This window comes from Ammospiza nelsoni, chromosome 1 (assembly GCF_027579445.1).
Source record: "Ammospiza nelsoni isolate bAmmNel1 chromosome 1, bAmmNel1.pri, whole genome shotgun sequence".
In the NCBI taxonomy this organism is placed as follows: Eukaryota; Metazoa; Chordata; class Aves; order Passeriformes; family Passerellidae; genus Ammospiza; species Ammospiza nelsoni.
The window spans coordinates 1,591,198-1,878,764 of NC_080633.1; the positions used below are offsets into that span (position 1 = coordinate 1,591,198).

General features: G+C 45.0%; 5 protein-coding genes across 11 annotated transcripts in view; 3 read left to right on the top strand and 2 right to left on the bottom strand.

The window, feature by feature from the left end:
- The window catches only part of MYL3 (myosin light chain 3), a 15,506-nt gene extending 13,374 nt beyond the window's left edge, over positions 1–2,132 (top strand). Inside the window, 1 exon segment of the mRNA XM_059486964.1 lies at positions 1,717–2,132. The gene's annotated coding sequence lies outside the window, so the exon portion shown is untranslated.
- Positions 2,133–48,861: 46,729 nt separating this feature from the next.
- TMIE (transmembrane inner ear) lies at positions 48,862–66,896 on the bottom strand. The gene is made up of 4 exons (XM_059483095.1): positions 66,565–66,896; positions 62,621–62,738; positions 52,336–52,485; positions 48,862–49,238 (listed from the first exon to the last, which is right to left on the bottom strand). The coding sequence occupies exons 1-4, from the start codon at positions 66,649–66,651 to the stop codon at positions 48,862–48,864; spliced, it is 732 nt and encodes a 243-aa protein (XP_059339078.1). The 5' UTR covers positions 66,652–66,896.
- A 6,702-nt stretch (positions 66,897–73,598) lies between these two features.
- On the top strand, positions 73,599–131,054 carry ALS2CL (ALS2 C-terminal like). Of its 3 annotated transcripts, none has more exons than XM_059489041.1 (26): positions 73,599–73,728; positions 84,909–85,026; positions 85,934–86,126; positions 86,994–87,059; positions 88,178–88,343; positions 89,221–89,349; positions 91,962–92,081; positions 93,424–93,500; positions 94,050–94,116; positions 94,586–94,782; positions 99,015–99,080; positions 100,648–100,746; positions 101,741–101,899; positions 103,283–103,394; positions 105,109–105,186; positions 108,225–108,337; positions 111,752–111,925; positions 115,032–115,125; positions 117,066–117,223; positions 119,554–119,616; positions 122,068–122,241; positions 123,872–123,914; positions 124,130–124,191; positions 126,064–126,213; positions 129,369–129,465; positions 129,693–131,054. In XM_059489041.1, the coding sequence occupies exons 2-26, from the start codon at positions 84,912–84,914 to the stop codon at positions 129,753–129,755; spliced, it is 2,835 nt and encodes a 944-aa protein (XP_059345024.1). In that variant the 5' UTR covers positions 73,599–73,728; positions 84,909–84,911; the 3' UTR covers positions 129,756–131,054. The 3 variants fall into 3 exon arrangements, with proteins under 3 accessions (XP_059345024.1, XP_059345027.1, XP_059345021.1); XM_059489044.1 differs by lacking the exon at positions 73,599–73,728 and adding an exon at positions 78,457–78,595; XM_059489038.1 differs by lacking the exon at positions 73,599–73,728 and adding an exon at positions 82,216–82,352.
- A 677-nt stretch (positions 131,055–131,731) lies between these two features.
- JMJD4 (jumonji domain containing 4) lies at positions 131,732–148,180 on the bottom strand. The gene is made up of 7 exons (XM_059479773.1): positions 148,122–148,180; positions 145,701–146,183; positions 142,449–142,614; positions 141,122–141,247; positions 138,407–138,674; positions 135,022–135,168; positions 131,732–133,867 (listed from the first exon to the last, which is right to left on the bottom strand). Exons 2-7 carry the CDS (start codon positions 145,957–145,959, stop codon positions 133,556–133,558), a joined length of 1,278 nt encoding a protein of 425 aa, XP_059335756.1. The 5' UTR covers positions 145,960–146,183; positions 148,122–148,180; the 3' UTR covers positions 131,732–133,555.
- Positions 148,181–148,340: 160 nt separating this feature from the next.
- SNAP47 (synaptosome associated protein 47) lies at positions 148,341–172,110 on the top strand. Of its 5 annotated transcripts, XR_009419247.1 has the most exons (7): positions 148,341–148,362; positions 159,216–159,768; positions 161,625–162,109; positions 167,192–167,292; positions 169,509–170,036; positions 170,450–170,467; positions 170,540–172,110. XR_009419247.1 is itself a non-coding variant. In XM_059480405.1 (5 exons), the coding sequence occupies exons 2-5, from the start codon at positions 159,275–159,277 to the stop codon at positions 169,653–169,655; spliced, it is 1,227 nt and encodes a 408-aa protein (XP_059336388.1). In that variant the 5' UTR covers positions 148,341–148,362; positions 159,216–159,274; the 3' UTR covers positions 169,656–172,110. The 5 variants fall into 5 exon arrangements, 1 of the variants encoding a protein (XP_059336388.1); XR_009419246.1 differs by having other exon boundaries at positions 169,509–170,144; positions 170,309–172,110; XR_009419250.1 differs by lacking the exon at positions 170,450–170,467 and having other exon boundaries at positions 169,509–170,090; positions 170,658–172,110.
- The last annotated feature ends 115,457 nt before the right edge of the window (positions 172,111–287,567 follow it).

The window sequence follows — 287,567 nt, forward strand, 5'->3', positions numbered from 1 at the left end:
ATCCCAGTTTTACTGGAAAAGGTGCCCGCTGCCTTTGCCTGGCATTCCCTGGGTTTTCTCCCTGCTCAGCTCTTGGGGAAGGGGTTGACCGATCCATCTAATCTGATATCCCAGGAAAAGCTGCGCTCAGATTTGGTCTGGATGTTTTGGGTTTGCTGTGTTTGTTTTCAGTCTGTTTCAACAACCCTGGTTTATTTTTAGGCCTGGTTTTGGTTTGGTTTTGGAGCTGACCTGGCTGTCCTGTGGTGACTTTTGTGTCTGGGTTAAGTAGAGTCACATCCAGGTTATTTGGGAATTTTGTTCCAAGATATAACTTAACAAAATATAAACAAGCTAAAAAAATAACCAGATTTGGTTTAGGTTTTTTTTCCCTTTATTTCTATTTTTTCCCTATTAGAATCCACTTTTTTTTCCCCCTTCCTTTGAACTTGGATTTTTCCAACTGGTTCCCAGTTTATGATATAAAAAATCAGGAGTTTTGGTGAAATCCCAATCCATGGTCCCTGCCTGTTGTTCGGGGATGTTTTCAATCCTTAATCCAAACCTACAGGAAATTCCTGTTCCAATGGGAACCAATGTCAGTCACCAGAGAAGACAAGTGAGCATGAGCAGCTTGGTTTGTCACAGGAAAAAAGTTCCAGTTCCATAGAGAAGTTGGAAAACTGGAACAGGATTGGGAAACAATTCCGAGGGTCTTTGATGGGTTTGGAAAGGGGGCTGGGAGCTTGTGATTCTCAGGAAAGCAACATTCCTGGGATTTGCCGATGAGCCTTGGTGGTGTCATCCAGCGGTGGCCCTTCCACCCCTGCTGTGGGACTCTTGGAAAGTTTGGGGAAAGCCAAATGGAACTGATGCCTTGAGAGGCTGCCCTGGGGCAGAGGCTGGACAGAGCTAAAGAATAAAGCAGGGATTTATTAACAGGATCTCCTCCATGGATGCACCTTGGGCAGCACCAGAGCCCAGCCAGGGCTGCACCCAAGATGAACCAAAATGGCCCCAAAATGCACGAGCGCTCCCGGGGTCTCTCCCTGGGATCAGTTCTGCTCCATTTGCACCTTGCAGTTCATTGTCCCATTCCAGCTTTAGCCCAGGCAGTCCCACCCTGCTTGTTTTTCTCTCTCCAGCCCACGGGGTTTGTGCTCTGGGGCTGAGATTTGGCTCATTTGTCCTTGGTGCCCAGCTGGAGCAGGAATTGTTTTGTCTCCCTGCTCTGTGCACAGAGCTCACCATGCCCTGATGTGGAGCTCAGACCCACACACTAAAGCAGCACAGAATCTGAAAATATAAAAGCTGAACCTGAGGCATCAGAATGTCCACCTGGAAGGAGCCAAGGTCCTTTGCCACAGGATCTGAACTTGATGGGAATCTGGAGCTGAGCCCAAAAATTCAGAAATGGCTCCGTCTCTTGGCCATTCCTGTGGGATGGAGGAAAGATAAATCTGTGTCTCTATATCAGGATGAAACTGTGCCTTTCCTTTTCTCCTGATTTCCTGAAGGAATTGGGACTATTTTATATGGAATTTTCTTACCTGGATCAGCTCCAGGTGTTAGGGACTTCTTCCCCTGTTTTCTCCATCACTGAGGATGGGACTGTGGGATTGGGATGATTCCTCGTGTTTTGGCAGCTCTTGTTGTTGATAAGCTGAGAATGATTCCCGGTGGAATTCTTCATTCCTTCTTTTTCCTCTAATTCTAAAAAAAATCTTTATCTTTCAGGACAACATAAGCACTGAGAATTCCGGACACTGGCCTTGGATTTTCATCCGCTGGAATTTCTCCTTGTTTTTCAGCCCAGACTCCCATTCCAGAGCTCCAACATCCCTAAATCCCTAAAGATATTTGGATATTTTTGTTTAGTTTGCCTTGTTCCTCCGTGGGAAGAGGGTGGATCCTGTGGAGATCCAATGGAAGAAACTGGAATGTGAACTATGAATCCCTGGGAATTTCTTTAGGATGAAGGATATAAACAGAAATACAAAATTGAGGAAAAAGGAGGAATTCTTTTCATTAATAAATTGATCAAAAAATGATTGATCCCTTTTCCCATCCCAAACTCCACCTTTTCCCTGTGTTTATGGGACACCAGTATAAATCCCAGGGATATCATTCATCCTTCAGGAAAAACTGTGAAATTCCCAGAAATTACCAACAACCAGAACCTTGCTGATGTTTTTTCCTCTGCTTTGGATGATGGAAAATTAAGGATATAAAAGCAAAAAAATCCCAGATTTAAGCAAAATTTTCTAAAATCCATCTTTTCTCCATGAGGATTCCTTCCCATTCCAATAATTTCCCTAGGAAACAAGGAAAAGTCTTCCCCAAAGGAAGTTGTTCTAATAAACACAACTTGGTCCTGGAGTTTTTGCAGTAAAAAATGGGATTTTTCGTGTCTTTGTTTCCTCATTGTTTCTGTGTCTGGGTGAGGGAAGGGGAAAGGGAAAGAAATCCTGAGAAAAGCCTCAGCAGAGGCCAAGGAAAGCTGAGAAGCATGGAAAATCACATGGATTAGGAGAGCTCCTTTTCTGGGGAATAATAATTGAAAAAGTAAGGGGGAAAAAATCCTCTGGGGCTGGAAAAAGGAGAGGCCAGGAGCTGGTAGAGATTTTAGGAATGTCAAAGAACCTGAATGTGCAAAAGGCCTGGAGCAGAAGGGGTTGTTAAAACAGGGAAATTCCAAGTTTAATGGAGGAAAGATCAATGGGGCATCAGAATTCTGGGATACGAATGGATGGGAATGAATGAGCAGGTCAGGTCATTCCCACAGAGAATGGAAAAGAGAGCAGAGACTGTCCCAGGATGAGCCAGGGAATAACCAGAAAGGGAAATCAGCAAGGAGAGCAAATTGAAATAAATGAGGAATATCCCTTCCCTTCCCTTCCCTTCCCTTCCCTTCCCTTCCCTTCCCTTCCCTTCCCTTCCCTTCCCTTCCCTTCCCTTCCCTTCCCTTCCCTTCCCTTCCCTTCCCTTCCCTTCCCTTCCCTTCCCTTCCCTTCCCTTCCCTTCCCTTCCCTTCCCTTCCCTTCCCTTCCCTTCCCTTCCCTTCCCTTCCCTTCCCTTCCCTTCCCTTCCCTTCCCTTCCCTTCCCTTCCCTTCCCTTCCCTTCCCTTCCCTTCCCTTCCCTTCCCTTCCCTTCCCTTCCCTTCCCTTCCCTTCCCTTCCCTTCCCTTCCCTTCCCTTCCCTTCCCTTCCCTTCCCTTCCCCTTTTTTTGCCCTTTTTCCCCTTTTTTCCCTTTCCCCCCCTTTCCTTCCTGCACATTCCAGCAGGAATTTCCCTTGCCACACCACCCCTGCACGGAGATGGAGCCAGGAATATTGGCTGGAATTTCATTGCCCTCTCCTTATTCCCATCCCAGCCTGGATTCCAGCAGGGAGTGAAGTTTGGGAATTGTTTTATCCAGAGGAAAGTGAATATTTTAATATTTTCCCAGTGCTGTTCAAAAGGAAATAAAGAAATCAACAAAAATCCATAATTTAATTAATTCTTAATGAAAAATCCTTTGCCCCCTCAGTCAACTTCTGTATTTATTCATCCCTTAGGAAGCTGATTTAAATTGATTAATTAATCAACCTGCATCTCCCTGAAATGAAATATTTTAACTTTTCCAACCGTTTACTCTGACAGAAATTTTTTTTGTAATTTTTAAAAAATTTTGTTGCCAAAATTACCCCTTATTTTAACCCCAAATTTCTTCCTAAAGAACCTGCTGGTTTTTTTTTCCCAGAACTGATCCCAGGATTAATTTTTCTCAACTGACCTATTCCATTTTCCTTGGTATTTTTACTCAAGGATTAATCACCCCTTAGAATCCCTCTTTTTCCCTGCACTGTGGATAAAATCTCCAAACAACTTCTTCAGGAATTGTCAATTTGAGCTCAATTCCCAGCTTTATTTAAGACAGAAATTCCTGGAATTCTCTGAAGTTCCTTACACAGCTCTGTCCACCTCTTCTTTAAAGCAAAGTGGCAAAAAGAACTTGCCTGTATGCCATAAAATCCCACAAAATCCCATAAAATTCCATCTATCCCAGGAACTGCTGTGGGATAACCGGGTGCTGGAATTTTCCAAGGAGCTGCTTTGTGGAGCAGGGATCTCCAGGCTGGATTTTCCTCCTTCCCTCCCCTTCTGCTGACTCCAGCCAGCCCCAATTCCCTGGAGGAGCTTCAATTCCGACACAGATAATCCATAAATGACCCCAAAACCTCGTGAAGACGGGAAGCACAGCCAAGGAAAACAAATCCCAAAGATCCAAAAAATGCTTCTCCAGCCTGTCCCCAGCGCCACCAGCAGGGCCAGGTCGGCTCCGGTTGGGTTGGGAATTGTTGCCAGAGGGGAACGTGCTCAGCCCATCCCAACCTTCCCAGGATAAACACAGGACAGATCCCATTCCCTGGGACTTCCCACAAATCCCTCCAGGAGCGGAAGGAACAGCAAACAACGGGGACAAAACAGGAAAAGCCCTTGGGGATGTGGCCAGACGGACGAGCACGGCGTGTCCCCAAGGCTGGATAAACAGTCCAGACTTGCAGGGAACTTTTGCAATACTGTTTTACCTCTGGGCTTCTTTTTAACCAAGAAATCCTAGAAAAACCCTCTGGAAGTGGGATAAACACAATCAGGAATTTCTGGTTTCATTCGTAGCTCCTGCAGACAATTCCTTATTCCAGGTTACCAAACAAAAACAAAAATAGTCCAGGTGTGACAGTCCCAGCTGCAATATCCCAAAAAGCCCTGCCAGGTTCAGCTCCTGCCTTCCCCACCTTTAGAACCTCATGGTCCTGTCTCTCCAAATCCACAGATTCCAAGGACCAGGTGCAGCTCCTGGGCTGGAGGAGCTCCGAGGCCTCCAAGGATCCATTTCCACTTTGGTCGCTCCATCTCCCAACCGCCCTTGATGAGCCGGAGGTTCCCAGAATTGTTTGGGTTGGAGGGGAGCCTGAAGATCCTGGAATTCAGTCACCAGTGGTGTCCCTCAGGGGTCTGTGCTGGGGCCAGTTCTGTTCAATGTCATTATTGATGACGTGGGTGATGGAATTGAGGCTTCCATCAGTAAATCTGCAGATGACACCGAGCTGGGAGCTGTGTCCATCTGTGGGAAGGCAGGAGGGCTCTGCAGGGAGACCTGGAATGGCTGGAGGGATCGACAGAGTCTAACAAGGTGAAGTTTAATAAGTCCAAGGGCCCAGTCCTGCATTTTGGCCACAATAATTCCCTGAAACTCTCTGGGCTGGGGATGGTGTGGCTGGACAGTGCCCAGGTAGAAAGGGACCTGATGGACAGCAGGGTGGACAGGAGCCAGCAGTGGTGGCCAAGCAGGCCGATGGCTCCTGGCCTGGCTCAGCAATGGTGTGGCCAGCAGGAGCAGGGAGCTCATTGTGCCCCTGCCTGGGCACTGCTGGGGTCACACCTCGAGTGCTGTGCCCAGCTCTGGCCCCTCAGCTTGGGAAGGACCTGGGGACACTGAGCACATCCAGAGGGGACAGCGAGGCTGGAGAGGGGCTGGGAACACAAACCCTGTGAGGAGCCCCTGAGGGAGCTGGGGGTGCTCAGCCTGGAGAAAAGGAGACTCAGGGCTGCCCCCATCACTCTGTGCAGCTCCTGAAAGGTGCCTGTGCTCAGCTGGGGCTGGGCTCTGTCTGCAGCAGCACTGACACAGCCAGAGCACACAGCCTCGAGCTGCACCAAGGGAAATACAGGTTGGTGTGCAAACCCAGGGCACTGGGAATATTTCTGTGTCTGCTCTGGGCTGCCCTGACCCCCAGGGCAGCACTGACTCTGACCCTCATCCATGGAGAAAGTTTCCCAGACTCCAAGATAGACCAGAATCCACCAAAGTGTGCAACAGATTCTAGAGAGCAGTGTGGGTGTGTCACTGGGTGAGAAATTGAGGGTTTGGGGTTTTTAGTGTGTTGTGGATGGCAGCAAGATGGAGGGCACAGGGTGTCATCCTGGGTTTCTTCTCCATGCTGCTTCTTCCTCCTTCTCCATGGGTTTGGGTGGCATTTTGTAATTGGGCAGAAAAGTCCCCATTGCAGCTCTGTGGGATCAGTTATTGGGTTAAAAGGGAAAATAATCCAGGTGTCAGTTCTGAATTGGATAGTTTAGTCTGAAAAGCCCTTGGAACAAGAGATTGTTGGCCATTTTGTGCCTTCTGATGAAAAGCTGCTGAACTCCCAGCAGTGAGACTGTTTTACTGATAAGAAATAATAAACACCTGAGTGTGAACATGAAATAACATCTCAAGTGCCTTCAGTCCAGACCCAGAGAAACCCACACCTGGAACCAGCACAGCTTGGATATCAGGAAAAAGTTTTTCACAGAAAGAGTGATAAAGTTGTGGAATGGCTGCCCAGGGAGGTGGTGCAGTCCCCATCCCTGGGTGTGTTTAACACAGCCTGGATGTGGCACTGGGTGCCAGGGTTGAGTTCAGGTGCTGGGGCTGGGTTGGACTCGATGATCTTTGAGGTCTCTTCCAACCCAGTGATTCTGTGATTCTGGGAATTCTGTGAATTTGGGGGAATTTTGGGAATTCTCAGGGATGAGGGAGGTGGTGCAGTCCCCATCCCTGGGTGTGTTTAACAAAGCCTGGATGTGGCACTGGGTGCCAGGGTTCGGTTGAGCTGTTGGGGCTGGGTTGGACTCGATGATCTTGAAGGTTCTCTTCAAACCTTGTGTGATTCTGGGAATTCTGGGAATTCCAGCATGTGAGGGACACCTGCCACAATTCCAGGTTGCTCCAACCCTTGTCCAGGGATAAGGGCTGAGCTCCAGTCTGGGAATGACCCCAGTACAAAGACGTTTGTGTACATTCCCGTAAAACCCAAGCTGGAATCTGTGAGTGGAGTCTTGCAGAATTCAGCCAATCCTTCCTGGATTAACAATTCCCAGAAATCGTGCAGCATCCCACAGGAGATATTTTCCCACCCTACCTCCCTGAATCTGGGAAAATCCCCGTCACTGATTTCCATGGCACTGACAGAGCCCCCAGTGCAGGGGCTCAGGTGATATTGTGACATTTTTACGGGATCCTGCATTTCCTTCCCACGGATCAGCTGCAGAATGGAACTGGATTCCAAACCTGGATGTTTGCAACCCCATGGATGTGCTGAGGATTCTTTCCCTGTATCATCTGGATCCCCCCCAGAGTAAATCCAGAGCCTGCGCTGCATCCCTGAATCCCAGCTCCCACTTTTAGGGATTCAATGGAACCACCCTGATTCCCCCTTCACAGCTGAAGGAGTTTTATGTCCTCTCCCAGCGTATTTTCCACATTTCCCTCCTCCTATTTTTTTTTTCCTCCTAGTGGAAAATCGCTCTCAAAGTGCCCTGAGAGTAAAAACCATCAATTAAAACCCCCTCGTTACCAAGGGTGGAACTCCACAGCCTCGAGTTTGCAGCTGGAGACGAGAGAAAAAAAAAAAAAAAAAAGGGATATTTGAATTCCTTGTTTTTGAAATTCCAGCGTGATCCAACTCCCAGGTTGCTCCATCCTTAACGGGCCATTAAAGCAATGTTCAAAACACAAAGGACATCATCCCCTCAGGAAAGTTAATGGAGCAGAACGTTCAGCTCCGAGTTTTCCTCCTGTCTGCCCCGGGAATGTTTGTTCAGAGAGGCTTTTAATGGAGAACAGGTGCTGGAGGCAGAAATTTGGGAATAAATGGAGTGGAAAAAAGGGCCAAAATAGAGCAAGCAGAGAGCAGGTTGCAAATTCCAGGGAATATTAATGCTGTTGCTTGGGTTTGAGGGAGAAATGGTGTTTTTGTGATTTCCTGAGGTTTTGAAGCTCCTGGGGTTGGGCATGAGCATCACTCCCTGGAATCAATGTGGGTTTTTTCCTTACAAACAGTTCAAAAAATGAAAATGTTCTTTCCAAAGGGAGTATTTCAGTGTTTTGTGTTCATATCCTTATTTTTCTTTTTGGTCTCGAGAACAAATGGAATTTTCTTTCCCAGTTTTTTCTCCTTTCCCCACGTTTTTCTCCTCCAGTGCCAGCAAAAGAAATTGGTGGCAAGAAAGCTGGAAAAAGGCAAAAGGAGGAATATTTTTGAAAATCTGTTATTAGATTAATCAGAACTGATAGGGCAACATCAGGAATTGTTAAGGAATTATGAAAAATCTTTATTCTGGGAAAATCCTCCATAGGATGAAATTCTGGGTAGAGCTGGAGGAATACCAAGGACAGCAAAGCAAAAAAGCTGCAGATTTTGGCCCAAAAATCCCCTCTCGTTACAAAAGCATCACCAAGGGATGGATCCTGCCTGGATCCAGAGGATCCAGACCGGTTTATTCCAGGAATTTGAGGAGCAAAGATCAGAGCACTCCTTGGAATATATTTTTTTCCCAACTCATTAACAGTTTGCAGACAAATTTGGGATGGTGAGAGGGCAGGGAAGGGAGACTTTGGCAAAGCAAAGCCTTGTGGATTATCTGGGATCTCTCTGGAACTTGGCTCTTTCCTGGAAAATTATTAAGGATCAAATTATTTGGAATTTAAACCAAAAAATGAAGACAAGAATTAGAAATAATTTTCATTTTCCAGAATATTTTGCCCTTTCTCCTCCCGGGGAAGAATTGGGATGCGCATTCTGCCTTCTCCCAGAGAACATTTATTTCTTTGGGAATAAAAAACCCCTCGGCCGCGGCGTTAGTTCCCAACTCCAACCCTAGACCTTGGGAACAACACCAACTTTCCAAGTGTCTGCAAGGAGGAGTTTGGAGCAGAGGTTCTGGCGCGGCCTCGCCAATCCCAGCCTGGGAAAGAAGCACAGCTCATTCCCCGAGCTCATCCCGGCCCTCCCGAATTCCAAGCGTCCGTGGGCGACGTCAGCTCCGCGTGCTCGGGTCCAGTTTGGCTCCCGGAGCTGCCCTGGCCCAGCAGCACCTTGGCTCCTTTGGGAATTTTCACACTTCCATGCACTTGACCTTTGCGTTGCAACACTTGGCCCCAAATCTTTTATTTTTCCCTTTTTTTTTTTTTTTTTCTTTTTTTTTAAAAAGGATTTTGCTCGTTGAAGGAAAAAAAAAAAAAAAATCCCAGTGTCAGAAAGCTGCCAGGGAAAGGATTGGGAAAAAATATAAAATTTTATTTAAAAAAATACTTGTGATGAGCTGTTGACATTCCTGGGAACTCCAGGGGTTCCTCAGCAGATGTTTCCCAACAGAAAACACAAGGATGTCCAAATCCCAGGAAAACAAAATTTAGGAACAAGGGGAGAGGAGTAGGAAAAGCAATTCCTGATGGGAAGGTTTCCAGCGTGGCTCTGGAATTGTGCTGAGGGTGGTGATGGTTCTCCTTGGATTCCCCATCCCTGGAAGTGTCCAAGGCCAGGTTGGGTGGGGTTTGGAGCAACCTGGGATAGTGGGAGGTGTCCCTGCCTGTGGGGTTGGAATGGATGGATCCTGATTATTTGGGGGATTGAGAAAAACAGGAGCTGTTAATTGGAATAAAGATGGGATACTCATCATGAGGATTTACACAAGAGCAGTGTAATTAGGGAAGGGCAAATTCCAAATAATCCCAGGTTGGGGTAGTGGAAGGTGTCCCTGCCATGGCAGGGGTGGAATGGATGATCCTTAAGATCCTTCAGTCCAGCCCATTCCAGAATTCCCTGCCCAGGCTCAGGGCAGGTCATTTTCTCCAGGGATCGCAAGGAGCCGTCCAATTTTCCAGCCATATCCCTCTCTCGAGTGCTGAAACCGCAATTCCAGGCGCAATTCCCTGTTCTCCCCACAATTCCAGGCGCAATTCCCTGTTCTCCCCACAAATCCAGATGCAATTCCCTGCTCTCCCAGCTGACACCACAATTCCAGGTGGAATTCCCTGTTCTCCCTGCAAATCCAGGTGCAATTCCAGATGCAATTCCCTGCTCTTCCTGCAATTTCAGGTGGAATTCCCTGTTCTCCCCTGAAATCCAGGTGCAATTCCCTGCTCTCCCTGCTCTCCCCGCAATTCCAGGTGCAATTCCAGGTGCAATTCCCTCCTCTCCCCGCAATTCCAGGTGCAATTCCAGATGCAATTCCCTCCTCTCCCCACAATTCCAGGTGCAATTCCAGGTGCAATTCCCTCCTCTCCCCACAATTCCAGGTGCAATTCCAGGTGCAATTCCCTCCTCTCCCCACAATTCCAGGTGCAATTCCCCCTGTTCTCCCAGCTGGCTGTTCCTTCCCTCAGACATCTGACTCAGCTGAAAATTCCTACAGGGATCAGCCAAAGGAAAATGGCCTCAAACCACACTGGGATGCCAAAGGAGCAGTTTGGTTTTTTCCTTTTTTTTTTTCCTATTTTTCCACCCCCCACATTGACAGCAATGGATTTTCCAATCATACCCACTCCTTTCCATTTCCTGGATGATCCTAACAAGTTTTTCCTGCTTCCAAAATAACCAGAGTGGGGATAATTGTCCCTCTTCCTTCATTCCCAAAAAACACACACACAAAATTGGGGGTTTGCTTCAGGCTTGCTGTTTTTTTTCCCAATAAAAAAGTTTGGAATGCAATTTTCCATTATTCCTGGTGGCATCGGCGTCAGGGAATGAGAGCAGAGATGAAGACTCCATAGGGAGAAGCTTGGAATATGGAGAGGAAAACATTCCCAGCACATTGTGGAGCTCCAACAGCTGCATCACAGGTGGAGGTGGTGACATCAAAACCCTTCGTAAGTGGGGCCTGGGATTTGAGCTTCCTGCAGGTAAAATTCCATCTAATCCTGGAATGGTTTTGGTGGGAAAGAACCTTGGAAGAACTCCAAGGGGGCAGGGACACCTCACACTGTCCTAGGTGGATCCAAGCCCCAACGTCCAGCCTGGCCTTGGGCACTGCCAGGGACCCAGGGGCAGCCACAGCTGCTCTGGGAATTCCATCCCAGCCCCTCCCCACCCTCCCAGGAAAGAATTTCTTCCAATATCCCATGGAAATTCCCCCTCTTTCAGTTTAAATCCATTCCCCTTGTCCTCTCCTTCTTTTCCAATATAGAAAACCACCCTCTCTCCTTAAACCTTGGAATTTGGGATGTTCTCCACCTCCCAAACCCTCCCTTTCTGCAGTGACTGCGTGGGACCCGCGGCAAACGCAGGAATTCCAAAATGCCTCTAAATTGGGATTCTGGGACCAGCAGCTTCTGTTACGAATGGAGACCCTCGGTGGCTCCTTAAAAAATCCCTTTGGAAAGGCTGAGGAGGAACAGGGATCAGCCTGAGCTCCGGAACCGCCCAGGACTGGCTGCCCTGGATGCCTTTAATCTGTCCTTTTTCATGTTCTTGGCTGCAGCACAGGCCCAAAATAATCCCAAAATTGACTTCCTGAGCGCCACAAAAACGCCATTCCCGAAAGCACGATGGAAAAGGACCAAAGTTATTTACTCCTCACAAATATTCCTGCAATTCTTCCATTTCTGGGCTGAGGGAGAAGTTTCACGCAGGGGAAAAATGATGGGGAACTCAAAATTTAATGCCTGAAAGTTTAAACCCCAGGTGGGATATTCCGAATATTCCCTGGGGTGCTAAAAACACTTTGGGATGTGGGATTTGTTCAAAAAAAGGATCAGGGAATGTTCCAGCCCTGGGACTCTCCCACTTAAAGCCACTTTTCCTAACTCCAGGAGAAGTCTGATCCAAAATGTGCTGCCAAAAAGAAATTTCTTGATTGATCCTAAATGGTCTCTGGAGTAAAATTTGAGATCCTACAGAAAAAAAAGTGATTTAAATTAATTTATTTAAATCAGATAGGAATGGGATCCCAAAATTTCCGGGGAACAAAGCTCACCTGCACAGGAGGAAAAATCTCATTTCTTTCCTGGGAATATTTTAAGGAATATAATTAAAGAAGTGAAATGGAATTAAATAAATAGTAAATATTTGAATGGGTAGAAATAATTAGTTAAATAGTAAATATGTGAATGGATAGAAATAATAAATTAAATCTAAATAAAGAAACATTAGAAATTTTAATGAATACAAATCATAAATTAAATCCAATGAAAGAAATATTAACTATTTTAATGAACATCATCTAATCAGAGAAATTTCCAGCTTGGAGAAGTTCTAAGCAGCCTTGGCTCAGAGGCAGGGAAGAATTCCTTACCCTGGTGAGAAATGAAAGAAGAAGAGAGGAAACTTCCAGGGGCTGAGATACTTTGGATAACCTCCAAACACGGGACCTGTGTTTGGGAGCTCCCAGGGAATTCCTGTTTCCCTCTAAAAGTCGGGAAAGTTGGGTTTTCCAGGAAAGCCAGGCTGGTGCCACAGCTCCTGACTGGTGGCTGGGATTCATCCAAAGTTTTGGAATGGGGAAGTCTCCACAGGAGGGGAGTTCTGGGAGCATCTTCTGGGGTAATTTGTTGGGCCTCTCTCTGTGGAGGATTTCAGATTTCTGTGCTGGCAGGCACTGACCCCCAAGAGAACACTGCACTGACCTGAGGCCCTGGAGAAGCTTCCAGAATGGAATGACAGAACTGGGATTGTGGGTGTGGAGTTTGGATAGAAGTGTGTGATACCACAGGGTGGGAAACTCAGAGTTTAAGGGTTTAGAATACAGTAATGGGTATAAAGCATGGTGGAGGTTTTAGGGTGGAGGCTGGGCCTTCTCCTTCTCCTTCTCCTTCTCCTTCTCCTTCTCCTTCTCCTTCTCCTTCTCCTTCTCCTTCTCCTTCTCCTTCTCCTTCTCCTTCTCCTTCTCCTTCTCCTTCTCCTTCTCCTTCTCCTTCTCCTTCTCCTTCTCTTTCTCCTCCTCCATGGGTTTGGGTGGTTTTGTGTAATTGGATAAAAAGTCCCCATTGCAGCCATGGGTGGTTGGTTATTGGGTTAAAAGTAAAAATAATTTCGGTGTCATTTCTTAATTGGACAGTTTATCCTTCAAAGGCCTTGCAGAGAGAGAGATGGGGCTCCATTTTTAGTTTGTGAGAGTGAAGTGCTGCAGAACTCAGGGTTTGTGAGAGTGTGACAGAGATAAGAACTGATAAACATCTGAGTCCCGACATGAAATTCCATCTCACACATTTAATCCTGACCCTGGCAGAAAAGAAGCAAAGACTCCACAGTAATTTAGTCAGGAAGAGGGAGCAGGGCTGTGTTCCCACATCCTGATTTTCATCTGGAACCACATCCAATGGCCTGGTGGGCTGAGGATCCATGGATTGGCACAAGCTCAACTTCAGGATGTCCAGGGAGCCCTGAATGCCAGGATGGATTGGGTTGGAAGGGATCTTTAGGATCATCCCATTCCCATCCCTGCCATTCCCACCATCCCAGGCTGCTCCAAGCCCCATCCAACATTTGGACACTTCCAGGGATGCAAGGCCATTGGCACATTTTGAGGGAATAACCTGTGAAGTGGGATAGGTTGCAAACTTCCCATTATTTCTGCTGGTCCTGCGGGTGAGGGAGGAGAGTAAAATTGGAATTTCCATCCCAAACACGCCTGGGCACCTCCTGCTCCGACAGACACTCAGCTGAGGGGACGTGGCACCAAATTCCCAAAGATTTGTGTGGATCCTGGTGTCCAGAAATGATCTCCCATGGGATTGTGCCACGGCAGAGAGCCTGGGGCTCCAGGACATCATTCCAGGTGTTGCTTCCAGCAGCCTCATGGAAACAAAACTGCTCTTGAGAGAAACAGGTTTTCCTTGGCTCTGCCTGGCCCAAGGCATCCCAGGAGCCAGGCCTGGCTTAGCCATCCCTATGGGAATGCTGGGGCTGTTCCAGAACCTTCCAAGTCAAAGGGAATCTCTCCACTGACTCCAGCAAACCTTGGATCTGACCCACTCATGCAGGAGCACTCTTGTCCAAGTGGGAAAACTGTTTTCCTTGAATTCCCCGGTGTAGAACAATTCCAAAATTCCTGCTTTTTAATTTCTCCCTCCCTTCCACTTTCTAAATTTTTCTCCTTGTTTTTTCTCTCTGTTTTGGCAGCAGCTGCTCTGGAAAAGTCACAGGAGAAACACGATCAGGATGTTTTCCTCGCTCGTGGCTGCCCTTGGCGTTATCCCGAGGAACTGGGCTGCTCCCTATTATCCATCAATCCCTATTTCATGTGGAATTATTATCAGGAGCTCCAGGACCATCGGGAAAAGGCTTTTGATTGGATTGCTGGGATTTATTTCCCTTTTTAAAGCCAGCTGGGATTGAAATCCAGGCCCAAATCACAGCAGTATTCCACAGAATTCCATAGCTGGAGGCATCCAGGAGCTGTCATGGATAAACACGGGGTGGATTCCATCAGCATCCAGCAGGTGCTCAACGAACCCTCCTTGGTTCCACATTCCTCACCATTCCCACAAGGAATGTGAAGCCCAGGAGGTGTTTCCTTCCTAAACCCCCCTGGGAATTAAGAGGGATTGGGAAGGGAGATCTGATCCCCTTTAGGTGCTGGGCTCAGTCCCATCAGTTGTGAAAAGGTGTTAAAGCAATTCCGGTGGGGAGTGGCCTCCTCTCCACAGGCTTTTGGGAATTCCGTGGTATTCCAGGCAGGATTTAGGATCTGGGATAAATAAATAAATAAATAAATAAATAAATAAATAAATAAATAAATAAATAAAGCTTCCAAGCTGCCATGCACCTATTCAATCCAAAAATCCACTTATCCAGCAGATTTCTTGGAAATCATTGGGCTGCCTTGGCTTACAGCTCCTGCTAATTAATGGAGCAAGGGAATTGATTTATGGCAACTGAACAACACCCACAGCCTCCCGTCCCTGGAATGACTTTTCAGTAGTTTATCAAAAATCAGAGATGGTTCCTTATCAAATTCTTATCCCAATGGATAAATATCCCTGGATGAGTCCAGGCTCTGGAAATGAAGAACAAATGTATTTTTCTTATTTATCTCAGGGAGGATCCCAAAATCTCAGCTTTGCAAAGAGAAATCCTGACAACTTTTAGGATTCACTTCTTTGTTGCTATAATTTTTTCCCTGAAGAAAATAACAACAACAACAATAGTAATAATGATAATAATAACAATAATTATAAAAATAACTGTGGTTTATAGAATTCCAGGAGGGTTTTGGTGGGAAGTGGTTTTAAAGGTGATCCCGTTTTACCCCTGGATGAACAGGGACACCTTCCACTACCCCAGGTTGCTCCAAGCCCCATCCAACCTTGCCTTGGACACTTCCAGGGATCCAGGGGCACCCAAAACTTCACAGGGAAGAATTCCTTCCCAATTTCCCATCTAAACCCACCCTCCTTCAGCTGAAAGCCATTCCCACTTTTAGTCCGTCTTTACATTACAAATATTTATGGGGAAAAGAATCCAGCCCAATTCCCATCTTTACCAATCATTTTCTGGGATATTTGGTGCCATCAGACAGCTCCTTTTTGTTGGAAAAGGCAACAAAATGGTCCTTCTATTGTTCAGAGGGAATGGTGTGAATCCCCAGGGAAAAATCCGTTCCAGCCCATGGATCATTTTGCATTATTGTCATTTAGTGACTTGTGCAGCAGAGATTTGGAAATTTCCATCCTCTCTTTGCTCGGAGCCACGGTCATCCCAAAACATCAGGTCTTTGCCATGTTTTTTTTGCGGGATAGAAACCATGAGGAATTCCAGTGAAAAATCTCCCACTGTTTTGTCTCCATAATTCATTGGAGGAGGGACATTTTAACCTCCCTGAAATTAAAATGTTCTACTTTGACTTGTTGAAATAAGGCTTTGTTTGGGGTTTTTTCCTCATCAAACTCTGGTTCTCTGATGTGGTGTGGGAGAACCGGAGACTCCAAGGGGTTTGGAATCTTGTTTCTTTTGTAGGATGAAAGTTTTATGGCCGAATTACACCTCTTGTCATGCCCCAAATCAATCCCTGTGAAAGAATCCATGCCTTAGAATGAGCACATGGGGAGAAAAGGCTTCCAGGCCGCTCATCCCACAAGATTTCCACTAAAATTCCCAAAAAGGTGTGAATTCATAGGACAATGCTATGGAACTGACTGGGAATGAAATCCCTCACACCAGAGGAGCAAAGTGAAATCTTTAGGATGTGATTTTTCAATCAGACATTGATAATTTCGCTCATTCCTCGGGATAATTCAATTTTACAGGAATTTTCAGTGCAGAAATAATTCAGGTAGAAAAATCCCGAGAATTTCAATCCATGGATCCTTTGGAGCATTGAGCTCCCAGGAAAACTGTCAGTGCAGGAATTACATCCAGAAGTTTACAGAATCTATGGCTCTCTATATTGTACATATTGGACATTGGATTGTCGTGGAATCCGGGAATGGTTTAGGATGGACGGGACCTTAAAGCCCATCCAGTGCCACCCCTGCCATGGGCAGGGACACCTCCCACTGTCCCAGGTTGCTCCAAGCCCCATCCAAGCTGGCCTTGGACACTGCCGGGCATCCCCAGTTTCTCTGGACAATGAAATCTGTATGTTTGAGCTGCATCTGGCATGAGGAGATCACAATCCTGAGTGGAAGCCACAAAAACCCCAGTGAAAAAATAATGGAATACTTGGAGAACTCAACTCTTCCCCTTTATGGCCAAGAGGTTCCTCCTTATCCAATGAACTTCCCTTTGCACCAGGACTGGGGGTGCTTAGGCAGGAAAGATCTCCCTGGGCATGGTGGGATTTGAAGGTTGGACTTTGGAGGTCTTTCCCAAGCTTAAAGATTCCAGGATGGAATCCCAGATCTCTGGGATCACTGGGACACTGAGTGTCACATCCAGGAATTCCTGGGACACCTCCAGGGATGGGAACTCCAAAGCTCCCTGGGCAGTTCCAAGGCCTGAGCACCCTTTCCATGGGGAAATTCCTCCTGGTGTCCAACCCTGGCCCAGCCTGAGGCCGTTCCCTCTCCTCCTGTCCCTGTTCCCTGGAGCAGAGCCCAATCCCTGCCTTGCTACAAACCTCCCTTCAGGGACTTGTGGAGAGTGAAATTTCCATGAAACGGGATGGAAACTCTGTCCCATATTTTGGGTCTTGGATCCTTCAGTCAGCTTTGAACGATTTGGAAGCAGTTTTCTTTTAAAGAGAAAAGATTCCTGGTCTGAGGGACGGCTACTGGAATTCAGCCTTCACTCTGGGCCGTGTGTGTGGGAGAGCAGCCCAGCTGGGAATTTTCTCCAGACTTTGTGTCCCAGCCTAACTCGAGCCCCCGCCAGCCTGCCAGGAGCTCGGGAAGCAGGAAATCAGCAGCTCCAGGGAAGTTCCTCTCAGGTCACTCCATGCGGAAAGAACGGGAGGCCGGGAAGGAGGACGGGGGATCCTGGTTCCAGCAGAGCCTGGAGGGTTTCTCCTCGAGCTGTGCCAGGAGCAGGAAAAGGAGCTGGGTCTTGTTCCTGTCACAGAAGTGAGAGCACAAGACTTGGAATCCCCATGGAATTTCTTGAGGGAAAAACCCCTGTGCACACAGAGTTGTCCGGGCCTTTTTTTAGGCGCTGGAAGTGAGACTTTCATCTGGATCAGATTTCCTCTTGGCTGGAGCTCCCGTCCAAACCTGCTGGCCAACGGCAACAAAACTCCAGCCTGACTCCACTCCTAATTGGGCTTCCTTGTTTTCCTGCTGCTGGTCGGGATCGGATTTGCAAGCGACACCCGAAATACTCCAGGACAGCAAATCCGCACAAACAGGGCCACGCTTCCCTGTGTTTGTCCAAGTCCAGGAATAATAATGATTATTACAATAATAATAAATCCTGGCGGATTTATAAATAGGAGCTGGAGAACCCTCTGGAATTGACTCTACATCTGCTTCCAGAGGATGGATGCAGTTTATTCTTGCTGGAAGCTAAAAATTCAGGAATATTCCTGGAGCTGCAGCAAAGGAGAGGAAAATGGGAGGAAAGGGGGGTCCTGGATGGGGGGAAATATTTGGGGGCTCTTCCAACTGCTGCTGCCATAGCTGGGAACACCTGGAAAGAGGGAATGGGGATTTGCCAGGGAAAGAGAAGGAAGGAGAGGAGCAGTGGGAGAATGAGAACCCTGAGGAGGCTTCAAGGTGGTGGAATTTGAAAGAAGGGGAGATAAAATTCCATAATTCCCAAATGTCTTGGTACAAGTCTGTGCATTCATCCCATACTCACCAATACCAGGATTCCTCCTCTTTTTAGGGGAGGGGATCTGACATGCAAATAGGGAGAAAGGAGGAATTTTTCATCCAGAGCAAAGGGAAATGCACTTGGTGAAGAAATTTTTGGGATGTGTTGGGAGCAGGGTGATGCCTCCCAGCACGGAAGAGGCAATGGGAAAGAGGAGAAGGAGGATCCTGAAGGCTCAGGGAGGGAATGGGGTAACAACCTGCAGGGCCAGAGGGTCCTGAATTCCTCTGCACTCCCAGAGGTGACCCTGGTGGAAAAGGGGAGCGGTGGGATGGCTGTGGAGCCAGGAGAGTCTTGGATCCAGCAGCTTCTCCCAGGCAGGGTGGACAGAGGGCTGGAAGAGAGGCCACAGGAAAGGTCAGACCTGGAGATCTGCAACCACACCAACATCAAATGCCAGGCCATGGGATTTAACTCCCACAAAGGATCCCCTTTCCTTCCCTTTCCCAAGAAATTAGACAGCAAATCAAACACTCCAGGACATGAAATTAGTTCCTACACAAGATCCTATCTCTTTCTGTCTCCCACCTAATTATGGAGCAAATCAAACACTCCAGGACATGGATTTAATTCCTACATGAGATTTCCCAATTAATCATGGGGCAGATAAAACACTCCTTGCCATGGATTTCGTTCCCACACAAGATCCCTTCTCTTTCCTTTCCCAATTAATTATGGAGCAAATCAAACACTGCAGGCCATGGATTTATTTCCCACACAAGATTTCCCAATTAATTATGGAGCAAATAAAAAACTCTAGGCCATGGATTTAGTTCCCATCCATGATCCCTTCTGTTTCCCTTTCCCAATTAATTATGGAGTAAATCAAACGCTCCAGGCCATGGACTTATTTCTTACACAAGATTTCCAAATTAATTATGGAGCAGATAAAACACTCTAGACCATTTATTTTGTTCCCATCCTCAATCCCCTCTCCTTCCCTTTCCTACTGAATTCCGGAGTAAATCAAACGCTCCAGGCCATGGAGTTAATTCCCATCCATGATTCTTTCTCTTCCCTTATCCAATTAATCATGGAACAAATCAAACACTCCAGGCCATGGATTTAATTCCTACACAAGATTTCCCAACTAATCATGGAGTAAATCAAACACTCCAGGCCATGGATTTCGTTCCCATGCCATGATCCCTTCTCTTCCCTTCCCCAATTAATCATGGAGCAAATCAAACACTCCAGGCCATGGATTTCGTTCCCACGCCATGATCCCTTCTCTTCCCTTCCCCAATTAATCATGGAGCAAATCAAACACTCCGGGTGCTGTTTCTGGCCCCGGGGCCCAGTCCCATGTCGTGACTCACATCCACACACAGAAACTCTTCCCCTCTCCACCCTCCCAAGAAGAAAAGGTCCAAATCCCAACTTCCCTTTGGGAATTGTCTCTGGCTCCTGCTGCCTCACGATCCAGGGGTCTTCCCAAGCTCCCAGGATCCTGCTTTATTTGTAATGGATTAGTGAGCATTTCTGGGTTGGAAGGAGCTGGCTGAATCCTGAGACAACCTCCCAGTTACTCCAGCTCGGAGGGGTTCCAGTGTTTCAAAAACAAGGAGTGAACGAATGGAATTGTCTTTATTCCGTGGCTGGAATCCACTGAGGGAAGAGGCATTAAGAGACTCGAGCCAAATAAATGGATACCGATGGAGCAATCCTTGGACTCTTGGATAAATCTTTATTTCGGAAGTGTGTAAGAACTTCTGTCAGCTCCGTGATTCCCTTCCAGCTTCAATAAATATCCAGGCTGAAATCCCAGAGCTCCTCTTTTTATTTTTTCCCCTAAAAAAAATGCTTCTCTGCCTATACCCCTCATATGAGGGAAGGTAAATATTCCCACATTTATATCTGGTGGAGAAAATTCCAGGCAGCAAATTCAGGATTAGCAATTTCTGACACTGCCCTAAAGCTTTCCTGTGTGCAGTCCAAACACAGAGCGTTTAAATATGAAATAAATCTTAAATTATGATGGATGAATGAATTATAAATTCATATTTAATATCATGGTTTTCTAAGGAAGACCAGCCCATTCCCTAGGGTTCAGAAAACACTGGAGAACCTGATAAGCATCTGGGACAAAATGTTTGATGATGGAAAAAACATTTCCAAAGGCAGCAAGGAGTAAAGAAATCCCAGTGACCCAAAGGATCTGCAGGAAGCCAATTCTTGTGATGTCTATAACAGGGCAGAACCACAAAGCTGAATTTTTTTTTTGGGAATTATGAGAGATGACAGATGAAAGCAGCTCAAGAGAAGCACTGAAAGATGGATTTCTTTTGAGAGAACATCCATTGATTTTTATCTCCTTGCAGTTTGAATTTCCCTGGATTATCCGTGGGCTGGCTGACAGCTTTGTCTGAAGTTGTGTCAGACCAACCCCAGAGCTGTTCCTGGGCACGGAACCACAGGAAATATCCCGGGCAGAGCGTGGCCTCCCTGACACCCCCTCCTGTTGTCATTTATCTGATGATTAAAATCTTCATGTCCTTTACACCCCTCTCTCCCAAAAGCTCCATGGCTCGGAGCCCTCTCCTCACCAGTATTCTTGAATTTTCTGTCTCCTCCTCCACATTTTAGGAGGCTCCAAACCTTGAGGGTGGGGAGGTCCTGGAGAAGTTTTCCCACAGAAGCTGTGGCTTCTCCTGGATCCTTGCAAGTGTCCAAGGCCAGGTTGGATGGATGTTGGAGCAGCCTGGGATAGTAGAATTTCCCCTTGCCCATGGAGTGGGATGATCCTGAAGGTCCTCTCCAATCCATTAATTGAGTTGGAATTTCATAGCACAAAACTTTTCCTCATTTTCCTGATTTTTTCCCCCCACTGGAAATGGTTCAATGCTCCCAAGTGCTCCCAAAATTAGGGATTGATGCCCTGGACTCTCATCCTGACCAGAACTGGACACAAACACAGATCACATCCCACATGTTTCTCATGGAAAGTTTTCCCTTTGCTTGAGACCAATAGGAGATTAAGTTTTACAGAATCCAGGGAAAATCCAGGGGAAATTTCCTGTCTTTTTCCCTTCGCTGGAAAGGCAGAGGGATTTGGGACAAGGCCTGGAGTGCCAGGACAAGAGGGAATGTCTTTAAACTGAAACAGAGTTGGGATAGGTGGGATTTTTGGGAAGGAATTCCTAACTGGGAAGGTGGGGAAGGACTGGGATGGAATTCCCAGAGCAGCTGTGGCTGCCCCTGGATCCCTGGAGGAGTCCAAGACAAGGTTGGACAGGTCTTGGAGCACCCTGGGACAATGGAAGGTGTCCCTGCCATGGCAGGGGTGGCACTGGATGGGCTTTGAGGTCCTTTCCAACCCAAACCGTTCCAGGATTCTCTGGGGATAAGGAAGGGCTCTAAATGGGATCATCTGGCTCCAGAACTCACATTTCAGCCATTGTCTGCACTTTCATCACATCCAGCATTCCCAGATTGCCAGAAGGTCCCACCCCTGATGCAGCTATTCCCCCAAATTCTTCAGAGGAGACGGGTGAAGCAAATTATGGAAATAGTGATGGCAGAGGAAAATTATTTCCCAAAATCCACAATGTCGGACAGAAAAAATATAAAAATCAGAGAATCTCCTGAGTTCCAGGGAAGCGCAAGGATCATCCAGTTCTTATGTATCACTCCCTCCATGGCCCAAATTCCTTTGGGGAACGGCCTTGGGATCTTCCAACCCTTCATTCAGACCTGTGGGCACCAGCTCAGCACCAAAGCAAAGCTGCTCCTCTGTTTTCTCCTTTACCCACACAATTCCAGTGCTCAGGAGAAGCTGAGCAGAGCAGGAAGGGAAGAGCAGCAGGAATATCCCGGAAAATCAAGCACGTGGATCTTTTTTACAGCTCTGGAGAGCAGATAATTCAAAATCCTGATATTGTCCAAGAATAAAATAATTTAAAAGGCCGCTAAACCCCGAGTTCTCAGCGTCCTTGCTCCAAGTCTGGGTGTATGTCATTCCCACCTCCCTGTTTGTCTGGAAACAACAAACTCTGGAATTGGAAAGGGATGACACGATGAGGTAGAAAACCTCAATCCATGGGGAAAAGTCAGGGATAACTTTGAGCTGCTGGGGTGACGTGAGAGAATTTTATTAAGGAATGAATACAAAAAACTTGGAGCAACCAGGAAATGCACAAGGCACCACCAACAGTCCTGCAGCTCCCAAACAAGGCCTGGAAAGCTCCCTGATGTTCCCAGCATGGATTAGTCACCCTGCTGGGAAGGCCTTGGCAGCTCCCCTTGATGGGCAGTCCAACAGGTGGGGCTGAGATTCCAGGGACTTGAATTCATCCCCTGCTCTGCCAACACTGGGAATATCCTTCCTGGGAAATGGGGTGCAAGTCACACAAATATCAAAAAAAACCCCCAAAATTCCGTGTCCAGGGCGTGAAAAAACACCTCTGACCCTCCCTGCAGCCTGGCAAATACTCCTTCATTTCTGTGCTCATCGGGGATTTTGGCTCCCCAACTTTTTTATTATTTTGTCAAATAATGGATGATAATTCTCATTCTTTTGGTTGAATTCCAAATTTTTCTTTCTCCTCCTATTGCCATTTGCCAGAATCCATTTTTTTTTTCCCCTTAAAATTGCTTTTAAAGATTCCATAGGACATTCCAGCAGGGAGCAACAAGAAGACAAATTCTAAAAATAGAAGGTGAACACATGGAGCCAAACTTCATTTTTTGGGAGTGGGTGTCCAAGAGGTGACTTCATTCCCATGTTCATGCAAAGGAGACACCAAACTCCTCCAAACCAGGAAATCCTAGGGGAAAAAAATGTCCTAGATAAAAAAAAGTCCCCAAAAACTGTTGGGATGGGAAATCCTTCAGGAAAACATCACTTCCAATCTGCCTGCTCCCCGTTAATGATGTCACAACCCCTCAGTTTGTATTTTCCAGGTGTTTTGTGGCAAAGAGAGATTCCAGGAGCCAAATTTCCCTAAAATAGGAAGAAGCAGTGGTGTCACATTCCCATTCCATGTTTTGGAGGAGCTTCAGGTCCCTCCTGTTCCAAAGAGGGAAATTCCAGACTCCACAGACACAGAGTTGGAGAAGACCTCAGAGCCCGACCTTTGGCTTCTCAAAGCAATCCATGGAGATTCCGGAAGGAGTCAAAGCTGGAAAATCTTCTCCTCTTGTGATGGGACAGTGGGAGCACCTCGAATATCCCTGTCCTAATCCAGCCAGGAATTTTGGTTTAGGACAGATGATATTGACATTTTTTCCTTCCCTCTTTGTAGCCGTGTCCATGCAGAATTCTCTGTAAATCCTTCATTTATCCAGCCAAAATCTGGGATGAACATCCCCTGTCCCATAGGTTTTAGATTTTCCTGGATTCCTAAAAAATTCCCCTTTCCTGACCCCCCTAATTTTATCCATTTGTTTGTTCACATCCTTCATTTTCCCTCTCCATCTTCCCCTCTCGACTTTTTAAAGCACAGTAATTAATGATAATTGGATTTGAGGTGCTGCCTCAGATTCCCAGGAAATTTTCCAGCCAAAGCTCCCCAAACAAGGGAGAGAAAAGTTATTTATAACTCCCCAAAAATAAGGAAAAATAACTTTTTACCTTCTGGAACCATCCAGGCCCTGCAAACCAGAATTCCTTTGTTTTCCTGTTGCTCCAAGCCCAGCCTTTCCAAACTCCAACAGGGCCCCGTTGTTAATCCCAATCCTGGAAGCCATCAACACGCTGGGATAATTTTTCACCACATTCCAGCACCTCCTCGTCCATAATTTTCCTCTTCAAGAGCTTTTAAGTGCAGCAATTTCAGATCCAACCTCCTCCTCCTTCCCTGCTGAGGCTCTTTGGGGGAACTTTTCCCACTTTGTCCTTCCCAGAGCCACTGGGAAACCTGAACTCCTGGAAAGAGCTTTGGCACTTGGTGAAAATTTCACTCCGTCCCATGGAATTACATCCAAGAAAACCAGAACAATCCTATGGACATTTTTCCTGCCGCTACAGCCAATTAAATCAAAATATTTTGAGTTTTTTCAGCTTTCCTGCTTCTGTACGGTGCCTGGGTGTTGTTTTTTCTCCTTTTTCTCAGTATTTTCTTTGTAATTCCAGAGCTTTTAAAATCGATTCATGGACTTGAGGAGTTATTTTTGTTCTGGGGCTTCTTCAGGGCCAAACCCTGAGAAAACAATGCTGGGCTTTGAGAGGGAATAAAAAATTGCCAGGCAAATATTCAGGTTCATTTATTATTAGTTTAAAAATTGTAATTATCTATATATATCATAGTAATAAATATTATTAACAACAATAATTTATGACATGAACGAGAATCTTTTATTGAAATTAGGGACTTTTTTGGTAATAAAAAACGCAGGTTTTAGTTATTTTACTATTTCTGACCAAAATTAGGGATGTATTTTCTGTTCTTTGCAAACAGCTGAAGAGGAGGAAAATGTCATCCAAATCCTTTAAAAAAGGCTCCTTTTTTCCCTCCTTTTCTCTCTCGCTTCCCTTTTCCCCTTCAGCATTGATTTTATTCCTCCCAAATAATTGCTGATGTCATTAATTAATTAGTCATCATGCTTAAAGCAAATTAATTATAATTGTATGTAGGGGGTGTAGGGGTCTAAGGAATGACATTCCCTCCTTTTCCCCTATTTTGTTCATAAATTAATTACTGTTGAAATTATAATAATTATTATTATATTTATTATAATTTACATTTCTAATTTAGTATATTATTATTATAATTCTTTTATTTATGTTTTTTAAAGGGTTATTTTTGGCTTGAGATCTCCAGCCTGGGAAACAGCAAAAAACTTTGGAACAATTAAAGGTTAATTCAATTTTAAACAAAATTAATTTCAAAGGACATCCAGAACGGGAATGAGCATCCAAATATTTTAATTCCTCCTGGTTTTCCTTTTTTTGTGATTTTTGTGGATACAGATATACCCAGAGAGGGATGGATGGGATTCAAGCAGGACTAAAAAAGCCCCAGAATTTTCACAGAAAGCCTGAAATCCCAACAGTGACTTTCCATGCTGAGAGATCAAAGGCTCCTGGATCAAAGTCTGGATCCTTGGATTTTTCCATCTGAGTCAACATTTCTGTCCGATCCTTCGGAGATTCTGGAGCAAGAGGAGCGAAATGTCACCCAAATCCTTTTAAAAAGGCTCCTTTTTTCCCTTTTTTTCTCTCTCTCACTTCCCTTTCCCCCTCAGCATTGATTTTACTCCTCCCAAATAATTGCTGATGGCATCAATTAATTAATTAATTAATTAACTCATCTGAGTCAACGCCTCCGTCCGATCCTTCAGAGATTCTCCCATGCTTTTTAACAGTCTGAAATCCTTTAAAAAAGGGTCTTTGTTCCTCTCCTTCTCTCTCTCACTTCCTTTCTCCCCTACAGCATTGATTTTACTCTTCCCAAAGAATTGATGATGACATTAATTAATTAATTAACTCATCCAAGTAAACGCCTCCATCCAATCCTTCAGAGATTCTCCCATGCTTTTTAACAAAGTCTGCTGCGAACGGAGCTTCCTCTTCTGGATCAATCCAAGGAATCCCATGGATCCTGCACCTGGATCTTTCCAGCCTGGGGAACTCATCCCAGCTGGAATTGGCCCAAGGAGCTCCTTGGTTGGCAGAGATCCCGGGAATGGCTCGGCCTGGCAGCGTTCCTTGGATGGCGCGAGCAGCGGGATGATCGGAGCACGGGAAGGAGGAGGGAGCTCCTGTTGGATTGTTATTCCCTTGGAGGAAAATCAATCCCAATCCCTAGATGTCATCTCCATGGATCTGTGTGTCCTGTACAAATAAATCAATAGGGAAATAAAATCTGTCTCAGTTTGGAAAGACAGGAGTCTGCTAAGGAGGGCAGGAGCCTCCCCTGAAATGGAGAATGTAAACCCTCCACACCCCCCCCAAATTGCTTTAAATTTTAAATGAAGGGGCTCTCAGGCAAAAAATATGGGAGCAGGAATAACTGTTCTTTAATAGGGAAGAAAATAAAAGGATAAAATAAGGATGAAATAAAAGGATAAAATGAACAGTGCAGTAAACCAAACCAACACTGCCAGAGTCAGAACCCAACCTGACACCCTGTGGGTCAGGCTGTTGGCAGCAGTCCCATTGGAATTGTGGCTCAGCCCTCCTGCAGTGTCAGGGGTGGTTCTGCTGGAGCAGGGATCCTGTAGAGAAGGATGGATTCTTCCTCTGAAGATCCAGTGGAAGGAGAGGCAGCTGCTGTTCCTCTGGGGAATCCAGTGGAGAAGCTGTGCTGGTGTTCCAGAATCTCCAGATTATATCTGGGTAGGAATGCTTGGCTCCTCCCTCTGGGCTCACATCTCCCAATGGGATGCTGTAGTTCTTATCAGCCATGCAGGGACATTCAGTAGCTGTTATCAGCAGGTGTCCCCACAGAGGGAAGATTGGGTGTGTAAGAGATAAGGAGAACTGCCCACTGAACAGAAGACAGCTGCCATACAGATGACAAATAAAATATATCTTGCCTTGCAATCTGGGGCAATATGATACATAATAAATAAATAAATAAATATCTGCCTTCTTCAGCAAGACTCCATTAGCAGAAAAATAATATTTTTTTTTTATCCCTTCTTTCTGTCCAGGAAAAACAGCAGGATGAGGGTTGATTCCAACACAGCTCTCAAAGGACAACATTAGATTAAAAAAAATTTGGGGACTAAACAACCCTAATTGAGATTATTTGTTAAAATTGGGATCCCAGCGCCCTTAACTACTTATTAAGATGAAATTAAATTAATTAAATTGAATTGAAATTAATTCAATTTTTGCAACATTGAACCTGCCTGCATTTGATATTTTTGCATCCAATTAAAATTGATCTCTCAGCTCTACTCTTCTTTACACAGGATTAGGGGAGTATTTGGATAATTGGGATCATGTCATGGATTAAATGACACTTGGGGTTAATCACATCCAAATAATCTTCTTGGAACATTCCCAAAAAAACTACAAACCAACAGGAAAAGCCAGCCATGGATTGACCATCCCTGACAAATTCCAGCTCTCCAGATGTTCTTCAATTGTTCACAAATCAACGGCAGCAGCAGACCAGGGAGAGAAGTCTGGGAATGAGAATAATCCCACTGAGAATGTGAATTTTGTGGATATTTTCCTGCTTCTCTTTCCTTTTTCTTCTAGAGCCAGGAAGGTGACATGTGGGCATCTTCAGGGAGAGGAGGTGATGGGGCCCTGGAGCTGTGAAATCCCTCAGGTAAAGGAGGGCACCTGGAAAAGGTCAGGATAAGGTGCCATGCCCAGCTATCCCAAAATCTATCACTTAATTCCTAAATTTCTCCATGGAAAGGGTGCTCAGGCCTTGGAACTGCCCAGGGAGCTTTGGAGTTCCCATCCATGGAGGTGTCCCAGGAATTCCTGGATGTGGCACTCAGTGTCCCAGTGATCCCAGAGATCTGGGATTCCATCCTGGAATCTTTAAGCTTGGCTGGGCTTTGGAAACACCTCCAAAGTCCAACCTTCAAATCCCACCATGCCCAGGGAACCTTTCCTGCCTAAGCACGCCCAGTCCTGGTGCAAAGGGAAGTTCATTGGATAAGGAGGAATTTCTTGGCCATAAAGGGGAAGGAGTTGGATTTTCCAAGTATTCCATTATTTTTTCACTGGGGTTTTTGTGGCTTCCACTCAGGACTGTGATCTCCTCATGCCAGATGCAACACAAACGTACAGATTTCATTGTCCAGAGAAATTAGGGATGGCTGGAATTGTCCAAGGCCAGCTTGGATGGGGCTTGGAGCAACCTGGGACAGCGGGAGGTGTCCCTGCCCATGGCAGGGGTGGCACTGGATGGGCTTTAAGGTCCCGTCCATCCTAAACCGTTCCCGGATTCCACGACAATTCAATGTCCAATATGTACAATATAGAGAGCCATAGATTCTGTAAATCTGTGGACATAATTCCTGCACTGACAGTTTTCCTGGGAGCTCAATGCTCCAAAGGATCCATGGATTGAAATTCTCGGGATTTTTCTACCTGAATTATTTGATAACCTTGGAAGTATTTCCAACCTCAATAATTCCTTCATTGGCTAGAACCACATCCCAAACCTATTCCTTCATTCCTAAACCTGCAGGGAAGGGCACTGTGGGCATCCATTATGGATATTTTGGGATAATCCCATTGAACTCTGGCAACAATGAAATCCCTGGATAGAGGCACCAAAATTTGGGAAAATCTGAGCACTGGTGGCCAACTGGCAGCTCCTGAGCTTCACCAGTAGCACGAGGAGCTCCAATTCAGCATTGGCTGGGGCCCAGCTGGCACAGGGAGCACAAATCCGTGGAAAAATTGGGAATAAACCAGGAAAGGTTTCACCATGAAGTCACCTCTTGTCCCACCACAGCAGATCCTGGTGGACAATCCATGTCCTACCTGGGAGCATTTCCCATCCCTTCCCTTCCCATGGATATATGGCACAGGTTGAGTCATTCTTGACAAATCCAAAGAATTTTTGGCCAATCCGAATAATTTTTGGCAAATCCAAAGAATTTTTGGCAAATCTGGCTTTTAGGCTCAGCCTGTAGGCTTGGCTTTGTCCCCAGACCAGCCAGGAGCAAGGGAAGGTCACGAGGGACAACCTCCAGCCCTTCCACCCTGATCCATCCGGAGCACTTCTGGAAAGCCCTGGAGAAAATCCAACGCGTCCATTTTCGACTGGAAGCTGCCAAGGCAAACAAAGCTCTCGTAGCCACATCAATGAAATCCACATGTTTTTATGGAGTGCTCCCCTCGGATGGATCCACACACGGTGGAGAGCAGAGGAATTGTGCTGATTTTGAAGGAAAACCATTCGTGAAGGAGCTGTCACATCTCCTTATTGCAGAATGCTTTTTGCAAAAAATAATTTCCTTTTTCCCCCTTTTCCTCTTTTTATTTCTCCCTAAATGAGAAGAGGGAAAAAAAAAATCCCTATAAATAACTCTACTGTACTGCTCTGTCTGAAAACTCAGGGAATTTTTTACAAGCTGGACTCAGAGCCAGAATTTGGGACCTGCAAATGGGAGCCCTTTCTGTGGTGGTTTAAAAATGTGGGGAAATAATAAAATGAGGAATGTCTCAGCTTAAAAAAAAAAAAAAAAAAAAAATTTGAAAAAGGGAATCCAAACCCTCCGGTCTGTGTTCCTGTTTTTTAATGGATTAAGTACAGGGGAAGCATTCTTTAATTTGGGGGTGCTTGGAAGGGCCAGGACAGGATCTAAAGGGAAGGATTTGAGCGTTAATTAAAAGCAGCTGAAAGTAATCAAATTTAAAATGAGGGATGGGGGGAATTGCAATGTCCAAAAAAGGTTTTTACATTTTACTCCATTCTTTTCTGCTTAGGGTGACCTGGGATGAAGGATGGCCTTGAGTATCTTGTGGACATGGAGCAGTTCTTCAGAGACGGGAAAAATCACGTAATTTCAGAGTGGTTTGGGTTTGAATGGACTTTAAATCCCATCCCATTCCATGGGAATGGACACCTCCCACTGTCCCAGGGTGCTTCAACCTGGCCTTGGGCACTGCCAGGGATCCAGGGGCAGCCACAGCTGCTCTGGGAATCCCATCCCAGCCAGGAATTCCCAATTCCCAATCTCCCATCCATCCCTGCCCTCTGGCACTGGGAGCCATTCCCTGTGTCCTGTCCCTCCATCCCTTGTCCAAACTCTCTCTCCATCCTTCCTGCAGCTCCTTCAGGTCCTGGAAGGTCACACTGAGCTCACTCCAAAGCTTCTCCTCTCCAGGGGAACATTCCCAGCTCTCCCAGCAGAGCTGCTCCATCCCCGGGACCATCCTGGAGCCTCCTCTGGGCTCTCTGCAGCAGCTCCAGCTCCTTCCCGTGCTGGATCCAGGGCTGGGGCAGCTCTGCAGGTGGGGCCTCACCTGAGGGGCAGAGGGGCAGGACAGATTGACACCATCATGGAGCTTCGTTGTGTGCTTCCACAGAATTCCAAAAATCCACCTCTACTGTTAGTCCACACTGCCCAATTCCACCAGTCTGGAATGACTTCATTAAACCTGAGTGGAGCAAAGCAAATCCTGGAAGGGTTTGGGCGGGAAGGGACTTTAAAGCTCATGTGGGACACCTCCCACTACCCCAGGTTGCTCCAAGCCGTGTCCAACCAAATCCCACCACCAGAGCAGTTTGAGGCAGATTTGTCCTTTCCTTGCATTGTCAAAAAAAATTAATGAAATCAACAAAATCAACAAAATCAATAAAATCCTGAAGTGACGCTGGTGATTTGTGATGGATCTGCTGATCTTTGCAGTGCTTTTCATTTTTTTTTTTTTTGAGGTAGATTTGTCCTTTCCTTGCATTATCAACAAAATTAATGAAATCAACAAAATCAACAAAATCAACAAAATCAACAAAATCAACAAAATCCTGAAGTGACACTGGCGGTTTCTGATGTATTCTGTGATCCTTGCAGTGCTTTGCATTCCAATGCCCAGGAATTGCAGCCCTCGGAGCGATTATCATGGACTGGCACGCCTGGAATCACTTTCCCACAGAGGAATATTCAGGAGAACAAGAAATTTTCATTTGTGTGAATGATCTGAGCCCCCAAAGCTCTGAGGGGAAGGAGCTGCTGCAGAGCAGCTCTGGCAGCTCCGAGGCCGCTAATGAGGGAATCTTTATGGAGCTTCCCGCTGGGAGAAAGGGAAAATCTGGGATTTATTTCTTCGTGCAGCTCGCGCTTGGCAGCCGGAGGTGAAATTAAGACAGCAAAGCAAACAAAAATCAGGCACCGTCAGCAAATTGGAGGCTGTGGAGCAGAGAGGGATGGGAATTTAATGGGAAAAAGAGGGAAAATGAGGGGGGAAAAGGGGTTCTGGGAGAAGGGATCCACAATTCTTTCCAGCTATTATCAGCAAATCCAGGTTTCCATCCAGGCTGGAGATTTGAGCCTGAGGGCCCAAAAGCAGGAAGAGGTTAAAATATCCAAAATATCCTTGGAAAAGTTGAGGAGATTGGGAGGTTGGAGTAACGTACTCCTAAAGGTCCCTTCCAACGCAACCCATTCCAGGATTGTATGGATAGAAGGAATTTAAACCCAGCTGGAGCATTTCCATGGGCTGAGGGAAAGCAAAGGAATTGGGAGGTTTCCATGTTGGCATTTTTAAAGGGAATTCTCTATTTTTCAAGGGAATTCTCCATTTGTAAAGGGAATTTTCCATTTTTAAAGGATTTTTTTTATTTTTAAGGGACTTCTCCATTTTTACAAGGGGATCATCCATTTTTTTGGAGGGAATTCTCCATTTGTAAAGGGAATTTTCCATTTTTAAAGGATTGTTTTTATTTTTAAGGGACTTCTCCATTTTTACAAGGGGATCATCCATTTTTTGGAGAGAATTCTCCATTTAGAAAGAGAATCTTCAATTTTGAAAGAGAATCTTCAATTTTGAAAGGGAATTTTTCATTTTGAAAGGGAATTCTCCATTTTTTAGAAGGGGATTATCCATTTTTTGAGGAAGTTCTACATTTAGAAAGAGAATTTTCAATTTTGAAAGGGAATTCTCCATTTTTAGAGGACTTCTCAATATTAAAAGGGAATTATCCATTTTTAAAAAGGAATTGTCCATTTATAAAGGGAATTCTCCATTTTTGAAGAGAAATCCTCATTTTTAAAGGGACTTCTCCATTTCCAAAAGGAGTTTTCCTGCTTTCATCTGGGATTTAGGTTGTTGAAGGCAGCAACCAGATTTCCCTTTTGAATTCCCTATTCACAACAGGAAACTTCTTGTTGCCGTGGGATTTTTTGGGAATTCAGGTCGGATGGTGGCAGAGGAACCACCCTTTGGATTCCCTCACAAAGGATTGGGAAGTCCAAGCCATCCCATGGAAATCCCGTGTAATTCCTAAAATCTCTTCCTTAATTTTGGAGACTGAAGGATGGATGAGATCCAGCTGTGACTTTTGTCCAGATTAAACTCGGTTATGGGTCTTCTGAGGGAAAACCAGCCACTAAAGAGGCTCAAAAATCCCAGGATTTTCCAAAGTCTGATTCTCGGGGATGGTGATGTGGAACCACCTCATGGTGAGGAAATGGGAAAGGGACAGAGAAATTCTTTGCTTTGGGATTTTTAAGAAAACCTTCATTTTAAATCGGGCAAATCCAGCATTAATCCCTCTAATTAATGGGAAAAGCTGAGGGGTTTCCACCACACCCAGGATTTGGGATGGGATACATCAGGATGATCCCCTGCTGGACACAGGAATGGTTTTCAACACCTGGAGTTCCCTGAACAACATTGCAGTGGACTTTTAGCTGAATTTCAGGCACCTTCAGGGAAGGAAACAGGGCTCCCTCAGCATCGTCACAGAGATTTTATCAACTCCCAGATATCTGGGCCAAAAAGGACATTTTAGACCATTCCCTCAGCCTGGATTTGCAACCCACCAAGATCCAGAGCTCTCCACTCCCACCAGTCCTGGTGCTCTCATGGGAGCAAAATCGGGAAGTCAGAAATGAAGATTTTTGCTGTTTTTTTTTGGAGCTCAGCATTTTGTGGTTGTAAAATGAAGCATTTTCTCCCCAACCACTTTTGAGGAGAAAAAGGTGTGTTTGGAGAGCCAGACTTCTCCAGTGGTTTGCTGGTTTCAGTTTGGGTGGTTTTGTTCAAAGCCAGGGGTGATTTTGGATTTCAGTTCCCAAAATCCATTGGCTATGAAGTGAAAATAGAAACCCTGCGCCACTCAGAGCCAGAGATTTTTTTTAAACCTATTTTATTTTTCCCCCACATTTTAAATCCTTTTTTTTTTTTAATGAAAGACAGAAACTCATTTCAGGGGGGACAGCAGGGAGAACTTCCGGATCCATTCCAGTTGTTCTATCCTTGATTATTTAATAAAGACGAGATTATTTTTGTCTCCTCCAAAGCTTCTAATGCTCCTAAAAATGGTGTTTAATTAGTGCAGAAGGTTTTAATGAGGGTGGAGCACTCATTCATCTGGAGATGGAGATAGGAGGAGGGCTGGGGATGTTTTCACACTGACAGAGAGGAAAAAGGAACTTCCATCATTTTTCATTCTTTATTTTAAGCATCCCCATCTGTCTTGTAAATCCCCCCCTTGGCTGCTGAGGAATGGAGCCTCCTTCCCTAAAATCCTGCTTTTTTTTTTTTTTTTGAGGAGAAATCCAGCTAAAAATGTCATTTGATTCCAAATCCAGATGTTTATTGAGTCTAAATCCACTCCCAGCCCTCCAAAGGAATTGTCTGGTGGTTTCGGACCTTTCACTCTGATGAAATTTGGGAATCATCCCTGCTGAGAGCCTGGATTAATTTAGGATGAGGATAACAGGGATGGCCTGGATGCAGGGTGACATCAGCGGTGCCTCTGCTCTCGCTGGTGCAAAGAAAGACACTGGGAACACGTTCCCTGTGAATGGCTTCCAGCAGGAACCTGATTCATCCCAAAATCCACAGATGTCTTTTGCACTGGCCTAGGATCACAAAACAAAGATTTTTATTCCCAACTTCCTGGCTCCGACTCCAGCTCCGCGCTTGAAGCCTCTCCCCTTGAAGTCCGGCTGGCAAAGGAGGCGATGAAATGAAGGATGAGGGACAACTCCCAGCAGATCATCCCATCCCTGCTGGCCTTGGGATGCAGCAGGGGCACCTTCCACCATCCCAGGCTGCTCCAAGCCCCATCCAGCCCGGCCTTGGACACTTCCAGGGATCCAGGGGCAGCCACAGCTCCTCTGGGAAATCCAACCCAGCCCCTCAGTGCTCCCTGCCTCGGTTTGAACAGGTGTCTGCTAAGGAAGGCAGGAGCTTCTCTTGAAATGGAAAATGTAAAACCCCTCCCTACAAATTATTGTAATTTTGTAATTAAAGGGCTCTGAGGCAAAGATATGGGAGTAGGAATGACAGTTTTTTTATTAGGAAGAATAAATTTAAAATATAAAATATAAAATAAAAATATAAAAATGAAATAGAAATAAAAATAAAAATTAAAAGTAAAAAAATTAAAATACAAGTAAAAAACAAAAACAAAAACAAAAACAAAAATGTGGGATCTCAGCACCTCAGGACTGAGGTGCAGAGTGACCGAGACCACCCTTGGGGGGCTCGGGAGTCCTGGAATGTTGCCAGAAGTGTCTGGTGGCTGGACTTTGATCCTACACGGGAGACGACACCTGTATGAGGATGGGAGGATTTCACTGGGTGAATGGTGAAGGGATAAGTTAATTAGAGTGTAAGACACAGGGTTTAGGATTTCTGTACAGGGGGGTCTAAAGAAGTAAGATGGAGGAATTGGGGCGTGTCCTGTCCTTCTTCTTCTTCTTCTTCTTGGCCTCCATCTTCTGTGGTGATGGTGGCACTTTGGGATTGGTTATTACTGAAAGTGCACTGGTTAATAAGGGTAGAAGGTATTGGGGAAAAATGATAAATATTGTATACGGAATTTTGAGTATAAAGATAGGTGACCACCCCGGGGGCTCGCAGTGTGCTCATGGCTGGCTGCTGTGCAGACCTCTGTGGGGCTGAAGAGAAAATCTTTTAGATAAACAACTAATAAACACCGAGACCGAGAAAAAACCTGAAGCCTCTTCTCGTCCTTTGAAGCGCGGGCTGTCCAAGGCCACCCCGGGCCTTTCCAGGTCACCTAAACAGCCGAGAAACCGTCACAAAAACAAAAATAAAAATAAAAATAAAAATAATAATAACAACAACAATAATAATAATAATAATAATAATAATGCAGTATTATTTTAACAGAACACCACTGCCAGAGTCAGAGCAGTCCCGGTCCCCTGTGTGTCAGGGGGTGTCCCAGCCCCATCCCAGGGGGGCTCAGCCCTCCTGCAGTGCCAGCTGTGGCTCTGCTGCAGCAGGGATCCTGCACAAGGGGGGAGTTTTCCTCGGCAGCTCCAGGGCTGCTGCAGATGGGCCTGGGCTCCCTCTGGCCATGCAGGGCAGCAGAAAGCTGCTCCTCTGGCAGTGCAGGGGGCAAAGGCTGCTGTGCTGTGCCAGGCTCAGATTGTGCCCAGGTAGGAATGCTTGGCTCCTCCCCTGGGCGGAGCATCTCCCCATGGGATGCTGGGATTGGATCAGCCCTGCAGGGACACTCAGTGGCTGTGAATGGAAGATAATTAGTAATTAATTATCCGTGAACAGAAGAGATCTCCTGGAAGGAGGATGGGTTGTGGGAGAGATAAAGAAAACTGCCCCATGGACAGCAGAGAAGTGCCCCACCTCTGACAGATGGTAAATAAAATACACACCCCCAGCCACATCTTGCATTTCCAACCCAAGACACTCCCCCAGGGAATTATTCCTCCCCAATATCCCAGCTCACCCTGCTCTCCTTCAGGTTGAAGCCGTTCCCCCTCGTCCTGTCTCTCCAAGCTTTTACCAAGAGTTCCTCTCTGGAATTCTTTGCAGATTACTCCAGGGATTTTGCAGTATTCACTGAGCGTAGGAAATAATTTAGCTCAACTTGATAAAATCAGAGGGTGCCCAATTCAATTCAGCCCCTGACACCGTGTGGAGGCAGCTGGAAAGGGAAAAGTGTGGATAAGCAGCAGGAAATGGTTTTCCCTCAAAAGCAAAGAAATCCGGATATTTTAACAATTAATTTTTACAATTAACAATTAAAAACTATTCCTAAGGTCTCTTTCCCTCACAAACCATGGTTTCTTTTATCTCTTTGCTCACTTCTCTTTTCCATTCTCTCCATGCAAAAAAAATCCACTTGGATTCCATTTAATCCTCTTTTGAAAAGCAGGATTTAATCCCTCGGGAAGAGTTGAAAAAGGGGGTTATGGATTAGTTTGTCTGAGGCAGGTGCAGAGAAACTGCTCAAGGATGGGATGGAATTCCTGGATTTCCAAACAGGAATTCCTGGATTTCCCTGGCCTGGCTCCCAAGGTTCCTTGAACTGGGTTTATTTTTCAGATCTGGGAAGAATCTCCCAAAATCTCCTGGAGCTGTGCAGAGTCAACTTCTTCTCCTATGGAAAAAGAAAGAGGGAATTTATGCCAGGAGAGGTTTAAATTGGATGTAAGGAAAATTCCCTCCACTAAAATGCTTGTCCAGGGCTGGAGACAATTCCTGAGGGATTTAAAGCCCTGTGGATGTGGCACTTGGGGACATGCTCAGTGTTGGCCTCGGCAGTGCTGGATTAATGCTTGGACTTGATCCTGAAGGTCTTTCCAACCTCAGCAATTCCACGATTTTGTGTTAATTTCAGCCTCAATCTGCTGTTCTTTGCAGCCAGGAGCGGGGCTGAGCTGCTGTTTTCAGTTAATTTTGATGAACTTTGCATGAGCTTGAACAGATTAAACTCAGATGCACATGGAGCTCATCCCTTTTTATGATGGAATAAGTGGATTAAAGCGATTCCAGCAGATAGAAGATCTCTGATCTGCACCACAAACTTCTTCTTGCCACAGAAATTAAAATCAGCCTCACTCCGAGCAGCTGCCCAGGCCAAAAATGCTGGAAATAAAGAGCTGAGGGTTAATGAATCATCCCTAATATTCCATGGCATGGCAGGGAAGCAGATCAGTGGGATATCCCCATGGATCAGCGGGAGATAACATCCAGATCTGGCAGAGAACTGAGCGCAGGCATGAATGAAATTCATGGATTTTGCTCAAGTGGGAAGTGCCAAAAAATCCCAGTGGACAGAGGATTTGTGGAACGGGGCCAGAAGAGGCAAAGGAGCAGGGATGGGCAGGAGCAAGCCAAAGGGAAAATTGGGAATTGCCAAAGGAGATGGAAGGGACATCAAAGGAAACAAAGCTACAAAATGTGAAAAAAACGAGAGAGGCCCTGAAGTGGAATTCCCAGAGAAGTTGTGGCTGCTCCTGGATCCCTGGAAGTGTCCAAGGACGGGTTGGAGCACCCTGGGATAATGGGAGGTGTCCCTGCCATGGCAAGGGTGGGAATGGGATCATCCTTCAGATCCCTCCCAACCCACATTCTGGAATTCCAGGATTGGGCCGCGCTTATTTTACGCAGGTAACACCAAATAAATTCCAATGGAGTCACAGACTGCCGGGACATGGAGTGTTCCCAAGAAACTCTGAGGAAAACCACTTGGATTTTCCTCAAAATGGATCTTCAGCTCCTGCTGGATTAATCCCATGGTCAGACTTATTTAAATCCCTTTTCCAGAGGTGCAGCCATGGAATGTCAGGGCAAGGAAAAGCAGAGGGATGCCAAGGAAACAGCTCTGGCTCCCAGTGAGGAGAGTGGGAAGAGGGAAAGGATCATCCCTGACTGTTGGTTTTCCCAGCTTTTACAGAGATTGGGCAATCGAGATGCATTTTATAAGATTTTATTCCATTATCAGTCTCGATGAAGGGTGAGACATAAGAGAAGTAAAACTCAACACCAATCTATCAGAAGCCAACCTATTTCCTGGTTACAGCACCTTATAAATTTTTTTTTTCCTATTAGCTTTTACCACACAATGCTACCAATACTCCTAACACAAATCACCTATTATTCCACCCCACCTGTTATTTTATGCTCCTGCTACAATGCATCTTTCAGTTCTAATACTCCATAATATCTGGTCTTTTTGCAAGGCCATCTTCTGAAACTTGCTGGAAATTATTTCCAGCTCAATCTCTCTCTCAACAATGTCATCTCCATTCCATGGCCTTCCTAAGCCAGCACACCTCATCTCAGAGTTTGCATAAAAAATGTACAAGATCATATGGACTTTCTATCAAGTTTTGAGGATTCTTTACAAATCCATTTCTCACATCCGACTATAAAGTTTAACTTCCCAACTTTGGAGCTGGGAAATGCAAGGAAAGTTTCATTCTCCTGCTCTTGGAAGCTTTAAAGCTCCTGGAGAACACTTTGCTCTTCCCAATTCCCAGAGAAGCCGTGGCTGCCCCTGAATCCCTGGAAGTGTCCAAGATTGGACACTTGGGATGGAGTTTAAGGTCCATTCCAAACCCTTCCATGATGTTCAAGCAGAATGACCCCAAATCCCCGCCCTTGGTGCCAACTCCCCACGGTCAGAAATCGGGAATCTGCGGCTCCACAGAACACAGCTCTGTTTCAGGGACTGGAATAACGTCCTCAAGGAAATAGAAGTGTTACAGCTGACTTTTATGGCATCAGGAAAGTGATCTATCATCCCTAAATCCCGCTGAATGCACAAAAATCCCCTTTTCCTGGCTGGCAGGATCCTTTCCCTCAGGATAAGCGGCCATTTTGTCCCGCGTGTGTCCAGCTCAGCTCCCTGCTGGCCCGTGGCTTCTCCCATCTCAGCGCTCCCTCTTCCTCCTGCAGACTGGCAGCAGAGCAGATAAATCACCTCTTATCAACGGCACAATCACCTCTTATCAACCTCACAATCACCTCTTATCAGTTCACAATCACGTTTTTATCAACCTTGCAATCACCTCTGATCGATTCACCATTACCTCTTCTCAACTGTACAATCACCTCTTATCAACTTCACAATCACCTCTTATCAATTAACCTCTTATCAACAGCACAATCACCTCTTTCTGACCACACAATCGCCTCTTATCGACCACACTACCAGCTCTTATCAATCACACTATCAGCTCTTATCAATTCACCTCTTATCAATTCACCATCACCTCTTATCAGCCTCACAACCACCTCTCATCAACCTCACACACAATCACCATTTATGAATTCAGTCACGTTTTATCAACTTCACAATCACCTCTTATCAACCTCACAATCACCTCTTATCAATTAACCTGTTATCAATTCCCAATCACCACTTATTGACCTCACAAGCACCTCTTATCAATTAACCTGTTATCAATTCCCAATCACCACTTACAGACCTCACAATCACCTCTTATCAGTTCACAATCACGTTTTTATCAACCTTGCAATCACCTCTGATCGATTCACCATTACCTCTTCGCAACTGTACAATCACCTCTTATCAACTTCACAATCACCTCTTATCAACTAACCTCTTATCAACAGCACAGTCACCTCTTTCTGACCACACAATCACCTCTTATCGACCACACTATCAGCTCTTATCAACCACACTATCAGCTCTTATCAATTCACCTCTTATCAATTCACCATCACCTCTTATCAGCCTCACAACCACCTCTCATCAACCTCACACACAATCACCATTTATGAATTCAGTCACGTTTTATCAACTTCACAATCACCTCTTATCGACCTCACAATCACCTCTTATCAATTAACCTGTTATCAATTCCCAATCACCACTTATAGACCTCACAATCACCTCTTATCGCCCTCACCATCACCTCTTACCAATTAACCTCATCAATTCCCAATCACCTCTTATCAACAGCACAATCACCTCTTATCAATTCACATTTAATAAACTCCTATCAATTCACAGTCACTTCTTATCAACCTCTCAATCAAAACCTCCTGGAAATTTGATTCTGGAAAAAAACCCAAAAGCATTCACCCAAAATCTTATTAAAGCTTTTTTTTTTGGCAGAATTTTTCCAATCATTTTGGATGATTTTTTTTTTTTTTTTGGTTTGTAGGAAAATTGTCCTTTCCTGTGTTATTTTTGAGCCCATGGATTTTAGCATAGATCCAACAGTTACTAGGAGGAAATAAAGAAGAGATAATTAACAATAATTATAATAATAATTAATTATTCTCGAATAAAGAAGAGATTCATTAATGACGGGATTATTGCTGGGGTAAAGGAAGCAGAACAAGTTTTTTGAACAGCTGAATCTCAGTTTTATCCCAAATTTCCTTCCTGGAGCAAAGCCGGGTGAAAATGCTGAGCTGAGCTTAACACAGCCTCTCCATCTCCTTGGGAGTTGACCTCAAATCCCACGGCTCCTGCTCCAAATTTTCTCATTTTGGAAAATTACAGGCTGCAGCCTGGCCCTTTTCTCCCCCACCTGGACGTTCCTCCCTTCCCAAACCCCAGCTCCGAAGGCCCCTGATCCCCTCCCAGGAACAAACCCACAGGATATCCCACAAAACTCTATTTTCAATCCTAATTGACGGCTCCTGTTTGCTTTTCTGGTTAACCATCTTTACTACTCCACCTCCTCCCTCATTTTTCCAGGAAGAATGTTCCATGTGCACCCCACAATTAAATTCCAGACAGCGCTGGGGGAGATTTGGGCTATTCTGAAGGACAAACCAAAAAAAAAAAAAATAAATAAAACAACCCAAGGTGCTCAAACTATATTTGACCACCCAAAAATGAGAGGAGGATCCTTCCAGGCAGAGGGGGAAAAAAAATTACAAAAATAAAAAACTCAACTCAGCCACTGTGGGAGCCTCTTTTTTTGGAAAGGCAAAACCAAAGCCAGAGTTCAGCCCAAGTGGTGAATGCAAGAAAAAAGCAAAATTTTGTGGTTTGCTGCCTTTAATCAGCTCCCACCTGATCCCCGGGGATTTGTTTCTATTTGAGCTCCGTGTGGGATTTGGGATCGTTATCCCAGAGCGGCAATTTGCAAATTAGGACCTGCACTTGGAGGGAATTAGAACTGGATTTAGCTGGGGCATAATCACACCACTGTCCTCTCTCAAGGTCTTCTTTATTCCCTGCTGGAGGCGCCTCCAAAAGCTGCGGCAAAGCCCAAGTGGAGCTTTGGAAATGCCAGAGGGGGTGGGACAGCAAAGCTGAAATGATCTTCCAGATAAATATCCCCCAAACCAGAGCTGCTGAGCCCAGAATTACCCAAAATCCCAAATATCCTCCTGGTCAGAGCTGCTCATCCCAGAATTACCCCAAATCCCAAATATCCCCCAAGCCAGAGCTGCTGAGCCCAGAATTCCCCCAAACCCAAATTTCCTCCTGGTCAGAGCTGCTCATCCCAGAATTACCCCAAATCCCAAATATCCCCCAAACCAGAGCTGCTGAGCCCAGAATTCCCCCAAACCCAAATTTCCTCCTGGTCAGAGCTGCTGATCTCAGAATTACCCAAAATCCCAAATATCCTCCTGGTCATAACAGCTGATCCCAAAAGTCCCCAAAATCCCAAATATTCCCCACATGGTTGCGTCCATCGTGCCACTTCAGCGTCCCCCTGGAAGCCAAGGAATTCTCTCACAAGGGACACCACAACATTCCCACATGGAACAGCACCTGCCAAAGCCCAGCCTAAACATTTACACGGGCTTAGATGGAGCTTGGAAGGTGCCCATGGCAGGGGAGTGGAATTGGATCTTTCCCAAAGTTCTTTCCAACCCAAACCATTCCCAGATTTGATGGCAAACATCCAAAATGTTCCTCGGAGCACAGAGACACAAAAGGCACCCCCAGGCCTTGGTTTCCAGCACGAGGATTTAATCCCATAATGTTTTCCTGCTCTGGGCTCAGTGGGAAGAACCCATTCCATTCCCTAATCCCAAAAGTATTTTCTGGAGGTGCTGCCTCGTGCCTTTGGGACCTTGCACCTGATCCTGAATTAATTACAGGGATTAATCCAGCTGCAGTTCCTGCCTGGCCCATCCCCGTGGGCACGGTGACACCACAGCCTGGAATTCCAGCGGCTCAGCCACCGGGAAAGCAGAGAGGAAAACCATTCCCAAGGGATCGTTCATCCCATGTTCTGTGGGGCTGGAAAGTGATTCCAGGAGCTGATCCCACAGCAAGGAGAGCCGGGAACGGGCAATGCCAGGGAAATTCCTGCCCGGCCGTGCCCGGCTCCGCAGCGATTTCCCTCCCTCCCGGAATCCCACTCCACCCACACCCACTGAGAGCTTCAATTCCGGCCTCAGCCCAGAAAATCCGATCCTGCACGTTCCCCAGCTGGACACAATGGAATTACAAAATCCTGGAATGCTTTGGCTTGGAAGGACCCTCAAGATCTTCTCATCCCATGGGCAGGGACACCTCCCACTGTCCCAGGCTGCTCCAAGTGTCCAGCCTGGCCTTGGGCACTGCCAGGGATCCGGGGCAGCCACAGCTGCTCTGGGAATTCCATCCCAGCCCCTCCCCACCCTCCCAGCCATTTGGGAGTTCCTTCCCAAATTGAGTTTAAATAGATCTTGAGCTTGGAAATAAACTGGGAATTAGGCTGAGGAAATATCGGGGATTTGAGGAATTCTGATCTCTTTTTGGAGCTGGAGGCCAAGGCTTTGGAACCCCTCAGGGAATGCTGGAGTATTTTCCCTCTGTGCTGACGCTGAGCTTGTCTGCTTTGCCTCAAAACCCCAATTGGAACAATTCTAAATCACAGAATCACGGAATTTTGGGGTTGGATGGGATCTTCAAGAACATTCAGTTCCAACTCCATGCCAGGGGCATCTCCCACTATCCCAGAGTGCTCCAAGTGTCCAACTCGGCCTTGGGCACTTCTAGAGATCCAGAGGCAGCCACAGCTTCTCTGGGAATTCCATCCCAGCTCCTCTCCAACCTCCCAGCCAGGAATTCCTTCCCAAATTTAGTTTAAATGGATCTTGGAATTAAAGCTGGGAATCAGGTTGAGGCAATATCAGGGATTTTAGGAATTCAGGGCTCTTTTGGGAGCTGGGCGCTAAGGCTTTGGAATCCCTCAGGGAATGTTGGAATATTTCCCCTCTGTGCTGATGCTGAGCTTGTCTGATTTGCCTCAAAATCCAAACTGGAACAATTAAAAATCGTGGAAATTTTGGGGTTGGATGGGATCTTCAAGAGCATCCAGTTCCAATGCCGTGCCAGGGACACCTCCCACTGTCCCAGGCTGCTCCAAGTGTCCAGCCTGGCCTTGGGCACTTCCAGGGATCCAGGGGCAGCCACAGCTGCTCTGGGAATTCCATCCCAGCCCTTCCCCACCCACAGGATGAATTTTTCTTGGTCTCCAAGCTCAACTTGCTCTGTCCCCGGTGATATCCCGAGTTCCTGGCGACAAATCCTGAAGGAAAAGGGAAAAGCTCCGAGAGCAGCGGTGTTGGGGGAGCCTCTTATGGGGATTTTGGAAAGAATTTTTGATGAGTTGGAGACAGGACCTCTGAGTTTTTTTTGATGATGGGATTTATTTTCTTATCTTTTACACAGGCAGGAGGGGTGAGCTCAGCTCACACCTTCACTGCACGGCTCAGAAGGTCACAGAACCCTCAGTTACAAGAACTTTTAAGGATTTATTGACCAGTAACACATTGCCAACAAAGATATTTATGTTTTTGACCCAGTCCTTGAATATTTCATCTTACGGACCCATGCTACAGTCTGAGATTTCTCAGCCAGTCATGGTATGGCACACAAACCCACAGTGCTGCATTCTAAACTCCTTGCTTATCTCTGTAACTGCTTTTATTTTTCTATTATTAATTATAGTAATTAAATATAAATTATTATTTATTTATCTTGAACTCTAAACCACTAAACTTTCCTCTTCTCAGCTTAACATGCCTCTGCTTTAAATGACAAATCCACATTCTGGTTTCTAGCACCTCAGTTTGGGAGCCTTTTCCAAGGTGTCAGATCGAATCCTGGGTTTCATTCTAAGCTTTGGCTCCCAGGCCCGAAGTTCTGAGATCTCCCAGCATTTCAGATTCCAAAATCTCTTTTCCTTGGCTTTCCAGGGGTGCCAGACTGGGACAGGGTAGGGCAGGAAGATGGGAGGGAAAAAGCCAGGAATGAAAAGAGGAATGGTGGGAGCAGGGATGAACGGTGGCCGTGGAAACCACTCCTCCTTCCAGTTCTTCCCTGATTTTGGATTGTTCCAAGCTGGATAAGGATCCCTGATCCTTGGTTCTGCTGGAAGCTGTCCCTGGCCATGGCAGGGGGTTGGAATGAGGTGATCCAACCCAAACCATTCCAGGATTTTGGGATTTCAATCCAAACACCTCATTCCTGATGCTGACACTGAACTGAGTGCAAGGAAAGAGCTTCTGGAGGAGTTTGGCTTCCTTATTCCTAAAGAAAAATGGGAGCACGATCCAGAAGTTTCCATAAATAAGAAGAGTGTTTTACTTTGCCCAATTGAAAAAACCGAAATAAATTGGGATTTGGATAAATCCTCCAATAAAATTCACACGCAACTGGCAGAAAGAAAAGCTTTGAAAAATTCCCCTCAGTTTCAGAAATTTGGGATTCTCGTGTCATTCCTGGTTTTTCCTGAGCACTCCCTTATCCTCCCCAGACCCTTCTGGGATCCATGGGATCCATCCAGATGGAAATGTTCTGGAGACCCTTTGGAAAACCCAGTGCAGTCCATGGATAATCAGGAAATGCAGGAATACCTGAACTTTACATCTTCCATTCCTGGAAGCCAGGTGGCTTCAGAGCCCTTCTCCTGTTTTTTTTTACAGAATCATGGATTGGTTTCAATCCTCTAAAATTGTCAAGTCCACGCTTTAAACCCCAAGTGCCACATTGCTGATAAATCCCTCCAGGGATGGGGACTCCAAACCTCCCTGGGCAGCTCCAATCATTTTCCATGAGGAAATTCCTGCTGATGTCCAACCTGAACATCTCCTGGCCATTCCCTGTTCCCAGGGAGCAGATCCCAAATTTTCCCCTGGCTGTCCCCTCCTGTCACAGCCAGAAGGTCCCCCCTGAGCCTCCTTTTCTCCAGGGCCTTTGATGGGATTAAAGGAAGAAATCCTGAATTCCTGAACTGAGGGAGAGATTCCTCTCTTCTAACAGCAAATACCGAAACTGGGCTGATGTGAAATATTCCCAAAATGCTCATTTCTCCAACTAATTATATGGGTAATGTGGATTTCTCTGGAAAGATCCACGATCCCAACACCAAAATCCAGCTGAGGTGACAATTCCACAAGATCTCATGGAGTTTGTTTTCCTGCCCACCCATATTTGCCCTTTATTCCTTTTCCTTGGGATGACCTCGGAAAAGGCACAAACCTGACTTTGCCCTTGACAGCAGGACCTTCCTGGGGTGTGTTTTCCATGGATTTGCTTCCCTGGGTTCAGCCCAAGAGGGAAATATCTTTGATGGGATCAAGGGAAGAATTCCTGAACTGAGGGAGAGATTCCTCTCTTCCCACAGCAAACACCAAAACCAGGACCATGCAAAATATTCCCAAAACGTTCATTCCTCCACATAGATTGTATGGAGATGATGGATAACATGGAGTTCTCTGGAAACATCCATGATCCCAACACCAAAATCCAGCTGAGGTGACAATTCCACAAGACCTCGTGGAGTTTGTTTTCCTGCTCACCCACACTCACCCCTCATTCCTTTTCCTTGGGATTACCTTGGAAAAGGCACAAACCTGGCTTTGCCCTTAGGAAGTTCCCAGAGGTGACAGCAGGACCTTCCTGGGGTGTGTTTTCCATGGATTTGCTTCCCTGGGTTCAGCCCAAGAGGGAAAGATCCTTGATGGGATCAAGGGAAGAATTCCTGAACTGAGGGTGAGATTCCTCTCTTCCCACAGCAAACACCAAAACTGGGCTGATGCAAAATATTCCCAAAACGTTCATTCCTCCACATAGATTGTATGGAGATGATGGATAACATGGAGTTCTCTGGAAACATCCATGATCCCAACACCAAAATCCAGCTGAGGTGACAATTCCACAAGACCTCGTGGAGTTTGTTTTCCTGCTCACCCACACTCACCTCACCCCTCATTCCTTTTCCTTGGGATTACCTTGGAAAAGGCACAAACCTGACTCTGCCCTTGGGAAGCTCCCCGAGGTGACAGCAGGACCTTGCTAGGTGTGTTTTCCATGGATTTGCTTCCCTGCATTCAGTCCAAGAGGGAAGGATCCTTGTTGGGATTAAGGGAAGAATTCCTGAAGTGAGGGAGAGATTCTGGGCTGATGGGAAATACTCCCAAAATGTTCATTCCTCCACCTGGATTGTATGGAGAGGGATATCATGGAGTTCTCTGGAGATATCCACGATCCCAACACCAAAATCCAGCTGAGGTGACAATTCCACAACACCCTCTGGAGTTGCTTTTTCTACTCACCCCTCATTCCTTTTCCTTGGGATCACCTTGGAAAAGGCACAAACCTGACTCTGCCCTTGGGAAGCTCCCCGAGGTGACAGCAGGACCTTGCTGGGTGTGTTTTCCATGGATTTGCTTCCCTGGCTTCAGTCCAAGAGGGGTCGGGAGGTTCCTGGTATTCCCCAGGGGGATTTTCCAGGAGCTGCTTAACAGAGGACGTGAATGTCCCACAAATGTCCCAGAAATGTCCCAGAAATGTCCCACAGGAGCCCAGGACTCAGGTCAGTGCTCCCGCTGCCGCAGGGCTGAGCCAGCACCATTCCCCCTTTCCATGGGCTCCGCATTCCTGGGCACTGGGGCAGGACAGAGGGAACAGCACAACCCCTTTCCAGGTGGGAATGTGTCTAACAAATGCTGGAGCACTCAATTTTCCCTTCTTATTTTTCGTGGAAAACCAATCCAGGGAGAAAATCGGGAGAAATCAACGCCAGGAGCAACTTTAGCTGGAAGATTTCCCAAATCCAGGCTTAATTTCCCATCCCAAATAAGCCCAAATTCTTTAAAACTGGGTCTAATATTCCAGACAAGATCCCCTCTAGTGGGAATTTTTGGAAAACGTGGAGGTCCTGGATCCAGTGACCAGCATCACCTGAATCCAAGGAAATGAGCAATCCTGTCATTATTCCCTGGATTTCCGGGAATTAAATGCAACTTTTGGCCTCTGGAATTTCATTTCCACCCAAATACGGGATAATAAATCTAATTTTCCACTAAAAATTCCTTCCCTGTGGCTGTGGCGTTTCCAAGGCAATTTCTCCATCTGCTGGTGGAAAAGCAACTCCCAAAAAGCTGAAATTGCTCCGGGCTGGAATTTTCCACCTTTTTTTCACTTCCTGACTTCCAGATCCCATTGGAAAGGGGAAAACATTGGATCAGGACTGGGAATTTCTTCCCTCTGTTTCCACTTCAGGGATTGGGATGAGTTTTATGGGCAGGATGATCCCTGGAAGCTCTAGGAACGGATTCCCTGATCCCAGAAATGGATTCCCAAATCCCAGGAATGGATTCCCTGATTCCAGGAATAAATTCTCTGCATTCCCTGAATTCCCTGCATTCACCCCCATCCTGACAATTCCAAACCAAATCATTCCCAAAGGACAAATTCATTTTTTTAAAACAGAAAATCCCTTGTTAAAAATCAATAAGTCATTCCCACAACTCTTTCAGATCTGATCCACAGGATTTGGAATATTTGCTTGGAAAAAAGGGATTGAGGTGGATTTTAAAGGATTCCCCAATTCCAGTGAATATTTTATTTTGGATTTTGATTATTTTTACAATATAGAGATGGAAGTTGGATGAGGAAAAAGGAATTCCATGGAAAAGGAAAGGAGCGGATTTTCCTCCTGGAAACCTTTGGATTGGGAATAAATCCCTCTGCAAACGAAGCCACATCCCAAATTTCCAGCACAATTCCAACTGCAGGATGGGGAATCCGAGTTTTCCTGCCCAATCCCAGCTGGATCCCATCCTGGAGTTTTTAAGGCATAAATATCCCTTCCCAAAATTCCCATGGATCCAGCAGATCCCAGGCAGCAAAGCCTGAATCCAATGGAAAAATACTTTTTATTGTCATGATTCCTGATTAAAGAGGACCTTGAAAAATTTGGATTGGGATGGAAATTCCAAAGAAATCCAATCTTTGTATCCATATTCCCACTTTTCCTTTGGTGCCATTTCAAGATTTAGACTCCTCTGTGTCCAGGGGCAGAATTCCCAATGCTGGAATTCCAGATTTGCCTGGATCATTCTCTCCCCAAACATTCCCGTGGTTCTGGACATCATTCCCAATGACTCTCCTTAAGTTTTCCACCTTTCCAGGTGCTCTGGAATTTTGGGACAGTTTGGAGCTGAGTGACCTCACTCAGACAGAAAATTCCCTTCATTTTCCCAGGTTCGTTTCCCACCAGAATGAGTTGGGTGGGAGAGAAAGAAAAGGAAAATCGGGAAAAGGAAAAATGGGAAATATCTTGGCACTGATAAATCCACGTTGAAAAAAACAGCAGGAAAGTTGATATTTTCTATTAATTAAATATCAAATAAATCCCATTCCTGGGGATAAAGGATTGGAGGGAATTCTCCCTGTGGAGCAGACAGTTCCAGGATATCCTGAGTTTTAATTATCCCAAGATTTTCCAGGCTATCCCCCCAAAAAAATGTGGTGTTAAATCCCCCTAGTTAAGGCAGAAATTGCTGGAATATTCCCAAAACAGCTGGGAAATGCTGTTCCTGATAAATCCTCTCCTCAGGAATTCCAAGGAAGGGAGGGAATAGCAGCCACAGGGAAGTGGAGCAGAATTCCTGGTCTCAGAACTGGCTTTCCTCAGCAAAAAATCGGGAAAATGTGGATAATCTCCTGGAAAAGATGGAATTCCTGCAGTTTCCTGCAGCAATCCAGGAAAACAGGCACCAGAGAAGGAAGGAAAATTCCCATGTGTCCAAAAACCTCTTGGAATCCAAGGACCCACACCTTGGAGAATCCCATCCTTTGGGATTTTCCCAGAATTTACAAAATCCCTAAAATTCCCCACAAGGAGGTGCTGAGTGCCAGGAAATTTTTCTCCAACTTCTCCAGGTCCTCCAGGAGAAGAAATCTGGGGTGAATCCCATTTTCCTTTAGTTCGGATCCTCCTCCCTGAGCATTCCCGTGTTTGTCCAAAGTCCTCATTCCCATTCCAGCTTCCAGTTCACATCTATCCACATGGAATTCTGGGAGAGGGACTGGATATTTTTCTTGATTATCCAACCAAATTCCCAGTTTTCCTTGACAGAGACGAATCCTGGTGGCTCCATCTCCAAATGGGAAGAAGAAATCCACGCATCCAGCAGCATCCCACAGGAATATCTGGAAAAGCACATCCTGCTCCAAGTGCTCCTCCCCCAGCAATTTGCTGGAGAATTCCCCCCAAAAATTCCAGCACTGTCCTTCCAGGATGTCACTTCTTCTTTGCTTTGGAATTCCCACCGGCTTTTCCATCGGTTTTGGCACCAGCTTCGCCTTCTTTTTCCCCCTTTTTCCCTTGTTTCTTGTCATTTGTGTCCTTTCCCTTTTCCCCCTTTTCCTTTTCCCCCTTTTCCCCCTTTTCTCCTTTCCCTCCTTTTTCCTCTTTTCCTCCTTTTTCCCCCTTTTCTCCCTTTTCTCCATCTTTTTTTTTGGCTCCGTCCTTCCCTTCCTTTTTGGATTCTTCCTTCTGCTCCTTCTCCCCGTCCTTTTTCTTGGAGTCTTTGGATCCATCCTTCTTTCCCTGAGCCTTGTCCACTTTTCCGGACACAGTGGGAACTTCTTCCTCTTTTTTTTCTTCCGCAGCCTGAGCTGTTTCCAAGGATAGAGAAAAAAAAATGGAAAAGGAATTGATGTGGATTCAACAACCCAGGAATTGTCAAAATTCCAGCTCCCTGCTAGAAATCTGGGATAAAGGGAAAACATTCCTACTGGGGATTTTCCCATCCAGCTGATTGATTTTTTGGAATTGTGAAGCAGAAAATCCAAGGATTGATGGATCCCCTCAGAAAATAGAAGCCACAGGCAGCTGGGAATTGAAATTCCCTAAATTCCTTGGAGAACCATCTCATCCCATAAGGATTAACTGGAAGAACAAGGATTTATTTGTGGAATTGGGTTCAGCTCCACAGAGAGGGCTGGGAATTCCCAGTTTCAGGCACCCCTGAAATCCCGGGATTTGTGCAAATTCCCATGGTTCAAATTCCCATTGTTCAACTCGTAACTCTGCATTTTGCTGGTGTAGGATTGAATTTCTCCAAGGAATTCCTGAATTCCTACAATGGTGGGATCTGCCTCTTTTCCCATGGATTGAAGCAGCACATCCCAAATTATGGAAGCACCATTTTTATGGAATTTTATGGAATTACAGCTCCCAGAGAGACACAGGAAAGAAGGGGAAAAGGCATCAAAAGGTGTTGAGGAAACAGGAAAAATCCAGGAGTGGAGAAGCAGCAAATCCAAGGATTGATGGAGCCCCTTGGAAGAGAGAAGCCACAGGCGGCCGGGAATCAAAATTTCCCAAATTCCTTGGAGAACCATCTCATCAGATAAGGATTAGCTGGAGGGACAAGAATTCAATGGAAGAACAAGGATTTATTCATGGAATTGGGTTCAGCTCCACAGAGAGCTGGGGATTCCCAGGTTCAGGCACCCCTGAAATCCTGGGATTTGTGCAAATTCCCATGGTTCAAATTCCCATTGTTCAACTCATAACTCTGCATTTTGCTGGTGTAGGATTGAATTTCTCCAGGGAATTCCTGAATTCCTACAATGGTGGGATCTGCCTCTTTTCCCGTGGATTGAAGCAGCACATCCCAGATTATGGAAACACCATTTTTATGGAATTTTATGGAATTACAGCTCCCAGAGAGACACAGGAAAGAAGGGAAAAAGGCATCGAAAGGTGTTGAGGAAAAAGGAAAAGTCCGTGAATTGAGAAGAAGCAAATCCAAGGATTGATGGATCCCCTTGGAAGAGAGAAGCCACAGGCGGCCAGGAATCGAAATTCCCTAAATTCCTTGGAGAACCATCTCATCCTCTTCCTTCAGCACAGGCAGGGAGTGGAGAGGTCTGGACTGGCCATGGCCAGAGAGAGTGAGGAGATTTTCGGGAGAGCCTATGGAAGCAGGAAAGGAGAGTGAGAGCAGCGGAGGAGAAATATTCCAGCAGGAAAAACTGGGAATGTGGAATTCCAACCACTCCAGTTTTGCTCCTGGTATTCCCCAACCCAAGGGCAGGCCCTGAAATTAAATTAATTCCCACTGGGATTTTCAGCATGGGATTCTCCTTCTAACTAAGGAGGGTGAGGGATGGAAGTTGATGGGAAAATGGGATACGGCCTCCAGTTGTCTCAGGAAAAGTTTGGATTGAATATTAAGGAAAAATTTCCTGATTGGAAGAGAGATTAAGGATTGGGAAGTGTTGGAATCACCATCCCTGGAAAGGTTCCAAAAACCAGGAGATGTGGAATTTCACAGGGCTTTTTAGTGGGATTTGGTTCAAAATAGGATTTGATGGATTTGAGGAGCTTTTCCAAACTTAATTTGGGAATTAAGGGATGATTCCAACTCAAACTGATGGAAAAATTCCCTCTTATCCAAAGGATTTTATCCCAATATCCTGAGTCCACACTGGGAGGGTTGAACTTGGTGGTGGCGCCACGGGAGGGACTTTGTGTTCCCAGAATCCCCCCCAAAAATGGGAATTACCTTTGGGGAGGTCAGTGAGTTCATTGAAGGAATTTGCACTGCCACAATCCCCAAAAAAATGTGGGAATTACCTCTAGGAATGTCGGTCAGCTCATTGATGGTCTTTGCATTCCCAGAATCCCAAAAAAAGTGGGAATTACATCTGGGAATGTCTCCGAGCTCATTGAGGGAATTTGCACTGCCCCAGTCGCCCCCCAGAAAGTGGGAATTAGCTCCGGGAATGTTGCTGAGCTCATTGTGGGACTTTGTGCTCCCAGAATCCCAAAAATCCCCTGGGAATTACCTCCAGGAATATTGGAGCTCATTGAGGAATTTTGCATTCCCAGAATCCCAGAAATAGTGGGAATTACATCTGGGAATGTCTCTGAGCTCATTAGGAGAATTTGCACTGCCCCAATCCCACAAAAAAGGTGGGAATTAGCTTTGCAAATGCTGTTGAGCTCATTGAGGGAATTTGCACTGCCTCAACCCCCCCAAAAATTGGGAATTTTCTCTGGGAATGTTGCTGAACTCATTGAGGGTATTTGCACTGCTACAATCCAAAAAACCCCCTGGGAATTACCTCCAGGAATATTGGTGAGCTCATTGAGGAACTCTGCATTCCCAGAATTCCAAAAAAAAGTGGGAATTGCATCTGGGAATGTCTCTGAGCTCATTGAGGGAATTTGCACTGCCTCAACCCCCCAAAAATTGGGAATTAGCTTTGTGAATGTTGCTGATCTCATTGAGGAACTTTGCACTCCCAGAATCCCAAAAAAAAAGTGGGAATTACCTCCAGGAATGTGAAGAACTCTGCATTCCCAGAATCCAGAAAAAGTGGGAATTAAATCTGGGAATGTCTCGGAGCTCATTGAGGGAATTTGCACTGCCTCAACCCCCCAAAAAACTGGGAATTAGCTCTGGGAATGTTGCTGAACCCATTGAGGAACTTTGCGCTCCCAGAATCCCAAAAAACCCCTGGGAATTACCTCCAGGAATATTGATGAGCTCATTTAGGAATTTTGCATTCCCAGAATCCCAGAAAAAGTGGGAATTACATCTGGGAATGTCTCTGAGCTCATTGGGAGAATTTGCACTGCCCCAATCACTCACCCCCCTCCCCCCCGAAAAAAAAAAAGTGAGACTTTACTGCGGGAATGTTGCCGAGGTCATTGAGGGAATTTGGCTCCCAGAATTCCCAAAAAAAAGGTGGGAATTACCTCCAGGGATCTCGGTGAGCTCTCCCAGGGGCGGCACGGTCTCCAGTTTGTCCGCGTAGTTTTTGGCCGCCTGGCGCTGGGCGTAGCGCGCCTCGATCTCCTTCCGCGTGCGCGGGATCCGGCACTTGAAGATGCAGCACAGGGTGATAACTGGGAATGGGAAACGTGGAATTCTGGGTGAGGGATGGGAATGGGAATGGGAATCATGGAATTCTGGGTGAGGGATGGGAATGGGAATGGGAAACGTGGAATTCTGGGTGAGGGATGGGAATGGGAATGGAAACGTGGAATTCTGGGTGAGGGATGGGAAATGAGGAATTCTGGGTGAGGGATGGGAATGGGAAATGTGGAATTCTGGGTGAGGAATGGGAATGGGAATCATGGAATTCTGGGTGAGTTATTGGGAATGGGAAATGTGGAATTCTGAGTGAGGGATTGGGAGTCAGAAATGAGGAATTCTGGGTGAGGGATGGGAATGGGAATCCTGGAATTCTGGGTGAATTATTGGGAATGGGAAATGTGGAATTCTGGGTGAGGGATGGGAATCGTGGAATTCTGGGTGAGGGATGGGAATGGGAAATGAGGAATTCTGGGTGAGGGATGGGAATGGGAAATGAGGAATTCTGGGTGAGGGATGGGAATGGGAATGGGAATCGTGGAATTCTGGGTGAGTTATTGGGAATGGGAAATGTGGAATTCTGGGTGAGGGATGGGAAATGAGGAATTCTGGGTGAGGGATGGGAATGGGAAATGTGGAATTCTGGGTGAGGAATGGGAATGGGAATGGGAAACGTGGAATTCTGGGTGAGTTATTGGGAATGGGAAATGTGGAATTCTGAGTGAGGGATTGGGAGTCGGAAATGAGGAATTCTGGGTGAGGGATGGGAATGGGAATCATGGAATTCTGGGTGAGGGAGTGGGAATGGGAAATGTGGAATTCTGGGTTAGGGATGGGAATGGGAAATGTGGAATTCTGGGTGAGGAATGGGAATGGGAAATGTGGAATTCTGGGTGAGGAATGGGAATGGGGCACATGGAATTCTGGGTGAGGAATGGGAATGGGAAACATGGAATTGTGGGTGAAGAATGGGAAATGTGGAATTCTGGGTGAGGAGTGGGAATGGGAAACATGGAATTGTGGGTGAGTTATTTGGAATGGCAAATGTGGAACTCTGGGGGAATTATTGGGAATGGGAGATGATGAATTCTGGGTGAGGGACTGGGAATGGGAAATTTGGAATTCTGGCAGAGTTCCTGGGAATGGATAGGGAGAAATGAGGAATTAACTGGGAATTGGAGAGGGAAATGAGGAAATCTGTGTGAAAGACTAAATGGGAAACATGGAATTTTGGGTGAGGGACTGGGAATGGGAAACATGGAATTCTGGGTGAGTTAATGGGAATGGGAAATGTGGAATTCTGAGTGAGGGATTGGGAGGGGGAAATGAGGAATTCTGGCTGAGGGACTGGGAATGGGAAATGTGGAATTTTGGGTGAGTTATTGGGAATGGGGAACGAGGAATTTTGGGTGAGGGACTAGGAATAGGAAACATGGAATTCTGGAGGAGTGATTGGGAATGGGAAATGTGGAACTCGGTGTGAGGGACTGGGAAATGTGGAATTTGGGGTGAGTTATTGGGAATGGGAGATGATGAATTCTGGGTGAGGGACTGGGAATGGGAAATTTGGAATTCTGGCAGAGTTCCTGGGAATGGATAGGGAGAAATGAGGAATTAACTGGGAATTGGAGTGGGAAATGAGGAAATCTGTGTGAGAGACTAAATGGGAAACATGGAATTCTGGGTGAGTTAATGGGAATGGGAAATGTGGAATTCTGGGTGAGAGATGGGAATGGGAAATGTGGAATTCTGAGTGAGGGATTGGGAGGGGGAAATGAGGAATTCTGGCTGAGGGACTGGGAATAGGAAATGAGGAATTCTGGGGGAGTTATTTGGAATGGGAAAAAGGGAATTCTGGGGGAGTTATTTGAAATGGGAAATGTGGAATTCTGGGTGAGTTATTTGGAATGGGGAACGAGGAATTTTGGGTGAGGGACTAGGAATAGGAAACAGGGAATTCTGGAGGAGTGATTGGGAATGGGAAATGTGGAACTTGGTGTGAGGGACTGGGAAATGTGGAATTTGGGGTGAGTTATTGGGAATGGGAGATGGGGAATTCTGGGTGAGGGACTGGGAATGGGAAATTTGGAATTCTGGCAGAGTTCCTGGGAATGGATAGGGAGAAATGAGGAATTAACTGGGAATTGGAGTGGGAAATGAGGAAATCTGTGTGAGAGACTAAATGGGAAACATGGAATTCTGGGTGAGTTAATGGGAATGGGAAATGTGGAATTCTGAGTGAGGGATTGGGAGGGGGAAATGAGGAATTCTGGCTGAGGGACTGGGAATGGGAAATGAGGAATTCTGGGTGAGGTATTTGGAATGGGAAAAAGGGAATTCTGGGGGAGTTATTTGAAATGGGAAATGTGGAATTCTGTGTGAGGGGCTGGGAATGGGAAATGTGGAATTCAGGGTGAGTCACTGGGAATGGGAAATGTGGAATTCAGGGTGAGTTTTTGGGAATGGGAAATGTGGAATTCGGGGTGAGTCACTGGGAATGGGAAATGTGGAATTCAGTGTGAGTTTTTGGGAATGGGAAATGTGGAATTCAGTGTGAGTTTTTGGGAATGGGAAATGTGGAATTCAGGGTGAGTTTTTGGGAATGGGAAATGTGGAATTCAGGGTGAGTTTTTGGGAATGGGAAATGTGTTATTCAGGGTGCGGGACTGAGCCATGCAGAGCCCAGGTGTGACCAATCAGGGCGGGAGCAGAGGGCACACAGGTGCAAGGTGTGACCGTGAGGGGACAAAGGGCTGGGCTGGAGAGGGGCAGGGGCTCCAGGGGCTTCCTGAGGTGGGGTCACCATGTGTGGGGTGGAACCTTCTGGAATCGTACAGGGACACTCTGGGTGTGCCGGCTGTCCCAGCTGTGACGTGTGCTGTGACAAGTTCCTGGGAATGGGAAATGGGGAATTCTGGGTGAGTTGTTGGGAATGGGGAATGAGGAATTTTGGGTGAGGGACTAGGAATAGGAAACATGGAATTCTGGAGGAGCGTTCGGGAATTGGGAAATGTGGAACTCGGTGTGAGGGACTGGGAAATGTGGAATTTGGGGTGAGTTATTGGGAATGGGAGATGATGAATTCTGGGTGAGGGACTGGGAATTGGAAATTTGGAATTCTGGCAGAGTTCCTGGGAATGGATAGGGAGAAATGAGGAATTAACTGGGAATTGGAGTGGGAAATGAGGAAATCTGTGTGAGAGACTAAATGGGAAACATGGAATTCTGGGTGAGTTAATGGGAATGGGAAACATGGAATTCTGGGTGAGTTAATGGGAATGGGAAATGTGGAATTCTGGGTGAGAGATGGGAATGGGAATGGGAAACGTGGAATTCTGGGTGAGTTATTGGGAATGGGAAATGTGGAATTCTGAGTGAGGGATTGGGAGTCAGAAATGAGGAATTCTGGGTGAGGGATGGGAATGGGAAACATGGAATTCTGGGTGAGTAAATGGGAATGGGAAATGTGGAATTCTGAGTAAGGGATTGGGAGGGGGAAATGAGGAATTCTGGCTGAGGGACTGGGAATGGGAAACGTGGAATTCTGGGTGAGTTATTGGGAATGGGAAATGTGGAATTCTGAGTGAGGGATTGGGAGTCGGAAAAGAGGAATTCTGGGTGAGGGATGGGAATGGGAATCGTGGAATTCTGGGTGAGGGAGTGGGAATGGGAAACGTGGAATTTTGGGTGAGGGAGTGGGAATAGAAAATGTGGAATTCTGGGTGAGGAATGGGAATGGGAAATGTGGAATTCTGGGTGAGGAATGGGAATGGGGCACATGGAATTCTGGGTGAGGAATGGGAATGGGAAACATGGAATTGTGGGTGAAGAATGGGAAATGTGGAATTCTGGGTGAGGAATGGGAATGGGAAACATGGAATTGTGGGTGAGTTATTTGTAATGGCAAATGTGGAACTCTGGGGGAATTATTGGGAATGGGAGATGATGAATTCTGGGTGAGGGACTGGGAATGGGAAATTTGGAATTCTGGCAGAGTTCCTGGGAATGGATAGGGAGAAATGAGGAATTAACTGGGAATTGGAGTGGGAAATGAGGAAATCTGTGTGAGAGACTAAATGGGAAACATGGAATTTTGGGTGAGGGACTGGGAATGGGAAACATGGAATTCTGGAGGAGTGATTGGGAATTGGGAAATGTGGAACTCGGTGTGAGGGACTGGGAAATGTGGAATTTGGGGTGAGTTATTGGGAATGGGAGATGGGGAATTCTGGGTGAGGGGCTGGGAACAGACTGGGAGAAACAAGGATTTAACTGGGAATGGGAGTGGGAAATATGGAAGTCTGTGTGAGGTACTGGAAATGGGAAATGTGGAATTCTGGAGGACTTGTTGGCTGAGAGAAATGGGAATTCCGGGTGAGCCCCTGGAAATGGGAGAGGGAAATGAGAGACTGGGTGAATTACTGGTAATGGACAGGGAGAAATCAGGATTTAACTGGGAATGGGAGCGGGAAATGTGGAAGACAGGGAATTCTGGGGGAGCTCCTGGGAATGAAGGAGGAGAAACCAGGATTTAAGTGGTAATGGGAGAGGGAAATACAGAATTCTGGGTGAGTTCCTGGGAATGGCAATAGGAACCAAGAATCTGGGGGAATTCCTGGGGAATGGGAGATGGGAAAAGTGGAGTTCTGGGTGAGTTCCTGGGAATGGGAGATGGGAAATGTGGAATTCTGGGTGAGTTCCTGGGAATGGCAGTGGGAAATGTGGAATTCTGGGTGAGTTCCTGGGAATGGCAGTGGGAAATGTGGAATTCTGGGTGAGTTCCTGGGAACGGGAAATGAGGATTTGGGTTGGATACTGGGAATGGGAGCAGAAACACGGGAATCTGGGGGTGTTCCCTGGCAATGGGAAACCTGGAATTTGGAATTTCCCCCGTTTTTTATGGGATGGTGCCACCTTGTGGGATGTGCTGGGAGGTGGAATCCACACTCGGATCAGATTTCTGGCATTTTTTTGTTTATTTAATTTTATTAATGTTATTATTAACGTTAATATAAACGTACATATTGGATATTCAATAAGTTAATATTAGAACAATTAATAAATATATGTCTTATTAATTATAATATTATAGAAATTATTATTAATAACATAAAACATGTGTTAAATATTAATATATTATTCCATAAATTCAATTTAAATTAGTCAATTTTATTTCCCTATTTATTGTAATAACGGTGAAGACCAAGCTATTAATGACAACTCTAATTACAATCAACTTATTATTATTTATAACATAGAAATGGGTTATTCCATTATTATAATTTTATTCACTATAATACTTTATATTGAAAATTGTTATTCAAAATTAATAGGCCATTAATAAAGTAATACAATAATATTAATTAAAATTATAATAACAATCCAATTACCTTTAAAGGATAACTCCTGTATTTCTATTTTATTTAGATTTAGTTCTTGTTTTAGTTTTGGTTTTACAATTATTTCCATTTTTTACTTTATATTTTATATTTAATTCTATTTTGAATTTTATAGTTCTTTGTGAATTCTGCTTTAAAATTACATTTTTACATTTTTCTATTTATTTCTATTGTTTAATTTCCTATTTTTAGTATAATTTCATTTTTTTTACTTTTCTATTTATTTCTATTGTTTAATTTCCTATTTTCATATTTCATTCACTGTAATGCAATATAATATATTGATTTAATAATTTATTAATAAGTAAATTAATTTATTATTTTATATATAATTATGTTTTAAAATTTTCTGATTTTCTATTTATTTTCTTTTTTAATTTTATACTTTGATATTTACTGGTATTTTTAATTCCCTATTTTTATTTTTATTTTTAATTCTCTTCTTTTCCATTTCATTCCATTTCCCAATTTTCTGTTTTCCATGGATTTTCTCCATCCCAAATCCCATTCCCAGCAGGGATGGGGGTGGAGCTTGGGCCATTCCTGCTCTGGAATTCCCACTCCCAGCTGGAATTCCAGCATTCCCAAATTCCAGACACCCGGAGGGAATCCAGGAAATTCTGGGATCACTCCCAGGGAAGGAATTCCAGGTGGGAATCTCCAGTTTGGAGCTGGGAAATCCCTCTGGAATTCTCAATTCCAGCCCAGGGGAATTCCTGAATTCCAGGAGCCCAGGAATCGAGGAAGCTCCAGGATCACTCCCAGGGAAGGAATTCCCTTGGAAAGAGATTCCAGGTGGGAATCTCCGGTTTGGATTCCCTCTGGAATTCCCAATTCCATCCCACAGAAATTCTCCTTGAATTCCCAGACACCTGAAAGAAATCCTTAGGAATTCCCACACGCAGCTGGGAATTCCAACCCAGAGGAATTCCCAAATTCCTGGACACCTGAAGGGAATTTTGGGATCACTTCTAGGGATGGAATTTTCTTGGGGAGAGATTCCAGGTGGGAATCTCCAGTTTGGAGCTGGGAAATCCCTCAGGAATTCTCAATTCCAGGCCAGAGGAATTCCTGAATTCCCAGACACCTGACAGGAATCCAGGAAGCTCCAGGATCACTCCCAGGGAAGGAATTCCCTTGGAAAGAGATTTCAGGTGGGAATCTCCAGTTTGGAGCTGGGAAATCCCTCAGGAATTCTCAATTCTATCCCACAGGAATCCTTAGGAATTCCTGAATTCCTGGAAACCTGAAAGGAATCCAGGAAACTTTGGGATCACTTCTAGGGATGGAATTTTCTTGGGGAGAGATTCCAGAAGGGAATCTCCAGTTTGGAGCTGGGAAATCCCTCAGGAATTCTCAAATCCATTCCACAGGAATCCTCCTTGAATTTCCAAATTCTAGAACACCTGAAAGGAATCCAGGAAGCTCTGGGATCACTTCCAGGGATGGAATTACCTTGCAAAGAGATTCCAGCTGGGAATCTCCAGTTTGGAGCTGGGAAATCCCTCAGGAATTCTCAATTCCAGCCCAGAGGAATTCCCAAAATCCAGGATACCTGAAGGGAATCCAGGAAACTCCGGGATCACTCCCAGGGATGGAATTTTCTTGGGAAGAGATTCCAGAGGGGAATCTCCAGTTTAGAGCTGGGACCTCCCTCTGGAATTCTCACACCCAGCTGGGAATTCCAGCCCAGAGGAAATCCCGAATTCCCGGACACCTGAAGAGACTCCATGATTCCCAACCCATAGAATTCCAGGAATCCCAACCTGAATCATTCCAAGGTTCCCAACCTAAAGAATCCCAGGATTCCCAACTCAAATCATTCCATGACTCCCAACGCATTCCATTATTCCCATCCCAAAGAATTCCATGATTCCCAAACTGAAGCATTCCACAAATCCCAACCTAACACATTCCACGATTCCTAACCCAAAGCATTCCAGGATTTCCAACTCAAATCATTCCATGATTCCCAAACTGAAGCATTCCATGATTCCCAACCCAAATCATTCCATGATTCCCAATATGAGGCATTCCACGATTCCCAACCTAAAGAATTCCATAATTCCCAAACTGAAGCATTCTTGAATCTCAACCAACACATTCCATGATTCCTAATCCAAAGCATTCCAAGATTCCCAACCCAAGGAATTCCAGGATTTCCCAACCCAGGAATTCCAACCCAAATCCTTCCATAATTCCCAAACTGAAGCATTCCATGATTCCCAACCTGAATCATTCCATGAATCCCAACCCAAAGAATCCCAGGATTTCCAAATCAAATCATTCCACGACTCCCAACCCAAAGAATCCCAGGATTTCCAAATTGAATCATTCCATGGTTCCCAACCCAAAGAATTCCAGGATTCCCAACCCGAATCCATGAATCCTAACCTGAAGCATTCCAGGATTCCCAACCCAAGGAATTCCAGGATTTCCAACTTGAATCATTCCATGGCTCCCAACCCAAAGAATTCCAGGATTCCTAACCCAAAGCATTCCAGGATTCCCAACCCAAGGAATTCCAGGATTTCCAACTTGAATCATTCCATGGCTCCCTACCCAAATCATTCCATAATTCCTAACCCAAAGCATTTCAGGATTCCCAACCCACAGAATTCCATGAATCCCAACCTGAATCATTCCACGAGTGCCAACCCAACACTTTCCAGGATTCCCAACCCGAATCAGCCCATGATTCCCAAACTATAGCATTCCATGATTGCCAACCCCCAGCATTCCATGATTGCCAACCCCCAGCATTCCATGATTCCCAAACTATAGCATTCCATGATTGCCAACCCCCAGCATTCCATGATTCCCAAACTATAGCATTCCATGATTGCCAACCCCCAGCATTCCATGATTCCCAACCCCCAGCATTCCATGATTGCCAACCCCCAGCATTCCATGATTGCCAACCCCCAGCATTCCATGATTCCCAAACTATAGCATTCCATGATTGCCAATCCCCAGCATTCCATGATTCCCAACCCCCAGCATTCCATGATTGCCAACCCCCAGCATTCCATGATTCCCAAACTATAGCATTCCATGATTGCCAACCCCCAGCATTCCATGATTGCCAACCCTCAGCATTCCATGATTGCCAACCCCCAGCATTCCATGATTCCCAAACTATAGCATTCCATGATTGCCAACCCCCAGCATTCCATGATTCCCAACCCCCAGCATTCCATGATTGCCAACCCCCAGCATTCCATGATTGCCAATCCCCAGCATTCCATGATTCCCAACCCCCAGCATTCCATGATTGCCAACCCCCAGCATTCCATGATTCCCAAACTATAGCATTCCATGATTGCCAACCCCCAGCATTCCATGATTCCCAACCCCCAGCATTCCATGATTGCCAACCCCCAGCATTCCATGATTGCCAACCCCCAGCATTCCATGATTCCCAAACTATAGCATTCCATGATTGCCAATCCCCAGCATTCCATGATTCCCAACCCCCAGCATTCCATGATTGCCAACCCCCAGCATTCCATGATTCCCAAACTATAGCATTCCATGATTGCCAACCCCCAGCATTCCATGATTGCCAACCCCCAGCATTCCATGATTCCCAAACTATAGCATTCCATGATTGCCAACCCCCAGCATTCCATGATTGCCAACCCCCAGCATTCCATGATTGCCAATCCCCAGCATTCCATGATTCCCAACCCCCAGCATTCCATGATTCCCAACCCCCAGCATTCCATGATTGCCAACCCCCAGCATTCCATGATTGCCAACCCTCAGCATTCCATGATTGCCAACCCCCAGCATTCCATGATTGCCAACCCCCAGCATTCCATGATTGCCAACCCCCAGCATTCCATGATTGCCAACCCCCAGCATTCCATGATTCCCAAACTATAGCATTCCATGATTGCCAATCCCCAGCATTCCATGATTCCCAACCCCCAGCATTCCATGATTCCCAACCCCCAGCATTCCATGATTGCCAACCCCCAGCATTCCATGATTGCCAACCCTCAGCATTCCATGATTGCCAACCCCCAGCATTCCATGATTCCCAACCCCCAGCATTCCATGATTGCCAACCCCCAGCATTCCATGATTCCCAACCCCCAGCATTCCATGATTGCCAACCCCCAGCATTCCATGATTCCCAAACTATAGCATTCCATGATTGCCAACCCCCAGCATTCCATGATTGCCAACCCCCAGCATTCCATGATTGCCAACCCCCAGCATTCTATGATTGCCAATCCCCAGCATTCCATGATTGCCAACCCCCACCATTCCATGATTCCCAACCCCCAGCATTCCATGATTCCCAAACTATAGCATTCCAGGATTCCCAACCCCCAGCATTCCATGATTGCCAATCCCCAGCATTCCATGATTCCCAACCCCCAGCATTCCATGATTGCCAACCCCCAGCATTCCATGATTGCCAACCCCCAGCATTCCATGATTGCCAACCCCCAGCATTCCATGATTCCCAACCCCCAGCATTCCATGATTCCCAACCCCCAGCATTCCATGATTGCCAACCCCCAGCATTCCATGATTCCCAACCCCCAGCATTCCACAGCCCATGGCTCCATCCCAGGTTAGGCAGGAATGTGCTGCTGGAGCCGATCCCCGTCCCTGGAAGATCTCCAGGTGCTCCCGGGACGAACCCCTGGCGATTCCCACCGCAGAATCCCTCCTCGTGCATTTCCCGGATTCCAGAGCTCGCCCTGGGGAGTTTTCCAGAGGGAAAATTCCTGGGAATTCTGGGGGGACTCACTGATGGAGAGGACGAAGAGGGCGAAGATCCCGACCACCTGCCACAGGCGCAGCCCCCAGATCACCACGGTCTCCGACGTCACCGGGTCCGGCTTCTTCTTGGGAGGCGCCGTGGTGGCCTGGCAAAAACACAGGGAAAAACCAGCAGGAAAAGGTGGATCAGGACGGAAAAATTCCCAAAAATACTCCAGGAAGTGATGAGAGCACGGGAAAACGGTGGAGAGGTTGGTGAGACCTCAAGGATTTGGGATTTTTAAGGAATCTCCTTTTTCCAGCCGTTTCCTGGCTCGCTCTGGAATTCCTTTCTCCGCTTTTCCAATGGATTTTTGGGATTGGGATCTCCGTCAGTGAGGGCCTGAATGAGAAAATTCCCGGAAAAATTCACTTTTCCAATGAATTTTAATGGAACCACAGGATGTTGGAAAGCTGCGGATCCAGGAGGAAGCAGAATGGAATCGCCAGGAAATTCTGGGAGATAAAATTGTGGAATTTTTTAACAGAAAGATAAACTCCGCCTAAACCTAAAGGATGGAAATCCTACAAAATATTCCAGGGGAATTTTAGGGACGATCTTGGAGCAGCAGCTGGAAAACAGCTGGAATGAACACAGTGCCCAAAAAAATTCCTGATTTTTTGGGAAGTGGAATCCCTGAGCAATCCCTCCAGGAATTTTATCCCAAACTGGGAATAAAGGATTGATCCCAATTTTAATCCCAGGATTGGCTCAGATCTGGGATCCAATTCCCAGAGAATCCCTCGATATCCCATTGTTTGCTGATCTCTGGGATCACGAGCAGGGAAAGAATTTTCGGGATCATGGGCTCATCCTGGGATTTAGGGATTTTTTGGGATTTAAGGGCTAATCCTGGGATTTAGGGACTTTTTTGGGCTCATCCTGGGATTTTGGGATTTTGAGCCCATCTCAGGACTTTCTAATTCTCTTCCCAAATTTTGGGAAAACTTACAACTCTGGGAATTTCTCCAAAGGCCTGGGACTGAGCCAAGCTTTTCCTCAAGCAAATCTAATATTTTAAGGGATTTTTGCCTCATTATAAAATATCTCCCTGCTCTTTTTCCCTTTATTTTTCCTTATTTTTGGGGGTTTGGGAGAGTTTTTTCAGCTGCCAGAATTATTTTCCTCTCCAGCTTTTTCTTCCTCCTCTGTTTGCTCCAGCCTGGCTGAGCTGGAATCGAATTATTCAGGATAATTCCATTATCCAATTATTTCCAGGAATAAACTCCTCACACAGCTTTTGCTTTTCCAGGAAAAAAAAAAACCTGGAATAAACAAAGCAGATCCAGGAATTCTCGCTGTTTATCCCGATTTTTTTTGGAGTTTGGATGTTTTATTTTTGTTTTCTGGAATAAAATGGGAAATTTTCTGGCTGGCTGGGTCGTCCTTGGGATTCAAGGAAGGATAATTTGGGAATTCTGCACTGTCAGGGGAAGTTCTGCCTCATTTCTCCCCTTGGGAATGGTTGGACAGCTCAGAAAACCTGGAATTCTTCCTGGAGCAGCAGCCTGGCCTTGGAGAGGATTCCCGGATTTATGGAATGCTCAGGTAGGAGGGGATGGGGGAAAAGCAGGAAATTGGTTGGGAATGAGAGGCAAGAAATCCTGGGAAAAATATGGAGAGGATGAGAGGTTTGAAATCCTGGAAAGAAGTGGGAAAGGGAAGGAGAAGAGGCCCAAAATCCTGGGGAAAAAAAGTATGGAAAGGGAGAGATGAGAGGATGGAAATCCTGGGAAAAAATTGGGAGAAGAGGCCAAAAATCCTGGGGAAAAAATGGAAAGGGACATCCTGAAAAAAAAAAAAAAAAAAAAAAAAAACCAAAAAAAAACAGGATAAGAGAAAGGATGAGAGGCCAGAAATCCTGGAAAAAACATGGAAAAGAAATCCTGGAATAAAATCAGGATAAGGGCAGGGAGGGGAGGTCAGAAATCCTGGAAAAAAAATATGGGAAAGGGAGGGAGGAGAGGCTGAAAATCCTGGAGAAAAAAATATGGAAAGGGAAATCCTGGAAAAAAAATGGGGAAAGAGGGAGAAGAGGCTGGAAATCCTGGAAAAATATGGAAAAGGATGGGGATGAGAAGTTTGAAATTCTGGAAAAAATGGGAAGGAAAATCCTGGAAAAAAACAGGATAAGAGAAGGGGTGAGAGACTGGAAATGCTGGGAAATATCTGGGAAAGGGATAAGAGGTTTGAAATCCTGGGAAAAATGTGGAAAGGGAGAGATGAGAGGCTGGAAATTCTGGGAAAAATCAGGAAAGGGAAATCCTAGAAAAAATGGGAAAGGAGGGAGCAAAGGCTGGAAATCCTGGGGGAAAAAAATATGGAAAGGGAAATCCGGGAAAAAAATATGGAAAGGGAAATCCTGGAAAAAAATCAGGTTAAGGGCAGAGGTGAGAGGTTTGAAATCCTGTGGAAAATGGAAAAGGAGGGATGAGAGAATGGAAATCCTGGAAAAAATATGGGAAGGAAATCCTGGAATAAAATCAGGATAAGGGCAAGGAGGAGAGGCCAGAAATCCTGGGAAAAAAAGGGAAAGGAGGGAGAAGAGCCTGGAAATCCTGGGGGAAAAATATGGAAAAGGATAGGGATGAGAAGTTTGAAATTCTGGAAAAATATGGAAAGGAAATCCTGGGAAAAATCAGGATAAGGGCAGGGAGGAGAGGTTTGAAGTCCTGGGAAAAAAAATATGGAAAGGGGGGGAGAAGAGGCTGGAAATCCTGGGAGGAAAAATATGGAAAACGATGGGGATGAGAAGTTTGAAATTCTGGAAAAAATATGGAAAGGGAATTCCTGGGAAAAAATCAGGATAAGGGAAGGGGTGAGAGGCTGGAAATCCTGGGGAAAATCTGGTAAAGAGATGAGATGCTTGAAATCCTGGGAAAAAATGGGAAGGGAGTGATGAGAGGCCCGAAATCCTCTAAAAAATCAGGAAAATTGATGAGAGGCTGGAAATCTTTGGGGGAAAAAAAAATCTGGATAAGGGCAGGGATGAGAGGCCAGAAATCCTGGGAAAAATTATGGGAAAGGGAGAGATGAGAGGCTGGAAGTCCTGGGAAAAATCAGGAAAGGGAAATCCTGGAAAAAAAGGGAAAGCAGGGAGAAGAGCCTGGAAATCCTGGGGGAAAAATATGGAAAAGGATAGGGATGAGAAGTTTGAAATTCTGGAAAAATATGGAAAGGAAATCCTGGCAAAAATAAGGATAAGGGCAGGGAGGAGAGGCCAGAAATCCTGGGGAAGAAAAAATGTGGAAAGGATGAGAAGTTTGAAATCCTGGGAAATTCCTGGAATTTCCTCATCCCAGAAATTGCAGCCAAATCCTGCTCCAGGAATTCCCCGGTGGAGCAGGGAAAGGATCCAGGGGAAAAGTGAAAGATTTGGGAGCTGGGATTTGCGGTCCAGGCTGGAATTTCCCTCTGGAATTGCAGCCAGGGCCTGGGAGCCGCTTTTCCCTCCCGGATGGTTCCCAGATTTTCCATAAATTTGGGAATGCAGAGTCATCCTCAGGGAAAAGCTCCTGTGGAGGGGCAGGAATTCCACGGAATCCCACAATTCCATGGAATCCCACAATTCCACGAAATCCAGGTTTTCCAGGATTACCGGGAATGAGGGAAGGCGGGAGAAGGAAAACCCATCCCAAATATTTCCAAAATTTTCCAAATTTTTAATGGGATCATCCGTCAGGAACGGGATTTTTGGGATCATTTTTGCCTCGCTCCTCAACTGATTGAAAACCAGAAAAAAAACCCCGCGATCCCAACCCGAAATTCCCAACCCAGCCTTCGAGGAAACACCAAAAATTCCCAAAAAAACCTCCTTGGATCCACCTTAAATTCCCAGCTGGATGTTTTCCAGGGAAATCCCCCATTCCCGGCCCTCATTCCCACTTTTTTTTTTTTTTTTTTTTTTTTTCCAGCGGGATTTTATTCCTCACCTCGATCAGCTGCGCCAGGGAAAGTCGGGATCGGAGCAGGACGAGGCAGGAAAATCCCAAAAATTCCCAGTTTGGCTCCCACGCCATCTTCTCCTCTCCTCTCCCCTGGGATTTTCCCCCTCGTGCCGAGCCTGGAATTTTTTGGGATCTCGGGCGAAGTCCCGGCCTGGCTTTTCCAGCGGCGCCCTGCGAGCGGAGCAGCGCCGGGGCCGTTCATTAATTAATTAAATTAATGAGGCGGTGTCGGTGACGGAGCCCCGGGAGGGGGGGTCGGGAGCACCGGGAGCGCTGCGGCGGCTGCGGGGAGGAATCCCGGCCCTTGGAATTCCTGTCCCTGGAATTCCTGCCCTTGGAATCCCTGTCCCTGGAATTCCTGTCCCTGGAATTCCTGCCCTTGGAATCCCTGTCCCTGGAATCCCGGCCCTTGGAATTCCTGTCCCTGGAATCCCTGTCCCTGGAATTCCTGCCCTTGCAATTCCTGTCCCTGCAATTCCTGTCCTTGGAATTCCTGTCCTTGGAATCCCTGTCCCTGGAATCCCTGTCCCTGGAATTCCTGTCCTTGGAATCCCTGTCCCTGGAATTCCTGCCCTTGGAATCCCTGTCCCTGGAATTCCTGTCCTTGGAATCCCTGCCCTTGCAATTCCTGTGCCTGCAATTCCTGTCCCTGCAATTCCTGCCCTTGGAATTCCTGTCCCTGGAATCCCTGTCCCTGCAATTCCTGCCCTTGGAATTCCTGTCCCTGGAATCCCTGTCCTTGGAATTCCTGTCCTTGGAATTCCTGTCCCTGCAATTCCTGTCCCTGGAATTCCTGTCCCTGGAATTCCTGCCCTTGGAATCCCTGTCCCTGGAATTCCTGTCCCTGGAATCCCTGTCCCTGGAATTCCTGCCCTTGGAATCCCTGTCCCTGGAATCCCTGTCCCTGGAATTCCTGCCCTTGGAATTCCTGTCCCTGGAATCCCTGTCCCTGCAATTCCTGTCCCTGGAATTCCTGTCCCTGCAATTCCTGCCCTTGGAATTCCTGTCCCTGGAATTCCTGCCCTTGGAATTCCTGCCCTTGGAATTCCTGTCCTTGGAATTCCTGTCCCTGGAATCCCTGTCCCTGGAATCCCTGTCCTTGGAATTCCTGTCCTTGGAATCCCTGCCCTTGGAATCCCTGCCCTTGGAATTCCTGTCCTTGGAATTCCTGTCCCTGCAATTCCTGCCCTTTGAATTCCTGTCCCTGCAATTCCTGTCCTTGGAATCCCTGTCCCTGGAATTCCTGTCCCTGGAATCCCTGTCCTTGGAATCCCTGCCCTTGCAATTCCTGTCCCTGCAATCCCTGTCCCTGCAATTCCTGCCCTTGGAATTCCTGTCCTTGGAATTCCTGCCCTTGGAATTCCTGTCCCTGGAATTCCTGTCCCTGGAATTCCTGTCCCTGGAATTCCTGTCCCTGCAATTCCTGCCCTTGGAATTCCGGTGGCTCCACGGCATTTGTGGGGCTTTTTCTGGGTTTTTTCCAATTTTTTCGCTCAGTTTTTTTTTTCCCCAGTGGTTTTTTTTTTTTTTTTTCTCAGTATTTTTCCCCAGGTGTCTTTTAGATTTTTTTTTTCCAGATTTTTTCAGGTTTTTTTCTCCCAGTTTTTTTTCCCCCAGGTTTTTTTCTTGCCAGTGTTTTTTTTTCCAGTTTTCTTTTTCCCCAGGTTTTTTTTCCCTTTTTTTTTTTTTTTTTTTTTTTTTGGTGTCCCAGTATTTTTTTCCAGTTTTTTTTTTTTTTTTTCCCCAGGTGTTTTTTAGATTTTTTTTCAGGGTTTTATTCAATTTTTTCCCCAGTTTTTTTTTTTTTTTTTTTTTTGTTTATTTGGTGTTTTTTTTTTTTTTTTTTTTTTTTTTTTTTTTTTTCCAGATTTTTCCCAGGGTTATTTTCGAGGTTTTTTCCCCCAGGTTTTTCCAGGCTTTTTTTTTTTTTTTTTTTTTTCAGTTGTTTTCCAGGCGTTCTTTTGGTTTTTTTGGGGTGTTTTTTTTGTTGTTTGCTTTTTCCCCCCCAGTGGGTTTTTTTTTAAATTGTTGCTGTTTTTTGGTTTCTGTTTTTTTTTTTCCCAGTGTTTGTTTTCCCAGGCTTTTTTTTCCCCCCAGATTTTCTTACCGAGTTTTTTCTCCCAGCTTTTTTCCAGGTTTCCCCCCCGTTTTCCCCTGCTCCGTTGTACTCCACCCCGGTTTTTTCCCCCTCATTTTTTCCCCCTCATTTTTTTCAATTTTTTTTCTCCCCGGCTTTTTTTCCAGGTTTTCCCCCCCATTTTCTTTTCCCCCCATTTTTTCCCCCTCCCCGTTTTTTTTCCCCATTGATTTCTGCCAGTTTGGGGGGATTTTTCCGGTTTTATTTCCCTTCCCCCTCTCCCAGGTTTATTTCCAGTTTTTTATTCCCCAGATTTTTTTCAAGTTTTTTCCCGTTTTTTTCCCCCGCCACTTTTTCCCCCAGGTTTGGTTTTTTGTTTTTTTTTTTTAGTTTTTTTTCCATTTTTCCCCCCAAACTCTGTTGCTTTAGGGAGTGAAATTCTTGATTTTTTTTTTTTTTCCTTAAAAAAACCCCCAAACCTCTGGGATTCAAGCCAAGCTGGAGGTTTGGAATTCTGGGATTTCAGGGATGTGTTCCTGCACTTGGATTTTGTGGAATTCCTGAATTTTCTGGGATTTAAAACTCATCCCATTTCTTGGGCAGTAACAGCTCCTGTGGGATCCCATAGAATATTCCAGGGATATTCCAGCTTTTCTGGGAATTCCATCCCAAAACCCCATAAAACCTTCCTTGATTTCATGATTTCCAGGATTTTGGGATTTCAGGCAGCACAAAACGGGATCCGGGAGTATCCCAACATTTTTAGGGAATCTGAAAGAATTCCAGGATCAAACCATTCCCATGGGGAAGGGAAATTCCAGCAGCTCCAAGATTTAATTCTGGATCTAAGTCTGGGAATATTCCAGGAATTCAGAATATTTGGATTTGTGGGAATTTTCACGGGGAAATTCTTGGGAATTCGGGAAGAGCCACGCGGTGGCAGCAGTGAGACAGGGAATTCCCGCTTCCCGAATTTCCTCTGGAATTCCAAGTTGGAGCTCCAAGATTTTATGGAATTCTTCCTTAAAATTTTTTATTTTGGGAATGAGGCTCCTGTATCCAAGATTTTCCTTGTTCCTCTCCCGCTCTCTCCTCCTTTATTTTCCCAGATTTCCCAAATTTCCTGGTTTCCAAAAAAATCAGGAAAAAAACCTGGGAGAACTCAAGGAATTCCTGGGATTTTGGGATTTGGTTACAAAAATTCCCTGTGGAAGCAAAAGGGCTCAAATGTGGGGAAATCCTGAATTCCAGAGGTTTGGGAATGCTGGGCCTGGCCAATCTGTGGGGAGCTGCAATTCCCAAATCCACAACAAAGCGGAATTCCGGAATTTTTCCTTTTGGAAAACACCAGGGGAATTTGGGATGTGGATAAGAGAATTTTCTGGGAATTCATTCCAAGTGCTGGAATATCAAATCTGGGAATTCTGGGATGGGAATTCCAGGTCATTCCTGGTGTCTCATCCATGACCTGGGAATTCCAGCTCCTTCCTTTTATTCCCAGAGACTTGGGAATTCTGGAAAATGCTGTGGAAATCTGGAATCTGGATAAGAGAATTTTCTGGGAATCCACTCCAGGTGCTGGGATTTGAAACTCTGGGAATTCTGGGATGGGAATTGCAGCTCCATCTTTTTATTCCCACAATAAAGGGGAATGGGAATGGAATTTTATGGAAATCTGGGATCTGGATGAGAGAATTTTTTGGGGATGCATCCCATGAGCTCGGAGTATAAACTCCAGGAATTCTGGGATGGGAATTCCAGGTCATTCCTGGTGTCTCAGCCATCAGTTGGGAATTCCAGCTCCATCCATTTTATTCCCAGAATTTTGGGAATGGAAATTCCAGGATCTGAGTAAGAGGATTTTCTGGGAATCTATTCCAGGTGCTGGAATATCCTATCTGGGAATTTTGGGATGAAAATTTCAGCTCCTTCCTTTTGTTCCTTGGGGTTTGGGAATGGAAATCATGGGATGTGATTCAGAGAATTTTCTGGGAAATTCATGGGAAATGCATTCCAGGTGCTTGGAATATCAACTGGGAATTCTGGGACGGCACTTCCAAGTCATTCCTCGTGCTTTGTCCTTGAGTTGGGAATTCCAGTTCTGTTCTTCTATTCCCAGAATAAAGGGGAATGGGAATGGAGTTTTTGGGAATGCATCCCATGGGCTTGGAGTTTAAACTCTGGGAATTCTGGGACGAGAATTCCAGGTCATTCCTGGTGTCTCATCCATGAGTTGGGAATTCCAGCTCCATCCTTTTTATTCCCAGAGCTTTGGGAATGGAAACTCCAGGATCTGGTTCAGAGGATTTTCTGGGAATGCATGCCATGAGCTCAAAGTTTAAATTCCAGGAATTCTGAGATGGGAATTCCAGGTCATCCCTGGTGTCTCATCCATGAGCTGGGAATTCCAGCTCCATCCTTTTATTCCCAGAACTTTGGGAATGGAAACTCCAGGATGTGGTTCAGAGGATTTTTTGGGAATGTATCCCATGTGCTGGGAGTATAAAGTCTGGGAATTTTAGGATGGGAACTCCAGCTCCTTCCTTTTATTCCCAGAGATTTGGGAATGGAAACTCTGTGAAGTGGTTCAGAGAATTTTTTGGGAATGCATCCCATGAGCTCAGAGTATAAACTCCAGGAATTCTGGGACGGGAATTCCAGGTCATCCCTGGTGTCTCAGCCATCAGTTGGGAATTCCAGCTCCATCCTTTTTATTCCCAGAGCTTTGGGAATGGAAACTCCAGGATCTGGCTCAGAGGATTTTTTGGGAATGTATCCCATGTGCTGGGAGTATAAGGTCTGGGAATTTTGGGATGGGAACTCCAGCTCCTTCCTTTTATTCCCAGAGACTTGGGAATTTTGGAATTCTGGGAAATGCTGTGGAAATCTGGGATCTGGATAAGAGAATTTTATGGGAACCCACTCCAGGTGCTGGGATTTGAAACTCTGGGAATTCTGGGATGGGAATTCCAGCTCCATCTTTTCATTCCCACAATAAAGGGGTAAGGGAAGTGGAGTTTTGTGGAAATCTGGGATCTGCATGAGAGAATTTTCTGGGAATGCATCCCATAAACTCAGAATATAAATTCCAGGAATTCTGGGTTTTGAATTCCAGGGAATTCCTGGCGTCTCAGCCATCAGTTGGGAATTCCAGCTCCTTCCTTTTATTCCCAGAGCTTTGGGGATGGAAATCCCGAGAGGTGGATATGAGGATTTTCTGGGAATCCATTCCAGGTGCTGCAATATCAAATCTAGGGATTTGGAGATGAAAATTCCGGTTCCTTCCTTTTATTCCCAGAGCTTTGGGAATGGCAATTCCAGGATCTGGTTCAGAGGATTTTTTGGGAATGCATTCCACGTGCTGGGAATATAAACTCGGGGAATTCTGGGATGGGAATTCCGGGTCATTCCCAGTATCTCAGCCACGAGCTGGGAATTCCAACTTCCATCCTTTTATTCCCAGGGGTGTGGGAATTATGGCAAACGCTGCGGAACTCTGGGATCTGGATAAGAGAATTCCTGGGAATCCGTTCCAGGGGCTGGGATTTGAAACTCTGGGAATTCTGGGATGGGAATTCCGGGTCATTCCCATCCATTCCTTGGGAATTCCAACTTCCATCCTTTTATTCCCAGGGCTTTGGGAATTATGGCAAACGCTGTGGAACTCTGGGATCTGGATAAGAGAATTCCTGGGAATCCGTTCCAGGTGCTGGGATTTGAAACTCTGGGAATTCTGGGATGGGAATTCCAGGTCATTCCCATCCATTCCTTGGGAATTCCAACTTCCACGCTTTTATTCCCTTGGCTTTGGGAATGAAGTTCTGGGAAATGCTGTGGGAATCTGGGATCCGGTTCAGGGAATTTTCTGGGAATTCGTTCCAGGTGCTGGCAAATCAACTCCGGGAATTCTGGGATGGGAATTCCAGGGAATTCCTGGTGTCTCAGCCATCAGTTGGGAATTCCAGCTCCTTCCTTTTATTCCAGAGCCTCGGGAATGGAAATCCCGGCATGTGGATAAGAGAATTTTCTGGAATCCATTCCAGGTGCTGCAATATCAGCTCTGGGAATTCTGGGTTATGAATTCCAATTTGTTCCTTTTCTTCCAAGAGGTTTTATTTTCGATTTTCTCATATTTTAATTTCATTTAATTATATTAGTTTTACTTGCTTAAAACTATTTTTCTTAGATTTTTAATTTTTTAAAATTATGTTCTACTTTTTCTTTTGAATTACTCAATGTTTATTTCACTTTTCTTCTATTTTTATTTTAATTGAGCTTAAACTTCATTTTTTTATTTGTAATTTGAAAAATTTCATATGTATTTAATATTTTTATTTAATTTTTCTTTTTTAATTCAATTTTTATTTTGTTTTATCTATTCTTATTTAGTTTTTATTACATTTTCCGCTGTTTTTATTTTAATTTATTTTATATTAAACTTTATTTTAAGATTTTTAGTCCTTTATTTTTTTAATTTCATTTCTTGTTTATTTAATTCTTGTTTTATTTTTTATTAAACTTAATTTTATTTCATTTCTATTCCATTGCATTGTTGTTTTTCTTTCTATGTAATTATTTTTTCATTTATTTATTCTTACTTGGATTTTAAATTTTTGCTTTACTTTTAATTCTATTTTAATTGATTGGATTCTATCTTTCATTTCAACAATGAGGCAAAACAGAAATTAATTTCATTATTTCAATTCGATTTTAATTTTTATTTTCATTTTATTTATTTCATTAAATTTCACTGTATTTTAATTTTAAATTTTAATTTTATTTATTTTATTATTTAATTTTATCAAATCCGGGAAAATGCAGGAATCTCGGGGAAATATTCGGGAATTCGCTGCCGTTTCCCTTTAAATCCCCTCCAGCCCTTCCCGGCTCGGGTTGCAGCCGATGGAATTTTCCAGGGCGAGGTTTCCATGGAGACCGGGAATGTTGTGCTGCACCTCGGGAGAGAAGAATTCCAGGAATTTCGCGTCCTTCCCGTTGGAATTGGGGCTGGAAAGGAGCCGGATCCACGAATTTTCCCCTTCCCATGAATCCGGATCCCGGCTGATCCCGAGGTAAAAGGGAATTTACCTCTGGAATTGTTCCCGTGGGATTTTGTGGGGATCAAGGGGTTCCAGCTCGGGGATTTTGGGATTTGGGAATGTCTGTGCCGATGTTCTGGGGCGTTAGGAGAGGATCCGAAGGCGCAAGGGAGGATGGGGAGCTGGGAATTTGGGAAAATGATGATCCAATAGTGGGAATTGTGCCTCGTTTCCTACAAATATTCCCAAATCTTGGACACAGATGGAACACTGGGAATGGGATAAATATTCCCAAATTCTTAACAGGGATGGAACATCAGGAATGGGGTAAATATTCCCAAATCCCTGAGATGGATGGAACATCAGGAATGGGATAAATATTCCCAAATTCTTAACAGGGATGGAATGTTGGGAATGGGATAAATATTCCCAAATTCTTAACAGGGATGGAACATCAGGAACGGGATAAATATTCACAAATCCCTGACAGGGATGGAATGTTGGGAATGGGATAAATATTCCCAAATCCCTGAGATGGATGGAACATTGGGAATGGGATAAATATTCCCAAATCCCTGACAGTGATGGAACATTGGGAATGGGATAAATACTCCCAAATCCCTGAGATGGATGGAACATTGGGAATGGGATAAATATTCCCAAAGCTTGGAGAGGGATGGAACATTGGGAATGGGATAAATATTCCCAAATTCTTAACAGGGATGGAACATTGGGAATGGGATAAATATTCCCAAATCCCTGACAGGGATGGAATGTTGGGAATGGGATAAATATTCCCAAATTCTTAACAGGGATGGAACATCAGGAATGGGATAAATATTCCCAAATCCCTGAGATGGATGGAACATTGGGAATGGGATAAATATTCCCAAATTCTGGACATGGATGGAACATTGGGAATAGGATAAATATTCCCAAATCCCTGACAGTGATGGAACATTGGGAATGGGATAAATATTCCCAAATTCTGGACATGGATGGAACATTGGAAATGGGATAAATATTCCCAAATTCTGGACACGGATGGAGCACTGGTAACAGGATAAATATTCCCAAATCCCTCAGATGGATGGAACTTCAGGAATGGGATAAATATTCCCAAATCCCTGCTGGTCCTGAGGGATGTTGGGAATGGGACGGAACAGAGGGATAAATGTTCCCAAATCCTTGAGTTGGATGGAACATCAGGAATGGGATAAATATTCCCAAATCCCTCAGATGGATGAAACTTCGGGAATGGGATAAATATTCCCAAATGATGGACAAGGATGGAACATTGAGAATGGGATAAATGTTCCCAAATCCCTGCTGGCTCCTGTGGAATGTTGGGAATGTGATAGAATGGTGGGATAAATATTCCCAAAATTCCTGAGTTAGATGGAACATTGGGAATGGACTAAATATTCCCAAATCCCTGCAGGTTCCGATGGAGTGTTGGGAATGGGATGTTACAGTGGGATAAATATTTCCAAAATCCCTAAATTGGAAGGAATGTTGGGAATGGGATATAATGGGGGATAAATATTCCCAAATCCTTGCAGGTTCCGATGGAGTGTTGGGAATGGGATAGAACAGTGGGATAATTATTTCCCAAACCCCTCAATTGGATGGAACATCAGGAATGGAATATAACAGTGGGATAAATATTCCCAAATCCCTAAACTGGAAGAAATGTGGGAAATGGTATAAATATTCCCAGATCCCTGCAGTTTTAATGGAATGTTGGGAATGGGATAGAACAGTGAGATAAATATTCCCCAAATCCCTAAATTGGAAGAAATGTGGGGAATGGGATAAACATTCCCAAATCCCTGCAGTTTTAATGGAATGTTGGGAATGGGATAGAACAGCAGGTAAATATTCCCCAAATCCCTAAATTGGATGGAACATCAGGAATGGGATATGATGGGGGGATAGATAGTCCCAAATTCCTGCTGGTTCCTATGGAATGTTGGGAATGGGATAGAACAGTGAGATAAATATTCCCAGAATCCTGAATTTGGATGGGACATCAGGAATGCAAAATAACAGTGGGATAAATATTCCCAAAATCCCTAAATTGGAAGAAATGTGGGAAATGGGATAAACATTCCCAGATCCCTGCAGTTTTAATGGAATGTTGGGAATGGGATAGAGCAGCAGGTAAATATTCCCCAAATCCCTAAATTGGATGGAACATCAGGAATGGGATATGATGGGGGGATAAATATTCCTAAATTCCTGCCAATCCTGATGGAATGTTGGGAATGGGATAGAACGGTGGGATAAATATTCCCCAAATCCCTGCAATTCCTGATGGAATATCAGCAATTAACACAATGGTGGGATAAATATTCCCAAATTCCATGAGCTGGATGGAATATGAGAGTGGGATATAAAGGTGGGATAAATATTCCCAAATTCCCTGAGTTGGATGGAATATCAGAGTGGGATATAAAGGTGGGATAAATATTCCCAAAATCCCTAAATTGGAAGAAATGTGGGGAATGGGATAAATATTCCCAAATCCCTGCAGTTTTAATGGAATGTTGGGAATGGGATAGAGCAGCAGGTAAATATTCCCCAAATCCCTAAACTGGATGGAACATCAGGAATGGGATATGATGGGGGGATAGATATTCCCAAATTCCCTAAATTGGATGGAACATCAGGAATGGGATGGGGGGATAAATATTCCTAAATTCCTGCCAATCCTGATGGAATGTTGGGAATGGGATATAATGGTGGGATAAATATTCCCCAAATCCCTAAGTTGGAAGGAATGTTGGAAATGGGATAGAACAGTGGGATAAATATTCCCAAAACCCTTGAATTGGATGGGAAGTCGGGAATGGGATAGAACAGTGGGATAAATATTCCCCAAATCCCTGCAATTCCTGATGGAATATCAGCAATGAGACACAGTGGTGGGATAAATATTCCCAAATTCCCTGAGTTGGATGGAATATCAGAGTGGGATATAAAGGTGGGATAAATATTCCCAAATCCCTGCTGGTCCCGATGGAATGTCGGGAACAGGACACAATGGGGAGATTCCCGGGGTTGAGGGGACCTGGTGTCTCCGGGTCCTGACAGAGCCCAAGGAATGTTTGGGTGATGATCCCAGAAAAGTTTTGGGGCGTCCTGGGCAGGAGCAGGAGCGGGATGATGCCAGATCCCTTTTTTGTGGCTCATTATGGATGTCTCTCTCCTTTGGAGGTGGGGACAGGTCCGGGTTGTCCCCATGGAGCTGGGAAATGCTGATGGAATGGTTTCCCACCCCTGGATACAGGGATGGGAAAGGGTGGATAGGGATGGGATGGTCACCCCAAGGCCACCAACTCGTGTGGCCACAGAAAAAAACTCCTGGAATGTTTGGCATGGAAGGCACCTCTGCAGGTTCTCCAGAACAACCAATTCCGAGACCTCGTCTCTCCTGTCTCTCCTCCATATCAAAGGTTGGAGGTGGATGGGAAAGGTTGGAGATTGATGGAAATGTTGGGAAAGGCTGGATAGGGATGGGAAGGTCGCTCCAAGGCAACCAACTTGTGTGGAAAAAAGGAAAAAACTCCTGGAATGTTTGGCATGGAAGGCACCTCTGCAGGTTCTCCAGAGCAACCAATTCCGAGACTTCGTCTCTCCTGTCTCTCCTCCATATCCAAAGGTTGGAGGTGGATGGGAAAGGTTGGAGATTGATGGAAATGTTGGGAAAGGCTGGATAGGGATGGGAAGGTCGCTCCAAGGCAACCAACTTGTGTGGAAAAAAGGAAAAAACTCCTGGAATGTTTGGCATGGAAGGCACCTCTGCAGGTTCTCCAGAGCAACCAATTCCGAGACTTCGTCTCTCCTGTCTCTCCTCCATATCCAAAGGTTGGAGGTGGATGGGAAAGGTTGGAGATTGATGGAAATGTTGGGAAAGGTTGGATAGGGATGGGAAGGTCGCTCCAAGGCAACCAACTTGTGTGGAAAAAAGGAAAAAACTCCTGGAATGTTTGGCATGGAAGGCACCTCTGCAGGTTCTCCAGAGCAACCAATTCCGAGACTTCGTCTCTCCTGTCTCTCCTCCATATCCAAAGGTTGGAGGTGGATGGGAAAGGTTGGAGATTGATGGAAATGTTGGGAAAGGCTGGATAGGGATGGGAAGGTCGCTCCAAGGCAACCAACTTGTGTGGAAAAAAGGAAAAAACTCCTGGAATGTTTGGCATGGAAGGCACCTCTGCAGGTTCTCCAGAGCAACCAATTCCGAGACTTCGTCTCTCCTGTCTCTCCTCCATATCCAAAGGTTGGAGGTGGATGGGAAAGGTTGGAGATTGATGGAAATGTTGGGAAAGGTTGGATAGGGATGGGAAGGTCGCTCCAAGGCAACCAACTTGTGTGGAAAAAAGGAAAAAACTCCTGGAATGTTTGGCATGGAAGGCACCTCTGCAGGTTCTCCAGAGCAACCAATTCCGAGACTTCGTCTCTCCTGTCTCTCCTCCATATCCAAAGGTTGGAGGTGGATGGGAAAGGTTGGAGATTGATGGAAATGTTGGGAAAGGCTGGATAGGGATGGGAAGGTCGCTCCAAGGCAACCAACTTGTGTGGAAAAAAGGAAAAAACTCCTGGAATGTTTGGCATGGAAGGCACCTCTGCAGGTTCTCCAGAGCAACCAATTCCGAGACTTCGTCTCTCCTGTCTCTCCTCCATATCCAAAGGTTGGAGGTGGATGGGAAAGGTTGGAGATTGATGGAAATGTTGGGAAAGGTTGGATAGGGATGGGAAGGTCGCTCCAAGGCAACCAACTTGTGTGGAAAAAAGGAAAAAAGTCCTGGAATGTTTGGGATGGGAGGGACCTCCAAAGGTTCTCCAGAGCAACCAATTCCGAGACTTCGTCTCTCCTGTCTCTACTCCATATCTAAAGGTTGGAGCTGGGTGGGACAGGTTGGATAGGGATGGAAAGGTTGGAGATGGATGGAAAGAGTTGGGAAAGGTTCTGAATGGCTGGAGATGGATGGAAAGGTTGGATGTGGATGGGAAAGGTTGGGAAAGGTTGGAGGAACATGGGAAAAGTGGGAGATGGACGGGAAGGTTTGGAAGGGTTGGATATGGGTGGAAAGGTTGGATAGGGATGGAAAGGCCCCTCCAAGGCCACCAACTCGTGTGGCCACAGGAAAAAAGTCCTGGAATGTTTGGGATGGAAGGGACGTCCAAATGTTCTCCAGAGCAACCAATTCCGAGACTTCATCTCTCCTGTCTCCTCCATATCCAAAGGTTGGAGCTGAGTGGGACAGGTTGGAGATGGATGGGAAGGTTGGGAAAGGTTCTGAATGATTGGAGGTGAATGGGAAGAGTTGGATAGGGATGGGAAGAATTGGGAAAGGTTCTGAAGGGCTGGAGATGGATGGGAAGGTTGGATAGGGTTGGAGATGATGGATGGGAAGGGTTGGAGATGATGGATGGGAAGGTTGGATGTGGATGGAAAGGTTGGATGTGGATGGAAAGGTCATTCCAAGGCCACCAGCTCCTGAGGCCACAGGAAAAACCATCCTGGTGGTGATGGAACTCAAGGAATGTTTGGACAACGCCCTTGGAAAAGCTGGAACGGGACAAATCCAACCTGGAACCCTCCAAAGGAAGGGACAAACCCTTGATCCCGATCCAAGGGCTGAGAATTCCTTGGAATAAAATATTCCTGGGACCTGGCGGTCGAGCCAGACAGGTTCTGGAACTCCTGGAGAACCTCCTGGAGAAATTCCAGCGGCAGCCGGGTGGGGGAACTGCCCCGGGGATTGCCATGGAATTCCGGCCTCTCCTGGCCCATCCCATCCCACCCCATCCCATCCCATCCCATCCCATCCCATCCCATCCCATCCCATCCCATCCCATCCCATCCCATCTTCCCCTAAATCCTCCTGTTCATCCCAACGGGATTTTCCTAAAAGGGAATTTTCTGGAATTAACCCTGGAATTCCATCCTGGTTTCCAACAGCTCTTCAAAGCAAATTCCCACTGCTGATCCTGGGTTTTTTCCCGTTGTTTTCCAATTCCTAAAAAACCTCAAACTGAACCTCAAAGTTCCTAAAACCTTTTAAGGAGACCCCGGACACCTCAGCCACCTTTAACTCCTTTCCTTCCTCCTAAAAAAATCCTAAATCCAACTCCAAAATTCCCAAATCCATTCCTCAGGAGATCCCAGGCGCCTCAGCCTCATCCTTTAGGGAAAGGTTTGCGTTGTTGTGGTGAAAAAAGTGGGATTGGGTTTTGGGATCGCAGCTCCACATCCCCCGTTTTCCAGGAACATGAAAATCCCGGAATGCTGGACTTGCAAAGCAAAAATTTGGGAATTTTGGGGTTGGATTTGGGATTTTTTAGGAGGAAGGGAAATGATTCCTGGGATTGAGGTATCTGGGGTGTCCTCAAAAGGTTTTGGGAATTTTGGGGTTGGATTTGGGATTTTTAGGAGGAAGGGAAAGAGTTAAAAGTGGCTGAGGTGCAGCAGAGAACTCTGGGAGCTCCCGAGAGAAGGATTTGTGGGTTTGGGGTTGGATTTGGGGTTTTTAGGGGAGGAGGGGAAAGAGTTAAAGATGGCTGAGGTGTCTGAGATATCCTGGGAGAAGAATTTGGGAATTTTGGAGTCGGATTTAGGATTTTTAGGAGGAAGGGAAAGAGTTAAGGGTGGCTGAGCTGGAGCACAGAACTCTGGGAGCTCCTCAGAGAAGGATTTGTGGGTTTGGGGTTGGATTTAGGGTTTTTAGGAGGAGCGGAAAAAGTTCCTGGGGCTGAGGTGCCTGGGGAATCCTGAGGAATGGATTTGGGTATTTTGCGGTTGGATTTGGGATTTTTTAGGAGGAAGGGAAAGAGTTAAAGGTGGCTGAGGTGTCTGGGATCTCCTTAAAAGGTTTTAGGAACATTAGGGTTGGGTTTAGGGTTTTTAGGAGGAGGAGAAAGAGTTAAAGGTGGCTGAGGTGTCTGGGGTCTCCTTAAAAAGTTTTAGGAATTTTGGAGCCGGATTTAGGATTTTTAGGAGGATGAGAAATGGTTAAAGGTGTCTGAGCTGCACAGAGAACTCTGGGATCTCCTGAGAGAAGGATTCGGGAGTTTGGGGTTGTTTTTAGGAACGAGTTCCTGGGGCTGAGGTGTTTGGGATCTCCTTAAAAGCTTTTAGGAATTTTAAGGTTGCGTTTAGGATTTTTTAGGAGGAAGGGAAATGGTTAAAGGTGGCTGAGGTGCACAGAGAACTTTGGGATCCCCTGAGGGATGGATTTGGGGATTTTGGAGTTGGATTTGGGATTTTTAGGGAAACGGAAAGAGTTAAAGGTGGCTGATGTATCTGCGGTCTCCTTAAAAAGTTTTAGGAATTTTGGAGTCGGATTTAGGATTTTTAGGAGGAGGGGAAATGGTTAAAGGTGCCTGAGGTGTCTGGGATGTCCGGACCGATGGATTAGGGAATTTTTGGGTTGGATTTAGGATTTTTAGGAGGAGGGGAAATGTTCCCTGCGGCTGAAGTGTCTGGGATCTCCTGAAAACGTTTTAGGAATTTTGGGGCGGCGTTTAGGGCTTTAAGGAGGAGGGGAAATGGTTAAAAGTGCGTGAGGTGTCTGGGATCTCCGGGCCGATGGATTTGGGAATTTTAGCGTTGGATTTAGGATTTTTAGGAGGACGGAAAAGAATTTCTGGTGCGGGAAAAAAACTCCGGGACCCGCTGAGAAAAGGATTTGGGAATTTTGGGGTCGGGTTTAGGGTTTTTAGGCGGAGGGGAAAGAGTTAAAAGTGTCTGAGGTGTCTGGGATGGATTTGGGATTTTTAGGGCTGGATTTAGAAATTTTTAGGAGGAAGAGAAGGAGTTAAAAGTGGCTGAAGTGTCTGGGATCTCCTGACCGATGGATTTGGGAATTTTAGGATTGGATTTAGGAGGAGGGGAAAGAGTTAAAGGTGGCTGAGCTGCACAGAGAACCCCTGACCGATGGATTCGGGAATTTTAGGGTCGGATTTAGGATTTTTTTTAGGAGGAAGGGAAAGAGTTAAAGGTTGAGGTGCAGCAGAGAACCCTGGGAGCTCCTGCCCGAGGGATTCGGGAAGTTTGGGGTTGGTTTTGGGGTTTTCATGCGGAAGGGAAGCGGCTCGCGGCGCATGTGAATGGCAGGAAAATTCTCCCTTTCCAAGGAATTCCTGGATTTCCCAGCAAATGGGAGCGAGCCTGGAAAGAGGAGGAAAAAAAAAAACCAATTTTTTTTTTTTTTTTTTTTTGGGAGAAGCATTGCGGGAACAGAGAGAGGCAGAGAAACGAAACTTGCCCCCAAAACCCCTCCTGACCTTTTTTCCTTTCACTTCTCGAATTTTCAACTTCCCGAAAGTTCAACTTCCCCCAAATCCGCGTCGACAAAATCCGGGATGACAAAATCCGGCCTGACAAAATCCGGGATTATTTAAATAAATAAATAAATAAAATAATAAAAGCTGGGGGGAAGAGGAGGAGCAGGAACTTTGGGGAGCCAAGATTTGGGATTTTGTAATCCACGGCTGCCGTGGGTGTTTGGGATTTGAGGCTCTGCCTCCAAATGTGGGAGGGAAAGATGGGAGGGAAAATTTCCAGCCTCGGGAACAGCGAGAATTCCCGGATTTCTGCGCCTCCCGGAGATTTTCCCAGCCGGGAATTTTCCTGCGCTGCCTCACTCCAGGTGGGTCCCTCCAAAATCCAGCGAACTTTGGGATTTCCTGCTTGCTTTTGGGATCAGTTTCATTTAATCCGGATGAAATTTGCGAGTGTTTTCCCCGTGTAGAAGCGGGATCAAATTCCAAATCCCGGCGCGAATTTTCCCACAAAACCCCCGCTTTTCCCTAAGGAATTTCAGCTCTTCTTAAGGAATTTCACTCCTGGCGAAAATAAAACCCCGATTTAAACGCGGTCCTTGCTCCCACCGCGGCTTTTCCAGGCGGGATTTCCAATCCTGCTCCTGCAGGGAGGGATTTTCCAGCCTCGCCTGCAATTCCAGGGCGGACGGAACAAAGCTGGGGAAGCCGCGGCCGTGCCAAGAGATGGAGAATTAAAGCCGGGCTGATAAGCTCGGTTTAACAGGTTTCTGTCCGGGAGGAGGCGATCCCATAAAAACCCTTCAGGAGTTTCGGAATTCCGTGGAAAGTCGGGATTCAAGGCTCGGTTTTGGGTGGGAAGCGGCGCTTTGGAGGCTTTTTAAAAATAATAAAGAATGAAAAGCAGAGGAGGGGCTGGGTTTAAACTTGGGTTTGTTTTGGGGCTGGGTTTAGTCTGTGGTTTAAACTTTGGTTTCGTTTGGGGCTGGGTTTAAGCTGTGGTTTCATTTGGGGCTGGGTTTAAACTTTCGTTTAAATTGGGGCTGGGTTTAAACTTTGCTTTAAACTTGGGGTTCCTTTGAGGCTGGGTCTAAACTTTGATTTCAGTTTGGGCTGGGTTTAAACTGAGGTTTCATTTGGGGCTGGGCTTAATCTGTGGTTTAAACTTCGGTTTCATTTGGGGCTGGGTTTAAACGTGGGTTTATTTTGGGGCTGGGTTTAAACTTGGGGTTTATTTTGGGGCTGGGTTTAAACGTGGGTTTAAACTTGGGGTTTATTTTGGGGCCGGGTTTAAACTTTGGTTTAAACTTGGGGTTTATTTTGGGGCTGGGTTTAAACTGTGGTTTATTTCGGGGCTGGGTTTAAACCGTGGTTTATTTTGGGGCTGGGTTTAAACCGTGGTTTATTTTGGGGCTGGGTTTAAACTGGTTTCATTAGGGACTGGGTTTAAATTGGGTTTAAACTTTGGCTTAGTTTGGGGCGTGTTTTAAGCTTGGGTTTAATTTGGAGCTGGGTTTAAATTGGGTTTATGTGGGCCTGGCCTAAAGCTGAGGCTGTTTAGGTAAAACCCCTTTGGAACCTGCAGCTGCTCCCTGGAATGGCTTCAATCCCAAAGAGCAGGAAAATGGGAATTTTTGGGAATGTGGGTGGGATTATCCCAAAAAAAACCCCAACCCAGAGTGCTTTTGGAGGCCAAAAAATCCGGGAATTACGGAAAAATTTGGGAACAACAGGGAGGAACAGGGACTAAAGTTGGGAATTTGGAGATTCCTGATTCCAGAGCTGGGGTTTTTTTGGGAATAGGAGCAAAATAAACGTCGGGAAGCCTCCTGGGTTTAGGTTTGGTTGCTAAAATCAGCTCTGGTTAATCCCAGCCTAGCTGAGGCACAGGCCTGACCTGTTTGGGAATGTTGACATTCCAAAGGGGTTGGAAAAGCCTCATGCAAAGCACCCGGAATTCCTTTGGGAAAGGCTTTGGGCAGGAAAGCTCCCGGGGGGAATTTCTCTGGGAATTGGGGGAAATTCCTCCAGGAATTGTGGGAAATCTTCCTGGGAATTGGGGGAAATTTCTGCAGAAATTGGGAAAATTTTTCTGTGGGAATTGTGGGAATTTCCTCTGGGAATTGGGGGAATTTTCTTTGGGAAAAGGAAAATAATCCTGCTGGATTCCATTAATTCCTGAAGGAATTCATTCCCGGTTTTTCTGAATATTTTGTGGCCCTGAGATCATTGGGAATTTGGGAAAAGAGGGATGGGAATGGGAATGAGATGGTTGGGAAGAGATTTCTCCTTCATCCTGTGGATTTCTGGGATTTTCCCCTCTGGAATTCATCAGGATTACCACAAGGAATTAATTCCAGGCTTTCCAGCCTTGAGATCATGGGGAATTTGGGAATGAGTGAGGTTGGAAGAGATTTCTCCTTCATCCCTTGATTTCCAGAATTTTCTCCTGGGAAAACCCCTCTGGAATTCATTAGGATTAACACAAGGAATTCCAGGCTTTTCCTGATTATTGGGAATTTCAAAAAACAAGGCTGGGAATGAGTGGGACAGGAGTGAGAGTGGTAGGAAACGATTTCACTTTCATCCTTGGGATTTCCAGGATTTCTGTTGGAAAAGCCCCTCTGGAATGGGAAAATTCCCATCAGGATTAACACAAGGAATTAATTCCAAGCTTTTCCAGCACTGAGGTCATTGGGAATTTGGGAAAATTTGGGAAAATCCAGGAAAGCTGGGCTGGGTTGTCTCTGATTGAGCTGTTTGGTTTCTGTTTCTCTTCCAACTTTTCTCGAGGATTTTTGGGATTGACCCCACCCAAGAATGGGGCCAAGGGCAGGGAAGCTTTGCTGGAAATCCAAGGAAAAACCTTGGAGATGGAATCCGACGGATTTCCAGGGGTTTGATTCGTTCCCGCTGTTTTCCAGGCCATGTCCACAGCTGGAATTTCGGGAATTTTGGAATTGTTGCTCCAGCTGGAGGAAAACTTCTCCTCCTGCCTGGCCCGGATCGACGCCCTCATCATCAAACCTCTGCTCCAGGCAGGTAAATTCCGGAATTTTCTGGGAATTTTTCTATGGAATTCCCACCTGGAATCGATCTGGGAAGGGATTTCCAGCTGGAATTCCTGCTGGGAAGAGGAAATGTTTTGTGGGAATGTTTTCCTTAAAATCGGGAATGGGGAACAAGACCAGGGTGGTTTTTGGGATCAATCCGTGTTTTCATCGGGATCAGCGTTCCTGATCCAGGGAAATTCCAAATCCAGGGAAATTCCTGGCCCTGATTTTCCTGCGTGGGGCTTTTCCAGGAATTCTTTTTGGGATGACTCCAAGGAAAGTGGGAATTTTTCCCACCCTTGGGAAAAGCGTCCAGAGAGTTTGGGATAGAGTTTGTCCCATTCCAGCAAAAACATCTCCATGGCCTCCAAAAATTCCTGGAATTTGCCCCTTTTTCCCCCTATTCTTCCCATTTTTTCCCCTCTCTATATTCCCAAATTATTTATATCCTTCCAGTCAAAGCAGCTTCAAAAATTCCCGGAATTTCCCTTTTTCCCCCCATTCTTCCCAATTTTTTCCCCCTCTATATTCCCAAATTATTTATTTCCTCCAGGAAAAATGGCTGCATGGACTCTGAAAATTCCTGGAATTTCCCCAATTTTTTCCATTTTTCCCATTTTTTTCCTTTTTCCCAAATTTTTCAATTTATTCCAGCAAAATGGCTCCCTGGCCTCTGAAAATTCCTGGAATTTCCCCCTTTTTTTCTTTTCATTCTTCCCATAGTTTCTTTTCTCTGCATTCCCAAGTTATTCAATTCATTCCTTCCAACCAAAACAGCTCTGGTAAAAAAATCTTGAAATTTCCCATTTCTCAGAACTTCTCAACCACAAAATTCCACAAAAATCCCTTTGGAATTCCACTTTTCCCACAGGATTTTCCCAATTTTTCCCTCCCAGAGCCGCAGGATCCGAAGGAAAAGGAGAATTTCCAGCTTTTCGTGCTCCTCAACGATCGCTTCCAAACCCTCTGGAATTTCACGGAGGAGAATTCCCGGATCCTGAGGGGGAAATCTCAGTTGGAAAATTCCGGTTGTATCCAGGATTTTTACATCCTGTGGAAAGGAGAAGTTTTCCTCAGCCTCTACATCCAGTGAGTGTCAGAATATTTGGGAAAACAGGATTGGGTTGATCCCATTGGGAATATCGGGAAAAATTGGGATGGGAGCTCACAGAGGGAAAATATCCTTGGAAAATGGGTTGGGTGGGATTTTTCCAGGATTTTGTGAAATGTTATGGAGAGCTGAAATTCCATAAAAGTCTTCAATTCCGCATTTTTGCTTCTCCATGGAAGCGGCCAAAGCATTCCCAGTTTGGGCTTTCCCAGTTTGGGCTTTCCCAGTTTGGGCTTTCCCAGGTGGATGAGGTTTTGGATGATCCAAAAGAATTTTCATGAGATTTTTTTCCTGTTTGTTTTTTTGGAATTAAACCCAGGTTTAATGTGGGATTTGCTGGGAAAATGTGAAATTTGCTGGGAGAAAATGTGGGATTTACTGAGAATTTTAGGTACAGAAAATGCAGATCTAGGAAGAAAATTTTGGGAAATATGAGATGGAAAAAGAAAACTTTGAGTTTTACTTGGAAAAATAAAACTCGGAGCCAGAGTGTGACAACTCCATTATTTCCATCCCAGAATTCCCAAATTTTTCCAATTCTGTTGGGAATTCTGTGGTGAATGAACAGCTCGGATCAGAAAATTCCTTTATGGAATTTTATTCTGTAAAATCTGATGGAAACAGATCCCAGGATTATCAGCACTTTTGCCTCATCCAAGTCTCCCAAAAAATCCTGGAATTAAGATTGGGAAAGAATTCCAAGATCTGATCCAACCTTTGATCCCAGTCCATCCAACATCTGGGCCTGCATTTGTCCAGAAGTGCTTTTATGGGATAAAAAAAGCTGGAATCCATAAATTCATCCCGAATTTCCTTCTCAAACTCCTCCTTGGAATTTTTTCCAGGTATTTCGTCACCTTCGCCAACTTTGTCGTGGTCCAGGGCTTCGAGCAGGCCGCCAGGAGCAAGAGGTCAGCGGGTGGAAAATCCTTGGGAATTTTGGGAATCCTTGGGATGTGGGGACACCAGAGAATTCCAGAATTCCAGAATTCCAGAATGGTTTGGAAAATTCCCCAAAAAAATCCTCTCATCCTATTCTGGGCCAACTCCCACTGTGGTTGCTCCAAGCCCTTTCTAACCTTGGACAATTCCAGAATTGGATTTTCCTCTTCCCTTCTGGAGCTGGAAACTTGGGATTTGGGGATTTAGGGAAAAGATGGAATTGGAGAGAGGAATTTGGCTGGGAATTCCCACTTATCCCAGATTTTTATGGAAGCAGGGAATGGAAACGTGGATTTCTAAGGAGCACATTCCCAATTTTTCCTTGGCTCCCACTATCCCAGGTTGCTCCAGGCTTTGTCCAGTTCCAAGATTGGATTTTCCTTTTCCAACCAACCCCAGCTCCTTCTGGAGTTGGAAACTTGGGATTTGGGGATTTAGGGAAAAGATGGAATTGGAATTCCCAGCCAAATTCCTTTCTCCAATTTATCCCAGATTTTTAGGAAGCAGGGAATGAAAACATGGATTTCTAAGGAGTGCATTCCTAATTTTTCCAATTTTTCCATGGCTCCCGCTCTCCCAGATTGCTCCAAACCCTGCCCAATTCCAGGATTGAATTTTCCTCTTCCCAACTACCCCCAGCTCCTTGTGGAGTTGGAAACTTGGAATATGGGGATTTAGGAATGGGGTGGGAATCTGGCTGGGAATTCCCACTAATCCCAGATTTTTATGAAAGAAGGGAATGAAAACTTGGATTTCTAAGGAGTACATTCCCAATTTTTCCATGGCTCCTGTTATCCATGGATGGATTCCCTCTTTCTCAGTTCCCTCTTTCCAACCACCCCCAGCCCCTTCCAGAGTTGGAAATTTAGGATTTGAGGATTTAGGGAAGGGGTGGGAATCGGGCTGGGAATTCCCACCAATCCCAGATTTTTATGGAAGCAACAACTGCAAACACAAATTTTTAGCGAGCGCATTCCCGGATTTTTCACGCCTTTCTCCATCCTCACCACGCAGAAAGTTTGGAAAACAGAAGAGCAGGAATTCTGGGATAATTAACGACCCTTTCTCATGATTGCCAATTTTCCAGCGACGCCTGGAGGCTGCACAAGGCGGTGCTGAAGGAATTCCTGCGGGATTTCACCTCGGAGAGCTCCCTGGGCCTGGCCCTGCACTTGGTGCTCCACAAACCCTTCCAGGAGCACATCCAGAGCTACCTGCAGCTCCTCTCGCAGCTCCAGGAGCAGCTCCAGGAGGTGGGAATTCCCTGGAACGCTCAGGGGATCTTCTTGATGGGTTTTGTGGGAAGAAACATTCCCTAAAATCCAACCTGGAACTCCTTTCCTAAATATTCCTGAAAATCTAACCTGGAACTTGTTTGGCCCGGGATGGACAGATTGCTGAATATTCCCAAAAATCCAACCTGGAATTTTTTTTCCTAAATATTCCCTAAAATCCAGCCCGGACCTGTTTTGATCCAGAATGGACATGTTGCTAAATATTCCCAAAAATCCAAACTGGAACTCCTTTCCTAAATGTTCCCAAAAATCCAACCTGGATCTTTTTTGATCTGGGATGGATGTGTTGCTGAATATTCCCCAAAATCTAATCTGGAGCTCCTTTCCTAAATATTCCCTAAAATCCAGCCGGGACCTTTTTTGATCCATGGTGGACATGTTGCTGAATATTCCCAAAAATCCAACCTGGGCCTTTTTTGATCCAGAATGGACGTGTTGCTAAATATTGCCAAAAATCCAATCTGGAAATCCTTTCCTAAATATTCTCCAAAATCCAACCTGGAACGCCTTTTCTAAATATTCCCAAAAATCCAGCCTGGACCTTTTTTGATCCAGAACGGACGTGTTGCTAAATATTCCCTAAAATTCAATCCGGACATTGATAAATATTCCCAAAAATCCAACCTGGACCTTCTTTGCTAAATATTCCCTAAAATCCACCCTGGACCTCCCTCATTCCAGGCAGGACACGATGCTGAATATTCCCAAATGTTCTCCCTGGCCTTTGTTAAATATAAATATTTCAATTTAATGTTTAAATAGATAAATATTCCCTAAAATCCTGCCTGGACCTCCGTTGACCCACATTTCCTGGAGTTTTGCTGTCCTTTCGCAGGGCTCGGAGCGGGACGTGGTGGCCACTGTGGCGCAGGAATTTGGGAAGCTGGAATCCTTCATCAGCCAGGTCCTGGATGAAGCCGTCTTCACCAAGGAGCTCTGGAAATCCCTGGGCTACAAATTCACCGTGAGTGCCAAGGGAATGGAACAGGGATGGGGAATTTGGTGTGGATGGGGAATTTGATAAGGATGAGGAATTTGGTACGGATCGGGCATTTGATATGGATGGGGAATTTGATATGGATGAGGAATATGGTATGGACTGGGAGTTTGATAAGGATCAGGAATTTGATATGGATGAGAAATTTGAAGTGGACTCAGAATTTGTTAAGGATAAGGAATGAGATATGTATGGGGAATGTGGTATGGATGAGGAATTGGAAGTGGATGGGAAATTTGATAAGAATGAAGAATTTGATACGGATTGGGAATTTGGTATGGGTCAGGAATTAGATATGGATCAGGAATTTGAAGTGGATTGGGAATTTGATATGGGTCAGGAATGTGGTATGGATGGGGAATTTGATAAGGATGAGGAATTTGGTATGGATTGGGAATTTGATATGGATGGGGAATTTGATGTGGATGGGGAATTTGATAAGGATGAGGAATTTGGTACGGATCGGGAATTTGATAAGAATGAGGAATTTGATATGGATGGGGAATTTGATAAGGATGAGGAATTTGGTACGGATCGGGAATTTGATAAGAATGAGGAATTTGATATGGATGGGGAATTTGATATGGATGAGGAATATGGTATGGACTGGGAGTTTGATAAGGATCAGGAATTTGATATGGATGAGAAATTTGAAGTGGACTCAGAATTTGTTAAGGATAAGGAATGAGATATGTATGGGGAATGTGGTATGGATGAGGAATTGGAAGTGGATGGGGAATTTGATAAGAATGAAGAATTTGATACGGATTGGGAATTTGGTATGGGTCAGGAATTAGATATGGATCAGGAATTTGAAGTGGATTGGGAATTTGATATGGGTCAGGAATGTGGTATGGATGGGGAATTTGATAAGGATGAGGAATTTGGTACGGATTGGGAATTTGATATGGATGGGGAATTTGATGTGGATGGGGAATTTGATATGGATGAGGAATATGGTATGGACTGGGAGTTTGATATGGATGGGGAATTTGATATGGATGAGAAATTTGAAGTGGACTCAGAATTTGTTAAGGATAAGGAATGAGATATGTATGGGGAATGTGGTATGGATCAGGAATTGGAAATGAATGGGGAATTCGACAAGGATGAGGAATTGGAAGTGGATGGGGAATTTGATAAGAATGAAGAATTTGATACGGATTGGGAATTTGGTATGGGTTAGGAATTAGATATGGATCAGGAATTTGAAGTGGATTGGGAATTTGATATGGGTCAGGAATGTGGTATGGACTGGGAGTTTGATAAGGATCAGGAATTTGATATGGATGAGAAATTTGAAGTGGACTCAGAATTTGTTAAGGATAAGGAATGAGATATGTATGGGGAATGTGGTATGGATCAGGAATTGGAAATGAATGGGGAATTTCACAAGGATGAGGAATTGAAAGTGGATGGGGAATTTGATAAGAATGAAGAATTTGATACGGATTGGGAATTAGAAGTGGATGGGGAATTGGATAGGGAATTTGATAAGAATGAAGAATTTGATATGGATTGGGAATTTGGTATGGGTCAGGAATTAGATATGGGTCAGGAATTTGATAAGGATGAGGAATTTGGTATGGACTGGGATTTTGAAGTGGATTCAGAATTTGTTAAGGATGAGGAATCAGATATGTGTTGGGAATTGGAAGTGGATGGGGAATTGGATAGGGAATTTGATAAGAATGAAGAATTTGATACGGATTGGGAATTTGATATGGGTCAGGAATATGGTATGGATTGGGAATTTGATAAGGATGAGGAATTGGAATTGGATGGGGAATTTGATATGGGTCAGGAATTTGATAAGGATGAGGAATTTGGTATGGATCGGGAATTTATTATGGATTGGGAATTTGAGGCTGGAATTCAACAGAGCAGAGTTGGGTGGAAGAGTTGGAGGAATTCCCTGGGGTTTCAAAGCCGAATTTGTGTCCCAAGTGTGTCACTGTCACTGGAACCCCAAGCCAGAGGGAATTTGATGTGGATTGGGAATTTCATATGGATCATGAATTTGATATGGATCAGGAGTTTGATTTTGATTGCAAATTTGATATGGATGTGACATGGATTTGATATAGATCAAGGAATTGAGGATTGAAGTTGACAGAGCGGAGCTGGGTGGAAGAGTTGGAGAAACTCAATGGGGATTTCAAAGCCGAGTTTGTCACTGATGCTGGAACCCTGAGCCACAGGGAATTTGATATGAATTGAGAATTTGGTGTGGATCAGGAATTTGGTATGGATCGGGAATTTGGTGTGGATCAGGAATTTGATGTGGGTTGAGAATTTGGTGTGGATCAGGAATTTGATATGGATCAGGAATTTGGTATGGATCAGGAATTTGATATGGATCGGGAATTTGGTACGGATCAGGAATTTGATGTGGGTTGAGAATTTGGTATGGACTGGGAGTTTGAGGATTGAAGCTGACAGAGCAGAATTGGGTGGAAGATGAATTTGCGTCCCAAGTGTGTCACAGTCACTGGAACCCCAAGCTGCCTGATCCCTGCAGGAATTCCTGCCTGGAATTCCCTGTCCTCTCCCAATCCTGGCTTTTCCTGCTGCTCCAGGACGTGCTGTGTGTCCCTGAGAGGAGGCTCCTGGAGGACAGCAGGAACCTTCCCATCACGTCCGGCTCCGCCCGCTCCGAGCGGCTCCTGCTCTTCGACGACGTCCTGGTGCTCATCCAGGTGAGCCCGGGATCCTCCTGGGAAGGGAGCATGGATAAATGGACCCGAAATTCCAGTGGAATGGCAGAAATGTCAGGAATTTCCATAGGAATGGTGGTAAAATTCCAGTTTTTTGGTGTTGAACTCACAGCAGAGTTTGGCTGTTGGGAAAACTTTTCAGATCCATCTGCGTGTGGTTGGCTCTGGAAAATAAAGGAAATCTAGGAAGGAGTTGAGGAGATCCACAGAATATTTTTCTAGGAAGTGTGGATTGTCCACCATCACAGGCATCTTTTGAGTGGTCCACATCCTTTTCCACAGGGAATTTTGGCCCTTGGTTATTCCAAGGGATTTGGTGGATCAAGGATGACATTCCATGAACTCCCACGCATTGGAATAAACAGGATATTCCATGTTTGTGCCATGGCTGCAGATTTGGAGGTGGTTTTGGGGCTATTTTGGGAATTTCGGGGTGTGGGGATTTGTTCCCATGAGGAAATTCCAGCTTGGCTCGTGCCGTGGCTGGGATGGGAACACGAGATCAGCAAATCCATGGAATTACCTCCATGTTCAATCCATGATTTCCATTTGTGTCTCACTTGATGCTGCTGAGCTTTATGGAGGTTTGGGAATTCCAACTGAATTGGGATTGACCTGTTGGGAATTTTGATGTCCCTTCCTTTTCTGTTCTCCTAAACCTGGGAAAACACAGTGGAATTCCTTGGAAAACTCCATCCCTCCAGGCAGCAGCTCTGTGTGAACAGCTGGATGTGAGGCAGGAAAGGAGATGAGAAATTAAAATTTTCCTTTTATTCCAGTTGTTGGAGTTTGTTTTGTTTGGGTGCTGCTGATCCCAAAAGTGACTCCTTAAATTTGGGATTTCTGGGATATTTTTGGTGGACTCCACCCGGAGTCCAAATCCTAAATAAATCTGGAATGGACTGGATGGAAAGGGAGCTCAAAGATGATCCATTCCCACCCCATTCCATGGTTCCTGGTTGCTTCAGGCCTTGTCCAACCTTTCCTTGGATACTTCCAGGGATGGGCAACCACAAATCTCTGGGAATATTGGCCGGAATGATTTGGGAATGTTGCCATGTGATAGGGAAGGAACTCCTGTGGAGATCAGGGTCATGTGGGGATGTTTTAGTCCTGGATGTGGCCACGGAATTTTGGAAGAGCTTTAGGAGTGTTCAAACGAGAACTTCCCTCCTTTTCTGGTGGCTTTTCCATCTCCAAGGTCTCTCCTCCCAGTGTGAGATGGATGGATCAAAAAGTTGGGAATTTCTGCTGCCACTCCAGCTCTGCCATTCCATGGATGTTTCCAGCAATAACAGGACCATCTTTCCCCTTTTCTTTCCAGGGAAACGGCTTCCAGAGTTTTGATCTGAAGCTGGTGTGGGTGGATGAAAACTGTGGAGAGAAATCGGCTCCAGGACTGTGAGTGAGAAATTCCCACTGGGGGTTAAATAAAAGGAATAAAAATGTTCAGGTTGATGGAAAAATGATCCAAAGCTTTGTCCCGTCTCCTTTCCAAGCCATGGGATTGGGATATGAATAATGGGATCTCACCAGCTTGGAATTTGCTGCCAGATTGAAATCCCAGAATTTTTGAGGTTGGAAAAGCCCTCTGGGATCATCAAATCCAACCTGTGTGTCCCATCCCCACCTTGTTCCCAGCCCAGAATTCCTTGGACACCTCTGGGGATGGACACTCCAGACCTCCCTGGGCAATTCCAAGGCCTGACCACGTTTTCCATGAAAAAATTCCTGCTGCTGTCCAACCTGACCTTCCCCTGGCACAACCTGAGGCTGTTCCCTCTCATCCCATTTGTTGCCAATGAATCCCAAAATTCATTAATCCAGCCCTGAAGAACTTGAGATCTCTCCAGAAGAACCACGTGGGAAAGCACCAGGATCTCCAGGAGGGGAATGGGAAGAGCTGATGGATTGGGAATTGTGTTTTCCATCCTTTTGTTTCCCTCCCAGGCACAGCCTACGCATCACAACCCCGGAAGAGACGTTCGTCCTCTCCACCAAGGACCCTCAGATGAAGGTCAGGCTTTGGGATTTTCCCATCTCTTTAGTATTTAAAGCAGGATAATCATTCTGGTGAAGGTGGGCTGGGATTTTTGGCTCCTTTTCCCCAAAAAATCCTGCATTAGATGGCCAGAGGTGGCTCAGACTTGATGGCTGGTGAGGAATGCTGGTTGGAACCTGTCGGTTTCTTGCTGCTTTTCCTGAAGGACAGGCCTATCCCACAGGCAAATCAGCTTGAAATTTGTCTTTCTTTTTTTTTTTTTTTCATATCCAAGTGGAATTTTTCCCTCTTTTTCAACATCCAAGTGGAAATTCCTCCCTCCCAGCTGTTGTGCCTCGCTGCAGTATCCACCTTCCAGGAGATCCCCTGTGGAAGCTGCAGAAGGGCTTTGATGGGAACCCACAAGCTCCTCGCCGCTTTCCTGCAGTTGTCTCCGGTTGATTTTCAGGGATTTGTGCTCATTCCGTGTTTTCCGTGCCCGCAGGCCGTGTGGAGGTGGAAGCTGGAGCAGGCCGTGCGCCAGGCGCTGAACGGGAAGCGGGATTTCCCTCTCTGGGGCCGCAGCGGGGAGGGCAGCGAGGCCCCGTCCCGACGCTTCTTCAGCTACGTCTTCCGCATGGAGGGACGGCTCCGCGGGGCCACCTACGAGGGGGAGTGGCTCTGGGGGAAACCCCATGGCAAGTAAGGAACCTTCTGGGCCACTTTTCCAAGGGGGAATAAGGTTGGAAGTGGTGGTTTGGCATTTCCATGAAGGCCGGGAAAGATATTCGAGGTCAACCCATGCATCTCCAGGTCACTTGACCACATCATGAAGCCTGCCCACAGTTTTCTTGGCAGGCTCCAGGGGGCCGCCTGTGAAGGAGAGTGGCTCTGGGGAAAGCCCCATGGCAAGTAAGGAACCTTTTGGGCCCCTTTTCCAAGTGGCAATAGGGCTGGAAGTGCTTGGAGTTTCCATGAAGGTTGGGAAAGATCTCCAAGGTCAACCCGAACTTCTCCAGGTCACTCATGAAGGGGCTGCTCCTTTTTGGGCAGGCTCAGGGTGGCCATCTACGAGAGTGAGTGGCTCTGGGAAGGAACCTTCTGGGCACCTTTTCCAAGTGGGAATAAGGTTGGAAGTGCTGGTTTGGAGTTGCTGTGAAGGTTGAGAAAGACCTCCAAGGTCAACCCAAACTTCTCCAGGTCATTTTTGAAGGGGCTGCTCCTTTCTGGGCAGGCAGAGTAACCACTTATGAGGGTGAGTGGCTCTGGGAAGAACCTTCTAGGCCTCTCTTCCAAGTGGGAATAAGGTTGGAAGTGCTTGGAGTTTCCATGAAGGTTGGGAAAGATCTCCAAGGTCAACCCAAACTTCTCCAGGTCACTCAAACATATCATGAAGGGGCTGCTCCTTTTCTGGGTGGGCTCCACCTATGAGGGTGAGTGGCTCTGGGAAGGAACCTTTTAGGCCTCTTTTCCAAGCGGGAATAGGGTTGGAACTGCTGGTTTGGAGTTGCTGTGAAAGTTGGGAAAGATCTCCAAGGTCAACCCAAACATCTCCAGGTCACTCATGAAGGAGCTGCTCCTTTTCTAGGCAAGCTCTGTGGGGCCACCTACGAGGGAGAGTGGCTCTGGGGGAAGCCCCATGGCAAGTAAGGAACATTTTGGGCCCCTTTTCCGAGTGGGAATAGGGCTGGAAGTGTTGGTTTGGAGTTTCCGTGAAGGTTGGGAACGATCTCCAAGCTCACTCAGCCACCTCACCAAGGGTCTGCTCCTTTTTTTGGCACTTCCAGGGTGGGGTTAAGATCAAAATTTGATTCTTATCGATGATGTGGATGTGAATCCAGGCCTGGCTCTCTTGGTCCCTGCCTCACTCATTCCCAGAGGGAATTCTGGCCTGGAGAGCAAGTTTAGCAAAGCCTGAGTCCTAAAACTTGGGATTTATTGTGGGCATCTCATTGGTGGTTCGTGGATTAAATCCTAAAGGCTGCCCCAGAAATGTGGTGTTGGTCACCCTGATACTGCATGAGCTGGTGCCTCTACTTAGGATTTAGCCTGGGCCTAAAATTGAGATCTCAGCCTGGGATATGAAAATCTCACCCTCACAATGAGGAAAATCCCCAATAAAAACATTTTGGGGAGAATTTTATTTATATTTATTTTATTTCATTCTCTGCTATCAGAATCTCTCTGAACTTTATCCAAACTTGAACATCCAAACTTTTATCCCAGGAATTAAGAGAAGCTTAAATCCAAAAGGAGCTAAAATGGTAACATTGGGAAATGTTCAATAAATCCAAGTTCAAGTGAAGGAATGTCTGTAAATCAAAGATCCCAACCAAAACTTTCTGGACATAGGATAGAGAACATTGGGGTTTTTTTGGGAAGAAATCTGGAATATGACCAATCTGCTCAGCCACCAAAACACTGGGAAATTTTATTTCCCATGAGTTTTACACAGTTTGCTCTGGAAGCAAAAAGGATAGAGAGAAACTATCTCAGTTTGAGAGAGCCTTAGAATAATGAAAGAATCCAGAATATAAATGGCTTGGAAGGGATTTGAATCCAGTTCCAGCCCCAAATCCAAAACTGAATTCTGAATATTCTGTGGAAGAGATTGTGTCCTGGAACAGCATCAAAGGAGCGTTTAGGGCAGGAGACCTTGGGGTCATCCCCACCCTCACTCCCTCAAAACCATCTCCTGGTTTTTGTCCTCTCCTGCCTCAGGGCTGGAAAACTGGGATTAATCCAAACCTCTCCTGACCCCAAGCAGTGATTTGGGTGAGGCATCCCAGGAGATTTGTGCCAGAATTCAGGGACTTCAGGTGTTAAATTCCTTGGATTTGAGTTCCCTTCCCACTGCTGGAATTCCTCTGCTGTGATTTTGTTTCTGGAAGGTTCCCGAGCAGCATCCTGGCCATGGTGGCTGCTCAGGGATTTCCAAGGGAAGAGCACGTGGGCAGAGCTGTGGGAGTGGGAATTTGGGCTCTTTGGCAAAAACATCGGCATTCTCCAGCTCCATTCTGCCTGTCCTGGAATTCCAGAGCTCTCCAGTGGCTCTCCTGGAATTTCAGGTGACCTGGGCTGGGAGAAGGCCAGACTCCCACTCACATGTGGCCTAAACATCCTTGTGCCTGGAGCAGACCTGAAATTATGGAATATCCTGAGTGGGAAGGGCTCACAGGGATCAAGCCCTGTACAGATCCCAACAACCCCACCCTGTCCAACCTCCTGGAGCAGCCTTGGGATTGTGCCCATTCCTTGGGGAATGTTCAGTGCCCAACACCCTCTGGGGGAAGAACTTTTCCCTAAAATCCAACCTAAACCTGGCCCAGCTCCAGCTGTTCCCTCACCCCTTTGGCTGCTCCCCTTTTCTATTCAGTCCCATAAAGCCAAAGGAGATTCAATTTTAAATTAAAATTAAAATATTGAAATTTCAAACACATCCAACCGATCCTCTGGAAAACTTGGAGAAGAGCCACTCTCGTGGAGGTGTTTGAAACAACAACCTGGGTGAAAGTCAAACAACCTCCTCACGGTTTTGGTGTTGCACCATCTCCTGGCAAACCGACCCAGAGGAGGTTTGGATTTATTGTTGGGAAAGAATTCCTGGCTGGGAGGGCGGGGAGGGGCTGGGATGGAATTCCCAGAGAAGCTGTGGCTGCCCCTGGATCCATGGAAGTGCCAAGGCCAGGCTGGAGCACCTGGGGCAGTGGGAGGTGACCCTGGCATGGGGTTGGAACTGGATGTTCTTTAGGATCCCATCCAACCCCAAAAATGCCACAATTCCATGATTTTCAGTTGTTCCAGTTGGGGTTTTGAGGCAAAGCAAACGAGCTCAGCATCATCGTGGAGGGAAAATATTCCAACATTCCCTGAGGGATTCCAAAGCCTTGGCCTCCAGCTCCAAAAAGAGATCAGAATTCCTCACATCCCCCATATTTCCTCAGCCTAATTCCCAGCTTTTATTCCAAGCTCAAGAACCTTTAAAGCTCAATTTGGGCAGGAATTCCTGGCTGGGAGGGTGGGGAGGGGCTGGGATGGAATTCCCAGAGCAGCTGTGGCTGCCCCGGATCCCTGGCAGTGCCCAAGGCCAGGCTGGACACTTGGAGCAGCCTGGGACAGTGGGAGGTGTCCCTGCCCATGGGATGAGAAGATCTTGAGGGTCCTTCCAAGCCAAAGCATTCCAGGATTTTGTAATTCCATTGTGTCCAGCTGGGGAACGTGCAGGATCGGATTTTCTGGGCTGAGGCCGGAATTGAAGCTCTCAGTGGGTGTGGGTGGAGTGGGATTCCGGGAGGGAGGGAAATTGCTGCGGAGCCGGGCACGGCCGGGCAGGAATTTCCCTGGCATTGCCCGTTCCCGGCTCTCCTTGCTGTGGGATCAGCTCCTGGAATCACTTTCCAGCCCCACAGAACATGGGATGAACGATCCCTTGGGAATGGTTTTCCTCTCTGCTTTCCCGGTGGCTGAGCCGCTGGAATTCCAGGCTGTGGTGTCACCGTGCCCACGGGGATGGGCCAGGCAGGAACTGCAGCTGGATTAATCCCTGTAATTAATTCAGGATCAGGTGCAAGGTCCCAAAGGCACGAGGCAGCACCTCCAGAAAATACTTTTGGGATTAGGGAATGGAATGGGTTCTTCCCACTGAGCCCAGAGCAGGAAAACATTATGGGATTAAATCCTGGTGCTGGAAACCAAGGCCTGGGGGTGCCTTTTGTGTCTCTGTGCTCCGAGGAACATTTTGGATGTTTGCCATCAAATCTGGGAATGGTTTGGGTTGGAAAGAACTTTGGGAAAGATCCAATTCCACTCCCCTGCCATGGGCACCTTCCAAGCTCCATCTAAGCCCGTGTAAATGTTTAGGCTGGGCTTTGGCAGGTGCTGTTCCATGTGGGAATGTTGTGGTGTCCCTTGTGAGAGAATTCCTTGGCTTCCAGGGGGACGCTGAAGTGGCGCGATGGACGCAACCACGTTGGCGATTTCCAGGAGGGCCTGGAGCACGGGTAAGCCTTGGAAAACGGGACATTCCCTGCTTTGAAATTAAACTGGAATGGTTCCTGCCAGAGGGTGGAACCTGGAGAGAAGGACTGACACTGACTGACCCCAGAGGTTGAAATGTGATCCCAGATCTCAAAATCCGTGGGAATTTATTCCTAGGAAGTGTCTTAAAGTTATTTTTAGATCTCTTTAAAACCTCACTTAAATGAGTTTTTTCTTCAAGATTTAAGAAGCCAATCCATGAAATTCCAGTATAATTTATCTCAATTTTATTGGAAATAGGACTTCAGGATTCCTCATTTTTCCAAAGGTGGGGGAAAATCCCAAACACTTTTGTTGGAAATCCCAGAACATTTAACTCAGCCCCTAAAATGGGAAAGGGGGAAAGAGGGGAAAACAGAACTGAAAGAAACTCTGGAGAAGGAACAGTGAGGATCTGGGAGTGCAGCTCCCAAAGGGATGAGTTTTCCTATGGGAAAAGTCCAGTGGCACCTGGGAAAAGTGTCTCAGGTAGAGCTGATCCAAGCACATAAACATTGGGAATTTGGACAATCCCTGGTTTTTAACTTCATCTGCTACAATGGAGTTGCTGTTTTTAATACAGACATTCCCATCCAGTTGGAATCTGATCCCAGATCCACAAATCCATGGGAATTTATTCGTAGGAAGAGTCTTAAAGTTATTTTTAGTTCCTTTTATAAACCTCACTTAAATGAGGAGTTTTACAGAAAAAAACCCAATCCCATGAAATTCAAATTGATTTTTAAACTTCAGCCACTATAACGGAGTCACTATTTTCTGTGCTGACCTTCTCCATGCAGACATTTCCATCCAGTTGGACTCTGATCCCAGATCCCCAAATCCATGGGAATTTATTCCTAGGAAGAGTCTTCAAGTTATTTTTAGATCCTTTTATCAACCTCATGTCAGGAGTTTTTACAGAGAAAAAAATCCCATGAAATTGCAGTTGGTTTTTAAACTTCATCCACTGCAACGGAGTCGCTGCTTTCTGTGCTGAGCTTTTCCATGCAGACATTTCCATCCAGTGGAATCTGATCCCACATCCCCAAATCCATGGGAATTTATTCATAGGAAGAGTCTTAAAGTTATTTTTAGATCCTTTTATAAACCTCACTTAAATGAGGAGTTTTACAGAAAAAAACCCCAATCCCATGAAATTCCAGTTGGTTTTAAAACTTCATCTACTGCAATGGAGTCACTGCTTTCTGTGCTGAGCTTTTCCATGCAGACATTTCCATCCAGTTGGACTCTGATCCCACATCCCCAAATCCATGGGAATTTATTCACAGAAAGCATCTTAAGGTTGCTGTTAGATCTCTTTAAGACCTCATTTAAATGAGAAGTTTTTTACAGAACAAAAATCAACCCCATGGAGTTCAAAATGGTTTTTGAAGTTCATCCACTACAATGGAGTCATCCTTTTCCATGTTGACCTTTTTGATGCTGACTTTTTTTCCATCCCAACCTTTTCCATGCTGATTTTTCCATGCTGACCTTTTCCATGCTGACATTTTTTTTCCCATGCTGACCTTTTCCATGTGCCCCCATCAGATTTGGGATCTGCCTGGTCCCGCGGCGCTCCGAGGATCGCTACGACTGCTACAAGTGCCACTGGTACCAGGGCAAGATGAGGGGCTATGGAATCTGTGAGTAAGTAAAATCCAGGATGGGTTCCAGGGAAAAGGGGGTTCCAGGGATTTAAAGTGGGAAATGCTCCCTGAAATCTTTCGAGCCTGGTCTGGAAATGCTTTGTGGGCATTTAGAATTCCAGAATTGTTTGGGAGCTTGAGGATGATGCCGTTCCATGGGCAGGGACACCTCCCACTGTCCCAGGGTGCTCCAGCCTGGCCTTTGACATTCCAGGGATCCAGGGCAGCCACAGCTGCTCTGGGAATTCCATCCCAGCCAGGAATTCCCAATTCCCAATCTCCCATCCATCCCTGCCCTCTGGCACTGGGAGCCATTCCCTGTGTCCTGTCCCTCCATCCTTGTCCCCAGTCCCTCTCCAGCTCTCCTGGAGCCCTCCAGGCCCTGCAAGGAGCTCTGAGCTCTCCCTGGAATTTTCTCCTCTGAGGTGACCCCAAATGCTTTGGCCCCTGGTAACACGGGGCTGTGCCTGCTTCCTGCTCATCCCTATCCCTGATTTCTCCATGCCAAGTGGGACAGACCCAACATTCCAGCTGGGATAGGCCTATGGCATAGGCCTGTCCTCCAACCTGGATGTTCTGCTTCTTTGTTCGAATTGGAGCTGCTCTTCCCAGAGGGACCTGTCCAGGGAAGGGCTGGTGGCCACCACAAAGAGCTGGATCCAAGCTTGGCGTCCTTCCTATGGATCCAATTTTCCAGCCTGGATTCACCAGAGCTTCCTGTGCCCAGGCTGGTGAGAGGTCAATTCTTGAATGGCCTCTCCCAGGACAACTCCAAGCCCATGTGTTGAGTCCTTGGATAATTTGGGAAGCTCTGGAATGTCCGGTTTGGGTGATGCACATTCCCAACAGCAAACAGGGATCCAATTCAATGCCGTGGGGAAAATCCTTGGAATATTTTGAGATGGATGAGCCTGATCTCCTCACTTGCCTGGTTTTCTACTCCAGGAGTAGCTGTCAAATATTCCCAGGCTGGAATTGCACCCCTCTTCCTGCAGGTACGGGAATGACCTGGTCTACAAGGGCTACTTCAAGGACAACGTGCGCCAGGGCTTCGGGATCCTGGAGAACTTCTCGGCTGAGCATCCCTTCAGATACACGGGACAGTGGGAAAACGACAAAAAGAACGGATATGGAGTCTGGGAGGACAAGCAGAGGTAAAGTGGGATGGATCTGAGGTGCAGGAATGTTGAGTTTGCAGGAAACCCCCACAAGGGAAGGGATGAGAGTCTTGGCTCCATGTTTCAGAAGGCTGATTGATTATTTTATGATATATATTATATTAAAAGAAAATTATGTATTAAAACTACAGTAAAAGAATAGAAGAAATAGAAAGGAATGAAAATAAAATCTTGTGACTGACCAGAGAGTCTGAGCCAGCTGACTGTGATTGGCCATTAATTAGAAACAACCACATGAGACCAATCCCAGATGCACCTGTTGCATTCCACAGCAGCAGATAATCAATGTTTGCATTTTGTTCCCGAGGCCTCTCAGCTTCTCAGGAGAAAAATCTTAGCAAAACAATTTTTCATACAATATGTCCGTGACACAGGGGTGTGGTTATTTATTGTTGTGGTGTTGTTGTGGGTCCTCAGGACGAGGGAAGAGATGAGAATCTTGACTCCATGTTTCAGAAGGCTGATATGACATTACGTGACATTACGTGACATTATGTGACATTACATTGATATGATATATAATATGATAATATAATATTATATATTATTTTATATATAATATATATTATATTATGTATAATATAATATATAGCATATATAGCATATATTGCATATATTATATATGTATAATATATAATACGTATAATATGGTAATCCCATATGATAATATACTATTATCATATTATCATATCATATCATATCATATTATATAATAATGTAATATTATCATAATATAATATATTATATTATATTATATTATATTATATTATATTATATTATATTATATTATATTATATTATATTATATTATATTATATTATATTATATTATATTATATTATATTATATTAATGTTATAATATTATATTATATTGATATATTAAAACTACACAAAAAGAATAGAAGAAAGGATAGCAAGGAATAGAAAGGAATGAAAATAAAATCTTGTGGCTGCTCACAGACTCGACACAGGTGGCTGCCATTGGTCACCAAGTAAAAACAATTTCACACGCTGGGTGAACAATTCTCCAAATCACATTCCAAAGCAGCAAAACGTGGAGAAGCTGAAACTTCCCAGCTTCTCAGGAGAAAAAAGATCCTGGCAAAAGGATTTTTCATGAAATATGTCCAGGACATGGGACAGCTTTGGGTTTGGTGGGATAAATCCTGGAGATGTGGGATGGATGGTTGGGGATGTAAGGCTTGAATTCCTTGGAAAACACTCCCAGAGCTCAGTTTGTGTGGGACTGCCAGCCTGGGGCGTTGTGTCAGGAAAAACCACCCTGAGCAGGACAAATCTGACGGATTGAGAGCTGGGAAAAGTGGGAACATCCATCACTTGGGGTCTCCTTGCATTCCAGAGCGGAGAGGTACATCGGGATGTGGTTGGATGACCACAGACACGGAGAAGGCATCGTGGTGACCCAGTCGGGGCTCTGCTACCAGAGGACGTTCCATGCGGATAAAATGGTGGTGAGTCCAAGATTTCCATGGAATCTGGGAATCCCTGAGATGGGGAATCCATCGCTGAGGGCAAGATCGAAGTTTCATTCCCAAATTCATCCTGGAGGACAAAGAGGGTTTGGAGATCAGGGAAAGGTTCTGCCCGCAGAAGGTGCTCGGGATGGACACTCCCAAGGGAATGGGCACATTCCAAAGGCTGCCAGAGCTCCAGGAATGTTTGGAAAACTCTCCAGGAAAGGATGGGATTGTTGGGATCTCTGTGCAAGGCCAGGGGTTGGGTTTGGATCCTTGTGGGCCCTTCAGGATATTCCATGATTTTCCCACAATCATGGTTTGGAAGAACAAGGTTTTGTTTTTTTCTCCCCTTTCAGAGGGATTGATGGGATTTTGGGAAGGAATTCCTGGGTTGGAGGGGTTGGGATGGAATTCCCAGAGATTTGTGGCAGCCCCTGGAATGTCCAAGGCCAGGTTGGAGCACCCTGGGACCGTGGGAGATCCCTGCCCATGGATCCTGAAGGTCCCTTCCAGCCCAAACCATTCCAAGAATTCCAGAGCATTCCATCTTCCCTGGAAATCATGAGATCCTTATTTTTCCAGTGGGAATTCACTCATCCAGTTCATGGAATGTTGGGAATTTGGTGGGGAAAGCAAAGGGAATGGGCATTGGAATAAAAACATCCTTCAAAAAACCCCAACCCTAAAAAATCCATCCTTTAAAAAAAACCAACAACAACCCCATTCCCACTTCCTGAATTAGGGAAAAATGGTTTTTATTGGGTTTTATACGACATTTTTCGTTGAAGTTTAGGGTTTTTTTTTCTTTTGGGTTTTTTTTTTTTTTTTTGGGTTTTATTGGACAATTTTGATGGAGTTCTTGGGAATTTTTTTTCTCTTTTTTTTTTGGGTTCTTTATTGGGTTTTATGAGACTTTTTTGGTTGCAGTTTTGTGATTTTTTTTTTCTTTTTGGTTTTTTTTTATTAGGTTTTATGGGGCAATTTTGATGGAGTTTTTGGGGTTTTGTTCCTCTTTTTTGGGTTTTTTATTGGGTTTTATGAGACATTTTTAGTTGTGGTTTTGGGATCTTTTAATTTTTTTTTCTTTTTGGTGGTTTTTTATTGGGTTTTATGGGACATTTTTGGTTGAGTTTTTTGGGGCATTTCATTCCAGAGGAAAATATTCCAGTTGGGCTTAAACCATGGAATAAATCCCAGTGGGCAGAAAATTCCTTATGGACAGGAATTATTCCCTGGAATAGTTTCCCATGGAATGGGCACATTCCCAACGCTGCCAGAGCTCTGGGATTTTCTGGGAATTCTTGGGATGTCTCCTCTGCCAAGAGTTGGATTTTGATCCTTTTGGATCCCTTTCCCAGAGGGAATTTCACAGAGTTGCTGTTTTCTTGGAATCATTTCCCAAAGAATTCCTTAAAATACCCCAGGATTGAGAGCACCACGAGTTTGACTTTGTGACAATCCTTGGTGGCTTTTCCTGGTGTTTTGTTCCTTTTCCATGGAAAATCCATGAAATCATTTTATTGTGTCCAAGTTTCCTGACCTCCTTCTCCGTGGGTTTTCTTGGAGCTTCTCCCAGACATTGAAAGCTGATGTTTGGCTTTAAAAAAAATAAATCTTGGAATCTGCATCCCATAAATTTTTTATGGCATGAATTGGGCCAGATGGGAAGTTCATTCCACAAATTCCCAATTTTTCCTTTCATCCCAAGGGTTCAGGAATTCTCCTCCTGGAAGACGACTCCGTCTACGAAGGGAACTTCACGGATGATCTGACGTTCGTTGGAAAGGTTGGAATTTCCTCCCTCTTCTTCTGGAATTTTCCATGGATTCATCTCCCAACTTTATTCCTTCCTGCTCTGCTTCCTCAGCTCCCTCTAAAACCCCATTTTCCAGATTTCTGGAATGTGTAGCACAGAAGGAAAGCTCCAGCTGGAGATTTTGGGAATTTCAAGAATAATTTGGGATTTTCATGTTTTATTTACTTCATGTTGGTTGGGTCGGGTTTTTGGTTAGAGTTTTTGGAGTTTATTTTTTTGGGTTTTTCTTGGGTTTTTCGGGACATTTCTGGTTGAGGTTTTGGGATATTTTTTACTCTTTTTTGAGCTTTTTTATTTGGTTTATGGGACATTTTTAGTTGAGTTTTCTGGGTTTTTTGTTGGGTTTTTGGAACATTTTTGGTTGAGTTTATGGGGTTTTTTGGAGGAGTTTTATGGGACATTTTTGGTTGAGTTTTTGAGGTTTTTATGAGGTCTTATGGGACATTTTTGGTTAAGCTTTTGGGATTTTTCCTCTGTTTTTGGGGTTTTTAAATTGGGTTTTAAAAGGACATTTTTGATTGAGCTATTGGGGTTTGTTGGTTGGGTTTTCATTGGGTTTTATGGGATATTTTTGGTTGAGTTTTTGTTGTTTTTTTTTTTTTTTAATTGGGTTTTATTAGGGTTTTATGAGACATGTTTGATTGAGATTTAGGGATTTTCTTATTTTCTTTTTTTTTTTTTTTGTTGGGTTTTATGGGATATTTTTGCTTGAATTTTTATGGTTTTATTGGGTTTTATGTGACATTCTTGATTGATTTACTGGAGTTTTTTTGATTGAGATTTTGTTGAGTTTAAAGCGACATTTTTGGTTGAGTTTTTGGGATTTCTTTTCTTTTTTTGGGGTTTTTAGTTGGGTTTTATGAGATACTTTTGCTTGAATTTTTATGGTTTTATTGGCTTTTATGGGACATTTTTGATTGAGTTACTGGATTTTTTTTGACTGAGATTTTGTTGAGTTTAAAGTGACATTTTTGGTTGAGGTTTTGGGATTTTTTTTTGTTTTTTAGTTGAGTTTTATGAGATATTTTTGCTTGATTTTTTTTATGGTTTTATTGGGTTTTATGGGACATTCTTGATTGAGTTACTTGATTTTTTTTTGACTGAGATTTTGTTGAGTTTAAAGTGACATTTTTGGTTGAGGTTTTGGGATTTTTTTTTTTGTTTTTTAGTTGGGTTTTATGAGATATTTTTGCTTGAATTGTTATGGTTTTATTGGGTTTTATGGGACATTTTTAATTGAGTTTTTTGGGGGTTTTTTCATATTTTTGAGTGTTTTTATCAGGTTTTTTTAAAATTTTTAGCTGTGCTTAGTGACTCTACCCAAGGTCCTTTTTTATTTTTAAAAAAAGCACATTCCAGGCATTGGGGCCACAGGAAATGATGCAGAACCCGGAGCTGCCCAGACTGAGGCAGCGGAAATTTGGAATTTCCCAATCCGGGCCCTGCCCTGACCCGTCCCGGCTTCTGTGGTTGGATTCCAACAGAAATTCCTGCTCCAAAGCGTTGAGAAAACCCCCAGGGCAGGGAAAACGAGTTTTGAAAAAAATCTGGGATCAGCCTGGCAGGAATTCTGGGGGAAGGCACAATTAATGCTCGTTAATTAATGCTAATGAGCTTTGGCAGCTGAGGAAGAATTTGTCATCATCTTCCTCCTCCAAGGGCGTTCCATGCTGAGAAAATGGTGGGGAATCCAAGAATTCCTTGGGATCTGGGAATACCCGGGATGGGGAAAATCTGGGAATCCCTGGGAATCCCTGGGGTGGATTTTGAGGGATTGATTCCAGCGCTGGGAAATTTTCCCTCCAAAATTCCTGCTTGGATTTGGTGGCAAATCCAGAGAAATCCGGGATTTGGGCGCAGCTGGAATTCCAAGGCAGATTTGGGACATTGTGTTGGATTTCATTTGTGGGATTTGAATAATTAATGGAGAATTGACTAATGGAGAGTGGAAGAATAATTGAGAATTTAATTATAAATAGAGAATTTAAAAGTAAAGAATTTAAAATTATAGAATTGATAATAGAGAATTTAATAATACCGAATTTATATAATAAATGAAGAATTTAATAATAAAGAATGTAATAGTAAATAGAGAATTTAATTATAAAGAATTCAATAATAAAGGATTTAAAATGAAAGAATTTTAAAACAAATAGAGAATTTCTGTAATAAATAGAGAATTTATATAATACATAGAATTTAATAATAGAGAATTTGGTAATAAAGTGTTTAATAATAAATTGTATTTTGAATTATTATATTAAATTAATAGTTGGCAATTTAATAACAGAGAGTTTAATAATAAAAAGGGAATTTAATAATAGAATATTTATGTAATTAATAGAAAGTTCAATAACAGACAATCTAATAATTAGAGAATTCAGTAAGAAATAGAGAATTTAATGACAAACTAAAATTTAAACAAAATGAAAATAATGTAATACTAATAGAGAATTGGATCGAGAATTTGAAATAAAGAATTTATTTTATAATTAGTAATTTAAATTTAATTCCTAATATTGGATTTTTCTGCAGGGAAAGCTCTCCAGAATTTAATAATAAATAGAGAATTCAATAATAAAAAGGGAATGTAATGATAGAGAATTTAGTAATAAATGGGAATTTAATAATAAAAAAATAATTTAATGATAGAATATTTAATAGCAAATAGAGAATTTAACAACAACGAATCAAGAATTTAATAAAGAATTGATGTAGAGAAATTGAAGTAAGTAATTTTTTAAAATTAAAAATTATTCAAATTTATAGTTTTTAATTTAATTTATAATTCCAGATTTTTCTGCAGAGAAGGCTCTCTGGAATTTAATGATAAAAAGGGAATTTCATAATAAATAGAGAATTCAATAATAAAAAGGGGATTTAATAATGGAGAACTCAATAATAAAAGGGAATTTAATAATAATTGAGAAATAAAAATAAATAATGTCATTTTTGATTAAAACCGCATGGAATGTACAATTTGAATTAAATGATGACTCTTCCTTTAGGGGAAGCTGTCCTTTGCCAACGGCTCCGTGCTGCGGGGGACGTTCAGCGCGCGGGGCGGGCTCAGCGCCCGGGGCGAGCTCAGCGCGGCCCCCGAGCCCCAGAGACAGCCGGAGTGAGAGCGGGGACAGCGCGCAACGATGGGGGACAGCGGGGAACAGCGGGGAACAATGGGAACAATGGGAACAACGGGGAACAACGGGGAGAGCGCGGAACTATGGGGAACAACGGGGAACAGCGGGGAACAGCGGGGAACAATGGGAACAATGGGAACAACGGGGAACAACGGGGAACATCGGGGAACAGCGGGGAACAATGGGAACAATGGGAACAACGGGGAACAACGGGGAGAGCGCGGAACTATGGGGAACAACGGGGAACAGCGGGGAACAGCGGGGAACAATGGGAACAATGGGAACAACGGGGAACAACGGGGAACAGCGTGGAATGATGGGGAACAACGGGGAACAGCGGGGAACAGCGGGGAACAATGGGAACAACGGGGAACAGAGGGGAACAGCGGGGAATGATGGGGAACAGCGGGGAACAGCGGGGAACAACGGGGAACGACGGGGAATGATGGGGAACAGCGGGGAGAGCGTGGAACGATGGGGAACAGTGGGGAACAGCGGGGAACAATGGGAACAACGGGGAACAGCGGGGAATGATGGGGAACAGTGGGGAACAGCGGGGAACAGCGGGGAACAATGGGAACAATGGGAACAACGGGGAACAGCGGGGAGAGCGCGGAACGATGGGGAACAGCGGGGAACAGCGGGGAACAGCGGGGAATGATGGGGAACAGCGGGGAACAGCGGGGAACAATGGGAACAATGGGAACAACGGGGAACAACGGGGAGAGCGCGGAACGATGGGGAACAACGGGGAACAGCGGGGAACAATGGGAACAATGGGAACAACGGGGAACAGAGGGGAACAGCGGGGAATGATGGGGAACAGCGGGGAACAGAGGGGAACAGCGGGGAATGATGGGGAACAGCGGGGAACAGCGGGGAACAATGGGAACAATGGGAACAACGGGGAACAACGGGGAACAGCGGGGAATGATGGGGAACAGCGGGGAACAGCGGGGAACAATGGGAACAATGGGAACAACGGGGAACAGAGGGGAACAGCGGGGAATGATGGGGAACAGCGGGGAACAGCGGGGAACAATGGGAACAATGGGAACAACGGGGAACAGAGGGGAACAGCGGGGAATGATGGGGAACAGCGGGGAACAGCGGGGAACAATGGGAACAATGGGAACAACGGGGAACAGAGGGGAACAGCGGGGAATGATGGGGAACAGCGGGGAACAGCGGGGAACAATGGGAACAATGGGAACAACGGGGAACAGCGGGGAGAGCGCGGAACGATGGGGAACAACGGGGAACAGCGGGGAACAGCGGGGAATGATGGGGAACAGCGGGGAATGATGGGGAACAACGGGGAACAGCGGGGAACAATGGGAACAATGGGAACAACGGGGAACAACGGGGAGAGCGCGGAACGATGGGGAACAACGGGGAACAGCGGGGAACAATGGGAACAATGGGAACAACGGGGAACAGAGGGGAACAGCGGGGAATGATGGGGAACAGCGGGGAACAGCGGGGAACAATGGGAACAATGGGAACAACGGGGAACAGAGGGGAACAGCGGGGAATGATGGGGAACAGCGGGGAACAGCGGGGAACAATGGGAACAGCGGGGAACAGCGGGGAGAGCGCGGAACGATGGGGAACAGCGGGGAACAGCGGGGCCCTGGGGAACAGCGGGGAACAGAGGGGAACAGCGGAGAACAGCGGGGAACAATGGGGAACAGCGGGGAACAACGGGGAACAATGGGGAACAGCGGGGAACAACGGGGAACAATGGGAACAGCGGGGAACAGCGGGGAACAATGGGGAACAGCGGGGTCTTGGGGAACAGTGGGGTCTTGGGGAACAACGGGGAACAGCGGGGAGCGACGGGGAACAGTGGGGAACAGCGGGGAACAACGGGGAACAATGGGAACAGCGGGGTCCTGGGGAACAATGGGGAACAACGGGGAACAATGGGGAACAACGGGATCCTGAGGAATAATGGGGAATAACGGGGTGCTGGGGAACAACGGGGTGCTTGGGGTCCTGGGGAACAACGGGGTGCTTGGGGTCATGGGGAACGGGGTCCTGGGGAAGGATGGGGTCCTGGGGAATGGGGTCCTGGGCAATGGGATTCTTGGGGTCTTCAGGAATTGGATCCTGGGGAACAGGGTCCTGGGGAACAACGGGGTCATGGGGAACAGGGTCCTCGGGATCCTGGGGGATGGGGTCCTCGGGGTCCTCGGGAAGGGGATCTTTGGAATCCACGGGAAAGGGGTCCTGGGGAACGGGGTCTTTGGGATCCTTGGGAAGGGGACCCTCGGAATGGGATTCTTGGGATCCTGGGGAAGGGGGTCCTCAGGAATGGGGCCCTGGGAACAGGATCCTCGGGAAGAGATCCTTGGAACGGGATCCTCAGAATGGGGTCCTGGGGAAATGGGGTGCTCGGGAGGGGGATCCTCAGGATCCTTGGGAACGGGGTCCTCGGGAACAGGGTCCTTGGAGTGGGATCGTGAGGAATGGGCTCCTCAGGAATGGGATCCTTGGGAACGAGGTCCTTGGGAACAGGATCCTCAGGATGGGATTCTGGGGAATGGGGTCCTGGGGAATGGGGTCCTCAGGATGGGATCCTCAGGATGGGATCCTGGGGAATGGGGTCCTCGGGATGGGATCCTGGGGAATGGGACCCAAATTCCAGTTCCCCTCCCAAATCCCAGTTCAGTTCCATCTTTTTTCCCCCCTAAAACATTCCCAGTCCCTCAGAGCATCCGTGGGACAGAAATTCCTTTTCCCTGAGCTATCCAGGCAGGAACAACTCCTGGGAGCAGTTCCTCAACTCTTTTCCAGCTTTTCTGCAGGAATTCCAGGGAGATAAAGAATTTTAATTAGGAATATTTAGGAATATCCAGCAGTGCATGAAGCAGGAATTCAAAAATTCCAGATTATTTCTGTCCCACTGGAATTTTTTTTTTTCCTCAAAGGATTTTTATTGTCAGGACAAGAGACTTGAAGGGTTTTTATGGAATTCCTATTTATGGAATCCATTTAGGATTATCTGGGAATGGTTTTGGTGGGAATGGAGTTTAAAGATGATCCCATTCCATGGATTCTCCCACTCTCCCAGCTGGATCCAAGTTGAGCTTGGACATTTCCAGGGATCCAGGGGCAGCCACGGATTCTTTAGGAATTCCATCCCAGCCAGGAATTCCTTCCCAAAATCCCATCTAAATCCAAATTTTTCCCATGGGAAGCCATTCCCTGTGTCCTGTCCCTCCATCCCTTATCCCAGTCCCTCTCCAGCTCTCCTGGAATTTTCCCTTCTCCAGGAAAACATTCCCAGCTCTCCCAGCCCTGTATTTCCATCAAATCCCAGATATTTTAGGGGGAAATCCACAAGAATTTGGGAAAACCATGGAAAATCCCAACCCTGTGTTGTTTTCCAGCCAGCTGGGCCTCAAGGAGTTCCCAGTGGAGAAGAGATGGACGGGAATCTTCGAGCAGTTCCTGGAATTCCTCCATTCTGGCTGCAAGGAGGAAATGGAGGAATCTTTCACGGGATTCCACATCCAAACCAGCAAGGAGCTGAGGAAATCCCAGGAATATCTGTTCTGCCAGAGGTACTGAGGGAATCCCGGGAATTCCTGAGGAAATCCTGGGAATATTCTGTTCTTCCAATAAGGAAATCCCAGGAATTCCTTTCTGTTTTGACAAAGGTACTGAGGAAATCCCGGGAATTCCCAAGGAAGTCCTGGGAATATTTGTTATGCCAATGAGGGAATCCTGAGAATCCCAGAGGAAATCCAGGGAATTCCTGTTCTGCCAGAGCTACTGAGGGAATACCAGGAATTCCTGAGGAAATCAGGAATATCTGTTTTGCTAAAGAGAGAATCCCGGGAATTTGTGAGGAAATCCTGGGAATATCTGTTCTGCCAATGAGGGAATCCCAGGAATCCCTGAGGAAATTCAGGGAGTTCCTCTTCTGCCAAAGGTACGAAGGGAATTCCAGGAATTCCTGTTCTGCCAAAGAGAGAATCCAGGGAATTCCTGAGGAAATCGGGAATATCTGTTCTGCCAATGAGGGAATCCTGGGAATCCCTGAGGAAATCCAGGGAATTCCTGTTCTGCCGATGAGGGAATCCCAGGAATCCCTGAGGAAATCCCAAGAATTCTTGTCCTGTCAATGAGGGAATCCCAGGAATTCCTGTTCCGCCAAAGAGGAAATCCTGGGAATTCCTGTTCTGCCGAAGAGAGAATCCCAGGAATTCCTGACGGAATCCTGGAAATTTCTGTTCTTCCAATGAAGAAATCCCAGGAATTCCTGTCCTGCCAAAGGTACTGAGGGAATCCTGGGAATTCCTGAAGAAATCATGGGAATATCTGTTCTGCAAAAGAGAGAACCCCGGGAATTCCTCTTCTGACAATGAGGCAATCCCAGGAATTCCTGTTCTGCCAAAGGAACAGGATTTTTACTGAGGGAATTCTGGGAATTCCTGTTCTGCTGAAGAAGAAATCCCGGGAATTCCTGTTGTGCCAAAGGTACTGAGGGAATCCTGGGAATTCCTGATCTGCCAATGAAGGAATCCCAGGAATTCCTGAGGAAACCCCAGGAATTCCTGTTCTGCCAAAGAAAGAATCCCAGGAATTTCTGTTCTTCCAATGAGGAAATCCCAGGAGTCCCTGAGGAAATCCTGGGAATTTCTGTTCTGACTATGAGGGAATCCCAGGAAGTCCTTTTCTCCCAAAGGAACAGGAACTTTTACTGAGGGAATTCCGGGAATTCCTGTTCTGCTGAGGAAGAAATCCCAGGAATTCCTGGTCTGCCAAAGGTGCTGAGAGAATCCCAGGAATTCCTGAAGAAATCCTGGGAATATCTGTTCTGCCAATGAGGGAATCCCAGGAATCCCTGAGGAAATCCAGGGAATTCCTGTTCTGCCAAAGAGAGAATCCTGGGAATTCCTGAGGAAATAAATCCTGGGAATATTCTGTTCTTCCAATGAGGAAATCCCAGGAATCCCTGAGGAAATCCAGGGAATTCATGTTCTGCCAAAGAGAGAATCCAGGGAATTCCTGAGGAAATCGGGAATATCTGTTCTGCCAATGAGGGAATCCTGGGAATCCCTGAGGAAATCGGGAATATTTGTTCTACCAATGAGGGAATCACAGGAATCACTGAGGAAATCCAGAGAATTCCTGTTCTGCCAAAGAGAGAATCCAGGGAATTCCTGAGGAAATCGGGAATATTCTGGTCTTCCAGTGAGGGAATCCTGGGAATCCCTGAGGAAACCCTGGGAATTCCTGTTCTGCCAAAGGTCCTGAGGAAATCCCAGGAACCCCTGAGGAAATCCCAAGAATTCTTGTCCTGTCAATGAGGGAATCCCAGGAATTCCTGTTCCGCCAAAGAGGAAAATCCAGGGAATTCCTGTTTTGCTGAAGAGAGAATCCCGGGAATTCCTGAGGAAATCCTGGGAATTTCTGTTCTTCCAATGAGGAAATCCCAGGAATTCCTGTTCTCCCAAAGGAACAGGAATTTTACTGAGGGAATTCTGGGAATTCCTGTTCTGCTGAAGAAGAAATCCCAGGAATTCCTCTTGTGCCAAAGGTACTGAGGGAATCCCGGGAATTCCCAAGGAAATCCTGGGAATATTTGTTATGCCACTGAGGGGATCCTGGGAATCACTGAGGAAATCCAGGGAATTCATATTCTGCCAAAGTGAGAATCCAGGGAGTTCCTGAGGAAATCCTGGGAATATTCTGTTCTGCTAAAGAGAGAGTCCCGGGAATTCCTGTTCTGCCAATGAGGGGATCCTGGGAATCCCTGAGGAAATCCCAGGAATATCTGTTTTGCCAAAGAGAGAATCCTGGGAATTTGTGAGGAAATCCTGGGAATATTCCGTTCTTCCAATGAGGAAATTCAGGGAATTCCCGTTTTGCCAGAGGTACTGAGGGAATCTTGGGAATTCCTGAGGAAATCCTGGGAATTCCTGAGGAAATGGGGAATATCTGTTCTGCCAATGTCGGAATCCCAGGAATTCCCGTTCTCCCAAAGGAACGGGAATTTTACTGAGGGAATTCTGGGAATTCCTGTCCTGCCAATGAGGGAATCCCAGGAATTCCTTTTCCCCCAAAGAGAAAATCCTGGGAATTCCTGTTCTGCCAAAAGAACTTTTACTGAGGGAATTCCGGGAATTCCTGTTCTGCTGAGGAAGAAATCCCAGGAATTCCTGGTCTGCCAATGAGGGAATCCCAGGAATTCCTTTTCTGCCAGAGAGAGAATCCCAGAGAAAGAATCCCAGGAATTTCTGTTCTTCCAGTGAGGAAATCCCAGGAGTCCCTGAGGAATTCCTGGGAATTTCTGTTCTGACTATGAGGGAATCCCAGGAATTCCTTTTCCCCCAAAGAGAAAATCCTGGGAATTCCTGTTCTGCCAGGGAACTTTTACTGAGGAAATCCTGGGAATTCCTGCTCTGTCCAAGAGGAAATCCCAGGAATTCCTGTTGGGAATGCAAACCCTCATTCCCACCCAGGAGTGTTGCGCAATTCCAAGAATTTTCCAGTTGTTCCCGCTCAAGAAAAAGGAGCAGGAATTTCCCACCTCAGCTGGAATTTTTGCTGCTGAGATTAATCCACATCCGTGAAAAATGAATTTGTTGAAATTATTTCAGTGCCCCTTTGGAATTTGCCAGTTGGGATTTATCCATTCACTCCTCAATTCCCATTTTCCAGAGGTTCTGAGGAGTTTTCTTGGAAAATTGAGGAGATCCTGGAAGACCTCACCGAGCACCAGGAGCCAGAGTCACTCCAGAGTTATTTGGAGAAGGTGAGGATTGAAATTATTTAATAAAACTATCAAAAATTAATAAAAATTTCATTATTAAAATGATCAAAATCCAGGATTTGATGATAAATAATTGAATAACAGAGGATTTATTGAAGAAATAATTTCATAGTAGAGAATTTATTAATAGAGAATTAAATAATAAAGGATTTATATTATAAGAGAAATATTATAAAAATATAAATATAAATCTATATTATAAATATATTATAAATTACAATATATTATAAATGAGGAATTTATTTGTAACAAAGGAATTTATATTAAAAAAAAAGGAAATTTAGTAATGGAGAATTTAATAAGAAATGTATATGATAAACAGGGAATTTAATAATGGATAATTTAATAATTAACAGAGAATTTATTAATAAATAGAGAATTTTAAAATAAAGCATTTAATAATAAATAGAGAGTTTAGTAATTAATAGACGATTTAATTATGGAGCTTTAATAAGTAGGGAATTTAATAATAGAGAATTTAGTATAATGAATAATTTAATAATTGAGAATTTATAGGGAATTTAATAATAAATAGAAAATTTAATAGTAGAAAATTTATATAATACAGAATTGAATCACAAATTGAGAATTGAATAATAAATAGCCAATTTGATAATAAAGCATTTAATAATATATTGATGTTGAATTATTAAATTAATAATAGAGACTTTATGTAACAAATAGAGAATTATTAATAAAAAAGGTAATTTAATAATAGAGAATTCACTAGTAAATGCAGAATTTATATAATAAATGGAAAATTTAATAATAAAAATTTTAATATTTATTAGAGCACTTAATAAATAATTTAATAATAAATAGAGAATTTAATAACAATGTAACAATGCATATAAAGCTTGATAATAAAGAATGTATTAATAAATAGAGAATTTTTAATTATGGAGATTTTTATTATAAATAGGGAATAATAATATAGAGAATAATAGAGAATTTAATATAATAATTATTTTATCAGTAGAGAATTTGATAAAGAATTTCATGATAGATAATAATTTCATACTAAATAGAGAATTTACATAATAGAGATTTTAGTAATGAATAATTTAATAATAAATTGAGATTTTAATAATAGAGAAGTTATTAGTAAATAGAAAATTTAATAAGAATTTAATAATAGAAAATTTATTTGGATTTAGAGATAAACATTTATTTATAGGTTTTAAAAACATATAATTGTTATACTAGAAAATGTAGTAATACAGAATTTGAAAATAAATGGAGAATTTAATAATAACGAATTTATTACAAATAGAGAAGTGACTTTAAAAAAATATATATAATTATATAATTATATTTAAAAAATATATAATATATATATTTATATATATAATTATATAATTATATATATAAAATATATATATAATTATATAATTTAAAAATCAATAATAAATTTTTCCCTCACCCAATTTTCCCTGGAGCACCTTTTGTTCCTTCTGGAATATCCCAGTAAATCCCAACTGGAAAAGGGATCGAGGAGCATTTAAGGCCTCCAGAAGATCCCAAATTCCAGCTGGGAATTCCTGGAGAACTCCAGGCGCCCTTTGGGGTTTTCCCTCTCCTCCTGATCCGTGAAATTGGAATTTCCTTTTGTTCCTTCTGGAATATCCCAGCAAATCCCAACTGGAAAAGGGATCGGGGAGCATTTAAGGCCTCCAGAAGATCCCAAATTCCAGCTGAGAATTCCTGGAGAACTCCAGGCGCCCTTTGGGGTTTTCCCTCTCCTCCTGATCCGTGAAATTGGAATTTCCTTTTGTTCCTTCTGGAATATCCCAGTAAATCCCAACTGGGGAGTATTTAAGGCCTCCAGAAGATCCCAAATTCCAGCTGGGAATTCCAGGAGAAATCCCGGCGCCCTTTGGGGTTTTCCCTCTCCTCCTGATCCGTGAAATTGGAATTTCCAGGCGTTGGAATCTTCCCTGCATCCCTTGGGGAAGCTGCTCCGGGCTCTGACCGCGGCGTTCCAGGCGACGTATTCCGGCATCGGCGCCAACCGGCACCTGGTGGCCATGGCGCAGGAGGAGGTCAAGTTCTACTCCAGGAAGATCTGGGAGTTCTACCAGTGAGTCCAGCCTGGAGCTTCGCCGTGGGGTGGGAGCATGGGATGGGGGTTTGGGATTGTGGGATTTGGAGCTGGGCCTCGTTTGTGGTCCGGAGTTCTTGGGGAGTTCTTGGGAGTCCTTTGGAATTCTTTGGAATTCTTGGGAGTCCTTGGGAATTCTTTGGAATTCTTGGGAGTCCTTGGGAATTCTTGGGAGTTCTTTGTAATTCTTGGGATTTCTTCAGAATTCTTGGGAGCTCTTTGTAATTCTTGGGATTTCTTCAGAATTCTTGGGAGTTCTTTGTAATTCTTGGGAATTCTTGGGAGCTCTTTGTAATTCTTGGGAATTTTAGCGAGCTCTTGGGAGTTCTTTGTAATTCTTGGGAATTTTTCAGAATTCTTGGGAGTTGTTCTTTTGGGAGTTCTTTTGGCAATTCTAGAGAATTCTTAGCAGTTCTTGGGAATTCTTTGAAATTCTTAGGAGCTCTTGGGAATTCTTGGGAATTTTAGCAAGCTCTTGGGAGTTCTTTGTAATTCTTGGGAATTTTTCAGAATTCTTGGGAGTTGTTCTTTTGGGAGTTCTTTTGGGAGTTCTTTTGGGAATTCTTTTGGCAATTCTAGAGAATTCTTAGCAGTTCTTGGGAATTCTTTTAAATTCTTGGGAGCTCTTGGGAATTCTTGGGAGTTCTTCTGAATTCTTCTGAATTCTTGTGAATTCTTTGAAATTCTTGGGAATTCTTGGGAGTACTTTGGAATTCATGGGAATTCTTGAGAATTCTTCAGAATTCTTGGGAGCTCTCTGTAATTCTTGGGAATTTTTCCGAGCTCTTGGGAGCTCTTGGGAGTTCTTTGGAATTCTTGGGAATTTTTCAGAATTCTTGGGAGTTGTTCTTTTGGGAGTTCTTTTGGGAGTTCTTTTGGCAATTCTAGAGAATTCTTAGCAGTTCTTGGGAATTCTTTGGAATTCTTGGAAGCTCTTGGGAATTCTTGGGAATTCTTCTAAATTCTTGGGAGTTCTGAATTCTTGTGAATTCTTTGAATTTCTTGGGAGTTCTTGGGAGTTCTTTGTAATTCTTGGGAATTCTTGAGAATTCTTCAGAATTCTTGGGAGCTCTTTGTAATTCTTGGGACTTCTTTGGGACTTCCTCCGAATTCTTGGGAGTTCTTTGTAATTCTTGGGAATTCTTCTGAATTCTTGGGAATTCTTGGGAGCTCTTTGGAATTCTTGGGAATTTTAGCGAGCTCTTGGGAGCTCTTGGGAGTTCTTTGTAATTCTTGGGAATTTTTCAGAATTCTTGGGAGTTGTTCTTTTGGGAGTTCTTTTGGGAGTTCTTTTGGCAATTCTAGAGAATTCTTAGCAGTTCTTGGGAATTCTTTGAAATTCTTGGGAGCTCTTGGGAATTCTTGGGAATTCTTCTAAATTCTTGGGAGTTCTTCTGAATTCTTGTGAATTCTTTGAATTTGTTGGGAGTTCTTGGGAGTTCTTTGTAATTCTTGGGAATTCTTCTGAATTCTTGGGAATTCTTGGGAGCTCTTTGGAATTCTTGGGAATTTTTCAGAATTTTCGGGAGTCTTTGTAATTCTTGGGAATTCTTCTGAATTCTTTGAAGTCCTTTGTAATTCTTGGGAGTTCTTGAGAATTCTTGTGAGCTCTTTGTAATTTGTGGGAATTCTTCCAAATTCTTGTGAGTTCTTTATAATTCTTGGGAATTCTTCTGAATTCTTGGGAGTTCTTTGTAATTCTTGGGAATTCTTGACAATTCCTGGGAGTCTTTGGGAGTTCCTGGCAGAGTTGCTTCCTTGAGGTGACAGCATCAGTCAGAGCACAAATCCCTGTGGTTGGAAATCCGTGACGGAAGGAAAAATGGGATCATGGAATGCTTTGGGTTGGAAATCTCATCCCGCTCCAGTCCCTTCCTGCTTTCCCAGGGCGCTCCAAGCCCCATCCAGCCTCTCCCTGGACACTTCCAGGGATCCAGGGGCAGCCACAGATTTTCTGGGAATTCCATCCCAGCCCCTCCCCACCCTCCCAGCCAGGAATTCCTAAAATCCAACCTGAACCATTCCAGGATTATCTGGAAAACTGAGACAAAGCCCAGCTCCTTTTCCAGAGTGGGATCAGGAATTGTGGCCACCGTGCTCTTCAGAATCCATGGAAATTCTGCAGTTCTCAGCCATTCCTGGTGCTTGTGCTGCTCCAGCAGAAACCCCTCAAACACTGCAACAGCTCTGCCGGAATTCCAGGGATTTTCACTGATCTCCCACTGGGTGCTGGGACAGCGCCTCATTTGGGAACAAATTATCCTTAAATAAAACCAGGGAAGGAGCTAATCCTTGCTTTTTCTCCCCAGGGGTTTGCTGCGGGTGGCCCTGGAGCGGAAGGGCCGCGCGCCCTCGGAGGATGTGGATCCCAGGTTGGTGGTGCCCCCGGAGGTTCCGTGTTCAGATGCCGGTGGGATTTATGAGGGGTCCTGAAATTCAGGAAGTGCTGGGCTTGTGTTTGTCTGCTTGAGCCAGGCTCAGTGCCCAGACTTTGTCTGCTTGAGCCAGGCTCAGTGCCCAGACTTTGTCTGCTTGAGCCAGGCTCAGTGCCCAGGTTTCTCCCAGTGCCTCCAAAGATCTCCAGGTTTTTCCTGGTGACTCCACTTCCATTGGAGCTCCCATCCCATGGAGATCTGGAGCTCCAGGTTTTCCTGGGGACTCTGGAGATTAAAGCTCCAGGTTTTTCCCAATGAATTTCCTGGACATCTCCTGCTGCTTCAGGTTTTTCCTGGTGACTCTGGAGATGTGGAGCTCCAGGTTTTTCCTGGTAACTCCAGAGATCTGGAGCTCCAGATTTCTCCCAGTGAATTTCCTGGAGATCCCCTGCTGCTGCCGGTTTTCCCAGAGACTCCAAACATCTCCTGGAGCTCCTGGTTTTCCTGGTGATTCTGGAGATCTGGAGCTCCAAGTTTTTCCCAGTGAATTTCCTGGAGATCTCCTGCTGCTCCAGATTTTTCCAGGGACTCCAGACATCTCCTGGAGCTCCAGGTTTTTCCTGATGACTCCAGAGGTCTGGAGCTCCAGGTTTCTCCCAGTGAATTCCCTGGAGATCTCCTGCTGCTTCAGGTTTTTCCTGGTGACTCTGGAGATTGGAGCTCCAGGTTTTTCCCAGTGAATTTCCTGGACATCTCCTGCTGCTTCAGGTTTTTCCTGGTGACTCTGGAGATCTGGAGCTCCAGGTTTTTCCTGGTGACTCCGGAGATCTGGAGCTCCAGGTTTCTCCCAGTGAATTTCCTGGAGATCCCCTGCTGCCCCAAGTTTTCCCAGAGACTCCAAACATCTCCTGGAGCTCCTGGTTTTCCTGGTGACTCTGGAGATCTGGAGCTCCAGGTTTTTCCTGGTAACTCCAGAGATCTGGAGCTCCAGATTTCTCCCCATGAATTTCCTGAAGATCTCCTGCTGCTGCCGGTTTTCCCAGAGACTCCAAACATCTCCTGGAGCTCCAGGTTTTTCCTGGTGATTCTGGAGATCTGGAGCTCCTGGTTTCTCCCAGTGAATTCCCTGGAGATCTCCTGCTGCTCCAGATTTTTCCAGGGACTCCAGACATCTCCTGGAGCTCCAGGTTTTTCCTGATGACTCCAGAGGTCTGGAGCTCCAGGTTTCTCCCAGTGAGTTCCCTGGAGATCTCCTGCTGCTTCAGGTTTTTCCTGGTGACTCTGGAGATTGGAGCTCCAGGTTTTTCCCAGTGAATTTCCTGGACATCTCCTGCTGCTTCAGGTTTTTCCTGGTGACTCTGGAGATCTGGAGCTCCAGGTTTTTCCTGGTGACTCCGGAGATCTGGAGCTCCAGGTTTCTCCCAGTGAATTTCCTGGAGATCCCCTGCTGCCCCAAGTTTTCCCAGAGACTCCAAACATCTCCTGGAGCTCCTGGTTTTCCTGGTGACTCTGGAGATCTGGAGCTCCAGGTTTTTCCTGGTAACTCCAGAGATCTGGAGCTCCAGATTTCTCCCCATGAATTTCCTGAAGATCTCCTGCTGCTGCCGGTTTTCCCAGAGACTCCAAACATCTCCTGGAGCTCCAGGTTTTTCCTGGTGATTCTGGAGATCTGGAGCTCCTGGTTTCTCCCAGTGAATTCCCTGGAGATCTCCTGCTGCTCCAGATTTTTCCAGGGACTCCAGACATCTCCTGGAGCTCCAGGTTTTTCCTGATGACTCCAGAGGTCTGGAGCTCCAGGTTTCTCCCAGTGAGTTCCCTGGAGATCTCCTGCTGCTTCAGGTTTTTCCTGGTGACTCTGGAGATTGGAGCTCCAGGTTTTTCCCAGTGAATTTCCTGGACATCTCCTGCTGCTTCAGGTTTTTCCTGGTGACTCTGGAGATCTGGAGCTCCAGGTTTTTCCTGGTGACTCCGGAGATCTGGAGCTCCAGGTTTCTCCCAGTGAATTTCCTGGAGATCCCCTGCTGCCCCAAGTTTTCCCAGAGACTCCAAACATCTCCTGGAGCTCCTGGTTTTCCTGGTGACTCTGGAGATGTGGAGCTCCAGGTTTTTCCTGGTAACTCCAGAGATCTGGAGCTCCAGATTTCTCCCAGTGAATTTCCTGGAGATCTCCTGCTGCTCCCGGTTTTCCCAGAGACTCCAAACATCTCCTGGAGCTCCAGGTTTTTCCTGGTGATTCTGGAGATCTGGAGCTCCTGGTTTCTCCCAGTGAATTCCCTGGAGATCTGGAGCACCAGATCCTCTTGGACCAACTTGTGGCCACCGTAACCCAACCGTGCCAAGCTCAGAAGAGCAGAAAACAAGGAGAACCCCTCGGAAATGCCCTCATGGGTTTGGGAATATCCACATGGATTTCCCTGGAAAATCCCGGGTTTTTTCCCTGTTTTCCAGTCTCGGGAAGGGCCCCAGCCTGGTGCTGCCGCTGATCCTGCCCGGATTCTATCCCGAGCTCTCCATGCTCTACATGCTCCAGCACCAGCGTGAGGACGAGCTCTACTGCCAGGGAATTGTGGAGCTCAGCCTCTTCCCGGATATCCAGCTCCTGGAGTTCCTGGATGTGCAGAAGTAAGCGGGATTTTTTCCATCCCCAGGGAAAATCCCAGAAAGGTTGAGTTGTTGTTGGGTTCAGCATTGGTTTTTCCCAGTTTTTCACTGGAATTTCTCCCAGAATTCCTACTTGGGAATGTTTGGTTGGAAGGAAAATTGGTAATGGAAAACTGCTGTTATCCCTGCTAATCCTCATTTTTGTGTGGAAAATTCCCAATTTTTTTTCTCCAAATCATCTGGAATTGTTAAATATCTTGGAAAAGGAATGTTTATTCCAGGGCATTCCCTTTTAAAATACGGGAATACCAACTGAAAAGATGGAAAAAGTGGAGGCAGGTGTTTCTCTCATTCATTCGTGCTCCTGGATCCACCTCTGGAAGTGATGGGAAGCAGCTTGGGAATTTCCCTCCAGGATTTCAGGAGCGCAGCAGATCCAGGGTCTCAATTGGATTCCATCCAAAAGAAATGAGAGGAATTGGATCCAAAAGTGCCAAAATTTCTCACGGATTTTCCTGGGATCGTCCCTGAGGAACACATACTCTGATGGGATCCCCAGGGAAGGGGATCCATGGGATGGGAGCTCCCAGGGATGGAGCTTCCCATGGATCCATGGGATGGGATCTCCTAGGGAAGTGGATCCATGGGATGGAGGGAAGTGGATCCATGGGATGGGAGCTCCTAGGGAAGTGGATCCATGGGATGGAGGGAAGTGGATCCATGGGATGGAGGGAAGTGGATCCATGGGATGGGAGCTCCCAGGGAAGTGGATCCATGGGATGGAGGCACCAAGGAAGTGGATCCATGAAATGGAGAGAAGTGGATCCATGGGATGGAGTTCTGATGGAAGTGGATCCATGGAATGGGATCTCCCAGGGAAGTGGATCTGTGGGATGGAGGCTCCCAGGGAAGTGGATCCATGGAATGGGATCTCTGAGGGGAGTGGATCCATAGGGTGGAGGGAAGTGGATCCATGGGATGGAAACTCCCTGGGAGATGGATCCATGGGGATGGAGGTTTCCAGGGAAGTGGATCTGTGGCATGGAGAGAAGTGGATCCACGGGATGGGACCTGTGATGGAAGTGGATCCATGGGGATGGAGGCACCCAGGGAAATGGATCCATGGGAGTGGAGGCTTCCAGGGAAGTGGATCCATGGGATGGAATTCCCAGGGAAGTGGATCCATGGGATGGGAGCTCTGATAGAAGTGGAACCATGGGATGGAGGGAAGTGGATCCATGGGATGGGAGCACCCAGGGAAGTGGATCCGTGGGGATGGGAACTCCCAGGGAAGTGGATCCATGGAATGGAGCTCTGATGGAAGTGGATCCATGGGCTGGAATTCCCAGGGAATTGGATCCATGGCATGGAGGCACCCAGGGAGGTGGATCCCTGGAATGGGATCTCCCACGGAAGTGGATCCATGGGATGGGAGCTCCCAGGGAAGTGGATCCATGGGATGGGAGCTCCCAGGGAAGTGGATCCATGGGATGGGAGCTCCCAGGTTCCTGAGGCAAATCCCACCTGGAGCAGGGCCAAGAGAGAAGCAAATGAAGCCTCCAAAGCTTTGGCAGCACCTTGGAGGAGGAGATGGAAGAATTGAGGGGATTCAGGATGGAATCCATCCTAATTCCTGCTTTTCCCTTTCCAGGCACCTGTGGCCTCTCAAAGACCTCTCCCTGACCTCCAACCAGGTAAGGAAAACCCTCGGAGCCAGCCGGGAATGGGAATGGGACATGGAATTGGGCTTGGATGGGGACAGAGCTTCTCCCAGCGAATCCCAGGAATCCGAGCTCCATGATCAGCTCCCGTCCAGAGGCTCTGCCTGTGGATTTCCACGGAGGTTTTGTGGGATGGCTCTGGAATCTCTGCCCCTGACATTCCAAAGGTATTCCTGTCTCTTTTCCAGAGGCGCTCCCTGATCAAGGACAAATGTTTCCTGTCGGCCACCGAGTGCCTGCAGAAGCTCATGTGAGTCCTGTCCAGCTCTTCCCACTCAAATCCAGGGATTTATTTTTGGGAAATGTCAGGAATTTGTACCTGTTTTAAAAGCATTCCCATGCCATTCCATTCATTATTTAAGGAAAAGTTGTTTGGGATGTGCTTTCTGGTTCAAAGCGAACTCCATGGAATTTTTCCCTCCAAAATTTCACGATGACATCAATGATGAAATCCAGTAATTTTCTGCTCAGCATCTTCACTTCCCACAGATATTCCCTGGGAAGGAGTTCCTGGCTGGGAGGGTTGGGGAGGGGCTGGGATGGAATTCCCAGAGAAGCTGTGGCTGCCCCTGGGTCCATGGAAGTGTCCAAGGCCAGGCTGGACACTTGGAGCAGTCTGGGATAGTGGGAAGTGTCCCTGCCATGGGGTTGGAGGTGGATGTTCTTTAGGATCCCATCCAACCCTGAAAATTCCACAATTCCATGATTTTCAGTTGTTCCAGCTGGGGTTTTGAGGCAAAGCAGACGAGCTCAGCATCAGCACGGAGGGAAAATATTCCAACATTCCCTGAGGGGTTCCAAAGCCTTGGAGCCCAGCTCCCAAAAGAGCTCAGAATTCCTGAAATCCTCAAATGTCCCATTCCATATATGAGATCCCAGGAATGTCCCATCCCACCCTGGACCATCTCCTGGCCCAACCTTGGAGCCTCCTTTTTCCTCCACCCTTTGGAGCCAATCCATCAATCCTTTCATCCCTAATTTATTTTTTTCACGGCTTTTCCATGGCTCTTTTATCCTGACAGCACCACGGTGCATCCCAGGGGAAAGCTGGAAATCCTTTGGAAGAGGATCTCCAGGATTGTCCCATTCCACTCGGGAGACACCAGGAACGTCCCATTCCATATGGGAGACATGGGAGACACCAGGAATGTCCCATCCAATACTGGAGATCCCAGGAGGTCCCATTCCACCCTGGAACATCTCCTGGCCCAACCTTGGTGCCTGCTCTTTCCTCCACCCTTTGGAGCCAATCCACGAACTCCAAATCTCCTGAAATCCCTTAATCCCGAATTTATTTTTTTTTCCTAAACCCCGTTTTTCCGGGTGCAGCTTTTCCACGGCTCTTTTACCCCCCATAGCACCACGGTGGATCCGCGGGAGAAGCTGGAGATCCTCCAGAAGAGGATCTCCAGGAATGTCCCATTCAATATGAGAGAGACCAGGAATGTCCCATTCCATATGAGAGAGACCAGGAATGTCCCATTCCACTTCAGAGATCCCAAGAATGTCCTATTCCATACTTGAGACAGCAGGAACGTCCCATCCAATATGGAAGACACCAGCAGCGTCCCATTCCATCCTGGAATATCTCCTGGCCCCGGCTCTTGTTGCTTCTCTTTCCTCCACCCTTTGGAGCCAATCCACGAACTCCAAATCTCCCGAAATCCCTTAATCCCGAATTTTTTTTTTTTCCTAAACCCCGTTTTTCCGGGTGCAGCTTTTCCACGGCTCTTTTACCCCCATAGCACCACGGTGGATCCGCGGGAGAAGCTGGAGATCCTCCAGAAGAGGATCTCCAGGAATGTCCCATTCAATATGGGAGATGCCAGGAATGTCCCATTCCACTTCAGAGATCCCAAGAATGTCCTATTCCATATTTGAGACAGCAGGAATGTCCCATCCTGGGGGATTGGACACAATATGGAAGACACCAGCAGTGTCCCATTCCACCCTGGAATATCTCCTGGCCCCGGCTCTTGTTGCTTCTCTTTCCTCCACCCTTTGGAGCCAATCCACGAACTCCAAATCTCCCGAAATCCCTTAATCCCCAATTTTTTTTTTTTAATTAAACCCCGTTTTTCCGGGTGCAGCTTCTCCACGTTTGTTTTTCCCCCCCTCACAGCACGACGGTGGACCCGCGGCAGAAGCTGGAGATCCTGCGCAGGACGTACGAGGAGCTGGAGCTGACGGTGTCGCGGCTGCGCGGCGCCGAGTACCGGCTGCCCATGGACGACCTCCTGCCGCTGCTCGTCTTCGTCGTGTCCCGGGCCAAGTGAGTGCAACTCGTTCCCTCTGGAATGTTTCCAGCTGGAAGAATTCCAATGGAAACTTTTGGGATCTGGGGTTGGATGTGTTGGGGTTTTTGTGTGTTTTTTTTTTTTTTTTTTTCCAGAGGCGCGGTTGGGTTTTTGGGATATAAAGTGTGGATGGAATTCTGGAGTGTTTGTGTTTTTTTCCCAAAGGATATTTAATGGGAATGAGATTCCTTTTGTCCCAGAATTCCAGAGTGTCCATGTCTTATCCCAGACAATATTTAATGGAAAATCAGATTCCTTTTATCCCAGAATTCCAGTGTCTGTGTTTTATTCCAAAGGATATTTCATGGAAATGAGATTCCTTTTATCTTGGAATTCCAGACTGCCTGTGTCTTATCCCAAAGGATATTTCGGGGTTTTCATGGAAAAAGTGATTCCTTTTATCCCAGAATTCCAGAGAGTCTACGTTTTATCCCAAAGGATATTTCATGGAAAATCAGATTCCGTTTATCCCAGAAGTCCAGAGTGTCCATGTCTTATCCCAGAGGAATTCCAGGGTTTTAATGGAAAAAGTGATTCCTTTTATCCTGGAATTCCACAGTGTCTGTGTCTTATCCCAAAGGATATTTTGGGGTTTTCATGGAAAAAGTGATTCCTTTTATCCCAGAATTCCAGACTGTCCATGTCTTATCCCAGACAATATTTCATGGAAAATCAGATTCTTTTTATCTCGGAATTCCAGAGTGTCTGTGTCTTATGGCAGAGATATTTCATGGAAATGAGATTACTTTTATCCTACAATTCCAGAGTTTGTGTCTTATCTCAGAGCCTCTTCCAGGATTTTCATGGAAAATCAGATTCATTTTATCCTGGAATTCCAGAGTTTCCATGTTTTATCCTAGACAATATTCCAGGGTTTTAATGGGAAAAGTGATTCCTTTTATCCCAGAATTCCAGACTGTCTGTGTCTTATCCCAGACAATATTTCATGGAAAATCAGATTCTTTTAATCCTGGAAGTCCAGAGTGTCTGTGTCTTATCCCAGAGGAATTCCAGGGTTTTCATGGAAATGAGATTCCTTTTATCCCAGAATTCCAGAGTGTCCATCTCTTATCCCAAAGGATATTTCATGGAAAAAGTGATTCCTTTTATCCTGGAATTCCAGACTGTCTGTGCCTTATCCCAGATGATATTCCAAGGTTTTAATGGAAAATCGTTCCTTTTATCCCAGTCCACCTCTTATCCCATAGAAAATTGGGATAGTGGGAGGTCCCTGCCCATGGATCATCATTAAGGACCTTTCCAACCCCAAACACTCTGGAATTCTGGGATTCCCACAGGAATTTTCCACCCTCAGCAGGGACTGGGATTCTGTTGGGAGATGAAGAATCCAAAATTCCATCCAGCGACTGGAATTTCCTATGGACGGATCTGGAATTTTCTTGGGATGGGGTATCCCAAAGTTGTGGCTGATCCATCCCTGGAAGTGTTCCCAGTGGGAAGCGCTTGGAAAAAATTGGGATAATGGGAAATCCCTGCTCATGGATTTCCCTGAAGGAGCTTCCCAGCCCCAAACACTCTGGAGTTCTTGGATCTCGGGATTCTGGAAGGCTGGAATTCCAAGATTCTTGGATTCTGTGACTCTGGAATTCTCTGATTCTGGAAATCTGGAGTTCTGGGATTCTGGAATTCTATGATTCTGTGATTCTGGAGTTCTGGGATTCCAGGATTCTTGGATTCTGTGACTCTGGAATTCTGTGATTCTGAAAATCTGGAGTTCCGGGTCTCTGGGATTTTGGGACTCTGGGATTCCAGAATTCTGGAATTCTGGGATTCTGGAAATCTGGAATGCTGGGGTTCTGGGATTCTGAGATTCTTGGATTCTATGACACTGGAATTCTCTGATTCTGGAAACCTGGAGTTCTGTGATTTTGGAGTTCTGTGATTCTGGGATTCTGGAATTCTATGAATCTGGAAATATGGATTTCTATGATTCTGTAAATCTGGAGTTCTGGGATTCTGAGATTCTTGGATTCTGTGACTCCATAATTCTGTGATTCTGGAAAACTGGGGTTCCAGGATTCTGGGATTCCGCAATTCTTAGATTCTGAGATTGTGGAATTCTCTGATTCTGGAAACCTGGAGTTCTGGAAATCTGGAATGCAGGGATTCTGGGCTTCTGAGATTCTTGGATTCTGTGACTCTGCAATTCTCTGATTCTGGAAATCTGGAGTTCTGTGATTCTGGAGTTCTGGGATTCCGAGATTCTTGGATTCTGTGACTCTGGAATTCTATGATTCTGGAAACCTGGAGTTCTGTGATTCCAGAGTTCTGGGATTCTGGGATTCTGGAATTCTGTGAATCTGGAAATCTGGAGTTCTGGGATTCTGGAATGCCAGGATTCTGGGATTCTGAGACTCTGGAATTCTATGATTCTGGAAACCTGGAGTTCTGGGATTCAGGGATTCTAGAATTCTTGGATTCCGTGATTCTGGAATTCTATGAATCTGGAAATATGGATTTCTGTGATTCTGGAAATCTGGAGTTCTGGGATTCTGGAATGCCAGGATTCTGAGATTCTTGGATTCTGTGACTCTGGAATTCTACGATTCTGGAAATCTGGAGTGCCAGGACTCTGGGATTCCAGAATTCTGGGATTCTGGAATTCTGTGATTCTGGAAACCTGGAGTTCTGGAAATCTGGAATGCTGGGATTCTGGGCTTCTGAGATTCTTGGATTCTGTGACACTGGAATTCTCTGATTCTGGAAACCTGGAGTTCTGTGATTCTGGAGTTCTGGGATTCCGAGATTCTTGGATTCTGTGACTCTGGAATTCTCTGATTCTGGAAACCTGGAGTTCCAGGACTCTGGAATTTTGGGATTCTGAGATTCTGGAATTCTGTTATTCTGGAAACGTGGAGTTCTGTGATTCTGGGACTCTGGAGTTCAGAAATTCTGGGATTCTGGAATTCTTGGATTCTGTGACTCTGGAATTCTCTGATTCTGTGATCCTGGAGTTCCAGGATTCTGCGATTCCGAGATCCCAGATCCCTCCAGCAGATCCAGATGCACCAGCACCGGAATTCCAGAGTTTTCCTACTCTTCTCCAAAATTCCAACCCCTCCACATGCCCTGAGATTTTTCCTGGATTTTGGGATTTGTTTTTCCCTAGGATCCAACACCTGGGAGCTGAAATCCACCTGATCCGGGATTTGATGGATCCGACCAACCAGGGAGGAATGCTGGACTTCCTGCTGACAACACTGGAGGTAAGGAAATTTTTTTTCCAGGAATTCCAGCAAAATTCCAGCTTTTCTGGAATGGAATTTTTGAGATTTTATTCCCTTGCTGGGCTGGGAAAAAAATCCTAATCCTTAATTCCAGACAGATTGAATTCTGTTGGAATTCTCCTTGGGATCAGCAGGGATTTTCTGCCTGGATTTGATCCCAGAATTCCCAAATTTTTCCCTGATTTTTTTCTCTGTTCCCTCCCCAGTCGTGCTATGAACACATCCAGAGGATCCGGCTCCATCCAAAGGAAAACTCCCACAGCTCCTGATCCATGGGGAAAATCGGAATTTTCCGGAATTTTCTGGACCAAACCCCGCTGTAAAAAGTGGAAATTTTATCCCTGGCTGCCTTCAAAGGGAAGAATTCCTCCCCAGCCGAGGTTTTCCTAATCCCAAAAACACTGGAAGGGCTGGAATTTCCATCTCCAAGGTTTTGTTTTTGGAGTTTTATCCTCTTTTCCTGTAAATAATTCCCAGGAAAAATCTCCTTTCCCTGCTCAGGATGAGGATTTTATTTATTTTTTGCACTGGAAAATTCCCAGAAAAAGAATTTCTTTGGGAAAACCCAATTTTTAATGGGATTTCTTGCACTGAGAAGGGAAACTCATCCCAAAACTCCTAAAAAATTCTGGGAATTGGAGGAGATTTTTCCCACCACTCCTTTTCCTATTTTTCCCAACTCAGGATTTTTCCAATTCCATTTGGAAGCTGCTATTCCCAAATTTCCTGATTTTCCCATGCTCCAAGATTTTTATTTCTCCTTGAGAGACCTCAGGGGTGATCCCACACCTTGGGATTCTGGAGGGCTTGGAAAAAACATGGATTTCTCCCAAATTTTGGGAAATTCCAAGAAAACAACCAGAAATTATGGAATAAAAACTCCAATCCCAGCTGGATTTGTGCTCTGAGCTGGAATTTCCCTTTGGAAAAAGAATATTTGGGATATTCCCAATGGATATTTGGGATGCTGTTCCCAGCATCCCAAAATAATTTTAAAATAGTCCTAAAAAATCTTGTTTTTGACAGTTTTTATCCCATTTTTTCCATTTTTCCTGGGATTTTTTTTTTTCTTATCCAGGAAAATAAAACTCCCCAAGCTTTTTCCAGGTGTTTTCCCCAAATTTTCCTGATTTTCTAAATTAAGGAAAGTGCTCCTTGATTTTTTTGGAAACAAAAAATTGGAAATCCAAAGCTTTCAAAAAATGGGATTTTTGTCTTTTTTTCCCTGGAATTTCTTCATTTTTCCCAGGAATTTTAAACCTTATCCAGGTGACTCTGGGAAAACAAAACCCTCCAAGTTTTTTTCCCCCATTTTTCCCAAATTTTATCATTTAATGAGTAACAGATTAATTACAAGAATTATTATATTATTGGGAGAATCCCATGGGAAGGTTGCCAGGAATTTTTATTTAAATAAAATTATGGGAATTTTGAAGAAATTCCAGGATCCACGTGCTCCTGCTTCCCATCTTCTTTGTTTTCAGGAATTTGGGAATTTTCTAAATGAAGGAGAAGTGGATCCTTGATATTTTTGGGAATGAAGAAAAATTGGAAGTCCAAACCTTTAAATAAATGGGATTTTTATAATTTTCCCCTTGGGATTTTTTCATTTTTCCAAGGAATTTTTTGCCTTATCCAGGTGACTCTGGGAAAACAAAACCCTCCAAGTTTTTTTCTCCCATTTTCCCAAATTTTATCATGTAATAAATAACAGATTAATTACAATAATTATTTCATTAATGGCAGAATCCCATGGGAAGTTTGCCAGGAATTTTTATTTAAATAAAATTATGGGAATTTTGAAGAAATTCCAGGATCCACGTGCTCCTGCTTCCCATCTTCTTTGTTTTCAGGAATTTGGGAATTTTCTAAATGAAGGAGAAGTGGATCCTTGATATTTTTGGGAATGAAGAAAAATTGGAAGTCCAAACCTTTAAATAAATGGGATTTTTATAATTTTTCCATGGAATTTCTTCATTTTTCCAAGGAATTTTAAACCTTATCCAGGTGACTCTGGGAAAACAAAACCCTCCAAGCTTTTTCCTCCCATTTTCCCCAAATTTTTATCCTGTAATAAATAACCGATTAATTCCTATATTACTAATTAATAATTAATATATTAATGAGAGACTCTAACTGGAAGTTTGCCAGGAATTTTTATTTAAATAAAACTTTGGAATTTTGAAGATTCCAGGCTCTGCGTGCTCCTTATTCCAATTCTTGTCGTCTTCAAGAATCCGGGAAAACGACTCCTTGGTATTTTTGGAATGAAGAAAAAATGCAAAATTCCTACTGGAAAAGGACATGCAAAGTGCAGGGGGGGTAAAAATTCCAAGGAATTCAAGGAAAACGAGGTGGATTTTCAGTTTGACTTCCTAAAACTTCCCGAAATTCCAAGTTTTTCTCGGCTTTGATTTCGGGAGGAGTTCAAGCGAGGCCTGAAGGTAACAGTGTGCAGCCATTTGTGCTTCCAGGTTTTGGGATTTTTCCAAGGAAAAGCAGGAGGGGGGGTTCCTCTGGGAATATTCTGGGTGGGAATTGTGCTGTGGAAGCGTGCAGGAGGTGCTGGATCCGCAAAAAAATTCCACAAGGAATTTTTTCCCTGAGTGCCTGCTCAGAATCCTCAAAAAATTGGGATTTTCCTTTAGCTGGGATGGTTTTTGTTTTTTTCCTTAATTCCTCCAAACCACCCAGAACTTTCCTGATCTTTCCTGGAGGGAATTCTGGAGCTTGGGATAGAGTGTGGAATTTTGGGAGCACATTCCCATTCCTGCTTTTTATTGGGAAGAGTCAAGGCAGGTTTTGCTGGGAGTTGAATTAAATTAAATTTAATCCTGAGCGTCTCAGCCTTGGAAATCCCACTTTGGAAGACATGGAATCAACATTCCCAAATCCGGGCTCCAGCTCAGATTCCATGGAATTCAGCAGCTGGAATTCCATAAAAAAGGATGGAAAAGCTGAGCTACACCGGGAAGAGGAGAGGTTTTAACAAAGCTGAGCTTCAGCACAGGGAATTTGCTTCATTCCACTTCCAGGCTTGATCCACAGGGAATTTTTGCCCTGAGTGCCTGCTCAGAATCCTAAGGAAGTTTGGGATTTTCCTTTGGCTGGGATGGTTTTTTCCTTGATTCCTCCCAACCACTCAGAACTTTGGGAATGTTCTCCCTCCTTCCGTTCTCCCTCCTCCTGCTGGGTGAAGCTCTTGTCCAAGTCCATTTCCTCCTCCAAACCTTTGGAAAACCTCTTGGAAAAGCAGGAATTCAGAGCAGGGCCGTGTCTATGGCTGATTCCAGGTGCTGGCTCCTGCTCAGCTTCCATGGAATTCAGCAGCTGGAATTCCATAAAAAAGGATGGAAAAGCTGAGCTACACCGGGAAGAGGAGAGGTTTTAACAAAGCTGAGCTTCAGCACAGGGAATTTGCTTCATTCCACTTCCAGGCTTGATCCACAGGGAATTTTTGCCCTGAGTGATGCTCAGAATCCTAAAAAATTTTGGATTTCCTTTGGCTGGGATGTTTTTTTCCTTAATTCCTCCAAACCACTCAGAACTTTCCTGATCTTTCCTGGAGGGAATTCTGGGAGCGCATTCCCATTCCTGTTTATTATTGGGATATACCAAGGCAGGTTTTGCTGGGAGTTGAATTAAATTAAATTTAATCCTGAGCGTCTCAGCCTTGGAAATCCCACTTTGGAAGACATGGAATCAACATTCCCAAATCCTGGCTCCAGCTCAGGCTTCCATGGAATTCCCAAAAAAAGGAATGGAAAAGGTGAGCTGGACCTGGAAGAGAAGAGGTTTTAACAAAGCTGAGCTTTAGCACAGGGAATTTGCATCATTCCAACAGCAGATGATCCAGAGGGAATTTTTGACCTGAGTGATGCTCAGAACCCTAAGGAAGTTTGGCATTTTCCTTTGGCTGGGGTGGTTTTCTCCTTAATTCCTGCAAACCACTCAGAACCTTGGGAATGTTCTCCCTCCTTCCGTTCTCCCTCCTCCTGCTGGGTGAAGCTCTTGTCCAAGTCCATTTCCTTCTCCAAACCTTTGGAAAACCTCTTGGAAAAGCAGGAATTCAGAGCAGGGCCGTGTCTATGGCCGACTCCAGGTGCTGGAGCAGAGCCTCTGGAGAAGGGCTCAGGGAGGTCAGGTCCAGCTTGCGGAAATCCTCGTTAGCGCTTAACGAGCTCAGCACCTTCACCGTCCGCTTGAGGTCAAACACGGCGTGCAGCATTCCCAGGGTGGAAATGGCGGCTTTGGAATTGTTCTGGGATGAGGATTCCTCGTCCAGGCCCTTCTCCAGCACCGAAATCCGGTTCTCCGCGATGACTTTGAGGAAGTTGTAGAATTCCTTGTAGTCGATGCCCGTGCAGGATTTCATGATCAGCTAAAGGGGGAAACGGAGTGAGAGTGGGAATGACAGCAGGAAAAAATCCCTAAAATTGGATCTGATGAAGTTGGGAATTCTTTGGAATCATAAATAATTATGTTTAATAATTTTTTCATTGGAATTGCTTCTGGATCCAAAGACACTGAGTTGTTTTTCCCAAATATTCATTTCTGGAAGGAAATCAACCCAAGGAGAAGAAACAGCTTCCAGAAATAAAATGGAATTTTCCTCATCCATAAGTTTTTGGAAGGAATCCCACCCACCCTCTTCCTCATGGAATTTTGGTTGGATTGTGGAGTTTGGTCTTTTGGATTCTTTCCCAGCTCCAGGGATCCAGGGGCAGCCACAGCTTCTATGGGAATTCTATCCCAGCCAGGAATTCCATCCCGAAATTCCCCCTAAATCCCCATTTTTCCAATGGGAAGCCATTCCCTGTGTCCTGTCATTCCAGGTTTATCCCAAATCCCTCTCCAGCTTTTCTGGAGCTGGACTGTTTTTCCCAAATATTAACTGTGGGGATTTTCCCAAATATTCATTTCTGGAAGGAAATCAACCCAAGGAGAGGGAACAGCTTCCAGAAATAAATTTGGGATTTGGTTCATCCAGAAGATTTTGGAAGGAATTTCACCCATTGTCCTCCTCATGGAATTTTGGTTGGATTGTGAAGTTTGATCTTCTGGATTCTTTCCCAGTTCCAGGGATCCAGGGGCAGCCACAGCTTCTCTCTGGAAATTTTATCCCAGCCAGGAATTCCTTCCCTAAATCCCCATTTTTTCCAATAGGAAGCCATTCCCTGTCTCCTGTCATTCCAGGTTTATCCCAAATCCCTCTCCAGTTTTTCTGGGGCCCCTTTAGGCTCTGGAAGGGGCTCTGAGGATTTTCCCTTCTCCATGTGAACATTCCCAGCTCTCCTGATCCTGATTTTTCCCCACCTTTCCAACCAACACATTCCAACCTGGACACAGCAGGTTCCAACAACCAGAAGCAATTCCCAAACTTTTACAGGCAGCATTCCCAAACTTTTATAGGGAACATTTCCCAACAAAACAAAGCTGTCCCCCCAACTCCTACTTCCTTAAAACCCACGGAAATTCTGCCGTGAGAAGTCCAAGAATCCCGGAAATGCCGGATGATCCAGGAGCGGGGGGTACCTGGCACTGGAGGTGCCAATCGTCCATGGGATCTTTCCACTGGCTGATCTCCCTCTGGACGGCCGCCAGCTCATCCTGCAGGAAGCTCCACATGACGGCCACGTTGCAGCCGTTCACCCAGTTGTGGTTGATGGAGATGGTGTCCTCCTGAGGGACAAAAATTTGGGAAAATCCATGGATAATTAGTAATTAGTCACTAATTAGGTTATTAGGGATGATAACATGGGATTTGCGGCTCCAAAAATCCTATTCCTGAGCAAGTTGTTATGTCCCTGATTCCCAAAGTGCTGCCACTGACCCAGCTGTGGTTGATGGAGATGGTGTCTTCCTGAGGGAAAAATTTCGGATAATCCATGGATAATTAGTAATTAGTCACTAATTAGGTTATTAGGGATGATAACATGGGATTTGCGGCTCCAAAAATCCTATTCCTGAGCAAGTTGTTATGTCCCTGATTCCCAAAGTGCTGCCACTGACCCAGCTGTGGTTGATGGAGATGGTGTCTTCCTGAGGGAAAAATTTCGGATAATCCATGGATAATTAGTAATTAGTCACTAATTAGGTTATTAGGGATGATAACATGGGATTTGCGGCTCCAAAAATCCTATTCCTGAGCAAGTTGTTATGTCCCTGATTCCCAAAGTGCTGCCACTGACCCAGCTGTGGTTGATGGAGATGGTGTCTTCCTGAAGGAAAAGTTTGGGATAATCCATGGATAATTACCAATTAGTCAATAAATAAGTTATTAGGGATGATAATACAGAATGTGCTGCTCTAAAAACCCGATTCCTTCTTTAGAAACCCAGAATGTCCCTAATTCCCAAAGTGCTGCTACTGACCCAGTTGTGGTTGATGGAGATGGTGTCTTCCTGAGGGAAAAGTTAGGGATAATCCATGGATAATTAGTAATTAGCAACTAATTAAGTTATTAGGGATGATAACATGGAATGTGCTGCTCCAAAAACCTGATTCCTTCTTTAGAAACCCAAAATATCCATAAATCTCAAAATGCAGCCATTGACCCACTTGTGGTTGATAGAAATGGTGTCTTCCTGAGGGAAAAGTTTGGGATAATCTATGGATAATTAGTAATTAGATACTAATTAAGTGATTAGGGATGATTATATGGGATTTGCTGCTCCAAAAACCTGATTCCTTCTTTAGAAATCCAAAATGTCCCTAATCCCCAAAGTGCTGCTGCTGGCCCAGCTGTGGTTGATGGAGATGGTGTCTTCCTGAGGGAAAAATTTGGGATAATCCACAGATAATTAGTAGTTAGTCAATAAATAAGTTATTAGGGATGATAATATGGAATGTGCTGCTCTAAAAACCAGATTTGTTCTTTAGAAACCCACAATGTCCCTAATTCCCAAAATGCTGCCATTGACCCAGATGTGGTTGATGCAGATGGTGTCTTCCTGAGGGAAAAGTCTGGGATAATTGATGGATAATTAGTAATTAGCAACTAATTAAGTTATAAGGGATGATAATATGGAATGCACTGCTCCAAAAATCCTGAGCAACCCACAATGTCCCTAATTCCCAAAATGCTGCTGCTGACCCAGTTGTGGTTGATGGAAACGGTGTCTTCCTGAGGGAAAAGTTTGGGATAATCAATGGATAATTAGTAATTTATCAATTAATAAATTATTAGGGATGATAATATGGGGTTTGCTGCTCCAAAAATCCTATTCCTGCAAACCAGAATGTCCCTAATTGCCAATATGCGGCTGCTGACCCAGCTGTGGTTGGTGGAGATTGTGTCTTCCTGAGGGAAAAATTTGGGATAATCCATGGATAATTAGTAATATTAGTCACTAATTAAGTTTTTAGGGATGATAATATGGAATGTGCCGCTCCAAAAACTTGATTCCTTCTTTAGAAATCCAAAATGTCCCTAATTCCCAAAATGCAGCCGCTGACGCAGCTGCGGTTGATGGAGATGGTGTCTTCCTGAGGGAGAAGTTTGGGATAATCCACATGTAATTAGTAATTACTCATTAATTAAGTTTTTAGGGATGATAACATGGAATGTGCTGCTCCAAAAATCCTATTCCTGAGCAATCCAAAATGTCCATAATTCCCAAAGTGCTGCCACTGACCCAGCTGTGGTTGATGGAAATTGTGTCTTCCTGAAGGAAAAAATTGGGATAATCCATGGATAATTAGCAATTAGACACTTATTAAGTCTTTAAGGATTATAATATGGGGTTTGCCACTCCAAAAACCTGATTCCTTCTTTAGAAACCCAAAATATCCATAATTCCAAAAATGCGGCTGCTGACCCAGCTGTGGTTGATGGAGATGGTGTCTTCCTGAGGGAAAAGTTTGGGACAATCTATGGATAAAAAGTAATTAGATACTAATTAAGTGATTAGGGATGATAATATGGGATTTGCTGCTCCAAAAACCTAATTCCTTCTTTAGAAATCCAAAATGTCCCTAATTTCTAAAATACCCCTAATTCCCAAAATGCTGCCACTGACCCAGCTGTGGTTGATGGAGATGGTGTCTTCCTGAGGCAAAAATCTGGGATAATCCATGGATAATTAGTAATTAGTCACTAATTAAGTTATTAGGGATGATAATATGGAATGTGCCACTCCAAAAATTCCATTTTAAGGGATCTTAAGGATCATCCCATCCCATGGGCAGGGACACTTCCCATTATCCATGGTGCTCCAAGCTGGAATTTCTCCTTCCTGGGAAAGATTTCCATTGTTTCCTATTCCTTTATCCCGGGATCTTTCTCCTCCTCACCCCAATTCTATGCCATGGAATTCCTGGAATGGTTTGGGTGGGAAAAGACCTTAGGGATCATCCCATTCCCACCATCCCAGAGTGCTCCGAGCTGGAATTCCTCCTTTTTTCATCCTTTTCTCTTCCTTTTCCCTGGGATCTTCCTCCTCTTCCTCACCCCAATTCTCTGCCATGGAATTCCTGGAATGGTTTGGGTGGGAAAGGACGTTAGGGACCATCCCATTCCCACCATCCCAGAGTGCTCCAAGCTGGAATTCCTCCTTCCTGGGAAGGATTTCCATTGTCTCCTCTTCCTTTTTCCAGGATCTTCCTCGTCCTCCTCCTCTTCCTCTCCTTCTCACCCCAATTCTATCCCACGGAATTCCTGGAATGTTTTGGGTGGGAAAGGACCTTAGGGACCATCCCATTCCCACCATCCCAGGGTGCTCCAAGTCTCATCCAAGCTATCCTTGGACACTTCCAGGGATGAAGCTCCTCTGGGAAAACCATTCCAAACCTCCCAACATCACCCAGGAGAACGGATCAACCTTTTCCCTGGAAATCCCAATTTCCATCCGTCCCAACGAAACCTTTGGGATCCAACTTCCCGATCCCGGAGCGATTCCCAGTGGACCCATGCCCTCACCAGGTTGTGAACCTGGTGGTGCCACCCGCTGGGGATGAAGACGATCTCCCCGGCCTCCTGGAGAATCTCCAGAGGGGGCTGGCTCTGGCTGTAGCGCGGATAAATCCTCTTGTCCCGAAGAGCCGGAGCCGTCACGTCGAAGGGGAGATTGCCGTGGCGATCCTTCAGGAATTCCTCCTGTCCCGCGGGATACAGCAGCCATTTCTTCCTGCCACACACGTTGGCCGACCAGCTGTAGGAGCGGAAGACGTCGGCGTGGAACGGCGTCCTGGGAAAAAAACAGGGACGGGCGGGAATCAATCCCGAAAAATTCCAACGTGGATTCGAGGCATTGAGAAGGTGAGGGGGCCGATCCCAAAATTCCATGAGGAATTTCAGTTGGGTTATGCGGTTTTGGTTATTGAAAGGCTGTTATATGGATGCTGATCCCAAAGTTCCTCATGGAATTTTGGTTGGATGATGGGAGTTTTGGTTATTAATAGGGCATTACGTGGATACTGATCCCAAAACTCCTCATGGAATTTTGGTTGGATTATGGACTTTGGCTATTAAAAGGCCAATATATGGATATTGATCCCAAAATTGCTGGTGTAATTTCAGTTGGATTATGGGGTTTTGACTATTAGAAGGCTATTATATGGATGCTGATCCCAAAATTTCTCATGGAATTTCGAATGGATTATGGAGTTTTGGCTATTCAAAGGCCACTATATCCATACTGATCCCAAAATTCCTCATGGAATTTCAGAAGAATTATGGAGTTTTGGCCATTAAAAGGCCATTATATGGATACTGATCCCAAAATTCCATAAGAAATTTCAGTTGGATTATGGAATTTTGGCTATTAAAAAGCTACTGTATCCATACCTTTCCCAAAATTTCTCATGGAATTTTGGATGGATTATGGAGTTTTGGCTATTAAGGCTGTTATATGGATGCTGCTTCCAAAATTCTTAATGGAATTTTGATTGGGTTATGGAGTTTTGACCATGAAAAAAATCACTGTATCCATACCAATCTCAAAATTCCTCATGGAATTTTGGTTGGATGATGGGAGTTTTGCTTATTAATAGGGCATTACGTGGATACTGATCCCAAAACTCCTCATGGAATTTTGGTTGGATTATGGACTTTGGCTATTAAAAGGCCAATATATGGATATTGATCCCAAAATTGCTGATGTAATTTCAGTTGGATTATGGGGTTTTGACTATTCAAAGGCCACTATATCCATACTGATCCCAAAATTCCTCATGGAATTTCAGAAGAATTATGGAGTTTTGGCCATTAAAAGGCCATTATATGGATACTGATCCCAAAATTCCATAAGAAATTTCAGTTGGATTATGGAATTTTGGCTATTAAAAAGCTACTGTATCCATACCTTTCCCAAAATTTCTCATGGAATTTTGGATGGATTATGGAGTTTTGGCTATTAAGGCTGTTATATGGATGCTGCTTCCAAAATTCTTAATGGAATTTTGATTGGGTTATGGAGTTTTGACCATGAAAAAATCACTGTATCCATACCAATCTCAAAATTCCTCATGGAATTTTGGTTGGATGATGGGAATTTTGGTTATTAAAAGGCCATTATGTGGCTACTGATCCCAAAATTCCTCATGGAATTTCAGTTGGATTTTGGAGTTTTGGCTATAAAAGCACCACTGAATCCATACCAATCCCAAAATTCCATGAGGAATTTTTCAGTTGGATTATGGGGTTTTGGTTATTAAAAGGCCATTATGTGGCTACTGATCCTGAAAATCTTCATGGAATTTTGGATGGATTGTGGAGTTTTGATTATTAAAAGGCCACTATATGGATACTGATCCCAAATTTCCGTGAGGAATTTCAGTTGGATTATGGGGTTTTGGTTATTAAAAAGCCACTGTATCCATACCTTTCCCAAAATTCCTCATGGAAATTCAGCTGGATGATGGGAGTTTTGGTTATTAATAGGGCATTACGTGGTTACTGATCCCAAAATTCCTCATGGAATTTTGGTTGGATGATGGGAGTTTTGGTTATTAATAGGGCATTACGTGGTTGCTGATCCCAAAATTCCTCATGGAATTTCAGACGGATGATGGGAGTTTTGGCTATTAAAAAATCACTGTATCCATACTGGTCCCAAAATTCCCCATGGAATTTTGGTTGGATAATGGAGTGTTTTAGATCTTCTCTACTTTATGGAGTTTTGGCTATTATATGGATGCTGATCCCAATATTCCTCATGGAATTTCAGTTGGATGATGGGAGTTTTGGTTATTAAAAGGCCATTATATGGATACTGATGCCAAAATTCCTGATGGAATTCTGGCTGGATAACTGAGTATTTTATATCCTTTGTGCTTCTTTTTAATTTATCCTGAAAATCCCCTAAGGACAGGGAATTCTGATAAAAACACCCCAAATTCAACTTTACAACCAACACTGGGCTGGAATTTTCACCTGGAATTTTCCCCTGGAAAACACTGGAGTTACCCCTGCACATTCCACGTGGCTGATCCCAAGGGAATTTCTCCTTTAATCTCCCAGATACTTTTTTTTTTTTTTTCTGTTTTTGTGGGCACAATTTGGGGTTTTCCCTTTTCCCTCCCACCCAGAGCCAACCAGGACACCGGGAAACCTGCCGGCTTATCCTGAGGGATAATGGGATAATTTCCTGGGATATTCAGCTGCAAAAGGAATTTTTTGGGATGAGAGCCTTACCAGGATCCCTTGGGTCCCATGTAGACGAACCTAAAATCATCCACAGCCACGGCATCCCAATATTCATTGAGCCAATCCGAGGAAAAATACACGGGAGTGGTGTAAACATCCTGCTCTGGAAAAGCTCTGGAAAACAAAAACACTTGGAAAAGCAGCCTGGGAAAACAGGATCCCCCAAATGCAGTGGGAAGAGCAAGGTGGATCCCTCAGGATGGAATTCCAGGGGTTTGGGGTGAAAAGGAGTTGAAGGAGCAGCTTATCCCAAATTTTCACTGTCCCAGATTGTTCCAAGCTGGTCTTGGGCACTTCCAGGGATTCAGGGGCAGCCACGGCTTCTGTGGGAATTCCATCCCAGCCCCTCCCCATTCCCACAGGGAAAATTCCTTCCCAAGGTTCTTTTCCAGCTGGAGAAGGACAGGCAGAGCTGGGGGAAGGCAACTGGAAGGAATGGGAATGTTCCCAGAAAAGCCAGTGGCTATGAAAGGATCCCAAATCCAACATGGCCATGGAATAATCCCAACCCAAATCCCACTCCAGGTCTGACTGTAGGAGCTGCTCCAGTCCTATTTTCCATAGGGAGAAAACATGGAATGGTTTGGGTGGGAAGGGACCTTAAGGATCATCCCCTTCCATGGCCAAGGACAATTCCCACTGTCCCAGGCAGCTCCAGCCTGGCCTTGGACACTTCCATGGATCCAGGGGCAGCCCCAGCTGCTCTGGGAATTCCATCCCAGCCCCTCCCAACCTGCCCAGCCAGCAATTCCTGCCCAAATTGAATTTAAATGGATCTTGAGCTTGGAATAAAAGCTGGGAATGAGGCTGAGGGAATGACATCAGCCTGGAATATCGGGGATTTGAGGAATTTGGGGCTCTTTTTGGAGCTGGAGGCCAAGGCTTTGGAATCCCTCAGGGAATGTTGGAGTATTTTCCCTCCGTGCTGATGCTGAGCTTGTCTGCTTTGCCTCAAAACCCCAACTGGAACAACTGAAAATCATGGAAATTTTAGGGTTGGATGGGATCCTAAAGAACTTCCAGTCCCAGCCCCATGGCAGGGACACTTCCCACTATTCCAGGGTGCTCCAAGTTGGTTTTGGGCAGTTCCAGGGATGGAGCAGCTTCTCTGGGAATTCCATCCCAACCAGGAATTCCTTCATAAATTAAGTGGGAAGCCATTCCCTGGGTCCTGTCATTCCATGCTTGTCCCAGATCCCTCTCCAGCTCTCCTGGACACCCTTTGGGCTCTGAAAGGGGCTCTGAGGGTTCCACGGATGCCTCCCTTCTCCAGAGGAACATTCCCGGTGCTGGATTGTTGGGAACGAGCCCTGACCTGCTCAGGTGCCAGTCCTTGAGGTAGAGGCAGCCCCGTGGGGAGCGGTGGCCGTTCCCGATGTATTCCCGCCAGTACTGCACGTATTCCTTGAAGGGCAGCTGCTCCTTGGGGTTGGAGTTGTACTCCTTGACATCGCAGTTGGCCACGGGCACCACGGCTTCTCCTGGAATTGCAAATCCATCGGGAATTTTCCGCGGGAATGAGGAGCATTCATCAAATCATCTCCGCCTCAGTCTCAGCCCCGCGGAATTCCGGGCTTCAAATATTCCAACGGAACCATCGCAATGTTCCAGAACCATCACTCCGGGGAAAACGTGATCCAGGAATTACAAATCCCTCAGGAATTTTCTCAGGGAATGAGGGGGACTTGTAAAATCACCTCCCTAAAGTTCATCCCTTTGGAATTTTGGGCCTCAAATATTCCAGAAGAATATTCTCTATCACAGAACCATCGTTCCAAACTAACAAAATCCAGAAATTACAAATCCCTCAGGAATTTTCCTCAGGAATAAGGAGGACCCATCAATCATCTCCAACTCAATCTCATCCCCATGGAATTCCAGGCTTCCAGTATTCCAGAGGACCCATCCCAATGTCCCAGAACCACCATTCCAAGGGAATGTGATCCAGGAATTACAAATCCCTTGGCAATGAGGAGGAGCCATCAAATCACCTCCCTAAAGTTCATCCCCATGGAATTCCGGGCTTTAAATATTCCAAAGGAACCATCCCAAGATCCCAGAACCATCATTCCAAGGGAACATGATCCAGGAATTACAAATTCCTCGGGAAAGAGGAGGATCCATCAAATCACCATCACATCGCCTCCCTAAAGTTCATCCCCATGGAATTCTGGGCTTCAGATATTCCAAAGGAATCATCCCAATCCCAGAACCATCACTCCAAGCTAACAAAATCCAGGAATTACAAATCCCTCAGGAGTTTTCCTCAGGAATGAGGAGGAGTCATCAAATCACTTCCCTCAAACTCATTCCTGCAGAATTCCAGGCTTCAGATATTCCAAAGGAACCATCCCAAAATCCCAGAACCACCATTCCAAGGGGACATGATCCAGAAATTACAAATCCCTTGGGAATGAGGAGGACCCATCAAATCACCTCCCTAAAGTTCATCCCCATGGAATTCTGGGCTTCAAATATTCCAGAGGAACCATCCCAATCCCAGAACCATCATTCCAGGGGAACATGATCCAGGAACTACAAATCCCTCGGGAATCCTCTGCAGGAATAAGGAGGATCCATCAAATCACTTCCCCCTCAAGCTCATCCCTGAGAATTCCAGGTTTTAAATATTCCAAAGGAACCATCCCAAAATCCCAGAACCATCATTCCAAGGGAACATGATCCAGGAATTACAAATCCCTTGGCAATGAGGAGGACCCACCAAATCACCTCCCTAAAGTTCATCCCTGTGGAATTCTGGGCTTCAAATATTCCAGAGGAACCATCCCAATATCCCAGAACCATCATTCCAGGGAAATACAATCCTGGAATTACAAATCCCTCAGGAATTTTCCTTGGAAACGAGGAGGACCCATCAAATCACCTCCCTAAAGTTCATCCCTGCGGAATTCTGGGCTTCAAATATTCCAGAGGAATATTTTATATCCCAGAACCATCGTTCCAGGGAAATACAATCCTGGAATTACAAATCTGTCAGGAATAAGGAGGACCCATCAATCATCTCCACCTCAATCTCATCCCCATGGAATTCCAGGCTTCCAGTATTCCAGAGGACCCATCCCAATGTCCCAGAACCACCATTCCAAGGGAACATGATCCAGGAATTACAAATCCCTTGGGAATGAGGAGGAGCCATCAAATCACCTCCCTAAAGCTCATCCCTGCGGAATTCTGGGCAGGGGATGAAATATTCCAGAGGAATATTCTATATCCCAGAACCATCGCTCCAGGGAAATACAACCCTGGAATTAAAAATCTGTCAGGAGTTTTCCTCAGGATTGAGGAGGACCCATCAAATCATCTCCACCTCAATCTCATCCCCACGGAATTCCAGGCTTCAGATATTCCAAAGGAACATCCCAATATTCCAGAACCAAGGAACACCATCCAGGAATTACAAATCCCTCAGGAATGAGGAGGATCCATCAAATCACCTCCCTCAAGCTCATCCCCACAGAATTCTGGGCTTCAGATATTCCAAAGGAACCATTCCAGGGAAACACCACCCAAATCCAGAGTGGTTTATTTTAAGTGTCCTGGATTTTCCTGCTCTTTATTTCATGTGCCCCAAATTTTCCTGGTTTTTTTTTTCTTGCTGTGACCTGAATTTTCCAGTTTTTTCTTTAAAGGGAATTTTCCCCTTAAATCCATTAGGAGGGAGGGATTGATTAGGACTGAATCCTTTAGGATTTGGAATAATTAAATTCTCCAAGATTTTGAATTTATTTAAATAATAAATTATAAATAAAATGGGGAAATACATTTCAGTTTGGAATCTGCAAACCAGACCGTGAAGAAATGGGAAAAATCCATGGATTCATTTTGGGCAAAAGCTTGGGAATTGGGGTTATTTTAGTGCTTTTATCCTGAAAATTCAATCCTAAAAAGCTGAATTCTTTAGGATTTTGAAAAAACCCCAGGACTTACCAAACTTCTGCTCAAAGTTGGGTTTCCCATGGAAAAAAAAAATCCATGGATTAATTTAGGATAAAAACTTGGAATTTAGGTTTTTTTTAGTGTTTTTATCCCTAAAATTCAATCCCATAAAGCTGAATCCTTTAGGATTTGGAATAATTAAATTCTCCAAGAGTTTAAATCTATTTAAATATAAATTAAAAATAATTGGGAATGAATATGTGGAGAAAATCCATTTATTAGTTTAGGAAAATCTTGGCATTTTCTGTTTTTTCAGTGCTTTTATCCCTAAAATTCAGTCATAAAATACTGAATTCTTTAGGATTGGGAAAAACATCCCAGGACTTACCCAATTTCTGCAAAAGATACTTGAAGTTGGGTTTCCCATGGAAAAAAATTCAATCCTATAAAGCTGAGTCCTTTAGGAGTTGGAATAGTTAAATTCTCAAATTTTTAAATTCATTTAAATATAAATAAAAAATAAAATTTGGGAGTGAATAAATGGAAAAAAACCTATGTATTAGTTCAGGAAAATCTTGGATTTTTGGATTTTTTAGTGCTTTCATCCCTAAAATTCAGTCCTAAAATACCGAATCCTTTAGGATGGGGAAAAAAAAATCCCAGGACTTACCAAACTTCTGCAGGAGATGCTCAAAGTTGGGTTTCCCATCCCACGTCACCCAATTTTTCCTGCTGCCCCAATCCTCGGTGAATTTGGCTGAGAAAATGCAGGGGTGGTTGGGAATGAGATAATCCCGGAAAAAATCGGAATAAGTGAAGGAATCAACTTTGTCAATAAAATCCACGTGGCCCCCGGGGAGAGCACCTGGAGAAGAATTCCCAAAATCCCGGAAAAAAGCGGTGGAACAGGCAAAGGTTGCTCTGTCCATGCAGGCTGCAAAAAATTCCTGGCCGAGCCAAGGAATTTGGAGAAATAATCCCAAAAAAAGCCCTGCTAAAAATGGGATTTGAGGATTTAAAAGTGTGGGAAATCATGGGGAGATTGAGGGGGAATGAGTGTTGGGATAATTTGGGTTTTGCATTGTTTTTGGGATAGCTGGGAAATGGATGTTTTTTATGGATGTTTCTTCCTCTTGTCAGAGCTGGTTCTGTCCTAAAAAAGCAAGAAAAGAAAATTTCAGTGGGATATTTCCAAGGAATTGATGAATTGAAGGGGCAGAGGGAAAGAAATTTCTGAAATATTTGGGAATGCTCTGGGATCTTCCCTTTGTTTCCAGGTCTGGCACCTCCCACTTCCCACAGAGCTTCCCCCAAGGATTTGGAGCAAGGATAAAAATAGGGAAAAATGTAAAAGAAACCAAAAAAAGAGGGAAGAGAAAATCTGAGCACAGAGGGAATAAAGCAAAGAGGGTGCAGAGATGGGATTTGGGAAACATTGAGGGAAAAGGGGATTTAGGGATCTCCATGAGGAAATTCTTCCCTCACAGAGATCTAAAGGAATATTGAGATTAAGGAACGTCCATGAGGGAATTTTCCCTGAGAAATCTCCAAGGAAGTATTGGAATTATGGGACACCCATGAGGGAATTCCTCCCTCACAGAGCTCCAAGGGATATGGCAGTGGGATTAAAGGATTTCCATGAGGGAATTCTCCCCTCATGGAGCTCGAAGGGGATATTGGAATGAAGGGAAATCCATGAGGGAATTTCTCCCTCAGAGATTTCCATGGGAATAACAGGACTAAGGAACATCCATGAGGAAATTTCGCCCTCACACATCTCCAAGGGAATGTCAGAATTATGGGACATCCATGAGGGAATTCCCCCCTCACAGATCTCCAAGAAAATATCAGAATTAAGGGAAATCCATGAGGGAATTCATCCCTCAGGGCACTCCAAGGAAACACTGGGATATCACAGTGGGAATAAAGGATTTCCATGTGGGAATTCCTCCCTCAGAAATCTCCAAGGGAACACTGGGATTGAGGGATATCCATGGGGGAATTTTCCTTCACACAGCTCCAAGGGAACACCTGGATATAGCAGGGGGATTAAAGCATTTCCATGAGGGAATTCTCCCCTCACGGAGCTCCAAGGGAATATCAAAATTAAGGAACCTCCATGAGGGAATTTTCCCTTAGAGATCTCCAAGGGAATTTCAGAATGAAAGGAAATCCATGAGGGAATTCCTCCCTCACAGAGCTCCAAGGGATATGGCAGTGGGATTAAAGGATTTCCATGAGGGAATTCCTCCCTCATGGAGCACCAAGGAAACACTGGGATATCACAGTGAGAATAAAGGATTTCCATGTGGGAATTCCTCCCTCAGAAATCTCCAAGAGAACATCGGGATTAAGTGAAATTCATGAGGGAATTTTCCTTCACAGAGCTCCAAGAGAATATCGAAATGAAGGGAAATCCATGAGGGCATTCCTCGTTTACAGAGCTCCAAGGGACCACTGGGATTAAGGAACATCCATGAGGGAATTCCCCCCTTACAGAGCTCCAAGGGAATATGGGAATTATGGGACGTAATGAGGGGAATTCCTCCCTCACACATCTCCAAGGGAATATCAGAATTAAGGGACATCCATGAGGGAATTCCTTCCTCAGGGAACACTCGCTAAGGGAACACCGGGATTAGGGAACGTCCATGAGGGAATTCCCCTCTCAGAGATCTCCATGGGAACACCGGGATTAGGGAACGTCCATGAGGGAATTCCCCTCTCAGAGATCTCCATGGGAACACCGGGATTAGGGAACGTCCATGAGGGAATTCCCCTCTCAGAGATCTCCATGGGAACACCGGGATTAGGGAACGTCCATGAGGGAATTCCCCTCTCAGAGATCTCCATGGGAACACCGGGATTAGGGAACGTCCATGAGGGAATTCCCCTCTCAGAGATCTCCATGGGAACACCGGGATTAGGGAACGTCCATGAGGGAATTCCCCCCACGGCCATCCCCAGAGTTGGGGGGAGGACCCGGACACCACAGGGCGTAGCACACGCCATCCCCGCCTCGCCCTCCCGTCCAGCCCGCACCGTCGCTGCCCGCAGGAACCGGGAGTACCCCGAGGGGAGCCACACTCACCCCCGCTCCCCTCGGGGCAGCCCCGCGGCGCGAATGGCGGCGTCGGCAGCGACAATGAAAGCCTATGGCGGGCGCCGCCGGAACCTCTGCGTCGGGCGGGTGGGGTCCGGGGGGGAGGTGAAAAGCGGAGCGCACCGGCGCGGGGCTCAGCCAATAGGAACGCTCAGATGCGCGGGGCTCAGCCAATGAGAGCGCGCGGAAGGCGCAGGCGCGGAGCGGGGCCGGTGCCGCACTGAGGGAGGTGCGTGGGGAGCCGGGGGGCTCGGACGGGCCCGGGGGGCTCCAAATGGGCGGGAGGGGCTGGACGTGGAGCTTGGGGCTGGAAATGGGGCTGGGGGGTCACAAATTGAGGCTTGGGGGGGCTCCGGACAGGGAATGGGGGGGGGCTATGATCCATGGCCGCGATGGTGTCGGACGGGGACAGGGAGGTCCGGATGGGGCTGGAGGGACTGAAAATGGCGCCGGAGGGGCTGGTGGTGGGGTTTGAGATTGGGAATGGGGCTTGGGGGTCACAGTTGGGGCTTGGGGGGGGCTCCGGACAGGGAATGCGGGGCTCCGATCCGTGGCCGCGGTGGTGTCGGACGGGGACAGGGAGGTCCGGATGGGGCTGGGGGGGGTCTCCAAATGGGGCGAGAGGGGCTGGACGTGGAGCTTGGGGCTGGAAATGGGGCTGGGGGGACACAAATTGAGGCTTGGGGGGGCTTCGATCCATGGCCGCGGTGGTGCCGGACCGGGACAGGGAGGTCTGGATGGGGCTGAAGGGATTGGAAATGGCGCCAGAGGGGCTCCAAATGGGACGGGAGGGGTCGAGGTGGAGCTTGGGAATGGGGGTTGGAAATGGGGCTGGGGGGTCACAAATTTGGGCTTAGGGGAGCTCCGCACAGGGAGTGCGGGGTTCCGATTCATGACCGCGGTGGTCTCGGACCGGGGGGTTCCGGATGGGGCTGGAGGGACTGGAAATGGCGCGGGAAGGGTCGAGGTGGAGTTTGGGGTTGAAAATGGGGCTGGGGCGACAAAAATTGAGGGCTGGGGGGACTCTGATCCATGGTCGGTGTTGTCTCGGACCGCGGCCGGGAAGGCTCGAAGTGGGGCGGGAGGAGCTCGAGGTGGAGCTTGGGAATGGGGGTTGGAAATGGGGCTGGGGGGTCACAAACTGGGGCTTGGGAGGGCTCCGGACAGGGAATGAGGGGGCCGGGGGGGTCCGGATGCGGCTGAAGGAGCTCGAAGTGAAGCGGGAGGGGGTGGAGGTGGAGTTTGAGGTGGAAATGGGGCTGGGCGCTCCCAAATTTGGGCTTACTGGGGCTCCGAAGCGTGGGCGCGGTGGTGCCGGACCGTGAGTGGGGGATCTGGATGGGGCGGGAGAAGCTCGAGATGGAGTTTGGGGTTGGAAATGGGGTGGGGGGGTCCCAAATTGAGGCTTGGGAGGGCTCCGGACAGGGACTGGGGGCTCTCATCCGTGGCCGCGGTGGTGTCGGACTGACGATGTCCGGCTGGGCCTGGGGAGACTCGAAATGCGCCCGGAGGGGCTGGAGATGGAGACGGATTGAAAATGGGGCTGGGGGAGTCACAGCCTGGGGAGGGGGGGCTCCACTCCGTAGTCGCGTTTGGACCGGGAATGTCTGGATGGGGCTGGAGGGACTCGAAATGCGGCGGGAGAAGCTCGAGGTGGAGTTTGGGGCTGGGGGGGGTCCGATCCATGCTCGGTGCGGTCTCGGACCGGGACCGGGAGTGTCCGGCTGGGCCTGGAGGGACTCAAAACGCGGCGGGAGGGGCTGGAGGTGGAGTTTGGGATTGGAAATGGGGCCGAGGCGTCACAAATTTGGGCTTGGGGGGCTCCGGATGGGCCCGGGGAGACTCGAGGTGGAGCTTGGGGCTGGAAATGGGACCGAGGCGTCAGAAGTTGGGGTCTGGGGGGAAACTCTGATCCATGGTCGGTGTGGTCTCGGACCGGGACCGGGGAGCCTGGACGTGGCGGGAGGGGCTCCGAACGGAGTGGGAAGGGCTCGAGGTGGAGTTTGGGGCTGTGGGGGTCCGATCCATGCTCGGTGTGTTGGACCGGGCCTGGCGGATTTTGTGTGGAGATTTGGGGCGCGCTCAAACCGGGGCTGGGGCGGGTTTTGTGTGGGGGCTTGGGGCGGGTTTGGTGTCGGGGCTTGGGGCGCGCTCAAACCGGGACTGGGGCAGTTTTTGTGTGGGGACTTGGGGCAGTTTTTGTGTGGGGACTTGGGGCAGGTTTTGTGTCAGGGCTTGGCGTGGGCTCGAACGGGGCTGGGGCGGTTCCATGCCGGGAACCGGGGAGCGACGGCGGCTCCGAGCCGGGACTTGGAGAGGGGGCCGGGAATGGAGGGGCTCGGGATGGGGCTGGGGAGGCTCCGTGAGGTGGATCCTGGGCCGAGCTGGCACCGAGGGAAGGCTCGAGAGGAGCCTGGATTTGGAGGGGGAATTGATGGACAGGGAAGGGAGCTGGGTGAGGGGACTGGGGGAGATCAGTAAATTCCCGGGTAACTGTAGGAGTGAAGGGGGGGGTAGGACAGCGGGGATGGACAGAGACAGGAGATCTCTGGAGCTCAGTCTTGGAATTTGGGGTTTATTGCACAGGGCCTGGGTGCAGGGCCCTGCTGGGATTTGGGGTTTATTGCACAGGGCCTGGGTGCAGGGCCCTGCTGGGAGCTGCCACCCACAGCTCAGAGCAGGACTGAGAGAAGAGAGGGGGAGAGAGGATGAGAGAGAGAGAGTAAAAGAGGATGAGAGAGGGATATTTCTATTACAATACAATAAATCTTCTGTGTTGAATATTCTAATTCTCACCAATCTAATACAAGCTATAAATCCTACAGCATTTACATACAGCCTGGAAGAATCATTACATTACTGTGTTAAGGTATTTTCTTTGAGCCAGGTCTAATGAGCTCCAGGAGGTCTATAACACACCCAAGGTAGCTCAGCTACCTTTGGAGGCATGAAAATCAGGATGGCTTCTGTTGCAGTGTTGGAAACAAAAAGATTTAATAAAGGCAAAATAATAAACAGAGAAAAGCTGAGCCAGGTGCAAGAGGTTCTTGTGTGATGGTGCTCACAGGGGTCTGAGGATGAGGGAAGAGATGAGGATCTGACTCCATGTTTCAGAAGGCTGATTTATTATTTTATGATATATATTACATTAAAACTATACTAAAAGAATAGAAGAAAGATTTCATCAGAAGGCTGGTTAAGAATAGAATAGCAAAGAATGATAACAAAGGTTTGTGGCTCTCTCTGTCTGAGCCAGCTGACTGTGATTGGCCATTAATCAGAAACAACCACATGAGACCAATCCCAGATGCACCTGTTGCATCCCACAGCAGCAGATAATCAATGTTTGCATTTTGCTCCTGAGGCCTCTCAGCTTCTCAGGAGGAAAAATCCTAAGGAATGAATTTTTCATAAAACATGTCTGTGACACATTCCTACATTACCACACTGTTACATTTCAAACCCTACAAACTCCTCTTTGGGCCCTTCTGCCAGGCTGTGGGGTCTGCTCTGCCCCTTGGAGCTGTCTGCAAGCAGAGGGTGTTGTGTCATCCAAAGGGGATCACCTGCAATGGCCACATCGTTGTTTGCCAGTTGTTCAGTAACTGAGGGATCTCAAAGCTTTCATTCCAATCTCACTTACAGTTTCCATATTCTCAACATCTTTTCCCAGACAATCATGTTGATAATTTTCCTGTTTCGTGCTCCCCAGCAGATCTAAACCTGGGAAATGCTGAGCTTCAAACTCCTGAGAGCCACAAGCAGTAAATGAATTTATAAATCATATCCAGTCACTCTTTTTATAATTGAGACTCAATTCCAGGATTAATAAATCCACAAATTCCAAATTTAGGATTTTCCAAGCCGTGAAGTATCCAGGCCTGACCTCACTCCTTCATTCCCAAGCCTCACTTCTGTTTCCTCACCCCAAGCTGGAATTCCTCCCATCCCATTCCCAGGAATTTTCCTCTTCCCCACCCCAACGGAGCAGAGAATTCCAAAGGTTTGGGTTGGGAGGGACCTCAGGGATGATCCCATTAATGGATCCTCCACCATCCCAGGTGGATCCAAGCTGACCTTGGACACTTCCACCCCGTGGAATTCTCAGCATGATGAGGGTTTGTTCCATCCAAAGGGGATCACCTGCAATGGCCACACCATTGTTTTCCTGTGGTTCAGTAACTGAGGCATCTCAAAACTTTCATTTCAATCTCACTTATAGTTTCCATATTCTCAACATCTCTTCCCAGACAATCATATTGATAATTTTGCTGTTTCGTGCTCCCCAGCAGATAACGCTGGGCTGGGAATCCTGAGGGAGCTGGGAATGCTCACCCTGAGGAAAAGGAGGATCAGGGGAACTTTCGGGCTCTGGCTCTGCTCCCAGGGAACAGGGACAGGAGCAGAGGGAGGTTTTGGTTGGATATTGGGAAAATGCCCTCATGTGACTGCCTGCCAAAAGATTTTGAGAATATGGAAACTGTGAGTGAGATTGAAATGAAATCAAGGTTTGAGATGCCTCAGTTACTGAACAGCAGGAAATCAATGGTGTGGCCATTGCAGGTGATCCCCTTGTGATGGAACCAACCCTCTGCTGAGAACTGCACAGGGTGGGAGTGTCCAAGGTCAGCTTGGATCCACCTGGGATGGTGGAGGATCCATTAATGGGATCATCCCTGAGGTCCCTCCCAACCCAAACCTTTGGAATTCTCTGCTCCGTTGGGGTGGGGAAGAGGAAAATTCCTGGGAATGGGATGGGAATCCTTGGCAGGAGGGAGGAATTCCAACCTGGGGTGAGGAAACAGAAGTGAGGCTTGGGAATGAAGGAGTGAGGTCAGGCCTGGATACTTCACGGCTTGGAAAATCCTAAATTTGGAATTTGTGGATTTATTAATCCTGGAATTGGCTCTCAATTATAAAAAGAGTGACCGGATATGATTTATAAATTCATTTACTGCTTGTGGCTCTCAGGAGTTTGAAGCTCAGCATTTCCCGGATTTAGAGCTGGGATTAAACCACCCTGTGGAATACTTAGCTGTTCAGAATGAGAGAATAAAAATAACCAATAAAATGTACAGGAATTTTCTGGCCATCATTCCCAAAAAAAAGCCTGGGAATGAAATGTTGATGGCAACATCGCCCCGGGGTGGTGCCAGCTCCTCCCCCTAATTAACTAATGAGTAACGCTCCTGGTTAATTGGGTGATCTCAGCAAAGGTGAATCAGCTCCTTTTTATGGAAATAACCACTGGGTGATGCTCAGGGAAGGAATTCCTGCAGAGTCCCCGTGGCACTGCTGGATCCCAAATCCTCATCTCCCTGCTGTGCTCCAGGCCTTGCTGGGTGTGGAATGCCAGGAGCTGGGGGCAGATGTGGCCAAAAATTCAATTATTTCCTAAAAAAAGTGTGGATAATAGGAAAAGACAGATCTGGGAACAAGTTGTGAGGGAACATTTTGGAAGAAGCTGAAGGAGTTTCTTGTGGAATCCCTCAGGAGTCTCCTGGATGAAGGATTGTGACATTCCCATTTCCAAACCTGTGACATTCCCAAGTTTCCAGACCTATTCCTGATTTTACAAAGAATTCAGAAGCAATTTGGGTTTTTATTTTTTATTTTTCTGCCAATCCTGACCTTTTCATGGATCCCAAATCCTCATCTCCCTGCTGTGCTCCAGGCCTTGCTGGGCATGGAATGCCAGGATTTGGAGGCAGATATGGCCAAAAATCCAATTATTTTCTAAAAAAAGTGTGGATAATAGGAAAAGACAGATCTGGGAACAAGTTGTGAGGGAACATTTTGGAAGAAGCTGAAGGAGTTTCTTGTGGAATCCCTCAGGAGTCTCCTGGATGAAGGATTGTGAATTCCCAAGTTTCCAGACCTATTCCTGATTTTACAAAGAATTCAGAAGCAACTTGGGGTTTTTATGTTTTATTTTTCTGCCAATCCTGACCTTTTCATAGATGTCAAATCCATATCTCCCTGCTGCTGATCCGGGCCTTGCTGCGGATGGAATTTCAGGATTTTGTGGCAAAAAATCTGATTATATCCTAAAAATAATGGGAGAGTCTCCACAGGGAAAGACAGATCTGGGAACAAGTTGTGAGGGAATATTTTGGGAAGAAGCTGAAGGAATTTCTTGTGGAATCCCTCAGGAGTCTCCTGGATGAAGGATTGTGGCATTCCCAAGTTTGCAGACCTATTCCTGAATTTACAAAGAATTCAGGAGCAATTTGATTTTTTTTGTTTTATTTTTCTGCCAATCCTGACCTTTCCATGGATATCAAATCCACATCTCCCTGTTATGAATCCCAGGGGTTCCTGTGGATGAAATTCCAGGATTTTGGTGCAGATATGGCCAAAAATCAGATTATTTCTTTAGAAAAAGAGAGAATGGGAGAGGCCCCACAAGGAAAGACAGATCTGGGAACAAGTTGTGAGGGAATATTTTGGGAAGAAGTTGAAGGAATTTCTTGTGGAATCCCTCAGGAGTCTCCTGGATGAAGGATTGTGGCATTCCAAAATTTTCAAGCCTATTCCTGAATTTATAAAGAATTCAGAAGCAATTTGATTTTTTTGTTTGTTTTATTTTTTCACCAGTCCCAGTTTTTCCATGGATTAGCTGCCAGATGTTAAATCCTCATTTCCTTGGTGCTGATCCAGGCCTTGCTGTGGATGGAATTCCAGGATTTGGGGGCAGATGTGGCCAAAAATCCAATTATTCCCTAAAAAAAGAGTGTGGATAATGGGAGAGTCCAGATCTGATCTGGGAAGAAGTTGTGAGGGAATGTTTTGGGAAAAAATGGAATTTCTTGTGGAATGTTTAGGACAGTGGAAGGTGTTCCCATGGCAGCTGGAACTGGATCATCTTTAAGATCCCTTCCCAAATAATTCCCTGATTCCCATCCTGAATTCCAGGATAATTCTGCCCCTTGGTTTTCCAAGAATTCCGACCATTTCCTGTGTTTTATGTTGGGGAAAAAATCCTTTTGTCTTTAAATTGGAAATTTAAATTTCTTCGCGGAGAGAGAGAAGAATTCTCCAGATCTGTTGCTAATGAAAATATAATTTAATTGGAGAAATAAAAAGGATTTCATTCCCAACCAGATTTTTCCTTGGAAAAGAAAAAAGGATTTCATTCCCAACTGGATTTTCCTTGGGAAAAAAAAATCCAATTGGGAATGAAACTCTTTTTATTTCTTGGATTAAAAAAAGGATTTTATTCCCAACTGGATTTTTCCTTGGAATAAAACAAAGGCTTTCATTCCCAACTGAAATTTTCTTTGGGAAAAGAAGGATTTAATTCCCAACTGGATTTTTCCTTGGAAAAGAAGAAAATATTTTATTCCTCACTGGATTTTTAACTGAAAAAAAAAAAAAAAAAAAAAAAAAGGATTTAAATCCCAGCTGGATTTTTCCTTGGGGAAAAAAATAAAAAGGATTTCGTTCCCAACTGGATTTTTCCTTGGAATAAAAGAAGGATTTAATTCTCAACTGGATTTTTCCTTGGAATTAAAAAAAAATAATTTATTTTCCAACTGGATTTTTCCTTGGGAAAAAGGAAAAAAAAAAGGGTTTAATTCCCAATTGGATTTTTTCTTGGGGAGAAAAAAAGGGATTGAATTCTCAATTGGATTTTTCCTTGGAAAAAAAGGATTTCATTCCCAACTGGATTTTTCCTTGGGAAAAAGAAAAAAAAAGGGTTTAATTCCCAATTGTATTATTTCTTGGGGAAAAGAAAAAGGATTGAATTCTCAGCTGGATTTTTCCTTGGAATAAAAAAAAGGGATTTAGATCCCTGTTTTGGGAACAGCCTTGGTTGAATTTTCCTTTGGAATTTTTCCCTTGGTGAAAATTTGGAAGGGAAACAAAAAACACTGAGGGAAATTTTTTTTCCCTGAAAATTCCATGGATTCAAATCTGGATAAGTAACTTGGGATAATGCTCAGGAAAAACTTCTTTTAATTTATAATTAGATAGAAATCCTTGATTTTTTAAAGGAGTTTTCATTTTGGGAACAGCCTCAGTTGAATTTTCCTTTGGAAATTTTTCCTTGGTGAAAACTTGGGTGAAAATTCCTGAGAATTCCACAGATCCATATCCAGGTAAGAAACTTGGGATGAGGCTCAGGAAGAGCCTATTTTAATTTATAATTAGATAGAAATCCTTGATTTATATTCCTTTTTTAAAGGAATTTTTATTTTGGGAACAGCCTCAGTTGTATTTTCCTTTGGATTTTTTTTCCCCTTGGTGAAAACTTGGGAAGAAAATCCTGAGGGAGAAAATTCCTCCCTGACAATTCCATGGATACAAATCCAGGTAAGAAACTTGGGATAAGAATCAGGAAGAGCTTATTTTAATTTATTATTGAATAAATCCTTTATATTTTAAGGAATTTTCATTTTGGGTGTAGCCTCAGTTGAATTTTCCTTTGGAAATTTTTTCCCTGGTGAAAACTTGGGAGAAAATTCCTGAGAATTCCACAGATCCAAATCCAGGTAAGAAACTTGGGCTAAGGCTCAGGAAGAGCTTATTTTAATTTATAATTAGATAGAAGTCCTTGATTTATATTCCTTTTTTAAAGGAATTTTTATTTTGGGAACAGCCTCAGTTGTATTTTCCTTTGGATTTTTTTTCCCTTGGTGAAAACTTGGGAAGAAAATCCTGAGGGAGAAAATTCCTCCCTGAGGGGAAGAATTCCTCCCTGACAATTCCATGGATCCAAATCCAGGTAAGAAACTTGGGATAAGAATCAGGAAGAGCTTATTTTAATTTATTATTGAATAAATCCTTTATATTTTAAGGAATTTTCATTTTGGGAACAGCCTCAGTTGAATTTTCCTTTGGAATTTATTCCCTGTTGAAAACTTGGAAAATCTGAGGGAGAAAATTCCTCCCTGAAAATTCCATGGATGCAAATCCAGATAAGAAACATGGGCTAAGGCTCAGGAAAAGCTTCTTTTAATTTATTATTGAATAAATAATTGAATAAATCCATTGTATCTTAAGGAATTTTCATGTTGGGAACAGCCTTGGTTGAATTTTCCTTCGGAATTTTTTCCTTGGTGAAAAGTTGGAGGGGAAAAAAAAACACTGAGGGAAATTCACAGGCAGTACTGGGAATTCCTGGAGAATATTGGGATTTCCTGGGGAGTACTGGGAATTACTGGGAATTGCTGGGGAATACCGACATTTCCTGGAGAATATTGACAAATCCTTGAGAATACTGGGATTTCCTATGGAATACTGGGAAATTTGCAAAGAGTAGTGGGAATTGCTGGGGAATATTGAGAATTCCTGGAAACTACTGGGAATTCATGGAGAATGTTGAGATTTCCTGGAGAATGTTGGGATTTCCTGGAGAATGTTGGGATTTCCTGGAGAATATTGGGATTTCCTGGAGAATATTGACAAATCCCGGGGAATACTGGGAATTTGTGGAGTATACTGGGAATAAGCAGAGAATAGTGGGAATTTGTGGGGAATATTGGGATTTCCTGGTGAATACTGGGAATTCATGGAGAATATTGGGATTTCCTGGAGAATATTGACAAATCCCAGAGAATACTGGAATTTTCTGGAGAATACTGGGATTTCCTGGGGACTATTGACAAATCCTGGGGAATACTGGGAATTTGTGGAGAATACTGGGAATTCCTGAGGAATATTGACAGTTCCTGAGGAATACTGACAATTCCTGGAGAATTCCTGCATTGTGTTTAACATGCCTGGATGTTGAGATGCCAGAGGGGAAGAGGAAAGAGCTGGGATTTATAAATGTGGATGAGCTGGAATTTCTGAATATCCTGGATTTTCCTCAGTGCATGTTGTGTGGGAAGCCGAGATAAGATGGGAATGGGAATATTCCAGGATATGAATGGAATTCTTGGGGAAATGCACGGCCAGTGATGTTGATGGGCTTTTCCTGAGGAAATTGGAATTTTGGGGTATCTGGGATTTTCCTCAGTGCCTGTTGGTCTGTGGGAAGCTGAGATGAGAGAGGAATGGGAATATTCCAGGGTTTGAGTGGAATTCTTGGGAGAGCGTATGGCCAGCGATGCTGATGGGCTTTTCCAGATGAAATCTGGAATTTTGGGATGTCCTGGGTTTTCCTCTGTGCCTGTTGATCTGTGGGAAGCCGAGATGAGATAGGAGTGGGAATATTCCAGGATATGAATGGAATTCTTGGGAAAATACATGGCCAGTGATGTTAATGGCCTTTTCCAGAGGAAATCTGGAATTTTGGGATGTCCTGGATTTCCCTAAGTACTTGTTGGTCTGTGGGAAGCTGAGGATGAGCTGGGAATGAGAATATTCCAGAATATCGATAGAATTATTGGGAACATGGGGTGACCAGTGATGCTGACAGCCCTTTCCAGAGGAAATCTTGAATTTTGGGATATTTGGGATTTTCCTCGGTGCCTCTTGATCAATGGGAAGCTGAGGATGAGCTTGGATGGGAATTTTCCAGGATATGAATGGAATTCTTTTGAGAATGCATGGCTGGTGATGCTGATGGGCTTTTCCAGAGGAAATCTGGAATTTTGGGATATCTGGGATTTTCCTCAGTGCCTGTTGGTCAGTGGGAAGCTGAGGATGAGCTGGAAATGGGAATATTCCAGAATATCGTTAGAATTATTGGGAAAATGGGGTGACCAGTGATGTTGAAAGCTCTTTCCAGAGGAAATCTGGAATTTTGGGATGTCCTGGATTTCCCTAAGTACTTGTTGGTCTGTACAGCTGAGGATGAGCTGGGAATGAGAATATTCCAGAATATCGATAGAATTATTGGGAACATGGGGTGACCAGTGATGTTGACAGCCCTTTCCAGAGGAAACCTTGTATTTTGGGATATCTGGGATTTTCCTCAGTGCCTGTTGGTCTGTGGTAAACCAAGGTAAGAGGAATGGGAATATTCCAGGATGTGAATGGAATTCTTGGGAAAATGCATGATGGGCTTTTCCAGAGTGAATATTCCCGTGGTTAGAAATGCTTCCCAAATTCCTTGGATATCCAGCTGAAAAGAGCCAGGATTAATTCCTGTGTGTTTATTCAGGATTCCTGCTTTTCCCCCTTGGGTTTCAGTGTCTGTGGCTGGGTTGGAGAGCGTTTCCCTGGGAGAGGAGGCCGGGCAGAGCGAGCTGATGAGCGAGGACATCCGGATCCATTCCTGGCCTTGCTCCTACTACCTGGACACCAGCAAACAATGGATCCCTGGGAAGCTCTCCCTGACTCCCACTTCCATCAGATTCACGGCTGACAAAACGGGAGAGCTCCTGGTGGATTTCCATCTTTCCGGCATCAGCGAGATCAAGAAGGAATCTTCCCATTTAATCTTCAGCTCCCTCACCGTCCTGGAGAAAGGCACCAAGCACTGGTTCGGCTCCCTGCATCCCAACAGGAATGTGGTGTTCAACATCCTGGAGCATTTCTGGAGGGAGCGGCTGGTGTCCAGCCAGGAGGGGGGAGCGGGAGCGGCCTTGGAGTCCAGCAAGGGCAAGGAATTGACGGGAATGTTGGAGGGATCCCAGAAGCGCCTGGAGGACACGGCCAAGGTGCTGCATGCCCAGGGGGAGCAGTTCGACAACATCATGAGGGGACTCCACAAGATCGAGGGGGACATGGATGTGGCTGACAGGTTGGAATGGGAACGTTCCCACAGCTGGGAATGGGTTGGTGGGCCTGGAATTTCTGGGGGAGGGCTTTGGGAAATGAAAGTGTGGATTTTTCGTTGGAAGGATGGAGCAGCTCCATGAGGAGAGACTGAGGAAGTTGGGAATGCTCAGCTGGAGAAAGGAAAAATCCAGGGGAGCTCAGAGCAACTTCCAGGGCCTGGAGGGGCTCCAGGAGAGGGACTGGGGACAAGGATGGAGGGACAGGACACAGGGAATGGCTCCCAGTGCCAGAGGGCAGGGATGGATGGGAGATTGGGAATTGGGAATTCCTGGCTGGGATGGAATTCCCAGAGCAGCTGTGGCTGCCCCTGGATCCCTGGCAGTGCCCAAGGCCAGGCTGGAGCACCCTGGGGCAGTGGGAATTCCCTGCCCATGGAATGGGATCACCCTTAGGATCCCTTCCAGTCCAAGCCTTTGTGCCCGTGGGCTCAGGGAGTGTTGGGAATTCAGCTCTGGGAATTCAGGAGTGCCCCAATCTCCTTCCTCCTGCCCGTGCCCTGCTCCACAGGAATAAAACTGGGATAGGAGCAGGGTTTGCAGTGCCTGTTTCTGCTGCCATTCCTGGGAAATCCTGAGCTGTGCTGCTTCCTTCCCGCCATTTTTCCCTCATGATTTTCCCCCACCATTTTTGTTTCCCTCTGTTTTTTCCCTCCCTTTTTTCCTCTCCCGCACTTTTTCCCTTTCCCACCCTCTTTTCTTCCCTCCCTTTTCCCCCACAGCTTCCCTGGAAATCCTTTGCCCTGATTTTCTAGGAATATCCACAAGCCTTTAAAACACTTCAGATTGAATGGGAAAGAAGCCAAAATTGGGAATTTTGGGTGAGCTTGTGGCAGGATTGGAATATCCAATATTCCAACACCCAGGAAAGGCAGGAATTGTCAGGAGTGGGAGCAGCCAGGGCTCCTGGGAATATTTGTGCCAAGTATTTCCTTATCTTGGAACCCTCTGGATAAAATTCCAGCAGGAGTGAGGGGAATGCAGCTCTGGAGCACGAGGAGAGGAGAGGAGTGGGAAAGGACTCAAAGTGTGGGAAGGGACTTGGAATTCCACAGATTCAAGGGTGGCTGAACATTACCCAGCTTGGAGCTGCAGCACGGAATTCCAGAGGGCTCTTCTCAGTTTTTATTGACTTTAAGGAGTATATCCCAAGGTTTTAATGGATTTAAAACAGGGAATGAAAACGGGATTAACTTGGATTTTAGGGATGATTATTGTCAGTTCTCCTTTGAAAAAAAGGGGAATATTTTCCTTATCCTTGGAGCAGGAGCTGAATCTGAACAATTCCAGCCCTGGCTAACTTCCCTGTTTGCTGAGAATGTTTTCCTTATGGAGCTGCTCCAACACTGATGGGAAGGTGGGGTCTGGACACTTCTGGGAAGTTTCTGCTGGATTTTGGAGCCTCAAGCTGGAATTTTTATTGTTTTTTCTGGGAATTTGGGTGTGGAGCAAAGGAAAAGGCATCAGGCTGAGGGGGTGAAGAAAAAGGAGCAGGAAAAAGCCTTGGAAGTGGTGATGGATGGGCAGGAGTGGGAATATTGAGGAGCAGACACATGGAAATGGGCCTGGAAAAATCCACTTCCTTCCTTCCCAGCTGGGATTCTGGGAGTTTTTCCAGTGGATCGTGAGGAGAATGTGGTGTCCCAGCTGGAAGGGAATCCAATATTCAATTGAATATCCAACGTTCAATTTCCTGCATCCTGGGAAATTGTGGATGCGTTTGAGGAGGGATTAAGGAATTCCCGTGTCTGTGGGGATTTTCTTGGAACTGCTGGAATATCCAGGGCTTTTCCCTCTCCCGATCCTCCCTTCCCTCTTCCAGGCTGCTAACAGAGCTGGAATCTCCCTCCTGGTGGCCCTTCAGCACCAAACTCTGGAAATCCCCTGTGGAAGCAAAGCCCAAGGAAACGCCCGCGGCTGCAGATCCCAAAAGCCAGGAGGGAATCCTGCTGCGAATCCCGGTGATCATCACGCACAGGACAGACTCCAACGCCAAACCCGGCAAACTCACGGTGCTCCCCTCGGGCCTGGAGATCCAGGATTGCAATTCCCAGCTCCTGCACCGCTTCGAGGCGCGGGACGTGGACGACATCTGGGTGCACACTCCCTACGAGATCAGCGTGCGGCAGCGCTTCATCGGCAAACCCGACACCTCCTTCCGGCTCCTGGCCGCGCGCATGCCCGAGGCCATCCCCATCCTGGAGATGCAGTTCAGCAAGAAAATCCAGTTCTTGGAGGATGCTCTTGGGTTTGCCGGAGCCAGGAAGTCCCCTCAGGCGGATTTGGGGACGTCCATCTGGCAGGCAGGTGGGTGCCAGGGGGTTCCAGGCTCCAGAGGTTTTCCAAGGAGTATTCCCGAGGCCGTGGTGAGTGAGTCCATGACAAACCCAAGGAATAAACTCCAGGTGATTTCAGAGCCTTTGACGCTGCTGCTTTTCCTGGAGGTAATTCCCAGTTTAACACCCAATAATTAGTATCCAATACTCAATAATTAATATCCAATATCCCTTATCTAATATCCAGTGTTTAATATCCAGTATCCCATATCCAGTATCCAGTGTTTAATATCAAGTGGATTTGGGAGCATCCATCTGGGGATGCCAGGGGGTTCCAGGCTCCAAAGGTTTTTTCCAAGGAATATTCCAGAGGTCATGGTGAGTGAGTCCATGGTAAATCCAAGGGATAAACTCCAGGTGGCTTCAGAGTCTTTGGCATTGCTGCTGCTTTTCCTGGAGTTAATTCCCAGCTAGAAGGGAATATCCAATATTCAATAGCTAATAATTAATACCCAAGAATTGCTATCCAATACCCAATAATTAATGTCCAGTATCCAGTGTTTAATATCCAGTATCCAATGTTTAATATCAGGTGGATTTGGGAATGTCCATCTGGAGGTGCCAGGGGGTTCCAGGCTCCAAAGGTTTTCCAAGGATATTCCGGAGGCAAATTGGCCCTGAGTCTATGGTGAGGATGAATTCCAGGAATAAACTCCAGGTGGCTTCAGAGCCTTTGGCACTGCTGCTGCTTTTCCTGGAGTTAATTCCCAGCTGGAAGGGAATAGCCAATATTCCATAGCCAATAATTAATACCCAATAATTACTGTCCTATACTCAATAACTAATACCCAGTGTTTAATATCCCAAATCCAGTGTTTAATATCCAATATCCCATATCCAACATCTGATATTCAATACTCAGTATCCCATATCCAGTATTCCATATCCAATATCCAGTATTTAATATCCAATACCCAATAATTAATATCCAATAGCCAGTATCCCGTATCCCATATCCAATAATTACTATCCAATATCCCATATCCAACATCCAATATTCAATATTCCGTATCCCATATTTAATATCCCATATCCAATATTTCATATCTGGTATTCAGTATTTAATAATGAATATTCCATGTTCTATAGCCAATGTTTAATATTCAATATTTCATATCCAATATCCAATATTTAATACCCAATAATTAATATCCAAGTATTAATACCCAGTATTTAATATCCAATATCCCATATCAAATATCCCGTATGCCATGTCCAATATCCCATATCAAATATACCATATCTGGTATTCAGTATTTAATAATGGATATTCCACGTTCTGTACCCAGTGTTTAATATCCAATATCCAGTGTTTAATAGCTAACACCCAATAATTAATATCCAATTATTAATACCCAGTATTTAATATCCAATATCCCATATCAGATATCCCGTATGCCATGTCCAATATCCCATATCAAATATACCATATCTGGTATTCAGTATTTAATAATGGATATTCCACGTTCTGTACCCAGTGTTTAATATCCCATATCCAATATCCAGTGTTTAATAGCTAACACCCAATAATTAATATCCAATTATTAATACCCAGTATTTAATATCCAATATCCCATATCAAATATCCCGTATGCCATGTCCAATATCCCATATCAAATATACCATATCTGGTATTCAGTATTTAATAATGGATATTCCACGTTCTGTACCCAGTGTTTAATATCCAATATCCAGTGTTTAATAGCTAACACCCAATAATTAATATCCAATTATTAATACCCAGTATTTAATATCCAATATCCCATATCAGATATCCCGTATGCCATGTCCAATATCCCATATCAAATATACCATATCTGGTATTCAGTATTTAATAATGGATATTCCACGTTCTGTACCCAGTGTTTAATATCCAATATCCAGTGTTTAATAGCTAACACCCAATAATTAATATCCAATTATTAATACCCAGTATTTAATATCCAATATCCCATATCAGATATCCCGTATGCCATGTCCAATATCCCATATCAAATATACCATATCTGGTATTCAGTATTTAATAATGGATATTCCACGTTCTGTACCCAGTGTTTAATATCCCATATCCAATATCCAGTGTTTAATAGCTAACACCCAATAATTAATATCCAGTCACTAATACCCAGTATTTATTAGCCAATATCCCATATCCAGTAGTAAATATCCAATATTCAGTGTGTAATATCCAATATTCCATAGTCAATGTTTAATATCCCATATCTGATATTTAATATATCACATCCCATATCCAATATCCCATATAAAATATCCCATATCAAATGTCCCATGTCCAGTATCCCATATAAAATATCCCATATCTAGTATCCCAGGTCCAATATCCCATATCCAATTTCCAATATCCAGTATTCCATAGCCAATATTTAATATCCAATATCCCATATCCAATATTTATATTAAACCTTTAATTCCCCTAAATCCTTTCCCCAATTTTCCAGGAATCTTGAGTTAGAACATGGGATAAACCTGATTTTCCCATATTAACTCCAGGATTTTGATATTAGACATGTCCAGGTATGGGAATTCCAGAAATTTTAGAGTAATTTTAAGAAAACTTTGGAGCCCGAAAATTCCCAACAAGAAATTTGACATTTTTTACTATTAATCCTAAAATTCCAGGATGGGTTTTTTAGCCCAGCCTTGGAATTTTCAACAGCTTGGAATTTATTCTTCCAACATCACTGAATCCTTTTTTTTCCCTAATTTTTAATCCTAAAAGAGCAAAGAAAAGATGGATCCAGAACCAAAAACAACTGGAAAATTGGGATAAATTCAGAAATCCACCAATTTCTGCTTGGAATCCCAGCAGGGAAGGGGAATATCCTGGTTTTGAGGAATATTCCAGCTTGGAAAAGCTGCTGGATTTTTAAGGAAGTAAATTTTGGCCTCTAGAATTTCCTGTTATCCCAAAAAATTCCTAGTTCCTGAGGGAATTCCAGGAAATAATTGGATCTCCAGCCCTTTTCCAGAGGCTTTCCTGCTGTTTTCCAGCTGGATTTTGTTCTCCTTCCCTGGTTAATTTAGAAAACTTTGGGAAGCAGAGGGGAGCTGATAGAAATCCTGATTTTTCCGGTTTTTTTTGTGTTTTCCTTGGATTTGTCGCCGTTCCCATTCTGTCACAAGGTGGCGCTCACGGACTGTGTGGGAGCCTTTGGGATTTTTCCATAGAAAACTGATTTTTTTTCTTTTTTTTTTTTTTTTCTTATTTTTTTCCCTTTATCTCAAATCAGGAGGGGAAAAAAATAGTTTTTTCTGTTCCCCCCGTGTGTTTTCCAATAGGAAATTAATCCAAGGATTTTTGGCATAAATCACCCTACAGGGCATGGAAATCTTTGGGGAAATTCTGTATTTTCCCTCAAAACTGCCACAAACCCACCTGGATCTTTTGTTTACACCAACCGTGCCCTCAGTTTATGCCTAAATTTATAGAAATTCCAAAAAAAGTCCACTTTGGCTTCATTCCATGCGGAAAAGGAATTTAGGGAATTATTTTTATTTAATACTTACTGGCTAATTTTATTTTTAAAATATTAATTATCAATTAATTTGTTATTATTGAAATAGTGATGATAATAACAACAACAATATAATCATCAACTATTATTATTATTACTATTATTATTATTATTATTATTATTATTATTATTATTATTATTACTTTCTCAATTTTTTTAACCTGCTTTGCACTTTTTTCCAGTGGGTTTTTTTTGGATAAACATTGAAATTTTAGAACAGTTTTAATCCAATTTTATCCCAAAGAATGGCTGAGAATTCCCATGAATCTTCACATTCCAAATGATCCTGTTTTCCAGAGGCTTCCTAAATAAGAAATAAAATTTAAAAAAATAATTATTTAAAAAATAAAATAACATAAAAGAACCTAAATAGCATAAAAATAAATAAAGATAAAATAACAAAACATAAATAAAAAAGGCTCCCTAAATAAGAAATTAAATTTAAAAAATAATTATTTAAAAAAGAAAATAACTTAAAATAACATAAATAACATAAAAATAAAGTGAAGATAAAATAACAAACCATAAATAAAATGAAGTAAAATTAAATGAAGAAAAAACAAAAGAGAAAAAATGAAGAGAAAATTTTAAAAAAGGAGAAAAATTGTTAGGTTTTCGGTGCTGTTTAGGTGGCCTGGAAAGGCCCAGGGATGGCCTTGAAGAGCCCGGCGCTTCAAAGAACGAGGAGAGACTTCTGATCTTGTCTCGGTCTCGGTGTTTATTAATTGTTTATCTAAAAGATTTTCTTTCAGCCCGACAGAGGTCTGCACAGCAAGTCAGCCATGGGCACACTGAGAGCCCCCGGGGCGGTCACTTATCTTTATACTCAAAATTACATTTACAATATTTATCATTTTTCCCCAATACCTTCTACCCTTATTAACCAGTGCACTTTTAGTAATAACCAATCCCAAAGTGCCACCATCACCACAGAAGATGGAGGCCAAGAAGAAGAAGAAGAAGGACAGGACACGCCCCAATTCCTCCATCTTACTTCTTTAGACCCCCCTGTACCAAAATCCTAAACCCTGTGTTTTACACTTTAACTAACTTATCCCTTCACCATTCACCCAGTGAAACCTTCCCAGTCCTCATACAGGTGTCGTCTCCCGTGTCGGATCAAAGCCCTGCCACCAGACACTTCTGGCAACATTCCAGGACTCCTGAGCCCCCCAAGGGTGGTCTCGGCCTCTCTGCATCTCCATCCTGAGGTGCTGAGATCCCACAAAAAATAAAGAGAAATTGTAGGGAATACACTTTGAATATTCCCAGAAAATCAGAATTTAATGGGAAAAATTGGATCCTGGGCATTCCCAGATTCCCATGGAGCAAAGCACAGCCCAAGCACTTTGATCCCAGAATTCCAGAATGATCCTGAAGGACTCCACGAGCAGCAGTTCCGTTCTCCCGCGCTCCCCTTGGGCATTCCCAGGGATTCCCCAACTCCCTGGCAGCTCCTGAAGCTCCCCCTCCTTTCCAGGCAGGAATTTTTCCCTAACGTGGAATTTCTCTGGCAGCCACGGGATTCCTGGGGGCCGCGGGGGGTCCCGAAGGGCCGGCCAAGGAGCAGGTGCAGCTGCAGAAAGTGTCCCAGGAGGAGGCCAAGGAGCTCCGGCAGGTGAGAATGGGGATGGAATTTGCCAGAATTAATTCCCAGAATGACCAGGTTGGGAGAGACCTTCAAGGCCGTCGAGTCCGACCCAGCCCCAACAGCTCAACCAAACCCTGGCACCCAGTGCCACATCCAGGCTGTGTTAAACACACCCAGGGATGGGGACTGCACCACCTCCCTCATCCCTGAGAATTCCCAAAATTCCCCCAAATTCACAGAATTCCCAGAATCACAGAATCACTGGGTTGGAAGAGACCTCAAAGATCATCGAGTCCAACCCAGCCCCAGCACCTGAACTCAACCCTGGCACCCAGTGCCACATCCAGGCTGTGTTAAACACACCCAGGGATGGGGACTGCACCACCTCCCCGGGCAGCCATTCCAGAGCTTTATCACTATGTTATTCTGTTTTTTGAATCATTATTTTTAAATTATATTTATTTTTAAATTTATTTGATTTGAACGTAATTTATTTTTATTTTACTTATATTATTTGTGTTATGTTATTTTATTTTTTAAATAGGATTGTTTTAAATTTTTTATTTTTATTACTTTTAAATTGTATTTATTTGATTTTCATTTTTTATTTTCTTTCATTTATAAATTATTAAATTGTTAAATTATTTAAAGATTATTATTTATTAATTTAATCTTTATTAATTTGAATTCATTTATTATTCACTTAGTATTTATTTAAATATTTTTATTATTTAATTATTTAAATTCTTGGATTATTTTAGTTTTTAAAATTTAATTATTTGAATTTTTATTCCTTATTTTACACTTAATTTCTTTGATTTTATTTCATTTTAATTGATTTCGTTTTATTTCTTTCTAATTGGAAAAATATCCTGCCAGAGGGCAGGGCTGGATGGGATATTGGGAATTGGGAATTCCTGGCTGGGATGGAATTCCCAGAGCATCTGGGGCTGCCCCTGAATCCCTGAAGTGTCCAAGGCCAGGTTGGATCCACGTGGGATGGTGGGAGGTGTCCCTGCTCGGAACTGGATCATCCTTAAGGTCCTTTCCCACCCAAATTCTGGGATTCTGGAATGTCAGTCCATGAATTATCCCATTGCTCCCAAGCCCCAAATTCTGGGATGTCAGTCCATGGACATCCCATTGCTCCCAAGAACCCAAATTCTGGGATTCTGGGATATCAGTCCATGAATTATCCCATTGCTCCCAAGCCCCCAAATTCTGGGATGTCATCCATGAATATCCCATTGCTGCCAAGCCCCAAATTCCTGGATTGTGGGATATCAGTCCGTGAATTTTCTTATTACTCCCAGGCCCCCAAATTCTGGGATTCTGGGATGTCAGTCCATGAATATCCCATTGCTCCCAAGCCCCAAATTCTGGGTGTCAGTCCATGAATATCCCATTGCTCCCAAGCCCCAAATTCTGGGAGATCAGTCCATGAATATCCCATTGCTCCCAAGCCCCAAATTCTGGGAGATCAGTCCATGAATATCCCATTGCTCCCAAGCCCCAAACTCTGGGTGTCAGTCCGTGAATATCCCATTGCTCCCAAGCCCCAAATTCCTGGATTGTGGGATGTCAGTCCGTGAATTTTCTTATTACTCCCAGGCCCCCAAATTCTGGGATGTCAGTCCATGAATTATCCCATTGCTCCCAATCCCCCAAATTCTGGGATTCTGAGATGTCAGTCCATGAATTATCCCATTTCTCCCACCCCCCAAATTCTGGGATTCTGGAATGTCATCCATTAATTATCCCATTGCTCCCAAGCCCCCAGATTCTGGAATGTCAGTCCATGAATATCCCACTGCTCCCAAGCCCCAAATTCTGGGATGTCAATCCATGAATTATCCCATTGCTCCCAAGCCCCAAATTCTGGGATTCTGGGATATCAGTCCATGAATTATCCCATTGCTCCCAAGCCCCCAGATTATGGGATTCTGGAATGTCAGTCCATGAATTATCCCATTGCTCCCAAGCCCCCAGATTATGGGATTCTGGAATGTCAGTCCATGAATTATCCCATTGCTCCCAAGCCCCCAGATTATGGGATTCTGGAATGTCAGTCCATGAATTATCCCATTGCTCCCAAGCCCCCAAATTCTGGGATTCTGGGATATCAGTCCATGAATTATCCCATTGCTCCCAAGCCCCAAATTATGGGATTCTGGGATGTCATCCATGAATTTTCCCATTGTTCCGGAGCCCTCACCACGAGCTCTCCACGTTTCCCTCCGCAGATCCTGAAGAAGCTCAAGGGCCTGGCGCTGGAGACGGAGGCGGAGCTGGAGCGGCAGGACGAGGCGCTGGACTCCATCGGCAGCTCCGTGGATCGCGCCACGCTCACCATCGAGCGGCAGAACCGCAGGATGAGGAAGCTGACGTAGCTTTCCGCCGGAGCAGGAGGGTGGGGGAGCCGGGATGTTCAGGACTGGATTTTCCAGAGACGCTTTGGGAAGGGTTTGGGGTGAGGTTTGGAAAATGGCGCTGCTGGGGGTGAGCTCCTGAGAGGATTGAAGCGGTTCCTGGACTTGGATGGTGGTTGGATCTTGGATGAGGTTTGGATTTTGGATGCAATTGGATCTTGGATGCAATTGGATCTTGGATGATGGTTGGATCTTGGATGAGGTTTGGGTCTTGGACAGTGTTTGAACCTTGGATCACAGTTGGACCTTGGACAGTGTTTGGATTTTGGATGATGGTTGGATCTGGACCATAGTTGGATCTTGGATGGTTGGATCTTAGATGAAGGTTGGACCTTGGATAATGTTTGGATCTTGGATGAGGTTTGCATGTTGCAGGATGGTTGGATCTTGGATAAGGTTTGGATCGTGGATAGTGTTTGGACCTTGGATCATGGCTGGACTTTGGATGGGGTTTGGATCTTGGACAGCATTTGGATCTTGGACAGTGCTTGGATTTTGGATAATGATTGGATCTTGGATGGTTGGACCTTGGATGAGGTTTGGATCTTAGATGAGGTTTGGATTGGATCTTAGATGAAGGTTGGACCTGGGATAATGTTTGGATCTTGGATAAGGTTTGGATCTTGGACAGTGTTTGGATCTTGGACAGTGTTTGGATTTTGGATGGCAGCTGGATTTTGGACGAGTTTTGGATCTTGGACAGTGTTTGGATTTTGGATGATGGTTGGATCTTGGATGGTTGGATCTTAGATGAGGGTTGGATCTTGGATGAAGTTTGGATCTTGGACAGTTTTTGGACCTTGGATCACATTTGGATCTTGGATCACATTTAGATCTTGGATGAGGGTTGGATCTTGGACAGTGTTTGGATATTGGATGATGGTTGGATCTTGGATGGCTGGATCTTAGATGAGGGCCTTGGATCACATTTGGACCTTGGATGACGGTTGAATCTTGGATGAGGTTTGGATCTTGGATGGTTGGATTGTGGATAATGGTTGGATTTTGGACCACGGTTGGATCTTAGATGGTTGGATCTTGGATAACCTTTGGATCTTGGATGAGGTTTGCATGTTGGATGGTGGTTGGATTGTGCATGATGGTGGGATCTTGGATGAGGTTTGGATCTGGGAGAGTGTTTGGATTTTGGATGATGGTAGGACCTTGGATGAGGTTTGGATCTTGGATGAGGTTTGGAAGCTTTTTTGGGGGGGAAAGATCCAAATTTCCAGTCGGGATGAAACAGAACTTGTGGATTCTCCACTGCCAAACCCTGTAAATAGGAAGGGATGTGACAAAACTGACTTAATTCATTAATTAATTCATCAATTAATTACTGTGCTTTTTCATTTTGCTGCTTTCCAGCCCATGAATTCCCTCTCCAGCTCTTTCCCTAAAAGCCTTTGGAGCTGATCCTGATTTTTAAATTTATTTGCACTCAGTGGTGATGAAACATTTCAAGGCTTTTCCAGAATTCCTAAAACAAAAAAGGGAATATTTTCAATTAAAGTCTGAAGTTTACACTTGGCTCTGTTGAGAGCAGAGAGTCCCCTTGGAAATTTTTGATATTCTGTAGGAAAAATTCCCATTTCATCAATCCCTGCCTTCTCCAGCTCTTTTACCTCCAAGGAGCTGCCGTTAAATATTTATTTTTAAATTATTTTTTTATTTTAATTTAAGTATTTTTGGTGTCGCTTTCAAACCCGACACTTCCAGTGCAATATTTTTGAACAGTGAAGCTTCAAATCCTTGGATTCCGTGGGAATTTTTCCCTTTTTTTTTTTTCCTGTGGGATTTTTTCCCATTTTTTTGGAATCCAGCCTAATTTTGGGAGAAAAAGACACCGAACCGTGTCGAGGGTGTTGTTTGCAAGGTTTGTATTTCTTCAGCTTAGTTAGGGCTGGAGTAAAATTTATTCCAAGTTTTTCCTGGCATGCACTTTATTGGAAAATCTGGTGATAATTCCATATCCATCAATTTTTTCCTGGGAATAAAATCCTCCTGGAGTTTCTCCTGATGTTTCCCAACCCTAAATCGCTGCTGGTTTACCGTGAGAGGAGAAGGAACATCCTGCACCTCATTTTTCCATGGATTTCCAAGTGAATTTCGCACCAAATCCGTGTTTGGTGAGGCTGGGATGGGATCTGGGAGTGGGGTGAGTCCAACCCAGAATTCCCGAAAGGAAATCTTTAGGATTTGAGCGGTTTTGGGGTGTTCTTTGTGCCATATTTTTTATTGTCGTGTGGTTTTAGCACCGACTCCGTATTTTGTGGGTTGTGTTGAGTCCAACATATCCCAAAAAACGTGGAATATTCCTTGGGAAACCCATCCTGGAGCTGTACATTGGCTGAATTCCATGTGCCAGAAGGGTTTTCCACCTGTAATTCCTTCTTAATTAAATCTCTTGGAATTGTGATTTTTCTCTCCTGTCTTCACTTGGCTGGGAATCGGCGGGAAAAATCCATCCTTGTTTTCCTGGGATTTCATGGATTCTGTGGGGTTGGGCTTTGGGATGGCATTATTTGGGATTAAAAACGTGGAAAATATTCCCTGCTGGAAGGTGGCTCTGGATGAGCTTCAAGCTTCCAACCCAAACCATTTGGAATTCCGTGATCTTCTGGGAAGAGTGGCTGATATTGCAGAGGGGCCTCAAAATCCTGGACAAATGGGCTGGTGGGATCCTCGTGGATTTAACGCAATCCTGCCCTGGGAGGAGCAATCCCGGGCATTGGGACATGCTGGGAACACCCAGCTGGAAAACGAGCTGGGGGTGCTGCTGGATGGGATTCCCAAATGGGTTGGGGTACAAGGGATTTTTTAGGATCATCCAGCTCCATCCCCAGGGACAATTCCCACTATCCCAGGTTGCTCCAAGCCCTTTTTTTCCATGAGAAGTGGATTGGAATGGGGTGATCCTTAAGATCCCTTCCATCCCAAACCATTCTGGGATTTTTTGTGCCGCATTTCCAACTCCTGTTGCTGGCTGTGGATCCCAAAGTCTTTGGAACACCAGTTTGAAATTCCATAGGGGAATCCCAAAATATGAGAGATTTGAGGGATTCCAAGCAGGAATTCCATATCTCAGGTGCCAAATGTGGGAACAGGACCCAGAATGGAGGTTCCAGAGATTATCCTAGTTTGCTCCAAGCCCTTTTTTTTCCATGAGAAGTGGATTGGAATGGGATGATCCTTAAGATCCCTTCCATCCCAAACCATTCTGGGATTTTCTGGGATTCTTTGTGCCCTATTCCCGACTCCTTTTGCTGGCTGTAGATGCCAAACTCTTTGGAATCCCACACCAGCTTGAAATTCCATTGGGGAATCCCAAAATTTGAGGGATTTGAGGGATTCCAAATGGGAATTCCGTGTCCCAGGTGCCAAATGTGGGAACAGGACCCAGAATGGAGGTTCCAGAGACTGTCCCAGGTTGCTCCAAGCCCTTTTTTCCATAAGAGGTGGATTGGAATGGGATGCTCCTTAAGATCCCTTCCGGGATTTTCTGGGATTCTTTGTGCCCTATTCCCGACTCCTTTTGCTGGCTGTAGATGCCAAACTCTTTGGAATCCCACACCAGCTTGAAATTCCATTGGGGAATCCCAAAATTTGAGGGATTTGAGAGATTCCAAATGGGAATTCCATGTCCTAGGTGCCAAATCTGGGAACAGGACCCGAAATGGAGGTTCTGGAAACCTCAGGGATGGCTCCCTCTGCAACAACCTCCAAATTCTCCATGGATCTCAGAGGAGATTACTGGATTTGGGAATTCTTCCTTCCCCACATCCTCTCCAGAGCCTTCCCAGCTCCCGGAGGTGAGTCAGGCCTGGAAAACGCTTCCCAAAAAGAGAGGAAAAACATCTTGGGAGCCGCCCCTGTTGTATCCTCAGCGTGAAACCCTCGATCCCGATGCCAGCTGCTCGCCGTGGCCTTAGGGCTGCCTGGTTTTCCACACTTTTTTTTTTTTTTAATGGATTTTGCTGCTTCCAAGCACAGCAAATTCCCAGAGTGAGAAAAATCCCGTTCCGGCCTGGGTTTGGCTGCTCTCGGGCGGTTTGGCCTCGTTTTTGTGCTTTATTGCAGCAAATGCCCACGGGATGTTTTTTGGGAGAGCCATTAGGGATGGAGGGATGAAGGGGGGGCCAGGAAAAAAAAAAATTGGAAAAAACTCCTGAAATGCATCTTTTTCTACATTTCCATTAAAAAAAAAAAAAAAAAGTTGGGAAGACTTGAGCTCATAAACACCCCTGGAGAATGGGGTGAGGTTTTTCCCTCCCTCTCTCCTTGGTTGTAACCATGGTTGGGTTTGGTTTTTTTTTAAATCCATGGAAATAATGGGGAAAAAAATCGTGTTCCAATTTACAAGGAAATACCTTGGGCCAAATTCCTTTAAAAAAACTGAGAAGAAAAGAAAAAAGGGAAGGGAAGGAAAAGGAAAGGAAAAGGGAAAGGAAAGGAAAGGAAAGGAAAGGAAAGGAAAGGAAAGGAAAGGAAAGGAAAGGAAAGGAAAGGAAAGGAAAGGAAAGGAAAGGAAAGAAAGGGGAAAGGGAAAAGGGAGGAACAAAGAAGGCCGGTGAGAATTGTGGATGGATCAGCTGGATGGGGGAGATGGGAGTGGGAGCACGGGTTTGGAATTCAAATGTTCTCCTGTTTGTGGGGATAAGGGAATTCCAGGATGGATTGGGTGGGAAGGGACCTTATGGATGATCCCATCCCATTCCATGGGCAGGGCCACCTCCCACTGTCCCAGGGTGCTCCAGCCTGGCCTTGGGCACTGCCAGGGACCCAGGGGCAGCCACAGCTGCTCTGGGAATTCCATCCCAGCCAGGAATTCCCAATTCCCAATCTCCCACCCATCCCTGCCCTCTGGCACTGGGAGCCATTCCCTGTGTCCTGTCCCTCCATCCTTGTCCCCAGCCCCTCTCCAGCTCTCCTGGAGCCCCTCCAGGCCCTGCCAGGGGCTCTGAGCTCTCCCTGGAGCTTCTCCTCTCCAGATGAACATTCCCAGCTCTCCAGCCTGGCTCCAGGCTTTGGAGCATCCCTGTGGGGTTTGATGGCTGAAGCTCTGTGAGATGGATCCCACCAGGAACATCCCACCTGTGATCCCAAGGACAGCTTGGACAGGGCTTGGAGCAGCCTGGGACAGTGGGAGGTGTCCCTGCCCATGGATGATCCTCAAGGTCCCTTCCAACCCAAACCATCCTGGGATTCCCTCATTCCATGATAAGGAACTTTTTTGTTCTCCACAAAATCTCCAGTAATCCCATTTTATAAACTGGGAAAGCTTTTTGGGAAGTCCCATATCCCTAGACTCTGTCCTGAGGGAAAATATATTGTTGTGAAGTGGTGCAGCTTTGAATTGGGTTCATTTCCATCATTTTTGGTGGTTTTGATGATGTGTCAATGTGAGGGATCGATTTTGGCCTTCATCCAAACTCTGGATAAACAGCTTCACTTCCAGAGAGTCACAGCTCCAAATTCCCTCTTTTCTGGAGCCACCTGGATGTGCCATCTTTGCTGGTTTTGTGTTCTGTGGCCCCAAAAGCTGGGAAATATCAGAGGAAAGGGGAGATCTGGACGATGGAGCAGCCGTTTCCCTTCATGGCTCCGGCTTGGAATCTGGATGGAACATTCTGGAGCTGCGGAAGTGTAATTTGGTCCAGGGTTCTTCAGGAGTTGAGAGGTTGTAAATTAGAAAAGCTCATCTTTGAGCTTCTCAATCCCAATTTTCCATTGCCCTTCACATTTTTGAAATGTGAGCCTGGGAGGAAAGCGCTCTGATCTTGGCGTGGAAGTCCCTGGAATTATTGTGGGTAGATAAAAAACCTATCAGAAAACCCACGGTTGCAGCCGTGTGGAAGAGTGTTTCATCTTCAGCATCCCAACATCTTTTTAAAGCCAAGATTTAAAACTCTGTCCTGAGGGAAAATATTTTGTGAAGTGGTGCAGCTTTGAATTGGGTTCATTTCCATCATTTTTTGGTGGTTTTGATGATGTGTCAATGTGAGGGATCAATTTTAGGTTTTATCCAAATTCTGGAGAAACAGTTCCACTTCCAGAGAGTCACAGCTCCAAATTCCCTCTTTTCTGGAGCCACCTGGATGTGCCAATTCTGCTGGTTTGGGGTTTTGTGGTCCTAAAAGCTGGGAATTTCAAAGGAAGGGGGAGACTTGGATGGTGGAGGAGACATTTCCCCTCATGGCTCCAGTTTGGAATCTGGATGGAACATTCTGGAGCTGTGGAAGTGCTGGGATCACCTCCCTGACAATCCCAAACCACCCCTGAGACTCCTGAAGTCCAGCCTGTAGGAATCAGGATGGAAAACCCAAATGCAGGGGCAGCACTTGGACTTCCACGATCCTGATCCCTTCCAATTCAAATTCCAGAATTTTATTATGAAATTCCCTGAGGGCTGTAGAAAATGAGAGAACAGGGGTGACTTGAAATTCTCCTGGGTTTTTTTTTTTGAGGCCTGGATCAGCTTTTCCAGATGATTTTTGGTGGCTTTGTCAGATGGATCAGGGACAAACCTGTTCCCGAGGCCTGGAATTCCCGTGGCATTTCCTGGGACAAATCTGGAAATCTCCAGCTTCAGCACTGGGTAAGAACTTCTCAGTTTAGGTTTTCAGGGCTGCTGCCTTTGGAAAGCCTGGAAAACCTCACTTCTGGCATGATTAAATTTGGAATTTTTGGCGGCCTTGTCAGCTGGATCGGGGATCAACCTGTTCCTGAGGCTTGGAATTCCTGTGGCCTCTCCTGGGACAAATCTGGGAATCTCCAACTTCAGCACTGGTTAAAAACTTGTCAGTTTAGGTTTTCAGGGCTGGTGCCTGTAGAACACCCAGAAACCCTCACTTTTGGCATGATAAAATTCGGAGTTTTTTGTGGCCTTGTCAGCTGGATCAGGAACCAACCTGTTTCTGGTATTCAGAATTCCTAAAGCATCTCCTGACACACCTGGAACCCTTCAACACGGGATAAGAACATGTGATTTTAGGATTTCAGGGCTGGTACCTTTGGAGAACTTGGAAAACCTCATTTTTGTTATGATTAAATTTGGAATTTTTGGTGGCTCTGTGAGCTGGATCAGGGACCAACCTGTTCCTGAGGCTTGGAATTCTTGTGGCATTTTCTGGGACAAATCTGGAAATCTCCAGCTTCAGCACTGGGTAAGATTATGGGAATTTTGTTTTTCAGTGCTGGTGCCTCTGGAAAATGTGGAAAACATCTGAATTTTTTGTGGCCGTGTCAGCTGGATCAGGGGCCAACCTGTCCCTGATGTTCAGAATTCCTGTGGCATCTCCTGACACACCTGGAACCCTTCAGCTGTGGATCAGAACATGAGAATTTAGGATTTCAGGGCTGGTGCCTCTGGAAAACATGGGAAACCTCAAATTTTTGCATTTTTTGTGGCCTTGTCAGCTGGATCAGGAAGCAACTTGTTCCTGATGTTCAGAATTCCTGTGGCATCTGACACACCTGGGACTCTCCAGCGCGGTATAAGAACATGAGAATTTAGGTTTTCAGGGCTGGTGCCTCTGGAGAACCTCGCTTGTGGCATGACTAAATTTGGAATTTTTGGTGGCTTTTCCAGCTGGATCAGGGACCAACCTGTTCCCGATGCTTGGAGTTCTTGTGGCGTTTCCTGACAAACCTGGGGCTCTCCAGCACAGGATAAGAGCGTTTGAATTTAGATTTCAGGGCTGGTGCCTTTGCAAAACCTGGAAAACCTCAGGAAAAACTTGACCCTGGCATGATTCCCAGCTGTGTTGTCACCTGAAGTTCAGGTGGGAGGGCAGAGCTGCTCCCGGCAGGAAGCAGAGGGGTAGAAAAGAGCAGGGAAGAGCATTTGATCCTTCCCCTTATCTCCTGTTCTCCCCCCTGCTCTTATCTCCAGGCCCTGTTTGTCTTTCCAGGATGGCTCCTTCCCTCTGTGGTTTTCCCTGATGGAAAATGAGAGCGCTGGGATGAGCTGTGGGCAGAGGGGAAGCAGCCAGGGGAGATTGTCTGGAGTTTGTAAAGGTTTATCAATGCTCCTCGTTATCCGTGTGGGATGTGATTGATTGAGGGCCCTATCCCACCCTTGGGGACACTTTTCCTTTGGATTGAAAGGGTCAGGAGGAGGTGGCAGCTCCCTGGATCAGGGCCAGGAGCAGCCAGGGCAAGGTGAGGGCAACTTTGGACTTTTGGCTCAGATTTGGAAGGTTGGAGGTGAGGAAAATCCTGGATCACAGGGAAATTATCAGCTACCAGCTGCTGGAGCTGTTGGGAAAGGGGAAAATCCACACTGGGGCACATCCCACCATCCCAGGTGATCCAAGTGTCCAACCTGGCCTTGGGCACTGCCAGGGATCCAGGGGCAGCCGCAGCTTCTCTGGGAGTTTAATGAATTTCATCCTTGCCCTTCACAACCCTCACAAAGAACAATTCCTTCCCAATATCCCGTCTAAATTTCCACTCTTTGGAGTTTTAAGCCATTCCCTGTGTCCTGTCCCTCCACAGCTTGTCCAAAGTCTCTCTCCATCTTTCCTGCAGCTTCCCCAGGTCCTGGAAGGTCACACTGAGCTCACCCCGAAGCTTCTCCTCTCCAGGGGAACATTCCCAGCTCTCCCAGCAGAGCTGCTCCATCCCTGGGACCATCCTGGAGCCTCCTCTGGGCTCTCTGCAGCAGCTCCAGCTCCTTCCCGTGCTGGATCCAGGGCTGGGGCAGCTCTGCAGGTGGGGCCTCACCTGAGCTCAGGGACAGAAAATTCCCCCTTCCTTGGATCTCCTGGGCACCTTTCTTTTGGATCCTCATTTTTCCCACAAAACTATCGCCTTAAACCCTCCTAGGATCATGTTTAATATCAGGTTTTATGTTTTTTAATTTCTCTCTAGTTTAGGATTTTTAGGCTTTGTGCTTTCCAGTGTTTCTCCATGGAGAGCAGCGTGGGCACCTTGAATTCTTCCGCCAGGATCTGGGATCCGCATCCCTGTGGGATTTCAACAATTCCATCCCTGTAGCACCGAGACCCTCCAGTTCCTTCAGGCTCATCCCATGAAGGGGAATTAGGAATGAAGGGGTGGATTCAGGAATGCCGAGGAAATGGGAAAAACAAAAAAAAGCCAAAACAAAACCACAAAAGAGAGAGGAGATTTTGAACTTGGAAAAGGAATTTTTTTTTGCTGCCACATTGGAATTTTAGTGGGATTTATCCACTCACAAATCTCATCCCTGGAATCAACCAGAGCAAATTTCATCCTGGTCACTCCTTGAGCACAGGGACCACGTCCCAGGTGCTGCCTGAGCTCCCCCTCCTTTTGGGCTCCCAGGAAAATGCAGATTCCGACAGAAAACAGGAGGAAAACTCTGCCAATTCCCAGCTCCTCCAGTGCCAAGGAGTTTGGCACTAAGCAGCTTTTTGCTGCCTGGTGTCTGGCGGTGCTGGGTCTTATTTTCGACAAACCCCGTTAAAGGATTACGAGGGCCTTGTTAAAATAATGCCCTTGGAGCTTATTCCTTATTGGAAGGAAAACAAGGATAAACAGAAAGGGCTTTCTCATCCCCAGGGTTATTGCTTGGAGTGCTTTGAAAGGAGAAGAAAGGAGGAAAAACTGGCAGGAATTAGGGACTATATAAACACACACACACTTGTCTGGGAATATAAAGTGAGTTTTGTTTCATTTCTGCTTTACAGCCCTCGGAAAAAAAATAATTAACAGCTCCCCCCCCGCTAATTAATCTAATTAATACTGATGTTTGGCCATTGCATGAAAAGTTTTACCTTGGAGAAATAATCAATTAAAAGGGAAAAGGGAGAGGAAGCCATTCCGAAGGGGAGTTGCTATATTTACTTTTATAATGGAGTTTAATAAATGGGAATTAGAAATTCGGGGTTTTTTTTTGCATCGGCTGGAACGACGACAACAAAATGGGAAATTTTAACTGGTGTTTGCCACAAAGTGCTCACGTTTTCCAAATAAAACCTGGAAAGGCTGGGTGGCTCCATGGAGAACTCTGGGGGCAGGGGGCCTTTCCCTCAAGGCTTTGATTTCATCCAGAGGGGGAAAACAGCAAACAGGGAAGATCCCAATGGCGCTGATCCCTGAGGTCTCCTGTGCTTCCAGGAGATCAGATCCACCCTGTCCCTCTGCAGGTGGAGGAATGGGGGCTCTGGAGCCAGTGGGAACTGAGCAGGAATCTCTGGGACGTTGTTGATTTTCTTTTTCTCTGCTGATTTATGTCCGGAGATAGCTCAGGGATGCCACTTGTCGGTTTCTCGGCTGTCTAGGTGGCCTGGAAAGGCCCAGGGATGGCCTTGAAGAGCCCGGCGCTTCAAAGGACGAGGAGAGACTTCAGATCTTTTCTCGGTCTCGGTGTTTATTAATTGTTTATCTAAAAGATTTTCTTTCAGCCCGACAGAGGTCTGCACAGCAAGTCAGCCATGGGCACACTGCGAGCCCCCGGGCGGTCACTTATCTTTATACCCGAAGTTACGTGTACAATATTTATCATTTTTCCCCAATACCTTCTACCCTTATTAACCGGTGCACTTTTAGTAATAACCAATCCCAAAGTGCCACCACCACCACAGAAGATGGAGGCCAAGAAGAAGAAGAAGAAGAAGGACAGGACACGCCCCAATTCCTCCATCTTACTTCTTTAGACCCCCCTGTACCAAAATCCTAAACCCTGTGTTTTACACTTTAACTAACTTATCCCTTCACCATTCACCCAGTGAAATCCTCCCATCCTCATACAGGCGTCGTCTCCCGTGCAGGATCCAAGTCCTGCCACCAGACACTTCTGGCAACATTCCAGGACTCCCGAGCCCCCCAAGGGTGTTCTCGGCCACTCTGCACCCCCATCCTGAGGTGCTGAGATCCCACAGGATGTCACCCCAAACAGCAGCTCGGGAGATTGGATGATGGGTGGGAAATGGCGCTCCTGGTGGGATGGGGATTATCACGGAATCCCGGAATTCCAGGCTGGTGTTGGAACATCACAGAATCCCAGAATTCCAGGCTGGTGTTGGAATATCACAGAATCCCAGAATTCCAGGCTGGTGTTGGAATATCACAGAATCCCGGAATTCCAGGCTGGTGTTGGAATATCACAGAATCCCGGAATTCCAGGCTGGTGTTGGAATATCACAGAATCCCAGAATTCCAGGCTGGTGTTGGAATATCACAGAATCCCAGAATTCCAGGCTGGTGTTGGAAGGGTCCTTAGGGATCACCTTGCCCTGTCCCAGGCTGCGCCAAGCCCTGTCCAACCTGGCCTTGGGCTGGTGACAGCTGCTTGAAACTCATCCATTTGGAAAAGATTCCTGCTGTCCTAGGAATAAAACCAAGCTGATCCCTGTTTCTTGTAATGTTCAGGATGACAGGGGCTCGTGAGCTTCAAATGCTTTTTTTTCTGATTCTGGCCCAGCTTTTGAGTCATTTTCCTTGGGTTTCATTGGTGGATGCTCAGCTGCAGGAAATCCGAGGTCTTGGGTGGATGGGTGGGTTTATAGATGGAATGGTTTGGGTTGGAAGGGAATTTAGGGATCATCCCAATCCCACTCTGCCACATGCAGGGACACCTCCCGCTGTCCCAGGCTGCTCCAAGCCCCAGTGTCCAACCTGGCCTTGGGCACTGCCAGGGATCCAGGGGCAGCCCCAGCTGCTCTGGGAATTCCATCCCAGCCAGGAATTCCCAATTCCCAATCTCCCACCCATCCCTGCCCTCTGGCAGTGGGAGCCATTCCCTGTGTCCTGTCCCTCCATCCTTGTCCCCAGTCCCTCTCCAGCCTCGGAGAAGGAGTGGGGAGCCCCCAGGATGAGTGACTGGAATTTCATGTCCCAGGTGAGTCCCTGGCATGGATTTCTGTCCCCAAATCCATGTCTGACCATGGAGTGGCCACACTGGCCCAGCCCAAAGTCCCTCTTTGCCTCCCTGCTGGTTCCTGGAGGTGGGAATGGGACAGGGCAGGTGTCCATTGCTCCTCTCCCAAGTAATCCGTGTCCAGAGGTGATGGAGCTGGAGATCCATCTGCTTTTGGAATCCTTCTGGTTTCAGGCATCCACGGATTCCCTGGCAAGGAATTTGTGCTGGATACTCCAGCTGTGATTTAATTTGAGCCTCTCTGGTTCTTCCGCTGAAACCAGGAATGACCAATCCCTTTTCCCTTTATCATTTCCTCTCCATCATCTCCCATCAATCCATCCTCAATACTTCCATTTTTAATCATTCCCCATATTCCCCTTTTTTTTTTTTTTTTTAATCTTTGCCTCTATCCCAAAGGATTTTTCCATCTTTATTGTGGTTTTCAGGCCTTGTTTGGCTTTTGGAGCTGCCGTGACCAGAAATGTTTGGCAGCAATATCCTGACAGGAAAGGGGATGTTTTCCTCATCCCATTCCAACGTCGGCATCACACGCTCACACCTGCACTGGCCCCTATTTCCAAAAATTCCAGCCTGCTTTAATCAGATTAATGGAGCAGGCAGAAAGCCCCACCCTTTAATTAAATTTAATTAAATGAAAATGTTACATCCCAATCAAGCCCATTGTTTTCTTTGCTTGTACACAAGCCCGAATCCCCTGGAGGCAGGAGCAACAAATTCCCAAAGATTTTCCAGGAATGCTTTGTGGAGGTGATTGTTGACCGAGGGGAGAGCGGTGCCATGGATTGTTCTCACAGTTTACTGGGAGCTGGAGCTGAGTGTCCGGAACATTCCTTGGCACAAACAATTTGCTAAAATTGGTGCAGCCATCCAGACTTTTGGCTGAGGGTGGGAAAGATCCGGCGTCTCCTCGGATCCGTCATTTGGTGAGTGCGAGCAGCACAACGGTTCTTGGATTAAGGATACCTCAGGGAGCCTTTGGTGAGGGGAGAAAGGCTGGTTATGTCCCAAATCAGCAATATTCGAGATTTCATCTGCTTGTAAAGTCAGGGGCAGCCAGAGGAGGCTTTAATCTGCTCAGGGAATCCTGGAATGGTTTGGGTTCGGAGAGACCTTAAATCCCATCCATTCCCAAACCTCCTGCCTTGGGCAGAGGCACCTTCCACTGTCCCAGGGGGATCCAACCTGGCCTTGGGCACTTCAGAGATCCAGGGGCAGCCACAGCTGCTCTGGGCACCTCTGCCAGGACCTCACCTCTCTCCCAGCCAGGAATTCCTTCCCAAAATCCCATCTAAACATTCCCTCTTCCAGCTCAAAGCCATTCCCTGTGTCCTGTCCCTCCATGCCTTGTCCCCAGTCCCTCTCCAGCTCTCCTGGAGCCCCTTTAGGCCTTGGAAGGGCTCTGAGCTCTCCCTGGAGTCTTCTCTTCCCAGCTTTCTCAGGAATTCCCCACGCCCTTCCCAGCTCCATTCCCTTCCCTGGACGCGCTGGTGGGAACTGGAGCTCCTGCTCCTTCCCATCTCTCCCATCCCTTCGTTCCCTCAAGGAGAAGAACCACCCTGTGTTTGCTGGAATCTCCAATTCCACTTCTCCATGTCCTGGAATTCCGTTGGTTCATCCCTCTCTTCAGAACTCTTAAGATTGTCTTTAAAACCATCAGAAGTTTTAGCAACAAAATTCCAAGATTTTGGATTTTGTGGCAGAATTCCTAAAATTTCCTTGGTGGTTGCAACAGCTGGGAATACACTTCTGACTCCCAAAGAAATCTGAGGTTTTCCTTGGATTCTGAGAGTTGGAATTTTCCCAGGAAAAGAATAAAGCAAAACATAAATACTCCAAACTTTTTTTTTTTTTTTTTTTTTTAAGAGGGGGAAATTCTGTTTATTTTGTGTTTTCTTTGTTGTCCCTGCTCTGTTTGGAACCCCGAGTGTTTGAAGTGCTCCAGCCCTCGCTTATCTGGGAACGTGTGGTCCCAGGGATTTCTGTGGGAATACTGATGCTCTCACACGTGCTTGTGGAACGAAGGTAAAGGGAAAATCAAATTTTAAAAATTTGGTTGATAAATTCTGCTGTCTGAAAAGGATTTTGTGATGGGGAATATCACAAAATCCCAGAATTCCAGATTGGTGTTGGAATATCACAGAATCCCAGAATTTCAGCAGAACTTTCCACCCCATGCCACCCACATGTCCACTTAAACAAAAACTTTTAGTCTCATTTTCCACTTTTTTGTCTCCTTTTCATCTGGAAAAATTGAAGGAAATTTTCTTTCTGCTCTTGTCCTATTTTTGCTAATTTATTATTATTATTATTATTATTATTATTATTATTATTATTATTAGTAGTAGTAGTAGTAGTAGTAGTAGTAGTAGTAGTTCTTTAAATCAAGTTAAACTTCAGGAGTTTTTATGGAGGAAGGCCTGACTTCAGGAGCATCCTTCTCAATTTTTTGTTCCAAGGAAGCCAAAGCAAAATGCGCTTGAGAAAGGTTTGGATTGGATTTAGTCCCTGACGGGTGGGAGAGGGTGGTGAGGCTCTGGAAGGGATTCCCCAGGGAACTGGGACATTCCCAAGGCTTCCAGAGCTACAGGAACATTTGGACGACGCCCTCAGGGTGGGACTGTTGGGGTGTCTGTGCAGGGCCAGGACTGGGACTGGATGGTCCCTGTCCAGCTCAGGAAGTCCCGTGGTTCCATGATTCCATGACAATCGCGTTCCCGTTCCGTTTCCAAATCCCAATTCCTGGGCACAGCCACCCCGAGCCTCCCGTCAAGGGGAAGTTTGGATCTCTGGGAATATTCTCATGGAAAGGGTTGTCCAGCCCTGGCAGTGGTGGAATCCCCATTCCTGGAAGGATTGAAAATCCGCGTGGTTGTGGCACTTTGTGGGGACTTTGTGGTGGCCTTGGCAGTGCTGGATGATTAGACCCAAAAAAGGCTTTTCCAACTTCAACAATTCCATTATTTTTTTCCATGTTTAGGCCTGACACCTTCACTCCATCAGCCATTCTCATGGCATTACAATATTTTTAGGGAAACTCACCAATCTTTTGGGATGAATGCCAGCAATATTCAGAAATATTCTTTCCAGAAGAAAGTTTTGTTTTGTTTTGTTTAGTTTTAGTTTGGTTGGTTTTTTTTTTTTTTTTTTTTTTTTAAATATTCCCAGAATATTTCCATGATCAGGAATTGTGAAGCTCCAAAGTGATTTTGTGAAGTTTTTATTATTTCCAAGCTCCCTCAGTTTGCAGGATAAATAGATAATTTTATTTTCATGGTTCTCCCTTGCTGGCTCCCATTGGAATTGTTTTGCTTCCTGCAAAGCTCAAGGCTCTTTCCCTCAGAGTTTTAATCCTCTTTTATAAAGTTTTGGATGCTTTCACATTCCAGGAGTCACACCATTATTTCCTCCTTGGAGAACAAGCCACACTTTCCCTTTCTGGACCCCGCCAGCGCCAACATTGGAATCTTTCACGCTGAGAAAGCAGCCAGGATTTGGGATTTGGAGAAAGGAGCATCAGGTACTGCAAGGATGAGATTTTTGAGTGAATAAATTACACTAAAATTCCAATGTGGCAGCAAAAAAATTTCCTTTTCCAAGTTCAAAATATCTTCTCTCCTTTAGGGTTTTTTTTTTTCCCCGTTTCCTGGGCATTCCTGAATCCACCTCTGCATTCCTAATTCCACACAAACCAACCCTGTTCAAACCTCGTTAAACTTCTGCCTTAACAAGGAGGGCTTGGGGAGAGTGGGGAGTGTCCGTGAGCAATTCCTGACTCCTGCTTCCTTCCTACTTTTCATCCCCTGAGCAGTTTAACTTAATTTTATGGAAACATTAATTAATATTAGGGAAAACAAACCATATTTTAATTAATATTCGTGATCCACCCCCTCCCAGAGAAGATGAGCAGCCCTAATTTGAAGTCAGGGAGGTTGAGGCTGGATCACCACAGACCTGGAATGGGAATCATTGCACGTGGAGGTCATTCCAGACTTGGATTTCACATCTGGATCATCACAAACCTGGAATAGGAATCATTGCTCATGGGCACCATCTCAGCCAAGGATTTCCTGCCTGGATCAGCACGAACCTGGAATGGGAATCATTGCACATCCCAGCCAAGGATTTCCTACCTGGATGGCCAAGACCTGGAAGGAAATCATTGCTCATGGAAGTAATTCCAGACATGGATTTCCCACCTGGATCACCACAGAGCTGGAATGGGAATCATTGCACGTGGAGGTCATTCCAGACATGGATTTCCTGCCTGGATCACCACAGATCTGGAATCATTGCATATGGAGACCATCTCAGCCAAGGATTTCCTGCCTGGATCACCACAGACCTGGAATGGGAATCACTGCACATGGAGATCATTCCAGACATGGATTTCACACCTGGATCATCACAAGCCTGGAATGGCAATCATTGCCCATGGAGGTCATTCCAGCCTTGGTTTTCACAGCTGGACCTGGAATAGGAATCATTGCACATGAAGATCATTCCAGACATGGATTTCCTACCTAGGTTGCCACAGACCTGGAATGGGAATCATTGCACATCCCAGCCAAGGATTTCCTACCTGGATGGCCAAGACCTGGAAGGAAATCATTGCTCATGGAGATCATTCCAGACACGGACTTGACCCCTGGATCACCACAGACCAGGAAGGAGGTCACTGCATGGAGAAGTCATTCCAGCCAAGGGTTTCACACCTAGATTACCACAGATCTGGAATGGGAATCATTGCACGTGGAGGTAATTCCAGACATGGATTTCCTGCCTGGATCACCACAGACCTGGAATGGGAATCACTGCACGTGGAGATCATTCCAGACATGGATTTCACACCTGGATCATCACAAGCCTGGAATGGCAATCATTGCCCATGGAGGTCATTCCAGCCTTGGTTTTCACAGCTGGACCTGGAATAGGAATCATTGCACATGAAGATCATTCCAGACATGGATTTCCTACCTAGGTTGCCACAGACCTGGAATGGGAATCATTGCACATCCCAGCCAAGGATTTCCTACCTGGATGGCCAAGACCTGGAAGGAAATCATTGCTCATGGAGATCATTCCAGACATGGACTTGACACCTGGATCACCACAGACCAGGAAGGAGGTCACTGCATGGAGAAGTCATTCCAGCCAAGGGTTTCACACCTAGATTACCACAGATCTGGAATGGGAATCATTGCACGTGGAAGTAATTCCAGATATGGATTTCCTGCCTGGATCACCACAGACCTGGAATGGGAATCACTGCACGTGGAGATCATTCCAGACATGGATTTCACACCTGGATCATCACAAGCCTGGAATGGCAATCATTGCCCATGGAGGTCATTCCAGCCTTGGTTTTCACAGCTGGACCTGGAATAGGAATCATTGCACATGAAGATCATTCCAGACATGGATTTCCTACCTAGGTTGCCACAGACCTGGAATGGGAATCATTGCACATCCCAGCCAAGGATTTCCTACCTGGATGGCCAAGACCTGGAAGGAAATCATTGCTCATGGAGATCATTCCAGACATGGACTTGACACCTGGATCACCACAGACCAGGAAGGAGGTCACTGCATGGAGAAGTCATTCCAGCCAAGGGTTTCACACCTAGATTACCACAGATCTGGAATGGGAATCATTGCACGTGGAAGTAATTCCAGATATGGATTTCCTGCCTGGATCACCACAGACCTGGAATGGGAATCACTGCACGTGGAGATCATTCCAGACATGGATTTCACACCTGGATCATCACAAGCCTGGAATGGCAATCATTGCCCATGGAGGTCATTCCAGCCTTGGTTTTCACAGCTGGACCTGGAATAGGAATCATTGCACATGAAGATCATTCCAGACATGGATTTCCTACCTAGGTTGCCACAGACCTGGAATGGGAATCATTGCACATCCCAGCCAAGGATTTCCTACCTGGATGGCCAAGACCTGGAAGGAAATCATTGCTCATGGAGATCATTCCAGACATGGACTTGACCCCTGGATCACCACAGACCAGGAAGGAGGTCACTGCATGGAGAAGTCATTCCAGCCAAGGGTTTCACACCTGGATTACCACAGATCTGGAATGGGAATCATTGCACGTGGAGGTAATTCCAGACATGGATTTCACACCAGGATCACCAGAGACCTGGAAGGAATCATTGCTCATGGAGGTCATTCCAGTCATGGATTTGACACCTGGATCTTCACATACCTGGAAGGGAATCACTGCATGGAGAGGTCATTCCAGACTTAGACTTGACACCTGGGTCACCCCAGGCCAGCCCTGTACTGTGGTTCCTCGTGAACATCCCATCTCCTCTCTGGAGCACTTGGAATATCCAGAAAGGAAAGGAGACAGCTGTGGATGTTCAAGTTCAGGGATTGGAGATATGGAATTCCAGGCTCTTCTCTGGGAGGTGCAAATCCCTGGAATGCTGTGCCATCCCTCAAGGTTCCCACCAGCTCTCTTCAGACCAGAATGTGACTTTTCAGCTCCCTCATTCCTGCACATGATTCCCATTTCAGGAGGCTCAGGTCTTCCAGGATGGGATGAATCCCCCTCCTGTTCCCTTGATGTCATGGATTGCAGGGATGCTGGCTGGATCCCCCTGGCATTCCCGGGAATACAGAGATTTACGGCTCCCATTACCTTCCAGAGGAGTTAAGGGCTGTGCTCCTCATCAGAACCTGCTCCCAGTTTATGGCTGTGGCCCTCCAGCCCCACTAATGATCCCAGAAAATCTTTGGGATTGTTCCGAGTCCCCTGGACTCACTGGGAGTCATGCAGGGAGTCTGGGGAACAAAAATCTTTTCTTGCATCTGGCTTTAATTACCTTCGGTTTTAGTTAATTAACTTCTGGGAGTTTCATCTCAATAATGTGGAAAAAGCAGCTTTTCATGGAGGTTTGTTTTCCATGCAGGGAAAAATTGCATTCCATTTATCCCATCCCATCACCTGCAGCCTCTGAGGGGCTTTGTCCAATGCCACTGGAATCCCCAGTGCTCCTGGAGGGATCACGGAGATGATCCTGGGCAGTTCCCTGTCCTCTTATTCCCCTTGCATCCACGGCAAAGCCCCCCCTCTCTCTGATGTTTGATTCCAGTGGGTGATAATTCCTCATTGGGCCAAAAATTCCAGCTGGATTTAAGGATCTCAGCCGATTTGAGAGCTGGAGGGAGCAGATGGAATTAGGAATCTCCAGGGAGATTTGTGGTCTTCCCGTGCTTAAAGCAGCCTTGTAAAAAAGAGGGGGAGGGATTTTTTACACAGGCAGGTGGTGATAGGAAAAATGAGAATGGTTTTAAATCAAAAAGGGAAGATTTAGATTGGAAGTTAGGAGGAAACTCCTTCCTGTGAGGCCCTGGAGAAGCCGTGGCTGCCCCTGGATCCCCCTGGAAATGTCCAAGGCCAGGTTGGACAAGGCTTGGAGCAGCCTGGGACAGTGGGAGGTGTTGGGGTTGGAATGAGATGATCCTTAAGGTTCCTTCCAGCCTGGGATTTGGTAATTCTGGGAGAAGGAGTGAAATCCCTGAGTCAGGGAATGTTCTGGACATGCCACTCGCACTTGACCCGTGGCAAAGACACTGAAAATAAAACGGTGGGGAAATAAAACCCAGAGAGAAGGAAAAGCTTTTCCACACCCTATGGAAGCAGGACATGGAGAGCACCACCAGAGGAATGCCACAGGATTCAGGGAATGGGATTTTCCCTATCCAGGAACAAGAGCCATTCCATCACTTAATATGACAGGATTGAAAGGTTTTAGGATTGAGGGGAATCTTCATCCATGAGCAGCGTGGGAGAAGACTTAGGAGGTCACGGATTTTTCCATAGTGTCTGGAAGAGCTGGCACTGCTCCCAGTTGGAGAGGGAGCACATTCCCAGAGCAGATATTTGTCCCCAGCATCAAATCTGGGCTCTTAAAATCCATGAGGTGTGAAATCATCCAAGTCATGACTGGGAAATTATGCAGCACTTGGAATTTTCTCCTCATTGTATTGGAGAGCAAAAATCTGGAGGTTCTGGAGGGTCAGGGGACACTTTGATTCCCAAATATCTTTCAGGCACTTGGGAATGTTGAGTTGACGAGTTGAGGATTTGAAGGGTCTTTTCCAAACTCAATTATCCTAAAATTCCATTATTTTGGTGGTCAATCCTACAAAGGCAAATCCACAAAGAAGCTGAGTCTTTCCTAAAATCCCTGCTTGGGGATCCTCCACAGGACAGCTCTCCAGGCCAGGAATTCACCAATGGATTTTGAAATCCCTAAATATCTGCCCAATACTCCTGGAGCTGGATATAAACTCCAAATCCTGCTCCTGCTCAGCCTGATCCATGGGAATGTTCCAGAGGGGCTGAAAGGACAATTCCCAGTCATTGGTGTGGCCAAGGACCCGATCCCACACAAATCCCACAGCATTCCCCAGCTCTATCTCAGATCTGGCTGCCCTGGAGACTGGAACAGGAATGGGAGAAAATCCCATGGGACATGTGGGATTATGCCAAATAACACCAGGAAAAAGGAGGTTGGAATATTAGGGAATAAGCAGGAGGGAGAAGCTGGAGCATGATGCAGAATTGGATAATTTGAGGGGACATCACCGAGCTTAAAAATCCAGGAACGTGAGAGAGAATATGAAATTAGCTGGTGGAAGCCAACGAGGAAAAGCATCCTTAGGAAAATATCTCCAGAAAATTCCTTGGGAAGGTTTCATGGCCAATGCAGAGGGTTTGCTGCCCGAAATTCCTGGGGGAAATTTCAGGGCACAGAAGCCATTTCCAGATTCCCTGAGCAGCTGTGGGTTGGTTTCCCAGAAGGGGTCAGTCTTTCCCAAGGATTTGTGGGGAATTACCCAACTCTTCCAGAGGGAAACACAGAGCTTGGATGGATAAAAATTGGGAATAGCAGGAGTGGCTGCAGCCTCAGGTGAAACCGAACTCACTGCAAGTGGGAGCTCACCTGGATAATCTGACAAATTATTGACTTCGTATTCCTGGGATGTGGGAATTAACCTTGGAGTGAGAGGGGATGAGATGGGAATTGTGCTTGGAAATCCCAGAAGATGGGAATTAACCTTGGAGCAAGTGGGGATACGAGGTGGGAACATTGTGCTCAGAAATCATAAAATGTGGGAATTAGCCTTGGAGTGAGCAGGGGATGAGATGGGAATGTTGTGCTCAGGAATTCCAAAATGTGGGACTTAGCACTACCTTGGAGTGAGAAGTGGGGGTGAGATGGGAATATTGTGCTCAGGAATCCCAGGATTTGGGAATTAGCTCTGCCTTGGAGTGAGAGAGAGGGATGGGGTGGGGATATGGTGCTCAGGAACTCCAGAAGGTAAGAATTAGCTCTGCCTTGGAGCAAACGGGGATGAGATGGGAATATTGTGCTCAGAAATCATAAAATGTGGGAATTAGCTCTGCCTTGGAGTGAGAAGTGGGGGTGAGATGGGGATATTGTGCTCAGAAATCATAAAATGTGGCAATTATCACTGCCTTGGAGTGAGAGAGGAGGATGGGATGCGAATATTGTGCTCAGGAATTCCAGAATGTGGGAATTAGCTCTGCCTTGGAGTGAGAAGTAGGGGTGAGATGGGAATATTGTGCTCCAGAGTCATAAAATATGGGAATTAGCTCTGCCTTGGAGAAAACAGGGGGATGAGATGGGGATATTGTGCTCAGGAATCCCAGGATTTGGGAATTATCACTGCCTTGGAGTGAGAGAGTTTGATGGGATGGGAATATTGTGCTCTGGAATTCCAAAATGTGGCAATTAGCACTACCTTGAAATGAGAAAGGGGGGTGAGATGGGAATTTTGTGCTCAGAAAAGTGCTCAACATTCCCACTTTTCCCCCAGATCCTCTCTCAGGTGCTGTACCAGGAAAATCTTTTTCCCTGCTCTGAACTTCTGGAAAAGACCAACTCTGGCAGCAGAGATGGATCTTAGGAAAATCTCCTGGAGCTGTGGGCGCTCCAGAGCAGTTGTGGAATTATGAAATCTGAATTATGCCTCAAAGCCAGGGAAAAGTGGGAGCGTCCTGGTTCTCCAGCTGTAAAAACACCGGGACCTTCCACCTGCACCAGCAGCACTTTTCCCTCTCCCATTCCTGGGTTTCTGTCCCAAATCCCATAGGGATCCATCCCTCGGGATTTATATTTTTACAGCCTGTGGATGCTGGGATCAACTTTAAAAGCTGATTCCGGGGTGATTCCCAAAATCTGGGGAGACCCTGCAACCTTCACTCTGTAATTCCATCCCTCCTCTTTTCCACTGGTGTCTCATCCAAATTTGAGCTTGAAATCCCTGGAAAGCCACCCTGAGGAAAGGCCCTGGTGATTCTGGTGGGTGGAATGATTGGAAAATGGGCATGAAATCCATGTGGAAATCCTTGGATTGCTGCAGTGAGGGAGAAGATCCCAAAAGAAGAACCTAAAAAAAAGATCCAAGGTAAGAAATTAAAGAAGGGAAAAGAGGAAAATGGGGACACAGGTGACATCCAAGGAATATTTCAGTTGGTCACAGCAAGGATAAACTTTTTCCCGGTGAAATGAGCTATAAATCATTGGATAAATAACAATTAAAAGCCATTTAAAAAATGATATTTCCTGTTTAAAGCCCGGGATGAAATATTTCACCTCATAAAAGCCAATGCTTCCTCCTGGATCTCCAAAATCCGTTGGCTCTGGATTGGGCACAGGATACAGCCCAGATTTCCACCTGGAGGCGTTCCCAGGGCAGGATCCCACCTAATTCCTTGTATGGATTGGTGTCGCTGGAAAACCCATCCCAGGGCAAAATGTTCCCTTGGGATAGTTACAAACAGCCAGGAGGGAAATATTTCCTTTAATTTCATTTTCTGTCAAGAAAAAAACACCTTTCAAATTCTGTTTGCTCTTTCCTGGTATTGAGACAAATTTCAGTCACAAGGACAATTCCTTGGATTTCAAAAAAAAAAAAATTATGGGAGTTTCTGGGAATTCCATGAAGAAACCTCAGCGATTTTTGGCTCTGGTTTGGCCATTTTCTTGTTCCATTTCTCTGTGTGCATCAGACGATATAAATAAATATAGTTCAGAATATTCCTAAATATATTTTCCATAATATTCCTAAGTATATTTTCCATAATATTCCTAAGTATATTTTCCATAATATTCCTAAGTATATTTTCCCTAGGTACAACTGGCAGGATCAGAATTCCAGCATGAAATAGGTTGGATTGAATACAAACATCTACATTTTCCTAATAATCTGTTTTCTTCCATGTCAATGGAGCCTCAGGGTGAGTAGGATCCCATCCATCCTAAAACTGAATGATTTAGGAATGAGCCCATCCATCCTAAAATCCTGTCCTGAGGTTGGAGAAGACTCCAAGATCATTGAATCCTTTGTTGTCCATCAAATCCAGGAGAAGGTGCTCGGGTGGATTTCTGGAGTTTTTCTAAAACTGTTGCTTTTCATAAAGAGTTTGGTTTTCTGTTCAAGTTAAACCAAAGGGGTTTTTTTCCCCTTCCAGAATCTTCTCCATATCGACCACTGTTCCCAGGTTTTGGGATAAGGAGGAGGAATTGGAAGGGACCTTCAAGCTCATCCCATTCCACCCCTGCCATGGCAGGGACACCTCCACTGTCCCAGGCTGCTCCAGCCTGGCCTTGGGCACTGCCAGGGATCCAGGGGCAGCCACAGCTGCTCTGGGAATTCCATCCCAGCCAGGAATTCCCAATTCCCAATCTCCCACCCATCCCTGCCCTCTGGCACTGGGAGCCATTCCCTGTGTCCTGTCCCTCCATCCTTGTCCCCAGTCCCTCTCCAGCTCTCCTGGAGCCCCTCCAGGCCCTGCCAGGGGCTCTGAGCTCTCCCTGGAGCCTTTTCCAGGTTGAACAATCCCAAATTTCCCAGCCTTTCACACATATTCCCATTCTCTTTCCATTCTCCTTCCCAGAGTTTGTGCTGAACCCCTCCCACAGGAGCTGGTGCCTCTCTCCCCTTTGGATGCAACTTGGAACGAGGAATTTTAACTCCTTTTTTTCCTCTCTCATCCCCAATTTGCAATTTTCACTTCCCAGCACCAAGACCAAGCCACTCTTTCCTTTTTCTCCTCCTTCCTGAAGAAAAGAATTAATTAGGAATTTAACCACCATCAGTCACTCCCCTTTCCCCTTTCCCCCTTCCCCCCTCCTGCTCTCTCTTTCCCCCCATCCCAACTCCTGGAATACAAATCATTTGCTGTGGTCTGCAGCTCAGCTGGAAAAACCAACCAGCCGGGTCTATAATGTCACCAGCATCTCATTTAGGGGATTTATGGGGTCTGGCCTTAAGCACTTGCTGCTTTACAGCCTGTGAGTTCGCTCCTGCAGGAATTCCCTCTGGATTCCACCTCCTTATCCTCGACTCCGCCTGTCCGGCTGATCTCGGGAATTTTCAAAAGGTTAAATCCCCGTCCTTTGGAAAATGGGATCTTGGCTTTGTTTCCATCCCTGATTGGCCCAAAAGAGGATCACAGCACATTCCTGCAGCTGGGAAGGGCTTGGAATTGGGGTGTGCTGGGTGTGGGAGCAAATGGAATAATCGTCCAAGGTGGACTTGTTGAGGTTCACACACTGAGTGGGAAGAATGTGGCTGCCCCTTCCTTTGGGCTCCCTCTGAGTTTTCTGATTTTCCTTCAGTTTTCTTATTTTCCTTCAAGTCTTTCGCAGTGCCTGGAATTGTCAGGGAGAAGGGAATCACCAAGGTGTCACTCCCTGCAGAGAACAAGAGAAGGATGAGGTGAGGTTCAGGTTGGATTCCATGATCCTGGAAGTCTTTTCCAGTTGATCCTATGATCCTGTGATTCTGCGATTTCCTCAAATTTCTTAGCCACCTTCTCCATGTTCTCATCCATCTTCTGTCACAGGTTGGATTTCATGATCCTGGAAGTCTTTTCCAGCTGAAATGATCCTGTAATTCTGTGATCTTCTCCATGTTCTCATCCACCTTCTCCATGTTCTCATCTGTCCTGTCAGATTTGGACTCCAAGATCCTGGAGATCTTTTCCAACTGAAATGATCCTGTGGTTCTGGGATCTCCTCCATGTTCTCATCCAACTTTTCCATGTTCTCAGCCATCTTCATCACAGGTTGGACTCCATGATCTTGGAGATCTTTTCCAACCAAAATGGTCCTGTGATTCTGCAATTTCCTCAAATTTCTTAGCCACCTCCTCCATGTTCTCATCCATCTCCTGTCACAGGTTGGATTTCGTGATCCTGGAAGTCTTTTCCAGCTGAAATGATCCTGTAATTCTGTGATCTCCTCAAAGCTCTCATCCACCTTCTCCATGTTCTCATCTGTCCTGTCAGAGTTTGGACTCCAAGATCCTGGAGATCTTTTCCAACTGAAATGATTCTGTGGTTCTGGGATCTCCTCCATGTTCTCATCCAACTTTTCCATGTTCTCAGCCATCTTCATCACAGGTTGGACTCCATGATCTTGGAGATCTTTTCCAACCAAAATTGTCCTGTGATTCTGCGATTTCCTCAAATTTCTTAGCCACCTCCTCCATGTTCTCATCCATCTTCTGTCACAGGTTGGATTTCATGATCCTGGAAGTCTTTTCCAGCTGAAATGATCCTGTAATTCTGTGATCTTCTCCATGTTCTCATCCACCTTCTCCATGTTCTCATCTGTCCTGTCAGATTTGGACTCCAAGATCCTGGAGATCTTTTCCAACTGAAATGATTCTGTGGTTCTGGGATTTCCTCCATGTTCTCATCCAACTTTTCCATATTCTCAGGCATCTTCATCACAGGTAGAACTCCATGGAGATAATTTCCAAGTAAAATGATCCCATGATCCTGTGATTCTGTGATCTCCATGTTCTCATCCACCTTTTCCATGTTCTCAGCCATCTTCATCACAGATTGGACTCCGTGATCCTGGAGATCTTTTCCAATCAAAATGGTTCTGTGATTTCCTCATATTTCTTAGCCACTTTCTGCACATTCTCATCCATCTTCTGTCACAGGTTGGACTCCATGATCCTGGAAGTCTTTTCCAGCTGAAATGATCCCGTGATCCTGTAATTCTGTGATCTCCTCAAAGTTCTCAGCCATCTTCTCCATGTCCTCATCCACCTTTTCCATATTCTCAGCCATCTTTGGTCACAGGTTGGGTTCCATCATCCTGAAGGTCTTTTCCAGCTGAAACGATCCTGTGATCCTGTGATTCTGTGATCTCCTGCTCCATCTTCTCGCACCTGTGGCTGCACAAGGATGTGCGTGTGGATTTTTAGGATTTATATCCCAGAGATAAACCCAAGGATAATTCCAGTTCTAGACTCCGGAGGGAAGAGGTGTTGTCTCTCTTTCCTACCCCTTCACTTGGATGTTCCCAATCTGGATCTGTTTTCCAGGACAAACATTCCTTGGGACAGAAGGATGTGCTGCAGTGTGGGTCATTTCCCTCACTTTTGGATAATAAGCTGGATGATGATGATGATGATGATGATGATGATGATGATGATGATGATGATGGTGATTATTATTATCATGTTTCTCCTCTGGACTCCACCCTGGGAGATATCTCATGAAATCCAGTGGAAAACTGGGAAAAAGGTCTCTTTTCAAGGATAACTTGCCTTGCTGAATTATTTATGGCACATTCCTGCCTTGAGCTGCAGGGACAACTTCAGACACTGAGAAGATGTGGGTTTAATGAAAACAAAATGAAAAATAATGAAAAATACAGATCCTCACAGAGCATTGATGGAGTCTGGTTGTTCTCTTCACCCTCAGGAATCTGTAAAACTTCCCAGCAGACACTGAGAAGATGTGGGTTTAATAAAAAGAAAAAAATAAAAATAATCAAAAACTATAGATGCAGATCCTCATGGAGCATTGGTTCTATCTGGTTGTTCTCCTCACCCTCAGGAATCTGTAAAATTTCCCACCAGGAGAATGGGAACTCTCAAAGGATGGAGAGAGTGGGGAAGGGTTTGTGGCTGGGAATCCATCCAAAATCCACCACAAATGTGTGGCAGAGCCAGAAGGAAAAGGCAGATCCGTGGATCCCAGTGGTTTACGCGCATGTGGGAGCACTGGGGACATCCAGAGTCGCTCCCAAATCCCACAAATCAGCTCCTGCTGCTGCTCCAATGCCATTCCCAACCCTTTGGTTGCTGCTCTTTGCTTTTCCAGTCGGGCCCATTCCTGAGGGAAGGATGGTCTCATGGGGATGGCACGGATCTAAGACTGGAAAACATCCTTTGTTTCAGAGACAATTTTTGGGAGAGTTTGTTGAAAGATTTTCATTTTCTACCCTGAAAATATTGGATTTTTCTCAATTTCATTTAATTTTGAAAACTACAAGTTAAAAAAATTGTATTTATGGAATGAAATATTTCAGCTGTGTTTTCCAATCAATTTCTCCCCAAGAGAAAACATTTACTGTTGGAATTTTCTGCTCAAATATTCCAAATAAACCCATTTTCCTTTTCCCACTTTCCCTCCAAAGTGAGAGGAGCTCAGGAAAACCACTTTTTATTCCTTGGGTTCTCACCAGATCCATTCTCATCACAGGCAAAGAAATAAAGGAAATGACACTGGAATTTTTGTGATAATCCAAGAACTGATCCCACAATTTTTATGCTGATCAGTTCTGAATAAACAGAAATATTCCCCCTTATTTTTTTCTCAGTGGTGACAGCAAATGGTTCAATTTGGGATTGAGAAGAGTGATGTTATTTAGCAGCTGCCTCCACAGAAGCCAAGCTATTAAATATCCTGTCTGTCACTCCTTAGGAACTCTGGAAAACCTTCTGGAGCAGGAAGGAGAAAAACCATCGGGGCAATCAATCGTGTCTGGATTCTATTTTGCTGTGAAATCTCTCATCTCGGGGTCTTGAACTCCTTCATGAAGCCAAATTCTGCCAAAATGGGTGAGAAAATGATTTTGGATGGAAAAATGGAGTGGGGTTCATCCTGCTGAGGGTTCAGATATCCATGGAAAACCAGAGCCGAGGGACATGGGAACTTCAGGAGCAGATTTGCCTCAAATGTTTGAGGATCATCAAAATTCCAGGGGTTTCTTTTTGACTCCCTGGAGTGTGGAAGGAGCCAAAAGGGCCGGCTTAAAACATCCAATAAATCCAGTGCAAGGTGTGAGGGAAATCAGGACTAAGCTGGATTCATTCCCTCCCCTCAGCAAATCGGCTTTTTCCAGAGATTTTTTACTTTTCCTTTGTGTTATTCCTGTTTTAGGGAGGATTTTAGGGGGGTTGTCAAGGAATCATGAAATAATGGAATCATGGAATCATGGAATGGGTTGTGTTGGAAGGAATTTAGGGGTCATTTAGTTCCTGGAATCCCTGGAAGTGTCCAAGACCAGGTTGGAGCAATTTGGGATTGTAAAATCCCTGCTCAAGGACTGGGATAAGATGATGCTTAAGGTCCCTTCCAACCCAAACCGTTCTGGAATTTTGGAATTCTGGGATTCTAGGATAAATTGTTGATCTTTCCATGTGCTTAATAGAGAATGACACCTCCAGGAGATGAGAGTTCCCAAATCCACCTCTGAAGATCACGGATCCATGGGATGAACCAGCTGCCACAATCTGTCCTCAGAGCATTCCTGGGATATGATTTTCTCAAGGAAAATCCCTTTGCTCCATGGATCTCTGGGATGGAGAAGTTCCAGCAGTGTCCATCCACTGGGATTGTCCTGGAAGCTCACTGGGAATACCCACCCATGATCCAGGATAGGAGACCCCTTCCTGGCGAACTCTTTTGGGATTTCTGATCAGAATTTTGGGGTTCTGCTCGTCCCAAATCTGATCCCACATCCTTGGCTTCCTTTTGAAAACATTCCCGAAATCTGGAGCTCAATTACAGAGCTGTAAATTCCCCACTGAGAGTTCTGCTCCTGAAAACCAGAGCGACTCCGTCTCCTGACACCACCACCTCCACTCTTGGAATGAATCCTGTGGAATACAAACAGTGGGAAGCCAAGGAATTGGGGGGTGTCAAACAGTGGGATTTTGGGATTTTTGTTGTGTAACACCGAGGTGTGACGGGGGCCAATCAGGAGCTGACCCAGCCCCACTTCCAGCCCCTTCCTTAATCTCATTCCCTTCAAGTGTTTCCCCTGCACACAATCCAGCAAGGGAAGAGTTCCACACTTTGGAATTTTCCATGGAAAAAGGGAAATCAAAGAAACTGAGAATGTGGAGGGTGAGATTTAATTAAAACTGGTTTTAGTGGAATGTGTCCCTGCCTATTCAACGGGATGATCCTGAAGTCTTTTCCAGCCCAAGCCACCCTGGAATTCTGTTCACACGAATTTATTTCTAAGCTTAATTTAAAATGAATTAAAAATGAGGCTTTAAATTAAATTTGACCTAATTTAAATTACATTAAAAAATTAATTTAGTTTAAAATTGTTTAAAAATTAGGTTTTTGAGCACAGGAAATGCTTCAGCTCACTTCCAGCTGGGCTCTAGAGCTTTACTTCCAGTAGTATGGAAAACCAACTGGAATATCAGTATAACCCCTGGGTCTTTGTCTTCATAAATCCTGGGGGTGATTCAGCTACAAAAGTTCACCAAGTCAGTGAAAATATTAATGATAAGATTCATATTCCCAATTTCATCCATTAAAATGTCCATGTTTGGAAGAACCTTTGTTTTTAACTTCCTTTCCTATTTTTAAAGCAATCTGCAGGACCTGATTTGTCCCACAAGTGATGATTTATACCAAAAAATGAATCATTTTGAAGAATTGTTTTTTTTGGGGGAGTGTCTTTTGGTCCTTTTTTTGTGTTTTTTGTGGGTTTGGTTTGGACTATGACTGTAAAAGAGGAGCAGGGATCAGAGAAGGAGAACAAAAAGCAAAAAATGGACGGGATATTTCCAATTGATTTTGCTTTGGTGAAATATTGAGTGATTAAATATTAAATAATTGAACATAAGGAATGGGGATTTATCCCAATGTCTCCCAAGTTTCCTTTCCAGCTGATAAACACCAGAGCTACAGGAATATGGATGTGCTGACTGGAATTTTTCCTGGGAGATCTCTAATCCAACCTTCTACTCAGAGCAGGGAGAGGTAAAGGAAGGTTGTAATTTTGGGTCAATCTGGAATCTGGGTTTGGATCAATCAAGACCAGTCAATTTGAATCTGGGTCAATCAAGATCCAGAATAAAAGCTGAGTTGGATGGGGCTTGGAGCAATCTGGGATAGTGGAATGTGTCCCTGCCCATGGAATGAGATGATCTTGAAGGTCCCTTCCACCCCAAACCATTCCGTGATCCTATAAAAACATTCCGTTGTGTATTTCTCTGACTATTAGTTAAAAGTAGATGTTTTTAATGATTATTTTCCCTCTTACAGAAAGCAAGTGCATTCCCATCTCCAAACCCCAGAATCCCAACCCCCCAATTTCCCGTTGGGAGCCGGTTTTGATGGAACATTTTCCCAAAACTCTGGGGCAGAATGAAATTTGTTAATCAAGAAATAAACAATGAAGAGAAGAGCAAAAGTGACTGGCAGCAGGCAAAGAGAGGCAACGCCTGCCCATCTCTGCTCCCAAATTCCTGTGCTGGCCTTTCCCAGGGTTTTTCTCTTTCCCTTTCATGTCTGTGGGAAGGGCAGGGCAGGATTAGGGATCCCTCTGTCTCTGCTTGATGCCTGGCTGAAGGCTGATAACGTTCCCTGCTGACAGCAGAGCGATGATTAGCAGGGATATAAAGGAGGGAAGTGTCCTGGAAGGAATTTTTTCCATGCCTGGGCCACCGATGGCCTCAAAGCCTCCATTGTTGCCGGCGGCCAGGCGAACAATTTGTGCCTCTGAAGGAGGGAGATACGGATCTCCACATCCCTCTGGAGAGCCACCCCAGCCTCCGGGACTCCTCCGACCTGCTGGAATGGCTTCAGAGGGTGTAGGATGTCAAAAGGGACGTGGAGCCTCCTGGAATTTCCTCAGCTCCGCCTCCAACGCCACGTTCAGCTCTGCAGGTGTTGGGTAAAGGCACCACCGAGCTCTGACTTGCAGGGATATTCCCCAAAAATCCCTCCAGGTAGAAGTTTTTTTTGGGAAATTCTTAATTGTGAGGGTTTTTTCTTTATTTGTCTACTCCAGGTGAGAGTTTTGGGGATGTAATTCCCCGGATAATTATCCAGGTTTGTCCTGACTTGAGCAGAAAGAATCCAAGGCCAAACTGGACAACCAGAATTCCAGAAAAATTCCCACCTTGGACAGGTTCCACCTTTCATCAGGATGAGAATCTCCTTGGGGGCCCTACAGGCTTGGAATGATTTAACAAAAGATTCCCCCAGATTTATGGGGCTGTTCCAGGGAAGTTTTAGGTTGGATTTAGGAAAAGATTTCTCATCCAGAGGGTGCTGGGCACCAGGAATGTTTGGACACCACTCCCAGGGATGCTCAGGGTGGGATTGTTGGGGTGTCTGTGAAGGATCAGAAGCTGCCCTGGATGATCCTTGAGGCTCACTCAGGATATTCCATAATTCCATTATTATTTCCAACGCAGAACATGAGAGTCAAGTGGAATTCCCAACTCTCTTGGTTCCAGCTGCGTTCCTGTCCTGAGGATAGGAATGAGTTGATCTTCAAGATCCCTTCCGACCCAAACCAATCCAGGATTCCATATTTCTTCCCCAAATCCCACAGGAATGTGGAGATGCTGTTCCCTGTGTGTTTGGAGGCTTTGGGAACAGAGCTCAGCAGAGCTTCTGCTGGGCTCAGTTTATTTTCACCCATTAAGATTCAATCCTTTATATTTTAAAAAGAAATTAATGGAATGTTTGGTGACCAGGAGCGGCACCTTTATGGGGTTTTGGGGGAGTTGCCATTGCCCTTCCAAAGCAGGCAAACTTGAAAAAAAAGGAAAAAGGGGGAGGGAAAGAGGTAGAAAGAGAAAAAGGACCCACTAAAGTGAGTTTTAAACCCAGAAAAAACAGATTGAATGTCGGATTTCATCCCACTTCAGAAAGTGGAGGAGGATGTGGTTTGTCTTTGTTTTAATCCCAGCTTGGAAAAGCGGGATGTGAACTCCTGTGGGACATCACTGAGGGATCAGCAAACCCTTCTGCCGCTGCCCGAAGGCTCCCTGGGTTGTGTGAGTTGTTTTTATTCCTCGGGGAGGATTTACGGCCGGTGATTCACGGAGCGGAGCCGTGTTTATTTTCCTTTTCCGATGATATTCCGCGCTGCCCGTGTTCCAGGAAATATGACATAGCTGTTATTGCTAGGAACGAGCTGCTGCCGGTGCTTTGCATCCACAACTGCCCTCGGAAGGAAGGAATTCCTGGCACTGCTCCTCACCCTGCAGAGTTTCGTCCTTTCCGATATTCCTTGTTTGTTTTTTTTTCCAGATTTGTAAATCCAACAAGGAGATAATGAGGAATTTCCACTTGGGAAGGGAATTTCTTCTTGGGATTCCTGGCACTGCTCCTCACCCTGGCGAGTTTTTTCCTTTCCGATATTCCTTGTTTGTTTTTATTTCCAGATTTGCAAATCCAACAAGGAGATAATGAGGAATTTCCACTTGGGAAGGGAATTTCTTCTTGGGATTCCTGGCACTGCTCCTCACCCTGGGGAGTTTTTTCCTTTCCGATATTCCTTGTTTGTTTTTTTTTTTTCCAGATTTGCAAATCCAACAAGGAGATAATAAGGAATTTTCACTTGGGAGGGGGGTTTGCGGTGGGTGTGTGCTGTCTCCTCTGGAATAGTTCAGCACATGCCTGGTGTTTGCATTCTGCAGGATCCAGAAGGATTTGCATCCACTTATGGCCATGTTCTCCATCCTCAGCGGGGGAAACATGGGAACACCTCGTCCACAGCCAGGGGACAATCCTGCCTGTGCAAGGGGCTCCAGTCCAAGGTCATGGAATCACGGAATGAGTTGGGATGGAAGGGAATGTAATCATCCCATGAGCAGGAAGAGCTTCCACTATCCCAGGTTGCTCCAACCTGGCCTTGGACAATTCCCGGGATGGGGCAGCCACAGCTTCTCTGGGAATTCCATCCCAGCACCTCATCACCCTCCCAGCCAGGAATTCCATCCCAAAATCCCATCCAAACCTCCTCTCTGTCGGTTTGAATCCATTCCCCTTTGTCCTGTCCCTCCATCCCTTGGGAATATTCCCTCTCCATCTTCCCTGTCGCCTCCTTTGGGTCTTGGAAAAACACAGCAAGGTCACCCCAAAGCTGGAAGAAATCCACAGGACATCCAACATTTTCAATATTGCTGCCCAGAACCCAATGGTTTTAGACAAACCTCCGCCTGAAGAGGGGAATTACATAAATAGTTCTACTTGGAAGGTCTAGTTTTCCTACAGATGATGAGGGGAATTTTGTTTGTGGGTTGGTGGAACAGCACTGGAAGGAGGTTGGATGGGCTTGGAGCAACCTGATCTCCATGGAGATGTCCCTGCCCATGGCCAGCTGCATGATCCTGAAGGTCCCTTCTGACCCAAACCATTCCAGGATTCCATGGAGATTAAAACCCAGGTTGCGATGTCACAGTTCCACCAAAACTCTGAAGATGAAAATCATGGAAACTGTTGGAATATTGAACACGAGCCACGACCAAAGACAGGCAGTGGGAAGTAGGATCATTCCTTATTCCAACAGACATGGAGAATCTTTTCCTGAGTTTTTTCCCCCTCCCAGGTCTTACCCAAACCCTGGAGACCAGGAATTTGCTGAGCACCCTCTGGTTTTGCTGGTTTTGGCCAACATCGAGCAGCCCCCATCGGCTCTGTCTGCATCTCAAGGAAATTAAAAGTGGTTAACAAAGAAAATCTGAATTATTCCAAATGTGGGATATTTTGGCAGCCTTTCAATCCCAAAAAATCTAATTCCCACTCCTTTATTACTTCATTTTAGGGAACAGACCCTTGTAACAAAGATTGCTTGGAAGCACCACCAAAATTGAGGCTTTTAATAAAAGAAATTTGAAAAGGCAAAAAACCAAATTAAAAGAGTAATTGCAAGTTTCTTTTGGGCTCAATTTTCCTACTGGAAAGTTGGAAAAGGTTATGGAAATAAACATTTCTTCTTGCTGTGTCTAAACATTTTTATTCCAAGGAATAAATGCATTCCCTGGATTAGGAAAACAAAAATACGAGGGAAAAACAGCTTTGCTTTCAAAGGTGGAATTAGAAACCCGTTCAAGCAGATCCACCCGGATCCCTGGAATATTCGGAGCAGGAATAATTCCCACTCCCAGACCTTGGAGTGGGAATTCAGCCTTTAAATGGGAAATATTTTGTGTCCCACCAGGCAGAGTTTTATTCCCATTGATTTTAAATCCTCCATCACTGCCCTGGGCTGGAAAATCCTTTCCATGAAGGAATTGTTCCCAAAATCCAACTTAATCTCCTCTGGAACAACTTGAGGTTCTCATCCTGTCCCATTTTCCTTGGGAGAAGATCCCAAATCCCACCTGGATCCCTGCTCCTCTCAGGGAATTTTGGAGAGTGAGAAGGTTCCCAATGATCCAAAAGAAAATCCTGTCCTGACCAGGATTGCTGGAGATGAAATTTCTGGGAAAAATTGGGATTTAAGGAAAAAATCCCCCTCTCATGGATGAGAAAACGAAGGCACAAAGTGAGTCCTGCATCTCTCTGCTCTCCCCTTCGGGAATATTTTTCTGCTTCCCAGATTTTTCTTATTCCCTTCAAGCATTTCCTGTCACAAATTCCTTCTCCACTTCCAGCCTGACCCATCCTGGGTCTCTCTGTGTGAGATGGGGATCCCAATTTCTGCCCAAAACAAGAAAAAATGGGGATTAAATCCAGGTTTTCTGCAATTTATGGAATATTTTAAACTGGGTTATCCAATAGCAATGACACAGTTCCTGCTAATGCTGCTCTGGGAGAAATTCAGAGTTAATTATAATTAAAAGATGAGATTGTGTAAAATATGTTCATCCTGCAGCTGAAATCGAAGGATTTGTCAGCTCTTAGCACCACTGGAATTAAAAATAAAAACTAAATACGGTTAAATGATCAAATCAAAACTACAAATAAAAAATAGTCAAAATAAAAAAATGGGAAAGTGGTTAAAAATAATTAAAATTGTAAAAGTAAAACTAAAAATTGGTTAAATGGTAAAAATAAAACCAAAAAGTTGCAAAAGTAAAATTTAAAAGTGGAAAAATTGTAGAAATAAAAATGGGATTTGGAGAACCTACTATTGTGACAGGGTTATAAAAAAAATAATGTACAACACACGAAATAAACACGGAATTCTTGGGGTTGGAGGTTGGATAGCACGGATGGATTTAATGGCATGGATCGAATTTTCACCATTTTACCTTTTCTTAAATTTAATATTCATTTTTACAATTAAAACTTTTATTTTTTACCATTTTTACAATTTTTTATTTTTATTTTTTACCATTTAACCATTCTTTAGTTTTGGTTTTACCATCTCTCCCTTTTTAATTTTTATTTTGACCATTTTTTTATTTGTAGTTTTAGTTTTACCATTTAACAATCTTTAGATTTTATTTTCATTATTTTTACCATTTTTACCATTCTTTGAATTTTTATGATTTTACCATGTTTACTTGTATTTTTACCATTTAACAACTTTTTGTTGTTCTTACTATTTTTTCTATTTTTACCATGTCGCCATTTTAAGTTTTTACCATTTTCCCTTTTAATTTATATTATTTTTTAATTTTACAATTTAATATTTTTTTACTTTTTGGGGTTATTTTTTACAATCTAACAAGTTTTTATTTTTGTTTCTACCATTTTTTATTTTAGTGTTATAATTTAATCATTTTTTAGTTTTAGTTTTACCATTTTACCATTTATAATTTTGATTTTTACCCCTTTTCCATTTTTGTGTTTTATTTTGACTACTTTTTATTTGTAGTTTTAGTTTTAACATTTAAGAACTTTTGGCTTTTATTTTTACCATTTTTATTTTTACCATTTTTAATTTTATTATTACAATTTTACCATTTTTACTTGTACAATTCTTTATTTTAATTGTCACTATCTAACAACTTTTTGGCTTTGTTTTTCCCAGTTTTTTTTCTTACCATTTTACCATTTTGTTATTATTTTACATTTTTACTTATATTTTTAAAATTATTTTTTTACCATTTAACAATTTTTTTGTTTTTACCTTTTTTTTTTACCCTGTCACCATTTTAATTTGTACCATTTCTCCATTTTTACTTTTTACCATTTTTCCAATTTTTATTTTCAGTTTTACATCCAAGATTTAAATCCCTCAGGGATGGGGATCCCACCCCAGGGCTGGACAGCCAAAAAATGACTCAGAAAATCCGAAGCACTCCGGGCTAGGGATGATATTAATTAATTCCCTGTGCAGAAATTAATTAACGTAACAAACCCATTTAAAAGGCTCAGAGAAATTCCAAAACTTTGCCTCACCTTCCCTCACAGTTTTCAGGGTTTTACACTTTGCAGAACAGTGACAAAATTCTTGTAAATTTTTAATTGTAAGATCATGTAGAATTGTAGAATTTTTAATTAGATTTATGTATAATAGAATTTTAAATTAGAATTATGTTTAATAATTTTAATATTTTGCAATAATGGTATAGAATAATTTTTAATGTAGGTAGAATGCAGCTCTGTAGAGCTCAGAGGACATGAGTGGCTGGAATCCTTTTTATTAATGGTTTATATTTAAATAATTTATAGGAGTTAATTTTATTGATAATTCAACTAATAAAGCTAGTATCACTGCTTATTTTTGTAATTATTTTTATGAGGAAAAAATGTAATTTTTAATGGTAAATCTTATATTTTATGGTTTGGGTTGGAAGGGATTTAGGGATCGTTCAGTCCCAAATCTCCAGCCATGGGCAGGGACATCTTCCACCACCCCAGGGTGCTGCAAGCCCCTCCAGCCTTGGCCTTGGACATCCCAGGGATGAGGCAGCCCCAGCTTCTCCTGGAAATCCACTCCAACCCTCACAAAAAAATCAGGAATTCCTTCCTGGCAGGCTGGAAAACTGGAAATTCAAATATCGACCGAATTGATGGAGCTCTGTTGTAAGAAATCGTAATTGGTCATTAAGTTGCCTCCTAAATTTCCTTACGATGCTCTCAATTATATTTAATTTAAGAACAAAAATCAGCTGCTGCATCTGGGCAGGTTGGTTTTTGGATAAAAATTTTGGGACAAAAAAAATTCCACTAAAAACTGTGGATATCTGCAGCCCAATCCCAGAGTTTGATCCTTCATTTACCTCAGTGTGGAAAACACAGAGACATTTTGGGATGCCGTTGGTTTGACGCCATCCATCAGCTCCAGGAACAGCATCCTCTATCCCTCAAATCCCAAGGCTTGTTGGGATGGAATTCCCTTGGATTTTGGGGCAGTTCTGGATGATTCTCTGGGAATTCAGTCTGGAATGGAGCCCTGAGGAGTTTGTGTCTTTTAAGTTCCAACATGGGTGGAACTTAAACGACACAAACTCCTCAGGGCTCCATTCCAGACTGAATTCCCTTCCTGGAAAAGGAATCCTTGGGGTGAAAGCTGCAAAATCTTTCAATTTCCAGCCTTGGAGCATGGATTGACAGCTGGAGTGGAATCCCATTCCTCAAATTCCAAACGTTTCTGAGGCATCACAAACCCTTCATTTACCTCAGCGTAGAAAACAAAGAAAAATTTGCAATGCCATTGTTTGATGCCATCCATCAGTCCTAGGAATAGCACCCTGGATTCCTCACATCCCATGGCTGGTTGGGATGGAATTCCCTTGGATTTTGGGGAAGCTCTGGATGATTCTCTGGGATGCTCCTGTCTACATCTCGGCTTAAACAACACAAACTCCTCAGGGCTCCATTCCAGACTGAATTATCTTCCTGGAAAAGGAATCTTTGGGGTGAAAGCTCCCAAATCCTTCATTTTCCAGCCTCAGAGCATGGATTGACAGCTTGAGTGGAATCCCATTCCTCACATTCCAAACGTTTCCGAGGCATCACAAACCCTTCATGTACCTCAGTTTAGAAAACAAAGAGAAATTTTGGGATGCATTTTGTTTGATGCCATCCCTGAGCTCCAGGAACAGCATCCTCCATTCCTCAAATCCCAGGGAGAGTTGGGCTGGAATTCCCTTGGATGTTGAGGAGCTCTGGATGATTCTCTGGGATGCTCCTGTCTACATCTCAGCTTAAACAACACAAACTCCTCTGGGCTCCATTCCAGACTGAATTCCCTCTCTGGTAGAGGAGTCCTTGGGATCAAAGCTTCCAAATCCTTCAATTTCCAGCCTCGGAGCATGGATTGACAGCTGGAGTGGAATCCCATTTGAGGTGGTGTTCACAGGTGTCCTAGGATGGGGGAAGAGATGAGGATCTGACTCAATGTTTCAGAAGGCTGATTTATTATTTTAAGATATATATTATATTAAAACCATACTAAAATAATAAAAGAAAGGATTTCATCAGAAGGCTTGCAAGGAATAGAAATGGAATGAAAATAAAATCTTGTGACTGACCAGAGAGTCCGAGCCAGCCGGACTGTGATTGGCCATTAATTAAAAACAACCACACGAGACCAATCACAGACGCACCTGTTGCATTCCACAGCAGCAGATAATCAATGTTTACATTTAATTTCTGAGGCATCTCAGCTTCTCAGGAGGAAAAGCCTGGCAAAGGGATTTTTCAGAAAACACCATGGCCACACCCATTCCTCATGTTTCATGAAGCATCACAAACCCTGTGTGGCATCACTGCATTAATTACTCACAGCGTTAATTATCACTGGCTCAGGTTGGACTTCCCAAACTTCCAAAGGATCTAGAGCACAGCAGATTTGTCATTCCAGCTTGGAGCAACCCTTTTTCCTGGCTGGATGGCTGGAATTCCTTCCAGGAGCTGTAAAGCTCCACGTGTGGCTCGGAGTTGTTTTAATGAGGATTCCCCTCAGGGCTGTCCAGACAGCAAATCCCATCAGCCCTGGAAATTCAGCTCCTGACCTGAGGCTCCAAATCCATCCTGAGCCTCATAAAATCCACCTGGAGGCTTTGGATGGAGCGGGAATTGTGGAGATTGTGGAATGCACAGGTAGGAAAGTCCCTGTTTTATTTCCCAGCGCTGATTTGTCTCTGATTTCTCCTCACGAGTCCCAGGGTGGAGTTAAACCCGCTCTCGTTCCGTGAGCTGCCAGGGCTTTGTGCCCTATAAATTTCCAGACAAACCACTCATTTTAACTCTTTTTTTTTTGGTCTTTCCTTCAGTTCTCTTGGAGTTGCTGGAGGGCAGATGTGGGGTTGATGAATAAATAAAAATTCAGTGGGGATATGGGAAAGACGGGCTTCCACTCAAAGCCTAAAAATCTGGGAATAAGCAAATGAATCCTAATTGATTTGGAGGGCAGGAGATGTCTGAGCCTGAATCCCAGGATGGATTGGGTTGGAGGGGATTTAGGGATCATCAAATTCCACCCCTGCCATGGCAGGGACACCTCCCACCATCCCAGAGTGACCCAGCCTGGCCTTGGGCACTTCCATGGATCCAGGGGCAGCCACAGCTGCTCTGGGAATTCCATCCCAGCCCCTCCCTGCCCTCCCAGCTGGAATTCCTTCCCAAAATCCCATCTATTCCTACCCTCTGGCATTTTCAAGCCATTCCCCGTCATGACAAATTATTCTGCGCTTGTTTATCCCCCCACGCCCTCAAAAACATGAGGATGATTCCTGATTTTCTGTGGGATACAGAATGAGTAAATATCTTTCAATCAGATCCAGTGAATATTTTGCAATCAGATTTCCATCAAATCCACACGCAGAGAAAATAATCCTAATATTGGAATAGAGCTTGTGGTGAAATTTCCTTTTGGCTGGGGAGAACTGGTTTCATCAATTTTCCTGTCAGAACTCAACCATTTTTAGCAGCCCAGGAATCTGTGGAAAATTCAGGATGCGACAGTAATTTGGGGGATTTTTGGTCTCTAAAAATTCAAGAAAAATCGAGGAATAGGAACGTTAAAGGAAGAAGCTGTTAAAATTTAATTAAAAGCTTCAATTAAAGCTGTTTTGCCTTTACTGTAGGGCAGGACCCTCACGAAGCTCATCCTGAGCTGGGATTTAACCCGGAATTTAGTTGGGATGAGAGAAACTGGAATCAGCCTCTTGCTGTCAGATTTCCCTCATTTTTTGTTATCGCAAGGTTTCCCCACAGGCTGTGGGACAAATTCCTCCTGTCAGGAAGCGCTGGAGCTGCGAAGGAAAGTGCTACTCCAGGAGTCCAAAGCCTGGAGGAGGAAATCCAACCCTTCCTCCAGGGAAGTTTTTGAGGGAAGAGCGGTTGACCACAAGAAAATAAAAACTCTCATGTATTACAGCGCCTGAGTGGGTCGCTGGTGGTGAGAGAGAGACGGTGAATCTTGTATCTTGAATCAGAAGGCTTGATTTATTAATATATTATATAATACATTATAGTTATACTAAAAAGAATATAGAGAGAGGTTTTGCAGAGCAGCTAGCTAAGCTCAGAATAGATAGAAAAGAATCCACAACAAAGCTGTGGCCGAGGACTCAGTCCCCTGGCTTGAACTGGTGATTGGCTCTCAATTATAAACATAGAAAATGAGCCAATCAAGGTGAATCCTATTGCATTCCACAGCAGCTGATAATAATTGTTTACCTTCTCTTCGGGGGCCTCTGGCCTCCCGAAGACGCAGAAATCTGAAAGAAAGGATTTCTGTGGAGAAATGTCTGCGACACTCATGGGTAATTGAGAGCTGAGTGAGGAGGAAGCTTGGAATGATGAAATTCCAGCCGAGGAACTCCAGCAGGGTGGGAGCAGCTTTTGGGAGATTCCCAGGCTGGCTGCTGCCTCTCAAACCATGGGAATTCTGCAGGGAGGGAAAGGGGAGAGAGAAATGTGAGAATTTTTGGGAATTCAAAGGTAAAGAACTTTGATTTTCTCCCTCTTCTTGGATTTTAGGGACAAAAGTCTTGTAGGGATGAATTCACTTGGTTTATTCCTTGGATAATATCAATTTCTGGGAGCCTGAATTTCCTCCGGATTTTCCCACACGAGCGGGAAGTCAGATGGTTTCACATCAGATGGTTTCACATCAGATGGTTTCACATCAGATGGTTTCACACCTACAGCTCATCCCATTAGGAGAATTTCAGGGTTGACTCACAATTCCAAGAGGTTCTGATGGATTTCCTCCAAGCATTTCCCAGCACTGGGAATTCAAATGGAACAGAATTTACTTAAAACCAAATTGTTTGAACTCTCCTGGATGTGTTTTCCTTGATTTTCCACCTTCCAGGATAGGACCGACCCTACCTCCGCATGGATCCTGTCAGCTTTTTGTGCTGCATTGAGGTTAAAAAATTATTTGGGAAAGAGAAGGGAAATCCTTTGATGTTCAATCCATGGCAAATTTAAACCAAGGAAAGCTAAACCAGAAAAACAACCCAGAATTGACCAAAAAGTCAACAAGGCAAAGAAAATCTTGAGCCAAATCACAAGAGATTGAATTTCAAGGAATTCCCCTGGATTTGGCAGAGGAAGGGCCTGGACAGGGATGGCTGATGTGGAAAATGCCTGGAATCCCTGACAGGCAGGAAAAGGGGGAATTCTTGATCAATCAATCAATGAGCATTGTTAATAAAGCAATCACAATAATCAGAATGGTTAATTATACCCACATAATTATTTGTGGAGATATATATACATATATAGATAGATATATATGGATGTATATTGTGGATATTATGCATGGATATATATTTATTGTGGAATATATTATTATATATAATATATTTATTTAATATATAATATTTATATATTACATTACATTATATATTTATATAATATATATTTATTGAATTCTTGATCAATCAATGAGAATTGTTAATAAAGCAATTAGAATAATCAGAATCATTAATTATATCCACATAATTAGTTGTGGAGATAGATAGATAGATAGATAGATAGATAGATAGATATTATATATGGATGTATATTGTGGATATTATACATGGATATATATTTATTGTGGAATATATTATTATATATAATACATTTATTTAATATACAATATTAATATAGTATAATATAATATAATATAATATAATATAATATAATATAATATAATATAATATAATATATTTATTATATATATTTATATAATTATCTATTTATTGAATTCTTGATCAATCAATCAATGAGAATTGTTAACAAAGCAATCAGAATAATCAGAATGGTTAATTATATCCAGATAATTAGTTGTGGAGATTAGATAGATAGATAGATAGATAGATAGATAGATAGATAGATATACATACATTGTGGATATTATACATGGATATATATTTATTGTGGATATAATATATATAAATTATATGCATTTTATATACTATATTATATATACCATATAATATAATTATAGTTAATGTCCATATTAATTGTGCTAATTCTCTTCCCTCATAATGGAAGGGGAAGGTTTCCCTGCCCAAGCAGGGGGTTGCATCCTTAAGGAATATTCCTTAAGGTTCCTTCCAACCCAAACCACTCCTGGATTCTCTAATTCTATAGGTTTAATCTCAGTTTTATCTCTAGAATGACGTCCAAGTCTTGGTATCTGATGTGAATTTTGAAACTGTACATAAATTCCTCCTTTTCCGGCTTTGTATTTCTGTAATGCTGATGTGTTGCTTGAAGTTACCAGGAGAAATAATCCGGATTAAATTTCCTATTTAAATCACTTTCCCCCACTCCATATTTTGAATTTAATGGGGTTTTTTTGTTGCTTCTTCGAGCCACCCCCATCCCAGTACAAACCATGAGGAATTGGGGTGGAATTCCAGCCCAACCCAGCAAAACTTTTAGCACCCCCCCTTTCCCAATGAATTTTAATCCCAGTTATCCACACGGGGAAAATCAAGCATCAAAGCCGTGGTTGTTTCATACCTCCCCCAAATTCCTCTCCCAAGAGGGTGGGAAATGCAGGACTTTATCCCAGCTCTGAGCAAACCAGCCACAGAGAACCCAGGGCGTTTAATCCTCCCTAATTAAATCCCACTTTGCTTAATTAGGTGCTGCTCCAGGTGTTTGGTGAGCATTTTTTTGTTGGGTTACCTCTCCAAGCTGAGGGGAAAAAAACCCAGGGAAAGTCCTCCCCTCCCTCATCCCATCTCCAGGTTTACGAGCTCCGCTGCACCAGGAGCAGCCCAGCCCAGGCTGAGGAGATGAATGAGCTCCCGGTCCCGCTGGAATCCTGAATTTTACGGGGTAAAACGTGACCTAATTCCCTGAACTTGTCGTGCTTTGCCCCCCTCAGAGGAAAACTCAGTGGTTTTAAGAGCAAATGGCTGGGGGGGGGGTTTGGTGTCCAAGTGGGAAAAATAACTGAGCTTGGAGGGAAGGCTGGTCAGGAGGAGCTGAGAAATAGGAGACCTGCCTGGATGTTATGGGGGAAAGGAGCAGATTTATCTGATGATTTTATTAATTTGATCTTAATAAGAAGATTTTTATTAATTAATTATAAATTATAAATTAATAGGATTTCATAAATTATAAATTAATAAGATTTTAATAATAAGACCTGATGATTTTATTATCCAATTATTCTATCTATTTTATTAACTCCCAAACCAGATAAATTATTTGTTACTGATAAATGTTAATATTTGTGTGGCTGTGTCCATATCCTGCCAACGGAATGGGGTTGGGATGAGATGATCTTTCCTACCCCAAACCCCTCAGGGGTTCTGCAGTTTTTGGATATTTCTTTATTTTTGAATACAATTTTGGGCCTTCTGCTTGAGGAACTTGGTCTGAATGAACTTTTGTGTGGTTACACTAAATTGTGGCACTTTCTGAAATGACTCCTACTGGTGGCATTTTGGTTCAGATCCAGAAATGTCCAGATGGAAGTGTTGTCTTCTTCATCAAGAAAATGGGAAAATTCAAAGCTGGAATTTGTTTTGCCAGCTTTGGAGACAGGGATTGAGCTCCTCAGAGGATTTTGCTGTTGTTGTTTTCCCAGATTTTCAACGACTATTTAAAAATTTATTTATTTTTCCAATTTTCCAAATCCTGGAGGTGTCACGCCTGCCATGACCTGAGCTCAGGTGAGGCCCCACCTGCAGAGCTGCCCCAGCCCTGGATCCAGCACGGGAAGGAGCTGGAGCTGCTGCAGAGAGCCCAGAGGAGGCTCCAGGATGGTCCCGGGGATGGAGCAGCTCTGCTGGGAGAGCTGGGAATGTTCCCCTGGAGAGGAGAAGCTTCGGGGTGAGCTCAGTGTGACCTTCCAGGACCTGGAGGAGCTGCAGGAAAAATAGAAAATTTCCAAGGGATCGAGAGACAGGACAGAGAATGGCTTTGACGTGAGAGAGGGGAAGTTTAGATGGGACATTGGGAAGGAATCCCTGGCTGGGATGGAATTTCCAGAGAAGCTGTGGCTGCTCCTAGATCGTTGGCTGTCCCTCCATGCCTTGTCCCCAGTCCCTCTCCAGCTCTCCTGGACCCTTTCAGGCCCTGGAAGGAGCTTTAAGTTCTCCTGGAGAAAATGACTTCTCCACGAGGACAAAAAATTCCCTGGGGCATTTTTTGGGAACAGCTTTTCCAGGTGTGCTGGGTGGCTCATGGGAAATGAAGGATGGGACGAGGACATGGAATGAAAAGTCATTTCAGGGAGTTTGAATTGTAGAGGTGAAGTAGGCGATTATTATCTGCAATTATCACCTTTGGATTATTCTGGTTCAGACCACTTTGGGCTGCTCCAAATTGAGAGATTTCGGGGAGAATCGTCCAAACCAGTGTCGGCAGAGAGTTGAATTCATTTTAGGGCTGAGCTCTCGGCTGTGCTAAAGCTAAGGAGGGGTTTTGCTGTTGGCTTTGGGGTGGTTGAACCACGGGACCGTCCCTCCTTGTGGAAGTTTCCAAGCTGGAACACAAACCAGAGCAGGAATGCGAAGGAGCTGCTGTTTTCCCTCATTGCCTCCTCTATTTTTCCTCAGTCAATCAACTCCTGCCTTAATTACACTTTGGAGAGCCCACGGCCACCAGGATTTGCAGGGCTGGTTCCCAGGAGAGCTCCCAAAGCTGCCGTGTTTTGAAAGGGGCTGGATTGTGTCGCCTGTTAAATAAATGTACAAAATCCTCTTTTTTCAGCAGCCTCGCCTCACACCTCGCCCTGCCGCGGGAAAAATGGCTGGAAAAACAACTCAAGGGCCGCTTCCTACCTCCAGGAGCTCCTCAGTCCTCAAAGGAATGGGAAAAAATGGGGTGAGGGAAGGGGAAACACTGAACCTGCCCTCCAGGATGAGATCCCAGGGTTCGGCCCCTCTGGCATCACTCCCAAAGGTAGGAGAGGCTCAAGGAGTTGGATGATTTTGAGGGAAAAGAAGCTGAGAGGAGCTGATGGAATATTCCAAGTGGGTTAATAAGGGAAGGATTGAAACCTGCTCTGCTCCTTTTCTGAGATTTGAGGCTTTGGGATGAAGGAGCCGTTTGGCACCTGATGGATCCCCTGAGGGATGTGCCTGTGACTGTGTTTGCAGAGGTCCGAGCATGAGGGAAGAGACGAGGATCTGACTCCATGTTTCAGAAGGCTTGATTTAATATTTCATGATATATATTACATTAAAACTATACTAAAAGAATAGAAGAAAGGATTTCATCAGCAGGCTAGCTAAGAATAGAAAAAGAAAGAATGATAACAAAGGTTTGTGGCGCGGACAGAGAGTCTGAGCCAGCTGGGCTGTGATTGGCCATTAATTAGAAACAACCACATGAGACCAATCCCAGATGCACCTGTTGCATTCCACAGCAGCAGATAATCATTGGTTACATTTTGTTCCTGAGGCCTCTCAGCTTCTCAGGAGGAAAAATCCTAAGGAAAGGATTTTTCATAAAAGATGTCTGTGACATGTGCCCAGAAGTTGGAAGTGTCTGGCTGGTCCACAAGCTCAGGCCACACTGGGATTCCCCATGCTGGTGATCCCTTGAGAGGCTGCCCTAGAGCAGAGGCTGGACAGAGCTAAAGAATAAAGCAGGGATTTATTCAAAGGCCTCCATGGATGCACCTTGGGCAGCACCAGAGCCCAGCCAGGGCTGCACCCAAGATGAACCAAAATGGCCCCAAAATGCACGAGCGCTGCCGGGGTCTCTCCCTGGGATCAGCTCTGCTCCATTTGCACCTTGCAGTTCATTGTCCCATTCCAGCTTTAGCCCAGGCAGTCCCACCCTGCTTGTTTTTCTCTCTCCAGCCCACGGGGTTTGTGCTCTGGGGCTGAGATTTGGGTCATTTGTCCTTGGTGCCCAGCTGGAGCAGGAATTGTTTTGTCTCCCTGCTCTGTGCACAGAGCTCACCATGCCCTGATGTGGAGCTCAGACCCACACACTAAAGCAGCACAGAACCTGAAAATGTAAAAGTTAAAACCTGGGAAAAGGGGATGGGACCAGGCAGCTCCCAACATGGAATAGGAGAGTGGGAAAATGGAAGTTGGAATCCAAGCTTCTCATCCCTCCTGCTCCTGCAGAAATGGGTTCCTGGAATGCCACAATGTCTCCATTCATTCCATCCATGGAATCAACAACCTGGGGGATTCCATGCAGGCAAAGGTGAGAGTGGAGCACAGGGACCTTCTTGTCACCTTCTGTGCCACTGTAACCATGACCTCACTCCACATGCCAGGAAATCATGGATAGTGCAGGATCTTGGATTGTCCTGTAGCCAGGACCAGCCAGAAATCAGCTGGAATTGGTTACCCCAAACAGAAACGAGCAAATCGTGCAGAGACACATGAGCCATCCCTTGGGCTGCTCTTTTTCCCAGAATTTTGGGACTTTTCCAGGCTGGTGATGCCCCTTGTCCATCCTGCTGTGTGCAATGAATGCCTTTAATGCCTCTAAATGCCTTTTGATCCCCTCCCAAAGCTTCTGTCGCACTTGGACTTTGTGCTGGTATCCACATTTTTTTGGGACGGGAGTCTCCAATCCCTGGATCATGGAGACACCAAATGCTAGACAGAATGAGAGGAGGAGGGATCAGTGTCTTCATGTGGAGAGGTTTAATCCAGTAGGAAAAGGATGGCTCCTACACATGGCAGAGTGAGGGAATCCCTGAATTTCCAGGTTTTGGGACATTTCTGGACAATCCAGATCTTGAACTTGAATTCCTTTCAGTGGAAATAAAACTGCTTTAAGTGCAAGGCTTGCAACAGGAAATTTGGGAGCTTGGAGAATAAATTTTAGGTGGGCAATTTAGATTAAAAAGGAGGAAAAAATTCTTCATGGGACTGTTCCTCAAACCCAGCCACAGCTGCCAGGGAAGTGGCGGAATTCCCGTTTCTGGAGGGATTTTAAGATGCGGATGTGGCCCATGGGAACATGGATTAGTGGTAGCTTTGGGAATTCTGGATTGACAGACTTGATACTTTTATTTTTCCCATAGCTGTCTCCATCAGTCAGTCCCCAAGGGCTTTGTAGGATATCTCTGCCCATGGAGGGTCTGGAACAGGATGATCCTTAAGGTCCCTTCCAACTCAAACCATTCCAGGATTCCCTGATTCACACGGGGGCCCTGAGTCTTATCTCCACAGTGGCGATAAGGAAACCAGGACCAGAGAAACAACGAGAGCCGTCCAAAATAAACCAACCTGATAACAAAGGCAGAAATTCCTGTTTCCACCCTTCATCCCTGCTGGAGCCGGCTGCTTAAATCCCAAATTATAATCTGAAAAAAATCCAGGATTTGAAGCTTTTCCTTGTGCCTGGTCAAGAAAGAATCCAAGCAATTCCCACCTGGATGCAGCCAAAGGGTTAAACCCCTTCCCGCTGGGGCACAGGAAGAATCCAGGGCCAGCTTTATCAATCCCACCTGGAGCAAATAAAACCTGTGCTCCAAACCCTTCCTTATCTCCCGCTGTTTGCCTGGGGCTGTTTGGTTTGCAAAGGTCACCGGTGGGAGCAGAAGGAGCCATCCAAGGGTGATGTTTCCTTTGGAATTGGGTGACAAATTTGCTGGGAGGGCGCTGGAAAATGATTGGAAAATGGGGTGGGGATGGTCGGGGGTGGGAGTGCGAAGAGAAGAAGCCAAAAATAATTTTTAAAGCAAAATTTTCCAGGGAAATTTTCAAGGAAATTTAAAGGGAAAAACGAAAAAAAAAAAAAAAAAAAAAAAGAGGGATGTGTCTGCACAGCCTTCAAAAGTCGTGCAGCTGTTGAGGAAAAAAAGGGAGGACAGATGAAAAATTACGATTTCATCCAGCTTCTGTTTTTTTGGGGTTTTTTTGTTTTTTTTTTTGGTAATTTATAGGGAATTTCTTTTTTTTAATGGTTCTTTTACTTGCCATGCCACAGGTGTCATCTTAATCAGGTTTAAATGTTCTCTGTGCACCTGGTGAAAATGCCAAAGTCACTCCTGGAATCAATAAACTTCCAGCCTGGAAAGGAGGTGGGAAGTGGGAGAGGAGCCATTGCAGACATGGAAGCTGTTAGTAAGATAATATGAGAGTTTGGAGCAGAGTATTTCCCTTAAAATCCACAAAATCCTCTAAAAACCCTCTCTGGGCTGGGTCATCACTTTGGAAGATGGAGAATTTATTTTAGAAGCCAAGACCCCTGGATTGAAAAAATCAGGGATTTAATTAAAGCTGAATATGGAAATTAATTTAATTTTGTGCCATTGGGTTTTGGTGTTTCTCCTCCTGGTAAAGTGCAGGATCTGCCTGTAGTTGGACAAAGTGAACACAGGGGAAAATCTCAGGGATCCTAATTGTCTGGAATAAAATGATGATATTTACAGTTTTTAGCAGAGATTTGTAAAAAAACCTAATTGTTTAATTAAAAAAAATTTAAATCTGTGGATAAATCAGTGAAAATTGGATTTTTTTTTCTGGTGCAAACAGTTAAAACTCCTCAGTTTTAACAATTCCTGTCTGGGCCTTAAAACACAGACTCAGGGAACACTTCAGTGATCTGCAGGAAATATTTAATACAGAATGACTTGGAATTTTTCAAGGTCCATCTTTTCTGTGGCAGAATTCCTTTCCCATATTTAATGTAAAACCACAATCAGTTTCCTGGAGATTCCCTGAAAACGCCTGGTGGTGAAGGAAATCAACTGAGCACAGGGAGGATCTCAAATTGTGCATCCCAAAATTTCTTCCTGAGAAAATTTAAGCCAATTCTCCATTTCAGGAACTCAAAGCACTTTGGAAATATGAAGGAATTAAACCATGTCTGGTCTGAAGCGAGGAAGTGCTTTTATCCCAGTGTTTTGCTGGGAAAAATCAGGCGGGGAGATCTTCAGTGACGCGTTCTGGGTCACAGCTGGATGGGGAATGGAAAAGGTGGACCTGGAATTTTGTTTAAGCCCATTTGCTCCAGAGTTTCTCTCCCTAGAAACCCCCCAAAATTCCAAAGTAAAATTCCATTTAAAGGAGATTCCTTGAGCTTGAGATTCCTTTTTTAGGGAGTGGGAGCAGAGCCTGTGGAAGGAGGAATCAAGGCGAGGTCAGAGAGGAACACCAGGACAAGCTGGCACAACTTGGGCTGGAATTTTGTTTAAGCCCATTTGACCCAGAGTTTCTCTTCCTAAAAACCGCAAAATCCAAATTAAAATTCCATTTTAAACAGATTCCTTGTGCAGGGAGGGGGAATGGAGCCTGTGGATGAAGGAATCAAGGCAAGGTCAGAGAGGAACACAAGGACAAACTGGCACAACTGGAATTGGAATTGGCTGAAATTTTGTTTAAGCCCATTTGCTCTGGCGCGTCTCTCCCTAAAAAACCCAAAATTCCATTTAAAGGAGATTCCTCATGCAGGGAGTGGGAATGGAGCCTGTGGAAGGAGGAAGCAAGGCGAGGTCAGAGAGGAACACAAGGGCAAACTGGCACCACTGGCTGGAAATCCCATTTGCTCTGGGGTTTCTCTCCCTAAAACACCCCAAAATTCCAAATTGAAATTCCATTTAGAGGAGATTCCTCATGCAGGTGGTGGGAATGGAACCCAGTAAAGGAGGAATCAAGGCGAGGTCAGAGAGGAACAGAAGGATAACCTGGCACAACTGAAATTAGAATTGGCTGGAATTTTGTTTAAGCCTGTTTGCTCTGGGGTTTCTCTCTCTAAAACACCCCAAAATTCCGAATTAAAATTCCATTTAAAGCAGATTCCTCGTGCAGGGAGTGGGAATGGAACCCAGTGAAGGAGGAATCAAGGTGAGGTCAGAGAGGAACTCAAGGACAAACTGGCACAACTGGGACTGGAAATTTGTTTAAGCCCATTTGCTCCAGAGTTTCTCTCCCAAAAAACCCCAAAATCCCGTTGAAAGCAGATTCCTTGTGCAGGGAGTGGGAGCGGAGCCTGTGGAGGGAGGAGTCAAGGCGAGGTTCAGAGAGGAACACAAGGACAAGCTGGCACCACTGGGGCTGGAATCGTATTTAAGTTCCTTTGCTCTGGGAATTCTCTCCCTAAAAAACTCCAAAACTCCAAATTAAAATTCCATTTAAAGCAGATTCCTTGTGCAGGGAGTGGGAATGGAACCCAGTGAAGGAGGAATCAAGGCAAGGTCAGAGAGGAACACAAGGACAAGCTGGCACCACCGGGGCTGGAATCGTGTTTAAGCCCATTTGCTCTGGGGTTTCTCTCCCAAAAAAAACCCCAAAATCCCAAATTAAAATTCCATTTAAAGCAAATTCCTCATGCAAGGAGTGGAAGGAGGAATCAAGGAGAGGTCAGAGAGAAACAGAAGGACAAGCTGGCACAAGCAGGGCTGGAACTTGGTTTAAGCCCATTTGTTCTGGGGTTTCTCTCCCAAAAAAACCCCAAAATTCGAAATTAAAATTCCATTGAAAGCAGATTCCTCATGCAGGGAGTGGGAGCAGAGCCTGTGGAAGGAGGAATCAAGGCGAGGTCAGAGAGGACACCGGGACAAGCTGGCACCGCTGGGGCTGGAATTGTATTTAAGTTCCTTTGCTCTGGGGTTTCTCTCCCTAAAAAACCCCAAAACTCCAAATTAAAATTCCATTGAAAGCAGATTCCTCATGCAAGGAGTGGAAGGAGGAATGAAGGCGAGGTCAGAGAGGACACCGGGACAAGCTGGCACCACTGGGGCTGGATAAAAGGATTAAGGATCTGGCTGGCTTTGGGAACAGGAAACGCCGTCTCCTTCTGGAGGGACTGGAACGAGTTCAAAGCGCCCTGCATGGGATGGGAAAGCTCTGAGGGGAACGGGCAGGCCCAGAATCCCGGGATGTGGCCCAGGAGAGCTCAGAGCTGGGGGGATCCATACCCAGGAAAGAACTGAAATTCCATCCCTCGCCTCTTTTGGTGCCTCCTTGGGTGACTCCGGCAAGGAACGGACAACAGGAACCATCTGGGATGTGCTGGAAGCCCAAACTGGGCAGGAATCAGCTGCCAAAGGTCACTGGAGGTGCCAAAACCCGGGAGAGCTTCCAGGGAACACATCCCTGTGGAGCTTGAGGTCCTGTGGACACTCCAGAGCTTTCCATGGATGCACTGTGGATCTTTTCCCCAAATGAGGAGCTCGCAACTCCGTGTCTCCACGGGATCTGAGTGTCCATGGACACCTTTGAGGTTTCCAGCTGTTGATCCATGTGGTCACTCTCCTTTTCCCGCCCTCTCCATGTCCAATTTTCCCACACTTGTTCCCTCTATCCATAAAATGGAATTAAACCCCTAATTGGCCCTCAAATCTCAAATTACCCCTAATTTGAGGTATTCATACAGCCAGTGTATGCCAAATAATTGTCCAGGTCACCCTAAATTTGGTCATTATTTGGACTTTTGGACTGATTTGGCCTTCTCCTGATTCCTGACCAGAGGGACCCACATTTATCTGTGTAAATTTGTAAATTCATTAGCACAGAGGAAATGAAGTGAGGTCAGTCCCACACTTACACATTCCAGGGCTCCATTCCCAAATTTTCGAAATGACTTGGAACAAATATGGCAAAACCCAGAATTTTTTGCATCCTGAGCACCTGAGAAGCTGCATTTCCTTCAAGAAGATGGATTAACATGGATAACAAAATCAGGCAGTGGAATAGGATTTTTGTCTGGATTTAGGAAGGGACTAAAGACAGGATGGCAACTGATGGATATCCCTGATTTTTCTGGAAATGTGCCCAAATTTTTCCTTACATAACTTATGGAAAACATCTTCTGTCCATCTCTTCCTGGGCAATTCCTGCAGTAGCATCCCTTGGATTTTGTGGTCTGGAAATTCCAAGGTTTATATTGAAAGCTGTGTTTTTATATTGTATTTTTTGTACCCCTTTTTGAGAAGGATCGGTGAAGGATTTGCTTTTTGATATAGAAATAATTGTAAAGTAGAAATAAATATACTGTAAAAGGCATAAGTTAGATAAAATATAAATTAATATATTTGTAGGTTTATATAGAACCTCCAGGAAGTATCTTGGGTGCGCATTTAGATGAAAGAAAAGGGAAAATCTGAAATAATTTTTCTGGGGTTTTAGATCTCGAGCATTCAAAGTTTTTGCTTCAATTAATATTTAAACACCTAATTAAAACCAACACCTCACCAGCTGCTTCATTGGAAATTAAATCCCTCCTTTAGCTTAGGCTGGACCTCAGTTTTAAGTCCAAGATTAGTGGTGATATTTAAGCCCAACTGAGATTTTTGTGATAAGGGGATCTGGTATGGATGCTTGGAAATCCTTTGTGCAATCCATGGGATAATCAAGATTACCTTGGCTGCCCCCGGATCCCTGGAAGTTTCCAAGGCCAGGCTGGGTGGGGTTTGGAGCACCCTGGGACAATGGAAGGTGTCCCTGCCATGGCAGGGTGGCACTGGATGGGCTTTAAGGTCCTTTCCAACCCAATCCATCCTTTGGGATGGATTTAGGATCCAGGCTTTAGGATCCTGCCTGGAAAACTGTGATGATTTCAGCTACATCTTCTCTAACTCTTCCTTTATCTTTCTCTATCTTTCCAGACATAATTTTCCCAGAAATTCCAAGATGTCCCTTCAGCTGGGACTGGCAATTCCCATGACGGTCACCCAGCACAGGGACACCATTTCCCTGCTGATCCGTTCTTTTCATTCCTCTTTTCCCTCTGATTGCTTTCACAAAGGAACCTGAGATGCTGATCCCATTCCTGATTCCTCCTCCCACGGCGACGTCGCTTGGCTGCCATGGGGACGGTGACATCACGGGGACGTGGGGCAGATGTGGCATTGCAGGTGGTGGAGACCTCTTTGGGAACACAGATCCTGTTTGATTTTCCACCCTTGCTCCGGATGGGAATTGTTCATTGCAGGAGAAATATCCTGCAATGAACAATCCATCCAAAAACAGATTGGCTATCTTTGGATAGAGAACATTCCTGCTGAATTTCCAGGAGTTGCCTCTGCCCACGGGAATATTCTGCAGGAAAACACCTGAGAGGTTTCAAAGATGATCATCCGCAATTCCATGATAATCCATAATTCCGTGATAATCCAAGTGCAGCATCAAACACGGAAATTTCCACTCAGGGAATATTTGTGGTATTCAAATCCCCAATAACAAAGGCTCCAAGCTTTTTCCAAAGTGACAAATCCATCCATGGTGTTACAGGAGCCACTGGAAAGTTCTCCCAGAGATAACATTCCTGTCAAATCTCTGGAAATTTTAACCCCCTGCAGATGAACTCATTCACCCCGGGCTCCCTTTGCAGGCCACCAAGGGATTTCTAAAGTAACATTCCCTGGATTCATCCCAAATTTCCATGTCTGGATAATTTGCTCCCTCCCTGACTCCATTTCAAAGAAATCCTGTCCCAGTTCATTTGGCATTTCCTTGGAAGAAATATTCCATGTGCACGTGATCTTTGCAAAAATCTCTCCCATATTGAAGACATTTCTTTAATTTTCCTTCCTTATTTTTGCTTCCAGAATAATCTTTCTTTCCTTCTGTCCGTGATCCCATGTCATTTTTTCATGTCTCTGAGCAGTTTTGCTGCACCCCATTCCTGACTGATCCCAAAAATGTGTTAGAGGGAAAAATAATGGTAAAAAATGCGGGTCAGACTGACAGAAAAGGGACATTAAATGTAATGAAAAGGCCAAAAAAAAAGTGAATTTTGTGGATTTGGCTGGAATCTTTCCTGGTGGGCTCTTCTATAGGAGCCACCCTTGGCTAGGAAAGACTTTTCCTTCCCTCAGAAACCCCTTCAACCCTTGGCTTTTCCACAGAGGCTGCCAAGGAGCAGCTCCAAAAGAGCAGGAATGATTTGGAGGAACGGAGCAGGAAGGATTTGGAGCAGGAATGACAACCAAGAACCCACGTGGGAAGTGCCACCAGCTCATCCCTGTGGAAGCCATCAATCCCAAACCCTCTCAGATCTGACCTTCCAACACCTTTGGCCCATTCCCACCTGGGAATTGCTGACCCAGGAGAGTGGATGGGACTTAAATCCCATTTTCTGAATCTTGGGTTTGGATTGTTTTGGCCCCATCCTCCCTGTTGGGATCTCTAATTGAATTATTTGTTCCGTGGGGAGCAGTAATTAGGGAAGAGCTCCCATTCCCTGGATTTTGGCTGAGCTGGAGCAAACAGGATTAGCATTCTTCCTCCCAGCTCGGCAGTGCAAATTAAATGTTTGTTCTTTCATGGAGGGGAAATGTCAGCTGCTTCAAATTACCTGGGACAGTTCCCAAAGTGTTGGGGAGTTTGGGAGATGCAAGCCTGAATTCTGGACTAGTTCCAAAATGTTCCATAGGTTTGGATTTTTTTCCCACTTTTAAAAATTCTCTTTGGATTGAGATCAACCTGTGAACTGAATATTGAATTTATGCATTTTCCCCCCTTTTCCTTAATTTTAAAATTTATTTGTTGGAGTCAGGAAGGTGCTCGAGTCTAAACTGATCGTTTAACTTTTATATCCTGTAAAATTCCAGGCTTACAAGGACCCTGTCAAGTCAAATTTGACTCCAAATTAAATTTTGGGCTGGGAATCAAGAGACGTGGATTCTAATCCCAGTGACCTGCTGTGTGACCTCTCTGGACCTTGGAATTCCTCTGGATAAAACAGGGATACAAAGTCCTTTCTCCATGCCCTTTATCTCTCAAAATGATCCCACAATTCCAGGCACCACGGAACAAATTTTTCTCCATAAAGAATGGGGAAAAAAGGGGGAAAAAAGCTATTTAGTGGTGAAAGAAACAGGTTTTGGAGTTCCTTGGAGGATTTCAGGGTCAAGGTTGTCCCTTTTGAGCTCTGCTGATGCCAAGTGCTGCTGAACAGGATCCAAGGTGTACATTCCACTTCCTGCACTGAAATTCAGCCAATTGGAAAACTCATCCCAAAAAAACCAATCCTGGAGCTCCACCTGCTCGGACAAGTCCTCTCACTCCTTATCAGTGCCCGGCCCAGCTCTGACCTCACAGGATTTTGGAACTGGAGAGGCTTTGGGGAGGAAGGAGCTTCCTGAGCATTGCAAAATCCAAACTCTTTTCCCAAACTGTCCCATGCCCTGACTTGCTCTCAGTTCCAGAAGGGACCCATGGAGAATGTTGGATTTTATTTTGGGAATTCTGCTGCACCCCTGTGAATCTGCGTCCTCCTGGAACCGGCAGGTTGGAGGGATTTAAAAGTCCTGTGGATGTGGCACTCAGGGATGTGGCTGTGTGGTGGATTTCAGCACTTGGACTGCACTCCATGGATTTAAAGGTTTTTCCTTTTTAAAGGATTCTGGGATGTGATAATCCCACAATGGTGCTGCCTCTGAGAGCATTTACGTTTTGCCAAGGCAAAACTTTCTCCCATTGCCATTCCATAAATGCAGCTTTTCTCCTGCTCCGTAAACCCCACCTGGTGCCTGCCTGAACTGAAGGAACTTCGGCACAAACCGGCGATTTCCTCCCATTGGAATCTGGCTTTCCATGACTCCCCTGGGCTGGCCAGGGATGGGGAGTGGTGGCTTTGGTAGAAGGATGGGGAAATAGCAAGGGACAAAAGGGTCTGTGACCCTGAGGAGATGGTGGAGTCATGGAACGATGGAAGGGACCTTTGAGGATCACCGAGTTCCATCCTATGGGCAGGGACACCTCCCACCATCCCAGGGTGCTCCAACCTGGCCTTGGATGTATCCTAGCAGCCACAGCTTCTCTGGGAATTCCATCCCAGCCCCTGCCCACCCTCCCAGCCAGCAATTCCTTCCCCGAAATCCCATCAAACCAATGGGAAGCCATTCCCTGTGTCCTGTCCCTCCATCCCTTATCCCCAGCCCCTCTCCAGCTCTCCTGGAGCCACTTAAGGAGCTCTGAGCTCTCCCTGGAATTTTCTGCTCTCCAGATGAGCCCCCCCAGCTCCTTTCCACCACAGCTCATGTTCTTTAACCCCCCGCAATTCCTCCACCCAAAGAATCCCGAAGGATTTCCCATCCCAAGGGTAAACCCACCCCAAATCCGCGCTCCCGCAGATCCGTGCGGCATCCCCAAATCCTGCACCCGCCGGCAGCCGTGGCTCAGAGCCAAGGCAAGGCTTGGCTGGGGGTTATTTTACGAGCTCTTCCATGTGGGGCTCCTTTCCTGGGAATTACGGGGGGACAGCCATAAATTTGTGCCACATCATCGCTCCCATTCCTGCCTGAATCCAATATTCCCTCGGCGAGGCTTCGTTAGGAGGAAATTCATGCCTTAAACACCTTGCAGGCTGCGCTCTTGACAAGTCATCACATTTTTGTGTGCCCTGCTTTATTTTAAAGCCCCTCTCTAATGACATTCCTGAGCTGGGGCTGCTTTGCTGCCTCTGGAGGGGGAGAAGGAGAAATGGGATGTGGAATATTTATTGCAATGCAGGAGGACGACCTGTCGGGAAATTTCAGTTCCTCACGCTGTCCCTGTTTGGCTCAGGACAGAAAGAAAATTCCATATATTCATTCAGGAAATAATCAGGAAAAAAAGGAAATAATCAGACATGAGCAGGGGTTGAAATGTGGATTAAAGCACATGGAAAAATGGGTAAATTGTCTTCAAATTTTCCATTCTACCCTGATTTTTCATTGGAATGCTGTCCCCAGCCACCCAATTTTCCTCATGGGTACCTCAGGTGAATCCCTCGGGTCTGGAAGTTGTCAGGATAACCTGGGAGAGCTCTCCATAGCTTATTCTATTTTATTTTATATTTATTTTATTTTAATTTAATTTATTTTTAAAATTTATTTTATATATGTTTTACTTTATATTTATATGTATTTTTATTTTTATTTTTATTTTTATTTTTATTTTTATTTTTATTTTTATTTTTATTTTTATTTTTATTAATTTTAAAATTTTACTTTATTTTATACTTAGTTTATTCTATTTTATTCTAATATTTTATTTAATTTTATTTATTTTTATTTTTTGTTATTTTATTCGCCCAGCTTGGATAACTAAGGGGAGCTGCCCAATTCCATGTATGGATATCAGAAGAAATGATCCTCATGGAAATCCTGAGGCTTTTCCCTCATCACTGGTTTGATAAGAGATAAAAACTGATTTTAGTTTGGGTTTTACCTCTATTAAACTCTCACACTAATAAAAATTAAACAAAGACAAGTCCTGACTCCTAAATATCCATTATCCCCTAAAAATGCCTTTATCAAAGATTCCAGGGAGGAAAATCTCCTTTAACAACCTACATTTTCCTGCATTTCTAAAAGCAGAGAAATCTTCCATGTCCTGAAGGACTGGAGGAGCTGTGGAGCCACTTTTAATGATTTAATTGACCCTTTCCATCCAATTAATTTTGGCCAGAATCACTTACAGTGAGACCCTGATGCGTTTTGTGACTGTAAATTGCAAGAAATTTGATTAAACTGGTTTTATTGGGAATTTCAAATAAATCCAATGGGTTTTGGACAGAAAAATCCCAAATGTGCTGACATGCCAACAAAATAAATAAAATTATGTAGCTGTGTTGAATTGGGTGGTGAGATGGGACTGGGAATTTCTGGGATGGTCCAACTCCCCTTTTCCTGCCGAATTCCTTCTGAAAAAATCTGTAAATGCCAGGAAAAATGTGGAATTTCTGGAGTTTGGGTGAATCTTCACCTCCAGCCAATCCTCTGACCCTCCTGGGCCAGCGAACCAGGACAACCAGGACACAGCCAAGGACTGTTTCTCCTGCAGGATGGACAAGGACGGCGGTTCCAGGAAGGTCCCAGAGGGTCCCTTCGTCGTGCATCCACTGAAGGTCCTGCAAAGGAATCTTTATAATCAATTAATTAAGGAATTAATGGAGTTCACAGAGAATTAAAGGGTGAGGTTTTGTGCTCCATGGGATGGTGTTTAATCCTGTAAGTTTTCTGTGCTGTTTAGGTGGCCTGGAAAGGCCCAGGGATGGCCTTGAAGAGCCCGGCGCTTCAAAGGACGAGGAGAGACTTCTGATCTTGTCTCGGTCTCGGTGTTTATTAATTGTTTATCTAAAAGATTTTCTTTCAGCCCGACAGAGGTCTGCACAGCAAGTCAGCCATGGGCACACTGAGAGCCCCCGGGGCAGTCACCTATCTTTATACCCGAAGTTACGTGTACAATATTTATCATTTCTCCCCAATACCTTCTACCCTTATTAACCGGTGCACTTTCAGTAATAACCAATCCCAAAGTGCCACCACCACCACAGAAGATGGAGGCCAAGAAGAAGAAGAAGAAGAACAGGACACGCCCCAATTCCTCCATCTTACTTCTTTAGACCCCCCTGTACCGAAATCCTAAACCCTGTGTTTTACACTTTAACTAACTTATCCCTTCACCATTCACCCAGTGAAACCCTCCCAGTCCTCATACAGGCGTCGTCTCCTGTGCAGGATCAAAGTCCAGCCACCAGACACTTCTGGCAACATTCCAGGACTCCCGAGCCCCCCAAGGGTGGTCTCGGCCACTCTGCACCTCCATCCTGAGGTGCTGAGATCCCACATAATCCCAAACCCCATGAGTGAAAAATGAGACCGAAACTCCTTAGGGACTCCTGAGGTCAAAGCTCAGCTCTGTCCCACCAAGGCTCAGCTAAGCCAGAGCTCATCCTTCACTGGAGGTGCTGCACGTGGGCAGGGACTAAAGCTGAGCTTTGAGCTGTGAACTCATCAAGCCACTGAATTTAATCTCTCCCTGACCAAAGAAAATAAATTTATTGTCATTCTTTATTGGTTTATATCTCCATATATTTGATTTTTCCTATCAAAATAACTTCTGCTATAATCAATGTCCTGTCTAAATTTCACATTCCATCTTTGTCTGGTGGTTTGTCATCCATTTAATAAATACAAATTGGGCTGAAATTTTACAGCTGTGCAAGGAAAATTTCACTCTGGAAATGACCTGTTCCCCTTCAAGGTGAATCCTTCAGGATTTGATTTTGCAGCGGGAGAAAGTTTGGGATAAAAACATTTTCTGAGATTATTTGTGATCACTGAAATGAGGGAATCTGGAATAACAAAAGCTGCTGATTGGGAGTTCGGGGATTTCTCTGGTGCTGCCTGTGGAATATCTGCAGGATCCTTTATTTTTGGGGGGCCTGAACAAGGGTAGAAATCATGGAAAAAAAATCAATATTTTATTTAGGTTTCCTGAGGGCTAAAAGGGGGGAAAGATTTCTGGGTCTAAATTCAGAGTGGAAGCTCACAGGGATCTGTGCAGGGATATTTGAACACCAGGAGCTCCTGGAGGCCAGGGGCAGTGGGGAACTTAAATTGCTTTAAAAACTGCACCAGGAATTGTCCTGTGCCAATGCTTGAAAAAATGCAGTGGTTTCCAGGAGACTGGTTATTAATTATGAATAAAAACAAGGGCAGTAATTAGGAAGAAATCAGCTAAATTTGCAACAGGAGTATTTTGAAATTGTAGCTTAAAAGCACGAAGAAAGAGGAAAGAAATCCACCTGAAATCTCACCATCCTCACTCTGGGAGGGATTGCAGTAGTCAGTCTCTTCATTTCCATGAAATGCACGGAAAAGATCCCTGCAAGGTGGCTGGGCAGGAGCAGAAGGTGACAAAAGCCACCTCTGTACCTTTTGTCACCTCAAGCCGTTCCCCCATTGCAAAACCACCTCTCTTCCAATCTTCCCCCACTTCTCCCTGTTTGGAAGTAAATCTTCCAGGAATTGTCCTGTGCCAATGCTTGACAAAATCCAGGGGTTTCCAGGAGACTGGTTATAAATTATGGACAAAAAACAAGAGCAGAAATTAGGAAGAAATCAGCTAAATCGGGAACAGGAGTATCTAGAAATTGCAGCTTTAGAGCACAAAGAAAGAGGAAAGAAATCCACCTGAAATTCCATCATCCTCACTCTGGGAGGGGTTGCAGTGGTCAGTCTTCATTTCCATGAAATGCATGGAAAAGGTCTCTGTGAGGTGGCTGGGCAGGAGCAGAAGGTGACAAAAGCCACCTCTGCACCTTTTGTCACCTCAACCTGCGCCCACATTGCAAAACCACCTCTCTTCCAATCCTCCTTCACTTTTCCCTGTTTGGGGGTAAATCTTTAAAGTTGCCTGAAATATTTTATTTTCCCTTTGAAGGCATTTTCCTGTTTGCTTTCCTTCCACTCCGTGGATTTCCCTCCTCTCTGTCCCCTCGGCCCAGAGGATGGAATAAATTAACGAGCAGCATGTGAAGCCCTGCTCTGCTTTAGTCACACCTAAATACTCCTAAGCCTATTAAGTTTATTCCTGGAACTGTCCTGGGCTCCCACCCCCAATAATTTTCCGTTCAGAGGAGATTTTCATTCCCTTTGTTCTGACTTAATTTCCCTGCAGCCAGGGGCTCCAGTCACAAGCTGGCTGCTAATTAGCTGGCACTAACAGCCTCTCGTTAGTCGGGAGGAGGCTTGGGGAATGTTTGCTGGGAGTCACATGGTGGGACAGCCTTTAATCACAGCCATCCTGGAGATTTCTGGTTTTCCCTGGATCCTCCTCGGGGTGTCTGAGCTGGATCCATCCCCTGATGGTGGTTTTAGAACAGGTGGAAAAGGAGTAATCACAGCAGCCATCCTGGAGATTTTTGCTTTTCCCTGGATCCTCCTCGGGGTGTCCAAGATGGATCCATCAGGGGTGTTTTTAGAACAGGTGGAAAAGGAGAAGAAGCTCTTTGGTGACACTTTTTTCCCCTGGAGGTGGTTCCTGCTTGGATGTGTCTGGGATGAGGTGAGGTGTGGATGTTCCCACAAAAGGGAAGGAGGAGCAGTTCCCTCCCTCTCTGCTGGGCCAGGAGGTCACTGATGCCGCCCTCATCCTGTTCCCTGCCACCACACATCCCTCAAGGAGAACCCTAATTTGGGGATCACCACTGAGCTCCCCTCTTCTCCCCTGTTCACCATGATTTCCTGAGGGTTGGGGATGGATATTCCAGGTCTGGGTAGGACTATCCACGTCTGGCCCATGGTTTTCCCAATCGCCTTCCCACTTGTTGAAAATTGCAATGCAGGATGTTTTCCATTACCATCTGTATGGCAGATTACCTTTGTCAAGTGGGCAGTTTGCCTTATCTCTCTCTTTGAGTGACCACATTCACACCTCCCTTGGGAGGGGACATTGCTGATAACAGCTATTGAATGTCACTGCATGGCTGATAAGAACTACAGCATCCCATTGGGAGATGTGAGCCCAGAGGGAGGAGCCAAGCATTCCTACCTGGATATAATCTGGAGATTCTGGAACACCAGCACGGCTTCTCCACTGGATTCCCAGAGGAACAGCAGCTGCCTCTTCTCCCACTGGATCTTCAGAGGAAGAATCCATCCTTCTCTACAGGATCCCTGCTCCAGCAGAGCCACCCCTGACACTGCAGGAGGGCTGAGCCACAATTCCAATGGGACTGCCGCCAACAGCCTGACCCACAGGGTGTCAGGTTGGGTTCTGACTCTGTCAGTGTTGTTCTAGTGCACTGCATTGTTTATTTTATCCTTTTATTTTTTTCTTCCCTGTTAAAGAACTGTTATTTCCTGCTCCCATATTTTTGCCTGAGAGCCCCTTAATTTAAAATTTATAGCAATTTGGAGGGGTGGGGAGGGTTTACATTCTCCATTTCAGGGGAGGCTCCTGCCTTCCTTAGCAGACTCCTGTCTTTCCAAACCAAGACACCACTGTGAGCTGGGGAGTGGGGTCCAGGATGCCATCCCACCCCGTGGTGCGTCTGTAAGATGGATTTTGGGTGTCCAACTCCCAAAACCCAAAGGTTAGAACACAACCAGGAGGCTGGGAAGTGCTTCAAACATCCCAGCTCCTGTCCTGCTTCCCAGCAGATCAGGTGCTGTTTTTCCTGGCAAATGGAGAGGTCTGGTGATGCCGGGAGCCCAGCAGCCATCCCCACACCCTCCCCAAAGGCCAAAGATGCAACTTTTGGCACTTGCCGGGCACCAGGTGCCTCTTTTCCATCTGGGCAAAACAGGAAATGAGTCAGGCAGGGGAGCAGACTCACACCAGGAATTGCCCATGGAGAAGGGAAGAGACCGCCCTGGAAGTGTTTGTTATTCCTGGGCAAGGAGGGGACATCTGGACACCATTCCTGGAAGTGCCATGGCTGTGGGCTGGCGGGAAAGGGGGAGGACAGGTGGGAAAAGCTGGGATCTTCTGGCACCTGATTTACTCCAAACTTCCGGCTTGTGAGGATTCCTCCAAATCCCTTTTCCAACAGCCAGAGGTGCTGGAGGTGCTCAGCACTTCCTACAGGCCTGAGAGAGGTGCCAGAGCTGCAGCTTATGGGATCTTGGAATGGTTTGGGTTGGAAGAGACCTTAAAGGTCATTCAGTTCCACCCCACCATGGGCAGGGACACCTTCCTCTATCCCAGGTTGCTCCAAGCTTCTTCCAACCTGGATTTTCATGGATCTTCCCCATCCCAGTGCCAGGATCCCTGGGAGGTGCCAGGATCCTTCTGGGAGGCTCCAATCTCTCTGAGGAGGAACAGCAGAATGATTTTGAAGGTCAGCTCTTCTCACAGAGGGAGGCAGCACCTCTGGACTCTGCCTGGCACCTCCCTGGCACCATGGCCTGCTTTCCCCCCTCTGCTTCTGAGGAAGCAGAAATTCCTGGAGCTGTGGCCATTCCAGCCTAGAGGGTTCCTGGAGTTGTGGCCATTCCAGCCTGGCAGTGGCCAGGCTCAGATGGAATGAGCTGGATCTGAGCTGAATGTGCTTGGATGTGACAGAATCATTCCACGGACATGGTGAATCCATGATTTCAGTTGTTATCCGTGAATGGGATTTGTCCTAGATATAACTGGCTTCCAAAAGAAATCATTAATTCCTGGAAAAATGGCAGATACAGGGAGAGAAGCAAAACAGGGGACATTCTTCAGTCAGTGGGAATGAAAATCTTTGCTATCCCTAAATTTTTAGGGTGCCTGCATTGGGTGTGCGCATCTTTGCCGACTTGAGGGGACAAATCTAGGCCACATTTCCACAGCTTCTCCAAGCTGGATTTAAGTTATATTTTATTAAACTCTTGTGACAAGTTTTGACCTTTCCAAGGATTTCTTGGATATCAGGCTGCGGCTCCGAATTTCCAGGTGGCAGCAGGAAAAGGACCTTTGTTGTTATACAATCATCTCCTACCAAAGAATGGTAAAAAAAATCAGGAATGGACTTCAGTGGTTGTATTTTCTGATTGTATTTGTTCAATATACTGGAGGTGAAACCCATCCTCAAAATTACTGGACAATGATGGAAAATTTTACTGGAATTTCATTCCAGGTTGCAAATTAAAGGAAAATATTTGACCTCAATGGACCCAAATCACAGGATTTCCTTCCACTGAGGAGTCATGTTGGGGTCTGCTGAGAATTCCAAGATTTTCCTTGTGTTCCCCAAAGTCCCACCTCAGAGGATCCAGATGGGCCTGAAGATCCGGACATTTGAGCACGGGAAGATGTTTGGCTCCTCGGTTTGAGTGACTGAGTAGGTCAGTGACAGCAGGTTCCTTTGGAAAGGACTTCCCACTTGGATTCACACCGAATCCACCGGGAATCACAATCCCAGGAGAGACAGGAGGCAGCCTTGAGCTTTCTTTGGAAAACCATTCCTGTCAACAACACTCGGATGCTTTTGCTGAGGTGTGGACGGACGCCAGGACAGAAGTGGGCTCAGCGAATGTGTGTGGGCCAGGGCAATGAATTTCCTTGGGTAAGGAGATCTCCGAGCCCCTGGGATTATCTCCGAGGCATTTCCTGCCGTTGTTCAGCCCTTTGCTCGCAGCATTCTCCTGTCCCTCCTACCCTGGGGTTTTCTGGGATCCATCCAGAGGCTGGAGCGTCATGGAAGTGGCACCTAGGAGGAATCGTGTCACGCTATCCTGTCACCAGATCTCTCCTTCAAACACGCCATAAAAACCTTGGCTGTGGCTTCCAGGGAATTATTTTTGTTGTTTTTCCAGGAATTTTGTATCTGGTCCCTTTCCTTTTCCGTGCTCATGAGGCCTCACAGCACTTTGACGTTTCTTAGCCATGGGAAGAACATTTTGGAGGAATCATTTCATCCTTCCTGACCCTTTTCCCTTCCTCCCCGGGGGAATATCTCGCACATCTCCTGGCTTTGGTTGTTTGGAGTCGCGCTGAACTCCTGCCCAGGTTCCACTCCTGGCTCAGCTCGGCTCTGATCCAAACAGGACCTGGTCTGTAAAATCCTCTCAGAGGGCAGTCAAAGCACTACAAAACACTTAAGAGAGTCCACGAGCTGAAAAATTCCATATTCAACCTGCATAAAGATGGTTTTCACAATTTACGAATCTGTTGAGGAAAAATAATAATATATATATATATATAAAATAATCTCTTCTTTTGACCTGTTTCAAATGTCCACTTAAGAGCAAAAATATCTGTCCCTGTTGATTATACAGAGCTTGAGATGAGCCTCTCATGGAATCCTGGAGTGGTTTGGGTTGGAGGGGACCTTAAAGCCCATCCAGTGCCACCCCTGCCATGGCAGGGACACCTCCCACTGTGCCAGGCTGCTCCGTCCAGCCTGGCCTTGGGCACTGCCAGGGGTCCAGGGGCAGCCACAGCTGCTCTGGGAAGCTGTCCCAGGGTGTCCCCTCCCAGCCTGGACCTCTGGTGCTCAGCTCACCCCAAATCCTGATCCCCAGCTTGTCCCCATCCAGGTGACAGCACTGGGCTGGGATAATTTCAGCAGGAAGAGTTTTGGGGGAATCTCCTGTCCAGGAAAGCCCCACAAGTTCACACTCACCCCAGAACTGGGGAAAAAAGACAAAATCTAAATTAATGCATTTTTTTCCCCCTTTTTAAGCCCCTGGGAATGCTGGATGTCAATCTTGGGTATCTCAAAGCTTCACCTAAACAAAGCCCAGCTACATCTGGGTCCAGACCCTGGTGCAAGACCCCGTCCTGTGTGGGTGTGGGGAGTGGATGTGATTTAGGGACAATTTGTAGGAGGTTGGTGACAGTGTCCACCTCATTTTGGCAGCTAGAAAGTGTTTCTGGGTCACAAAGTGGCCACAGGAATTTGCCCCAACCAGTGGGAGATAGAAGTTCTCAGAGCTCTTATTTGATGTAATTAAGAGAATCACAGAAACTCAAAATCCACGATCCAGAAAAAGCTGAATTTGGAGAAATAAATATTATCGAGTCCAAGCTTTCCACAGGAATGCCAAGGACACCTCTTGTCCCCAAGTGCCACATCCGCACGGCTTTTAAATCCATGTATACAAGGACAAGGGGTAAACAGCACCCAGACAAATGTTGGATGCCGGAGCAGGGATAAAATTGGATTTGGAGGCAGCTCCCAAGGGTTTGCTGTCCAAAAGGAAGGATGAATTCAGCTGGGACACATTGTCCTCTGTGCTGGTATTCACACTTCCATTCAGGACAGGGGAGGTGGAAAAGGGGAGGATCTGGTCTGGACTTCAGGGTGTGTCCCAAACCAGGATTAAAATTCAAATGACCTTGGAACAATGAAGTAAAAAAAAACAACCAAGTTAAAAAACCACCCTGAATTTGGGATAAACTTTCCCTTCAAATTCCATCGGAGGAAAAGGGAAATATTCCACTGCAAAACCCAAAAATTTAGGGTTCAAAACCCACAAAACAAGGAGGTTTCTTATGAATATGGGGTCACTCTGGGTACTGAGGGTGTGGAATTCCCTGATCCTGGGGGTTTTAGACACTGAAAGTTTTCCTGAGTTCATGGGGAAGCTAAAAACAAAATAAATAATAAAAATGAATGACATAAAAAGCCATTAAAATGTGCAGAAATTGTGTCCAATTCAGGAAATCCCAAAAGCAGGAATTGTTATAGGCTGTGAGAGGATTTGATGGAAGCATTTCCATACATGCCTTGCTCTCATTTGGGATTTGCAGCTTTAGGAAATGGGATATTGTGTGAGGCAGAGGTTTGGGCCGAGCCATTCCACTGGTTTTAGGTCTTAAATCCCCCAAAATCCCAGACTTTGCAGAAAGATCTTCCCCCAGCAGTGAACTGAGTCTGGCTCACTTGCAGCTCACATTTGTAACCTGACAAGTGTCAAACAGGAATTTTTAACTCCAGAGGGAGGAGTTGCTCAGGTAGGGAGCAGCAAAAAGACAAATTTTGGGAAGAATCTGAATCTTTTTCTCCCTCTTTTCCTCTCTCTCAGCACCTTGGCTCCAGCCCAGGGTATTTGATGGGTAGGCTAGGCGTCAGATTTATCAGAGATTTGGTGTCAGGTTTATCAGAGATTTGGTGTCAGGTTTATCAGAGATTTGGCATCAGATTTATCAGAGATTTGGCATCAGATTTATCAGAGTTTTGGTGTCAGGTTTATCAGAGATTTGGCATCGGGTTTATCAGAGATTTGGTGTCAGGTTTATCAGAGATTTGGTGTCAGGTTTATCAGAGATTTGGTGTCATGTTTATCAGAGATTTGGTGTCAGGTTTATCAGAGATTTGGCATCAGATTTATCAGAGATTTGGCGTCAGATTTATCAGAGATTTGGTGTCAGGTTTATCAGAGATTTGGTGTCAGGTTTATCAGAGATTTGTGCGTTCCTCCTCATCCAATTTTGGGGAAACGCCAGATAATTCCCCACCAGGGATTCTTGCCACCCCACACCTCCAATTCTTTTCCAGAGGATGATCAAACATTGAGGAATCTCAATCCTGACACTGTTGCCCAGTTAATTTTTTTAGAAGGAGGAAAAAAGCACTTAAAAAAAGGATCACAGCCCCTTTTGCCCCAAATCCTGGAAGTTAATGCTCTCAATCTGGGATTGGACATTCCTTTCTCTCCTGTCTGCTGCAGGGATGGGAATGGTGGTGCAAACACCATAAACCAGCACAGGAAAATAATTCTGACACTGATTCTCCTTCTCTCCATGGTGAGCTCTCCTTCCAAAGCCAAAATAAAATCACCTTCCCAAAGTCCTTAAGGCCTGAGGATGAAGGAGGGAAGGTTGAGATGGGATTTTGGGAAGGAATTCTTGGCTGTGAGGTGGTGAGACCCTTGAAATCCTTGATATTCCACTCATATCTATTCAAGGAGATAAGAAAATTTACAAAGGGAAGTGGATCAAGAGAAAAAAAAAATATTTAAAACCTGTTCTCTGAGCATTTCTAGGCCACATGGAAATAAATTTATTGATCTTCACTAATCCATGTGGGATGGAGGCCGTGCCCAAGAGATCCTGCCTGTTAAGCCTGGTTTAAAGCCCAGAGGGAAATCTTGCTTTGGGAGAGGAGGAATAGGAGCTCCTACCTTGTGCTAGGCTGAGTTTAAGCCTGGTTAAAGCCCAGATGGAGGCTTTGCTTTGGAAGAGGAGGAATAGGAACAACGGGAATTCCTAACCTTGTGCTAGGCTGAACTTTTTGGTGCTGTTAGTCCTGGCTGGCCATGCCCCTGACTTACTCAAGGTGCAAAAGAACACTTGGGAACCAGGACAGCTGAGAGGAGCTGGGTTCAGCCCCTCTGGGGTTGTTTTCCTCTTTCTCCTCAGTTTTTAGGAGTTTTGGGAATGATGTGTTCGTGTGTTTTAGCACAGCTAAGCTCGGCTTAGTGGGAATGAGGAACAAATAATGCTGCCAGCTCATGGTAAATCTTTAAGGAAAAGAATCTCTGGGATGAGCCAGGGATGCACTGAGCTTTCAACACATAAAAAAAAGGATTTTCCTCACCACAGGAGCTGATGTTGTGCATCCCCTCCCTCCTTCTGTTAAACAGCTGCCCGTGGCTCCCTGGACTTGGCCATACATTTCAAGCTGCATCTCCTTCCTAAATATTCTGGGGATGGAAGATCCTGATAAAATTCCATAAATTGAAGCAATAAATACGACTTGCTGTGATTTTCTGTTTAATTTTATCCCGGAGGAGGAGGAGAGAGACGAGTGGTGCTGTTTGTCCAGCAGAAGGAGCTGCAGACTGTCCCAAGGGCATCTCCTGCTCCAGCAGCACTGGACGAGCTCCTCCAGGGGCTGGAATTTCCAATTCCTGCTCCAGCAGCACTGGACGAGCTCCTCCAGGGGCTGGAATTTCCAATTCCTGCTCCAGCAGCACTGGATGAGCTCCTCCAGGGGCTGGAATTTCCAATTCCTGCTCTCTGGTTAGCTCTGGAACAGCTTTGAGGTCCATTGAGTTGTCGCTATCAAAGAGAGACGTTCACTTTTGGGAAAAATGTGTCCCTTGCTCCTTGCTCAGATCCCCAGGTCCTGGCAGGTGGGGATGGAAAGAGAGAAAGTGGCCTGGAAAATAAAAGAGGAAAAGTGGATTGAGGCCAGCAGCTTCCAAGGATGTGAAAAGATTGGGAATTATAGAATCATGGAATGGTTTGGGTTGGAAGGGACCTTGAAGTTCATCCAGTTCCACCTCACCATGGGCAGGAACACCTCCCACCATCCCAGGGTGCTGGCCTCCATGAAGGAAAATGAAAGATTTTGGGATTCCATCTTTAAATTCCTGATTAAAATGCTATTTCTGGTGTGTGACCAGATTTTATTGTTCCTGCTATTCATCCTGCCCACACTGAGCCCTATTCCTGCAGATAATTTCTCCTCATCGTTTAAAACCATTGCTTTCCCAAATGAAAAAATTAAAACAACTGAAAATATAATAATGTTTCCCATCTCCCTAATACTCTACAGGCATGAATTCCCTTAATTTGTTCCCACTGGGATCCTATTCCAGCATCCTTTAAACAAATATTTTGCCTCGGGGTGGGGGTGAGTCGCAAATCTGCCTTTACAAGGCCTCAGCTGCTCCAGCTTCAGTTTTATGGTGCTGAAGTAAAAACTGAAGCCCCAAATGTGTGGGTTGGCCATTCCAGCGTTGTAGGAATTACCATTCCCCAAGGAGCAAATACTTCAGCTGGGATTTCTGCCAGAGGGAAATTTCAGGAGCCCTCTCGAGTAAATTGAACGCGAATAAATTCAGTTATTGGGTATCCGTGATTTTAGGAGACAAAAGTTGCTTTTCCAGGCTTGGTGTGGAAATAAAGACAGGGAATGAAATTCTGGGACAACTCTCCCAGAAATGTGGCCACCTAAATCTTTGGATGTTCCCATTGTAGCTTCTATAAATTTTGTGAAATCTAAAGGGAAAAATCAGGTGTTTTTTCCGCTTTCTCCAAACTCGGAATGTGAATGAAAAATCTGAATGGGAAAATCTCAAATCATGGTTTGGGAATGGTTTGGGTTGGAGATAAAAATAATCTGATCTATTTCATCCTCCCTGATTTCTGTGGAGTATTGTCAAAGCCAGCTCCAAATTTCAGGATTTGGAACATAATCTGTCCAGCCTCAGAGCATTTCTTGATTTTCTAAGGATTTTTCTAGGAATCCTGGGGGTGTAGGGATGAAAGATCATGGAAGGAGACAGATATGTGAGAAAAAAAAGCAAATTTTGTATGGCTTTTGCTCATCTGGACTGGATATTGCTGGAAAAGAAGGGCTGATTTAAAGATGATGTCCAGAATATAAAACATGGAATATATTTTCTTATCACTTTTCTTCCTGTTTTAATAAGAAAGTCTGTTGTTAAATCAATTTGCATAATAATTACTTTTATAATGATAGAAATTAAGCCATTGGTGTTTTATTTCAGAGGGACTTTGACAAAATGATTCAATTCTGTGATTATAAAATCTGATGGAACAGGAAAATTTAAAGGAACAGAAAAAATGTATTAAAATTAATAAAGAAATAGTAAAAATTTATTAAAAATATTAATGGAATAATGCTCAGCTGTGGGGGCAGCTGCCTTTCCTAAATACACGGAGAACTCTCAGTTTTTAATTTGGGAATTGTGGAGCTCCAAACCAAAGCCTGACAGAGCAGAACAGTGGGAATTTTCTCATCGGAGAAGTGGATCCAGAAGAATTTTCAGAGCTCTCTGACTCGGGAAGAAGTGAAGGCGAACCTGCCCTTCCATCCTTGACCTTGGAGACCTGATGGGAGGAATTTGTCCTGGAAAGAAGGAAGGAGACTTGGAAAAACTCATGATATGGGACAGTCCAAGGTAAAGGATATTCCAGCTCCTCTGCAATTCCTAACAAGGCTGGGGAGAGAGGAGAAAGCACGGCAGGAATCAACACACATAATCCATGGGAAATTCCCCACCCACTGCAAAGATAACACAATTCCCACCATGTGGGAAACAATACCCATTGTTATCCCACGCGTTTCTTTATTTTTCCCTGTGCCCTGAGCCCTCACGCCCTCATCTGTTGTTATTCCAGCAGTGAGGAAAGAAGAGCACTGGGAGAGATTCCGGGATAATTTTGGGAAGCTGATGCCTTGTGGAGGCTGACCTAGAACAGAGCTAAAGAATAAAGCAGGGATTTATTCAAAGGATCTCCTCCATGGATGCACCTTGGGCAGCACCAGAGCCCAGCCAGGGCTGCACCCAAGATGAACCAAAATGGCCCCAAAATGCACGAGCACTGCCGGGGTCTCTCCCTGGGATCAGTTCTGCTCCATTTGCACCTTGCAGTTCATTGTCCCATTGCAGCTTTAGCCCAGGCAGTCCCACCCTGCTTGTTTTTCTCTCTCCAGCCCACGGGGTTTGTGCTCTGGGGCTGAGATTTGGCTCATTTGTCCTTGGTGCCCAGCTGGAGCAGGAATTGTTTTGTCTCCCTGCTCTGTGCACAGAGCTCACCATGCCCTGATGTGGAGCTCAGACCCACACACTAAAGCAGCACAGAATGTGAAAATATAAAAGCTCCAACCTGAGGCATCAAAGTAAGATTCCTCAGCTGCATGGCAGGGTCCTTCTCCAAACAAGGATGTTTGGCCCTCATGGAATTGTTGAGGGGAACAATATTCCATGTTCCCTGAGGACCCCACACTAATCTGGAGTCTCTTCTCCACTGTTTGTACCGAACAACCTACAAGGAAAACAAAAAGTTCATTTTACCATGATTTTCCCCCAAATTTTTGCCCAAAGAATAAGAATTTTTGGGGATCATTCCTTTAGACACCTTGGTCTCCAAAGCTCTCCCAATCCAAGGATTTCCTAGCTATGGAGTCAGGATGAGTAAAATTTCTTCTATATGGCTGCATTTCCCAATTTTTACTGCATGAAACAGAGATTCCAGAAGTGCAAAAATCTCCAGGGAATATGAATTCACAATCTGAAACCTTTCCAGAAGACTGGAACAGAGCAGGACTAAATCCATCTCTCATTCGCACTGGTTTGTTTTTGGAGTCCTGGTATTGCATCCCAGATACTGCAAAACCAAAACTCCTGAGATCCATTTCCTTGGGGAACTTCTTGGGATCCCTTTCCTTGGGGAATGAGTCAAGGAAGGGAATTTGTAACTGCCTTAAAACACATGGAATGATCAACTTGGAGAAAAGAGAAGAAAACCGTGAAATAACGGGAAAAGCAAATTGTTTCCAACAGAACATTCCCAAGACCATCTCTAGTTTAACTTAAATTCTAATTAAAACAGGAGAATGGGCAGAGAGATGGGAAGAAAGAATAAAAAAAAAACCAAAAACAAAGAGGAACATTGTTGACATCAATTTTCCAGCTTGGTGCTGACCAGGGGAAGAAAAAAATCCCCCACCCAACGCCTTTTCCTGATTAATAAAAATGGGATGGAAATTTCATGTTGTCCCAACTCCTAAACACTTCCCAAGCCACATCTGGCTCCACGAGCTCCTTCCAGCCTGTTTATATTCCCGAGGAGAACATTTTTTCCAGCCCTGTCAACAATTATTGTTCCCCCTCTGAGGAGGGCAGGAGTTGTCCCTCACTTTTGGGTGATTAAAAAAAGCTTTGGCTTTGAAGTGCCTCTGTTGTTTGTTGGTGCATGGAATGAGGATAAACATGGAGAAAACCTGGAGCAGAGCACGTGGGAGGAGGTGCTGGATGGAAAAAGGATGGAATCAAGCAAGGGTTGTGATGGAACCCTGGATATTGAGAATTTCAGATTTCTGTGCTGGCAGGCACTGACCCCCAAGAGAACACTGCACTGACCTGAGGCCCTGGAGAAGCTTCCAGAATGGAATGACAGAACTGGGATTGTGGGTGTGGAGTTTGGATAGAAGTGTGTGATACCACAGGGTGGGAAACTCAGAGTTTAAGGGTTTAGAATACAGGAATAGATATAAAGCAAGATGGGGTGGAGGCTTCTTCTTCTTCTTCTTCTTCTTCTTCTTCTTCTTCTTCTTCTTCTTCTTCTTCTTCTTCTTCTTCTTCTTCTTCTTCTTCTTCTTCTTCTTCTTCTTCTCCTTCTCCTTCTCCTTCTCCTTCTTCTTCTCCTTCTCCTTCTCCTTCTCCTTCTCCTTCTCCTTCTTCTTCTCCTTCTCCTTCTTCTTCTCCTTCTCCTTCTCCTACTCCTTCTCCTTCTCCTTCTTCTTCTCCTTCTCCTTCTCCTTCTCCTTCTTCTTCTCCTTCTCCTTCTTCTTCTCCTTCTCCTTCTCCTTCTCCTTCTCCTTCTCCATGGCTTTGGGTGGTTTTGTGTAATTGGATAAAAAGTCCCCATTGCAGCCATGGGTGGTTGGTTATTGGGTTAAAAGTGAAAATAATTTCGGTGTCATTTCTGAATTGGGCAGTTGATCCTTCAAAGGCCTTGCAGAGAGAGATGGGGCTCCATTTTTAGTTTGTGAGAGTGAAGTGCTGCAGAACTCAGGGTTTGTGAGACTGTGACAGAGATGGGAACTGATAAACATCTGAGCCCCAGCAAGAAATTCTGTCTCACACATTTAATCCTGACCTTGGCAAGAAAGAAGCAAAAACTCCGCAGGGATGGATGCACATCCCACCTGGAGGGGCCCTGGTGGCTCCTGGAAATGCAGAGGGAGCAGCAGGAATAAGTCAGAGCCTCGGATCTGGAGATTTTGGCTCCTCTTGGGTGTCAGGGTTTGTTGAGGCACTTCATGGGCTCTCCTTGAACTTGTCTGAATTCCCAAGGGATGGAGGGAGGGGAGGAACAAATCCCAGCCAAGCCCTGAGGCCCAAAGGGCAGCTGAATCCTCAGAAATGAGGGAAAATGAGGCACATCCCTTCTCTGGGCAATAAAGGGCAGCTCCAGAGGCACAGCCAGGCCCTGTCCAAGCTCCTCCAGCTCCGTGGGGCAGGGGGCAGCTCCAGGATCTGTTTGTTCCCCCGCTCTGATCTGCCTTCTATGCATTTTACACCTACATCAAGCATCCAGAAATGGAGATTAAATTTATTCCTTTCTTATCCTTGGTAGTGGCCCCAAGAAATTCTGATTTGCTGCAATTCTCTCCTTCTTTCCCCCCAGATTATCTGTGCACAAACAGTTATTCCCCAGAACAAACCTAAAATCAGTTGTAGGCTATTAAAAAAGTTTCTGTATCCTGCCTCTTGTGTATTTTACATCAACAGCAAGGGAAGGCAACAACTAAAAATCAAGATTAAATTTATTCCTTTCTTATACTTGGTAGTGGCTCAAAAAAAATTCTGATTTTGTGCAATTTTCTTCTTCTTTTCCCCCAGATTTTCTGTGCACAAAGGAATTATTCCCCAGAACAAACCTAAAATCAGTTACAGGTTATTAAAAAATTCTCTATCCTGCCTTTTGTGTATTTTACATCAATAGCAAGACAAGGCAGCATCCAGAAAACAAGATTAAACGTATTACTTTCTTCTCTTTAGTTGTGGCTCAAAAAAAGTCTGATTTGCTGCAATTTTCTCCTTTGTCCCTAAGTTATCTGTAATCGGTTATTCCTCAGAACAAGCCTAAAACCACATGCAGGTTATTCTGATTTTTAAATGAACACAAAGACAAACCCAGGGCACTGCAAAGCAGACAGGGAGTGTTTATTCAGGTGAAATATCCCAATTTTCACACCGATCCTGGATGGGACGAGCTGTGAGTTCTCAGGGCTTTGCAATATCCTCAAATCCCTGGGTGGGAAGACATTGCCATTTTTATTTTGTGCAAAAGAAGAGGCACCTGTAGCCCAGCAGGATGTTAATGATGAATTTCTATTTTTTGCAGAACATCCAGGCAAGGAGAAGTTCATTAATGCCATCTCCATCCTGTTCCCACCTCGGGGTAGCCAAGCAACCCTGGCATCCATGGTTATATTTAGAGGAGGCGGGAGTGCGGATGTTCTCCATCCGGGAAATGATATTGTGCTGATAACTCTGTGTTTGCTTACCTGCCTCCTGCTCCATCCATCCACCCACCTCCTCTCCACCCCCTGCCTGCCCCACGGTGATTAATGATTTTCCAGGGCTCTGTTTTTAGCTGTCATTGGCTCTGTTAATTAAACAGGAGCAAGGTTTGGCCCGGAGGCTCAAACTGGCGGCGTTTGCGTCACTCGGCTCTTGGTTCTGAGGCTCCTTTGGGTCGTTTTTGCTTCTGGATTTAAATTGTTTTTTTCTTTCTCCTGCAAGAGTTTGGTTTGTTTCAAATGCGTGGCAGAGAATGAAAGCTTTGGGAAACAGGGAAAGTCTGGAGAGGAGAAAGCTCAAAAGGCTCCAGGGAGAGCTCAGAGCCCCTGGCAGGGCCTGAAGGGGCTCCAGGAGAGCTGGAGAGGGACTGGGGACAAGGATGGAGGGACAGGACACAGGGAATGGCTCCCACTGCCAGAGGGCAGGGATGGGTGGGAGATTGGGAATTGGGAATTCCTGGCTGGGATGGAATTCCCAGAGCAGCTGTGGCTGCCCCTGAATCCCTGGCAGTGCCCAAGGCCAGGCTGGAGCACCCTGGGACAGTGGGAGGTGTCCTTGCCATGGATGGGCTTTAGGATCTTTCCCAACCCAAACCATTCCATGATTCCTTGGCAATTCCATCCTTTAAAGTGCCTCGCTGGGCCACATCCCCAAACCAGGAAGGAGGAGCTCTGAAATTCCAGAGTTCCATGGAAATGTCTGTAAGACCGAAGGTGGACCAAAGCCTGGGGAGCTGCTGGGGCTTTTCTGGGAAGATTCTCTTGATTTGATAGATCCAGACAGGGAATTCAAGGCTGGGAGGGTGGGGAGGGGCTGGGATGGAACTCCCGGAGAAGCTGTGGCTGCCCCTGGATCCCTGGAATTGTCCAAGGCCAGGTTGGACATTGGGGTTTGGATCCACCCGGGATGGTGAGAGGTGTCCCTGCCCATAACAGGGGTGGAATGGGATGGGCTTTAACACCTCTCCAACCCAGACCATCCCGTGATTTGAAATCAGCATTCCTTTAAAACCAGCTCCCTTTGGAAACCTCTTTTAGGTTCCAAACCTCTTTTAGGTCCTCTAAACAGAGGAGACACCTTCTCCCAAACCCCCTGCCTGGACCTGTTGTGATCCATAAGTTTTAGAACCAAAATTCCCTGAAAACCTCTTTTATTTCTGCAGCACAAAATCCTCCTCATTCAGCAGCCACAGGGAAATAAATTGGATTGTTTTTACTCAGCACTGAAGATGTTGAGCTCTGACAGCTCTTGAATTTAAGTGGTTTTAGTGTCTATAAGCCCCTCTCTCCTCCCTGTGATCTTCTGATCCCTCACAACCCTCTGGGAGCAAACGGTCTCAGGCAAATCCTGGAGCTTTTCCAGCTTTCTTTGCTCCCAGTTTGAGCAGCAGCCAGGACAGCTGGATCCTGCTTCTCCCCGCGGAGCAGGAGTTGATTCTGCACTTCTGAAGCCAATTCACAGCTTTGGATAAAGAGGAGTTTGTTTATCACTTCTAGGACAGTATAAACTCATCCCTTTATCCTGGGATTGATCCTGTTTATCCCTGGAGTTTCTGCAAGGAGGGCTTGAAGAGATCAGTGTTTAATCCAAGGTGGAATTGGCTCGGAATAGAGGGAATTCCACACATCTGTCTGTCTAGTTTGTGTGTCAGGTTTTTACACCATCTTCATTTAGCACAGAGCAAAAATGTCCTTGGAAAATCCTATTTTTTTCACCCAGAGTATATTCCCAGCAGGTGAAACAAAGGAGGAAAATCCTCCTTTACAAACTGAACATCTGGAGGAGTTTCCAGCCGTGTTTATCCCACATGTGGGGCAGGAAGGAGAAAAAAGGCCTTGGAAAAGAGGACAGATCCCTTTAAAATGTGAGTTTTACCCTTAACCACCTCATTCCTGAAAATCCTTGGCTGCAGCCAGATGAGAAATAAGGGAAGAAACTGATGGAATTTGCCTTCCTGGGATTCCACAGAACACATCCCTCTAATTGGCAGAGATAGGAATGAAGGCATCATTTAACGAGATCAAATGGACTCGGGTGGATTTTCTGCCTTATCTGGCATGGAATCTTATCCAGGCTGATTTTAGCAAGGAGCAGGAATTAGGGAACATAATGGGATTATCTTGTCTAGACTAAAGATGTCAGAGAGCAGGGAAGATGCACGGGAGGGGAGGAGGGACTGGGATAAAGAATCTTCAATATTCCATCATTCAGTATTTGGGAAGGGGTGTGGGGCTTCGGGTAAAAATATCCCCTGGGACAACTCAGAGCCTGTTCCTGACTTTGGAGTCTGGATCCACCGAGGAAAAATGATTCTCATTTTATGTCTTATCCTCTGCTTTTGATTTTGGGGATTGATTTCCTATTTTAGGGATTGATTTCCTATTTTCATTCCTATGTTGTCCCAGAGTTGTTCTCCTGGATTTTCTGGCACCAGAAGGAGTTAAAACAGGGTCTGATTATAGGATTTTGTTTCTCTCCCTGTCCCTCTCCCCATCCTATACCTTGGAGTAACATTCCCTTGGAGTAACAGTCCCTTGGAGTAACAGTCCCTTGGAGTAACATTCCCTTGGAGTAACATTTCCTTGGAGTAACACTTCCTTGGAGTAACATTCCCTTGGAGTAACAGTCCCTTGGAGTAACATTTCCTTGGAGTAACATTCCCTTGGAGTAACATTTCCTTGGAGTAACACTTCCTTGGAGTAACATTCCCATGGTGTAATTCCAGTGATGTCACAGCTCTGGGAACATCCAACTCCAAATGAGCCTTTCCCCAGGATTAAATAAGAATAATTTTAATTTTAAGGAAATTCCCTGGAATTTTGAGGCAACTCCCTGACCACCAAGCTCCCCTGAAGGCATCTTCCGCAAACGATCCCATCCCCAAACCCAGAATGCTCTTGTCTAATTACCAAAATATTTGGATTTTCCATCCTGTTCCTCTTATCACAACCTCTTCCTCCTTTCCAACTCCTTTTTAGAGGAGTTGGATTTTTCCGTTAGATTTCACCATTAGATTTTTCCGGAATTGGTGTAGGACTTTGGTAACCCCTCGTGTTCCTTGAAGTTCTACCACAACATCTTCCCCTGCTGTTTTTCCTTGGCCAGGCTCAATAAACCAAAGATCCCTGAGGTTTTTGGATTTTTTTTTAATTTTTTTTGGGGGGGGGGGGGGGAAACAGAAGCTCTCCAAACCTTTTATTACAGCAGGAGATGTTGTCTCCATGTAACTCATCATTCCTGACTCCAAGCTGGTCCATTCCTAAATCATCTGGGTTTTTTTCCAGTTCCAAACCCATAATTTGCCATTGATCCAGAAAGGAAAAGACTCTTCCTGGCAGCCACAGGACTCCTAAAAAATAATGATTTTTCCTGGGCCAAGGACTCATTTCCAGTGGATTCTCCTGGATTAGAGATCAGATGAGTTGGCCAAGGTCACCTTAGGAATCACTGTTGGTTTTTTGGGATTTTTGAGGGGATGCTTTGGGGTTTTGGGTTTGGTTTTGATTTTGTTTGGTATTTTTCCCCTCCAGTGTCTTACATATTTTTATGGCTCATCAACACTGTGCTCGGAGCCATCCAGAATTTTCAGAAGAAATCAAATTAACCCAGCCTAGGATATTTTCCCTGATAATTAAATTTTGTAGGAAAGAGGGAATAGTCAGAGCCTCACCTGCTCTTCCTTAAGTTTCTGCAAACTTGGTCCTAAATTTCCACAGGGAATAGGGTATAGGGAATACTCAGAGCCCCAGGGGTTGTTCCTTAAGTCTCTCTGCAAACCTGGTCCTAAAATTCCACAGGGAAGAGGGAATTCTCAGAGCCCCAGCTGCTTTTCCTTAAGCACTCTGCAAAACATTCACCAGATATAAAAACAAGAAAATTGGGATTTTTTTCCTTTTTTTTTTTTTTTTTTTTTCATCACAGACTAAACTTGAGCCTGCCCTCAGAGCAAGGACTCAAACACAGGTTCCTGTTTTGTTCCTTGATCTGACCCTTTTTATGGAGAAAATTCCCCTTTTCCAGCTGATCCCGAGCTCCCAGCTGACCGCACCTCTCCCTCCCGTACATCTGCACGGAGGGAAATGACAAAATATTCCAATTTCTCCCAAATGTCAACTTAAAAAAACACCCAAATAGGAAACAGCTGCCCCGGGGCAGCTTGGGAGATGTAAATTTAATTCTTGGAGCTGTCTCCACATCCCTCACTGCCACTTCCATGGTCCTGCTTTCACTGGAGAACACCTGGGAGCTGCTGGCACGAGGCCGCTGGGGTGGGTGGTGGGTGGGTGAGTCCCAGTTGAAAACAAGCCACGAAAAAGCCTCTTCTATCCCAGGAAAAAAGGTAAACATGGAAGGAGGCACTCCCTGGCGCTGAATCAGGTCCTGCCAACTTTATTCCGCTTGGTGCTCGCCCATGGAAGGTCTGAGGCATTATCTTTGGAAATGGGAGGAGCTCCAAAACATCTCCTGCAGCTCCTGGTGGCTCTGCTGTTCCATCTTCCCACTCCAAAACAGGAAGAGCAGATTAGGTCTGGATAAATCCAAGTGTTCTCCTAAAAGACACTCCCACTTTCCTTCCTGTTGTATTCCATCCTCCGTTTATTTTCTTTCCATTCCTTCCTTTCCCCATTACACATTTCCTCATGGATCAGAGGCAGAACTTGCTGGTGGAAAGAAACTCGAGTTCAGCTCAACTTCTCTGGGGTTTTCATTCCCAAGAATTCAGAGCTGGATAAACTTTTCAGTGATTAATGCCCCGGATCAAAATTGAGGACCCTGATAAATTGTCCAAGGCCAGGTTGGATGGGAATTGGAGCAACCTGAGATAGTGGAAGGTGTCCCTGCCCATGGCAGGGGTGGGAATGAGATGAACTTTAAGGAGCCTTCCAGCTCAAACCATTCTGGAATTCCAGGATTCTGGGACATACAACCTGCCCTAAAATTTCTTGAGTAATGGAATTGTTTTGTTTCAATCCCACTGATGGGTTTCAAAGAAGGAAGTGGCACACAGTGATATTAAAGACATGAAATCTTCAGGAAATCAAAAATAGGGATGGAAATGAAATCTCAATAGGGTTTGAGATACATAAACAGAGGAGAGGTGCCCAAATCATGGAATCACAGAATCTCAGGATGTTTTGGGTTGGAAGGGACCTGAAACCTGACAGTTCATTAATTTCATCCCCCTCCATCACATTCCACTGTCCCAGGGTGCTCCAAGCCCTGTCCAGCCTGGCCTTGGGCTCTTCCAGGGATCCAGGGGCAGCCACAGCTGCTCTGGGAATTCCATCCCAGCCCCTCCTCACCCTCTCAACCAGGAATTCCTTCCCAAAATCCCATCTAAACCTTCCCTCTTTCAACTTGAAGCCATTCTCCCTTTTCCTGTCCCTCCATCCCTTGTCCCCAGGCGCTCTCCAGCTTTTTTGCAGGCACTGATACTCCCCGGACACAGTTCCCATATGTCCAAAATCCCTACATTTCCAGACAGCCTAATCTCTCCATCTCCTTCCTTCCCTAACACGCACCACACATTAAACCAGAAAAGCTCCAAGACTTGGTCACCAATAATTCCCTCAGAAATCCCACCAGGAGCCAAGAATCCCATGAGGGATAACCCTGGAGATTTATTATTCCCCCAACCTACACTTCTTTCCGGAGAAGCATCTGAAAACCAGGATGCCCTACAGTGTTTCAAATACATTGAGACACCTTCATTTATTTTCCTAAATTACCAGAAATTGAGGAATAGGAAAGGTTTTAAAAGGAACTCTGAAAAAACCTCACCTGAGAGCAAAATTCTTGTGAAGGTTTTGTAGGGAAAAACTCAAGAAAATATTCATGTATCAAGAAATTCCAAGTGACACAATAAATTCTTGGGATGTGAGGAAGCTGGAACTATTTACACCTGTAGGTTGTCCTAAATTCCAGCCCCAAAGGTGGAATTGGATCCCTCTGTCCCTCTTAGGTCTTCAGGTTTCACCTGGTCACCCTTTAACAAGCCCAAGGAGTTTTGTTGGAATACAGAATTTTGTTCCTCAGCAAACAAAACCACTTTTAAAGGGAGGGACAGGAAACTTCAGGCTCTGCACCTATGAATTAAACAACTCATAGGTGAGTTATTTCATAATTGTGTTAATTAATAGAATTATTTCAGCAGGTAAAATAGGGCTGCTGCATCAGGAGAAGCTGAAATAGCTCTGAAAAAAAGGGGAAATAATTCTGAGACATGGTCCAGAATGTGGTTGTGAGCACCAAGGCTGTGTCTGCTTCCAGGGCTAGGGAATTCTGATGGTTCCTCAAAATGAAGAGATGGAAACCCAAACATCTTCCTCGATCTCACAAAAACATGGAATGGGATGGAAAGGACCTTATAAAATCATCTCACTCCCACCTTCCACTATCCCAGGTTGCTCCAAGCCCCATCCAACCTGGCCTGGGACACTTCCAGGGATGAGGCAGCCACAGCTTCCCTGGGAATTCCATCCCAGCCCCTCCCAGCCAGGAATTCCTTCTCAATATTTCTTCTATCCCTGCCATCCTTCAGTTAAAACCACTCCAGAGGTCTGTGCCATGTTATAACCACACAGTGCAGAACATTTTCTCTGCCTTCTGAAGGAAAAAAAGGAGGAAAATTTTTAATTTATAGAGAAAAGAGGTCAAAATTCAACTTCAAGCTGATGAGGTTCACCAAATGTTGTAAGAAATGGAGTCAGGTTCTGGAATTGGAAGGTGATTCTCATGTCCACGTCCTGTGGGAATGCAGAAAATGACAATCCAGGTCTCCTTCTGACCTCCTCTCTGGTTCCAGCTGCAATTTCTCCACATTCCTGAATCTTTCTCTCCTTTTTCCAAAGTCTGAGCATGTCTTGGATTTTCTGGAGTTAAGTGCTTCCTGCTGTGTCATGTGAGCCATGGGCTTTTCCCAGGATCCTCCCGAAATCCTTTTTAAAATAAATATCATTTAATGACTCGGAATATTAATGATTCTCATTGTTCTCCCCATCATTACGTCTCATTAATTATTCACCAGGGGAGGTTGAGATTGGATATTAGGAAAAAAAATTCCTGAGGGAAAGGGCTGTCAAGTGTTGGAATGGGCTGGGAAGTGGTGGTGTCACCATCCTTGGAAATGTGTAAAAAACAAAATGTGTGGATGTGGCACTTGAGGACATGATGATGGTGCTGGTTTAGGGTTGGACTCGATGATCTTAAATGTAGAAATAAACATGGAATTGAGGAATTGCTAAAGTTGAAAAAGATCTCCAAGATCATCGAGTCCAACCCTCACCCAGCACCTCCATGTTCACTGAACTCTGTCCTCAAGGGCCACATCCACACAAATTTTAGAAATTCCACAGATGGAGACTCCAATCCTTCCTTGTGCAACCTCTTCTGAGGCTTTTTTCCACCATTTCCATGAAGAATTTTCTCCTGATATCCAATCTAAGCTTCTCCTGGATGATGCTGTAATTTGAGGCCTACAAGATGCTGAAACTTGAGGCCTACATGAAAACACAGCAATGAATTTAACAAAAATGTGCAAAAATCTTAGATCAGGCCTAAAACCAGACAGCTCCAAGAAGGAATAAAACTCCCATAAATTCCCCCCCAGCTCAATGCAAACAAAATTTGCATAATATTCCACCTAAAGACAATTTCTTCTTCCACCCACTAGATGGGAGCAAACATTAATTTATGGGATTGTGCCAGCTCTGGATATTGGATGCCTGATGCCAATGTGTGTGGTCTTGTGGCTTGGAGTTCCCTTTTTAGTGCTGTTTAACGAGGGAAATGTAGAACTTGGAGCAAATGGATTCTTGGACATCATAAAAAGTGGGGATTGGCTGAGGGCCAAGGGATCACTTCAAAAATTCCGTACAAAAAAAAATTAAAAATTGAGGAGTGGAAACCTGGAGTGTGTTTGCCTCCAGACCAAATCAAATATTCCTGTTTGCTCACGGGGTGGTTTATTTTTAAGCCTTGACTAAGCATCTGCAAGGAAAATATTTGGGATTTGGATCTCTCCATGTTCATTCCCTGCCTTCACCTTCTGACCAGCAGGCTGAGAATAAAATTGTGTGTCATGGAAAGCTGAGCTGTGGAGGTTAAACAATTCCTGGAGTTTTATTTAGTGTAGGGATCAGCTTTCCAAGAATTGTCCATTAAGAGCAAGGAATTTTCTGGAGCAGCAGGGAGAGATATGGATATTCCTATCCGCTGTTTTTAAGGAATTGTTGATAAATAAAAAGTCAACATAGCAACTCCTGAGTATCCAGAAATTGCAAGAAATTCCAGCAGAGCTCCTCGTGGGATTTGTATCCGATGATGTTTGCACAAAGGTTTCTTCCCAAGCCAAATTCCCACTGTGGGGAGGGAATTGAAGGGCAGAGGGAGCTCAAATCCCGGGATATTTTCCTGGAATCTGCCATCCCAGCCAGTCCAGTCCCTTTAGTGGAGGGGATTCCAGGTGAATCCTGAAGGTTTAGCTCTGTGGTGAAGATTTTTAGGTCTGAGTCCCTCAGTTTTTGGGAGTGCACAACAAATTACGACTCTTTTGGCTTTGGATTTTCCTTTGGGAATGCTGGGAAAATCCCTACGGAACGTTTGCATTCTCCTGCCAGTTCTGAGGCAGCCTGAAATGACTAAATTTAGATATAGACATTCAAATATGTAAAATTAGGGGATATCTGGGGCCCAGCTCAGGAAGGAAGGAAGGAAGGAAGGAAGGAAGGAAGGAAGGAAGGAAGGAAGGAAGGAAGGAAGGAAGGAAGGAAGGAAGGTGGGTGAGGTGAGGTGTTTTTCTGGCAGTATTTTCAAACTCTCACTACTGGAGATATGACAGATCTTCATGGACAAAATAATTTCATTATCCATGTTTCCAGGTGGTGGCATCTGGCAGGATGGAAGAACATCAAGGAATGACACTTGAGGCAATTTGATCCCTCTGAAGAAGTTTATAAATGAAACCCCACAGTCCTGGTTTGTGCTCATTGCACAGGAGCTCCTTGTGGATCATCAACACTCAACATTCCCAGCATCCAGCAGGGAATCGTGGAATGGTTTCCTTTGGAGATCCTTAAGGGTCATCCAGGACCAGCCCCCTGACGTGGCAGGGACACCTTCCACTATTCCAGCCTGACCTGAAAAGTTTTTCATCAAATACTGATCCATCCTCATCACCTTCCGCCCTCATTCTCATATCAGCCCCAAATAAACCCTAAAATTCAGGGAGTGGAAAAGGGATATTATTAACATATAAATAACAGGAAGGAATATTATTTTCTGAATATTGTTTCCTGATATATAAATCCTCTGTAAAAATCTCTGTAAAATCTCGTTAGTGACACTGAACTCCAGCTGAGTCATCCTCAAAAATATCCCCAAAGAGAAACCCCAATCCCAGATTTCTTTCTTATTTTAATGAGAAGAGCAAAGCAAAGGGCAGCAAACATAAACCAAGGGAGTAAAAGCACTTTGTTTTAATTAAAGCTGCACAAAGCCAGGAACAGCTTTGCCCAGGACATGGAAGTGACAGCAGAGAGTGATCATTATTCCTAAGGGAAGAGCTGCCAGGAGAACGCTGAGGGAGCTTCAATTTGTCGTGGAAAAAGCCTGTTAATTACAGCTAACGAGCTTTGAGCGGGGTCTGTATAACAGCGGCCCCTGAGTGAAGAAGCCTCCTCCAGAATTAACCTTGTCATGAGCCCTGACAGAGGCCAGAGCAGCTCTGGGCACTCTCAGGAGGTGACGGGGTCTCCGGGCTGCTCCTTTAATTAGCCCTGGGATAGCTCCAGAGAATTTCCTGCTGCAGTTCCTGGGGGACGGGGCAAAGGCCTCTGGAGCAGCCCTGCACCGAGGGAGGGATGTTTGTGCACACAGCTGACCCCCAGAATCGCTGGGCTGGCCTCAGCATGGGGGTCAGGAGCCCGAAACGGCCCCTGGTCATTCCTAACTGGGAGTGGGGGTGGGAAAAGGATGGGGAAGCAATGCCAGGAGTAGGGAAATGGGGTCCAGACTATGAGGGAATTTTTTGAGGTCCCTCCCAACACAAACAATTCTGTGATTCCATGAATGTGCCTTCTGCAGGGTGATGCAGGACCCACATTTTCCCCATCGTCCCTTTCCAGGCATTCTTTTCCCCACCATGGAATATCCAGACATCCTTCAACAACTCCAAAGGGGAACAACCTCTTGGTGGGGTTTGGACCAGGGAGAACCAGACAAAGACTTTGGGTTGTGTCTGTAAAAGCAGAAAAAAACAAATTTAAACCTAAAGGTTTTGATTTCTTTCCCTCTCTGTTAATGTTCTCGCCATAACAAATGTTCAGGGGAATCAGGAGTGGATCTCTCTAAATTGCAGAATCCTTGAATCCCAGAGTGGTTTGGGACAAAGCACGCTGTGATTCCATGAATGTGCCTCCTGCAGGGTGATGCAGGACCCACATTTTCCCCATCATCCCTTTCCAGGCATTCTCTGCTGCACCATGGAATATCCAGACATCCCTCAACAATTCCAAAGGAGAACGACCTGTCAGTGGGGTTTGGATTTGGGAGAACCGCACAGAGACTTTGGGTTGTATCTGTAACAGCAAAGAACAAATTTAAACCTAAAGGTTTTGATTTCTTTCCCTCTCTGTTAATGTTCTCCCCATAACAAATGTTCAGGGGAATCATGAGTGAATCTCTCTAAATTCCAGAACCCTTGAATCCCAGAGTGGTTTGGGACAAAGCACGCTGTGATTCTGTGAATGTGCCTCCTGCAGGGTGATGCAGGACCCACATTTTCCCCATCATCCCTTTCCAGGCATTCTCTGCTGCACCATGGAATATCCAGACATCCCTCAACAATTCCAAAGGAGAACGACCTGTCAGTGGGGTTTGGATTTGGGAGAACCACACAGAGACTTTGGGTTGAGCCTGTAAAAGCAGAGAAGAACAAATTTAAACCTAAAGGTTTTGATTTCTTTCCGTCTCCATCGATGTTCACCCACAAAAATGTTCAGTGGATTCAGGAGTGGATTTCCCTTAATTCCAGAATCATTGAATCCCAGAGTGGTTTGGGTTGGAAGGGACATTAAAAGTTCCCCAGATCCAAACCCTGGGGTGTGTTTAGGTTGGATATTAGGAAAATTTTCTTCATCAAAAGGGTTGAGGGCAGTGATGGAGTCCCCATCCCTGGAAGGATTAAAAGCCAGGTGGTTGAGGCACTTGGAGACATGGGATAGTGGTGGCCTTGGGAATGGTTGGACTCAGTGACCTTGGAGATCTCTGGCTTTAAAAATTCTGTGATTCTATGAATCTCTCACAGATTTATGAAGGTATTTCTTGATAACTTGGCAAAGCAGAGAGGTATTGGTCAATCGTCAACTTCCTTATCTCCATGGATCCTCTCAAGTGCTCTCCTGCCAGGTCCACAGGATTCCACATCCAAGGAAAAGATCTGACACTTCGTTGAAATGCACATTTTCCAATGAGGAGCCATTGGATAAAGAATGTACACATTCCAAATTGATAAGGAAACTGATAAGGTCTCTTTTTGTGCTGAAAGATCAACATAGGGAGGAAAGACGATTCTTGAGCTCTGCTTTGAGATGTTGCAGTGAATGGCGCAGATGGATGTGTTCCCTGTCCCTGGAAGTGTCCAAGGACAGGTTGGACTCTTGGGAGTTGTCCCAGCCCTTGGCCACAGGTGGCCTTCAAGGTCACTCCCAACCCAACCATTCCAGGATTCCTTGGAGATGAACTCCTCATCCCCTGGGAAGTGGCAGCTCCCTGGAAAAAGGATTTATATTGATTTGTTTCACATTCCATCTGCACCATCCTGGGAATTCACCCCTCGTGGCATCCCCTCAGACTTCCAGAGTCTCTCACCTGTTTGTGGATGAATTTCTGTGCTCTCCATGCCCACTGCCCTGCAGAGATTCCGGATTCTCTTTCCTCCAGAAGCTGAGAAAAGGGACAAAGGTCCTTGTCCTCCTCCTGGACAGGATGCTGGTCTGGAGTGACCTTTTCCCTGATCCAGGGCAGCTGTTCCCACGTGCATTACCAGATCCAGAGGTTTATTCCAGTTTATTCCAGCAGCTTCCATCATTCCCAACTGGTTTGAAGCTCCAAGTGCTGGGTTATGCCACCAGTAAGGCACATCAGTCATAAAGAAAAAAAATAATTAGCTTATCCAGAGAATCCTGGAGGATCCAGGGACAATCCCTTCAGTATTCCAGAAGGATTTACAAATTCCAGATGCTTTGTCTCTGTAATAATCACAGCAGGTGTTTTCCTGTGAATCTCAAGTGCTGCTGCAGCCATTCCCAGTTTTAGCTCTGGAGGATTGCAAGAATTCCTTCTGCACCTTGGGATGACGAGGTGCTTGTGATCCCAGCCAGCCTTGGGATGCATTTAAACCCAGTGGCATGGACAAATCCATGACTTTGCAGGAATTATTGCCTCTGCTAAAAATTTAATTGGGTAATGTAAGGTTTGATGCAGATTCCCGCATAGGCAGGGTTGGTTTTGGGGTTTTTTTGGCAGATCTTTACCCAAAACACCCCAGCTCCTGGAGCAATGGGATTATAGCAGATAATCTGTGAAGAAAATTGCATTTTAAAAGTTATTCCTACAAAGATTTGACGATGTTCCACTGCTGGAGTGTGTATGTGCCTGGTCTGACTCCACTGCCCTCACCCACTAAAAATCTCCCCAAATCTGCTCCCTGGGATATCATTCCCAGCTTTCCTGAGCTGTGTGGTCCAACCTCAGCACAAACCAGGACCTTGAGGGAGCAGTAACGACTCTCCCAGACTCAGAATGCTCACGCTGTGCTGGGATTTTCCCTGGCCACATCCCTGTGATCCCGAGGGGAAAATCCGGGATAACACTTTGAGGGGACACCAAATGTAGGGCTGTGACACATTAAAAGAATCCACTTCATTCACTCGTCTGTTTAAAAGCTCAGCTCCCATTTTCATCTCTTTGGGATTCTGTGGTGATCCTGTTGAATTGGGAATTCCCAAGAGCCCTGTTGAAGGCTTTCCTTGCCTCCATAAGCCCACAGCTGCTTTGGCTGGAAGTCTCCTGCTCTTGGCACGGGATTCAATTCCCACCATGCCACCTATGGAGTCTGAACATGTCCAGCTTTGAGGTTCCTGCTGCTGGAGTGAGGGATTTCTTTTCCCAGCTGTTTTTTCATGGAGCAGCCCAGCATTCCCTAAATTCTTTTTTAATTCCCTCTTCCCACAAAACCATAACCCCCAGTAACATCCCAAATCCCTTCAGGATTGGCTGTGCTGCTCTTGCCGTGTTGACAAATCCAGAATTCCCTCTCCCAGTTTATTCCAGCAGCTTCCATCATTCCCAACTGGTTTGAAGCTCCAAGTGCTGGGTTATGCCACCAGTAACGCACATCAGTCATAAAGAAAAAAAAATAATTAGCTTATCCAGAGAATCCTGGAGGATCCAGGGACAATCCCTTCAGTATTCCAGAAGGATTTACAAATTCCAGATGTTTTGTCTCTGTAATAATCACAGCAGGTGTTTTCCTGTGAATCTCAAGTTTTCCGGTTTTTGGGGTGTCCAAGATCAATGAGTGAAGATTGGGGGGCCTTCACTGAAATCCAGGAATGACACCGAGGGACGAAGGGTTGGGAGATCTTCAGAATATCTAAACAAAACCTCTCCACACTTCAAATTTTCAGGAATCATGGAATAATTTCAGTTGGAAAAGGGCTCCAAGATCATCCAGTCCAACCATTCCCTCACCGCAAAACTAAATGCCACATCCACACATTTTGTCCCCAAATGCCACATCCACCCATTTTTTGAATACTTCCAGGTGTGGTGATTCCAACACTTCCCCATTCCAACGCCTGACCACCCTTTCCATGAAAATATTTTCCCTAAATATCCAACCTAAATCTCTCCTGGCACAACCTGAGGCTGTTCCTCTCCCCTTGAATAGGAGCAGAACGCTGAGTGTCTCAGAATTCGCATTCTGAATTCCTCCTGCTGTCATTCCAGGGACAAAATTCCCTGGGCCTGAGAATGTAATTTTCAACACACATCCTTAGTTTTCCCAAATATTTATGTACATGGTTGATTTTATAAACATTTTTAATTTTTTAATTTTTGTGGTGCAGTTTTTTTAACCCATGCTTAAATATTTCTCAATTCCTGGCTGATTATTTCATGTGATGAGTTAGGAAATCAACCATCATTTCTCAGTTCTGCATCTTTATTCCTGAAAAATTTCTCTGGCTCACCTGAATCCTGATTCGAAAATATTTAAGTGGCTGATTCCAGGAGAAATCATTGATGAGGATGTGTCTGTAAACTTTGGAATTTCATTTGTTTGGACGCACATAATTCCATTCAATAAAAAAGGAAGCATTCCTTGATCCACGAATCCCTGGGTTTGGGGTTTTGTTTTGGATGGATATAAAATGTTGCCAATATCCCACAGGGAATTCCAAAGTTCACCTCCAGGTTGTGTGGAGCACTTTGGAAACACTCATTCATTTCCTTGCATTATAGATTTTATTGGAATAAATGCTCATTCCTTGCTCATTTCCTCCTTTAAACTCCTGATTTTATATCCTTTGATCCTATCCAGCATCAAACCTTTCTCTTCCTTGCTGATTTCCTGGTGTGTCCTTCGTTCTTTGGGAAAACTATTCCATATGTTCAATCCTCATAGGAAACTTTTTATCCATTTGCTGCCCCTGATTCTCACTGAAGAGGGAACCACGATTGAAAATAACCCAGGAGCTCTTTGGGAAGAGCATGTCCATCCCTCAGGAACCCAAAAATTCCTCTTCTCCCACTTTTGTCCTTTATTAGGGAATATAAACTCCCTACAAAAAAAAAAAAAAAAAAATTGTGGTGTTTTTTGGTTTTGTGTTGTTATTGTGGTTCAAACTCATGGTTCAGAATGAGGGAATGACAGAGTTTTCCAGCAAAAATGATTTTCCAAAGCAAATCCCTTCTGCCAAATCCCATTGTGCTGGCATGGGGCTGTGCCAGAGGGATTTAGGTTGGATATCAGGGAAAGGTTCTTCCCTCAGAAGGTGGTTGGGCACTGCCCAGGCTCCCCAGGGAATGGGCACATTCCCAAGGCTGCCAGAGCTCCAGGAACATTGGGACAACTCAGGAACAGATTGGGATTGTTGGGATTATCCAGGGCAGGACCAGGAGCTGGACTGGGTGATCCTTGTTGGAATCCTCCAGCTCAGGATTTTCTACGACTTCTATGATTTCCCTATGAATTTCTACGATTTTTCTACGAATTCTACAATTCCCACTGGAGTATTCCCAGTCCCCTGTGTGTTCCTGAATCCACCAATTAACATGGATTTCTCCTCTGATCCTTCTTCCTTCCTCCCCTTGCTGTGTCCTGGGGATCTCCTCCTGGGCAGGAGAGGATTCCTGCAGGACCAGGTGCCTGAGTTCCCAAAGGGTTCAAGGCTGGAGAATGGCAGGTGGAATTCGGGTTGTGGTTTGGAGAGGAGGAGGAATATGGAAGAAATTCCAGGAGGAGAAAAGAGGGATTTATGGTGTTTGGGTGGAAAAAAAGGGATCACAGCAAGGATATCCAGCCTTGGGTGAGCTCAGCATCTTGGGATAACGGCCCTGATTTGGAAAGGGATGTGGAGAGGTGTGGGAAGGTTCAAAGCTGGAGAATGGCAGGTGGAATTCAGGTTGTGTTTTGGGGAGAAGGAGGAAGATGGAAGAAATTCCAAGAGGGAATAAGACGGATTTATGGTGTTTGAGTGGAAAAAAAGGGATCACAGCATGGATATCCAGCCTTGGGTGAGCTCAGCACTTTGGGATAACAGCCCTGATTTGGAAAGGGATGTGGAGATATGTGGGAAGGCTCAAAGCTGGAGAATGGCAGGTGGAATTCAGGTTGTGGTTTGGACAGAAGGAGGAATATGGAAGAAATTCCAGGAGGAGACAAGAGGGATTTATGGTGTTTGGGTGGAAAAAAAGGGATCACAGCATGGATATCCAGCCTTGGGTGGGCTCAGCACTTTGGGATAACAGCCCTAATTTGGAAAGGGATGTGGAGATTTGTGGGAAGGTTCAAAGCTGGAGAATGGCAGGTGGAATTCAGGTTGTGGTTTGGGGAGAAGGAGGAAGATGGAAGAAATTCCAAGAGGGAATAAGACGGATTTATGGTGTTTGGGTGGAAAAAAAGGGATCACAGCAAGGATATCCAGCCTTGGGAATCCTCAGCACCTCAGAATAATGGCCCTGATTTGGAAAGGGATGTGGAGATTTGTGGGAAGGTTCAAAGCTGGAGAATGGCAGGTGGAATTCGGGTTGTGGTTTGGAGAGGAGGAGGAATATGGAAGAAATTCCAGGAGGAGAAAAGAGGGATTTATGGTGTTTGGGTGGAAAAAAAGGGATCACAGCATGGATATCCAGCCTTGGGTGAGCTCAGCACTTTGGGATAACGGCCCTGATTTGGAAAGGGATGTGGAGATATGTGGGAAGGCTCAAAGCTGGAGAATGGCAGGTGGAATTCAGGTTGTGGTTTGGACAGAAGGAGGAATATGGAAGAAATTCCAGGAGGGGACAAGAGGGATTTATGGTGTTTGGGTGGAAAAAAAGGGATCACAGCATGGATATCCAGCCTTGGGTGAGCTCAGCATCTTGGGATAACGGCCCTGATTTGGAAAGGGATGTGGAGAGGTGTGGGAAGGTTCAAAGCTGGAGAATGGCAGGTGGAATTCAGGTTGTGGTTTGGGGAGAAGGAGGAAGATGGAAGAAATTCCAAGAGGGAATAAGACGGATTTATGATGTTTGGGTGGAAAAAAAGGGATCACAGCATGGATATCCAGCCTTGAGTGGGCTCAGCACTTTGGGATAACAGCCCTAATTTGGAAAGGGATGTGGAGATTTGTGGGAAAGTTCAAAGCTGGAGAATGGCAGGTGGAATTCAGGTTGTGGTTTGGAGAGGAGGAGAAATATGGAAGAAATTCCAGGAGGGAACAAGAGGGGTTTATGGTGGAAAAAAAGGGATCACAGCAAGGACATCCAGCCTTGGGTGAGCTCAGCATCTCGGGATAATGGCCCTGATTTGGAAAGGGATGTGGAGAGGTGTGGGAAGGTGGATTTGGGAGATGGAATGAGTCCAGCAAGAGTTAACTCAGCCTCCAGGGCCTCCTCTCACCCAGTGCCTCCCACACCTCCCAAATCCCAGGCTGTGCCTTCCTTATCAGCCCCCGGTGCTGACACTTTGCCCAGGGATGTTTTCCGAGGGATATCAGCGCTCCTGCTTCCCTTCCCAAGGGCTCCTATCTCTGCCTATGTCTCAGCAGCTCTTCACTAGGGCAAGGCCCAGGCAGCAAGGCTGTGGCTTGGTTTGGAAAACAAAACCTCCATCACAAGGGAAACAGACCCACCCATTTTTCTGAGCCTGTTTTTTGCAGGGATTGAAGAAAAAAAAAAAAGAAAAAAAAAAAGAAAAAAAATTAAAAAGAATCCCAGGAATATTTGTGTGCTGTAATTAAAATGGAATCATAGGATAAAATGTGAATGTTTGTACATAAACCAATCAAGACCTGGGCAGGGATGAATGGCACATTGCTAATTTTGCTTTTCTTTGAAATAAATTATGCTAAAACAGGAAAACAAATGTCTGGGATTGCCAATTCTCCCTGGAATTGGAGTGGTTGGAGGGAACCACCTTGCTCCACCTGCCAAGAGGTGACTTCAGGTCTGGTTGTGACATTTAATGACTTTTGTGCCACCTCCAACGAGTCAAGGCCCCTCCTTGCCCTGCTCAAGGTGTTGGTGACACCACGGAGCTGCAGGGAAAGGACAACTGTGATCCTGAAAAATCCTTGGAAACCAGAATATCCTTCCTAAAAGGATCAACAACAGCAAAAGGAACGTGGAAAAAACAATCCCAGACAATCCCACCTTTGTGCTTTCCCGCTCTTCACAATCCCAGGATTTTGGAAGCCTGAAGGTTTGGATGGTGAATATGGATGAGGGGCGAATGGGAACCTGAGAAATGAGGGATTGTTTCCCACAGTTTTACCCTCTGGAAAAGCTGCATCTCACCTTGGAGGAATTCTCAGGGAGAATCTGAAGCACGGTAGGACACAAGGGAATGGATGGAGCCGTGCTAGGGCAGGTTCCAGTTGGATTTTAGGGAAAGGTTTCAGTTGGATTTCAGGAAAAGGTTCCAGTTGGATTTTAGGGAAAGATTCCGGTTGGATTTTGGGGAAAGCCTTCAGTTGGATTTTAGGAAGAGGTTCCAGTTGGATTTTAGGGAAAGGTTTCATTTGGATTTTAGGGAAAGGTTTCATTTGGATTTCAGGGAAAGGTTCCAGATGGATTTTAGGGAAAGATTTCATTTGGATTTTGGGGAAAGGTTTCATTTGGATTTGGGGAAAGGTCCTAGTTGGGTTTTAGGGAAAGGTTTCATTTGGATTTCAGGGAAAGGTTTCATTTGGATTTCAGGGAAAGGTTCCAGATGGATTTTAGGGAAAGGTTCCAGTTGGAATTTAGGGAAAGGTTCCAGTTGGAATTTAGGGAAAGATTTCATTTGGATTTTGGGGAAAGGTTTCATTTGGATTTTAGGGGAAGGCTTCTGTGGGATTTTAGGAAGAGGTTCTAGTTAGATTTTAGGGAAAGGTTTCATTTGGATTTTAGGGAAAGGTTTCTCATCCAGAGGGAGATTGGGCACTGCCCAGGGTCCCCAGGGAATGGTCACATTCCCAAGGCTGCCAGAGGTCCAGGAGCATTTGGAAAATACTCCCAGGGATGCACAGGGTGGGATTGTTGGGGTGTCCATGCAGGGCCAGGGGTTGGACTGGATGATCCTTGTGGATCTCCTCCAGCTCAGATTATTCTGTGTTTCTCGAATTCCATACAGTGGGAATGAAATAGGATGTTCAGTTGTGCTTTAATCCTTAGCACTAAAATCTGTCATAGCTCTTGTGTTACTTCAATATAATAATTAATAAAAAAGAAATATTTTAAAATTAAGAAATTAAAAAAATAGTTAGTTTCATGACAGAATTTTAGAACTTTTTGGGGATTTTATGGATTTTTTTGTTACTTATAAAATTTTCAGTGAATGGAAGATACTAAACAAAAACTCGTTGCAGCTTTGACGCTTCCAGGATTTACTCTGGAGGTTCTTCCAAAAGCTTTTATCCCTCTTCACTCTTCTTCTCCAACTTCTTGAGGAGTTGGATGTTGGGGGATGAATAAATTTGGGTTTTAGTGCCCCCATTTGTCCCTTGTTGAAATCAGTAACACAAATCCCAATAATTCCAGCAAACCACAGACAGGACTGGAAGCTCTGGTGAAGAATTTTGAAGATTCCTGAAGAATCAAAGCTCAAAACCTTCCAGCAAGTGGTGACAAGGACGAGATGGAAACACAAAGCCACATTTTTGACAAACACAGTAATTTCCAGAGCTCAAAGCCACAACTCCTGCAGAATGAACGATTTAAAAGCAGGAATAACTCAACTGCTGGGTGTGGCAGCACATAAAGCTGTTGTAAAATACTCACTGAGTGTGGACAGAGTTCACTGACCACAGCACCCGAGACTGAGCCTCTGATTTTAAAATTAGTGCAAGAGTCAATGGAAATGGAACAATTTTCCTTGATAATTCCGGTGTCACTGACCCGGTTTTTGTGATAATTTCAGTGTCACTCACCCACTCGTTATCAGAATAAAAATCCAGTTGGTCAAGTCAAGGCCACCAGCACTGGAAATGAAACTGTGAAATTCTGAGGTCAGAAACCTCACCAGGGACAGCACTGACAGCAAAAATATGAGGAATGGTTTGACAGGACCAGGATGGAGTTTGTAGGAGAAATTGGGACTTGACCCTGAAGAATTTGCTCAGCGGAGCTTGGCTGTGGGGTATGGGTGCAATAATGGCCTTGTTTTGCAGCCCCTGCCTCCAAAAATGAGGAAAAAAATAAAGATCCATAGAAAAATAGTTTAATTTTCTATTTCTAACCTGATCAAGTAAAAGATTCCCTGCTCATGGCAGGGGGGGTTGGAATTTCATCTTTAGGGTTCCTTCCAACCCAAACCATCTCATGATTCCATGAGTCTGAATCACTGACAGCAACAGCATCCCTTTGATTTGAAGTTTGATTTTAGGGGCTTTAGGGCATCATGTTTTCAAGTGTTTATTTACTCCTGAAAGGAAAAAATACGATTTTTGAATAAAAACAACGCTCTGAGAGTCAGGTAATTCTTGTAGCTGGGAATTCAGCAAATAAAGGACAAAATAAGGCATCATGTAAAAAGAAAATCCACAAGAGGGATCACAACCACTGGACTCTCACCTTCATGTCTGTTGTGACAGCAGAATATTTTACATCTCTTAAACAGAAAAAAATAAATCAAAATAATCAGAAAATTTTGCTGTCTGAGCAGTTCTGGTTCACCAAAAAGCAGCACTTCAGTCACCCTCTTTTATTCAGAAATCACCTTTATTTCCCTCCTTTGCCTATGAAAAATCCTTTTACTCATAACCCGAGGGATAAAATATCATTTGCATGAGGCCTTTGCTGTGCAATTTGCAGCAAAACCCTTGGTTGGCTGCCAGGCTCATAATCCCAGCCCCTGCAGAATGAAATGAAGACATTAATATCAGTTTTTATTAAGCTGGTAATAAGGCAGAGTTTGAAGCAAACGCAGGTGGAGGGGATTTGATGCCAAGGTTTTAAACACATGGCGTGAACGTGGCCAATCCAAGCTCCAGGCAAGACATTTGGGAAGGGCGAGTGGAATTCCTTCTTTTAGGCTGGAGGCTGCAGCCCAGAATCCCAGAATTCCAGAGAATTCCAGAATCCCAGGATGGGTCAGGCTGGAAGGAACCACAGTGGGATCATCCAGAGCAGCTCCCTGCTCCAGCAGGGCACGTGGGAAGTGAAACCATAAAATATCCACGTCTCCCCTACCAGGGGTAATTCAGATATTTTCCAGGGTGTTCCTAAACCCCTCTCTGTCCCCAGGAAAATCCCAAAGCTTTGATTCCCTTTTGAGACCTGTGGTGGTTCCAGGTGTGGGTTTCTCTGGGTCTGCATTGAAGGCACTTGAGATGTTATTTCATGTTCACACTCAGGTGTTTATTATTTCTTATCAGTAAAACAGTCTCACTGCTGGGAGTTCAGCAGCTTTTCATCAGAAGGCACAAAATGGCCAACAATCTCTTGTTCCAAGGGCTTTTCAGACTAAACTATCCCATGAAGAACTGACACCTGGATTATTTTCCCTTTTAACCCAATAACTGATCCCACAGAGCTGCCATAGGGACTTTTCTGCCCAATTACAAAATGCCACCCAAACCCATGGAGAAGGAGGAAGAAGCAGCATGGAGAAGAAACCCAGGATGACACCCTGTGCCCTCCATCTTGCTGCCATCCACAACACACTAAAAACCCCAAACCCTCAATTTCTCACCCAGTGACACACCCACACTGCTCTCTATAATCTGTTGCACACTTTTGTGGATTTTGGTCTATCTTGGAGTCTGGGAAACTTTCTCCATGGATGAGGGTCAGAGTCAGTGCTGCCCTGGGGGTCAGGGCAGCCCAGAGCAGACACAGAAATATTCCCAGTGCCCTGGGTTTGCACAGAGACCCTCCCTGTGGTTTTGGGAGCACAGGGGGTGAGGATGGCCCCGTTCCCCCTGGAGCTGCCCTGACACGCTGCCCTCTCACTCTGGGTTATCTGCAGGTCATGGGAACCACGAGGGACATTCCAAACCCACCAGGTTTGAATCCCTCAGTCCCTCCAGGGAAGGATTTGGCCGAGGGGAATTGTCACAGCCCCCTAATCTCCACTTATGAGGCAGATTGGAGCTCCCGTTTCCACTGCTCCCGAGGTGCCATTGTCACTGTGGGACCAGGTCATGGGATTTCTGTCACACCCCACACACTTCATGTGTCATGGAAATGGGCTCCACCATCTCCTCCCAACCCCTCCTTCCTTGGCTTTTATTTTTTCCTTCTTTCCTCCCCCTCCTCCTTCTCCTTCTGCTTTCCCTCAGCTCCTTTTAGCTCAGGTTTTAAATAGAAACACACTCAGCACATCCCCGGGACAGGAGAAATTGCTTCAGGGGTTGGGGATGGAGCTTTCCAGGTCAAGGGCCATTTTTGGCAGGGAATTGTCCTTTTTTTCCAGGGAATGGCCCCTTTTTTTCCAGGGATTGGCCATTTTATCCCAGGAAATTACCATTTTTCCTAGGGAATGACCATTTTTTCCAGGAAATTCTTCAGGCCCAAGCAGGACTTTTCTGCCTGGCAGCAGAGCGAGCAGTTTAATTTGGGAAATCCATTCGAGGAAGCAGCTTTGGGAGGAAAGCAGTTGCAAGCATCAAGAAAAGGATGAAGCTTCTCAGGTTGAGGGTTTATGCACCCAGAGCTACTTCTGTCAGCTCAGTACAGCCCATCTGAGCTGGGTGGACAAGAAAATAATGGAATTCTGGAATCACTGAGGTTGGGAAACGTCTCCAGGATCATTGAGTCCAAGCAGTGCTCGATGCCCACCTTGTCCCCAGCCCAGAGCACTGAGTGCCACCTCCAGGAATTCCTTGGGCATCTCCAGGGATGGGGACCCCAAACCTCCCAAGGAAGAGTGAGAGCGAGCTGGGCACTGGTGTCTCCTCCTGAGATCTGGAAGTAAACGACAAAAGAAGGAGAACATCAATAAAAATGTTCCCTGTTGCGAGTGGGGTTTTTTGACCCCAAATTTACAAAGTTCTGGGTGCAGGTGTAGCACAAAAGTTGCCCCAAACTCTGCAGCACTGGACTTGGACAATTTTGGGGTTGGGTGTTCTGGATAACATCCAAGAAATCTGGATGGAAATGAAATATTCTTGAGTCCTGATGATGTCCTTAGGGTCCTGGAAGGGTTGGGAAAACCATCCTGGCAAGCAATGCATGCCCGGAGCAGTTTTGTCTTTAATTCCATCCCAGATTCCCAGAATTGGAAGGGACATTGGGGATCATCCAGTTCCGACCCTGTTCCATGGGCAGGGACACCTTCCACCAGCCCAGGCTGCTCAGAGCTCCGTCCTTTATCCATTAAATTTGGGAGCCAAATCCGGAGCAAACCCTCATTTGACATCACCCTGGGCCAGACCAGGGAGCAAACCCGGGGCAACACTAATTTTTGGGGTTCAGTTTCAGTGTCTTCCCTCATTTCACCTCATGGATACATAAATGGGAGCTGGGAATGGCGCTGGCAGTCGGGAATGGGAGCAGCCATTGGAATCAGTTCTCCTGTGGTAAAATCCCAACTTGCAGCAGGTTCTGAAAGCTTCATTCTCCATCCACCAAAGCCAAGCTGGGCTGTCTCTGCAGCCAGGGAATGGTTTATGCACCAAAAAACCAGAAAAAAGTGTGGAGGTTTGTGTGTGTGCTTAAAACCCTTCTCCAAACATCCGGCAGTGGAAAAGTATCCGAGTCCTGCCCACAGCAAAGCAGATTTTCCACAAATCCTTTTGATCCCAAAGATGAGAAACGTATGGGGAGCTGATGCTTCTCTTTTCCTGGGAGGGGGAGAAAACCAGCCCAGAATTCATCTATCAAATAATCAGGATAATTACAAAATAAATACAAAGCTGCCAGTTGGCAAACACGGCCATTCAAGGGATATTTCCCAGTAATAATTCCAGGACCACTGGGATAATGATGTGGATTAACAAGGAACCAAACCACCACAGAGCTCATGTGACCCTCTGTGGCTGTCTCGTAGAGAAAGGCTCCACATTTGCTTTGAATTATTCTGTGCATGGCCTGAAAAATAAAAAAATTAAAAAAAAAAGAGGTTTCTTTTTTCCCTGCCCCCTTTTCTTTTTTTAATGCATTGTTTTCTATGTGTTTCATATTCTTTTATGTTTCTTTCTGGGAATGCTTAATCCGTCTCCATGTTCTCCAGTCCTGTTCCAGCAGGACAGGAACGGGCTGCTGAATTTACCTAAATTCAATTTATAGCCCAGGCAACAAATATTCCTCTCTCCTCTGCTCACGGTAAAGCAGCATTCCTGCAGTAGGGAATTATGGATAAAATCCAGGGTTATTTTATTTGCCTCGCCCTGGCTGCAGAGACTTTTCCTCCTTGACAACTCTCACATCTTCTCATTTAAATTTAATCTTCAAAAATGCAGCAACTTTTGTCATGTATTTTATAGCTACCAATAAAATGTGGGTGTTTTGCAGCCTGAATTTAAATATTCACATAAAGATGCCATTAGTGCTGAATTTCATCTCTTTATATAATTGATTCCTGCACCTCTGGAATGTCCTTGCTGCTCTGCAGGTTTTAAACGTGATGCAGTTTGGAGAATTCATGGATCTGACTTTCTTTGTATCACTCAGGTCAGTTTGAGGCATAAATATAATTTTTTTTTTATTTTTCCAGCCCCTTTGTCTATCCACTGAACTTCCCTTCTGATTTTTTCCCAGTTAGTCCAAGTGTTAAGAACATAAGGGTGGGAATAATTATCCTTTAATTATCCTTCTAACCACAATAAATTATTCCAGGAAAAGTGTCTGGAGAATAAGGAAATCAGAAAGCTCATCTTTTCCAGAGATCCACTCAGGACATGATCCCACAGGATACATTCTCCAGTCAATATTCCCTTTGCTATTGGAAACCCTTCTAAAAATTGTGCAAAACCTCAAACCCAAGAAAAGCAAAAGTTTGGGATAAAACTCCAAGATTTCCTTCCATCAGTTTGCATGGGTTTATATTTCAGGAATAAAAATGTGGATATTTCTTGTAAATGTGGAAATTGCTTGTATTTGTCCCCTGCCCTGGCTTCTCCCAGGAAACATTTTCCAACCAGGGACAATAATCTGGACTGAAAAGAAGCAAACAAACAACAACAAAAAAAAGGGGGTTCTATTAATTTATTAAACAATTATATTAATTTTATACTTGCTCCAAGGGAGGTTCAGGTCAGATACAATGGAAAAATTCCTGATTGAAGGGTTAAACATTGGAAGAGGCTTCCCAAGGAGGTGGTGGGGTCTCCATGCCTGGAGGTGTTCGGCAAACAGGATTTGTGGCATTTTGTGACCCGATTTAGTGGCCATCGGAGTGTTGGGTTGAAGGTTGGACTTGATGATCTTGGAGGTCTTTTCCATCCTTAATTATTCCATGATTTTGGATGGCAGCTCCAGAAGGACACAGGGCATCAGGGTCTCGGTCTTATCCAAGCACCCTGTAGAGGATTCCAATGGCACCAGACACCCAATCCAGGGAGGAAATCCTGATTTTAGTGATGTCAGCAAACTCGGGGATCATGGGATCCAGACAATCCATGCTGGGAATTTCGTTGTTCAGTCAGGGTGTGATTTCACCTGGGAAAGCTCATCTTAGAAGCAGCTGCTCAGCTGTCCAAGCCAGTGCCAAGGACCTGAGGATAAAAATTTTGACTGAGGGTATTCTGTGTGTTTGAATAAAAGAAACTATTCCTAATCGGATTTTTTTTATCTCCATCTTTCTTTTGAGACATCACCTAATGCACTTATAGAGGTTTGGGCGCAGCAATTAAAATAATTTGTTATGAATTCAGGGGCACAACCTGGATTCAACCTGGATACAACCTCTAATCTCTCACAGGACTTGTTCCAAAGATTTTCCTCAGCTACAAATTAATGCTCAGCCCTTGGAATGGGGTGGCCAATAATGGTGGCCAGAAACTTCAGAAGCCTTGACGAGCCTTGAGATCACTTCACATCCCTTCTCCTTTCTAATTTGTCCTGGGAATCAGTCATGGCACGTGGGATTTCATCTGTTTCCACACGAGGAAATCCAAATCTCCAGTTCTATGGTGAAAATCAAACCATGGAAAGCTGTGAGATGAGTTGGAGAAAGAAACAAACTCTCCAATTTCTTGCACTGTGTTCCAGATTTCTGCCGACCTTTAGGAAGATTAGAAATGTGGTTTTGGGTAGGGCAATTTCAGAGCTATCTAATATTATCAGAACCAAAAAATCGTGGAAATATTATCAGGAAGAGACAAGCAAAGGGCTCAAAATCCCAGGTGGGAGAGGGATTTTGAGAGCTAATTGTGGATCAGGTCAGCCTTGGTTGTGCCTTGCACACCTGGAAGGATGAGTGTTCCAGAGCTTCTCCTGACTAACAGGGACCCTGCTTGAGCCAGATCTCCAGAGCTCCTGATGCCTCAGGTTTGGCTTTTATATTTTCACATTCTGTGCTGCTTTAGTGTGTGGGTCTGAGCTCCACATCAGGGCATGGTGAGCTCTGTGCACAGAGCAGGGAGACAAAACAATTCCTGCTCCAGCTGGGCACCAAGGACAAATGACCCAAATCTCAGCCCCAGAGCACAAACCCCGTGGGCTGGAGAGAGAAAAACAAGCAGGGTGGGACTGCAGGGGCTAAAGCTGCAATGGGACAATGAACTGCAAGGTGCAAATGGAGCAGAACTGATCCCAGGGAGAGACCCCGGCAGCGCTCGTGCATTTTGGGGCCATTTTGGTTCATCTTGGGTGCAGCCCTGGCTGGGCTCTGGTGCTGCCCAAGGTGCATCCATGGAGGAGATCCTGTTAATAAATCCCTGCTTTATTCTTTAGCTCTGTCCAGCCTCTGCCCTAGGTCAGCCTGCACAAGGCATGAATCCCTTCCAACTTTATCCATGGGATGTGTGATTCCCTGGAGTTTGCCACATTTTGGTGTGGTTTGCCTGACTTACAATAGGTGGCCCTCAGGTTTATTCCCATCCTGGGTTCCCCTTGGCACTCACTGTTTTCCCCAATTCCTGCTCCACGTTTTGCCTTTCCAATCTACACCCAAACCCCAAAATGTTTATAATTGAACACAAAGTTAAAAGACTGCATTTATTCCTCTCTCTGTCTTACAAAACAATGGAGTTCAGGTGTCTTTTGTCCCACCCCCAAGGATTTCAGTATGGAAATAAAAGTCTTCTTCCTTCCCAAATGCCTCAGTCTTTTATGACCAAAGCCTCGCTTAAATACTTCAGAAAATTTGATCTCAGCTTCACATAAACCTGAGATCAACCCTGATATAAAAATCCGAGGCTGAGGGAATGAGGAAATAACAGGACTTTGCTGTTTGGAGGGAGAAGGGGGATGGGAGAAGAGGACAATTAAATGGGAATTATTTGGCTCTGTGTTGATCCCAAGGGACTGCTCCGATTCCATAATCTAACTTAAATGTTGACCTTTACGTTGTCAGTGTAAAACCCAAACATATTAAACATGGCCTGGGGTTCCTGTACTAGATACTACAAATTGAGGAAGAGAGGGACAGGGGTGGAATATCCTGGAGCCAAAGGAAAGACCTGATTGATAGATGAGGCCCTGGGGAGGGCAGTGTTAAGATTTCCTGTCTTTTCTGAAAACCTTAAAAAAAAAAAAAAAGAAATAAGGAGATTTCTCATTTATGTGTGGTTGATGCATTCAGGTTTCTCTTTTCCTGATTTTTTTGTTTGGAAAGAGTGGGGGGGGGGGGGGTGGAAAATCCCACTCTAATTTTGATTGGGAATCTTGCCAGGCTTCTGTCATCGCCAGGAAAATGGTTCCTTCGGCAGACACATCTGGGCAACTTCACGCCCGTTCCTGATGGGAGCTGTCAAATCCTGTCCTGGAGAGCAAAGGGAATGGCTCCCCATTCCCAGAGAGGAAAAAAAGAGGAAAATTTGCTTTTGTTGAACTGGAAAGTGGGTGGACTGGGAGGAGAACAGATAATTTCTTAGAGACAACACCTTCACTGCTCATCTCTTTGCAGCACTGGGGTGTTTTCCTCATTTTCCCATCTTCTACCACAACTCCCTTTTCCTGTTTGTTCTAAACCTGTAATCACATAAAAAAATTTAAAAAATTAATAATTTCTTGACCTCTTAATGTAATTATAGTTTCTGTGTCTAAAATGAGGCACAAGGAGACACAAGGTAAATAAATACAAACTGTGAAATATGAATGGATGTGGATGCAAACATGCAAATACATCGTGGTGCATAACTTCATCATTTGTGCGTAAATTGTGTGACCAATTCAGAGAGCAGCCCTTGTGGTGCATAACTTCATCATTTGTGCGTAAATTATGTGACCAATTCAGAGAGCAGCCCTTGTGGTGCATAATTTCATCATTTGTGCGTAAATTGTGTGGCCAATTCAGAGAGCAGCCCTTGTGGTGCATAACTTCATCATTTGTGCGTAAATTGTGTGGCCAATTCAGAGAGCAGCCCTTGTGGTGCATAATTTCATCATTTGTGCGTAAATTGTGTGGCCAATTCAGAGAGCAGCCCTTGGAAGTTGTTGGAAGGACCTGTGGAGATCAGCTGAGGTTGCTCCAGGCAGGAATGGGAAAAGTTTTCCCAATCCTTCTGAAGCAGATGGAAAAGGCCACGGGGAGTTGGTGCCATCTCTTTATGGATACAAATATGGAAGCAGAGATGAACCAAACTTTCCCAAATTTTCTGCAGGTTTGGAGAAATAACTTTGTTTCCTGGCTGCAAACAAGGGACAAACAATGGTGCCAGATCCTTGTTCCCTCCTCTTCCCTATCCTGAAAAACCTCTGGATGAAGCCTAAGGAAAGAGATGAGCCTGGCTTTCATGAGTTGCAAATTTAAATTCTTATCTGCCTTTCATTGATCCCTCAAATCCAGAGCAAGAGGAGAAACCTTGGAAAGAGCACGAGTGAGGACCAGGATTATCCACTTCTCCCGAGCCCCAGGGATTCATGGAGCCCTGGATAATTTTGAAGAAGCTTCTGGCAAAATCCGCCGGGAAACTTCCACCTCCCGTCATTTTTATCGCTGCTGCCTCCTTAAATATTCAATTAAATATTAAATTGAGATGAGTTATTGGGGAAAGTTTGAAAGCCCAGGGAAGTCTGTGGGGATCCTTGCCTGGGATTTTTTTGGGATTGAACCATAATCCTTTCCAGGACAGAGCTTTTCCATGAAGCACCAGCATGGGAATTAAGCTGCATTTTTGAAGTGTTTCAGAATATCCCCAATAAAAAGGACAAATTCCAGCAGCATTGCAGATAAACTAAACTTCATCCCAGGCTGCTGGAGCTCCTAAAATTCCTTCTTGGATATTCCATAGCAGCCATAACTGGGATTATTGCCCTTGTAAGTTATTTTTCCCATCATTTATTATGGTGCACTTGGGGTCCATAAAGCCATATTGCAATAAACTATGGAAAAATAAAATCATAAAAATACCTCCCAAAAAATCCTAGGACATAAAATGCACAGGAAGAAGAAAGAGTTCTGCCGTTGGAAAAAAAATGAAATAAGAGATGAATTTTAAAAAGCACTTTATTAGAAAATAGTTCCTTAAACTGGAATATTAATTATTACATTATTCATTAATATTGATGGAAAAATGGTATTGAAAGTTATCAAAATTGGACAGAAAATAATTGTTGCAGTAATAGTAGTAGTATTAGTAGTAATAATAATAAAATAGAATTATATATACTATGAATAAAATAATAATAATAATAATAATAATAATAATAATAATAATAATAATAATAATAATCTTCATAGGTACAAGAACATTGTAAAAAGTAGAATATTTCAAAAAATAATGTAAAATAATTTTGTTAATATTTAATAATTCTGCCCTGTATTTTCCAGCTATTGAGGGGCCTACTAGGAAGTTTTAATTCACTGAATTTCTGTGTCAATTTCTATTTAATTTTATTTTTTCCAAAATTTATTTTGGAGTATCTCAGTGTTGGAGGCAGGTGAGAAAATTTCCAAAGTAAATCCCAATTATCTCCATGTCTGATGTAGAATATAAACCAAGTATTTATTTTTGTTATTCTATAATTAGTAGAACAGATAAGGAATTAATTCCTGGAAAATAGTGGATTGTCACCCCACACAGGCAGACACCCTCAATCAACCAACCCCACAAAAGACAAATCCCTATTATTGGTATTATTCCAATTTTTCCATCAAAATGAGGAGATCCTGGGAACAGTGACAACTTTGGAGAAGCCAGTCTCTCTCAAAGTTCAGGAAAATAATCAACTTTTGTTGTTCTCTCTCAAATTTCCTGGGAAGAAATCAAGAAACCTCTGGCAGACTTCAAGCGTTGTCTCCATATAAAAAAATGAAAGCATTTTTAATATTTTCATAAAGAGCATTTCTGTATTCTCACAAATTTCTCTGGGAATGAGAAAAATGTTCCTAACATGAGTGTGCACAAATTGATTCTGGAATCAGTCAAAGGAAAATTCTTCCCTGAATGGGAAGAACTGGGATTTGCTACTCTGCATAAAGATTTAGAGTGGTCAGGGCAGGAGAGAAGATGATTTTATTATTTCATTATTTATTTACCAATACAGACATGGATTTATTCATCAAAAGCTTGATGATTATTTAATTTCTATTGCAATGATTTCCTCCAAATAGGAATTACCTTTAGGGGGAATCCCTGCACGCCTCGCTGTAGGATTTGTTATTCCACCACCATTCCTTCGTGACCCAGAAGAATTTGTGGAGAAGACAATCACAAATTTTAACTGGAATAAATCCATTTTGTAAAGCCAAGGCTAGTAGGAAAACTGTGAAATTTCAGAAAACTGAAAATTCCTCTGTGTGTGCTGCAGAAATCTCTTTACATTTGTCTAAAATATTTGGGAGCTGAAACTGAAATCAAACTCCTTTTGTTTTTTGGGATGGACCAGAAGCTTTTTAGGAGCTCATATCTGATTTTTTATGAACTCCAGGCTGATCATCTGAAATTTTTGGGAGTTCTGAGGTGGTTTAATCTTAAAGTGGTGAAACCTCACATGGAATTTTCTACTCTTAGGAGCCAATATTAAAAATATTTCAATCTTGTTGAATTTAAACTCAGATAAAATCCTTGCTTTAGCCTCCAATGGCAAAAGAAGATTATTTTATCATAATTCAGATTAAAAGTTGTGAATTTATTTGAATTTGTTGTTTCATTCAGTTGTTGTTATAAAGCCTGGTTCTGACTTACATTGAGACATTTTTCTGCAAAGAAAGGGAATCTTTCAGCAGCACAATTATGGAATTAAGCCTGGAAATCCCTAAATTTAAAAACTGAAGGGTCATGGTTGCCTTCAGCTCTCCTTTGGGTTCATCAGTGTCGCTGTGTCATGGATAATTTTCCCCTTTTTCAACACCGTACAAAATTCCTTTAAGAAAATGCATTTTTGGAGAATGTCCAAATTTAAATACTTACCTGCCTGAGCAATTAAATTCATTTTTCTTCCCCAGCTGTGGAGCTGTCTGGGCTGAGCTTTGAAGCCCCTGGGCAAAGCAGGAGCCTCCAGCTCATCCCAGCACCTGCAAATTCCAAACCCAGGGAATTGGAAGCTACGGAACTTTTCCATCATCTCCAAACTAACTCCAACCCCGCCAATGGAACACTTCGGATTGAGCCAGTGGATTTTCGACCAAAAAAATGAGCTCTCCTCAGCTGAGAGCCTCTCTGACCCCCAGGTGAACTTCATGCCCCGGTTGAAACCTCTCCACTCACCACGAGCGTCTGCCCATCCCGGCTTTGCTCAGCCGCCGGCGCGGAATTCCTGCTTCCAAAGGGTCAGGAAGAGAATTTATGTGGTTTTCCAGCTGCTGCCCAGTGCTGGGTCCAACCTCTGAGGGCCCCGTGCTGGAAATTCATCGCCGCTGAATCACACCCATGAGCTCAGCCCCTGCGAGACTTAACAGCTGTGGAATTTCTCAAGGAAATCCTGGAGTCTCCATCATTTTTTGTCATTTTTCACAGGAGAGGGCATTAGGGCTGTCATTCCACTGTTGGACAATCCCAGGATCTTCTCCCAAATTCCCTGTGCCACATTTAGGGGCAACTTGGTATTTGCTGCTCTTAAAAATCTATAAAAATATGAATTAAATAAATAAATTCATACTTTCATATTCATTAACCCTTGTTTGCATACATGATTATAATAATTTCCTGAACAATCACTGGCCAATCCAACTAATTAGTCAAAAATATCAACAATAATTGCTACAAACAAATCAAAAATATCAACAATAATTGCTAGAAACAATTAGGCATTACTTGCCTAATTTGGCAATTTTATTTCCAATGGACATCAAATCTCTAATGAAGACACGGAGATTAAACCCTGCAATTTGTCAATATTTTTTTGCTTCACTTTTTCTTCTCTTTTCAGCCATTTCTCCTGTCAAGCCGCATTCCTGCTCAGCCCCTGCAAGACTTAAAAGCTGTGGAATTTCTCAAGGAAATCCTGGAGTCTCCATCATTTCTTGTCATTTTTAACTGGGCTAGGGATGTCATTCCACTGTTGGACAATCCCAGGATCTTCCATGTGCTGCATTTAGGGCAACTTGGCATTTGCTGCTCTCAAAAATCTATAAAAATATTAATTGATTAAATAAATTTATACTTCCATATTCATTAACCCTTGTTTCCATACTTGATAATAATAATTCCCTAAACAATCACTGGCCAATCCAACTAATTAGTCAAAAATATCAGCAATAATTGCTAGAAACAAGAATTTTCTTTCCAATGGACATCGAATCTCTAATGGAGACACGGAGATTAAACCCTGCAATTTGTCAATATTTTTTTGCTTCGCTTTTTCTTCTCTTTTCAGCCATTTCTCCTGTCAAGCCGCATTCCTGCTCAGCCCCTGCAAGACTTAAAAGCTGTGGAATTTCTCAAGGAAATCCTGGAGTCTCCATCATTTCTTGTCATTTTTAACTGGGCTAGGGATGTCATTCCACTGTTGGACAATCCCAGGATCTTCCATGTGCTGCATTTAGGGGCAACTTGGCATTTGCTGCTCTCAAAAATCTATAAAAATATTAATTGATTAAATAAATTTATACTTCCATATTCATTAACCCTTGTTTCCATACTTGATAATAATAATTCCCTAAACAATCACTGGCCAATCCAACTAATTAGTTAAAAATATCAGCAATAATTGCTAGAAACAAGTCAAAAATATCAACAATAATTGCTAGAAACAAGAATTTTCTTTCCAATGGACATCGAATCTCTAATGGAGACATGGAGGTTAAACCCTGCAATTTGTCAATATTTTTTTGCTTCGCTTTTTCTTCTCTTTTTGGCCATTTCTCCTGTCAAGTTGCATTCCTGGTGCCCGCTGACATTCCTGCAAAACCTAAAATGGAGCTGATCTTAAACACTCTTTATCCAGAGGAATGGCACTGGGAAGAAATCAAAAGGAAGATTCTCTGGAATGGTTCAGGTGAGGGAAAACTCTCAGGGTCCCTTTCTTAAAATTTTCTCCTGAGAATCCTTGCAGGTTTGTCCTTCAGTCAGGAGATAAACTCCTCTTCCACTTCTCCTCCTGTGGTCCCACACCTGGTGATCCAAACTGAGCCCCGCATCCCTCTGTGGCCAATTATCATCTAATTATCTCCTTTACTCCCAGTCCTTGGAATGCTGAGGAGCTTTGAATGCAAAGCTTTGAATATTGAAATATTTTGGTGAAGCTCCGCTTCAGAAAGGCGCGGGTTTTCCAGAGGTCTTGTGCCATGGGTGGGATCCCTGTGCTGATGTCTCCATTCATCTGGAGTTCCATAAGTTTATTTGGAGAACCACAACTCGCCTGAAGTGAGTTCAGTTTCTGCACAGGCCAAAATTCAGGTCACCAGCTGACGGATAAATATTTTGGGCTCACCTGTGTTGTTCCTCAGGGTCCACCTGGCTACACTGAGTAGTTTCCTAAGTTTTATTATGGGAATTTCTGTGTCCAGCTCAGAGGAACTCACCAGCACTGAAAACTGGTCTTAGGGCTCTGAACAAGCCCTTAAATTCCACCCCAAACATTCCAAATTCATTTATCTCTCTCTCTGTGCTGCTTCCCACTTGAATCCATATCTCACCCATAAATCCTGAACCTGATCACATCATCCTCTGGATGGACCTGTCTGACTTTACTGGCTCTCAAAAAACCCAGAAAACTGCCTCAAAATTTGACTTTTAGTGGGCTGAGATGACAGAAATTCAATTCCACCTTAAACACGCAGGGATGTTGTGAGCATTAGTTCATATTTTATCAATAACCATCTGCAGCTGAACTCCGGGGGAAATTTCCGTGGAAGAGCTTGGAGATTTATGGATATGTGGGTGAAGGGTCATAAAACGCACGTGGGTGTGAGTATTTTAAAAATCTCCCTCTGTGCACATATTTATCTGTACCTGTATATTTATCCAGGCCAAGAGGGATGAATACTTTCCCTATGGTGCATTCCCTGGAATGAGAACGTTTCAGAGCCAGCGGGATTTGTCTGGCCTGGTGTTAAATGCAAGATCAGATGGAGATGCAGGGCGACACCAGCAAAAATATTTTATTTTATATAATATTTTATTTTATTTCACCACTTCTGTCTGCTTGGAGCAGCCGGGGCGATGACGCCTGTGCAGACAGCGGGAGGGGAGGGACGTGATAAATGAGGGATTGAGAGGTGGAGGAGTTTGGCTCCTCACGCTCCCAGTGACTCACCCGGCGTGGAAGAGCCACCCCAGCGGCCAGGCAGGATGCCTTCCATGTGGGAATCCATAAAATGTTGGGAAAGCTGCAAAAGGCAGCTCAGAGACAGCAGAACTGTGAGCAGAGCTAAGCAGTAGCCATGAGATTGGTCAGCAGAAAAATTACGTAAGCAGAAAAGTAAGGAAAAATAGAACAATGGTCTGTGTGTTAATGCTCATCCAAAATAACTCCCTAAGTTGCAGAAAAATTTATCTAGTGAGATATTAGGGAGTTTTAAGCTTAATCATGGAGCGGAATCCATAAAATCAGAGGGTTTTGGGAAAGCTGCAAAAGGCAGCTCAGACACAGCAGAACTGTGATTAGAGCTAAGCAGGAGCCCTGAGATTGGTCAGCAGAAAAATTATGTAAGAAGTAGAAAAGTAAAAACAAATAGAACAATGGTGTGTGCATTAACACTTGTCTAGAATACATCCCTAAGCTGCAGAAAAGTTTATCTAGTGAGGTATTAGGGAATTTTAAACTTAATAATGGAGCTCTGTGCACTGTGTTTTAAGGCTTACCAGCAGGTATTGTATTTGAAATAAGCAAGCATTATTTAACCAAAGGTGTGTGTGCTTTTAGTGGTTGGATGGAACTACTGTCAACGTGCTTTTGCTTTGTGTGATTGGTCAAGAAACTTATAAAGTGAGTTTTAACATTAAGTTCTTGGTCTGCTGCCTGGGATGTGAGCTGGTGCCATCTCCCCATTGTCATAACCATGGAATGGGACTGATGCTGGAAGATAAAACAGCTCAAGGCCCGTTCCACAGCAGTCCTGTCCCGTTGGTGATTTGCACACAGCCCCTGACCAGTGATACTTCCATAAAAACCTGAGCAGCAGCAGAGGCTGGGATCAGCCCAGCACTTGGGGCTGCTGTTCTTTTGGTGCTTCCCGTGCGCCGTCGTTGCTGGACGGTTGGGAATTGGTGCCAGATGTGCCGCATCTGCTCCTTGCAGCAAGGGGAACCTTTTCCAGCGGGTGTTTCTCATTCTCCCAACATTAATTTCCCCTGTCCTATCCACAAACAGTCACACAACTTCATTGAAGCCTGCGGAAGGTCAGTCCAGTGTGGAAAACATCTCAAAAGGTCAACCAAGTTCTGTGGCACTGATTTTGTTTAGGAATCCAGAGGTTCAAAGGGAAGGATTAGGAAAAGCAAGGACGTGGACTTCATTCATCCAGAGTGTGGAGACATTCCCCAAACTCAGCCCTTAATCCTGGGCTCATCCCAGCTGTGAGATGCTTCCCAAACTCAGCCCTAAATCCCTGATCCTGGGCTCATCCCATCTGTAAAATAGGATAAAACAAACACCACCTTTCCCTGGTTAAAATGAAAGATTATCAAAGCAGGAGCTCTCTCTTAAATGTCTGTGTGGAGTCACATGTGAGCAGGTGTGTCTGTGAAGTGCTATATTTATAAATATTTATATTAACATTTACATTTATATTTATACTTATTTTCAAATTTATATCCATATTTATTTTTATTTCTATTTATACTTATATTTATTTTAATTTTAATTTTATTTTATTTTCTATTTATTTTTATTTTTATTTTTTCATACTTTTATTTTTTTATTTTTACGTATTTCTACTTTTTTTTTTTATTTTTACATACACATATTTTTGGTTTACATTTTTACATATTTTTATGTATTTTTATGTATTTTTACATACATATAAAGCAATCTGTGTGGAGCCTCTTAGGAAGCAACCTCCCTTCCAAACAAGCATGACTTAGTGACTTCTTACACCACACTGACTTCACTGGGACATCTTCCAACACCTTCAAAAATTAAAAAAATTGGGTTTTTTTATGATTTCTAGACAGAAAAAGCTGTGTTACACACACAAAAGTTCCTGAACAGCAGGACAGATAATCTGGGAGCTGTGCCTTCTGTCCCAGGGGGGCTGTTTCTCCTCAGGATATTTGGGATGAGGAGTGACAAGCTGAGGACGCCCCAGGTCACCGTTATCTCCCGACCGTTATCTCCGCGCCACACCCGTGGGGTCGCGGGTCCGGGGGAAGCGGATGGGCAGCCTGATCCCGCTGTCAGGAGCAGGGAGTGAAATCCTGGCCAGCAAAAGAGGCTTTAAGCAAGTAATGAGCAGATATGTTACAGCGAAGCTAGGAAACGCAAAGCGGTTAATAAACTATGGGTAGTTTATTATGGATAACGAACGGTTATGAAGGTTTCTTTTTAGGTGAACTTTTTAGGGAGAGGGACAGGGAAGGGGCAGGGAGCCACCAAGCAGGGACAGGAGGGGAGGTCTCAAGGGACAAAGGACACCTGGATGGCCCAATGCCCCCCCAGGGGTGGAGGGCATCCTTTGGAGCTGCCCAATCACTTCTGGAATTCCAGGACGGACAGACAGTGCTGGGAGGGGAAAGGAGAGGTGGCTGACACACCTCGGAGGGATCATCAGGGGACGGACTCGAGGTTCTGAGGTAAACCCTGAAATCACAATGCAACAATAACCATGTGATGAGGCTGATGCCGGAAAATAAAACAACTTGTGAGAATCCACAAAATCAGAGGGTTTTGGGAAAGCTGCAAAAGGCAGGCCCCGGAGACAGCAGAACTGTGATTGGAGCTAAGCAGTAGCCATGGGATTGGTCAGCAGAAAAATTATGTAAAAAGTAGAAAATAAATAGAACAATGGTCTGTGTATTAATGCTTGTCTAGAATAACTCCCTAAGCTGCAGAAAAGTTTATCTAGTGAGATATTAGGAAGTTTTAAGCTTAATAATGGAGCTGTGTGCATTGTGTTTTAAGGCTTACCAGCAGGTATTGTATTTGAAATAAGCAGGCATTGTTTAACCAAAGGTACCTGTGCTTATAGTGGTTGGATGGAACTACTGTCAATGTGCTTTTGCTTTGTGTGATTGGTCAAAAAACTTTGAAAGTAAGGTGTAACATTAAGTTCTTGGTCTGCTGCCTGGGATGTGAGCTGGTGCCATCTCCCCATTGTCATAACCATGGAATGGGACTGATGCTGGAAAATAAAACAGCTCAAGGCCCGTTCCACAGCAGTCCTGTCCCGTTTGTGATTTGCACACAGCCCCAGCCAGTGACACAGCTCAAGGCACATTCCCAGCACTCCCATCCCGTTTGTGATTTGCACACAGCCCCCAGCCAGGGACATTTCCCACCCTCCTGGCATCTCCGGAGCCTCCATGCCAGCACACCCCTGCCCGCTGACAGCCCCCTCCAGGCTTGGCTGGCACCCTCCTGCCCGGAGGCTGCGCTGCTGCGGGCACTGCCAGGGGACGGGGTGGGAGCCTTGGGGCCTCTGCAAAAACACTCAGCCCGGGAAAGTGCTTGGGACGGGGAGTTCCAGCTGTCAGGAGCTCCTGGGCACATTGGGAATCCTCTCAAGGTGCTGAAGATGAAGCAATTTCGACTCGAAACAAGATTTTCAATCTGAACTGAAACTTCCATCTGAATCTCAGAGCACAACCCTTTAAAACTTAAATTTTTAATGAAAAGACTAGAATTAAATAGCTACAATTTCCTGGTCATGTCCTAGCTACAATTTCCTGGTCATGTCCTCCTTTCTTTTTTTTTTTTTTTTTCATTTTCCTTGCAAAATAATATTCCAATTTCACTCTGAATAATAGGAAGGAAAAAGGGAAATCTTAGCAAGTGGCAAAAAGGGAAAACTGCTTACTGCTATTATATTGCTATAGGAAAAAAATGTATTTTGCTCTAGGAAAAAATTGTGCAATAAACCACTTTTTTTTCTTAAATCAGTAGGAAAATGTCACAATGAACAGAGGGTGTTTCAGCCATCAGGAGCTCCTGGGCACATTGGGAATCCTCTCTGACTGCAACCAAGGTGCTGAAGATTAAGTAATTTTGGCTTGAAGCTTGATTTTCAACCTGAATTGAAACTTCCATCCAAATCTCAGAGCCTAATGCTTTAAAACTTAAATTTTGAATGAAATAATTAGAATTAAATAGCTATCATTTCCTGGTCACGTTCTTTTATCTTTTTTTTTTTTTTTTTTCTTTTTCCTTGCAAAATAATGTTCCAGTTTCATTCTAAAAAATAAGAAGGAAAAAATGAAATCTTAGCAAGTGGTAAAAAGGGAAAATGGCACACTGCTATTATTTTGCTATAGGGGAGAAATTGCATTTTTCTATATAAAAAATTGTGTAACAAGCCACTTTTTTTTTTTTGTTAAATCAGTAGGAAAATGTCACAATGAATACAAGGAGTTCCAGCCCTCAGGAGCTCCTGAGCAGATTGGGAATCCTCTCTGAGTGTGCCAAAGGTTTAAAACTTAAATTATGAATCAAAAGTTTAGAATTAAAAAGCTACAATTTCCCGGTCATGTTCCTTTTTTTCCCCTCTTTTCCTTTGCAAAATAATGTTCCTGTTTCATTCTGAAATATAAGAGAAGAAAAGGGAAATCTTAGCAAGTGGTATAAAGGGAAAACTGCACACTGCTGTTATTTTGCTATTGGAAAAAAATTGTATTTTGCTATAGGAAAAAATTGTGCTATTATTTTGCTATAATAAAAAAAATGCATATTGCTATAAGAAAAAATTGTGCAATAGACCACTTTCTTTTGTTGTTGCTGTTAAATCAGTAGGAAAATGTCGCAATAAATGTCAAGGAATAGCAGAGATGGAGGAGAGGGGGAGGAAGGTGCCAGCAAGGACAGCGTGACAAGTGGGGACGTGATGGCTCAGTGAAGGAGTTGTTTTGGATCTTCGTGGAACTGCAGGTCAGAGGTGGCGATTCCGTGCTCAAGTGGCTCTCCTTGGATAAAATCACCTCTCACATTTCATCAAATTCCCTGTCCTAACCCTAAAATATTCCAGTTATCAGGGCTGGGATTCCTGGGCCTTGGCTGTCCCCGCACAAACAATGCGGCAGCAGCAGGAGCAGCCCCTGGAGGTGTTTCCTTTTCCCTCCTGGATGCTGGAAAAGCTGCAGGTGGCTGGAATCCTTATTTGAACGATTCCAACGAATCCCAGAACCCCAGGCTGGCATGGGTTGGAGGGGACCTTAAAGACCATCCAGTTCCATGGGCAGGGGACGCTTTGTGGGACAAGAAAATTTAATTGTGGATGTGGCTAAGGAAGAGAAAAATGAAGGAAATAAGGTGGGAGTGGCCCCTTATTTTCCCCTGTCAGAGGGATTTGGCTTTCAGCTCCAGGAAAGGCAGCACCTCACCCATCCCAGAATGAAATTCCCTTTTCCATCCAGGATTATCTCCTACCCATGGACCAGCTTTGTCTGGAAAAGCTCTGCTGATCCAAAATCCAGGACATGCAAAGCTGATGGATGGTTTGTGTTGGAAGGGGACCTTGAAGATCATCCAAGGCCACCCCCTGCCATGGGCAGGGACACCTCCCACCGTTCCAGGCTGCTCCAAGCCCTGTCCAGCCTGGTCTTGGGCACTTCCAGGGATCCAGGGGCAGCCACAGCTCTGGGAATTCCATCCCACCCCTCCATCACCCTCAAAGCCAGGAATTCCTTCCCAAATCCCATCCAAATTCATCATCCTTTACCTTAGTCCTCATTTTTTCCCTCAGGAAACAAAAGAAAACGGCAATGTTTACAGTTCCGGTTCAATCCAGATCAGAGTTCGTGTGCTCAATGATTTTAATAAAATTCAGCATTTCAGCAATGGTTTTATTCCTGCTGGTTGGTGATGGGTGATGGACGCTGCTGGTAATCCATCCTCATCCAAACCTAAAGGATTTGAGGCTGGAAAAAGGAGAAAAAAACAAAGTTAATCAGAAAAGAGAGACAAATTGAGAAGGGAAAGGCAACTTGGAGCAAAGTGTGGTTAAACAGAACTCAATTCTCTGTCAGGCTGAGAAACTCAATGTTAATGAGCCCTGGGCTTTGCTGGGTTCTAGGGCACACGCTCCTGTCCATGAGCATTCCAAATAAAGTCACAATCCTTGGCTCATTTGCATGGAAAAAAACGTTCCTGACCCTCCAGCTGTTCTCGCCCCGGTGTTTGCAGTTTTATAACTCAAATATCAGCTTTTGTTCGCTGGCCAAGCCCAATGAAAACATAATATTTAAATATAAGCCCCATTTACCTTTCAAGGATTTTTCCTGTCCAAAAAATTCCTGGTAATTTGTGTCGAATCCAGGCCCTGCAGTCATTATTCATCCCTTCCCTGCACCCGTTCCTGCTCATAGGCGCTAATTCCACCCCTGTGACATCATCACTGTTGCCATGGCGATGGCCTGTGATGTCACAAACACAGGACAATAGCCCCTGGTCAGGAATGAAAAATGGGGAAAATGAGTCAGGAATGAAGGGGAGGTGACTGGAGAAAAATTATCCCTGGGTCCAAAGTCCCCAGCGGTGTTTTCAGATGCGTTGCCACCTCAATTTTCCTGGGATTAGGGGCTGGCTGGGAGCACTGGGTGTGTGTGAGCTGGATTCCTGAGGGATAATGTTGTGTTAGGTGAGGGGGATTGAGTCATGCTGGGATCTGAGGGATGGCTTCTCCCAAAAATTTGGTGTGTTGGATCTTAAAACTGCAAGAAAAAATTTCCCTGAGGTGAAGATTTCAGCCTGGACCTGTTAAAATAGGGGGAAAAAAAAAAAAAGAAAGGAAAAAGGCAGGAATGTCTAACTGGTTGTTTAATCTGCTGTCTTTGGTAATGTAAATAATGTATTGCTATTTATATAAATTAAATATTTAGATAGATTAATTAAGTTGAATATTTAGATAGATTTAGATAGATTTTTGGAAGGAATTCATGCCTGTCATGGGGGGCAGGCCCTGGCACAGGTTTCCCAGAGCAGCTGTGGCTGCCCCTGGATCCCTGGCAGTGCCCAAGGCCAGGCTGGAGCAGCCTGGGACAGTGGGAGGTGTCCCTGCCCAGGGGATGAGATGATCCTTAAGGTCCCTCCAACCCCAACATCCTCTTATTCTGTGAATCCATAAATGTATTTCCTTTGACAGAAAATTCCATCAGGAAGCAGTTAATAGGGAAGATGTTTTCTTCTCCCTGCCTTCCATGTAGATCGTTACCTGAATTTTCCTTCTTCCTTTCTTTTCCTTAACATTAATCATCCCCATCCCCTGATCATTTCCCCAGAATCTTTGTTTATTTTTTTCCTAAACACTGCTCAGTAAACCCACAAATTTCTTCAGGAGCTTGGCTGAAATTTTGGGATTAGAAGTTTAAAATGTAAATTTTAAGTGTGGGATCCTTCTGATGCCTCAGGTTTTGGGTTTTATATTTTCAGGTTCTGTGCTGCTTTAGTGTGTGGGTCTGAGCTCCACATCAGGGCATGGTGAGCTCTGTGCACAGAGCAGGGAGACAAAACAATTCCTGCTCCAGCTGGGCACCAAGGACAAATGAGCCAAATCTCAGCCCAGGAGCACAAACCCCGTGGGCTGGAGAGAGAAAAACAAGCAGGGTGGGACTGCCTGGGCTAAAGCTGGAATGGGACAATGAACTGCAAGGTGCAAATGGAGCAGAGCTGATCCCAGGGAGAGACCCCGGCAGCGCTCGTGCATTTTGGGGCCATTTTGGTTCATCTTGGGTGCAGCCCTGGCTGGGCTCTGGTGCTGCCCAAGGTGCATCCATGGAGGAGATCCTTTGAATAAATCCCTGCTTTATTCTTTAGCTCTGTCCAGCCTCTGCTCTAGATTTGCCTGCACAAGGCATCATTTCCTCCTTAGCTTTTATTCCTTCACTCACGTCTTCTCCACTGCATCCATTTCCAGGTCTCCATCTGTAGATTTTAGGTGGAAGGGCTCCCAGTCCCTATTTTCAAGTGAGATCTTCGCCATCTGAAACCAATCCTGAAGAATTGCAGAGCAAAAATGTCCCAATCTCCAGGGATTCTTTGCTTTGCATCCCTGAAAAACTGGCTGTGAAATCTACCCCTGGATTATCCCTCCCTCTCCTGTTTCCCACAGAAGAATTTTCACCTCACTGAGGACTTCACGAGGTCTGGAAATAAACAGAGGAACCCTGGGGAGGCCGGGAAATATCAGCTTGTGGTTCCTGTGGACATCCCAGAAAAAAAAAATCCCAGAATTTCCCATGGCTGCCAACAAAAGGAGTTTTACAACACTCAGACGTGCCAGGAAAAGGGTCAAAGATCATCCTGGCTCCAGGTGGCCGACAGGGCAGGTGAGGACTTCTGTGCCAGTTGCAGCAGCTCAGGAGGGAGGATTTGGCCAGAATTCCGGACACCTGCCCAGAGCTCCGGAGCCCAAATGACCGGATACCCTCGGCAGCTGAGTCAGCAGCACAAGAGCAGGCAAAGCTCAGCTTCACAAGGCTGGGCCTGCACCAAGAGGGTTCAAAAGTGGTCCAAAATCAAGGACGTGCAAAGCTGGATTTGGGCTGGGAAGTCACGGGTGGGTGGGCCAGATGTTGGTGAGATCCCTGGAGTGCTCCAGAGCTGGTTGATATTCCCAGTGTGTCTCCCTTCCACCCGACTGGGAATGGGTTTTGGTGTTGATATTTGCATTCACGATCCAATACAAAAAATTTAAAAAGGGGAAAAACCACAAATCCCAAAGCAAAATTCAAGATGGGGAAAAGTGGGAACGAGCCCAAACCTGAAAAGGAATTTTAGGATGTTCCACTGATTTAAGGCAAGTTGTTATTTTTGTGGAATGTTCATGGTTTACTTCAATTTGGTTTTATTTTATTTGGCTATTCTGGAAGGTCTTTCCATGTAATTCATCCTAATTTTTAGTAAAATATGGGATACATTTGGATTGGGAGGGATCTAAATGAAGACAGGGATACAAAGTGGAGTTTTATCCATGTGGAAAAACTAATCCTCTTTTCCTCCACGGTTCCTTAAGACCATGGGATCATTTAGTGAAGCCCAGAGCTCATTAATTATTCTAAAATCAAATTTTTCTGCTTTTATGTTTGAAGATTATGATTTGACCAATTTCTCCAGGGACATTTATGCTCCTGAAGCTTAGA

Excerpts from the sequence above, each read along its gene's own strand:
- ALS2CL (XM_059489038.1), top strand. The coding sequence starts at position 82,233 with ATGTGGGAGGGAAAGATGGGAGGGAAAATTTCCAGCCTCGGGAACAGC. Across the intron at positions 85,027-85,933 it reads CAAACCTCTGCTCCAGGCAG|AGCCGCAGGATCCGAAGGAA; the intron begins GTAAATTCCGGA and ends TTTCCCTCCCAG. Across the intron at positions 126,214-129,368 it reads TTCGTCGTGTCCCGGGCCAA|GATCCAACACCTGGGAGCTG; the intron begins GTGAGTGCAACT and ends GTTTTTCCCTAG.
- TMIE (XM_059483095.1), bottom strand. The coding sequence starts at position 66,651 with ATGGCGTGGGAGCCAAACTGGGAATTTTTGGGATTTTCCTGCCTCGTC. Across the intron at positions 52,486-62,620 it reads CCTCTTCGTCCTCTCCATCA|TTATCACCCTGTGCTGCATC; the intron begins GTGAGTCCCCCC and ends TCCCATTCCCAG. Across the intron at positions 49,239-52,335 it reads GCTCACCGAGATCCCTGGAG|CTCAGGCTGCGGAAGAAAAA; the intron begins GTAATTCCCACC and ends CCTTGGAAACAG.
- SNAP47 (XM_059480405.1), top strand. The coding sequence starts at position 159,275 with ATGAGCGAGGACATCCGGATCCATTCCTGGCCTTGCTCCTACTACCTG. Across the intron at positions 159,769-161,624 it reads GACATGGATGTGGCTGACAG|GCTGCTAACAGAGCTGGAAT; the intron begins GTTGGAATGGGA and ends TCCCTCTTCCAG. Across the intron at positions 162,110-167,191 it reads GACGTCCATCTGGCAGGCAG|CCACGGGATTCCTGGGGGCC; the intron begins GTGGGTGCCAGG and ends TTTCTCTGGCAG.
- JMJD4 (XM_059479773.1), bottom strand. The coding sequence starts at position 145,959 with ATGGACAGAGCAACCTTTGCCTGTTCCACCGCTTTTTTCCGGGATTTT. Across the intron at positions 138,675-141,121 it reads ATGGGACCCAAGGGATCCTG|GACGCCGTTCCACGCCGACG; the intron begins GTAAGGCTCTCA and ends TTTTTTTCCCAG. Across the intron at positions 133,868-135,021 it reads ATTGGCACCTCCAGTGCCAG|CTGATCATGAAATCCTGCAC; the intron begins GTACCCCCCGCT and ends TTCCCCCTTTAG.